The sequence below is a fragment of the Uloborus diversus genome, chromosome 10 (assembly GCF_026930045.1).
Source record: "Uloborus diversus isolate 005 chromosome 10, Udiv.v.3.1, whole genome shotgun sequence".
Classification (NCBI taxonomy): domain Eukaryota; kingdom Metazoa; phylum Arthropoda; class Arachnida; order Araneae; family Uloboridae; genus Uloborus; species Uloborus diversus.
Window position 1 is genome coordinate 79,194,821 of NC_072740.1, and position 288,358 is coordinate 79,483,178.

The 288,358-nt window shown below is 32.7% G+C and overlaps 2 protein-coding genes and 1 long non-coding RNA gene across 5 annotated transcripts; 2 read left to right on the forward strand and 1 right to left on the reverse strand.

The window, feature by feature from the left end:
- Nucleotides 1-14,147: 14,147 nt before the first annotated feature.
- LOC129231427 (ADP-ribosylation factor-like protein 1) lies at nt 14,148-46,774 on the forward strand. The gene is made up of 5 exons (XM_054865740.1): nt 14,148-14,312; nt 16,146-16,362; nt 30,263-30,374; nt 38,519-38,697; nt 44,887-46,774. Exons 1-5 carry the CDS (start codon nt 14,309-14,311, stop codon nt 44,915-44,917), a joined length of 543 nt encoding a protein of 180 aa, XP_054721715.1. The 5' UTR covers nt 14,148-14,308; the 3' UTR covers nt 44,918-46,774.
- A 2,991-nt stretch (nt 46,775-49,765) lies between these two features.
- Nucleotides 49,766-166,812, reverse strand: LOC129231428 (NPC intracellular cholesterol transporter 1-like). Of its 3 annotated transcripts, none has more exons than XM_054865742.1 (26): nt 166,422-166,794; nt 129,197-129,347; nt 126,135-126,369; nt 121,837-122,082; nt 117,377-117,609; nt 113,253-113,390; nt 109,452-109,803; nt 105,763-105,895; nt 101,065-101,255; nt 97,107-97,286; nt 91,649-91,709; nt 91,440-91,568; nt 86,406-86,588; nt 84,693-84,807; nt 82,748-82,875; nt 77,396-77,530; nt 73,304-73,584; nt 73,098-73,216; nt 72,902-73,010; nt 71,639-71,703; nt 68,952-69,096; nt 60,556-60,787; nt 58,917-59,030; nt 56,369-56,528; nt 56,165-56,250; nt 49,766-52,410 (listed from the first exon to the last, which is right to left on the reverse strand). In XM_054865742.1, the coding sequence occupies exons 1-26, from the start codon at nt 166,476-166,478 to the stop codon at nt 52,399-52,401; spliced, it is 3,990 nt and encodes a 1,329-aa protein (XP_054721717.1). In that variant the 5' UTR covers nt 166,479-166,794; the 3' UTR covers nt 49,766-52,398. The 3 variants fall into 3 exon arrangements, with proteins under 3 accessions (XP_054721717.1, XP_054721716.1, XP_054721718.1); XM_054865741.1 differs by having other exon boundaries at nt 113,253-113,393; XM_054865743.1 differs by lacking the exon at nt 113,253-113,390 and having other exon boundaries at nt 166,422-166,812.
- A 59,773-nt stretch (nt 166,813-226,585) lies between these two features.
- LOC129231761 (uncharacterized) lies at nt 226,586-265,996 on the forward strand. Its single transcript, XR_008581287.1, has 3 exons — nt 226,586-226,740; nt 259,765-260,141; nt 265,889-265,996. It is a non-coding gene; the product is annotated as an uncharacterized LOC129231761 (long non-coding RNA).
- The last annotated feature ends 22,362 nt before the right edge of the window (nt 265,997-288,358 follow it).

Below are 288,358 nucleotides of genomic sequence, written 5' to 3' on the forward strand. Positions count from 1 at the left end.
TTACAAGAGTGACGAGAAAAGCTTAGTCATTAGCTTCAAGCAATAACGCCAAGGAAAGCTAGTTAGCTTAAACACGAGATAATAAATTAAAAAAAAAAAAAAATCGAGATCCAGAATGAATTTCTGTTTCAAAACGCATTTCTCTCCCCCCCCCCCCCGTTCTTATGTTTTGTTTATACGCAGCATCGTTAGAATTTCCGTTCACTTGCTGAGTGCATCACATTGTTAACAAAAAATCTCTTAGTTAAAAATCCACAAGACCCCTGACAATACAAGCAAGTAAAACCACATATTCAAAATTACTAGTTGAAATAACTTTTCAAATATCATCTAATTTAAGCGTTTTGATTATTAAATGTTACTTATCCGGTGCGGATAGCCATTTTTAGGAAAAATTTTATGCATGATAGAAAATAGCAAATGTACATAACGGCTAACTGAAGAATCAACGTAAATTTGAAACACCTTTAAATATACATGAAATACACCGCCAGCTCAGTCATTCCAGCCGAGGACTGCAGTTTCGTGCTTATTAGCACTCAACAGCCCGGCTTAGGACTAAACTGGAGGTGGAATTTGTTTGGCACTCTTGGCTTCTTTATGAGATTTTCCACCTCCAGCTTAGTCACTTCCTAAACCGGGCTGATGAGTGCTAATAAGCACGAAACTGCAGTCCTCGGCTGGAATGGCTGAGCTGGCGGTGTATTACATGTATTTCTGTCTTAGTCCTGGCTATAGGGCGGTAACTTACTGAAAATACTTTTAAATATGTTCGAAAGCCTCAAAATCCACTATGATCAAATGCCTGTACTTACGCGAAATTTTGAAGAGTAAATGGCAGAAACTTTTGAGTTTTCTATTCTATTCAAGAGTCACAACTGACTACAACTGTATTTATGTCGAGGACTGCATACAAAGTGCCTTGCCTCCATTATTTTATATACCGATAGATGGCAGCACCATCACCGGATCGAACAGTTAATGAGAATTTAGAACTAGTCCAAGAGCTAATAGCTACCTGGTACTAGCACCCCCAGAGGTATCGTTTCACTTGGAGGACATTGAGACCACGAGCATATTTAACGTCGCCCAGTCCCCTTTAATGACGACGGTGGGTCTTCGACCAGCGGGGATCGAACCCGGGCCCCTCCGGCCCCGAGTCCAATGCCCTACCGATCAGGCTACCACGGCCACTTTTGAGTTTTTCAATCCAATTTCGTTCTTTATTCAATGGGAAAGTGCATCTGCGTAGTTACTTCCTGCGTCCGCCATTGATTGTGGTTGAACGATGTTAGAGCGGAAAGCGCGAGCGACAATTTTTCACCCTTGCATTTAAGAGGTCCGTCTCCACATTTTTTAGCGTCATTCACCATGATCACATTTCCTAGCCTCCATTGCACCCTGAGGAACCGTGTTTTCACCCCAGGGAGCCAAATAGCTTTTCAAAGGCACCCGTAGTTTTGACAGTGTAGCTTAAAATTGATTTCAGTTTCTGGAAAAAAATGCCTCAGACCAAAAAAGGAGCAGTGCGCTATCAGATAAAAGGGCAGAAATGACAGAAATTTTGTCGTATAAAAATGGTGATTTTTTAAAACTTTTTGGTATACTAGGCGCTTACAAAGTCCAAGTGTTTTCAATAGTAATTATTTTTAAGATATTAAAGCTTTTTGAAGTTTAGTTTTAAAAATAGTGCTAAAAACATTCAGCTTATTCTAATCCGATTCTTGAGGATTAGTGATTAAAAGGAGGGATTTACGTTTCAAGGATAGGCTTATGTGAATCTTTACCTTGAGAAAAAATTTTGCTTTTATAAAATTTTGTTGAAACTTTTAAGAGGCAAGGAGGGTTTCATAAGTTAAGGGTCAAAGGTTAGCTTTCAAGCGGAAGGGCACGGTGCCTTGCTAAAAAATCTTGGGGGAAAACACTATAAGGAACCCTGTCGCCTTTCCTTTTAATGTTTCCTAACATATTATAAGAATGTGTTTTAAAAATGTCGAAAAATTCCGAAGGAGAGCCGCCGGATCACCTATGGTAACTAAACGTAGTTCAAAATTGGGTCGAGTAGACTTCAGTTTTGAGATGCATCCAAATGCCCTGAGCTTCCTTCTCTCTCTCACAAGACGAAAGATAGTTTTGCGTTTTTTAATAGTTCAACGTCGACACGATTTCGTAGACAGCCCTCGGTGCTACCCTGTTCTATTGATTTTACCAAGGCTATCTAGCCTAAAATTGCATTTCTATAACTTCACATTTAGGAGAATTTCCGGGAAAAGCCCCCGACATTCTATTGTATACAAAGATAAACTAAAATGGACTTCAATGCTGAAAAAAAAAAAGTTAAGCAATCAAAATTGTGGAGGAACCCCTTCTTCTTCCCTCTCCTCTAACGTTACCGAAAATTGTAAAATGGCGGTTTTTGACATCAGGTTTGAAAATATCGCTTGGAAAGAAGGGAACCCTTCTCATAGAGCAGTGGTTCCCAACCTTTTTCCTCTTGCGAACCCCTTCCAAACTCCTAAAGGAGTTGGCGAATCCCTTGGGTACTGAGTAATAAATAACAAGCAAAAAAAACGTGCACACACACACATACACATAGGAAGTAGAGCAGGGGTGCCAAAACAGAAGGCAATCGCAGAATGACTCGCTGCCGCATGTGGTTTGACTTTGATATGCATTTAACCACTTCAATATGGCGGACGAATGATAGGTTGCATCTATGTGACTTTCACATTGAATGAAGTTCACAATTGGATTAAAACTCAACTTCTCTAGGATTAATCTCCAAAATAACAAGTACAGATTTTGATCACTTTGCAGCTTTTAGGGCTTTCAAACATAGTTCAAAATGTTTAAAAGTATATTTACTGCTTTTCTGTTACCGTTTGTGAAGTTTAGTTTCAGTTTACCGTTACTGTCGTGAAATTTCTGTCATTCAAAACGCTACTAAATCATTATTTTCTTGAGTACTCGATAAGCAACATTTAATTACCGAAATAATAACCGGCAATAAGATTATCAATAATCAACAATTGAGAACCTGAATAAAAATGATTTTTGTGCTTGGTAGATTATAACAGAAGAGCAAGCGAAAAACATAAACAGAAAAAAAATCTCTTTCTGCTCTTTCATTCAAGTGTTTGAATCATTTCCTGTTAGCGATTAATGTCTCAATAGCGTTAGAAGTTTCTTTTGGTTTTTAAACTCTGGAAAAACTTCATGTGCATTTTATTTTTTTTTACTGGTGATTGAAATTTTGAACGCTTATGAAACGATTTTGTTTTTCCGTAACTGTAATATCCCAGAATATTTTTGGCTCTTCATGTAAATAATCCATAAGTACCTCTATACTTCATTTTCAGTACGGGTCATGTTGTAGTAAATGTATAATTTCCCACATTATTGAAATAATTACTCGTCTTTAAATTGTAATATATTTGTGACAGCTCTTTGATACCAAGTAAATGGGTAGATATTTATTGTTTTACTTATTTTTAATATTACTTTGTAAAAAAAAAAAAAAAACTCATCAGTACGCAGAATTTTTTCACTAGTTTTTAACGGCCCCAGAGTCATTATCGTTATTTATTTTAGGAATTTTTAAGAAAAGGATAAAAATGTCACTGGGGTCAGCAATGTTTTTCATTCGTTTTTACCGGCCCGTTGGTCAAAAGAGGTTGAGAAACACTGAGTTAGAGCACGATCAGATGAACTAAAGCAATAAGCACTTTTTAACTAGGTTGAAAACTCTGAAATATGATCAAATGCTGTAATTACAAGTTTTAATCGTTTCCAGTACTGAATTCAATGTGAAAAATGTTCAAAACGTAGAATATCATAAATCAAAACTATTAAAGAAAAAAAAAAGAAATAAACCACTGTATTCAAAAACGCACACAATACGGGGGAGGGGGGAGGAGGATCTGTAGTAGATATAAGTAAGGGTGCCATTTCCTTCTCGAAGGTTCCTTCTTTTCACCCCGGCTGCCTATTTTTTAAAAGATGCCTATTTTTCACCCTAGTTAGAGATGCCCTTTCGGCTCCGTATCAGGTGCCGCTGGTGAACAAGCGTTTTCCCCCTGAAAGGTACCGAATGCAACCTGTAGTTTTAACAAGATATCATCACCTTTGCAAAAAAAAAAACACGCATTTTCTAGTTTACTTTCAAAACCCAGTATATCCAGTTTTATATATTTTTAGGCAAAACGAAAAAAGGAAAACGTTTTGCAGTCAAACACTCTTAAAATTTCGATTCTTTCACAATATTTCGGTAGAATGACAAGTGACTATTGGCATAAGTCTGGGAATTTTTCAACAATTTTATCACGCCTAAATTGCCAATTTTATTTTGGATATATTCCTTTTTGGTGTAAAACAGTGGATATCATCACTTTTGCAAAAAACATGCATTTTCTTCAGAAATAAACTTCAAAATTGAAACAAAATATTCAATTTCTTAAAATTTATATGTATTTTCTTCACTCTACTTTATTCCTTCCTACTTATTTTATTCTTTTCATTGAACATTTCCAAAAAAAAAAAAAAAAAAGGACCTTCGGTCCAATTAAGTATGAACGATGAAACCACCCAAGCCGATTCAAATAACAACGTTGTAGGTATTAATAGATCACACTTTTTATCCCAATCAATCACAATTTTTCAATTAAACACAATTTAATCATTAATTAATCACAAATTAATAATAATATCAATTATTTAATATTAATTTAGTAATCACAATTTGAGGTAGCGCCTGCCTAACTGATAACAGACTTGCACAAGGCGCAAGGTGCTGAGATCTCTTAAATACGGACGGGTATCATGCTTGATTGGGAAATGCTCAGCCAATGCCTCGCTCCGCTATTTTATTTGTGAACTACTTTTGAATTAGAAGTGGTAAATTCAAATTTCGACACATAAATGAGTGGATACCGACAAATAAGGGATAAGTTCCAATTCGCTATAAAATACCTGGCCAGAAATAAGGGGATGGATACACCGTTTACATGGTAAAACCAATGTTAAAACATTTTTTAACTGTAAATATAGATGTAAACCACTTCGAGAAGAAAGAAATTCATGGGTCGATAGGGCTTACACTAAACATTCTAGAAAAAAAAAAAAAAACGTTTTTCACCAAAAGTGGAAATAATCCGTTTTGAAAGTAAACTCCTCAATTAATTTGTCCTACTTTTAACATTATTTGAATTTTCAAAGTTGTGATCTTGGAACCCTCACGGCCAAAAGTCGCAAGGTGAAAGATTGGGCAACCCCCGTGGTCATACCATAGGATATGCACCACTCATGACAGCTAAAAGAAATATTCCCGCTACACAGGGGCGTAGCTAAGGGGGGGAGGTTTGGGGACAACCCCCCCCCCCGAAACGTTTGTCTCAAAAAAAAAAAAGAGAAAAAGAAAAGAGAAGAAAAAGAAAAAAAAGAAGAAAAAGAAAACAAATCAAAATGACTTTTTTCTGAGTAACAAATGTCAAAAATTCACTTCGCTCTCCCCCCCCCCCTATGCCATTGAAATTCTGCTCCATGAGTGACCCTCAAGTATAAAGACGCCTCTCTCTGCTGCGACAATTTTTTGATAATTGAGTGAAATTTGACCTTTCGCTTTAGAAATGAGATTGATTTGTTACATCCACGTATATGTATCCTTTCTTTGTCATAGATTTTGCAAATTGTTAAATTTGTTTAATTTTATGAGCGGCGCAGTGGGAGTATTGCATACAGTCGAATCTGTGTAGTTTGAATTTCACACGAAAGAAAAAAAATCGAGATAAAGAGGTTTGGAGATACGGGGGCTTTAAGAAACTTTATAGAAATTTGGAATATGATGGTGAAAATTTGAAATCGATGCTAAAGACAATATGGGCTCTTGATTAAAATTCCTCTGTATTAGTTTTGTTTGGTTTTTTTTCCTTTATTACATTATTAAGTGCTTTATTGCGAGTTTAGGAATCATTTTGACAGTAAAAGAAACTTTAAGCATATCTTTTTCAAGAAAAAGTCTTTTATTGATTTTTGGTCCCTCTTTTTTTTTTTTTTTTTTTGATTCATTATTTATCCTCTTGAGGTTAGTAATTGCTGCAAATCTAACTTGGCCAATATTCAATGATTTTCTTTTTTTCATCACTTGAAAAAATCTTATACTTTCTTTTCACTCCTATCATTTCGTTTTTCTTAGGAATCACAATTTTAAGAAAGAGAGCAACCAAAGAACAGTACTAATCCAGATAACAGCGAAATGGCTTTTAACTTGAATGACGTTTAACCATGAACTTGAAAAGTTCATCTTACATGTCAAACCTCTGAATTTCACCCCTTTACTCTTCTTCCAAGAAAGTGCGCGAAACGACTATCCTTTTGTTAATCTTCCTAGAAAGCCTATTCGTGGAACGCATTTCTCAGTTTTTTCCACTGCCTCCTCAGCTCTTGAAGACAATTCCTCTGTTTCTGAATTGAAGAAAATGTTTTTGTATGCTGCTTTAAAGATCACTGGGCTTCGAATCCGAAAATAATAGCATAACCGGAATTCGAGACGATAGAGGTTTTTGTTGGTCTGGTTTCGTGTGTGTCATAGGTCATAGTCAAAACTACCTTTGCTAACCAGAGTATCCATTGCAATCACATTGATTTTTCAGCCAGTATTAACTGCATATTCTTTTGGAAACGTACAGTCTGTTTAGAATAGTACATTCTAAGTGAAAGTTGCTGCATAATGAAGTGAGCAAAACCGATAACAAGCTTTTTTAAACCCCCAAAGAAAAAAATTAAAATGACGAAAAGGATTGCTCTAAAAAGAGAAAGTTAACGTCGTCTGAAGAAAACGATTTACAGTCTGCAAAGCAGCATTAGTCCCATCGGACCCTTCTAAAGGTAATTTTATTTTAATTCAAAAGAAAAACTGCATAGTTTTACATGAATAAAATGTTTAAAAACGAAATGACGAAATGAATCTAGATTATTTCTGTTAGCTTGGTTCGCATTAAAAACTAGAAAATAAAAAAGACTTCTGTCTATAACACTCGAAAATTGCTGTTGCTCTCTCAAATAGATGTTTATGTAAATTCTAAAGCAGCTAATACAATTAAAAATAAAAACTTGAAAGGAGAACAGATGGTACGCAGCTTTGAGCGAATCACGTTCTACCGTCTATATTTCTTCCCTAGTTTTTTTTAATTCAAATTTTATTAACTGCTTTAGAATTAGCACAAATGTAAATACATAAAAAGCAACATATAAATATAACGATATGAAAAGCAATTTCATTTTTTTCGGGTTATAATTCAAGAAGTCTTTTTTTATTTTATTTCATTATGGAAGTATGAATCATACTTTTAGTGCAAACCAAGTTAGTAAAAATAGTCCTTATAGTCTGACCACCGATGAGATTGAAAGCCAAACATTCAGTTTACAGGCGGATATGGAAGTATCTATTAGTTTTCAAGGATGTCAGCTTTTGTAGATGTGTGTTAGCCTCTAAATTAAGCAGTCACACTGAAATGAACGGAACACGCTCATCAGATATTTGATTTCTCCCTGATTTGTATAGACTGGTTTTGACAAGACGTTGCTAGAAAATTTCACTTTAAATTTAAATGGAGGGAAAAGAAAAAAAAGTTGAATTTTCCATAACATTAAAAAAAATTAAAAAAAAATTTCTTTGCTTTTGTATTGTTTGACACAAGTATCGGACTTGGGGCACACCATTCCAAAGTATGTAAGATTCACCTCCCTCTTATTTTTTTAATACTAAAAAAAGTTTACACACACACACACACACACATATATATATATATATATATATATATATATATATATATATATATATATATATATATATATATATATATATATATATATATATATATATATATATATAAAAGAAGTAACCCCCCCCCCGAAAGTCGGGTCTAGCTACGTCTCTGCCGCTACACACTTTTTACCTATCCAACGTGGGGTGGTGAACCATCCTGCATGAATATGATCGAAAAAGGATCCTCGGGAACGAACATGTGACGGGCATGTCCGTTGGAACAGGGCAGCACAATCTGATTTCAATTGATGGATTATGGTAGCAGAAGATCGACTCGAGTGTGAGCCTGTCGATCATTTAGGGAGTCAATCACCCCCTACCTCCACTCCTTGGCTCAGAAAAATTAATGTTTTTACGCATAAATGGGCTTGGTTTTTGTTGTATTCCGATGAAATTTGCATTGAGGACAATGCAAATTTTTGTGCGATGACATGGAGCATTGTCGTCCATGAATAGGAACTGCGGACCCATAGCGCCTCTAAAAAGACGCACATATGGAAGAAAAATCTCGTTACAATAACGGGTCCCGTTGACTGAACCTGCGTAGAAGATGTGAAGGTCTGTACGACTACCAAGCATGATGCCTCCCCAAACGAGAACACCGCGACCTCCATATCTGTCCCTTTCAATGATGTTCGAGGGATGATTGCGGCTTCCCTGCTCTCTCCAGATGAGTATGCGATGAGAATCGCTACTCAGACTGAATCTGCTCTCATCTGTGAAGAGTACTCGTCCCCATTCATTGTCTCTCCAATTCCGGTGTTCCCGGCACCACAGAGAACGCCTTCTCCGATGGGCAGGCGTTAGAGGTACACACCGTATAGGGCGTCGTGCAAACAGACCACCACCGTGCAGTCTTCTGGCCACGGTAAAACGCGATATCGGTCGTCCAGTCGCCTGTGTCGTGTATCTAGCGATTTCTGCCGCTGTCTGCCGCCTGTTTCTTCTGGCCTGTAAGACAATGTACCGGTCATCTGCGGGTGTGGTTCCTCGTGGACGACCACTACTGAACCACCGGATAGCTGTTCCTGTAGTTTGAAATTGTCTCCAAAGTCGTGAAACGATGCTGTGAGCAATTCCGAACTCTGCAGCCACGCTTGTCACACTGCGGCCTTCCTCTAACTTCCCAATGATTCGACCTCGGGTAAAAGCATCCAGATGTCGTCTAACAGACTGATTATTCGCCATTTTTCGTTGAGGCAGCAACTCGGTGTGATTTTAACTGCTATACGGCGTGCAATCTCTTTGCCAGAAATACTGATCTTACACCGACAACATGCTTTATACTACTCAGACACTCCCCCATTACGTCTGCCTGCATATTCGAGCATGTGCTACCGTACATCACCTTACTTAATCTCCTGATTGGTCTTTCTGTCCGCTCTGCCTCTTCGTTCAGCTGATATGCGAATTTTTCGACTTCGTCCTTAATTTTTGCACACCAGTGTAGTGTTGACTTCATAAAGTTAAGGGCTGTTTTTACATGGCATGGACTATGTCCTTTGTTCCGTCAGAACCTATGAATGACCGAAAATAGTATTTTCAGCTAATTTAAGACAACTTGCAACTTTCACACATTTATGCTCGTCATCTACCCAAAAAACTTGCATTTTCAGAAATGCAATACGCCTTGTTCCACGGCCTCAAACAATCCAGATTGGCTAGATAAACATTCAGGGCAGTTCGAGAAAATGATTGGACTCTCTACATCACCCGACATAAATTCCATCACTCATTTATAAGATAGAATCGAGAGATCAGTTAGTGCAAAAAAATCCTGCAATGGCAACTTTGAGAATTACAGGTCTTGGAAGATTGGGCGCAGAGCATTTTGTGCGCCGGGCATATTTGGGCGCCGGGTATGTTGGGCGCTGTGAACATTGGGCGCTGAGCACTTTGGGCTCCGGGAACATTGGGCGCCGGGAACATTGGGCGCCGGGTATATTGGGCACCGGGCATATTGGGCGCCGGAAATATTGGGTGCCAAGCATTTTAGGGGCCCAGCATATTGGGCTCAATGTTCCCATCGCTAAGATTCTCAAGATGACTCCAAGCACAAACTGTTGAACTGCAAGTACTAAATTGTATCTCATAGCAATCGTTCAACATCTACCAGAGCAAATAAATATTTTAGTGCACCAAAAAGAGAAGACGAGAATGGTGAATGCCATTAGAGGACGTTGAAGAAAAAAAGAAAAAAAACAGAGAAAGGGAGAGACTAAACTGTGCTTTCCACTCTTCAGTTGAAAAACTTATTTTATAGTAGCGAACATAATAATGTATTAATTATATAACATTATTTTGCTTTTTATAAAAACTATCCCTAATCACTCCTCTTTTTTTTTTTTTTTTTGTTCTTCGAGTTAAAACGATTTCATTTTCTTTGAGGATAGAATGTTATTTTTCATGTATTGATTTATTTCATTTTGCTATGCGTCAACTTCTGCATTAAAAACAGTTATTGAAATCAACAATCTAGATTTGAATTTTGAGTGTTTTTTAAGAATTAAAGTTTAAAAGAAAATGAAGGGGCTTTGTATTATTTGATTCTTTAGTCAGCAAAAGTTCATGAACAAAAATAATAATGAAAAAATAAAATACTTTGGAAAAAACACAATAAAATATGAGGAAGAAACGTGTTGAAGAAATAATAAATACTCAAAAATTTTTAATCTAAAATCGTATTTCCATTTTACTACAAAACATATTGAGAAAAGTACAAAATTTGAAAGTAGTTACAGTAAAGATTAGTTTTGTTTTCATTTATCAATTTGTATTAGGGGAAGTGGTCTAAAAACGGGCCACCACTTTTATTTTCTACCTACTGATTTACCTGTTCACGCTAAAGGGATAATTTTAGTGCCAATAACTCTTAAAAACATTCATGAAGAGGACCTTATGGTTCAAAAACCACTACTCCAGTTTTAAGTGTTTTAAAACTTTATGTTACGAAAAAAGGCAAAATCACGTTTCTCAAGAGGTGGTCCAAAAACTAGCCACTTGAGGAAAAACTATTTTATCGCTTAAAAAGTAAATAAAAAGCATGAAATTTTAATTCAAAAATTTCCTTAAATGTCATCTTAGATATTTTTATGAAAATAAAAATTATTTATTTCATTTTTTAGCTGCAGAAATTATAAATGTAAGAAAAAAAAATTTCATCTCACACATTCGGATGTCTAACCTTGCAGCAGAGAATCCACACTTCTGTTGTATTGTCATCTGAAAAGAATTTGTCGCAAAATATGCATACTACGTTGCCATCATCAGATTTATCAGAAACAAGAATCACCAACTCGTCATCCTTGTCCTTGTTGGCTTGACTTGAAGATTTTTAATTTTTTCTCTTTTCACGGGCAACTGATTCCCTGTTCACAATTTTCTGACTGTTGTTCAATGCTCGCTCCACACTTTTTGCCAGTTCGTCTTTGTAAGGTGATTCAGTGATGATGCAAGTCTTGGCATTCTTGCGACCACGATTGTTTTTTTTCTTTGCAATAATGGGGATTGGAGATATTTCATATGGACTGATGTGTTTGGATATTAAGGTTTGACTACTTGATAGTTGAATCGGAATACTAAACTTTCAAGTATCGAAAACAGCGTGGTCTAAAAACGGGCTACCGACGGTGGTCCAAAAAAAAAGGGGCTACCGAAGGTGGTCCGTTTTTGGACCACCTTCGGTAGCCCCTTTTTAGACCACACAGTACTTTGAGTTTATGGTGTACTAAACCATTACTAAACAAACAAATATTTCAAATCAAGTACACTGAAAGAAAGCTCATTTAATCTACTTTATTTTAAGATAAAAATCACTTACTTTACCGAACAGATTAGAAAGATATGAATTAACTTGTACTAGCTTCGAAAAGTTTTGAGTTCTTCAAAAGTGAGTGTTTCTTACAAAATAGTTCCTGACAAATCAAGCTATCGAAGTCATTTGCTCACTACGCTTTTACCTCTTCCTAAAGATTCATTCGGTACCATTTTTGCGACTGCGTACAACACCCTTCCCTCATTTTCAGCGGGTGGTCCGTATTTGGACCATGGCCCGTATTTAGACCACTTCCTCTACTTTGCTCTGCTCTAAATTCTGCGTCCAAAACCCGAGCCGTACGAAGACGTGACGTCCCCCCCCCCCACCCTACCCATACGAACAGAGAAATCAAGCTGGTTATAACTTCATAGCACAATAGATGAACGTATTTGTAATTTAATTATTAATGAGTAAAACAATCTGAATTATATAGGTAGTAAATATTAAAAAAACTAGTAAATGAAACTTTTATTTGCATTCATTAACTGTTAGCTTTCCAAAAACAATTTTCGAAAAGTGGAAGTTGTATTTATCTGTAAAATGTCACTACACAAGATACAAAACAAACAATCGAAAATTAGTTCAGTACGCATTTGAATCAATCTGAAAACATGTATTAAAAGCACAAAAATACTGAATATTAATTAACCTAACACATTAAGCGTTATTTTTAAGATCAAAAATATCAATTGGAACAAAAGAAAAAAAAGAAAAGAAAAATATATAAAGAGAACTAGGCAAAAAAAAAAAAAAAAAAAAAAAAAAGCGCGTCAATTTGACGAACAAAGATAGAAAACGGTAAAATTAACCCACCTAATGTTACAAAGTATTAAATTAATAAGGTTTATCCCCCATATTCCATGCGGGGAAAAGTATTTTCCAAGCTTTGGCACTAGCAATTTGTTTGATATCTTCTAAATTTATTTTTTGAGCATCATTATTTTTCATGGCTAAAAAATAACAAGCATCTTTCGCAAGCTGTGACAGTCACTGACACTTGTCTAGTGTGTAAAATTCTGAGTGATATCTATAAATATAGAAAAAAGTATTCCATTTTTGCTTTCTTAATTTGAAAATTTTACTTTTAAGTGATTTTCTTCTGAATTAGTTAATGGTGTACAGCTCAAAATGAATTTTTCTTGTGTCGGGACTTTTCAAGAGGGGGGGGGGGGATTGTGTCTCAGTAAAACCCATGCCCATGACATAATGACATATAGAGGTGCTCAATAAACGTTCTGTATTTATTTTATTGTGTAAGCAGTTGTACTTTGAAGTTTGAAGTAATTTACTTGTGAATAAAATATTGATGCACAATTCAAAGTCAATTCTTTCGCAAAATTCCGGGGATTGAGGGTGATCTATTCAGCGACAATATACACCTCTTCCTTTTCTAAAGATTAAAATAAGAACACTTTTGTTTTCAATAAAGAACGGCAAACCATGCTTCCCCTTCGTTTCAACTAGAGTCCCTTTTCGACTCCTTCCGAACCGGTTCTACTTTGCTGTGCACAGGGACTGAATCTTGACGTCGACGCACACTCCTCCTCTTTTAGTGTCACGTGAGCTTCGTTTCGTTTTGGGCTAATTTAAGTTGTAATTTTGAAGAAGTCAGGTCAGTTTTTTAAAAACTGAGTTGATTTTTATGAGTTTTAAGTTATAGACTATTCATATCAATCAACGTTTCGCTATTACCCGACCCATGCAGGATCCTCATTGACGCTGCCCAATCTTCCCATTTCGGACAAGATGGTAAAAAACCCAGGGGTTCCACCTAAAAGGGGTCATGGCGCAGACTGCGCCATTAAAATTTTAAGGGGGGTTGTTTTGAAGGGTATTTTCCACAGATTTGGGGAGGTTTCTGATTGAGGGGGGGTGTCTTCGTGGTATGGGGGTGCGCCCTTGCCCTAGGGGGTCATCCCTGAAGGAACCTGATTTCTTTCGATTCTTGTTTCTATATTAACAAATGCATGTTTGCGGCATAAAAATTCTTCTTTATGTTAAAAAAAGATTCTTTTGAAAGTTATTAACTTGAAAATATTGCAAAATAATGATGAATAATTCACGAAAATTGGCACGAAATACTTTCTTTTAAATCGTATTTTCATTGAGCCTCTGTTGGCACCTCCTCATAAAATAGGTGATTACTCACTCCCACCCTTTGTTTTATTACTTTTCTCTGCATCTCAATCGAAAGTCTGTACACGCATATTCATCTTTGTTATGAAGCCCAGGAATTAGTTAATGAAACAAGTTTCTTTAGCGCTAATATAGCTGCTGAATACTGACTCCGTAGAAGGACCGTTGCCACACCTTGAGTATAGCGTCCACTCTCATGTCAAAACTTTTGTATTTATATGTCATGACGCTGGTTGAATATATAACTTAATATTTCCTGTTTCTTTATTTTAAATAGTTGTTAAATGCCGTTTCAATTTTATTCTTTTTTTTTTGAGGCTTACATGCATATTTTTACCTGGCAACACTCAAAATGCTCTTAGACACGTTTAATATGAATGTTGTCAGTGGCAGTGGTGTGTAGATTCTGAATTCTGAAACTTTTGCCGACAGTTTAGCGAAGATTTAGGAATTTTGTTATGCTTAGATAACAAGTTGTCTGTGAAGTTTGTGGAAAGTTTCAGATTGTTTTATTTTCTTCTGTTAAGAGTAAAATGGGTATGTGCTTTTTTCTCAACGGTTCAATTAATCTTTGTTAATTTATATTCATTCTCCACTCAGAACAGGTAACCTGTTCTGAGTAAGTGACTTACTCTTATTTCGTATTTAAATCTAATTTATGCTTAAGAATGAAATTGACACATGGTTTGTCCTGGCTTTCGTTAATGTTTTAGCTATATCACATTTAGAAATCATTTGTACACTTGTATGTCTCTGATTTGGTTTGACTTTGTTCGGGGTTTTAGATATCAAGAGGGTTTGTTTTCATTTTTACCAATCAAGAAAAAAAATTGTATGATTGGTTCTTCTGATGGTTAGCGTATTGGCTCGATTTCAATTTTTAGCCACCCTGTAACTTATTTTGGTTGGAATTAAAGTGTATCATAATATCACCTGAAAAAGAAAAGTTTTCAATCAATTACCTTCAGAATTGTTTTCACTTGTTGTGTTTTACTGGTGGAGATGCTTTACATTATTCTTTTGATATAAATGTTTGTGACATGTGAGGACGGTTCCAGGTTCTGGTTTTGAAGGTGGTCATTATTCTAGTGTGAGAACACAAATCGGGTGGGAGAAGAAGGTCAAGTGTAATATCCTGGCATGGATACAAATCATGTAGCTCTCTTCTTGGTAATTTCTTGACAATGAAGTCCTTAAAATGTTAGGCTACTTTAGTCTCATTAAAGTGAGTTATGGACCCAATCCATGAACTTGTTCTGACTTGATCCGAAGTTTATAGCCGTATTCAGAAAGCACTTTTATGTCTTCCTTCAATCCCAAAACAAACCAGTTACTGAAAAGAAGACTTTTCACGGGTTAAAAGAAGTGGTGTCTCTGAAAGTGGTTAGTACTTTGCAACATAAAAAGTTTTGCAAATTGCATTCTGGGTAGAAACCCATAAAACTCGAGTTGAAAGCTGGAGGTAAGTAGACCGATATAATACTGGTAAATAAGCTTGCCAGATTTCTGAGATGTTCATCCGGGACACGGGTATGTCCCCCCCCCCCTCCCCCATCAACGTCGCTTAGTATCGCAAAGGGTACACACCTGTGGATAAATTTTTGGAGTGTGGGCAGTTTATTCCTATGAATAAATGTTTACTGATTATGAACCTAAAATGGTAGTAATAAAAAATGACATAAGCAGATCAAGTTTGAACATTTCACTTCTTAGATGTATATATTTACAATTTAATTTAGTAAGAAAAAATACTTTGATTAAGGAACAAAAAACTGAACACTATTTAGTTATTCTTTTCATTTTATAGCACTTTTTTCAGACAGTCTCTTTTGGTTTTGATCTCGTAGAAATTCTTTTCTGATGGAGGTTCATTTTTCTGTTTACAGCTGTTTACAACTCCAAATTTCCCTAAATAATCATATCAGACGACAAACAATGTCTGACTAATAAACTAAAGCCTGTATGAGTTCTCACATGCTTCATTTAGATTATAATTGCCTACTTTGTATTATATTTAAAAATTAGTAAAATGTTTGTTGTGTGCTTATTGCTTATAATTAAAAAATATATCCACTGAAATTTTTGTTTGTTGTTTTGCAGTGCATTATAATCTTAATTTGTTGTTAATATTACTAACAGCAAATAGGGTTTTTACTTTTTGTGCTGTGTGTGCATATATATGTTTTTTAAAAATGGTTACGAAAAGTGCTAAAGTGGCTACCAATTTTTGCAACTTTAATAGTCGGTGGCTACTATTCAAAGTTCCTATGCTAGAGCTTTAAATCAAAATAAAATGTTGTGCATAACATATTTATGATATTTTGCATTGGTTGTTGATGTAACTATTTAATTCAATTCTTTAAATATCAGGTGGACTCATTAGCTATTTCAAAAATCTTCTTGGAAGTCGAGAAATGCGTATCCTTATTCTAGGTCTAGATGGTGCTGGTAAAACCACCATACTATACCGTCTACAAGTTGGGGAAATTGTCACTACTATTCCAACAATTGGCTTTAATGTAGAACAAGTGACCTATAAGAATCTGAAATTTCAAGTGTGGGATTTAGGAGGACAGACTTCTATCAGGTAGTTTTTCTTTTAGATATGTTTATGTATTGTTTAACTCATTCTTTGTATTTGTTAAAGGATCATGAGCTGCCATTTCTCTTCAGATTTTGTTGGGGCGGATAAGTGTTCATTGAAAAACAAGATCCAATTATCCCTTTTTATAGCAGTACAGTGGAGCGCCACAAATCTGCCGACCTGAAATCCGCCAACATTCCAGAATCCGTGTCGATTTTTTTTTTACGCCACAAATTTATTTTCCATTCTTATTTAATTTCAGTCTATAATAATCCAAACTGTGATGAATCCCAAACAATTGTTTTTACATTTCTATCGGATAATGCTTTCTGGCAAATTATCACGCATAAAATGCATGCTGAGCATTTAATAAAAACATATTTATTTTTAAAAAATATTTGTTTTTGCTTAGTATGCTTTATATTGTGTGCTACTAAAGAAATAATAAGAAATATCGTAAACTGAAAACAGAGAGAAACTGAGAGATAGCTGCAAAGTTACAGCAAAACTAATATTTCGCTTGACATGTTGCATCAAAAAAACACCAAAAGTACAAATGATTCAGCATGTAAAGCCAAATGTGGATGATTTTTAGCATTTCAATTGAAAACAAATAGCTTAACTATTGAAAATAATACGAAGTATTTTCAAACTGGCGCCGTTTATTGGTTTTTGTTTCTTTATGGTAGGGGTGGTTACTCCTAGAGCAATTATTACCTTTGGATGTAAAAGTTTTTTAAGTAACAGCTAAAATATTTAGTCAACAAGAAGTATTTAAATATATTGATAAATATTTTGAAGTTTTTATTGTTGGTATATTTCTACAATTTTAAGATAGCATTTAAAGTTAGTTTGTTTATGGCCTGAAATCCTAAGATCTGCACAACCACTTCTTCCACAAGTTTTTTTGACCCTCCACTGTATTTCTAGCAATTTTTGGTTTGACCAAAAGTGTTGCAGTCTAGCTATATAAAAACCTAGTTACTGTGCTGTGGGGAATTGACAATAACAGCGCTCAAGTTTTTAAGTCGAGGGCTTTGATGCGCAAACAACATTACACAACCTTGTACAATTTGAAAAAACACACTCAGAGCACACGTATAATTTTAAACCCTTGTTAGCCGCTAAATCCCCCCCCCCCCAAAAAAAAGGTGTTATTGATTGCAAGTGTAAAGTCACAAAACACTGCGTTTCATGTAGAGGGATTTTCGAACGCCGAAATAGTACGGTACCGTTCGAATTTTAATTAAGGACCCAAAAAAGGCATTAAAAGCTCTTTCTATCCGAAATACAGTGACCTCTCACTTATACGCGACCAAAGGGGACATCAAAAGTTTCCCGCATAAGTGAAAAACCCAAGTCAGGTTAAATGCAATAACTTCACATCGGTTATAGTAATACTAGTAGTTCAATACTAATGACAAAAATACGCACATAATTTCTATTTATGCATTGTAATTTAACAAAAATGTAAAATTTGAAATTGTACGTTTTGTCATTTTTTATATACTGTACAGTACGTAAGCTAATTCCCCAAAACCTAAAAAAATTTCACGTGTCAGAGCTATAGTCTACGAGGATGTAAAAGATCCTGAATAAGTTACGTCAGTGCTTACCCGCTTGACCACGACTTTTAGTGACGTCAACCTTTTCATATGTAACCGTATTTCGTATGTTTGGGGGAATTAGCCTCCCTTCTCGATGTCAATTACAAGACTAATTCCACCCTCAATTGCACATTTGTGCAAAAAAGAACGCTTTCTTTGATGAATCCGAACAATAAAGTAAAGGCATGTGAATGCATTCCAAAAGACAGAACAAGAAGGGCACAAATCTTCCGATAAACAAAAGCTTAAATACGCGATTTAATTAAAACTTGAAAAAAATTTATCGTGCATAAGTGAAAGGTGCATTTTAGGTTTCGTGTATAAATGAACAAAAGTTGACATTGTTTTCCTATATCACTGGCCGGGCCCGTGAGAAAAGCGCGCATAACTGAAAAACACGTATAACAGAGATCGCACATAAGCGAGAGATCACTGTAATTATCCAATTTTCTTGATTCGGGTCCCATGCGAAAGCCCATGAAAAAATACCCCTGATATTGATTTACTTCCTTTGAGTTGCAAAAAAAAAAAAAAAAAAAAAGGCTGTAAAATCACCAGGAAAAAATTTTAAAAACATTAAGCCTGATGAAACATCTGCTAGTCAAATCTTTATCTTATCGCTTGCCAACGAGTTGAGTTTAAATTAATGTGAAAAAAAATCATTTTTGATCTATTGTTATTTTTTTTTCTCGACTGTGAGCAAATTAAGTTCTTAAAAATTTCCCCTTTTAATTATTTTTTTGGCTATCTTTTTTTTTTGTTTGTACTGCCTGCAGATGATAATCGTGGATTTTAGTTGCAATTGAATCAATCATTTCAGAAAGGGCGTAAGTCCAATGCATTTCTGTAGGATTTACGCCCTTTCTGAAATAATAGATTCAATTATGGAGGGTTGCATTTAATTTATTCAGGACTTTTAGATTTGCTATTAATGAAAATTTTAGAATCATTATTTTGACAGGAAATTTTACAGTATTTTTTTTTTCGATTACTTAAGCCTAATTGTTGAACACGCATCACTTGACCTAACTTTTATTTTCGAGGTAGACCGCACAAAGCCGGGGGACCCAGCTAGTATAATATATAAATATATACAGTCAATGCTCACTGGAACGACTTTCTATTACTGCGACCCTTCCGTTATAACGACTGATGTATGAAGTCCTATTCCAAAGATGCAATGTTATTTTACCGTCTATTAGTGTACAAACTGAACCGTTCATTCTAGTGATGGGCATAATCAAGATCTTTTGATAATCGAGATCTTTTGAAATCGAGAACTCGAGGGCGAGCGATTGATAATCAAGATCTTTTGAAATAGAGAACTCGAGCGATTGACAATTGAGATCTTTCGAAATCGAGCAATTGATTTTTCGATTTCTTTGAATCAAGTTCTCGAGATGTTTGAATCAAGTTCTTGAGATGTTTGTAGTTCCAGGGATGTTTGAATCAAGTTCTAGACTAGTTCATTCACTTTCTGAACTTTTTCAGAATTGAGTTTAGTTTTATAGGGGTTTCGACAAAAAAAAAAATTGGGGGGGGGGATCCATGGCACAGCCAACTCTATTAAATTTTTTAGGGGCGGCTTTTTCATAAAGATTTTTTTGTTTCATTTTTCGGGGTGGGGGGGGGGGGGGCTCTTTTTCTAAACGGATGCTTTGTTGCAATTGAGAGTGTGCGCCATCAATCTGTGGGGGTTAGGGGGCGCCCTAGACTTTTATAACAGTTGGGTTTTCAACAGAGCCGTATTAACATCTATTTACGCCCCTAGGCCAAACTTAGAAATTACGCCCCACCTCACATATCTGAACTCTATTAAAATCGTATCTTCCCCTCCCCTCTAGAGGCTTAGCAGCAGCCAGTGGCAAGTGAAGATTTTGCCCTCTACTGTGTGTTGAAAAAATGAGGGATGGATTTCTTTCTTTGTTTTGATTCGATGATAGGTGGGGGAAGCGGAGGATTCCCCCGGGAAGTTTTAGAAATTGAAGCATTGGAAATGCAGTTTTAGGCCGTCTAAGGCAATTTAACGAGAAGTAATGGCATTCGAAATTCACCCTGAAAAGTTTTCGAAACTGAAATACATAACATATGTAATCAGTGGTGGCTCGTGGGAGGGGCCAGAGGGGGCCCGGGCACCCTCACTTTACTTGAGACAATAATTTATAATATCTTATTTTCTTTCCTTCTTTCTTTATCATTATTGTTATTTTTATTATTTATTTGTTTATTTATTTTTTTGTGTGTGCGTGAGTGAAATAAGAAAATGGATCGTATGTGTGGGAGGGGAGGGGGAGGTCAGGAAAATATTTTTTGATATAAAGTTTGTAATATCCCCCCCCCCCCCCTGAAATGTGTATCCATTGTATTCTCAATTTTTCCCTCAAGAAAGCTGGGCGTGAAGCCAGCTGATCACTATCACAAGACATTTGTCCAGGGCCTGTCCACTTTCCACTTTTTCCAGAGCAAATTGTTGCCGTCAGTATAGAGGCGTGTGGGGTGAACTAGAGCTAACACATTTACTGATATTAATTGAAAAGATGTTTTAAAATGAGGATGGGAGAAACCTCAAATTTTGAAGACCGAGCTGTTTTTTTTTTCAAAAGCTAGAACATTCGGCAGGTTTTACTCTTCTTTCTGTGCTTTTTGAGATCTTTTTATGCAGTCCTGCAGCATCTGCTTCTCGCGAAATATCATTTTCCTCGTTGGAACTTCCAAAAACGTACCTTAGAAATGTAAAAGGGCTGAAGAGAAATTAATAGAAAAAAAAGTTTGGGTAAATCTTAATTTCTTCTAAAAAGAAATCTTTAAATTAAACATTTTCTTTATCCTCCGCCTCCCTCCTATTTCTATCCTTATTTCTTCTTTTTTCTAGTTGATCTGAAAATAAGAAAGTCTTAAAAATGTTACTCTAGGGGAGGGGGCAGGAACGCACCCTATGTTGCCACCAAGGACGTATGTAAGGGATGATAAAAATAATATGTACATAAAACTTGACTAGATGCCATGAGAAAATTCTAATTCTTCAAAAGGTGCTGCAATCAAGTTTGGGAACCCTGCGTTAGAAGGCACCAGGCAATGGTGTGGTGTTCAGAAGGGGTCTGGGGTTCTGTACCTCTTATTCAAGAAAAGAACACGCCTTGAGAAAGCAAAAATATTTTAACAAAAATAAAAGCAATAATGTTGGGGAAAAAAACTCGATTCTTTCAAAAGGAAATCTTTAAATTAAAAATATTTAACAGATGCAGGTTATTGCTTAGCAAATTAAGTTCCCCTCTCTTGCTTTAACCCCCCTCCCTTTTTCCCCCTGGTCAGTCTGAAAAGAAGGGTTTTCAAATGTTTCTCTCCTTAACTCTTGTCTCCTGCAAGAAATTTAAAATAAGTTTTAGTTGTTCAATTGAAGTAATAATGGAAATTGATGTCCTAAAAATGCATTTGTTTAGGCACATTTCGACCATCAATTTCAAAACACTTCTGCAGGAAGGTCCACGAACCAACATCCTTTCACTAAGGTAACGACCAATTATTTTTAAATTTAAAAAAAAAAAAACCTTCCAAAAAAAACATCCAGGAACTAGAAAGCAAAAAATAATTCATCACATTTACATACGATTTCCTACCCAAACCTATAAATCAAATTTGTTTTACAATTCCAGTACAAAAATCAACTAAGCACCCAATTATAAAATAAACACTCATTTTAAATACTATACGAAAATTATTTTAATACCTAACTAATTATTTACGATCTCTTAATTTTTAATCACCTTTTGAAGTCAGTGCCTCCTATAAAATACTACCTAACCTACTGAAAACCCACCGAATCCTGAGCTAAACATTAATTTAACTAACACTAAATTAATCTTCAAAACCAAACCTTGTCAGTTGCAATTGGTAGTAGTTTAGAAGATTTCAATTTTAAAAAAATTTGGAGGAAGATCCCTAACCGCTCCTCATCTCTAAACGTTTCCAAAGCTAACCTGAAATAAAGTTTCATCTTTCAGGGGAGGATTCTCTCTTCCTTTCCAAAAATTGCATAATGTTGGGAAAAAATCTGAACTGCTTTTAAAAATAACCTTAAAAAAAAAAATTTAAAAGTTGCTGTCTTCATCAGGTATTCAAAACCATTAACATTTCCAAATATGGTCCACAATCACGTTTTTAAGACTTCAATTACTAAATTATTTTAAACGAGACTCCGACTGCTCCCGTATGAAATCTAAAAATGAAAACCCTGCAATTTCGAAAAGTGGAGAGTATTTAAATCCCTCCCCCTAGTATCAATGAATATCTCTTTAAAACTTTGTTTTTTAGGACTTCAATTTCAAACTAGTTTTTGTGGAGAACTCAGAACTGCCCTGCCCATAACATCATCAAAGTTAGTCTGAAACTGCATTTATAGAACTTCAATTTTGAAAAACTAAGTAGAAGGGATAATATAAAAAGGATTTCGCTTTTTTTAAAATCGATCAGGCGGGCAATTTAAAGAAGTCCCGTACCTTTTATTACCCTAACATCAACAAACAGTCTATAATGGCGCTTTTAAGATTTCAATTTCTAAAAATTTTCGCAGAAAGCCACTCGAATTTTTCCTCCTCGTAGCATCGCTAGAGACCGTCTAAAACTGTGTTCCTAGGACTACAGTTTCAAATAATTTCCACCAGACCCCCCTTCTCCTCCCCCGTTAGAAAGGAGAATGTTTTAAGAGTGCTCTCCTTTAACTTTTTTTTTGTTGCAACATTGGGTGAGTGTGAAGTCCTTGCCATACCTCAAAAAAAAAATGAGAAGATCAAGGCATTGTTGTTCCCCCCCCCCCCCCCAAGAAAAATGGAAATTGTAGAAAGGGTTGGGGGAAGGGAGAGCTGATCTTGGTTTTGGGCCCCCTCCAGAATAAAATATATTTTCGCCGCTGGTCGCCACTCATGATCTGGCCCCCTCACTTTTTCAAGGCACGAACCGCCACTGTACGTAATTGTAGGGAAGCTGCTGTACCCACGGACGGTTGCACCTATGGATGATGGTCGAGAAATTCCGTGTATCGTCAAGAGAGATCCTAATTGGTGTTCAACATGTGTGTCACAGCACTCTCCAGTACCCCAGGAAGTTTCAACAACCATCAAACGAACATTTAAGATTCTATCACATTTTTTCGGTTTTAGTAGGACCTAAGTAAAAAAAAAAAACATGAGCAATTTCTTTTTTTTCGTCCATCGTGGATTGTATTATTCATTTTTGTTATGAGTATCATGTTTCCCTATATTTTGTATCTGATTTTTAATGTTGTGAAACTGTTGTCTTGTCGATGTGACTGGCTTGCAAAACCAAAATGGTATACCTTTGTACCCAAGGACAGACAACTATGTGTGTCCACGGATGACAATTTTTAGTCTCCTTGGGTCACACCTAAGTCTTTTTACGGTGTAAAGTACCTCAAAATGGTGCCTTGTCATCAACGTCCGAAATTTGCTTTCAACAATGATGAATTTGAACTAGGGCTTGAAGATATAGTGTTGAAGTAACCCCTACCTGTTGTAGGATCTACAGACCGCCAATCCCACCTGTTTTCATTTGAAGTGGACTTTTCTAGATTTTTGTTGGTTTAACCTAAACAGAGCTTTTTTCTAATAAGGTAATTTTGTTAAAGGTTTCAATTTGCATATAAATTGAAGTTATTAATGTCTATGGGTACAAAGGCACTTGTCCGCTGGGTGAACGGGGTGTTGTATTCACGGACAAAAAAAAATAGTTTTTAATAAAATGTTTTTGAAGTTGAAAGCTTTGAGATTTTCACCTGAAAAAAATTGCCAAATTCGATGATAAGTTTTGTAGATTCTGCCAGAAAATTTTACCAATCGATGATCCATTCCCAGAGACCAGCAAAAATTGAAAAGTAAATTTTGCCCATGGATACAGCAGCTACCCCTATCTTTGATGTTACAGAAAGGGATGAGTTCGGGGATTCTCTCCTCCCCCCCTCTCCCACGTCGCAATTAGTCTTAAAAATGAAACCCTTGAAAAAAATTTGAAATAGAAACTGTAAATGTGTATTTGTTCTACCTTTAATGCATCTGATAGTGCTGGGTGACGGGATGGGTTTGGGGACTTTCCATAAAAATTTTTTTGAAATTTTAAATGATCTGCAAAGTGTTGGTAAAAGGAAGGGATCGGCAAGAACTCTAAAAAAATAACAAGTTTTGATAATTTTTAAAGTGATGTGCATGCTCGTATTTTGTCATTTGGTAAGATTTGAAGTCTCATTCGGAAAATTGACAATTCCTCCCCTCCCAAAGTACTAACTTTCAGGGCCCCTGATGATTGGCAGTCATAAATAAATGAATTAATTATTAATTGCAAAACACATACTTACTGATTTCAAGAATCAAGAGAAAAATAGTTTCAGTAACCGGTGGGGGGTGTAACTGAACATTTTCTAGGTCATGATTTTTACTAATTTTCCTGTGTGTGATTTACCTCTAATAAGTTTTTTACTTTGGCAAAGCCAGTGGCGAACTTGCCCACCGCTGGCGCATCGGCTGCCCTCAAACCCTATGCACCTTCAGTTTTTTTTTTTGCCCTCAAACCTGTGCACCTTTTGGAAGTCAAGGTTGGTGCTCTCTTGGAGAACTCCGCCCGCCCCTAGTCAAAGCTATATTTTAAAGAAATTATTGCTAAATCAAAGACTGAAAATCATATGCTTTGACCGGAAAAGGACCTCTACTCAAGCACCATGCCGTCCCCATCCCCCTTCCTATTGCTGTTTTTATGCTTAGCGTGCTGGTTGTAATCTTTCTAGATATATTTTGCTTCTCCATATACTAACGCATGGCTTTTTTTTCTTCCCCAGTAAGATGTTTATTTTTTTCTCTCCTGTGCTACATGCGCCCTTTTCAGCTTGCGTCCCTAGGCCAGGGCCTAGGTTGGCGTATTGGGTAATCCGGGCCTGGTTTTAGAGTTGTTTTTACAGGCACAAGAGGGGGGGGGGGCAGCTATCAAGCCTGTCATTTGAGGGGTCCCCTCCTCGCTTTTAGAAATTTTTCATACCTGAAGTTTTTGCTGTTATTAGCAGTGATATTCCCATCAATTTTTCTGAGGGTATACTCCCAGTAATCCATTACACACAATTTGTGTATGTGATCATATACATAGTATGTCATAATATGAAAATTTATGAAACTTGAGGGTATACACTATGTGTCTAAAAAATGTTTGATAGTATACGGCGTATAGAGAGTATACCCTATGGAAACACCACTGGTTATTAGGGTATAATATGCATTTCGTGCTTCTCTATTGTAAAATTTGAAATATTGGGCCTGAGTGGTCATGACGCATAGGTAGCCAATGAAACTTCAATTTACGGGGGGCAATTGCCCTCGTACCCTTCCATGAAACATTCTAGGTTTTACATTCAAGTGGGCCTAGTTTTTGTTGTTTTCCTATAAAATTTGTATTGAGTAATTATTGATAAGCAGATTGACCCTGTTTTAGGGGGGCAATTTAATAGATTTTAGACTTCATTTGGGGCTTTCAATCCTTGGGGGGATGCAAGTTTGACGAGGCTATGATAGCTCATCAGAAACTATGGGCCCGACCTATGAGAGATTCGGCCAGGAATCAAATTAGTTTAAATTTTGTAGGATTATGCATAGCGGTTAGTAAATTGGCAATCGGCGCCTGTTGGCGGCCCTCGAGGCATGCTCCGTAGTGTTTGAGATGGTGCTCCTCACTCTTGTACATCGGGTCGATGTCTGGAATTTGTTTTACATTTTGAATGATTCATTCGAACGGTTGTATGTTCTAATAAATGATTCTCAGTTATCGCGTGACTCTATGCATGATTTTGAGAGCTAAAGTAAGAAGTTAATAATGTAAAATTGGGGAATCAGTGCTTTTCACTCTGCGCAAATGGACTCACATTTCTTCTTGTTTATTGCTTTGTTTTTTTTTCTTTTTTGCTGTTGTTGAGAGAAATTGAATTTGAATTATATTAGTCAGATGGCTGAGATATGAGGAAGGGGGAAGGGTAACATATTTCTCTCTGTGTTTTCTAGAGGATTGGTATTCCCGATGCATTAGAAGTACTAGTATGACTTATTAACTTGGTTGATTATTTTGCTCCATTCTTGATTCACTCTTTTTTATTTTTCTCTTTCATATACTGACTTGAGGAAAATGTAGTGAAGGAGGTGAAAGTTGCAACATTTCTGAGCGCATTAATTTTAGCTTTCATTCTTTGGCCCACTTTTTTAATTCAAATTACATGAAATGCAGATTATTATTGTTTAATTAATTTAAATTCCCTACACATGAAATTTGTAACTTCTTGTGTGCGTAATGCATCCGCAGGAATGCATAATATCAAAAGCAGATTTTATTCGGTTTTCAAATCATCCGAAAAAGTCGCTCAATAATGAACATTTGACAACAAGCAATATATTACAGGGATGACCAAAAGAGGGGGGGGGGGATGGGGATGGTCCATGACGTAGACCGGCGATTAAAGTTTTGATGGGGAGGGGGGTAACTTGAGAGAGCTTTTGGTCTTTCTTTAGGAGGCTCTCGTTTTGGGGGTTCTCCATCGCATTTGAGGGCTGGGTGTCACTGCCCTTAAGAGGATGGGCACCCCTGCATTGTAAACACGTTGCGTTTAAACGTTATGATGTTTTAACATGGTTGTTGCAGCGTTAACAACTGATTTAAGCGTTTACTCAATGAAGTGTCCTATCTGGGAATACCTAATCCAAAAAAGCAACTGAGAAGCAATTTTTCTATTCTAAAAGCATGTATGATGACAGGAGTGTCTTTTCGTCCCTGTAAGCAATGGCGTCCCCCTTGCGACAATAACTCCCCCCCCCCCCTTTCCAAGAACAATAGACTCAAAAAGGGCTAAGACTCAAAAATTTCCATTACCTGGTTTGTGCCATACAGTCTCCCCCCTCGCGAGCACCTCTACAAATGAATCACTCGAAAAGTCAACCACTCTAGAGGTTTGTTCGATTTCTCTGTGGTGCAGTTGAAGGGGGCTGTACGATGATGGTGTGCTCTCAGAGTTTTTGCTGAAGTTTTCCCTTTTTTAATTAAAATATGTTTATAAAAAAAATTAAAGTTCGAACCTGTTAGTGTCGCCCGAGGACCCACCCATATTATCATTACCCCCACTTTTTAATGAAAAAATATGTATTTGATCTTTTAACTGTCAAGCTCAAAACAGTATGGTAAGCGTTTCTCTATCTTTTATTTCCACCAGCACCACTGGAGCTCAAAATTTTCACTTGTCACTCCAAGTCCCTCGTACCTGCCACTATTTGTGGCTTAACCAGTTGGATGGGACCCTGAAGACAGCTCTGATTTTTGAATAAGATCAGAAACTAAGCAATCCCTGGTCCAGCATCCCTAGAGATATCATTTCGCTTGGAGGACTTTGTGACCACGAGCATATTTGATGACCCCCCAGTCACTATTACATACCTGCCAAGCCTTCCGGATTTCCCGGAAGTTTTACGGATTTTTATTTCCTTTTCCGTTTTTCCGGTTATGAGCAAAATCTTCCGGATTTTTCACGTTTTGTAGGAAAAAAAATTGTATCTCGCCAATTTTGGCGCTAACGATTCTTTTGTGGAACATTTTAGGCCAAGTAGCCAAGGAAAGGTTGCCGTAGGAAAGTGGCAGAAGAAGTGAGGCAAGATTATGACGTCACGGAGTGATACAGCGCATGACTTCATCGGGATCCAATCAAAGCAAGCATCGCGCCTGGCAACTAGGGGCTCAATTTTGGCGCCGATTATCTTCTCATTCTCTCAGTTCGAGCTGTTTGTGCTTTGTTCTTTTTTTAAAATGAGTACCAAATGTTATTTCCAATCTTTTAAAGAAAGCAATAAAAGTAATATTTACTAAACAAAAGTAAGTTCAATTGATATGAAATTCATAACTAATATATTGTTAAATAAAAAGAGGATAGGGGTTCTGTTTGATTTTATTTTGCCTTAAAATCTTGTGGATAAAAATAAAAAAATCTTCCGGATTTTTTTTCTCGGAGGTTGGCAGGTATGCTATTAATGAAGATGGTGGATCTTCGACCAGCGAGGATTGAACCCGAGAACCTCTGGTCACAAGTCCGATGCCTTACCGAGCAGGCTACCACGGCTTTCACCGAAGCACACAACCCATCCCCCCCCATATCTGCTCATATAATAATTTCTTAATAATTTTTGTTCGAAAATATATCGTTCTGTTATCAAGGGATCTCTCGATAATCGAAAATTCGACATGCAATTATAACCCCATCCAAATAACATATGCAAGAAACAATATTCAATTTTAAATCCATTCCAAATCCATCCCTCTCAAGAGCGATGGTGCATCACCAACGGAGCTCTCCCACAATTGCAATACCCCCAAAAGAAACAAAAGTCCCGAAAAACTGCAATCCCACAGTTTGCGTCATACCCCTCCACCTTTTTTTGTCACCCCTATGAATTAATTACACGAGAAGTAACCCACTTGTTTCATTAAGAAATTAATAACACTTTTGTGCCGAGAAGTAACAGGAAATACCCAATTTTTGTAGCAAAAATATCAAATTTACTACAGACACCTGTTTCGGGTTTCATTACCCAATGGTGTGGTCGAAAGTAGACGTAAGGGGAAGAGATTTCCTCTGGTTTTCAACTAAAGTATTCACCTTTTTTACATGAAATTTAATTTTAGTTTTAATACCTGTTTAGTCGGAACCTTATTAGTTTCCCTAACCTTTACTTCCATTACTGAGACACACGACCCATGTCACCCACAGACCCGTCCATGTGTTCATTCATTAACACTTTTCTCTCAAAAGATATCATTGGACTACCAAATCACCCCAAAAAATCATCCGATTATCAAGCATTCCACAGCACACATTCAATTATAACTCTTCGAATGAAACACTCGAGAGGCATTTATTTGATCATAACACCATTTAGGACTCATCAGGCGGACTCTCCTCCCCCTCCTCAAGAAGGGTACTCCTAAAAAAAGACTAACATCCATTAAGAATTCCAAAGACGCAGTATGTGCCCCCCCCCCCCCCCCCGACCCACTTCCCCTGTGTCCTCAGCGCAGCCCGTCATTCCAAATTTTTCTTTGGGAAAGGTGAAGGGTATAATCTACTCAATGCAACTTTTTTCTGAAGACAGCAAAACCCATGCCCATTCCTATGTAAAAACATTAACTTTACAAAACCAGCCCTCTGACTCCCTGAATGATGGATCCGCCCCTGCAACTGAATCACTTCAGAAGACAATTATTGATAGGTTCATTTGATTATCAAATTCATCCAGAAATACACTGCTCGAGTGAAAGACTTCTCGAGAAGTTCACAAAACGAGAACTCGAGCAATTGATCGCTCGAGTACTCATAAAGTGATAATCGAGAACTCGAGATGTATTAATAGAGATCTCAAGATGTGTTAATAGAGATCTCGAGATGTGTTAATAGAGATCTCGAGATGTGTTAATGTAGAACTCGAAATTCGCTAATCGAGAACTCGTAATAATCGAGTTTTCGAGTGTTTCGATTGTGAGAACTCGATTATTTCCATCACTAGTTCATTCCAATATAACGTCCAAAACTAAGTTTAAATTTTTGTATTATTCTCAGGACTAACTATTTGAAAACTAATACTGAAACATTTTATGTTTATAAAGGTAAAATATTTCCATTGAAAAGAACTGTTTTGTTGTTGTAGGGCCAAAGAAGGGAGAAAACTGCACACGAATAGTAGACATTTCAAATTACACACATATATATATATTTTGAAAAAGTCAAATGTGAAAAGCTTCTGCAATAATTGCAGCATAAAATTTTTAAAAAGGGAAAAAAGGTATCAAACTTTTTTACAGTGATTTTGTTAATTTCTTGATTCTCCTTTTAAACAATGCATAACTAGAAGAAAGTATTTGTGCATTTTAAAAAATGACTGAATAATATGCAATACGTTATAACAACCTCTCGTTATAGCAATCTATTTTGCTTGGATGACAGGGGTCATTATAACGAACATCAACTGTACTGTGACGCCCATTTTGGGGATTTGGAGTTGTGATTATGTCCATAATTTGAAACTATCTGTTACCTGAGATTGCCATGTAGATACATGAAAATCTGAATTCCCTCTTTAATTCTTAAATAAGGTATTGATGCTCTGCTTTGATGCACGAACAGCATTTGTAGTATGTATTTGTGTTCACTTCCAAATAATAAATGTTTTGTTCTATGTTATAGTTTAATCATTGCTTCATCATTGTTTAATCATTTTCAGGCCCTATTGGCGGTGCTATTATTCCAATACAGATGCAATTATTTATGTAGTTGATAGTGCTGACAAGGATAGGATTGGAGTATCTAAACATGAATTGGTGTCGATGTTGGAGGTATGTAGCCTTGAAATAGATATTGTTAGATTTTGAAATGTTATGTGCATAAGAAGTAATGTCAAAAATTTTGGTATTTTTCATAAATGTTTTCATACAGGGTTGCTATTTTGTCCACTTTTTTGTAAAAAGTACGGGACGCCAGAAGAAACTGGAGAAAATGGACGAAATGAAAAATAAACTGATTGTACATACATAAATTATTATTGGTGTAATAACATTAGTATATTATTCTAATACATTTTCTATTATGAATTAATCATTTAATTAAAATAGAATCATTAGCTTTAGAATTTCATAAAGCTAAAAAAAATTTTAATTACACATTGGTGCAGCTAATTTTAGATCATAATTTACTAAAAAGTAATAAAATTTTACAATGTGAATAGGCTATTGGGCATGATTACATTATTGCATACAATAGCAGAAAATAAACTCAATGGGAAAGTCAAATGAAATGCTTAAAGACATATAAAACAAAGATTTAGTATAGACTAAAAATATTTTATAACTGTTATATTTTTAGAGTTTTTATTGGTGGTCACCCCATAGTAAAATATTTATGTACTCAGCATATTTTGTGGGTATGTTAATGTTATACAAATTAAGAAAAATGACTACTTTAGTATGGTTGTGGGTACTCAGAACAGTGTACCGGAAGAGGCTATAATAGGCAAGACGGTAGATAGCTTTAAAAGGGCCATTAATCTTCATTGGGGACTAATAAATTGATAAGGGAACAAGCCTAGTCAGAGCCTGTTGCTGATCATCGCATTTGTATTTGTATTGCAAGAACAGATTTCATTTCATGGCAACATTTCTTTTATTAATGTCAAGTACTTTTTCTTTTTAAATATGATTTTTAATGTTTTGAAACTCTAACCTTTAAAAACTTTTTGTTTCTACTTTTTTAATTTTTTAAATGCACTAATTATGGGCAATAAACCTCCATATCACAAATAAACATCTTGAAATTTACAGCTGATGTGCTTGTTTTATAAATGCTATTACATGCATTATAATATATTTTAACACTCATTTGATTTATTAACACACTTGCATAAACTTCAACTGATCATACTTTTTTTATTTTCACTTTAAAATATTTTGCAATCAATTGTTTATATACATATTTATGTATGCTGATTTTACATTAAAATATTACTTGAATAAGAAAAATCTAAATAATTATTTATTATTTTCAAACTTCAAATTTTAAACTCAAAACTTTTAGTTTACTGATGAAGTGGACAAAATGACATTTTGTCCGGGAAGGTTTTTTCCGGGCTGGACAAAATAGGACAACCCTGTTTTCATACTATGATTGAAACTGTAGGTTGCTTGATTTGAATTTGTACAGAGAGTACTTTTCTTTTTTTTATCTTTCAAAAAGCAGCTCCTAGTGAAAAAAATGGAAAAAGCAGGCACTTGTTTGAAGTTAGCATAATATAAATTCTCAAAAAACGTATGCAATATTTTTCTCATTTTTAAAATTAGTTTAATTATTATGATTTAGCTTATGCAAAAGCTAATGATGGTGTTAAGATTGTAAAAAATAACAATGCATGCGAAAAAGCATTACTTCATGTCTAGCTCAAATATGTATGAAAAGTATTTACATCATTATTTTATTTATTTCATCACTTTTGTCTACCATTTTATATTTTTGCTATAGAGGAGGAGGGGGCACATGTGGACTTTTTTAAATTAAACTTTTTGATTTCATTTTCTCTCTTTTCTTTTTTACTAACCATAGTCTTTCATCTTTTCCCTTCAAATATACATGCTGAAACATTTAGAGATGTGACAATATGTTTTTTTTAAACATGCAAAAATTGTCCACATGTTCCCATACATGGTTTTGGTTCATTACGACACCACAAATGGTAAATGGCTTGTATTCACATAAATAGGAAACTCATCATTCTCCCAAAATTGCTTGACTGAACTTTTTTTGCCACTTTCAGAAATTTCTTTTGTACTCAGTATGAATTTTGAGATCCCAGACGTATCAAGTCTGTTTGATTAGATATTAAGGCATAATACATGCCATAATATCTCATTTTTCTTTTTATTAAAATCATCTGTATTTTCTGCATTAAAGGCTCAACTAAACTATTTTTTGGTCTTGAAAAAAAAAAAGGGGTTTAGACAGTGCTTCATATTGCTATTTGTCTTCCTTCAGTTAATACCAACTATTCTATTATTTCTCTAAGCATTAGGGAGCTTTTTATTTATAGCTTATGCATAGCAAAATGAAAGCATTGTGGCTTAAACATAGAAAAAGACATAGTGTACCTACTAGAAATGATTTTATACTGTATGAAGGTGCCATACTTCAATCCAAATGTAACTACACAGCTTATTCACAACCACAAAATGACCGCAACGAAATAATGCAAGTCTTTGTTAGTCATTCAAAAATTATTTTATGCTCCCTAATTCTTCAATTTTGTGTAATAACTTATATAATATTATGGTTACGTTTAGATTGTCCATATATGCCAACTTAACCCAGTGGGGGTTTTTTTGGGGGGGGGGGGACAAAATTGATTAATTAATCATTATAATCAATAAATGGGCTATTTGCCTTCATTTAATTAATTTTCATGATTCAATATAAAGGTATATTAATTACATCCAAACAAATCCAGCCTACATTAGTTTTTGAGCTTTAAAACAGCATGATTGACATATTTCAGAAATGTTTCCTGCCAATCACTTCAAATTTTCTTGGGAAGAGGTTTAAGGATATGTTTGATGTTTGTTCTTTTCTTAAATTTGCTATATATATTTTTAAGTCTGGGATAATTGATTTGTCTGTGTATGTCCCTATAAGAAAATTGCCTTCTCTCCCCTACTAAATTACAACTGTTTGGACCATTTGGAGTTTCTTTGTTAGAGAACAAACTTTGTTTGGACCATTTGAGTTTCTTTGTTCCCTACGAATTAAAAAAAGCAATTATAAGCCATTACACCTTAAAGTAGGGCCGTGAGGGCATTTAGTTTTTTCCTTTGTTTTGAAAAAAAATTTGAAAAACCTTTTTTTCAAAAAAATGTAAAGACATTTTTTAAAAAGAGAGGTAGAAAAAATAAAATAAGCTTCACCAGATAAGATTTTAAATTACTCTCCAAATAAAATGCACGCAACCACGACATGGAAAACGAGCTGATGTGTGCATCACATGACTTCTTTTTACTCCAATTTAAAGATAATAGTGCCTTGGAGTAAAAAAAGAAGCAGTTTAAGTATTTTCACCTAAAGTAATGTTGGGAACCGAAGCAAAGAAATCATTTTATACAGATAAATTTTCCCAATATTGGCAGTTTTAATGTGATTCAATGGTTAACTCTCTAAATGTGGCAAAAACTAAAACCAGATTTTAAAAAAAACCTCAAGTTGGCAACAAAACTTGCTGACCAAAAGCTTGGCAATATATTGCCTAGTGTTTACCAAATTATAACACCACTTGAGTTAGCATTGAAATTAACAATGATTTCCCCCAAAAAAGGTGTAAAAGACCCCCTTTGGAATATCCAAATGCAACCAAAAGAGAAGGTGCAAAACTAGGTCCCACTAGAGGTCTACACACCAAATTTCAACTTTCTAGGACATACCGTTTTTGAGATATGTGAGATACATGCGTACATACGGACGTCACGAGAAAACTCTTTGTAATTAGCTCAGGGATTGTCAAAATGGATATTTGGGGTGTCTGTACATTCCCAGGCATATATCCACATGTGGTCGGGTCAAAAAAAAAAAATCAACATTCATTCGGGGGTGAGCAAAATAGAAATTAAGGCTGATTTTTGAGTGAAAATATTTTCGTGAATACAATACTTCCTTTTTCGTAAAAGGAAGTAAAAATGGACAATTTTGAAAAGCATGTGATATATTTTTTCTGTTTAGGTTCTCATGGGCCTATGTTTCCAATTAGTCATTGGCTAAATCCTGATCATTTGGCTTTTATACGTTGAATGCCTTGCAATTTTGGTATGTTATTCTTCAATGCCAGGAGGTGTCAAGTGCAATGTTAGGGCTTATTTGTAGTTTTTTAGCAATCTTTTAGTATCCGCTTTCGAGTTACGATATTTCTTATTATTGTTGAAATAGTGTACAATAGAAATCATATTGATTAAGTAGAGGAACGTATTTTTTAAAATATATATATAATTAAAAATTTTTTTTTTCAATCACCCTCGTTTTTTTGTTCTCTCTCGGAATATTTTTCAATCTAAAAAACATACAAATAAATCAATTTGGAGACCCATTTGGAGTTCCTATTAACAAAGCTCATGAAAATATACAGTTGAAACTTGTTGGCTTGCAGACCTCTGATATATGTAAATCAAGTTTTATAGAATTCAGAGTTTAGGGGTTCTACAAATTCTTACCTCCCAAGTTTTTCCAACATTAAAGAAAGTGAAAGCATACAGTGTCAGTAGCACATGCCTTGGTGAATATAATAAACATTAAACATTTATGAGTTAATTAAGAAGCAAATTAAAATTTGCAATCAATATTTCAAATTTCAAAAATCAATAATAAACTCTATCAAATTTGGTAGGTAAAAATTACGTGTCTGCCATCCTACTGATAATTTTGATTTCATTTCCTTTCACTGAATTTTTAGTTTAATGTTTGTAATTTTTGGTATTGTGAGATTACCTTTTTGTTTGATATTCATGTAATATTGAGCTAATAGTAGAATCTTGTCTTCGCATTATGACCTAGTTGCTTTTGCACTGTTTGCAGTTTTGCTAGTTTGTTGGGGCAAACCTGACCTGGCAGCATTGCCATGCTGTGATTGGGATCTGTGTTGCCTTTACAATGCTGCCTGTTTAGGTTTGCCCCAACTATAGGTTCTTTTTTTAACCTATATTTTGGTAGAAATACATATCAGTTTTGCACTACTGAATAGAATGATTAATTTCTTTAGGTTTGCAGCTAAATGTTTGAGTTCTTTCCCACTCTATTATAATTAGGAATCTTAGTTTTTGTTACTATGGTATTTTTATCATTTTGTATTATACAAAATTATTAGTTGCATGTTTCAAAAGTATTTGACTGCCTGTTTATCCTGAATTTCAAATTTTTAAAATGAAATTAATTCAAATTGTTGCACTTACAAGCAAAAAAATGGTTAACAATTCAATGAAAACAGATATATCACCTTTTCCACACGAAGCAACTGTTTTATAATGAAGAATTCCTAACAAGCTTACAACTAATCATCAAAATGCACCACATGGCTTACACAATAAAAATGCTGCATAAGTGGGTGCCAATTATGGTAAATAAGATTATTCATCAGGGCCCATGCTAAGCATTTGCCACCACACCAAATGAGAATAATAACCTAAATTTGATGATGCTAACTCTGATTTGACAAAAGTACTGACAAATATTCTTTGAAAATTCGACATGAAAAAATACCATCTTCATGTCTTGAGATTTGTAGGTCTGAAAAGTATTTTAAACCTCGGAAAAATGTGTTAAGCAGAGTCGTTGAGTTCCAAAGAAGCCAAAGACAACAAATTTCCAAAGAAATAACCTTTATTCAGCTTTGAGTATAGCTGAATAAGGATATATCAATATAGCTGACAAAGGAATAATTAACTGAAATAAAAACTCATCCCATCTTATACAGCAATCCACAGAATTTAGAAAATGTATTTTCAAGCAAAAATGTTAGGCCTCTGCCATTTTCTAATTTTTGGACATGAGGCTAAAGCGAAGTGAGTTTTTCTCCTGTACCTGGTACAGTACTACTTTTAATGAAATGAATGTATAACTTTCTTTATGGAACATATTTGGATTTATTTTCTTTTATAAACTGATTTGTTCCTTTCTTTTCTAAAAAATATCCTCCATAGCTTTTGATTTAAAATTTAGTTCAATTTTATAACTTTTTAAAAACATTCTGTGAATTAGTGCGATTTGAATAAGGAATAAGAAATCACCTTTTAGAAAATTGAAAATATCTTAGAATACAGGAGTTCTTTTTATCCTCTGAGATCAAGGTTTGCATTAACTAAATGCAATGCAAAATGCAGTTGGAATTAACACTAGTCTATCATTAGCTATTAGGCTTGACAGCCCATTATGAACCTAAGCCTTTTTTTTTTAAATCCAGGCTTTTTTTTTCTTGGAGATGGACCTCCAGTTTTTTATCTTAATTGCGCTAAAATCGAAGTTCAAACCGTCTACCACTTGGTCATTGTACAAATGGTCTGTGTTGAAAACTTTCAAATCAGCATAATCACTATCCATTCTCATGAGTTTGCCTGCGCATTTCATTTTGTTCAGTTTAATAAATTTTTAAATGTCAACATCCCTAAAGGTATTGTTAAGTTCACAGTTGTAGTGTTCGCGCTCAACTATGCATAACCTGGGTCCCATAAATGAATAAGATTTGGATCCTCTGGTGGAAAAATTTAGTCCTTTAAATTTTGAACCAAAAATCTCACAATCTAAATGAATAATATACTAGAGGTAATATTTGTATATCTGAAAATAAAAAGGGGGGGGATGGAAAAAACTCACCACAGTGTAATAAAATAATGAAATAAACAAAATTGTTTCCTTTTTACCATTATTTTCTGCGATTATCATTGTAAAACTATTTTCAAATAATACTCTTGTAAAAATTAGTTATGTGAAAAACTATTTGATCAGTTTCAGTGAGATAATAACTAAAGTGACTTTTGAGTAGGAGTCTACCATGATATACCATACAAGTGCCTCTGATTAATTAAGCAGAAAGCACTCCCTTAGTCTTTGTTTTCCTGGAATGAATTTTAGGTGAAAATACGGAACAGCTGCCCCTTCCCCCTCTCCACACACACATTTACCATGAATTATCATTGACCTTTAAAAAGAAATAGAAAAAAAAATCTGAGCAAAATTTTCAAAATTATTCAATACTTCGTCTCTGCGCTTTCAAGCTGCAGCTCCGACAGCTGTGGACACTAGGAACCTCAGTGCTGCTTGCTTGGTGTTAGTTCAATGTAATTAAATGAATATCAAAAGAAAAAAAAACGAGGCTCAAGACATCAAAGCTGCTACAGGGACTGTATTATAAAAAGCTGGAATGGATGGTTTTTAGCTTCTAAAACTTTAATGCATTTTCCTCACACCAGCTTTTTCAAAGTCTGTTCACTCCCATTTTAAAACTACTGGTCCAATTCATTTCAAATTTGGTACACACATTCTGCGTATAAAAAACCTTCCCCCCAGCGTTAAGTTTAAGAATTTTTATTTTCATTAAATGGGTTTTTTACTTACAAAATCACAGAATTTTTTGTGATAATAAGCATTTTTATCTTAAATCAATGCCAAAATTCTTACTTTGACAAAAAAAACCCCGAGACTGTAGGGGGAGGAGTTATAAATATTTCAACTAAATTTAAATAGTTTTCGATTTCAGATAACTGTTAGTTGAGATCAAGTGAACATGGCAAATCGTCTTTCTCCAAAGGTGCTCTAGGGAAAGCTCTATCACCGCTTGTCTGTTTATTTTTTGATCAAAACTTTATAGAATATTCTTAAAACCATACATAATAATGCATAAAAGGTTTAAATTTAACCAAACCATTTTTCTAAAAAAAATCCCCAAAAAAGTATCTTTTGACGCTGAAAACCCTATCCGTCCCTAAAGGGGAGCCCCCAATGGGGAGTTGGGTTTGCTCCCCCCCCCCCCTTCCCATAGAGATTTAGAAAAAACCTATGAATTCCTGAGCATCAAAGGACCAATGTGCTGAATTTGGCAAAGATTCAACGTAAAATAGATGTGCATGAAGACCCCACCCCATCCCCCCTATGACCAGTTTTAGCTGCCCCTTAGAGAGGCAAAAACCCCTTCAATGCCTGAGCATCAAACAACATCTTTACCAAATGTGACGAAAATCCTTCTTTTGCTGTGGATATGTATATGGAACATACACAAACATCAGTTTTATATATTATCGCCTCAGAGCAACTGTACATGAAATATCAGCCTAGAAACAACAGTAAGATAGCCTATTGTTGTTATGAGATAATGATATATAGAGATAAGTTCTTGTAAATTTGAATTTTTTTTTTAAAGAAAAAAAAATTATATTTGGTATGTTTATTATTATTTTTACTTGGTTTCTAGGAAGATGAACTTAAGAAAGCAATTTTAGTTGTATTGGCGAATAAGCAAGATATTGAAGGTGCTTTGACAGTTGCAGAGGTACATCAGGCTTTAGGCTTAGATGCGCTTAAGAGTAGAACGTTTCAAATCTTCAAAACCTCAGCTGTTAAAGGAGAAGGTTTGGAAGAAGCTATGGAATGGTGAGAATTTTATACTTTAACTGCAAAAGAATATTAATAAGGTTTAGATGCTGATTAAAAGTTGGAAAAGTAATGTTATTACCACTAAAATGTTACTGTGAATTGTTACACAAAGTAAATTTATGCATACGTTACATTGAGGATTAAATCTCATTTAGTGCTTAGATCTTAAATGTTAATATGTCTTTTGGCTTGCTTAGTTATACCTTAAACTTTAATGGTACTAGTATTTTCTAAAACATTGAAATTGTTATGCCCCTTTTGGCAATCCAATTTTGTATTGTCCATTTCATATGCTATCCTGCTTCATTATCATTTTCTACTGGTGCCTGAAAAGGGCTATACTGATAATGTTAAAACATTCGGGATTTTAGGTTACTCTTTTTTCAGAAAATCTGCTTACTACATTTTACTATAAACAGATGAAAAAAAGTTTTTCATCTACAAGACTCATGCAAACTTTTTTTTTTAGATTTTTATTTTTTCTAGATAAATAGTTGTTTGAAGCTACTCTAGCATACTTTTATCCAGTATAATTGTCCCTTGTCTGTGAGAGGGATTTCCTCTGGTAATCCAATCTTCCTTCTTGACAATTGAGGACTAGAACTGCTGACACTCTTTTTGTAAATTTTCCAGAAGTTGGTGATGCATGTATCGTCTCATCAATCATGAATTCCTTCAGTATCAGATTTACTACCCACTTTCGTTTAAAAGGATGAAGACTGAAGAAATAATCGAGGGTGTGTCCACAGTTGATCAAGCGGTTCTAAGCATACAAACTAAAATTATTTTTACTTCTGAATGTTAACTAAGAAACAAAATTGCAGAAAAACTTTTAGTACAGATCGCACTATAAATGAAATTGTAGCTAAAAAGAAAAAAAGAAAAAGATTAGAAAAATTTCTCTCTATTTCATTGGATACGAAATATGATTTTAAAACAATAGGGTTAGATTTGTAACGCAGACCCAGTTTTACATTTTCTCGCTTGGAGTGTTATTTATCACAGGTCCTACAGCAAACGTTAAATCTGGGTTCCACTGTATTAGTGTCATATAATTAAAATTTCTTCATCAAATGACAAATTTTATTTCTGCAAGTATTAAAAGAAAAATAATCTCATAAACCTTGCTAAATAGTTTGTGAATGGAGGAAAAATTCAACTTATGGGTATGCTTTAAAGTTCTTGAGCCATTAAACTAAATAACCTGAGATGAAAACTAAATAAATGAAATCAAAAAAAAAAAAATCCCTTAGTAAATGATTAAAAAAAAAAAAAAAAAGAGGCCATGAACTTACAGGTTTATAATGTATTTATAGTTTTTTAAACATAATTTAGAATCTGTTTCAAATACTTCCACTCCCTTTGTGTAGAACTAGCCGACTTTTAAACTTAAGGAAAGGAAATCTATTATTAAAAGAAATATAAAAAAGCCTAGTGAAATAGATTATAAAATATAATGGGAGTTAGGGCATGTTTTCACCACTTTTTTTTATTTTCATTATTTATCTCATTCAAAAGTTAAATGAACAGATCAGTAATTGGAAGTAGCGCGCTACACGTAGCTACTTTTTTTTAGTAGTTTGTAGTGTAGTGCACTACTTTTTTGAAAAATTACAGTAGCGAGTAGTTCGCTACAAAAAAAGGAGTTTGTAGCGGTTTCTGAAAACTACTTTAATAAAGCTTCAAAAAAACAAGGTTTCAAGCAATCAGAATGGTGCAAGTCTTACACGAGTAAAACTTGCATCAATCAAATTTGCAAGACTGAGAAATACGAGCTGACATGAAATATCTTTTGACGCCATACGTTCTATCTGTTTGACGCCATTAGTTTGTTTGGCATCGAAATTTTCTCATTTCCCTACTATTCTCCTTGAGTAGAGCATGGTTTAGAAAGAAAATAAGCGATAACTGCCCAGTAGAACCATGTCTGTGCTTTCTGTCAGCAGAGAATGTCCCGTGGATGAACATTTTAGATATCAATGAGATTATTGTGCCAATATCCTTCTAATGTGGAAGCTACTGTAAATGTTATGAAAGAGGATGATATTGAACTGCCTTGGCCAGCTAGCAACAAATATTAGTGTTATAGAAATGTATGATGATGGGAATTTTCCCGTTTCATGCACACTTTGCCAACTACGCAAAAAGCTTTCAATATCAATGTCATCCACATAGGCAGTCGAATCTCAACTTTACTTTTTTTCTGGGGATGCATTCCAAGACTTCTCATGCAGGTTGAAATTCGCGTTGAGGAAAAGGGTATCCGTAAGATTTTTTATAAACATACCAATTATTTTAGTCATTTGAAAACATCTTTCAAGCTATTTTAACTCATTTCTTAATTTCCTTTTACCGAATTTAAACAAAGAGAACTGAAATTTAACTGTATTTTTAAAAAAAAGCTGTGTTATTGAATAAAAATACGATTAGGATGCAAAAAATCAATGGGAGAGCATGGCACAAAATGAAACAGTACAATACGTATAATATGTAGCAATAATAAAATGCAGCACTACAATAGTACTGTACAGTAGATAATTATATTCGACGCACTTTTTAGTTGTTCAAGCATATCAAAGATCTTAATTTTCTTTTGTAGTCAGAAACTTTCTATATTTCCTTCCATTTTAAAACTTTAGATAAATAGCCTGCTTATGGGAAATTATGTTTCATCAACTTCATGTTTAGAATGAAAAAGATGAGGAGTGGCAATTTGTAAGTTAACAAAGCGATGTTTCGACTAGTACAGTGCTGGGTACTTTTGTTTTCAGTGATGCTAAAGGGAAAATTCATTCACGAAACTAATATTTAGTACCCAATAAAAGGTGATACTTAAGCCTTGCGATTCTCTTCCAAAAATTTTCGTGCTGCAGGGTGAGGAATTCGCCTTAGCTCCAAAATTCGTCACTCGAGAAGAGCTTGCTATTTAGCCATTTCGCGTAAGTCAAATCACATTGTAGCGCGAGTCCACAGAAGTTTAAGGTTGTGCATTGAAGTAAAATTAGCATTCTTAGTTACTAGAAAATCGCCCGTCAAGGTATGACAGGTGAAAATTGCTTCAAAATTTGAACAAAGTCATTGTCTGTTTGGTGATATTTTGATAGTTGAAATTGTAACCCTAACTCCAGTGGATTAACCCTAAACTCCAATAGGTAGCGTTCATTGTTGACCATTTTTTCGTTTCTTCATTCCCCTGAAAAGACACAGTCTTACCAGTAAAACAGTTAAGTTATCAGATCAAGTTCAGCCTTGTCACAATCAAGTCTTTCCCTGCATGTTGAACATTACCAAAACATATTATCAAATTATCATGGCGTGGCGCGAGTTGCATTGTTGAAACACACGGGTTACTGATAACTTACAATGTTTCAACAAAAAGCCGAAAGGCTAAATTCCGTAAGTCAGTCAACAATATTACATTCTTATACAAGCAGAGATAATACCACGCAGTGGAAGATGCAGAATCAAATGTTAATGTGAAGAAATGAACATTGGAAACTTGTTTAAAATCTTACCAAAAATTTATTGGTCAATAGAAACTAAAATAAATAAACTAAGTTTATAAGAATAAACCCTGGCCATAAGCGGAGGTGGAGTTCACAACTCCCCAACACCTGCTGAACCTAACACACAAGAGGCTGACGAACACAAAAAAGAAGAGAGAACGATTGGAATCGTTCACTATTTATACTTGCCTCATTTGCATATGATTGGGCATCAAATGATGCCAACCTAAAATTGAAACTTTACACGTGCCGAAAGAGTTGAGAAGTTAATCTAATTTGAATAAAGTAAATTTTATATTACATTACATTAGGAATGAGAACACGGTTAAATATCGTTTACCGATGTCTATCAGTTACTCGATCATTGGCTATTATTTATATGAGGAGGTTTCATATTTCATATGTTTGTTAATATTTGATTATAAATACTAGTACCGTTTGGGATATTTTTCCTATTTCTTTATTTTTTGTTTTTTACCGATTGAGTGTTTATATTTCAGCTTAAGTAAATGTCAATTATTAAATATTGTAAGTTTTGAGGTCATTCAGTAAAATTGAAAAATGATTTATTTTTTATCAGTGGCGTAAGAAAAGAAATGGTGCCCTGGTCCGGACCCCTAGCTTGAAGCTTAAAATCCATTACTAACTAGGTCCTACAAAATATAAGTTCCTATAAAATTAACTCCTATAATAAAAATATAAGTTTTTCTCTTTTGTATAAAAGATCTTTTTCACCATCTAAATCAATTTTATGTACATATATGTATGTCCATATAAAATTTTAATCAAATTATGACTGCATCTATTTACATTTTTGAGCAGCCGAGTTGCACTTCTTGAATGAAGTGTCAGGAAAGGATTAAAAACTTGAAGGTTGAATTCCTTAAATTCTTTAAATCCTTTCTTGCAGTGAATATTCATAAAAATCATAAAAAGTGTTTGGAATGACAAATTAGCTCAGTAAAGAAATGAAGGAATAAATGATTCTTAGTTATATTCCTTGTTCAAATGAGCTAATTTATTAATCTAAACCACTTTTTGAATTTTTCGTTCTATCCTCAAACGGTGTGTATGTGTATGCTTTTCATTTATTGTTTAAAAAGTAGTGAAGTAGCGACTACTTTTCAAAAGTAGTTTGTAGTTGCTACATTTTGAAAAAAGTAGTTGTAGTTAACTATATTTTTCAATAAAGTAGTTGTAGTTTGATGCAAAAACAAAGGAGTTTTTAGAACCACTAGAGCAGATTGATTTTCTACCATGTTTCATTAAATTTTTTTTTTCAATTCATTAACTTTTTTAGATAAATTTTTAATAGAAATTTGTTAAGTGGACCAATGCGCCCCATGCCCTAGGTACGTTGGTCCGCATTACGAAAACAGCTTCTGTAACAATTTTAATCTATATATAAATGAATGTTTGTCTGTATGTCATCCATGAACTCAAAAACTACTCGGCAGACTTGGCTGAAACTTTCACCGTTTGTTATTTTTGGTACTGGGAATGTTTATAGACCAGCTCGAAAAAATCCGATCGATAGTTCCTTTTTTATTCCAATTTAAGTCACAATCCATTGGATAAGTACGAATAAAATTATCGGCTGCAGAAATTAATTCGCGTGAAAGATCTCATTGATAAGAAGTTAGCTGTTGCCTTTTTTCTTGAGTTTGAACAAATAAATTCTTTCTTTATTGTTTTATGGCTTTTCATACAACGGTGGGATTTAAAACTTTTTCTATTTGATATTTTTAGCGATTGATTGATCTTGCAAACTGCGTGAGTACAAAATTTGAGTATAGTCGCGGCTTCACTTGATACCTGAACCGATTATTATGAAAATTGCTATATATATGTATTTTTCTACGGAGAAGGTGCATAATATGCTCATTGAAGCCACTCGCCACCAGGTGGCACTGCAGAGTAGCAACTTCTGCCCCGTTCAACTGATTGTCATGAAAATTAGTATAATGATGTATTTTTTTGTTGGCGTAGCAATGCGCGTCGGGTACAGCTAGTGATAAATATTATCCAACATTTTGTTACTTATTTTTTGTGTTGAAAATGAAAATCATGACGTTTAAAGATGAATATAACATATTAAATTCAACCAAATATTAAATGAACCAATTTCTACTTTAGTGCTATTAATGCCAGAAACATTTCTCAAGAATCAGCTTAACTTTGGTCTTCATCAACTTCCCTGTTACTATTACTAGAATACTTCTAATTATTCTAAAAGTTTTTGATCTTGTGGTCTTCTAAAAGTAGATCATCATGTCCTAAATTCTTGGGCACATTTCTGATCTATACTTCTGAAAAATAAAACTGGAATATTATTTTATTCTAAATTACAATACAAATAATATTCTAAGGTAGAGGAGGTTTCATAAGTGACAAGAAAAACAATCAAATTATATGTTTATATACTTAGAAACACATTATTTATGCAGGTCCATCATTGCCAAACGTTCCAGAAGCAAATGGTTTCCACTGAATACATATTATAATAGAAAAAAAACAAAATAGATGCATAAATTTGTTTACATTATGTTTTTTAAATTAAGGGGGGAGGGGAAAACTCACCCTCAATGACAGGCCTGTATAGGTTTTATATTACTTTTTATAAGCTTATATTATAAAACTTCTTTTTTTGCCATATAATAATTTTGTTTTTCATTCATAGGTTATCAAACATGCTTACTAATAACAAGTGAATTTCTAGAACAAAATACTACAGCATAAGTATTTATCTGTTGTAAAAATGGACTTCATATTTTCCTGACAGATGTAAAATATATATTCGCCCATGGCTTCCAGTGGGTTTTTTTTTACTTTTTCAAACATTGTTCCATGTATAAAAGCTTAAAGGCCTTTAATGTATATATCTAGTCACAAAAATATCAGCTTCATCATCAGTCATCATTTATCATCTTTCTGGAATTTTTAGATACAAATTATTACACTGGAAATCGTTGTTTATATTCTTACTTGGCCTGCACTTTTCTACTGTTGAAGAAAAGAGAGAAAAAAGTTTTTAATTCATGAAATAATTTAATGTTTCTTACGTCTTCACAAGAAACAAAAGTAATATAATTTTATTGTGCATTTTAAAATTTCTTCCTAATCCTAGCATCAAAATATTATTTATACTAGTAGCTTTTGATGGTTAGCTTCGCTTGGATTTGCAGCACCAAATTATGTGTAGCAGTTATTTGCATGTAACATATATTTGAAATTTTCATTTTTCCTTAAAATATGTATTTATCCATTCAAATTGCGTCAAAAGATACAATAGAACTGAAATAATTTTCATTCTATTAAAATTCCTCTTTTACTTAGTAAAAATGTATTTTACTAGAACATGAACCATCTATAACCTTTGTATTGTTGGAAAAAACTATGTTGGTCTTGTTAAGAATTTCTTTTCTCATGTTTTATTAAAACATACTTTTCGTGCAAAGATCTCCAGTCTCAAATCTTAAATAAGGAGATGCTTAAAATTGAAAGTATTGTATTCAATATGTTAATTTATATTACTAATTGCAAGTGTTTTTAAGTTGACACTAGTATTAACTTTAGCATATTTTTTGTACTTCTATGCTTAATCGTCTAAGCTGGCTTACAGTTTGTCGAAACATTACTATCATTCAGATTTTCTAGTTGAGGATGACAAGTTTTTGAAATGTATGTTTTCCAAAACTTAAATCTCACAGGAATGTTTAACCTTTCTTTAAAGTATGTATTTATCTGTACATTATTTAAAAAGACTCCCTTCTCCAAAAGTAATGGTTGTTTTAGGCAGCTTTTTTGACAAATGATCTGCTCTAAAAATATTTTAGAGTAATTTTTGAAAATAATTTTAAGTTTATATATTTTAGAGTAAAGGTTACTGTAAAAGTAAATTAGCAATGATGACTCCCTAAGCTATAAACAAAAGATAAAAAAAGCTGATACATATTGTTGGAATGCAGTTAATCAAAGAAAAGAATATTTAGGGGATACATAATTAATTAATACAACATTTTTCATTAGTATAAACTTCACAACAACAGACTTATGCATGATAACTGTTACATCCAGGAGGATCAACACCAATGTTAAATGATATCACACAATACACCACTAAGTTTTTCTTTTCAAACCAACAAATCCAACATTGCATGGCATAAATTTCAAGGAAAATTGTATACTACGCATGTTTTGGAGTTACAGGGCTATTATAAGGATATTTAGCTTAGTGGCAATAACTTAGCTGAAATAAGACTCCATATTCTATGAATGTACAAGTCAAATTTTATGTTATTTTCTGACCAGTGTATTGTTTCTTAGTATTTTAAAATCTGAAATGCATGTACAGACAAGGTGATAATAATAGAGATATTCTTAATTGAAATAAATGCAATGATTTATCAAAAGTGATTATGGCTTTTTAAGGAATTTAAAATTCCTTTCAGCTGAGAACAAATTGTTTTTATAGTTTTGATTTTTGTATTGATGTGTGTTATTTCTCCAATATTTGAAACTATGTATTTTATTTATAATTTAAATAAAAATGGCGATTTCCCTTGTAATTTAGCTGCAAACTTCCATGCTTACTCTTTTTTAAATGAACTTTCACACCGTAACTGCATTAACTTCATAAAAGAAAATTCCACATTTATTTAACATGTTCTCTTGGGCAATTTTTACCATTGATAAAAGCAAGAGCAGAACTTACATTCTATAGGCAATTAAGAGCAACTATAATATGCAAGTGAATTTTGTTGTGCATTATCCTACAAGTTAGGCATTGTGCTTTTTATTTGTTTTAATTTTAATAATGTAACTATATTCAACAATTATATGTATTTTTAGAGCGTACTAGTTAAACACATGCACTTTTTTTGCTTGTTGCAAGTATCCCCAGTTTCTATTTCTCATCTTTAGTTTACATTGCTGTAAATACCCAGGACACTGATTTTCAATTGGGGGTTGAAATGTATGCATATCGTTAAATTTATGAAAAACCACTTACAGATCTGCATGTAATTTGATTCAACATCAAAAATTCGGTTCTGAATCTGGCAACACACAATATTTTCTTCATCTCTTTGAAAAGATGAATTATTTTCTGCATCATGGTATTCATTTGTCCTAAGACATGGCTTTCTAAGCTGTGATCCGCAGACTCCCCGGCAAACATTTAAAATTAAAAGTGATATTAAAATGTTTTTACATTTGAAAACAAGAATTTTCAATTGGAAACTGTTTCAAGAATTCTTGGGTTTTAAAATTCCATTTCAATTAGAAGGGGAAAAAATATCTGCATGAAAGAATTAGTTTGTCCAAATGTGGAGTCGTGGCTCTTGAAGTTCACATTATTTTGTGACTAAAGTGGAAGCCTTCATCATTCTGTGCTTCTCCTTACAGAAGTGAGATGGTTATCTTTTAGGAAAGCCCTTTCATGATTACTAGATTTATGTTCTGAAGTCTTGGCCAGTTTGGTATTTGTGTTTCACCAAAATACCTAACATTTTCAATGATGAAGATAGGCAATGTGTACTTTCGTAGTTACCAAATATTATTCGTGCAAATGAAGGGAATGAGGCTTTTGCAAGGGAATAACACAATTCGATAAACTATGCACTAAAAATTTTCTATTTCAACTTCGTTACTAAATCGTTGTTGATATTTACTTTTGTCATCAATTGTCCTCATGGCTCATGAATTCTTTAATCATACTCTGCAACTACAGTGAGCGAGAAAATTGAATGGTCCTTTTTCATGAGTCAAATCATAAACTACCACCAAATTGCTTAATTGAATCAATAGTGACTAACCATTTTTCCCAAACACTTAGTGCATCTGCAGTCTTTTTTCCTTGCCTGCTTTTGTTGCACACTTTTAGCGAGTTTTCTGGGGGGGGGGGGAGTTCCGCGATGTAGACTTTGTCACCAATAGTATTAACATTGAAGCAACAAAACAAGAATTCTGAGGAATATAGGTAGTTTGATATTGACATACCTGCCAACTCTACTGGATTTTCCGGGAGACTCCCGGATTTTTGACATTTCTCCCGGTCTCCCGATTTTTATTGAAAATCTCCCGGTTTTTATTAATCTCTAAAAAAAATCCTTCCATTTAGGGATTTTCTTGAAAATGAAAACACCAAACCCCTTTAAAATAAATTATTACATCATTTTAGCGCTTTTACTCCATGGTTTGAAAGTTTCCCACTCAATTTCAAACTTTAGCACATTGGAATCTGGCAACATCAGTTCTTGTTTACATTTGCGATCTCGCTTCGCGCACTCATCGCTAAGCCTATGTTGCTTAATTACAACATTTCTTCCTGTACACAAAACGACCGCTATTATCGGGCACTTTGCGGCCGAAAAAAGTAGATTAAATCTTGTTGAAGACCTGAAAAAAACCTGTCTATGATTGAATTTTTACAGATAATTGAAATTCTTTTTTTCCCTAAATAACTTTTCATTGAAAAAGTATTACTTTAACTTTTATTCTTCCATTTAATAATTTCATTAGTTAAACTCTGTATATGACTCAAGGAACTTGCATATGACTGTACTTTAAGAGATGGTATAACTTTGATATACCCCCCCCCCCCCCCAAAAAAAAAAAAATTACGCGCAAAATCTGGCACTCCCTACGGACTTTTTAGGGTTGCTGTTTCTTATTTTTGTGTTGCCCATTTAGGTTTTTTCAGCTTTTAGGTTTTTGCTGTTGCCAAATTTAGTATTTTCTTGTATTTTGTACCATAAGTGAGAAAAAAAGTGGCCAAATTTCCGATTTGGGGGGAATATATCAAAGTAGTTCCTAAGAGATAATAAAAAATCCCCATTTTCCCCTCAATAACATGGAAAAAAGCGATATTGCGCTACATTGAAAAAATCTACTGGATTTTTTTCTTTGGATGTTGGCAGGTATGTATTGAAAAAAGACAGTAAATTACTTACCAATTTTAAACAATCAACAGCAGACATTTTTTGAAGCAGAAAAGTAAAAATTTGAATTTTGTAGTTTTTTCATAAAATTCTTCAAAAAATCTTTGTTATTTACTCAAAATGTTCATTCCATACTCTTAAAGTTTTCATTTCATGTAGTATATCGAATTTCAAAAATTACATTTTTGCTTTACTGAATCATTAACTGTTTAAAACGAACTTGATTCAAATGGGCAGCGGTCACTATTTTATTCTAGATTGGTTGAGCAGGACTTGACTTTTCTGTTTCCCCACTGAATTTTAAAACTCAAAAATGATCTACTGGTGTGCCAGAAATTACTTCTCACACTTCCAAACGTAATTTTACCTGCTCCAGAAATTCATTTTTAATTTTCCATCCCTATGCATTACACAAATGGAAAAGCAAAAAGAAAATTTAAATTGTATTGATGAAGAAACAAGTTTATATCATTTCAAGTCATGATCTTTTACGAAGCTCTACATTTATAAACTTATGGATTTCTCAGTTGGAAGTTAATGTTTTATGTTCAAAATTTTCCCCAACATTCATTACTTAAAAAATAACTCTTAAAGCATGTGAAATAATATAATCCAAAATAGAAACTACATCATTTATTCAATACAAAGTACATAAAGCTATGCTATATGAAAATAAATAAAAGACCACTAGTTGTTAGACTTGGAACTAATTGCAATAGGATATTCAAAAATTTCAGAAACTAAGAAATACTGAGCTTTGAGAATCTCATTTAAAAATCATGGATTGCTGTTGGATTAGGTAGATATAATTGTTTCAACTTATTTTTTTAGAAGCGGAAAAGATTTATATTAGGAATTTTTTTGTGTATTAAGGTAAATTTTATATTTCACCAGAAAGGGATTTGGGAGGGGGGCAATATTAACAATTCTATCACATTGTTGCAATCATTCCAAGTCTAGTTGTCATACATTTCAATGCAACATAAAAGCGCACACATTGCAGGAAAAATTTATATGTACAATATTCTATACAAAGCATGATTCTATAATTGCATGAAGTGATTGTGATAAAATTAGCGTACAAATTTCAAATATGTACATAAATAATACATTATACAAAAATTTTCTGAAAATACTTTTTTTCCATAAATAAAACTTAATTGCAATGTTTTTACTCTTACAGGAACATTTGTTAAAAATAATTCTAATATGTTTTGGACAAAAACAAAGATTCAGAGAGATCAAATATTTACCAAAATGTAAGTTCATCTCAAGCATTCACATGATTACAACAGAGCATAAAAACATACAAAAACTTAGTTACATTTGGAATACGAGTGACTAAGGCAATCACATGAATCTTCATGTTGCCTTTTAAGTATGACTCATTTTATAGACAACTTAAAAATAGCAGGCACAGAATTGGTATTAATATTTTCAAATTTAACACAGTTAAGACATTCAGACATTTCTAAAAATTAAATAAAGTACTCTAATTCAGTTCCAAGTTTTTAATGTTATAAATATTGACAATGATCTGAAACATAAATAAGACAAAAATGAATCAACAAAAAAGACAAGAATTAAAGAGGCAAAAACAATAAATGCGTTACCTAAATATTCCGGACGGATGATACTCATGATAAACTATATCACTTAGTTGCATGTAAGAACAAGGAGAACATTATTTTCACACATTCACATGCAATCATATATATATGAAACTAGTAATTGAACAACATGAAAACACCCATTAAAAGGATGAAAATTGAGACCATGAGACCTGGCAATGGTAGCCATGGAAGAGTTTAAAAAATCAGAAATGGCAACTTAACTTATGTGAAACATGTAAGAATAAGATTTTTTGATACTCACCCATGATCTAAAACTTGAAGGTCTGATGATCTCTAATTTCATCCTTTTAATGGTTAATCTATGTTTTCTTGTAACTCAATTATTTGTTGTTTACTTAAATATGTGCAACAGCAACAATATATTAAGTTATAGGTTTCAGTTTCTTCACTAATTTCCTTTTTTTTTTTTTTTGCCTATTTCATTATATATATATATATACACACACAGTGGTGAATTGGTGCCAAAAAGCCATTGGGGTACTGCTTCTCCGGAGAAATAAATTCCACTTTCACATAGAACTGATCAGGACTCGGGCTTCAATTATTTTTTAGGGCCATTAGCATTCTGGTACCAAAGAATTTAAATTCACCCGGATACACATATAATATTTATGTATATATATGTGTATATACATATTTATATAATAATTTGCCAGATTACTATTAATTTTTTTTGCTTCTTTAGACTACTTTTCATGGTCAAATCTTTGGTAATTTCTTCAAAACAAAAAGTCATTTGAACACTTTACGGGCGGGAGTCTGATCACAGTCTTTTTCAAAAGCACAAATGCGGAAATTTGGAAACTTATCTCCGTGAGGCAATATCTTTTTTTATGGACTGGATAGCTCTCCTGACTGCAAAGTGTTATCACACACACAGCAAACTGCCGTTTAGATAAATAACATAAATAGAAAGAAACACAACAAGATTCAAAAAAGGCATTAAATGATTTCTTTGAGATGTGAGAATAAGAACAAATGTATTTACTAAACACTTCAGATTTTAAATATTTAAGGGTTTCTACTAATATTCAGCTTTTAAGCATTTTCAAGTCTTAATTGTTTAAAATTGAAAAATTAAGTTATTTAAAAAGGCATACAAAAAGGTCTTTATTTTAGGTCTATAAATATGTGCACTAAAATAGAAACAAACATTAAAACACTAGCTCATGACATATTCATCATACAAACTATCACTTGAAACTAGCAAATATTAAAATACCATTATTTAGACAAAAACAATAACTTCAAAATAAAAATAACATCTTTTTTGGTCTAAGTAGAGAAAAAACATGCACAATAAATAAATTATTTAAAAATAATTTTAGCAAAGGTAAAACACAGACTTCATGATATGCTTGTAGTAATGTATCACCAATACTAATGCTTTCAAACCATTGCATTGTATATCTTAGTACTCTTACAATGCATATTTCTTGGCATAACTATTTGATTCAAAAATTCATTATTTCAAAGTACTTCAACATAGAAAAAGCAAAATGATTGTGACTTGAAGGAATGTTCACAGCAAATGAAAGTCACAAAAGTGAAAAAAAGTTCATGACCTAGAAACTTGTTTACTTTGCGGTTTGCAATCACAGAAAGATGACTCCTCGTTCACATTGAGGCCTAAAAAGAAAAGTCACATTTGATAATCAATCATTACATTAACAAAATTTTCTCAAGTAATAAGCGCTTAATATTCATTCTACAAAGTTTTTTTTTTTTTTTTTCAGTTTCTAAAATATACTATTTTGTGCCATGTACTTCCAACTTTCTGTTAAGCTTTCAATGCTCCTCTCCCAACATCAACTACCCATGATAAGTAAGCATTCCAGGGCAGAAGCTAATTTTTCTATGGACTGATTCCCAATCAGATTTGAGACTGATTTCTGTTTCTAAAATCTTGTAGAAACTTGAATACAAAATACATAAAAGCCAAACTGAATGCCTGAAAATTTCAACAATGGTAGCTAAAATAATCTCATTCATTTTGTCACAGAAAATTAAAACAAAATTTATCCCCGATTGTTTCCTACCACTCGTTAGTTGGTATCTTTTATGAACATTTTATTATCTAATTTCTTTAATAACTTGATATTTTTGGTTATTAGAACTGAATTCAGATTCTAACAAAATCATAAGCATTTTCTTTTTGCTTGCAAATTCAAAGCATAAATATTAACTCAATATTGATGAGTGAAAAGAAATATCCAAGAAGAAAAAAAAAATTGAAAAATTAGAATAATATACAATTTAAAAATAGAATAATGTTGAAGTATGAAACAAAATATCACTTCAAATGCCTGAAAAAGTTCATTTTTTTGGCAAATTCTGGGAAACATATGTTAACAGGTCCAATATCTAAGTACCTAACACTTTTGCAACACTTTTTTTTTTTTTCAGTCACCCCTCTGTTGATTGTGCAATGAAAAAGTCCCTATTTTCAACCCGATCATCATTCACATCAGGAAATTATCTGTTCAACATATTGAAAATTTTCTTCCAATGCATTAATAGTACATTTTTGCATTACAGGGAGGTATAAAAAGAAATTTATAAATAAAATTAATTCAAGTTAGAAAAAAAATGAATTTTTACTAAAATAAAATGCATCAGTCTAAAGTTGTAGAGATTATAATAACTTCCAACTTTCAAAAATAATTGAAATATTTTTAAGATGCAAAAGCATAGAAACCTTAAACCTAGCATGCTTATGCAATTTTACACCAAGTGGGTGTCTGTTTTTTTACATATTCAAGATAGAAACTTAGAAAACTTCAGTTCAAATACTAAATGGTTTCAGAAATTTTAAAAATTCATAAAAACTACTTTAATCCTCAAAATTAAAATTTTGTACAGCTAAAATTATTATTAGAAGAAATTTCCAGCAGAACATGTATTTATAGCATAAAATTACTTTGTGCAGATTTTCTTCCAGCAATGGAAGGTAAAGCAATGGTGAGTAGAAAATTAAGTGGGAACTCATGTTTTTAAGTAATTGTCGATTCTTTTAGTTTACTGAATTTGCAACAGATTTAATGGTGAATTGAATGGACATTTTGTAAAATATGAATTATTATTAATGCAAAGATTTGTGAGAGATGGTGGATCTCAAATCTCATCAACTCAGATAGTCAAATGCCACAATGAGCAATCGCTAAACAATAATATTACTCGCCTAAGGATTTACTGAAATTTTAAACTTATAAGCTAAGTTGTAAAGCACTACACAACTAGTCATTCTTCTTTCTTATCACAATCAAGTATAATCCCAATGCAAGTAGGGATGGTTGGGGTACGTGGGACCCTTTTTTGGAAGTTTGTTTTTGAAGCCTTATATAAAAGTTTTGAGACAAAAAATTTTGAACTTATTTACTTATTTCATCTTGGACATTATTAATAAACAAAGGCTCATCATTATTTACTAAAATAATGCTTTAAATATTCTTAATGATCATATTTAAAAAAAAATCAGATGGGTGTCCCACTTACACTATAGGATGGGGTGAGTCTCACCCCCTTTTGTTTGAATTTATATCAAACATATCTGACAAAAGGGTTAAGTGGGTCTCCCTTGATGAATTATATAAATTTTACTTATGAAATAGTTTTTTGTAAATGCATCCATTTATGATATATTTACTGTCATTTAAATCTGTATGACAAGTAATTATAAAACAAAAACCAAAATAATCTGTAAAATTTATCGTGAGCCTATAGGCATATATTTTACTTATACATACCGGGTGTACCAAAAATGACTGATGGGTTTTCAAAATCCATCAGACGGAATGCAATAGATATGTATCGTTTGCAGCCAAATCTGGAAATTTCATCTCACCAAATTTCAAACATAGTTAACACCCAAATGTAACCTCAAATGTAGTCACCCACAGGTGGTGCTGCAGGCGACCTGTAAAAGGTATAGTTTAAACGAGGTATTACAGCTTGCTATTTCGTAGTTCATCGTCAAGCTGATAGAGTGTGCTGCAAACCCGCTCTATCAAAATAGATTTTTCCGTTGCACAGTGGGGTATTTATTGTGTTCCAGTTACACCGCCTACAACACAGTTGTGTTCCAACGAGACGCAGTTTCCAAAGAAAATTTAATGTGAGAAAATGACCATCAGACAATGTGATAAGGACCCCATTCAAAAAATTTAAAAGAACAGGGGGCGTGAATGATGACCGTATTGGAAATGTTGGCCAGTCGTGCCTATCAGTTTCAGAGTCGAATGCTGAAGCTGTACAAAAGGTTATCCAACCGCTGCCCCGGACTTCCGTACGCCATGCTGCATTTTGTACTGGACTCCGAAAAATGAGCACTCACCGTCTCCTTCGCCACAGCCATCACATGTTTCCGTCGAAAATCCAGACTCGCCAACCCCTCAATTCAAATGCTATTAATGTATGTTAAAATTTTGCAAACAATCTTGCAACTTGTGGATGACTGTGAATTCTATGTTGACAACATATGGTTCTCAGCTGAAGCACATTTTCATCTCGATGGCTATGTCAACAAGCAGAACTGACAAATTTGGGGAAGCAAAAATCCTCATATTGCTAAACCATCATCCCTGCATTCACCAAAAATAATGGTATGGGCTGTGGTTTCCTCCAAAGGAATAATAGGGCCATTTTTTCGAGAGCAACGGATAAATGCTGTACGATATCTTGGGATTCTGGAAGAATTTGTTCTGATTCATACTGCTTTTGAGGACCGTTCGAATGCCTCCTGGTTCATGCAAGATGGTGCTCGTCCACATCGGACATCTGTAGTATTTGATTTCCTGAACAAACCTTTCAGTTAGCGGATAATTGCCTTGGATTATGATATGCATACTGAAAGTGGCATGGCCTTCTTATTCCCTGGACTTGAAACCCTATGACTTTTTTCCTTTGGGGGTACCTGAAAGATGTGGTATACTGCCAAACTTCAAACAGTTGCGGAGCTGAAGCAGCACATCTGCACTGCATGTGAAACAATTCCAAGTGACATGTTTGAACGGATGTCTGGAAATTTTTGCCTGATACCACGTTGTTGCAGCAAAATGGGGGTTACACTGAAAATGTCATTGTTTAGATCTTTGCAACAGTCCTTGTACAATTTTAATACTGGTTTTTATTTTTCGTAGTTTTCAGCGCCACCTGTGGGTGAAAATGTTAACTAAATTTGAAATTTGGTTACACATAAAACTTCTTTGAAAAATAATTTGGTCAAAAAGTTCAAGAGGATAACTTCTGCAAAATTTTTACCTATATAGCAAGTTTTTATATTTCTAAGCTTTATCCATTTCCTAGGATGCATGCCACAAACAAAGTTTTTCCCTTTTTTTTTAAATTACAAGAATAGATGAAATTTAAATAAAAATTGGCTTACATCATTTGCATGAGATATAGTTGGCTGCGAAGCAATATCTTGTAAATGAATGTGATCATACATCTTCTGTTTATTTACAGGAGGGCCTACAAATAAAGCAAAATAGAGAACTTATAACGCAAGGGAGTTATAAATATGCTAATTCTTAAGAATTAGAATTTTCTTTTGTTTTGGTATTTAAAAAATAATGCAGAAAAACCTTACCTATCAGACTAAGTAAGACAGGCAAGAAGATCAAACTATGAAGAGTGCCAAATGCTATAATGCCAACATACATACGGAAATAAAATATTTGAAATATTTGGGATTTGGCAAAAGCTAACACAAGTATGCCACAATCAGTAAGTGTGATACCAGACAAAATCTAGGAAGAAATAAATTCAGTTAGTATTTGAGGAACAGAAGTCTTAAAAAATGTTTGTAAGATACATTAATTGAAAATCAAATTTGCATTATCCTACCAATATTTCTATGACACAACTACAAAACCTATTAGGCAAAAACTCTACTACCATTTAGTATTACCAAAGATATTACTTTCATACAACAAGAAATATTAACACCATGTAACACAATTTTTGTCTCTGGATAACCATTAAGGAAATATACCAGTTTTTGCATTTAAAGGCAAAAAGGGACACCTATACTTCAAATTATTAATATATTTCAAACAAAACATCCATGTGAAATGTGGTTCACACCGCTTTCACCAAAAAGTCCCCAAAAATGCAATATCAGACAAAAAAAAAAAAAAAAAAAAAAAGAAAGAAAAACTGCATCATTTGCAAAAACAGGGTGGCGACAGGAGCTGAAAAAAAAAATCCCTAACTTTTTCCTGATTTCCCTAATTAAGTTCACCAAATTTCCCTGACTTACGTTACCAATGATAATGGTTTCCTTTCTTTGCCCCACCTCAAAAACACTGCATATTAAATAAAATGCAGTGTTTAAAACGGTTTGAGCTGTTAATTAAAAATATATTTTGAAAAGATGCTCTTTTTTTTGGTAAAAATTGTATATTAAATTATCGACAGAAATATTGTTGGAAATCTAAAACAAATACTTTACGTCCAGGAAACAGTTAACATAGAAAATATAAGAAATTATTAAAACCGCTCAAAGACATATACCATCATGATAAAACTATAAAATTTAAATGGAAATAATCTTGAATTGAATTTTCAAGCAGTATAATTGTTGCTGCAAAAATAACAAACAAGTGATAGTTAAGGTTTGGAAATAATGTAATTTTACTTACGTAAATAATACTGTCATGCGCAGGTAAACGGAAGTATCTACAGAAATTAGTTTTTGAGACATTTGAAGAAATGTGTAGTGGATTCAGTACTAACAATAGGAAAATGTTGGAACCAAGATTTTTTTTTTTAGCCTCTTTTTCAGCGGAAATCAAAAAAGTGAGTATGTACAATAAAGGTAATGTACTATAGATCAAAAAAATGCAAGAAAAAATTAAAAATGTGCAGTTTCTGCCCTTTACCTGCACACGGCAGAATAGACATAGTTATGTAAAACAATTTGAAATCTTTCAACAACCAGTCACATTGAGCTATTCTCTAATGAAGAACTTAGGTTTTAATGAATGAATACAGAATTTTAACTACTAAAAAATAATAAAAATATTTACTTATGTACAATTTCAAATGATTTCATTAGTTATTGATAAAAAATCTTAGATTACTTTAGTAACGAACAACATTGAAATGCAAAAACAATTATTAATTTCAAAATGTATATGGTTTTAAATAAAAGAGTTTTAAAGTCTGAAAAAAAAAACCTTTGTGTAATCTTACGTGACAGCGAATAATACTCCATGGCAAAAAACAAATTTGATTTTAAGTCAAAATTCAATTTTAACAATTAAATTAAAAATGCCAAGTGATAGCTTAAGATTTTTTCAGCATAAATTTAAAAAACAAAGATTCTTTCTTGAAATCGTGACAACAGTATGCTAATTACTTCAAGACAATGAGTAAAAGCAAGGGAGCAAAGTCATTAATGACGGTTTCTCTTTGCCTGTAGGGTTGTTTATTTTATGTAGCATGGAATGAGTAAAGGAAAATTCAAGCTAGGTAAAATATAACAGCTTTACAGACGCAGTAGCAATCTTAGGAAGCTCATCCTAAGATTGAATACTTTGACCTTGAGGAAAAAAGGTGCACTAATATGCGGCATGTATAATCGCACCTCATTAATTTTACTTTTTAAAACAAATAATTGGCTGAAAATTTGTAGGGAATCAAACTACTTCATTTTGCAAGGGGAAAAAATTTTTTTTTTCTTCAATTGATCAATTTTCCCTGAATTTGTTATTTTTTCAAAATTCCCTGAAGGATAAAGTTCCCAGACTTTTCCCTGATTTCCCTGATCTGTCGCTATCCTGAAAAAAGTGGAAAAGAGTGCAAATGTTTTTCATGTGAATGTTTTATGCAATAATGGTACCAATTCAATAATCTGCAGTAGTAGGATTAATCTTAATTACATTTTGTTTGGATTAATGTATTACATACGTATATAAATGACTTTCTTGTATTATACACACAAATTATGTTTCTAAAATCTTTTATGGATGTTGACCCTTTTTTTTATTTAATATCAAAAGAAAGAAGAATTTTTTTTTAATTAGGAAAAAGTATTTCATAGCAAGAAAAAATATACATTGAAACATGGAACATCAATGTTCAACAATATTTCTAATACAAGTAGTACAATATTTTGCTATAAAATGACTTACAGAACTACCCATTCTTTGCAAAGCTGCTTGCGCTCTCTTTACTCTTGTAGGTTCAGGACTAATAGCAAATGAATGAGTGAGATGTGAGCAAAACTCTACAGAAATTCCAACTCCCTAAAGAATATGGATCAACATTATTAAAATGCAGAAATTTCACATTCATGCACCAGTACAAAGGATCAGTTAAAAACAATGCGTAAGTGGAAAGATTGTGGAAATTTTGTGCTTTAAGAAAAAAATTAAATTTTAGAAGCAATAAGAGCAACATAAAATAAAGGAACAATCAATAGTTTCAGTTAACTCTTAAAATCATTTCTTTCATTGAATTAGTCCTTGGACAATGAAATTGATAGAAATTTTGTAACTAAGTTCAAGGAGTAGGGAGGATGATAAACATTTGGAGGAATAGTTTGCAAAACGTAGCTGCTATTTGCTTTACTTCATTGCGGAATAACAAATTGACTAGGACCAGCCTAGCTGGGTTCAGAACCTGTTGCTTGGCATCACTTTTGTATTTGTATGTTTGTATAATTTCAGCAACAAATTTCAACCCAAGCATTTAAATCTAACCAATTTAGATATACTTCATTGGATAGCTAAAGCAATAAAGTTATATAGCTTGTGTAATATTCGTAATTTATATATTTGCCCTGCTCCCCTCCCCCAATAGGTTTTGCAAGAAAGCTTCTTTCTCTAAAGTTACAGCTTTCAAAAATTGAACTAGAACAATTTGATCAACATTAATTTGTTAAGCATTAAAAGGAGAGCAAATAAATTCTTTTCATTCTTTCAAAAAATGGTGTTACGGAATTATCTCACTTTAAAAATCGCATCTATTATAAAGTTTGATTTTCAAATTGAATATCCAACATTGCATACATCTTAGGTTTGCAATAAAACATAACGCAAAAATTTCATAAAAAGGAAACAATATTTCAATCACTGTTAGGGGTTTTTTCCTCTTCCCATGAAGGGGGAAAATTGAAAACAGAAAAAAAGCCGGAGTTGCAACAGGACGTTTCAAAATCCAGGAGTTGGAGCCTGCCATTTTCCCTCCAACTCTGCAGCCCAGGTCATTTTGATCGCGGATAATGGAGCATCCCACTTATTAGAATCATTTTTTGTGGCAAATTGGCTATTCTGTTAAGCGGGTTCGACTGTGCATATATATATATATATATATATATATATATATATATATATATATATATATATATATATATGTACACACACACCCACGTGTGTGTACCTTTGTCAGGGTGACTTTGTAAATATTTCACTGCTGCAAAGCAAATGAAAAATAATTGAACCGTGAGTCATGACCTATGTTACATGAAAGATGAATTTATTTTTTTTCCAGAAAAGCAGTTTTGGCACCAAAACACACCTGATATGTTTATGTGTGCAATATATTAAGTACTAAGTTCATAAAAACAGAATGTCTATTGCTATACTAATTAGTCTAAGCTGAATAATTTTTTCCCAAACTAACAGCTATTTGCATTTAATTCTGAATCAGTGCAACAGGTTTTAGTCTAGTTTTTCAAAATATGAAGGGGAAAAAATGCAAATTTAAAATTTATTTTACATATTTTTTTATACCCTAAATTTAGAGGAGAATGATTAATGTTATACTTACTACAACCAAATTTACTAAGGACACTGCATTCAGAGAAATATTCCACCAGTACATAAGGCCCATCAAGTTTATGATTATCATGACAATAGTAATTACAACTATAACAGCAGAGTAGATATCAAGACCCAAAAACAGAAACGTGACAACAAATATAGCCAAAATGGAATATGAAATGCTTCGTAATGTATCTGGCCACATTGTGAGGTACTGCTCAAAGAATGGATGAATAATACTGTAGGAGAGAAACAAAATTTAATAAGTTATCTGTAATGAATTTGATAAAACATATTAATATATTATGCTAGAAAACATGATTTACAGATTATGAAGAAAAATGTAATTATTATGATGAGAAAGCAATTATTAATTCAATTTTAATTTAGTTACAATATACAGTTAAAGAGGGCTAAAAATGTTTAAATTAAAACAAAGAACTACAAATGTGTTTGAAAAATGAACATAGTAAGAATTATGTATCAGTATGCTCAATAATGAGATAAATAACAAAACATCAAATCACATGCTAAACTGAAGTTTTATATTTGGGAAGCTTAAATTTTAGAAAAAAATAGAATTCATTATTCTATGAAGCTCTAATTTATGACAAAGAAAAAATAAATATTAATTGAATTATTTTATTTCGTAAATAAAAACTAAAATGAGTTTTTTTTAGTACTTTTTTAAAATATTATTCTGAAGTTTCACACATCAGGCATTGATTGAATTTGATGATCTGCAGCTTCTTTATGAAAGCAAGTATGATACAAATACTTATTCAATCTATTTCTGTTTAGCTTATAGTGGAGTCAAAAATAATTCCTTTAGCAACTAATATTTAAAATTAATTTGCATACTTATCTGTTAAAAAATGGTTATGACCTGGAATTTAAAAGGTTTTTTTTTAATGTAACTGTTTAAATGCAATTAAAAACTTTTGAACTGTTTACTCTAGAAAAAAAATATATAAACCGTATGTTTTTAATCATAGTGTTAAAAGAATAGAGAACTGGAAAAGAAAACATGATCATTCAAAAGCACAATCAAACTTGAAATTCATTTTGCTCGTTTGCACACAAACTCTTCATGCATTCAAAGGCATAGATGCACACAACAGTTGCAGTCCACATAAACAAAGGATAGGTTCATCCATTTCAGACTCATTAAAAGTACATCCATCAACACTGGTTTTCAGCATCTGTTACAAATAACTAGACAAAAAAACCTTAATACAAAAATAAATCATTAGCATGCAATATTTCATTCCATTAAAAACATCCAAAAAGATATATAAAAACAGTTCACAAACATACTCTGTTATTTTTTTTTTTTTTTTGCAATTGATTTGAAAATAAAAGGCAGGTTAAGCAAAGCAAGAAACCTGAAGAAAAAAGTTCATAAAAGTTATGAAGCGGGGAAAAAAGAAAAAATACATGCTCACTTTCGCTCCTACTAGCAAAACATAAAAATGTTTAATGTTATTACAAGCAACCTTTTATCACTAACTAGAGCTTGACAAAGAAAACTTTATGCAAAAGATATGGGGAAAATAAAGCTTTTTGAGGTTCTGATTAGAAAACTTAGCAGTTTAGCATGGTGAAATGAATATCTTAATCAATGTTACAGAAAATTTCAGAATAGAGTAATTTAGTAAGATAAATGAGCATTACTTTTTAATGCATAAAAAAGAGAACATTAGTTTAGAAAGTAAAATATCACACAACTCTTGCTTTAAACTTTAAAATCAAATTTAAAACAATAGGGTTCAAAAATTTAAATTCATAAGGTAATATTAAATACATACTAACAGCAAACAATTTTGAACACAGTTCTGCTTGATTTACACTTGAAATTAAGGGGAAAACTCATTGCTTTTGTTAACATTATTCAGAAATACAGTAGACCCTCTACATAAGAGACTTTTCAGGACAAATCACAGACAGTTGTTATCATGAGTACAAATACTAAATTTTAAATACCAACTATGATAACAAAAGTAGAGAATAAAAAGAAGGAAATAGTACCATATATAAATGCACATGCTCAGTTATTTTAATTAAAGGGAAAACTAAAAACAGTAGCAAAAAAAAAAAAAAAAAAAAAAAACAGCATTATACAAGGGTTGTTTTTTTTTTTCAAGCTCCATTTAACCATAAAAATAAAACGGGTAAATATACAAAAAAGATTTTCCTACCAAAAGTAAGATACAATGCATATTATTTCTCCACATAAGCACCTTGACGATTTAGGCATTTGTTGTACCTGTGCACAAGCTTTTCTATACCCTCTTCATAGAGGGTTGCCGCCAATGATTGAAAGTGATTTTTGACTGTGTCTGAGTTCTGCTCTCTTTAAATTTTCAGCACCACTTACAAACACTAGCACTCATTAAGTTACCTCCATATATACACGATTTATTCTTTCATGAATTTCCACTTCCCCATTACCTTCTGCTTGCAAGAAACGAATAACACTTCTCAATTCACATTTGGCGGGAGACTCGATGGAGACAGCCATTTTTTCGTGCCTGTAGCTCAACAGGAAAGGGCAGATTGGACTCGACAGTAACCGAGTGTTTGGACTGGAGTATGTGCAGTATCTTAGTACGCAAACCAGCCACCAGCTGCCCACCTGGCTTTTTTACTGTGAAAACGGAGCTTGAACAAAAAACAACCTACATATTTATTTGTTTACATATACTTAGTGAAGATTTTGCCAAACAACTTCTCAGTCCATTCATTTTATCCATAACTTTTTCAGTTTCATGGCATTTTTTGAAATATTGCCCTATTATGCAAGAAAAAGCATACCTTGGGTTTTTTTCATGAAGCAATAACTTCCCATTCAGGACCACTTATATTTATAGCATAGTTAACACTTTATTCCAGCAGCCTGATCCTAGGCACATTTGAATTGCCCCAACTCACATAATAAGTTTAATATATTGCATTTATTTAAATGAAAATATATAGCAGAAATGACAATTGCTTGAATTTAAAAAGGTAATTATTGAAGGAGTGAGAAAGAAATTGGAAATTTATGTTTAGTGAAAAATCATTATTTTTGAGTCCATATTTTTTAGTAGGACAAAATAACTTTTCAATTACTTTGAATAGAATTGAGGAGGTACATTTTTCATAGAACAGTAGAGAAGTAACTATTAAAATATAATTGCTATCCAAAGCATTCCAAACCCTTTTTCAAATTTGACCACTATGCAAAAAGTTATGTTAGTAGCCTTGTCCAAAAAAGCAAGACAATTTATTGTTATCTGCAACATGTTTGATGCAAAATATGTCTCTTTATGCATTACATCAGTTTCTTAAAAGATATATATATTATTCTTACTTTTTTTTTCTTTTTTGTGGTAAATGAAATGTTATCCAAAAAGAGATTTAATGCTCTACAATGGTCAGAATTTTTTTCATAACATATCATTTGCTAAATCTTCACCTGCGCTAATTTTTAGTAATTCCTCTTTGCTTGAAAACTTTTCAGAACATAGAAGATGTACTGTTATAAAGTCTCAAAATCACACAAGGAAATCTTTCTTGTGGAAGGCATTTCAAATACTTATGAATATCAGGGAAGGTTGCTGTTGCATAATGTTTATTTATATTTCTACAATGCATTTTAAATATCAGTTTATTATTTTCATTAATTAACCTTTCAGGACAAATGATGCAAATAAGAGTCTGCATTAAATGCTCTTCAGAGACTCACGATGCTTTACGGCAATTCCTACACTGCAAGCTAATGGCACACATTCGTGGCATCGTTTCGGAAAGAAATATTTACTATCAGATGGTGTTACTTATCCATGTTTTATTCAAAAGATGGGTCTCTTTCATTAGTATTTCTCTCTCTGATGACAGAATGGCATCCCTCAACTGTCTGTGATTTATTGGATTTCGTGAAAAAAATACACGTGCTAGCAAGTGAAAAGGGCAACACATACTCATGTTTAAGTGGTTGTTTCTAGTTTTGTTTCCATTTTAAGCTGGGATTTCATGGAAGATATTCTAGCAAGAGTTTTACTTCAAGATTCATTTGTTTAGCCATGGCTAAAAGAACATGTTATCTTTCTGAGGAGGAATTATCTAAAATTATGATCAATCCATCTATGGATTTTTTGGACAATGACAGTGAAACTATAAATTATTGGAGTTCTTCATACAGTAGTTACTTTCCAAAATTATATGCTGAAAAATATGACAAAGAACTTAGAAAGTGGTGTGTAGTTGGCTCAAAGAACAATAAAAGAAGTGACACTACCCCCCATGAATTTAAAATGTGCAATGCCGGTCTATGCATTGAACTGTGCTATTAAATTTTTCATACGGCTATGAAATGTTTAATCATCACAATATTCTTCAAGTATTTTTTCTGAAAAGTAGTTTTTATTCTGAAACATCAATTACTTTCAAATTTTTTTTTTTTACGATTGAAATTGATATATTTAATCATATTAAAAAATGACTTCATTTCTTCCTGTAGTGTACATTTCATTTATTATTATGTAATGTGTACTTTCGGAAGTTGCATATTAGGTTTAGTGGGAGAAAATGCCATGGCCTGTAAGCGCAGTCCATGTGTAAGAGCTGCTGCCCCAAAACAGGTAGCTGTATCTTCCGCGAGCTGCTGCCCCAAACAGGTTATTCATTGCTACCCAAGCTTCCACACAAGGATATCAAGGAAATTACCGATTAGTTTTGTTATTTTCAGGTACTCTAATTTTTTGAATTAATATATATACAGTCGGATCTCGTCTTACGCAAGGGATGTGTTCCAAGACTCTTCGCGTAAGTCGAGATTTCGCGTTGTGGAAAAGTGCTGCATATATATAATTTTTTCTTAACATACCCAATCATATTAGACATTTTAAACTGTTTTACACCATTTTTTAACTATGTATTACAGTTTCTTACATAAAAAGCTGAATTTTTACTGTATTTTTAGAAAAGCTGCATTATTCAACATAAAATATTGTTACGATGCACAAAATCAATGATCAATGGGAGAGAGAGAGAGATAAAAGTAAAACAGTATGGTAAGTGCAGTAGTAGTAATAATAAAGCACCACACTGTAAGAGTACTATACAGTAGATATAATAAGATGCCTGTATAACGTAAAAATTTGGATGATGATTTATGCTGAGCAATCTGATCTTCATTCTAATGTATTTTTAAATACAGCAGCTTCACATTAGCAACATTTACATCTATAGTAACACCCCTTTTTCAGAGTCTCTATAATCTACAATACAAGAGCTGATTCCAGTTTCATACTGTTTACATTTTGCTCAAAAATACTACTCTGCGAGCTTCATACTAATCTTTGGACTAATACAGATTGCTTTCCCTTCACTTTTAATTGTACGTATGAGAGATTCACTCCATACATAATTGTTGTGCTACCTTCGACTCACTTTCTAGTTGTTCAAGCGTATCAAGAATCTTTCAAACGCTTTTGCTTTTTGTTTCTATCTTCAAATTTTAGATGAAACAGTGTGCCTAGGCGCCACAATATTTCATCACCTTTCATATTTAGATTAAAAAAAGAAAAATGAGGAGTGGTGATATATACACAGTAACAAAGCTACGTTTATAGTACGGTGTGTGGGAACTTGCGCAGTTGGTGATGCTAAAACATGAAAGTACATTTACGAAGTCGGTGTTTAATAGTCAATAACAAAGACAAAACTTAGCATCACGATTCCTTTCAAAAAATATTTTCGTGTTGAGAACGAGAAATTAGCTTTCCTCTAAAATTTGCTGCTCCTGAAAAACTCGCGTTATAGCCATTTCGCGTAAGTCGAATCGCGTTGTAGAGGGAGTCAACTGTATATATATATATATATATATGCATACATGCATACTTTACATGCTATGCATATATATATGCATAGAACGCTTCATTATTTAAACATACATAATTGGTATATAATAATGCAGAAGGCCATTCCACACCTTGGTTTTGCATTATATAGCTTTTTCCATTATACAGATAATTTCAAAAATTTTGAAACTAGAATCTATAATATATCAATATGCTTTCAAATCAGAGTAAATTTTAACTAATGAGTACTAAAAAGCACCTTATTATGCAATACAGTCGACACTCATTATAACGACCACACATTATAAAGACCGTCCCATTATAACGACCAGTGGTAAAAGTCCCAACTTTGTTCCTATGAACTCTATGTTAATTTGCTTTCATTATAACGACCTTTTTGTATCGTCGAATCCAATACAGCGACCGAATTCAGCGGACGCTATTTCTGGTGATTTTTCCAATAAACAAATTTGTAGCTTGAAATGACCTTGATTATTGTTTACGGATATCTGCCTGAAGTTTTCAATGTCAAATCCAACTTTGAGAGGGTTGGAGGGATTCAGGGTTTACCATTCACCACTGCTAGCACAGAAAAAATAATGGGAGGAAAAATCGAGAAATTTCCAGATTCCTAAGAAAAGGGAGTTGACAGATGTGTTGGTAGTTTGGGGTTTGAATCTGGTGGTTTTTAAAATTTGGGGTTCTCGAGGGACTTTTAAATGTTTCTTTGAAAAGCAAGAAAAACACAATTTATCACCTATATCTGAAACAGAAAATAATATTTTGCAAAAATCACTTCTGTCAAAAAGGCAAACATCTGTCTGGTTTTATCTTCAGAAAATGTTGTGGTAGTAGTAGTAGTAGTAGCAGATTTGTAAGTGTGTAACATTTTCCTCCCTATATTTTCAACTTTAAAATTTGTTTAATATTCTGTAATATTTTGCACACGATTTTTCTAAAATAATCCTATGATAAAAATAATTTGGGCATTTAACTGGAATGTTTAAAAAAGTACCATTTTTTCGGAACAGCGGGGCATGCATGATGACCGTGTATACTTTTTAAAATTATACCTCTTATAACGACCACTCGTTATAAAGACCTTTTTCTCTGGGACGGAGATGGTCGTTATATCGAGCGTCGACTGTATATATATATATATATATATATATATATATATATATATATATATATATATATATATAAGGGCTGTTCAATAAGTAATAAATTTATAAAAAAAATACAGAATAACTAAAATAGTCATAATTTACATGTTTTTTTAAGAATAATTTCTGCGGGCCTAAATGCATTTATTTCAATGTTCTCTCCACTTCTTAAAAATTTGTGAACATTAAGTTTGTGGGAGCTTTTTTAAAACTGCCTCGGAATAGTAAAGACATGCTTTGTTGCCTTCAAAATGTTTGCCTCTTAATGGTTTCTTAAGTTGAAGAAACAGCCAGAAATCACTGATGTAAAATAATACTGCAATTCCCCTTGATGATAATAGCAGCTGTGTTAATCATTGCGTCTGTGATGGACGTTAAAAATTGTCCCTCACATTCAATATCTTCCATATTTTGCCTGCCTTCCTTAAAAGCTTCATGCTAGCAAAAAGTACCGACTCTAAACATTGCTTCATCGTTGAAAATTTCACGTATCATATCAAAGATATCCGATACTGATTTTTGCAGGCAAAAACAAACAGTAATTGCATAACTTTGTTCTAACGACACTTCTCTTTTGACAACTGGCTGTGTTTTGAAGGCGCAGGTCAACAGGCTTCAATTCAATCACGTGATACTCAGAAACAGGAGTCTGTATGCGCCAACCATCAGTAGCTTTTATTAGTACAGATAACAGTCATTTTTCATGCCAAAGAAATTAACATTCAGCAGTTTTGCAGCAGTAAAATTAGTCTTATTACTTATTGAACAGCCTACGTATTATCAAATAAACTATGAACTGTCCTGCACTTCTGCTAGCTTCATAGTTTGCATAACAGCTGTATTTTAGAGAGCGATCTGGTACTTTTACTGTGAATACCAATTTTTATTTAAAAGCTTTGAAATAAGATGGAAAGAAGAAAAACTGTTTCTAAGCTTAATTTTCCAAAGAATTATTTTGTTTGTAAGGAGAAACAGTGGAATATTTTAACTGCTAAACTTTTTGTTTACTTCTGAAAAGTTGTGCGATGGCTGGCACAAACAAGAAAGAGAAAATATACGATATCAAACATAGCAATGTCTGTTTAGAAAACCTGAGAAGACATTTAGTATGGTGAGGCATTTTTTTTTAAATTTGACTAACTCTAATTAGAAAAATTGATCGTTGCTAATAATGAATTTATCAACTTGCTGACAATTATGTTTATAGCAGTGCAAAAATAAACTAATGGATCAAAAAGCAGTTAACAAAGAACCAGAGTTGCAAACTTTTTTCAACAAGCATTAAAAGGACACTAGAAAAACTTGGCAACACCCCCTCCCCCTAAATTTATAGAATATATTTTACATTTTAATATCATGTTTGGAATATGCAATAAATCAAATTAAATACTTACCTATATGGAAATACCCTAACATTATTTGAAGAATTAGTTTGTATTTTCTCAGTAAGCCAAGAAGATATCTTTCTAGACCATCTTAAAGCTTCATAGAAGTCTTTAGATGTTTTCAAAATGGTGTGATAAGTCATGAAATTGGTTGCTGTAAAATTAACACAATTTAATGCAACATATTGAGTTAATATATTTCAGAACACTAACACAAAAAGGGTAAAAATTGCATGCATACAGGTAAAGGAGTATAAATATAAAAAATGAGGGTAAAGGTTTTTAGGGAATTGATTATAAAGTCTGTGACTTAGTTCTATAATTCAAGAAGCACATCAAAACAAGACAACTTATAAAAGCCAATTAAAAGGGCATCAAAATTATTTTCAAATTTATTTTGAAAGAATATTGTCCAGAATATGTATAGATATTTTACAATAAAACTTCTATGATGTGATTTTACTAAAGAAATCAAATCACTTGAGAAAAAGAAACAAAGTAATAAAAAATGTTTCACAGCAGCCGATTACATGTGCTTGTAGTTGTAAAATTTCACGTGTAAGAAATTATTCAGTAATTACTAATTTATGTGCTACCCAATAGCTGCAGAAATACAGCTATGTGGCTTCCTATCCTACACTATAGAGTGAAAGTTCTAAGGTAAATCCAGGACACCATGCTAAAACGCCTCCTTTCTCGGCTTCAAAACATTCAGCTTGGCTCGAAACACTAATTACAAGTTGAATTCTATAAACAAGAAGAAGTCGCCCAATTGATTCTAACTTGCTTATGCTTTTTCATTACCAGGGGTCTGGCCAGAGGATATTTGGGTCCGTTAACGGACCCTTCACAAAAATCCGATCAACCAAAACGGACCTTTCACAAAATCCCGATCAAACAAAACGGACCTTTCACAAAATCCCGATCAAACAAAACGGACCCTTCACAAAATTCTGATAAACAAGATCGGATCTGTCACAAATTGTTTATTGAAAGAGCAAATTTGAAAGCAAAATAATGCATATTTCTGTGTATAAACCAATCATTTTGGGAACCTTTTTTTAAGCCAAATTAGAGGGATCAGCTTATACAAAATCGGCTAATTTTGAAAAAAAAGAAAAAGAAAAAATCGGCACTCTTGCGATGCTCCTGCAAGCGATAAATAATTGCTACTGCCAAATAAATATAATGGTTGTTTGTTTTATCACAGCTAATTAGCAGGGGTGATTAGTAAGGGTGAGGAAAAAATATGATCGCTTCAGATAGGGTTACCAACTTCAAAACTATCACCACTTAGCGTCTGGCGTTGAACCTTTATAATGACTTGATTAGAAAATATTCTCATCATTTTGTCGGCTTGTCAATATTTGCGTTTTTACGGTGCAGTGCGATGTTTAATTGTTATTTTGGGAGAAAATTATATGGATTTTGATTTTTCGATGCTAAAAAGGATGATTAACTTTGAATATTTTTTTTTTCTTTAGATGTCTACATTTTGAAAAATGCAATCTTTTAACATCCGATATGAGAATCATGTTTTGTTCTTTTTTCAAGCTAACTTCACTTTATTAGGATTCAAATAAATGAAAAGTCTCTTTATTTATGTTAGAACTCTCATTTCAAGTTTTTAAAGCAAAATTCCATTTTCTGTTATGAGTCAAAAATTAAAATGCTGAATAGATGGTTTATTTTATTTTATTTTTTGGGTCAACTGTGTCCACAGATATTAATGATATGTTTATCATAGGACTCTAAAATGCAATTTTAAAATAATTTTTTCAAAAATATTTCTTTTACAAGCCGTTTTTATACTTTTGATGCCTTCACTTTGAGAATTGCGATCTCTTTGCATCCGCTATGGGAATCCGATTTTTCAAATTTTTGATGATTATTACGCTTTGTTAAGAGGTAAACAATTGAAATATCTTTTTATTTTTGTTAAAATCACGGAATTTATAAGTTTTAAACGAAATTCTGTGCTTTTTAAGAGTGTCTTGGGTCAAAAAGTTGAATGCTGAACCCTATTCTGAATTTTGTTTTATTTATTTATATTTTTGTTACAAATATTTTAAATATTGTACAGAAATATATCTAGTATAAAATTTAACATAATGCAGAATGGTAGATAAATATTGATACTTGAAAGAGCGATGCCCCCCCCCCTCCCCGCCAAATATCAGAAAAAAAAATCCAGAATGATTTTCTCGCCATAGAAGAGGAAAACATTCAACTTTAAGTTTAATTGATGCAGTTTGTGCCATCTCTAAATTCTAAAATTTCGTTTTAACAATTTTTTTTTTAATTTTTTTTTTGCGAAATTTTTTGATTTTTCACAAAATTAATTCTTTTTTTACAAAATTATTTGATTTTTCACAAAAAACGGACCCTGTGAAAAATCCTGGACAGACCCCTGATTACATTCAAATGAAGAAAAGCTAAACCTTATCAGCTGAATCACGTGTCTTCCCTCTTTATGATTATTAACCAATTTGTTAAAAAATAATAATCGTACACATTTTAAAGCATTACATTTTTGGTTAAAATATCAATAAAATTTTAAATAGTATTGCTTCAAATATAGTTTGTCGCCAGATACCAAATCTGAAAAATGCATTTTTTATAGGTTTCTACAAATTTATCCATTACTATGTTCATAAAGAGCAAAAATTACTTTATTAATTTTAACTATATCTCACCTCCAATTTCAATGCCTGAGCTCATATTTTTAAGTTCAACAGCACTTGCAAACTGTGCACGACCACTGAAATAAAAGGAAAGAGTCATTTAAAGAATTAAAAAATAAATAAACATACAAACTAAACTCCATTACATGAATACACCATTAAGTTAGCGTAGGGTCCATTTTTACTGAAGTGAGAAAAGTAATAGGTCAAAGAGGCTGCAAAGCAAATTTCCAAAATGCACTATGGAAAATGAAACTTTCTCAAGCTTGCTTTAGCTCTTTCCACTAACTAAACCCTGGTATAAATAACATATTATTTTGATTTTGCAAAAAAAATATAGTACAAAATTGCTTTTCAGTATTGAAGAAAGTCTATATGTGCAAATCTTATTTGCTTCATACCACTGTTCTATTCAGGCACAGGTTAGATTTCATATCACATTTAAATATTTAGTTAATTTAGATTTCATATAGCTCAGAAAATATAGTTATTTTTAAATTAGATTAAAATAAACTCCGAAAATGTAATTAGTTTCTTTCATTCAATCGTTTGATCAAGCTATTCAAACTGTGATGCCAACTGAGATAATACTTTGATTCACAAAATTAAAAGCTGCTTTAAAACCCATTAATATGCTGTAAATTTGCTTGCAGACTTGTACGCGCAACTCATTTTGAACTGTAGCAGTTAACAGAGGAATCTGCAGATACTGAGTTCTGCTTTCGCTAGTTTCTTTCTTGCATGAGACAAGATACTAATCTTTTAGGTTAAAGCTCCCGTTTACTACATGCAGTAAGGTATTTGGTGCTTCTGCCCAATGTAATTCGCTATAGTGTGTATCTAGGACAAAAACTTTTAATTTAGTTCATAGTTTTAATTTTTTTTTTTTTTTTTTTTTGCCTTTCTGAGCATTGGATAAAACTTCCATGACTGATGAGTCTGGTTTCATCACTTTCTGCATTCAACTTTCTTGTTAATGTTTGTATTATCATTTGCTGGTAACATATGTACTTTCATTTGTTATTATTATTTACTATTTACTTGGCTTATTAGTGTAGCTGCTTGCGCATCTTAGGCTCTTGGTTTGATCTTTCTTTTCCATTTTCAATATGTATAATGCATATGTGATTATATATATATGTACGTATGAAGATATAAACACACATATTAAGAGGCAAGACCATACACTAACATTCATACACTAACATTAAAGTAGTATACTTTATAATATATTTACATTAAAATCAATAATGTTAAAAACAAAGCATATATTACCCTTTAGAACATACTGCAGTAGGAATTTCTTGTAAGAAATAATTTAAGTTTTGACTAAAAGTTTTCCCAGTTGGCCTCTGATCCCTTGGAATACTACAAGATTCACAGTCTGGTTGGAGAAAAGAAAAAAATACTTTAGAAATATATTCAGGAAAACTCATTTATAAGAACAAGTATTCATTAAATCACAATGTACCATTTTTTCCCAATTCAGCAGGGCAATGTGTATTATTGTGATGAAAGCAGCAGCTAGAACTATGAATGTAATCAAAATACGTATCAAGCCAACTCACAGGACGAAGAGCAACATAAGTTCTAAAAAAAGAAAGGAAAAAAATTAAATATTCCGTCAAAGCTATATGGAACTATGGAATTGAATTAAGGAAATTTCAGGTATCATACCTGTTACTTTGATCAGCCATCCACTTAAGCTGCACCATCATAGAATCATCATCACAACCATGACTAGCACAAATTTTATTTTGAGCTCGCTCATCGGAGTAATTATATCCATCAGTAACAACAAAATATACAGGAGGACCAACTGATAAATATTTACTAAGATACTGAAAATAGTTTAGCATGTAAGAATCTTCTGGCATTGCCAATTCTTGATCTAATCCAATGTCAATTTTATCTAGAACAGCTACAGATGAACATATCCATCCCAAGAATGTAATGAGCTAAAAAGAAAATTCTTTGTTAATTAAAAAAGTAAAAACCAAAGTAACAGTCATCGACTGTTTCCAATACATAATGTACAGCTGCAACAGGGGTGAAAGTCATAAAAATTCTCAAGACAGAAATTTTTAAATAGAAAGGGAGGGAGAGGTGTCCAAAACTTGGTTTTTAAATAAAAGAACTGAATGTAGCACTATGCACTTTTAAAATAAAAACTTATGTTTTACGGAAGGTGTTTAAAAACACAAAGTATTACCAACCCACTGAAGATAAAATTATGATTTTTTAAGAAATAAAATGATAAGAAACTATTTCACTTTGTTTCAGAATATTTTATTTTCCACCATTAGCTAATGAGTAACAATTTTCTCTCAAATGTGATCACAAAATAAAAATTAAATAAAAAAGTTAGCTCATCTTCTTTGATTTAACTCATTCCTTTATTATTTGTTTTGTTCTGCTTCACTTCCAATTTTTTTATGGGACGGAAATCTGTTAAAAGTCGGAAATCCCCCCCTCCCCATGAGCTGAAACAGGCAAGAAGAAAATAAAAAAGCTATTAAACTACTATTATTACGATATGACAGCAGTTTCATTCACTAATAAGCATAAAAATAGACAATGCACTTAATTTAAGCATTTAAAAACTACACTATTTGCACCAAAATGTTATAAAATAGCGTAAATAATTAGAATAAAATAATTAACCAAGGCGTCTGTGGCTAAATTTCTATTTTACTTACCTATCCTAGAGGCAAGTTTTCTGCGGTATAGTGCTTGAAATTTTTTTAAATCAACCCACCCTAGTATATATCGGGGGTGTTAGTGGATGTTATTGCAATTTTCTGAAATTTGGTGCAGAACATCCTTTCTCCCCTTATTTCCTAAAAAATCTAAGATGATAAGTTTTGTTTAATAGAGTACTGAGCTTATGTCGATGTAATGCCATAAAATTAAAAAACTGTGTAAGTTTAAGTGTTGTACTACATCCTTTACAGAATTGTTAGACTTGGATTTAAAAAAAATACTGATTTTCACTCTCTACAAACACAAAAGAACATAGTTTCATAAAACAAAACACTCTCTTTCTCTATTGAGGATATGAGAAATAAAATATTTCTTGCATATTCAATCAACAGACACCATTTAAAGTAAATATAATGGAGGAAACGTTGCCTGAAAATCATTTCTTACATTTCAAGACACTAAAACGGTAACTCCTTGGAAATTTCCTAAAAAGAAGGTACTCACTCTAGACAGAAATTACAAGTGAGTAAAACAACTTTACAAGTTGAGGAAGGAAAGAGACAACCATTTTTTTTTCTCCCACAAGGAATATTTTTGGTAAAGAAATCACATAAAATATACTTTGCCAGAATAACAATAAATATTTTGAAATCTTTGGTTTGAAATCTTGATTTTTAAGAGTGTATTGAGTTAATGATCTCAGCTTTTTCAATTGATTACATCCAACCAAAAAACACTGATCAGAAATTTCCATAAATTTTTTTGGAGTTTTCTGGAACTTTAATTGTTACATGCAGCTGTTAAAGTATAGTACTTAGTAGGCACGGATCCAGAAGGGAAGATCACGATCCTCTCTTTTAAAGTGACCAAAAATAGCCTAAACCACATTTTGGAGACTTGCATGTTGAAAAATTCACCCTAACTCCATATTTATGCCTAAAATGACTTTTAACCCCCCCCCCTTCTGGAAATAATCCCCTCCAAAAACCAGAACCTGGATCCGCCCTTATTATTCAGTCCCTCTGTCTTTCAATGGCAATATTTTCATTAATTTAAAAAAAAAAAAAAAAAAAAAAAAAAAACAAGATTACTTTCAGAAACTCTCTAAACCAAGTTTATTTGAATTATCAACACATCTAACAGGCTATGTGTTAAACAAATAGCAAAAGAGAAATTTTCTCCCAAAGTCTGCAGAGCTATTAACTTGAATTCTTAAAAATGACCTACTTTTTTGATCCACCAAGACAATACAAATGCTCTTAACTTCAATTATTGTTTAAAATTTTTAGCAGACTTTAATCAATTTGCAATTGAGTGGCTTAAGTTACATTAACTCTTTCATTGCAAAGTACATTTTCCAGCTGGCCTACATAACAATCAGCAAAATCTGGAGGCTTTTTCTTTGGCAAAATAAAGTATATAAAATTGAAAATCATAATAATAAATCACCGTTTGAAAATCTAAATCAGTAAAAATAAGAAATAATGTAAAATTGCAGATTGCTACATTCACATGTTTTGAGATTACAAGAAACCCCTTATTCAATGCCAAATAAGTGAGCTTATGGATGAAAAGACTCTTTACACAAAAATTTTGTTTGTAGAAACTATGACTTTTTTGTAACTGTTGGCAGCTTTGTAGATAAATTATACATAGGTGCTGGTAACCAAATAGAAGAAAGAACGAGCTGATGACTTCCAGCATCACATGACTTCCTTTTACGCCAATTTAATGATAATAGCACCTTGGAGTAAGCAAGGAAACACGAAATATATTCACCCCTAGTTTCTTGCAAACCGAAGCAATAAAAGGTTTTACACAGATTTATTTTCCCATTATTGGCAATTTTGATGTGATTCAGTGGCTAACTCTCTAAATATCACCAACATTGGCAAAATTAAAACCAGGTTTGAAAATTTAAAAAAATAAAAAAAAAATCTCCAAATTTTTCGCCAAGTTGCTGACAAAACTTGGCGGACAAAAGCTTGGCAATACATCGCCCAAGTGTTTGACAAGTTATAACACCACTTGAGTTCACATTGAAATTGACAATGATTTCCCCCCAAAAAAGGTGTAAAAGATCCCCCTTAGGAACATCCAAATGCAACCAAAAGGGAAGGTGCACAACTAGACTATACTAGGAGTCTACATACCAAATTTCAACTTTCTAGGACATACTGTTTATGAATTATGCGAGACACATACGCACGTCACGAGAAAACTCGTTGTAATTAACTCGAGGATTGTCAAAATGGATATTTCGGGTTTCTGTACGTTCTTAGGCATATATCCACGTGTGGTCAGGTCGAAAAAAACTCAACATTCATTCGGGGGAGAGCAAAATAGAAATTAAGGCAGACTTTTGAGTGAAATTTTTTTTGTGAATACAATACTTCCTTTTTTGTAAAAGGAAGTAAAAACTGAAAACCTAAAAATTCATAATTGAAAACGAGAAAATTAGACAAAATTTTAAAATGAAGACTAAGGATAGAGAGAGAAAATCCAGTAACTTCAAAGTCAACACTCAAAAGTTTTAAAACGACTCTAGTTTCACTAATTTTTTCTTTTTTTTTTTTTTTTGTAGATAAATGAACAAATTTTCGGAACCAGAAAATTGACATTCCTGAATATTTTGTTATTCTTCCAACTTTACATATTATGTGCATGCTTTAAAAATAGTTATTAAACAAAATAATTTCAAAAAAATTGAAAAATAAAAACCTTCTATATGGCTTGTAAAAAAGGACAGACTGATAATTTTTCAGACAAAAATCTGCAATATAATTTACAGTACATATTTTTGTAAAATAAATAGCAAAATCTATTTATTATTTTCTCGTTATTTGATCACAAAAGAGTTAAAAATCAAAGTATTAAGGAATATGAAGGCATTAAAGTAAATATTACATTTTCTACTTGTGTTACATAATGTGATTTGATAGTAACAAATTGCAAGTTAATATATCAAAGCATTAGTCTCTTCATAATATTTAAAAATTTAATTCAATAAAAACAAAAGAGTCATTTCTGAGTAGAAAATATAGAAAGAAATTAATCCATACTAACCACAATTACTCTTGAGAAATTGTTAAGCAAAACCGGAGCGTATACATTTTTGAAAAATTTATAAAGAACACCTTTTGTGTTCACTTTATCTTGTTTGGCTGTTCTAATGCAGCAAAACAGATCCAGTCTATGATTCTAAAAAAGAAAAAGCATGAGCAAATGAGTTAAAGCTAAAAACAAACATGTGTAATACGCAACAGAATTGTAAGTTACACAATATGTTTTTTTAAATAAGACTGTTTTAGGACTGTACCCCAGCTTTTATTTTATAACAACCTTTCTTAGATGCTGAACCTTGTTCAGGAAGCCTTTGTGTCTCATGAAACATGATTTGTGGAAAAAAATCATATAGTATTTCTCAAGAGTTTTTTTTTTTTTTTTTGTGACAATACCATAATCTATTAGTAATTCAAGAAACTTGATATGTAAGGCATCATTTTAAAGACTTTTCTCACTACTTTTGGTGAATAATTAAAAAAAAAAAACAGTGTGGTAGATTTCAGAAAAAAATTATTTTTTCTGCTTTTAACTGAGCATTGCTTTAATGTATAATGTCATACAAATGAATCTCTGTTTCTCAGTTAGTTAGAGCCTCATGCTGAAAACTGGAAAAGTGTGGGACCGTGAGATTTGATGTTTTTGAATAACTTTTTCCCTTGGGTAAATTTAGATCCAAAAATTCTAAGAAAAAATGATCTAAACTCATTTTAAGATTATGAACCACAATTGTGATGTTGCATTTAAAATCAAAGAGAAAACTTTTTTATTAGCATGGTAAATCTTAAGTTTCTTGGATTTTTTTTTTTGTAGGTGCTTCCTTAAACACTTAAGGTTACATAAAACTACAAAAAAAGGGCATCATTTTATTTTATTTCTAATCATCATCAGCAAAAAATTGAACAATTCACATTATGGCTGTTTTTCAAAAAATTACCCATAAAAAAATCTGATTTTCGAATTAATGTGTCAAGGACGAATGCTCTGCACAGGTCAGCTAGTTATAACTAAAAAGGGTTAGATTGTTTACTAGCTAGTAGTAACCAATGCTATGGATCACAAGGATTGTATCCAATTTATAGGCATTTAAGCATTCCCATTTTTTGCAAAAAATAATTTTATTTCATCCACCTAAACTCTCCAGATGGCAAGAAAGGACATTTAATAGTTTTATCACTCCAGGATGAATACTCACATAACAAATATAAAAGAAATATAAATTGCAGACGGTCCCCACAGGCAACCACATTCTCACTAGCTTAGCATAACACACATTTAATTTTTAGCATGTTATATAAAATGTAAAAAATGCCTTTTAAATTTAAACAACAATTTTAGAACAAGTGGCACGATATATTTGTAATCATAAAAAAATGTGAATAAAATGCTTATTATTTTTTAAGATAAATGGAAATGTAATGTATTTTGCTATAACTGGAATGAAGGGGAAACTAGAGAGATTCAACTCCATTTTTACAGAAATATTTTTCGGGTTTTTTCTAATCTTTAGAAAATTTCTGAATTGATTTTTTTCATTTACGAAAATCGTTTGAAATTATTTACATAAATATTATATATTTATCAAACTATCAACTTGAAAGAAGTTTGATTCATCATAAGGAGGGTTAGCCCAAAAAAATTAAAATTTATAAAATTTATGCTGACAAAATTACATGTTTATTCAGATGCTATTACAAGGTAACAGCAATAATTACATTTGAAAAAATACCATAAATTGTTAAATGAGTTTAATTTGAGTCAGTAGAGATTATGATTATTATAAACGTCACAGTTGAATTTAATTTTCAAAGCAATCTTTCTGTGCATGGCTATCTGCGATACCACCGCCCGTGCCTTATACCAGCTGCCCAAACAAAAGCGAAAACAAAAGAAATTGTGTACAAGGCAAAGTTGTCATTTTCACCGCTTGCGGCGCTGCCTTCCTAGGGTCAGCTAACATGCATTTCTATTACAGAAACCTCATTTTTGCTTGCTTTTCAGTGTAAATCGCGATATTTCTTTCCGGTAATTTTTCAGTTCATGCATTATTATTCGAAACACAACTTACGATGCAAAATTGCACACTTATTTTACGTGTTCTAACTATTTCAAATATGATTTCCTGTCCCGCACTACATTTATCTTCAAATTGAAATTTTGACTTTGATTTTTTATAGTGTGTATGTATCCATATTATTATTCATGAGATCACTAGTATATTAGAAAAAATTTGTGAATCTTATTTGCATTCTTCCCTTGTATATTAGCATGAACATTTATTTACTATTTTGAAAATGCAATGGTTTTCGCAGCTGGTGCTATAACAACGTTAGTGTGCTCATTATCCTTACCAAAACTAATTTTAGCACTTAAGATTATGTTTGAATTATGTATTCAAATTATCTTTCACTTTTTTTTTTTTGAGAAAAATTGAATTTTTGATATGTAAAATATTAAAAGATAAATAACTTAAATTATAAAGAATAAAAAAACTTTTTTTAATGCTGCAAATTACTGTGGCTTTTTATATACATCTCATTCCTCTTACTTTTTTCCCCAGAAATTTTCGTAGCAATAGATTTTTCGTTGATTACTGCTTTCATTTTTATACTGCATGATTATTTGAGAATATTTCATTCTTAAAAAATAAAAATTATTAAAGCTAAACATGTGAGAAATTATAATAAAATGTATTAACAGCAAATAAAATTTATCAACTATGTGTTCATGAAAATGAAAATTTGACGTAGATGCAATTACATCAGAACATCAAACTAGGCCCATCATTTAGGGGGATTGAGAACGGGGAACCTCCTCCCCCTCTTTCGGAAATTAATGCACTACATGTAAGTGAGCGCGAGTTTTGTTGTTTTTTGATACAAATCACATTGAGTATATACTATACAGTGTACACTCTTTTCCCCTCTCCACCCTCTTCATAAATTCGAAATGACAAGCCTGCATCCCACTACATTTTAATTTAAGTTTTACTTTTTCTTCGGTGCTACTGTGGCTGTAATTTCAATAGGTATCAGAAGAGTCAGCTTCCATTCTTGCAAACTATGGCTTAAAACAAAAGTAAGGAAAATGGAAACCAAAAAAAAAAAATTTTTTTCTCCGATTTGTTTCTTTTATAAAATGGAGAAGAAAGGTAATGCAACTTATATTTTCCTTCAGAAAAAAATTTCCCACCACAATTTTTTCAAACAAATTTGATTGAACCAGGACTCAATTGTATTTCGTATTTAAATTCACAGATGCTGTCTTTCTACACAGATCATTTTAAAGTACGAAAAAATAAGCAAATACGTTTACGTTATGAAAATAAAATATTTCCAAGTTTCTAAGAAAAATCCCCTAAAAACTAATTAATAACTCCTTAATATGGATTTATTTTTAAAAGCTCCCGTTTTCATGCATTATGCATACTAAAGTTAGAGGAAGCAAAAATATATAATTGCATATGTATCTGCATTTGTATTTAATTTGGCATCCAATAATAATAACAGTAACTAATCATTCATTTCACAGTCCATTTCGCAAACGCAACTGTTCCACTCACCTTAAATGATTGAAAATATTTTTGGCATAATTTTTAGCATTCAATGCTGCAATTAAATGGTTCTGATATGTGTCTGTTGAAGTTTGCTTAGAAATAAAACAATTAATAATTATTTGAAGATAAATCAATGTAATAGTGCCTTGAGAAATCAACCAATTTATTTGTGTCAGTATAATTCCAATATTTCGAACAATTATTCATTCATAAATATTGCCTTACATGATTGAAATGATTCTAGACGCATAGTATGAAAAATTTAAGCCAAAAAAATATTTTCCAAAGTTCATTAAGAGCAAAACATAAAGAAAGTTTTATGTTAATGTATAGTTTCAAAGTCCTTTTGTGTTACGACTAAAAACAAATCTTTTGAATGTTTTATATGTATTATTAATGCAAACACATTACTGTGCAATGTAATTTGATGGTTATTTTGTTCTACAAAACTTAAAAATTCATATGTATCGAAATCGAGCCTTGACACATAAGTAATTTTACTGTAGTTATTCCTTAAATCCCGCAAGGAACCCTAGGAGGTCAGCTCCAAATGATGGAAGTGTCAGAAAATGTAAGTTCTTGTTGTATGCACTTTTTCCCCTCTTTGGACAGCCATTAAAGGAGCACGAGGGGAGCAGAGGGATCACAGATAGCCATGTTCTCTGTTATTGATCATTGAATGAGGGAGCTTAATGACATCTGCTTGGGCACTGTTGCAGTATCTTTTTGAGGACAAATAAAACTGAAGCAGATCTTATACAAAAATTTATGGAAAATTCATGACCATTTTTGGAGCAGCCAATATAATGAAAGAAACTTGATTTGGTTGAAAATGTTACTAAAAACCTCCAGTTTCAATAATACAGTAGTAGTTTTACCCGACACAGTAGTTGTTTAAATCATCACCTACGTGACTTAGGCATGAATTTTTTTTGGTTGAGATTCAGTATCTTAAGACAAACCTAATCTTTGCTGTTTATTTCCTGGTCTTTTTTTTTTTTTTAATATTTTGGGAATTTTTGTTTTATCTGTTTCACGTAGCACATCTTGTAGATGTTAGCTTTGACAGGGGTATCTGTCAAAATCCTTGATTTAGTAAGTTCTTTACAACCTTTGCCTTTTCTAGGTTCATATATTATTGACTTTCAAATTATAAAATAAAAAGTACTTCAATTACAATGAAGACTAACTAATTATTGAAGAGAATGTCTTAATATATCTGCTAACAAATTAGAAAAGCAAAAACCAGTTGTGTTTAGTTTGATGCAAATAATGCATAAACATGAAATGCTTCAAATGAATATTCATATTATAGCAAGTTACAAACAAAAATGTAAAATGTTCTTTCATTCAAATGAAATGTTTTTTTTAAATTATTAAATGAAGTATGCAGTTTAAAAAACTTATCCCATACAAACTTAATGGGTGCATTTTTTTTATCATGAATTATCAGAATTACGGCCAATAATGATACCATTGTGAAAGGAATAATTAGCAAGGAACAGCAAAATGCTTAGATTTAAAAAAGTGCAAATAGTTCTAAAGTTGTAATTTCTTAGTGAAGAAATTTAAGAAGCTCTTACTAAGTAGATCAATTTGCTTTTCTAAAGCTCTACAGATCATCCAAGATATACACACAAACATATTGTACTAATACTGATGTTTTCTCGCTCTCTTTTTTTTTTTTTTTTGTAAAAATATTGGAACATTGATACATGTAAAGCACATCAAATGAGCAATAAATTATTTCCAGAAAATTGTAGCAATTCATTCAATAAAGTATTCATTTATAAAATTACTTCTTGTCTTTTAACATCCAGGGTAAACAAACACAGAAAACATGTCATTTGCAAAAAGAAGTTGATCAAGAGTGCTACTCCAGCATATAAGGCAAAGAGTTTCACAGCAGGCATATCAGTAAGTGCCCCTGAAATATATATTAAATTAATATTTGGTCAAATATATGCAATTATAAAAATGAATATATACTTATCGAATTAAAATAAAACTACAAAGTTATGATATATTTTTAACTAATAAATAGCCTGCTGAACAAACACCCATTTTACAAATGTTGTAATGTTATTTACTTGTACAGCATTCCAGCTGACATTTCCCAGTCATTAAAGATTCTTAGCAAAAAAAAAAAAAAATTAAAAATTCCATTTATTACAAAACAATAAAAATTTAGATAACACTCCCTAAAAAAAATACAAGCATAAATGAAAATTAAGAAATTAAAAAAAAATGCAAGAATGTTACAAAATGTCTGATCTATTTTAAAATTCAAGTTAATTCTTCATTTTAGCTACAGAAAAGAAAAAAAAGTTACTATAAAGCTTGATCTGGTTTCAGACATTAAACTTTTTCAAATCAAGAAAATTAGCATTTAAACTTTTGTTTTCCTTTTCAAATTTCTCTGGTCTACATCTTGAACCATGCTTATAAAAGTTATAATTTTAACATTAATTTTTGCCTATTGTTAAAGACTTTTTATTCACACTAAACATCACACAAAAGAACACTAATGCACCATTGTATTTTAAAAGTTATACCATAAAATATGAAGCAATCAAACAAATTATAAATGCAAATGAAATATACGCAATTGTAATATTAAAAAAATAAAATGTACTTTATTGTAATGCTTGGGGGAATAAAAACCCTGTTAATTTAATGCAGACTAAGGGGAAAATATACTCAATATTAATTTATTTAAATATATTTGGTGTAAAAAAATCATCAGTTGGAAATATTGTAAAGATTAGTAAATTATAATTGCTGGGGACTATAATTTACTAAGTATTATTAGTAAACTAGAGTACTCTAGCCTTTGGGAAAACATCCCTGTACCCAGTGAATGGGTAACCCCCCCCCCCCCATTTGAATATGCAGCATTACAAACAACGAGCAAAATCTGATTTGTGTAAGAACATTAATATTGTCAGTTTTATCACAGAAAAATAAAAGTAAGGGAAAGTAAAGCAGCATTCACTGAAATTGAAATAATAGTACAGTAGTTGAACATTCATATTAAAATTTAAAAAAAAAAAAAAGACTCCATGTAAACATACAAAATGCATAAGTTTAAGCAGAAAAAAAAAATATGACAAGTCCCATGCTCTCTTAGTTACATTTACATAAAATTAAAGGTGTTGAATAAAACAATGAACAGTTTTTGCTTTGATGATAAACATTTTAATATTTCCTTTAAGAAAAATAGACACTTAAAATCTCCCTATAAAAAAAAGTATAGCATTTCATTCTGTTTTCAGGCTATAATCAAAGAATTAGAAATACATCCTTAATGATGCAAATCTACTTTTCATAGCTGCATTTACATGTCACACAACTTCCTAAGCATTCTTTTGAGTTCAAAAGATTATGATAAAAGTCATATAAATTAACTTTTTTGTTAAAAAATCCAGCTTCATTGCCTGTTCATTGTATTCAGCCATATATATTGCCAGAAAACTTCAGACTGGACTTTTGCATGCTTTAAGCATGACCAGAACAGATGAGTTTTATAAGTTTAACAGTTACAAATGGTTAAAAAACATTGTTTTGCATTTAGAGCTGTGTCTTTGATCTTTGACTGCCCACAATAATGAATTAATAATGATACATAACTGAAAATATGTATACTAAATAGATAAGCATTTTTCAGAATGCTCATTATTTGAAATAAGAATTAGTATAAAATGTTACTTGAAATGTCAGTAGAAATTAAACCAATTTTAATACCTATGAAAAAACAGCTGGACATAGAAAGACTAGACAACATCATGCTTGGTGCAACTTGACCAACAACTCGACCAATTTGTTTACTGATACTCTCTTCAGGGAGTCGTTCATCACGCTGTAATTCAAAGAAAATTTTCATGGAGTAAATAACAGATACAAGTACAAAGCATTTATAAAAATTTATCAGTGGCATACATAGCACCCCCACAACCCCTGCGGTGCGAGGGGAGGGATGGCGCAAGAGATATGAAAAAATAACACTATGTTAAAATTAAAAAGAAAAATTTCTTATGGGAGGGGCACACATAAATCTTGCAGGGGGGGGGTGAGACATTTATTGCTCTTTTAAAAATTTATTGCCCCGTTTATCAATGCAATTATGAATTATGTTCCAAACTCAATTTTTCAAAAATTTGTTTCAATCACAAACATAATTTTAATTCTTCAGCTTTCAAAATGCATAACTGCCAATAAATACACAAGTAACACAATGAAATGGGTAAAATACGAAGCAAGTGACATATGCTTAACAAAATATCCTTTCTAATAAAAATCACTAATACCTTTTACAATAGTGTCAATAATAATAACACTGTAATTTAAAATATGTTTCTCATTTAGTGGGAAAAACGTGCTTCATACAAATCTTAGAGAATTGTAAAATTTTTGGAAAAATAAATACTCAACAAAAAGGGTTGAAAGGATATTCTACACTAGTCAATGTCAAGTAGAACACAATAATAAATTTCCAAGTTTCTATTACAAACAAGTTTCTCAGAGAAGGAGGTAAGAAAAAAGAACAAGGTGAGCACAAAAAATATTGATGTATATTAGTGCAATAAGCTTTATACTGCATACAATTCGTAAAGTTATTGAATGAAGGACAAGTCAGAAACAGATGTTTAAAGGTAGCTATACAATTCCATATATGCGCTAAAACTGCATAATGCACACAAAAAATTGATAAAAATATGTTAATATATTAAGAAAAGCTGTACTCTTACGATGTTCAAGTTAATCAGTTAAAAATTCTATTTTGTGATAAAATTTAACTTTAAGCAGAGAAATAAATATCCATTTAAAAACTTTTATGAAAATGGCAGCTTTTAAAAAACTTTTGTTAATGTACAAATTTTACCACCTTACTTTTGTAAAGGTACCAATTTTGCTAACTTGATTTTTGTGAAAGTAAAGGATAGAAAGATCAGAAGGTATTGTATCGTCAATTGTTTTAATGATAAAATTTGCATAAAAAGTGGCCCTGAGAGTAAAAGCAAAAATAATGGTCAAAATGCAGAAAATGTTATGTACATAGGTAAAAGTTGGCAAGTATGGAAAGCAAATTTTAGTTTCCATGCTTAAGCAAACAATCATTTGTTTAAGCACTCAGAGAACTCATTCAAATCCTTTGTGTGATTCATACATATTTCTGTGTCTTTAGGTTAATTTTTAACAAGATTAACAAAATAGAATGTTGTCTATTTTAGATTAGTATCAAACTTTCTTTTTAACAAGACTATTAAAAAATCAAATGCTCTGACAATTCAATTAGCTTAGAAAAATTCATATTTTAGAACAAAATTAAAACACTTAGATGTGTTTAAAATTGAAGCAGAAAGATATTTAAAAATAAATTTCTAGAAATGCAATTGGCAACTTCACAAAAGTAAATAGAAACCTTTGAATACCTTTGAATAAAACAAATTTACTAACCTGATATGCTTGGACAAGTATAAATATATTATCCACACCTACAGCAAGAACTAAAAATGGTATAACTTCAATGATTATTAAAGTTGCTGGTATGCCGGCAAAACAAAATATCCCAAGGGATGAAAGCACCGATACTATCACAATGAATACTCCCGCAAACCCAAGAGAAATTTTGGAGTCAACCTGTTAATGAATAATGAAAAAACATGAGTCATATTGCTTAAAAATAATGGGTAAAAATTTTAGCTCCACAAAATTAATTGAAAAAAAAAGAAAGAAACGGTTTTCTTAATCTATAGTTATTTAGATAGCATAAATCATCTCAAACTGAAAGTAGACTAGAGATTAAAATTTAATTAAAAAGCTCAACAATCAAATGATTACTAATGGTAACTGGAGTGAGCTAAACTTCTGCTAAGATATCTTTTGTGATACAAAATCGACTAGTAACAAACAAAAACCTACTACAACAAATTATACACAACAACCCAACATATACTGTTTTAAAAAAATTATGTCGAAAGCTCAAAAATTAAACTTTTTATTCATTAATCCCCAAGAGAAAAATTTTTAAAACAAAGAAATTGGCCACAAACACATTTCAGGTCACAATATTTCTTGAATTAACTCACATTACAAACAGTTTTCGAAAATATGTTATTATTACAAAAATAGTTAAATTATTTTAAGTTTGTTTAGAATTTTAACAAATTCTTTAATCTCATTCTCCTATAGCTATTACTGCAAAATTATTTATTACAATAAAAGAAGTCAGAGTTTGCTCTTTTAGAAACAAAAATAGATGAGAAGGAAAAACAGGTTTTAAAAGACAAACCTTAACATGAGAATTAAAAATTATTAATAGCTACAATAAGTTTTCATTGATAGCTGCTTCTGAAGGAAGGCAACTAAAAATAATTATAACCATAGAAATAGATAAAATGAAGCACCTGAATTATGCCACCTCACACTTTTTACCACTAGAATTCTGTTTTGAAAGTTATTCTTCCACCCCCTATTTTCATTCATTATTTTTTAGATTAATCTCAAAACCAGCCAGTAAGCCTTTGATAACCGTAAATTTCTGCAAAGACTTAGAAAACATTCATGCCTGAGCACACCCTGTCAATTGCAATAACAAGAAAGTAACAATCAAATCAAGTCAAACATTGAAATAGCTGACATTAAAAGAAAAATAAGAGATTTCATAAAGAAGCAAAATGTAACTAGAGCTAGATCACTGGTAGAAGTAGATAGCTGTGACAAAAATGAACAAAAGCTAATTTCTAAAAAAAGAAAAAGATGACAACAAATGTTCTCACTGCAGAAATTTTAAATTCAAAGAGAAAAAAAATGGAACAATCATGACCATTTATAAGTGAAATCGCGGGTTAACCTGTAGGCAATGTTTCAAATTTCTGGCACTGTACTTGATCAGTGCATATATGCTATTGAATTGCTATATAGGGTCAATACTTTCATGAAAATGATTATAAATATTCTTGAAGGATATGAATAAAAAAATATCAATGATCAAGAAGCAACTCTTTCTTCCGTTATGCTAACAAATTAGCGGCTTTGAAATTTCTCTAATCACAAGAAAATTTACAGAGTTGACACAAAACCAAAACTTTTACTATTGAAAAGATTCCTGCAATATGGAAAACAAATAAAAATACTAGGACGGACAAGCAGATTGATTATGACAAAATAACAAATGTAATACAGTAGACTAATTTTATGTGGATTTGATTATACATGGTTTACTATTCAACTTCCTTACTTTATTTAATGCGGATGAGTTTTTATTTTACCCAGATGTGGCATTGTAAACAGACAAAATTTTCTCCTCTTTCAAAATCCTAACTCCAGAGATTTTCAGATAACACACATGAAACTATTTTGGTGCACTGATAAGTGAGCTAGGACCACTGGAGATATTTTTGCGATTGGTTCCGAAGCTCTTTACAGAGCAAAGTTAGTAAAATCACACGATTCAGAGCACAGTGGAAGAAGAGCTTTTAAAATGCTGACATTGATGATACACAATCAAAGACTTCAAGTTGAAAATCGTGAGCAAATTCAGTGACGATTGCAAAATAATCTTTCTAGTTTGTTAGTAATGGAAGATCCAGTCATGGAAGCAATGCGAATGATCACAGATGTGTTAATGATCTACAAAGAACTACAGAGAAAAATAATTAATGACTGCCAGACTATCATAACCTTTTTTTTTTTTTTTTTTGCACACTAAGTTAATTCATGTTTTCTTTACGCAAGTTGCACATATGTATCGAAATAAGTACAAATTAAACTTCCATCAAACCTTGTTAAGGCCAGCTCTATCATCGTCATCACTTTTTGGGACATCAAAACTTTTTGTATTAACCAATTTCTACATTTACCTCACTGGATTTTGAGTAAACATACAAAAAATCTTGTTTGTCTTAGAGAAAATATAGAAACCAAAGTACATTCATGCAACAATGCATACACAGGCATTTAAATTGATATTCATGTATGAAACTTGTATTGAGTCCAAATAAACCATAGTTTTTAACAAAACTAATCAGAATTAAAGAATAAATTTTCTGTGTCACATTTGGAAGCAAGGAAACTGATTGTGCATGGACACTGGTTTACAGTGCAGATTTTTCAACCTTCCGAAGTCAATAAAGACATTCCAAGAAAAAGGATGCCCCCCCTCCTTATTTATTTCTTTTTTTTATTATCTCTTATTTATTCATTTATTTCTTTAAAGAAATTTTGTCTTTAAGGGAGTTTTTTCCTAATCTTCTTAAAGGACTGCTTTAGCACTAGTTTTTAGCTTTGTCTGATGGGGAATGGAGTTTATTTTTCTTAAAAGAAATTACCTGTTAAGGGAGTTTGCGTAACAGGGTTTGACAGCATTTATCTGTCACTAGAATGAATGTTTTTTTTTAATCAATGGAACCAAATCCCTATTTTAACACTACTATTTAGTCAATTTATGCGACATTTTCAAGGAACATATCCTCTGTGTAAAACGAGGGTGTATTGTACTACTAAAAAAAAAAAAAAAAAAAAATAGAAAATACTATATTTTCATTTAGACATGAACAGCATTTAAAAAAATATTATTTCCCTTAAATACATTTGTTTCTCAGTCTAAAGATGCCAGATCCATTTATACATTCAAATTAAATTAGGAAAAGCTAATAAACAGCAGATGTATATAAAAGATTGTACACATTGACAGAATTTTTTAAGTTGTGAAATTAGCAAAGTTAGGACATTGAATATTATATATCTAGAAGTCAGTAATCCAACATTATAAAGCACAAAAAACGTTGGATTACTGACTTTTTGAATTTTCAGCACAAAGGTATTTATACGTTATTATATATCTAGATCTGTGAATTGAATGGACACACTTAAAGTTTCAGAAATGAATGCTTAAGGACAAAACTCATGATATATATATTTAAAACAAAGTCATTCTTACACTTTAATCTCGATAAGGCTATAAGTTCATGATTCATAAATTTATCTGGAGTGCAGTGAAAGTAGAAAACTTTTGGGAAGTAGTAATGAGGAATTGAAAGATTTAGACACGCTTGAATGTTGATAAATATACTAGTGCAAAAATTTGACTTATTGTTTTTTGGCTGAATACCACATTTTGACAACATTAAAAAAATAAGACAAAAAGTGCAAATTTTGTGCTTGAAGAACCTCCGCTGAATAATCAGCAAACTAACTTGAAAGTATGCAAATAAGCTTTCAAATATTTGAATGAAATTAATCTGTTCTTTCAGCAAAAGATCAGATTTACTCTACAGTTACTTTCAAAATATATTGCATGTAAAAAGAAAATTTGCAAAGCATAATTCAAAATTAAATACATATTTCAAAAACTTTTTTTTTAAATGCATTTAAAGTACTCAAATTTGAAATTTAATGTTAAAAGAATATATTTAGGCTTATTTTTGGTAGCTCACTTAATGAATATTAAATTTTAATCAGTGTTTAATTTCTGTACATTCCAAAGTATCTACCACTGTTACAGCAAAAAAAAAAAGGCAAACTCATTAGTAGAAGTTGCCTGGCAGTTTCATTCTATTTTAATACCAATATAATGAAGTAACAAATTTAAGAAATAAAGTTTAACAGAATATATTATAACAAAAAGAAAACCTAAATTTGAAAATTCATGTATCCTCATCACCATTTTGTGTACAGCCTACCAACAACTCTGACACTTTTTTCAACGAAGTCATAAAAGTTGAAATATTTTCTTTACTGCAGAATATTTGACAAAGCTTGTGGTCAAATAAACTTTAGTGACAATGAAATCTACTTGTACTGGGAATAAAGAATTTTTCTGTTACATCATGGCATTCATTTCAACCTTCTAAAGAATCTTCTATTGGACTTTTCTTAATCCTTATTTCTTTTGTAGTAAATTTTTCTACAACTACTTGAAGTATCAAAATCATATCAACTTTGCTTTCTTCAACATGCTCTAAATACTTGCTCATCAAATAAGTCTTTTTTAACACACACTTCTAAATTCTCACCCTAACATTAAGGACATTATCACTACAGATACTAATTGCCAACACTGATCATGACATAGCATGTTAAATACAATCATGATAAAAACATGTATAACAGCTTGGCTTGTATATAACTATAACTTGTATATAACTATGGCTTGTATAACAGAGATACCAGGACAAGTGATGGCTGTTTTTATAACAGAGCTCATGGAAAGGTTCACCATTTAAAAAAGGTTACTTTTCTCAATACACTTTAGTGAAAAAAATATAAAAAATAATTGTAAAATAAGTAACAAATAAAGCAATGTTTCAATATTTTTCATATCAGAAGGCAAGTTTACAGTATTTAATTATAAAACATGCATATTTTAATGAACACCAGTGACTATTCATAAGCAGAAAAGAAAATGAATTTGATAGGCACCATAAACACGCATATTTTTGCTTTTATACAATTAAAGAACCACTAAAAAGAAATTTAATTATTACATACCAACATGCTTTTGCATGTGTTCACTTCTCCCAGTGCTACAGCAATGTATATAAACATAATAATGTAACTAATTGCAACAGTCACAATATCGGAATGGCTCCCTCTTTCCAATTCATCTTCAACAGAACGCTGAAAAATGCAAAATGATTAATATTTAAACATAAACATGGTAAAAAATATGTATACACAAAACAAATAAAGTGTTCTACCTCCGCTTTAAAAGCAACTGTAATATTTTCCGACTTATAGTTTTTCAAAAACTCCACAAACCTGAAGGACAAAAGAAGTAAAATATTTTTAAAACAATACAAGCAATAAAATAGTAACATAGGTCATAGAAAGAATAACAAACTATTTTTAAAGCACCGGTATACATTTCAGCATATTTTTTCTGAAACTATAAAGAAAAAACACTAAAAAATTTATGAATATTGTAAGCTTTTGTCAGAGTATAAAATGTCATTTTGTTAGTTTATTAAAAAAAAAAAAAAGATGTATTACAGGGTAATACAATAGAATGTTGCACTTGCCAGAAGTACGAGATATAATCCTCAGACATAAATAATTTTCAGTAAATTCTAAAGAATAGTGATAAAATTTAACATCTTTTCATAAGTAAGAATCTGCCGTGAATTATCAGTGCTCCTTTTTCCCCCCAATGCCAACATATTGAACCTCAATTTACAGTAGGATTCATCAATAGAAACCATTTGTTGCCTCTAGGGTTGTTTATTAGCTTGAATGTTCCGCTTACATGATTCAGCCTGCTTAAAATAGACAACCCTACAGTCATAGAAGAAGCAGTCTCCATTTGCAATGGACTAGATCGTTTGCTCCTTTGTCTTAACTCTATGACCGAAGTAATTAGCGTACTATAATCACAATTTCAAGAAGAAATCATTATTATTTAGGTTAACTTTAATTATACCTTAAAAATTACTTTATATGTTTATTATTACTTTATGTTTTTAATTTAGTTGCTAAAATTGTATGTTAAATCAAAACAACTTTGTTTTTGACATTGTATAATCTGCTGATTATACAAAGAATTTATTTATCTTGAGATGGATTTTAGAGCCTGTGGATTATACACAGGAAAATACGAGAAGCATTAATTATAACAAATAACTCATTTAATGTACTTCAAAATGAATAAAATTCATTCATTCTCCAATTACATTTATGTGTTAACTGTAACAACAAAAAATTATACACTGATAAAATAAATACAGTCTCCCTAACATTTACTTATGTAGCAAATCTAAAAATTTGTGCTAGCATAGTAATTCACATTAGCATCCTGTGTTGAAATGTTAAGCATACAATGGTTGCTTAACCTGTTAAACTACATATAGTGGTAGGTACGAGACCGTGAAGTGTCAAGTTTTAAACAAATTATTCATACAAGCAGAATTCACATGAAAACCTAGATTGAAGGTGCAACAGTCATACACTGCCCCTTAAAACTTTGAGGCACACTATAATTCAGCCTATACCATGGATGTAGATTGACAGACACAGCAGTGCTGTAGTTGAGGGGACACGTGGGGGAATGCCGTCTCCTGAAGTATTTGGTTTTTCATTGTGAAAAAAATGCACATTGAATGTAAATCAGTTTTAATCCACTTTTTCTTTTAGCAAGTCCCCAAAACATATTTCTACTTATTGCACTGCATATAAGTAACCACCTTGCAACCTTAATTAATTCAATTAATATTTTTCTTATTGAATGATTTATCCTTTTTTTATTCAACTGTTTATTATTAATTTATAATGACATGTTACCTTTTGCTCTGAAAAATTATACATGTTTACTGTTTGTTGAACTAATTCTGCATAATTTCTAGCTCAGGGCATACTTAAAACTAATTTTAATTTAAAAAAATTAATAATCGGCAAAGGGGCCGATTTCTGCCAATTAATTGGTGCATCCCTCCAAAAAAAAAACTTAAATTTGTTCAATTAATAATGCTAGAACCTCATTTTTTTGAATAAAGTAATAAAACCAATAAGCAATGAAAGAGAAGCAATATTTCTATATTGTTTGTATCAAAATGTAAGTTTATACTTTTAAGCTGTAAAACACACATGTTTTACAGAGAACAGCAATATCTACTGATATTTTTTAACACCACACAATCAATACTACAACCCAAATTCAAAATAATAGAATATCAGAATTGTTTGAACAAAACTTGTCCCTGAGTCAGGGGAAAAATGAACGCATGCGAATTAAAAAGACTAAAACTCGTTGTTCCTGAATGGGTAAATCAATTTAAACAACTTTTCAGATATTATTTTAACAACTTATGGATCATTAACACATTGGAAAAATAATAGATTTTTTATACATGTCAAAAAATTAGAATAATCTATTCATTCAATGTGAATTTTAAAAAATAGCGAAAATATTTGCATAGCTGTTACCTTATAGTTTGTCACAATATGGAGCTTGGCACCCGGATAATTTTACGCTCTTAACAGCCTTTTATTGCTCAAAATGGGTCACCAAGGTGATAAATAGGGGAAAAAAACGAAGTTACATATTGTATCATTTCTTGAAGTTAGAAAAAAAACTATCCAGATGAATTCAAATGGATGTTTTACAAACTATGGTATGTAAGATTTTAAAGGAATATAGAAAGACTGGCCAACTAAAAAGTTGGTCGAAGTAAACGAGGTAGAAAAATATTAACACCAGGCAGAGATGAACCCAAATTAAAGTAAATTGTCCAAAATAATCGTTGAAAAATGCTTCTTGTGTCCATAAGTGTTGGACAGAATGTATAGTTATCTTATCCACGCCAACTACACTTGGACGGTTGCATAAACTGCAGTTTTAATTGCGGATCTATGAAGTAAGACCAAAGATAAACATGAAGCAGAAATGTACACGTCTCTCCTGGAGCAAAGAGAAGCTCATACGGGGGCAACACGGTTGGAAAAGTGTTATATTCAGTGGTGAATCTTTTTTTCTTTCTGAAATATCTGAACAAAAAAAGGTGTTCGGGTTTGACGCTTAAAAAGAAAAGCGTATGAGAAATCTTGTGTAAGACATTCTCTCCACTTTGACACATCCTTCTTGGTTTGTGGGTGCATGAGGGCTGCTGGAATTCGGAAGTTATATATATCTTAAAATAAAACAATGCGTGACTTCCGCGGTTTATCAATAATACTGTATGATAGTTCATCTGAGGCACAGCAGTTACACATTTAGTGACACATTTTATCTTTCAAGATTCTACTCCGTGTTACATCTCTAAATCGACTCTTAGCAAACAGAAATTGGAATTTTGGTATTAAAATGGTCAAGCAACTCTAACTATGTCAATACGATCAAGAATTCGTGGTACCATCATATCTGAAGAAAGCGGTTCAAGACCTGGTGCCCGCAAACAAAATTGAGCTTGTTGCCGCATTGAAGAGGGTATGGAAACAGTGTCAGAAACGATTAAATGTTGACAGGTGGTAGAATCCGCATGAGAAAGGATTAAAGCCATTGAAACCAGCAAAAAATGACCCATTTTAATATTGCTATTGTTTCTTTTGAGATTGTTTTCCCCTTTTAATTTGAATATTCTAATTTTTTGACTCAATGTAAATCTTCATCACTATAAACTTTTGGATTATTCTGTCCAAGATTTTTTTTTAATTGAGTATATTTGAAATAAAATGCACACTTTAAGGCCTAAGAAAGGGGGCACGTTCATTTAAATACGTAATTTGCAATTATATTTGGTTAGAATAAACTTTTTCCAAAAAGTGGGAAGTATTCTATTGTTTTGAATTTGGGTTGTATATTCAGTTTTCAATACACATCACAGGACTTATGTTTTTTTTTTTTTTTTTTTTTTTTGAAAAAAAAATCATGACTTCTTGGAATTTTTTTCTTAACTTTTTTTTAGCCAGACCATCGATTCAGTTAATTATTTACTTATAAACATAAAATTGATATTTTAAAAAAATTACAAAAACATATTTCAATGCAAATGCATATGTTTCAAACCAAATTTAATACAGAAGGCCTAGCAGTAAACTTAATACAGAAAAAGAGGAGGATTAAAAAAAAGTTAGTTATGCTATATTATGAGATGAAAATCAAATAAAAGTTAAGATTTTAAAAATTCAATCATGATTTTTGACAAAAATCACCACCCCCTCCCCATTTTCCTTTAAATAAAGCCTAGGTTTAAAAAATAAGTTTAACTATTTTTGTATGCAGCTACTAATTTAAAACTAGAAAATTGCTGTTTTATTTGTTCACTTTCCTGTATATGTATATATATATCTACTTTTTTATATTTGATCAATATTTTAAAATGTGAGCCGGCTGGTGGAGTGATGGTTAGGCACTGGCCTTCTACACCCGGTGACCCAGGTTCTGACCTGGGTGGCCAGTCGGTGGATTTTCGAGATGCAGAAAATCTTCAGTGCCCATGGCATATGTTTATGCGGAATGTAAAAGATCCCTTGGGTATTCGTTTGGCTTAGAATATCCCTCGGCTAAATTAAATTCCTAGTGCAATTTAGCATCAAATGAGAGCCCAGGTGCCTCCATCTGGTGAAAACTGCGAGTCAAAAACACTACTGAGTCATTCATCAGTGCCTTAATGGTGACACACGAAAGACTGATGCATTGTTTGGGAGTACACTAGGTCTGGTTATGGCCCTATACGCCTCGAGGTGGGCCTTTTATACAGCCCAATTGGAAAGAAAAAATAAAAAAAATTTAAAATGTCGTTTTTTAAATTTTTATGTTAATGTTTTGAATTTCTCAACAAGTATTTTTGTATATGAATGAATATGGTGCTTTAATGAGTAATTTTAATAAAGATAGACATTTTATTTTAAATACATACGGTACTACCCCTCATTATCCGGCATGCCGGAGAAAAGCGAGGTTGACCAGCATGCTGGGAAATTCGAATTTTCCAGCATGCCGGATAATTTGCGGTTTAATTTTGCAACAAAACAAAAGTAAATTTCCCCATTCAGTTCCAATCAGAAAGCAAACCACTGAAAGGAAAAAAATAAATCCCTTATTTCAAAAAAAAAAAATGTATTGCATATATAATGTGCTTGTTATTTATCGTAGTTCACTATTAATGGCCTAATTACAGGCCAATAAATTAATCAACTTGGAAGCAATCATCGTTACTGCGATTTGTTCGTAATTTTTTTTAATAAATTATTTTAGGTTCCTTTTAGAGAGGTAAGTTCAATTTTTCTTTATTGAACAGCTATGGTAAATTCTTTTAGGGGCAGTAACTTACTTATGATTTAGGGGCAGTAACTTACTGTTTAAATGTTTACTTACTTAGTTTTAATTTAATTTTTCTAAAATTATTTGTTATTAAATATTTTTACAAAATTAAACTGTCTATTAATACTAATAAGATATGTATAAAAATAATATTCATTTTAACGCTTAACACACACACATTAATGTACATATATATTAAAGTATTTTTTTCCAGCATGCTGAAAACGACCAGGCAAGTGTTATTGAAAAACTGGCAACCCCCGAATTTTGCGGCATGCTGGATAATGCGGGGTAATACGGTAATTTGATTCACAGATTGGAAGTTTATCAACTAAAAACATTGCTTCAACAATTTAGGAAACATCTTCTACATCACATAAAATATTTATTCAGAAACTACTTACACTTTTTCCCATTCCAATGCATCCTTATTTAGATCATTGTTGTAATGATTGACTACAGGTATGGTTATAATAAGAGCTGTTGCAGTGTTATAATCTGAATTGACAAAACCTCCTAAGGCAACTTCAGTAGATTGCAAAGGACCACCATATGGAGCATAGCATTTCATTTCACCCATAGAGCTGTGTAAGATTGGAAAAGTAACATTATTAAAGATATAACCAAAAACATCAAAAACAAAAATAGTAAAAATTGTCAAACAATGATATATGTTGAAAACAGAAGCTATATTTAAAAATAGCCATGCTTGAAACAGCACCTAAAGCTCTGAAAATCAAAACTAATAAAACATACCTGTAATTCCTAAAAAAACTGTCCTCACAAAACTCCCATTTTTGTTGATTAATTATAATACTATTAACTGCAGATTTAAGAACGTTTTAGTATTGATTTTTTTGGTACAAGTTTCATATATTTAAAATCAACTAACATCAGGCTTTTTATCCTTTAAAGAGTGTTTAGAAATAAAAATTAAATTTTAATATTTATAGTTCTGTTAAAGACATAGGTATTTGTACGCATGGCTGCCCCCCCCCTTTGGGCACTCCTTAATCAGCAGAACATAAATTGATCCCTATTTTTTCCAATCTGTGTGTTGAAAGAGGAATTATTGTGCGAAAGTCAAGTGTTCTATAGGTTCACTTTTTTTGCAAGCAACTATTGGCAGGAGGTTAGCAAGCAGAAAATCAGAAATTTTGAAGCAAATAAAACATCCTTGAGAATTGAAGTTTTTAGTAACATTCCCGCTAATTAAAGTCTTAGAAAAACGAAACTTGATGCCAGAAAAATTACAAATCCATCAAAACCTGGTTCAATCATCAAGTCGCAGGTGTTTAAAAGCAGTTCGAGTGACATACATACATAGATACATACACTCAGTTTTTAATAATGTTAATAATGTTAATGTTTTAATAATGTTAATGGATTGGAAGCTCCACCCTTTGCTTATTCACTTGCAATTTCATGCCTGTGACTTGGCAATATGCTGCCAAATTTGACAACAAAAGTTGCATGTTTTCGTCAAGTTTGACGACAAAATTGGCAAAATGCAACCAAATGGTGCATTTATCAATTTAAATCTGAAGCAAGCTAATATTTCAAGGAACGATACATTGTGAAATGGCTTCCTTCCGATATCCTGTATCCAACAATACTTGCATCAGTCTGGGAGACATTGACAGTCCAGAGGAGATAAGTTTATAGACGCACAGACAGAAGTGCACACATTTTAATAGTACAGAACACATATATGGGTTACTCTGACATTAAGAGGAAATTCTTGCTCCATATGATTTTACCAGCTTAATGCTCTTTCTTTTTTAATGAGCAACTTGGTAGTAAGTTGTAAAGAAGTTCATATTAAATGCTTTGCTGTCTTAATTTTACATTTTTAATCCGATTTTATTCTTGGAAAAATTCTAAATCTTGAGAAATGTTACCTCCATGGAATGACCTCAAATTTGTTTTTGTTTTTTAGTGTTAACTGGAGAAATAAACTAAATTAATAATGCATTCATGGGAATAACGTGGATTAATGAAAATTTGTTCATAAATAATTCATAAACAAAATATTTGCTTTACCAGCTTATTACTACTATGGAATATCTTGAATTAGATTGAAATTCATCTGGATAGCAACACTCTTCTTTACAACAACAGACATGAAGCTCAAGTCAAGTCATTTTATCTCTGATGTTGTTCGCAGACAATTCCAGTTAGTTCATGGAAAAGGTCTTCAATCCTCAAAAATCATATGAATTCTTTTGGTTCTAGTAACATCCATCTACTCGGTAACCTTACATACAAGATAACCTATGCCAAGCATTTGTGCTCAACAGCAAGAATTCAAAAATCCGGTTTTTGATAGTAATTTTTCAAATAACAGCCAAAAGGAGACTTGTTTGTCTATTTTTCACTGATAGTCATGAAAAAAACTAAAATAATGTCTTACTTATAAAGTTTGATGAAGTATTATGGAAGTTACAGCATACCCACAAACAATACCTTTAAAAAAAATCATATATGCTACTGTGGTTTACCATCTAAGGACACTAATAGACTGAAAGGAACTTTACAATAAAGCAATGCTTCATAAAAGAAACAAAATAAATTGCAATCAATGCCTCTTTTAAAAAAATATTTTTTTAAGTTCAACTGGGATTTACTATGGTAACAGTTGTTTCCTGATTTTAACAGCAATAGAACCGTGGTTCAGAATTCTGCAATAAGTTAAGATTATATATTCATGGAAATTTAGATCAGAATTCTGCTGAAGAAAAGAAATCATTAAGACTTTTTTTTTTGTCTGTCTATACATATATAAACTCAAAACCTTTGCATTATTAGTACAATGCTCTAATCAAATGAACCACTGGGATTCTATTTTGAAATGCTAAACATTAAAACAAAACACAGTAAAAAACAATATAAATAGAGGTTTTTTAATTTTTTGACAAAACGATTAAAATGTGAATCATCTATTTTTCTCTGAAAAATAGATGCAAAATCTTTAAAATGATGTATTACAAAGGCTATGGCGTTCCCACAAAAACAAACCTATGAGAAAAAAATATACGTGATAGCGTTTTTGATATTTTTTCAGTTAAGTCTTATTAAAAAGCTAATTTCTCCATAAAAGCAAAGCATGTGATCCTGAATTTTTGGGTGAGATTTTAAACAGGAGAATCATGGGAAAATACCTATTTGTAAATATTCATGGCTACAACCTGTATTGATAATACACAATGCAGGTTGAAGTCAACCATGAGAGTTTGTACACATGTCTGTTAATTTATAATTTTACTTGCTGCATTGCTCAATCTACCTTGACAGTAAAAGTTGTGTAAGGTGATGCAATTTCAACATTTAAAGTTAAACAAAAGAAAAACAAACTAAAATTTCCCGTTGATGTGCAGAACCGAGCAATTTCAAGACTTGAAATTAAAAATTTGGACCTCTTTTGATCTATTTAAAACTCTAAAATTTCAGCCATCGTAACTAATAGGTATAAACAGTTCTTTTCACAGATTTTCTAGTAAAAACCCTCTGGCTATTCTCTCCCATAAGGAGCAAAAAAGAAACTATGTGAAATCTTGAGCATTGAAAGACCTCAGTGCCAAATTTGGAAATAATCCAACAAAAAACTGGATTTGTATTGGGAAAACTACCATGGGCGAATTTCGACCATCCCTTCCCCCACCATGACAATTCCCGAGCACAAAAGAAGCTCCGTCAAATTTGAGAGACCTGATGAAAACTGGATTCTTATTTTGCGTAAAACTACCCAATCTGAAATCCAGAGCATCAAAAGCCAAATCTGTGCTAAACTTGGCAAAAATCAAATCTAAACTGGATTTGTATAAGGAATATACCCCACCCCCACAAATAAAACTGCATTTTTATGTTTATAGATATATAACTCCATTGTTTAGATTTTGTTTTAACATATGAGAACAAGCTTAACACCTAATTTATGCCCCAATTCATATGGAATTCCTCTCATTTAAAATTCAAAAATAAAAATTCCATTTCCATGTTTTTTGTTTTTCGATCGCATGACACATTTAAAAGTCAAGATTCATTTGTATTGAAAATAATGAGTAATTGCAATGGAGATGTGTTATATCACACATACAGATAAGTTGAACTGAAAGTAAACAATTCTGTACACTAATTAAGAATATGTAGCCTTCAATGAAAGTTCAATATCTAGTTGCTGTGACATACATAGTCTATTGATGTTAAAAAACAAAAAATTCATAAATCAAAAACATAATGCAATTAGCAGCAAATAAGAGAGTAAAGATAAGATTTAAACTGTTCCTATGTTTAGAAGATAGCTCGTACATAAAAATAAACCACAAAAATATACCATTTTTGTGTGATTTTCTTAAAACTCACCTTGAGCATTCTTTAAAATGGCCAAGATAATTCTCTGCTTCCAGTAAACTCCTTCGGTTTTGATAGTAGCCAAATATACTTTGAATAGCACAACCTTTATTTAATGGGTCAACACAAATGTCAGACAAAGTAACAGTTTTGTTTCCATTCTTTGCCACCAGATTTTCAGCAGCAAGTTGTAAATCAAGTATCTTAATTGAGGAAATTAAAACAGAACAAATATTAAAATTTTGTACATTTATTGAAAAAAAAAAACTATGAACCATTAAATAAAGTATGAATTATGCATAACATACATTGTTGTTCAACTTTTCTAACACGGAAAAATTTCACACAATTAAATTTCCTTGATCTAAGAACTTACATTTAACTCATTAAAACATTTTAATTTCTTTAATTTCAAACGCAAATTTGCGGTTTAAATGCAACCAGTTTAGAGAAAATAAACCCTTTAACACCCGAAAATATATGCAAATATGCCAATCTACTGTTAGTTTCAGTACAATATCCGACAACCTTAACTTTGAAAATCAATTTTTCTGTTTAAAAATCATGTACAGTCACAGGTATCAGAATGGGAATGAATTTAGTGTGAGCAAATCTATTTGAATACCTAATTAATGCTGAAAAGATTAGAAGCTTTCAAATAAAATGGTTATTATGGAATTGTCACTTAGGGCATAAATGCTTAAAATCAGCTAAGCAGTTGCTCTTAAGACAAATAAAGTGAAAGTAGATACATTAAATAATTGTCATAATGTATTACTGTTATACAAAATATAGATAAACTTTAACGGGTATTCCTAATCATTTAGCAAAGGATGTTTAATAAAAAGTATCAATCGTTATTATAATTAAACCTTTTTTGTGATTTATCCAGAAATGCTTAAAAAGTTTGCAAAGCTTATATTTCTAAGCGCAATTCTTAAACAAAATACTTTTTATTCAATTTTGCAAAAAAGTGAGAAAAAACATACACAATTTAAATTTTTTCAAGAAAAATGTTTTTGTTTAATACTAAATTTGTTTCGCACATTACCAAAGAAACTTTTTATATTTATAATGAACCTCTCCCAAGCTAAATCGCAGGCACCTTCTCCAGCTATTATAACATGAGCAATATAAAATAACCTAAAATGCAACATTTCTAATAAAAACACTCCACTTAAAATAAATAAATAAATATGATAAACTGATGAGATATGGTGCCTGTGTGCATTATGCAGAAAAATGGAAACTTGATCCTTTATGTTTCCTAAATATTAAAAAAAAGATTCAAAAAAATGTTATTACTTTGTAAAAACTTAGTTCAAATATACACATAAGGATTTCAGCCACCACAGAGCTTGGTGCTGCATAGTGAAATTTTTGCCTGAGATCAAATAAGTACTTTTATGGTGGGGTTTTTTCTGGAGGGGGGGGGGATTTCTATGCAATTTGTAATTCTCTTGAAGCCTTGCTACGCAAGTTATTATTTTTGTTTAAGGAGTAGGAGTTTAATTTTCTTTGCTTTTGTGTGCATAGCATGTTCTAACTTGCTGGGTTGAGTAGAGGCTGGTGTTAGTTTTAAAACGCCCCTGGTCTCATTCTGCTGCGAGCTGCCAGAGAGTCAAGATATGCATTCGTGTTAAGCTCATTTTTAGTTTACGTTACACGTCACAATAGGTTGTTATGTTTAGTTCTTAACTTTTTGCTTGGAAGTGCTCAAAAGACTGAAAATTAGGGTCGCTTGCTGCCAAAGCAACATTAAAGAGGTGTGGAAACTTCATCACAAACATGTGCCGAGTCACAGTGCCTTCATTGTCAATGACTTCTTGGCCAGGATCCTCACATTAGATGCCACATTGGCTCTAAAGGGTATTCCAGAAAATGCTTTCCAGGATACCTTCCAGACATGCCAACACCGCCTCCAGAAGTGTACCACCACAAGAGGGTGTTATTTTGATGTTTTTGATTCTTTATACGAATAAATTCTATGAATGATTTTTTATGAATTTGGTCTCATTATTTATGGAACAGCCCGTGTATGTGGTGAATGTATTATTTACATTTTTGGGCCATTATAATTTTGTGTGCTCTCTCTTTGGCTATGGTTCTTAAGTTAAATTTTCCTTTATTTATTTATTTTTTTTTTTTTTTGAGCTTTCGTTGTAATCTCTTTTTTTTGGCATGAAGCTTTATCTATCAGTGAATTTTGTAATTTAGTTATAAGAGTTCTTTCGTTATAACAGTTGTCAAAGCTTAGCAAGAGTAAAAGGAATGGTATCCAGTAAACTGAAAGGTAGAGCCTTGAACATACCTTTGAAGGAAGAGATGCTTTCACTACAGCAATGCTGTAATAGAAGTAAAAGCACTGAAAAGCCGAAATTTATTCGAAAAGGTTTTTATTGCCTAAAACATTATAGATAACATTTTGTTGGGAGGGCAGGAAGAAAATTATTTTACATCTTTTTTTTTTTTTTTGGTAATATATGGACTATTTTACCTAGACTTTAAACGCAAAGTAAACAGAGCTAAAAAGTTTAATAGCATATTTCAAATTTTAAAATTTATAAGCAATAATCAGTTACTTTCTAGTCCACCAAGCATCTAAAAATGCTTCATATGTGACAAACTATACAATCATCTAAGATAAATATGGCAAAAACTATTTTAACGTTCAGACAAAATTTATTAAATATGTTTTTAAAAAACAGGAAATTACCAAGACTTCTATGCATTTGTGGAAAAGGAAGGATTTATACCACACACTTCAAAATTTTTAAGGGAATTTAGGGACACAAATGAGAACTTTTCCGCAGATCCCATCATAGAAAATTATTTTTTTTTACTAATTCTGCTAAAAACAGCAAAAAACAGAATTTGATCGAAATTTCAACGTAATTGCGGAAGATGAAGGAATTGTTCAAAACATGTCAAACTTTTTGTGTGCACTTTGCGCTAATGGCACCTTTTCCACACTACCCATCAATGAAATTAGAAAAAAAAAGCTTTTTTCAACCCACCCAAGCACATGGGTGTTGTTGACCAGGAGTTGGAGAGAAGGATGTCAATAAGGTGTCAGAGGAAGAGGGAGTGTTTCAGTTGGGGAGTTCAATTACTCTGTGAGTGGGGACATATGATATTGGATTCAGTAAAATGAGGAAAATGTTGAGGGTGGAAATGTCTGTTGGATAAAGCAACCAATTTTCCAATACATGTCCAAGTAGTGGGATTGCTTCATATCATTTTGGGTGCACAGAGGATGGCTGAAACAGTGAATTAGAAGTATTAGCCTAATTCATGGAAACTTGGGAAAAGTTACATATTAGGTTCATTCATGTGTAGAGTTATAAGAAAAATTGCGTGGCTAGAGATGGCCTGCATGTAAGTACTAAGGGTACAAAGGCTAGTGATATTATGAAAACCTTTGAATTAAAAAAAAAAAAATTGTGAGATTTTTTTTTTTTCTTTCCTCTGGTATCAGGCAACGAAGTGACATACTGATAATTATATAAGAGGTGGATGAAGTCTCTTATAGTAGTTGTAATACCATTAATTTGGAAGGTTACTGTGATCTCCCAATAATTTCCTCATCCAACAAATCTTGTCTGACAATTTGGCAGATTGGGATCAATATTACAGTTTTGAATTTTTTTTTAACTTTAAGAAATGCTTTCTAATGTCTCTTCTCATTCAATGAATGTAGGATAGTATGGTTGCATGTTCATATTTTATGGTAAAGTTCAGCATTTCAATCAGTAAATTGAGAATTTTCCCCTTCCCAAAAATCTGGATTCAGGGCACCCCTGAATGAGTAGCAGCTCTCTTAAATACGAGGGTTGATCCAAAAGGAAGGTTCCCATCAATTTTACAATATACAGAACTGTTACATTGTTGGAAAGAAAAAACGTTTCTCTATTTTTATAAACAATCTCCATCTTTTTCTCTGCATTACTGTCTACGGTGCCCTATCTTCTGCATAGAGTGTCATAGAATTCCACCACCAACCCGTTGAGGAAGCGCTTCACCCCTTTTATGACTTCGTCGTTGCTACTCAAACGTTGGCCATCAAAGTGTTCCTTAAAATTAAGAAACAAGTGGTAATCACTAGACTCGAGCTCCGAACTGCAATCAAGAACAGAGTGGTTTGTTGACTGTCATATCCCACTCTGGCGGTGAAATTCTATGACACTCGAAACAGAAGTTAAGGCACCGTTGAAATAAATGCACAGAAAAAAGATGGCGATTATGTATAAAAATAGAGAAACGTTTTTTCTTTCCAACGATGTAAATTTCAATGAGAATAGACAGTGCTGTATATTTGTAAAATTGATGGGAATCTTACTTTTGTATCCAAGCTCGTATGCTCACAAAACACAAATTAAATAAACAAAGAAAAAATAATATCTTCACAGATTTAACTCATTCACTTATTTATTACTTTTTAACTTATTCCGTCACACTCAGTTTTGACATTTTTTAGAGAAGTGGAAATCTGTCAAAAGACTGAAAACTTTCACCCGGTGGCGCACATAGCACCCCTGCAACCCCCAGCACACTTATAAATCTTGCCCTTATAAATCTCGCGGGGAGGGGGGCGCACTAAAATCTATGTACACTACTGCTTTCACCCTGGATGTATCACACAAAATAACTTAATACTTAAATGACATTCATAGTTTTTCAAAATACATAGCTTAAAACAAGATCACTAACCTCTAAAAGAATCTGACGATGAAATATAGGGCCCCAGGTATATGTTTTATGTTCATTTTTTTCTTTCACGGTTTGGGTGAAAAAACTTCTGTTTTTTGGAGTTATTATCATCTGCTCAACACGATAAAATGGCCTAAAAACACAAGAATATACTTTTGAATATGACAATTTAAAACTATAATAAAAGCTCTGTTTCATTACGATACACAATTCTTTTCCAATATTTCAAAATGAAACATGACACAGCTATGGTTCATACACAATATTAGAATTTATTTTTCAAGAAGTATCCTGACTTTTCATAAATAAAATGTCTTTTTTCAAGGACTATGGGAAAGGACTAACGAATCTGCAATTCTCTGATAGCAAGTGTTCCAAAGACACATTTTTTGTAATAAATTCAGAGCTTTTTCATTTTGTAAAATTACTTAGAAAATGGTTCATAAGCTTCCAAGTTTTAAAATTTAATTGTGGTCAGTAATACAACAAATACTAGCATTTTAAATGATAACTTACTTACTAATGATGTTTATTAAATGCCTTAAAGGAAACAAAATGATTATACAATTTCTAAAAAGAGCACATGCTCAAAACAAAATAGATTATCTTGAAGATCTCATAACAGTTCAGTTTCAGCTGAAAACTTCTTAAACGAAAGCAAAATTAGAGACGAACCAGATAGTAATTTTGCTGGATACCGGATATTCAGCAAAGGGCAGGCTCATAATTCAGAGGGGTCAGGAGGGGTAATTGACCTCCCCCTCCTGGTTTTCAGAGATTAATGTATTTACAAAAAGTGGGCTTGGTTTTGATTGTTTTACGCAGGGTTGAGTGATTTAAATTGATTTTTTTGTAATCTTTGATTTAAATTATGATTTTTAAAGATTAAAATTTTACAAGTACAGAAGAATTAATTGATGGGCATAAAGTTCAAAGTATTTTTTTCAAGATAAACCATAAATAAACAAATATCAATTACAGTTTTACCAAAAGAAAAAGAAATTATTCATATTGATGTTAAATGAAGAAAATTAAATCCAAGAAAAAAATTTAAAAAATCATTATAGCAATAAAATGAAGAAGAAAAGAACTTGCAAAGAATACATGAAACAAGATGTTCCTTTTCAATGCAATAAGGCATAAAAAATTAGATTGGATATTCATTTAAAAACCTTATCATACCATCCATTTCCACTTCCATTAAATTAAAACAGTGAAACAAAATATGCACATTAACCTTTAAGAACACAGACCCCCTACTGAGTGCGCCACTCAGCGAGAAAGCAGCTAAGAATTTCAAAATAGTCACTTGACCAACACCTGGCCATTATTTCACCCTTTTCCCAAGGTCCTTGAAGTGACATACTTGTGTTTAAAGTAATAAGTTACCTTTTTGGCTTGTTCTTTTTGATTATTTTTCATAGAAACCACACTTGAATACTCCAATTTAGAATGCAAAGAGCATATAATAACAAAATACAATTGTGAGAGCTGCAATAATTGTTCAACAAATGCCAACGAGTTCTCTCAATGACTAAAACATCATTTGTATGCATACATTTTTTTAAATTTTCTGTTCGTTCAATTACATCTTTGCTCCTTCTGTAAAATTACTAGACATTGTATTAAATAAGAAAAGTTTCAAAAATTGAGAGTTAAGCTTTAAAAAATGCTGGCGTATGGAGTACGCCACCCGTGTTCGTATGTTACTTCAAACCCTCGGTGTTCTTAAAAGTTAATAAGACTAGAATTCTTTTTTAAAAGTCTGCTTTTCATTTTTTGGTGAATTTTATTAAAGATTTAAAAGTCAAGAAGCAGAGGTTTTTTTTTTTTTTTAAATCATGCATTTTATTTTCGGAATCATTTTTCCAAAAGAATATTCATTATTTGCAGAAAATAATTAAATATTCTACTTTATTTTTATTCTTTATTTCCCTAGTTAATATAATTACATTATTTCAAAAATTATTTTTAAAATATTATTATAAAAGGGGTAGATGTTGTAAACTTTGAATGTCAAAAAATATCAAGGAAATAAACCCATTTGGATATAGGATTTAATGTTGTCGCAATTAATTTGTCAAACTTAGATATACACTGCTGTTCATGGTTGTCAGATGTGGCTTAAATTATAAAATTATCCAATCTGGTTAAATTTAGTTATATGTATATATATGTTTTTTTCATTATACAGTAAAATCCCGAAAGTAACCGCCCTAGCAATTATAGCCTCCCCCCTTTTTTGTGAAAAGGGAAATCATTTTAAAATCCTGAATATACCCTCCTCTCCTTCACCTAAAAAAAATTTGGGATCTTTATTTGCTAACCCTCAAAAAAAAAAGATAACATTTTCTGTTTTACTTGGAATGCATTTACAGAGGTTTAGCTCCCCCCCCCCCCTTGTGTGTAGGTTTTTTTTTTCAAAAGAGAAAAAGAGAAAGAAAAGAAAACAATGATTTGAACAAAAAAGAAAAAAAAATGGTCTCCATGGTTTATTCCTTCCAAAATGCCTAAACTCCTTTTGATGCAAGGCGCCTTTTTCCCCCCATATGTATAAAAAAAATAAAATTTACGCGATTGTATTGCTTTTTCTTAATTTGAAAGGACCATTTTTGTTCTGACCAGTGAAAATGAACAATCTTCAGCACAACACCATTTTGGAAATGCGTTGCTTAAAAAGTAGCGCCAAACTTAAAAATAACCTTTTTTAAAGGAGAAATAAGTAATTGAACGAGTATACGATCATCAGAAATGTAAATTTTACTAAATCAAATAGGAGATTTGTCTGTGTTTACGTTCATGAACTTTGTAAAGCTCAGTTTTCGAAATTATGATCTTCGTAACACAATTTTTGCTTCTATTTTGAAACAAGAACATTTAGATTTTGCTTCTTTTACTGTAACCTTATTATATTCAATTCATGACGAATTTTCAAGGGATAAATTATAGGGCTTTTGCCAACTTAAGGTGCAAAATCCTTTCTTTTGAAAAAAATGGCGCCCACATGCAACTTATTACTACTAGAAAATTATGACAGGTTTTATTAATTAATTTCTCACTCATTAGCAATAACTCTTATTTACTTATTTCTTTTCTACACTATAAAAGAAATTCTACTAAAAGCAATTATTTTGGCTAATTTTTCAAAAAAATCTCTACTATAACCCCCCTCCCCCTTTCTGAAATTAACATGTTTTGTTTTGAAAATTGGGGGGGGGGGATTTTCGGGATTTTACATTAAAAAATTATCTGTTCAGGAGATCTATCTTGAATAGTTAAAGTAATGTTTGATCCCAACAAATTAAATACCTCTGAACTTCAAAAATTCTATTTAAATTTTGAAAAAATAAAATTTAAAAATATGATTCGAATTTAAAAAATCAATTTTTTTTATTTAAAAAAATCTTGATTTTTATCAACCCTGGTTTTATGGTATGATTGCATTGAGTACACACCCTTTGAGTCCTTTCTGACTTAATTGTTACAATACTGTATTTTATATGAAAAATAAACTTCATAATATGCTTTACAAGATCGTTGGAAAATATACATAACAAAACATAAAATACAGAACTAACAAATGCGATATCATTTCACTTGAACTATTGCAACTATATATTTTGTTACTGCAAATGACTAATTTTGCAATGTCAGATGATAAATTGTATGAACAAACAAATAATACATACTCAAAATGTTTGTTAAAGTACTCCATGTCTTGGCGTGCTTGGCTGCTCTTTGAAACCCAGAGATCAACTGGATCAGTTGTAACTGTAAAATGAAACAATAAACCAGATGCCAAAATGCAGCTAACAGCCAAAGAAAGTACCATAATAGGCAACGGTCTTTCAGCTACGTAGGTACCCCAGCAGCAAAAATTTTCCTCTAAACTTCTTTCAATTGCAGCACCAAGTTTTTGGAGATAAGAAATGTCTGAAATTATCTCAGTGTCAGGCAAAGGATGGGAAAGATCAGAGCTAACTTTTTTGGATTCTTCTGATGCCAAATCTCTAGATTTCTCTAAAGGTTGGTTTGGTACAACTAAAAAACATGAAAAAGTAGAAATCAATGCAAGAATTTTAAAAATATACACTCAATGCATATAACTCATTAATTTATCCAATACGTTTGCGAAAGGCAAACAATATGCTTCTGGAAAATGATAGTTGTCTACACATGTATCAGTGAATTACAAGTGTTTAAAACAATATTTCCAAGAGAAACAATTCAGGTGCTAGCTTTTCCAATCAGAATATATCAAACATAATATAAATCTAATATGATTTTTAAAACCATGTTTGAAAAATTCATATGAAAAAAATTGTTTTTTCTTGATTAGTAATACATATTTGGAGAGAAAAAAAATTTCCCTTATTTTGAATATTGCTCACGAAATTTCAAATAACATTTTTAAAAAATAAGTTAATGAAGTTCACTAAGAAACAACTTTCATAATTCATACATGCCTATTTCTAATATGTATGATGTCTAAAAATAATCTTTTATTTTAATGAGTGAAAAAAATGAAGAAAATAAGGTAGTTTAGTTTGTTAAGAGGTTATTTTCTTAAAGCAGTATGCAAAAGAACTTTAGCTTAAAGTACTCCCATTATAAACCTAACTCTTTAAAGAAATTAAAACCATAAAATGAGAAAAAGAGTGGAACAGAATGAGAAAAATTAATACAGTGAGAAAATTATAATATAATAGAAAAAAATCTCTAGTGAAATAGAGTAATATTCTACTATTTCAATACCCACAAGAAGATTCTAACACCTTTTAGTCCTAATCTTATCAGGGCTCCCATTTTTTTTTTTGTGTGTGTGTGTGCGTCTCTAGAAACGAAAAGCCTGAATTCTAAGAGAAAAAAAAAAGAGAGAGAAACTTTATCTTAACTTTTAAAAGTTAAAACTAGGAATGCGCTGTTCATTAGGCACGAATTGGTGATCAACCACTTTGCCAATTATTTATAATTCTTCAAATTTTAGCGATTGATCAGCTGAAAAATTTTTTTTATTGAAATAATTTTGCCTGAAGCAAGAAACTATGCTGAATGAAATTGTTACACCTACAAATAGTTTTGGAACTGTAGCTGTCATGCTCCTATTTGATTCAAAATTTACAAATTATTATAGTGAGGGTGTCAGTTTTTTCAGAAAAAAAGGCAAATGAATAAAAAAAGGTTCTATTATCTTAATGGATAAGTGGGAATATTTAAAATTAAACTGAAATTTTGAAAAAAAAAATAAACAGGAAAAAGGGACCAGATTTTTAAGGGATGGACTTTCAGGGACTTGAAATTAAAAAAATGGAAATTTTTTGGGGAAGACTGAAAAGAGAACCAGTTGGGAGACCAGCTACTTTCTGCCAAGTTTAAGATGTAGCACAGGAGAGGCATATGAAACTTTCTTCATTAGCCCAAATCTCTTAAGATTAAAAAAAGATCAGATCAGAATAATAAATTGCCTTTTAAGTATTTTTTTCTTCAAACTTAATTTCATAATGGAACTACCAGTGGTGGATACAAAGGGAGGGTCATGGGGGTCATGACCCCTCCCCCCCCCAAAAATCACTGCTGGTAGTATCTGTTCACATTGTATTCAAACACTATGAATAAAATGTTAACAATTTCACTTGTCTTTTCAATTTATTAATTATTTCTGAAAGTAAATTTTTGGAATTTCCTCTTTCATTTCTTATGAAATAAATTTGAAACTTTCATGCTCATTAAGAGCCCTATTCTTGATCAATTTTATGTTTTTTATTGACACCGGAGCATTTTAAGAAATTTTTCGTGCCTAAAACCGTAGGTTCGTTCGGGGGGGGGGGGGGGGAGTCATTCTTTAACATGCCCCCCCCCCCCGCCCTAAAATGGTAGGCTGCATCTGCCTCTGGGAACTATACATACCATTATTGTTCCTTTAATCTAAACAATGATGCAAATTTTATATGAGAATAATTTATTTCAAGTGCTGTAATTAACTTATACTTTGCTAGTTTGAATCAAGGTACGTTAAGCAAAAAGTAGAAAGAATGTTTTTCTCAACTTGATTCTTCACTGCATTTTGCTTACAATTTAAAAAATAAAACATGAGCTAAACAAACATAAACGATTAAATAGTCACTTTTCTAAAACATTATTAACACACTCTGATCTGAGATGTTCTAACAGAGTTTATTAACTTTAAAAAGGGCAGGGTCCAGAACGTCATTAAAAAATGGGATATGCAACATAAATAAGTTTTTAAAAATTACATTAGTCCTAAAAGATTTGATTTCAATAAGTGACTAATTTTAAAAACTGGCAATTCATTTTAAAAAAAAGTTTTATCATTTCCTACGCCCAATGAGAATTAATTCCATAAATAAAAGTTAGAAAAATAGATGAAAGCACTGAAGTTTAACATGTTATGAAAGCACTTCATTTATTGATCATGCAGTTTGATTGTAAAAACAATTAAACACTTTTAGCATCATATTTTCTTGTACAGGATAAGTTTCCAATTCTTAAGCTGTTGCTTCTATTCTGGCACAAAAAATTAAGATCTTTATTTTTCAATTTCTAGTAGCATAATTACAGGCAATATTTAATTTTTCTTACGTTCAACTATTTAGAAAATTCATGTGTCCGGAACTCAGTCTCTCTCGTACTTTATAGAGTTAACGGGCGACTCATTGCTAAACAAATGCTACATGTGAAGCTACTTATGATTTCTGGGACAGGTTAAGTTGAAATATGAAAAAGGGAAAAAATGGGCACACATAGCACACATCCTTTTGTGCGCAAGGAGAGCTGAAGTCCATTTCTAAAAGAGCAAGTGTTGTGTTACATCATACAACTCTGATCAAGGTTAAACTTGATGTTTTAGACATATGCAAATCTCTGTACTGGGGATTTTCACACTTTTCTTTTAAAAATATGTATGAAATAGTTAGCAATATATACTTTTTTTTTTTAATGAGTTAAATGATATGTTTTAAGCTGATAACATTATTATAAGTTTTATACTAAAATATGAACATTTTTACAAGTGGGAGTGTCAAAACTAAAATAAAGTTAAATATTTATTCAAAGTTATGTAAGGATAGTTGTTTCCCACCACTTCTGAACAACAGTATAGACCAAAACCAGTTAGATAATAAAAGATTAATAGAGAAAGCAGTATTCCAGTAGAGAAATTTAGATGTCAGAAGTAGTTAGTGCAGAACAAATGCTCTTCATCAAAGTAAAAGCAATTACTATCAATCTCAATAAGCTGAGCGAAACATAATTTAGGCGATTTTAGACAAGATAAAGGAAGAATCCATTTCAGCTACCTAAAAATCAATCACATGTAAAATCATAGGATTAATTTGAATAAAATTGAACGAAATTTGAATTGCAAACACTTGATGCAAATTCTAAAAACATAACTAAATTACAAACCAGATGAAGATGGAGAGCATTAGTTTTCACTAAAATGTGACAGCAGCAATGTTATTATGACATACTTGACCGTTTTGAACGAAGGGGCTCCACTTCTTCTAATGAGCCCAAGTCCACCCCTGAGGCAGACGGTGAACATGATTTCAATAGTATCAAAGGTCGATGAGATGAGCCTTTTCTCTCCATCTTAACTTCTGTTTCACCTGCTAGGGGTAATTCTAGTTACATCACAGCTTTTTTGAGACTTTTTCTGCAGTGTTTAATACACACTGCTTCCATTTTTCTTTATTCAAACAAATACCTAATGCCGCTATATCATTTTAAACTCTTCTTGCTTTATTGCAGTTGGAAAACAGAAAACAAATTTGGCAGAAAGAAACAATGGCTTATATAACTGAAAGCAAAAAAAATAAAGCACAAGCAATACCCAATGAGGTAATAAAGTCGAGCGTACAAAAAAAGAAAAGTTAAAAAGGTTCAATAAAGTATAAAGAAATATTAGAGGTAAAAATAGAAGTTTACAGGATGAAAATAAATCTATTGCAACTAAAGAGACAAAAATGCATATATTTAACCCACTTTAGAAAAACTAATAAAAATGTTAAATACAGACAAAACTAAAAGAGCACTACCAGCTACAAAAACCAAAAAACATAGCAGGACAGGGAAAAGAAACTAAATTACATGCTTTGTTAAGCGTCAAAAGAGGAAAATGAAAATGCAGTCTTAAAAATAAATATTTATTGTTCAAAAATAAATGAACAACACTGTGTATTGAGCACTGCAGTTTTATAATTAGTAATGTCAATGTACTCATAAGAAACTTATTAGAAGTTCTAGAAAATAAGAGAAAAGTTTTAGTAGTACAAATAATTCATCAAAGCTAGCTAGCATTATTAGCTAAATCTAAATGTTTATATCAAGTGAAAGTAGAGCAAGAATGATAGGTAAAATTAGTATGTTTAAATTTTAAGTTACTAACTAAATAGTGGGATATGACAGCGTTAAACCTGAACTTTTTTTTTCTTAATCTGTGATGCAATTTTTTTTTTTCAAAAAAAAAAGTATTGTTTACACATAAACCAAAATTAGGTAACTGAAATTAAGAAAGAATGTAAGCCTAGTTTATTGTTCATGATGATCATTTGATGCATTAGTTGAATAGTCATTACAGTGTCTGATATTTCCACAAAATTTCTCAACAAAATCTTAGTATTAATTTTAAACAAAAACTTTTGATGGTTTTCATCAGAAAGTTGGCATAGTTTCCTTTTGAAAATTAAATTTTTTAGTAAACCTTTCAGTATAGGGTCATTCCATAGAAATGTCAACCTCAGAATTTTTTTTCTCACAAAGCCTTAATTGTGACCTATCATTTTATTCAGCATACTTTCTAGTACATAAATCTAGTAACAGTTTGCAAAAATTTCATTCGGTGTTTTTCTTCTGGCTCTAAACGTGCGAGGTTGTAGAAAAGGCTTAGCATACGCAAAAAACATGCGTCTAAGTTTTCTTGTGTAATATAAAATTTTTTGAAAATCTTTAAAAGAACTATGTTTATTCTAAATGATTAGATGTTGGCCCAATAATATTAACCGTTCTTTTTGCATACATTATAAGATAAGTACTTTAATTAGTTTGGTATTTCACTGAAAATATTTATGTTACGTTAGTCACGAAAATGTACTATTTTCTGCTTAAAAACAAAACCAGATGATTGAACCAAACAGCACTTTTTATTTTCTTACATCTGTGTCATATCTACTTAAAAAGTGCAAAATATTTATTTTAGTATCAGTAGACATAAAATTATTAGTGTGACTAACGTAACATTTGAGCTGTGACTAACGTAACAGTTTGCATGTGACTAACGTAACATTTTAAAAATGACTGCTAATATTAAAACTTATTTAATTAAATGTAAATTTTCATGAACAATTTTGAATATGTAGGCATTCTATATTGACTGAAAATATATAGGGTGAAAAATACTAGTAATATTGTATTGTAGACCTTCTGTTTACTTAGAAAAATACTTTTTTAAAGATCTTTATAAAGATACTTCCAATTTCAAGAATTATTACAAAAGAAAAAAAGGTGAGTAAAGCAAAATGAGTACTCTGCTGAATGTGCATTCAACACAAGAATCCAAGCTTAAGAATTAAGATAATAGAAACACAATCTTAACAAAGGAGAACGTCTATTTTTTAGAAAATACATCTCCACCTATTATTAAAATAAAGTAATGGCTGCTCGTTGGAAAACATTTGAAGATGTTACATGATACAGTGACAATAAGCGCTGCTGCCATATATTTCAGAAAATGCAAGAATGATCATTTAGAAATTCAAACATTTGCAGTGATATCTGAAATTAAAATGCATTCTGCAGAAACTTTCGAATATTTTTTTTTTCAACATTACATTTTAATTCAAAAGGATGCACAACATTATTCGTTCGATGAATCAGTAAACCTTCAAATATAATAAGCCATTGAAAAGTACTACGAAGTTTCTTATGACGATAACTAGTATATCGGCAGAATACTAGAATTCGGTGAAACTATCAACTTGTATAAAGTTAATTTTTTAAAAGGGAGATATTTAGGATTTAATAAGCCCAAGAATGATGTAATTCAGTTTGTAAAAACAGTTTTTTTATTTGCTCATTCTTTTTCGCACATTCGAATTGGGTTAATTGAACTGAATCCTTTCATTCAATTTCTTAAACTAATATAGAAAAAAAGTAAAGAAAGAACGATAATGCAACACAAAGAAGGTTCCTAAAAAGTGTAAAAGTAATATAAGAGCAAGAAATCAATTATAAAAAGTGTTTTATATGCATTCGTTGCTTGTTATTTGATGGTTACGTTAGTCACGTTACGTTAGTCACACACAGTTTTTAGTAAAAGTACCATTAAGAGCCAAAAAAGATTCATCTGTAACAAATCTGTAGTACATTTTTAAAAATAGATTGTTTACCTCTTACAAATATATCGGCCAATTTTAAATGCCTGCGTAAGTTTCAGAAAAATTTGTCTCGTAACATAAGCATTGTTTCTCAGGGTTGCAAAAATGTTACGTTAGTCACGATGCCTTTTTTGGTGAAAAAACACCTGCTAGTGATTATTTTGCTTCATATTCTTGGTAAAAATGAAAAATAGTCACCTTGTACATTTTAAATCTGCATATTAAACCAAAACACATATATTTTTACTCCCGGTGTAAGTAAAAAGAGTTTGAAAATCAGCTGCGAATGTTACGTTAGTCACTATGGAATGACCCTATACTGCAAAATTATTAATTAAAAATGATATTCCTACAACTACTCTGATAAAAGATTTTAAAAAAAAGTATATGAAAACAAAAATATAGTGTCGGAGGGTTAATTACATATCAAGTGGCAAATGCATTTATGAAATACAAAAATATATTTAGTATCAACAGCTCATAACTTACATAGTTAATGTGAAAGACGACAGCCTATTCTCGTTAAAATTAGTTTTTTAAAATTCCATACTTTTTTCTTATTTAGAAAATTTACAATATTAGGAAGCAGTATTTTCAGTTTGTGTAAATTCTAACAATTTTGAGCTTAATAAAAATGAAAAAATAAATACTTTGTTATATTGCAATAATTTCCCTAATTATCTATATTGTACTAATTTCTTAACATTGTTCAAACAAGAGGTTACTTTTCATTTCTTTGTTTTCCAAAGCCAGTTTTTTTTTTTTTTTTTTTTTTTTTTTTTTTTTGATGGGAATGAATTTTTCAAGATCTTGTAAGCTTTAAGCCAATATACAGATTAAAAAGCAAAAAATGTCATAAGTACAGAGAATATACAAAGAAAAGGTTAAATGTGAGCTGTAAAAGAAATTTAAAAATATTTTTGTTGATTAAACAAAAAAAAAAAAAAATCTGGTAGTAGGTAGGTTAAGGAAGGGAGAGATTCAATGAATACAGGGATTCAAATATTAGTAAATGTTATGGCCATGCTTTTTGACGACCTTTAAGTTATGCAGATTTCTGCAAACAAAAAACTTTAAAAAGCATGGTGTATGCATTATTCATATTATTGAAAATTTAAAAGACTAGCAAAGAAATTAAAACATTCCACAAACAAACACTCTATAATACTATTAAAACAAGATACATTAAGTAACTAATGAAATATTGAACAACAACTTACAGCGCAAAGACTTTCTAGACTTCATCTTGTAAAAGAAAAACCCTAGAAGCAAGGTGGCTGAGACAACGCAAAAAACTATAACACACATAACTGATATTCCATCATGGTTAAGGATCTTCCAAGGCTCTATCTCTACAGGTAACGGAGGAGGAGAAGCTATATTTAATTGGCACGCAGCTTCACAATCAAGGCATGTACAAGACTCAGCACCAGGAAAAGGACTTTCAGAACAACTAAATTTGAAACATTAAAGTTAGGCTCATGTAAGTTCCTTTTTTTTTTTTTTTTTTTTGAAATATGTGAAATAAGAAAAAGGATTATCAAATATTTATAAATTTGCATATATCATAAAAATATTAAATTGTATTATTTTATAACATACTATTACCGCTCCTATTGAATCATTGTGTAGTTAGAAAAAAAGTTTTTTCCTCTGGGGGGAAAAAAACAGGTTTATTTGGTTTAAAACAGGTTTTTTTTTTTTAGTTTAAACATCTTTTGTAAGAACAAAAATTTTATTTTTGGAAAATCATGAAGATTTTAAAAATTGTTAATGTATTTTAATATTCACATTTGTACCCAATTTTTTGATGAGTAATTAAATAATAAAGAGTAAAACCTTGCAATTTCATTTCCTCATAAGTAGAGCTTTTGGAAAGAAAAATATTGTATGAAAACCTATAGCTACTTGAAAAAAATGCTACAGGTAAATGGACCTTGACGCAAAAAATAATCAGAGAAATAACTTTTCTGTGAGAGTGGAGACATTAATTAGAATACCAAGAAAAATGTAATGAAAATAATTTTTTCATAATTGTAGCTATCTATAATAAATAAACAATAATAAAATCACATATTTTTTTGCATAGAAAGTATTTTGCAGCACCTACAAATGAATCACAAGTCTGATGTACATTAATTACATAACTTTAGAAATCAAAAGATCAACACATATTTTGTTTAAAGATTAAAAAAAGTTATTATTGATCATGAAATAATTTTCCTAATGTATCAGAAAGAACACATACAAATAGGGTAAATAGACTTTAATAAATAGTGGTTCTTATTGGAGACATTTCTTCTATTTTAATGCATACAAGAATATGATTTCTTTATTTAAAAGAAAAACATTTTAATTAAAAGCTTTTAATAAAAAGACACAAGTTCTGAAGTACTCCTTATTTCTTACAGTACACATCCAAATAGTGAAAATATTCTTTTAAAACATTTCAATAATAAAGACTTCACCTGACGTAACTGAGTAGGTTTAGTTTTAAAGACTTTCACGTTTTGTTAAATTAGTGTAACTCAGGATTTGGTGGGTTCTCAGTTACATTAGGTAGTTGTTTATAGGAGCCCCCGACTTCAAATGGTTATTGAAAATTAAGAGATCGTATTTATTTGTTAGGTATTAAAATAACTCATCGTATAGTAATTAAAATCGGTGTTTATTTTATAAATGGGTGTTTAGTTTAGTTGATTTTTGTACCGGGATTGTAAAATAAATTTGATTTATACATTTGGGTAGGAAATAGTATGCAAGTATGACCAATTATTTTTTAATTTTTAGTTCCTCTTTGTTTTTTGAAGTCAGTCCTTTTTTTTATTTGAAAATAATTTATTTTTTGCTGTTTAGTGGTGTAAATATAAAATAAGTACGTAGGGTAGAGTATGTGGTCCACTCCTTACGTACATCTCGAGTGAAAAAGCGTCGAGCACAGGAGTGTAAAAACAGCTAAGATGAGCAAATAGAAAAAGAAATAGAGCACAGCGTCTTGGAGACTTCCGAAGACTGAAGAAAGGCTTTTTCAAATGCGCAATTATTTACGAAGAAAATTGTCTTCACCATCAGTTTGACTTTATCAAAGTATGCTTTCCGAAAAAATTATCGAGTCCCATAGAATCTGAAGAGTTTTCTTGATTTTTCAAGGATCCCATCTTCAGATACTAACTTCAGGGGTAGAAGTGATCGACTTGTCACATATAGGACATTTTCCACAAAAAATATAGGACAAATATAGGACACATTATATGAATAGTTTCGCTATGAAAAAAGAAATAATACTTACATATTACTTATTTATTCTTATCAATGATTTTGTTTTAAAAAAAAACCTTCAAACAAAATTATAACTTACACCTAAAATGACTTTCCTGTAGTTGAAAGAATAATTTTTGAAAAAAGTGTACTTTGTAGACAAAAAAAAAAAAAAAGAACAAAGTGAAATTTATTGATAATTAACACAGCAACTCACAATTTTTGCAGGGATAGAAGTGTCACAAACATAGCTTCTATAAATAAATAAAAACCGTCTTTGTGTTGAGAACTAACAGGAAATAACCAATGCTTTGTAGCACAAACATACAGATATTTTGTTCTATAAAATTCCACAAAAAGAAAAGATTGCAAAAAGACTATTATAACATTCCGATCAGAAAATGCACTGAACACAAAAATATACCCGCGAAAACAAAAACCAAAAAAAACCACGAAAACAAAACCAAAAAAAACACGCTGGAAAACAAAACAAACTTCAGAATTCGTTCTCAAAACTCCACCCACTACAGTGACGTCATATTGCTGTGACCAATGAGAGAAGATTCCTGTTGCAGGATTTAGTGAGTTGTGTTTTTTAATTTGAAATTCGTTTACACACGTACTTTTGACGAAAAATCCGAAGTCAGAAAGTTTGTTTACTGTTGTTTTAAAGAAATAAATTGGATAAAAAACAGGAATATAGGAAATATAGGACATTTTCCAAAAATATAGGAAATATAGGACGATTTTCATACTTTTTTTGAAAATATAGGAAATATAGGATATATAGGACCACTTCGACCCCTGTAACTTGATGACCATGGGATCACCTAGGAAGTATACACCTTTTCAAACGAGAAAAAAAAAGAATTTTCCAAATTGGTCTATGCGTGTTTGAGTTCACGGGGGGGGGGGGGGGACATACACAAAAAGATTCTGACAAATTGAGAACATCTTTTTTGAAGTCTGTTAAAAAAGAAAAAGTCTTAATGCACATAACATTTTATATGATTGGAACTAATTTTTGTTCCTCTCCAGGATTTATTTGTGCGCTAATTTAGTTAGAACCATTTAAATGTCAATTGTTTTCCTAACTATTTTATATTTCACAATAAAAAGTCATTTCTTTTTATTTGGCCCCATTACGGATCAACACCACACTAGAAACAGAGCATCTACTGTGATGTTGTATATATGAAGATCAAAATACAACTAGAGCAAGATACTAAATGAATTTCCCGTTTGCTTCAGGAGTCTTTATTCAAAATTTGCGATATGACTACTAATGATTAATTCAGGGAAAATATTTAGAGGAGAGTACTCCCAAAGCAAGAGCCCCCTAAAAACTAAAAATACCCCTCAAAACACCCCCCTTGCCCTTAAGAGGGCACCCCTGATTAATATTAATCATTTATGGTACTTTCTTTAACACCGAGTAAAGAAAGCACCTTTGTCTTATGGCACTCTCTTCAACAATGAATTTTATATTTAATCGTTTAATATTGAAATTAAATGAAGTTTATTGTTTTTTTGCCCACAACTTTTTTCTAAAGAACAAATGTGGGGATGTAAAGGTTTGGGACCTAAGTTAAATGACTCCTATCCATTATGCAAAAAAAAAACCCCATAAAAATCGTTTCACTAAGTGAGACACTATGAATTTACAAACAAAGCGTAAGTATTGAAATAATGAATAAAATAAACAGATAAAAGGTAGCAGATGGTAAAAAAAACTTCCAAAATTCTTTCCACATTAAAAATGATTGAAATATTTGCAAGATGAAAAAAGATGGAATTCTCAAACAAGGCATGCAATTTTTGGCGAAGCACGTTCGAGACGTTATTTGTATGTTTCCCAAACATACATATTTGGCAGATATAGAGGAGGATGAAGATTTGAGGGAGAAAATAAAAATAAGAAAGCGAAGATCAAAAATTGAGCAAAATCATAATATTTTCAGATTTTTAAGAAAAATCGGAGAAACACATTTTCAGTGATCCGTTTTTATGACTTTCTGCGGCCTGGATCTAGACTGTGGTCCGCTAGTTGCCGACCGCTGCTCTAAGCTTGTTTAAAATAATAAAATTATCGTTATGCCATACACTAGATGCTTTTCATGAGCATAAGTTAAATGTAATGTTAATCTTTTCACTATACCTATATTGATAAATTTTAAAGATAAAAATGCAGAGGAAATAAAGGTTCAGTATGGAGTTAACTACATGGAATTGACTCATGAAAAATAACATTTAAGAAGACTTGATTTTAGGCCACAAATGCTAATGATTTTGAAAAGGGTTTGTTTTTAGAATTGCGATTATTTTAAAGGGTGTTTTTGTGGTTTCTTCTTTGGCTAATGCCAAAAAATTAACTATCTAGTTAAATACAAGAAGATTTTCAAAATAAATGATGACAACTTACGATGCAGTACTTTCACTCATGGGAAAGAATGTTTCACCATCAATTGTAAGATGATTTTCATTGGAGAGATGATAATTAATTTCAAATGGTGAAAATCCATCATTATCAGGAGTTGATCCCATAAAGTTTAGCCATCTTTGAGGAGTGCAATCTCTTCCCCAGCCACCACACATAAGATCCAAAACTGTGGAACCAGGGGTTAGTCCTTGAATATCCTTGCATGATGTAAATACTCCATCAGCGTATCTAAATAAAAATTAACATTATCTTTCATAATATGGTTATCAAGGATAGAACTGAATGGAAGAAAAAAGTCACAATGGGTTTTAAAAATTAATTACCAATAAACTTAAACATAAAAAGAAATTAAGAAGAGAATTGTTTCAAATAATCATTAAATCTATTGACTCATGCATCTGGATAGAACCAACTTGTTTAAATCTTAGCTTGGAGAAATCAGATTCCATTTTTTGTTCAACAAGGCAGCAAATTTTAAACATAATCTAAAGAGAATCTTGTTCCACATATTTCTTAAGTGTCAGGAAAAGGATGCTCCGTACCAAATCTGGACTTCATACTGAGTAAAGGAGTTTGCTCCAAACTATTTCTATAAGCTCAAAAACCGATACAAAAGTGGGGAAGTCCAGAGTATCCCTCCAATACCATACACGGGTTTGGCACCCTGTGACTACAAGCTTTTTTTTTGTTTAAATTTTTTAAAAAAAACTCATCTGGAACAAGATTCTTAGCAAACAGCTATATGAAAACTGCAGTTGAGAACCGGCTCGATGGTATGGAGCATGATTGCACCAAGTTGGGTCAAGCAAGCTGATCCTGACCAATATGGATATTCAAGAAAGGTTTTTAGCAGTACAGGAAGCTATTAGATGTTTTATAACCTATTCAAATAAATAATTCAGATGACTCAGTTATATATATTTGGCTGTTACATAAAAATGAAATTACATGATGCAATATGAGAATGAGTTTGTTGTAGGGTAGATAGTTTATATCTAATTGTATAAAAACAAAATTAAAATCTATCATGACCGACTTTTTGGAAAAAAATGACTTTCAGTTTGCTATGAATGAAAGATTGATGCACTCCACTCCAAGGCTTTATGTCCATTGATTTTAAAGTGTGAGACTTATTCTGGCACCCACAAGGAATCATTCTATTATAAACTGATGTCAACTCCTCCTTAAAACCATCTCCATATAGAAATTCTAAGGACCTGTAAGTAACCAGGCAACTATACTTTAGTATAATAATGAAAAATATTGAAATAACTAGCAATCAAAAGAGCATAAGAGCATGTTTTTTATGCATAAATCATTTGCCTTTATCTACTTGTAATCAAGATGTAAGCTCTTTAAGTCAGGTAATATTCTAAGAAAAGTTGCCAAATTGAGCAACTTTTGATGAGAAATATATCTTGAATCTTAAAGAAGCTACGGTGGCTGTTCTAGAAGATTCCAACAGCTCATTTCTAATTTAGTTCACCGTAATACTCAGACATGTAGACATGATTCCCCGCGCTTGGTACAAGTCTGTCTCACCTCCCATTTTAAATACCGTAGAATTAAGATTTTCTCAAGATTTTGTTCTCAAGATATTGATTCATATCAGCTTCTAGAACCTTCCATATTTCCCTTTAAATTTGACGACTTTTCTTACAATGTCTCCTAACTTAAAAAGAATTTATATTTTGAAAACAGGAAGATAAGAGCAAATGATTTCAGTCAAAAACTTGTTTCACTATGCTCTTTCAATTACACCTTATTCAGTGGCATCACTAGGGGGGGGGGGCAGAGGGGGCGGTTTGCCCCGGGAGTCACCCGTCTGGGGGGATGACACCCAAGTGGAATTGTAAGTTTTTTTTTAATTTAAATACTTCTATTCAGAAAATTTCCCAATATTTTAAAATCACCTGGCTGTCAAGAAAATCAAATATTATATTTACTTTTTCAAACGTAGTTGCATCACCACAAACTTCTTCTCCCCCAAACATTATCAAATCTCAACTAAAATGCATTTTTAAGACTACAAATGAGGCAGTGAGAGAAGCAAAGGGATGCAAGTGGACACTTTGAAGTTTTGAGTTAAACGCGTTTAAAGATCAGATTCTAGGTAGGCTTTCATTGAAATTTTTTTTATAAATCAAGCTGTATACCAGAACCTACCAGGGCTATTAGTACTATATCTTGCCCTAAGAGAGAGGAGGGGTTCACCTACCATTTGTACCGGTTATCTCCAAATTTTTAATTTGGCTACTTGCATCCCTTTGCTTCTCACTGGTTCTAAATTTGAAAATTTTCCGGGCAAGAAACCAACAATCCCTCCTCCACCTCCTTCTGTGTTCCATCATAGAGTAGTTATTATACATAGCACTAGAGCCATATTGCCAATACTTAGACCTTCCTCTTAAACCAAAAAACTGAAACCTGTTATCTTTTCCTGTGTTTGAAATAACTGAGAGTGATCAATTTTATACAATCCCCTGCTTTTTTGTTCTTGCAACGGCCTTACACTTCTTACACTTAGGTGTCTAATACAAGTTACATAAAAATTGTTTCTAATTTTTTCTTTTGGTCTTTTGCGCATTAGCTAACTTAAATTTTTTTTCAAAAAGTACGTAGTTGTTTCTGAATATTGTACGAATTTCATGTTTTCATAGAACACTATTTTTTTCCTTTTTTGCGTTTGTAGGGGGGGGGGGCTGAAACCACAAATTACCACCCTGGGGTCACCCATGCTAGGTACGCCACTGTCTTATTTATTTTTTCCTTTATTATGCTGTCTGTGAGGTTTTCTGGTAAGCACAGTCTGCACTGCAATTACATGAACTCATTACTTCATGTAATCAAAAGTCATGTAACGTGCCAGAAAACTGTCTTCAAGGCCCCATCCAACCAGCTAAACCACATATAGTGGTAAGTATGGGAACTGTGGGGAACCTAGAGTGTTAAGTGTGCTAAAAAACAGAAGTGAAATTTATTTTTTGGCATGGCTGGTGAAACAAATAAAAAATAAGTACTAGAAGTAGTTCAGAGCATTTTTAATAAGGTAAATCTAGTTTATGTAATTTAAATACATAGGTTTATAGCAATGTTTTGTTTGCATATTATTTTAATATTTATCAATTGCACAGTTAATTATGGTGCTCATTTTGTTAAAAATTTTAGTTTATTCCATATGTACATAACATATTGATTTTTCTTTTGTTTCAAAGTATTAAACATACCAATTTTGCATAAATATGACATATTTACAAGTATATCCAGAATTTTCCCAGCATGAAATCGTAGCACACAAACGTTAAGGGCAATTTGTTGAAAAGACTAGTAAACGATATTATGAATTGAAGCTAAAGTAATACTAATAGGAAATAGAAACATGCCCAATAATAAGGAAATAGCAACATGCCCAAAATAATACATGTATATTCCAAAATTGTTTCTTCCATTGTTAAAAGGGGTGATTTTTAGTCTTAATTTTATGAAATACATGCTTAGTTAAAATGTTTTTTAAAAGGATAATATTTTCAGCATAAAGGTAATTTTTTTCCTTCTTAATTAAAGTGAGCCCTGTCACCAGAGCATACAACTAAATGCAACAAGATTTTTATTAAAAAGTTACTCATGTGTAAAAAACTGCTCACATATCCTCATTTACCCATTTTAAAATATGGAACATAGTTTAACCATTATTATAAGAATATATCTTATCAGCCTGGGGAAAAAGTAAGTCTAGCCCTTGGCTGACAATGTGTTTATAGTATAGTGTGTTTAACATATGTTCCTTGTTAAATTCCTAAGAGCACCATTGATTTTTCACTACAGTTTTCCCAAGTTGATGTAAGTTAAGTTTGAACTCAATGTTTGTGCCATTTATTAAAATAACCTTCTATTAAAATTAAATAAAAAATTAAATGATAAAAACATGTCATGTTTGTATTTTTGGTAAATTAATATTAACCCACTCACCAATTGGCATCCTTTTGTTAAATTTCATGAAAAGTAGATGCATGGTCAAAGTTTTCAGTTATATTACAAGCAATCTTATAATATTAGATATGAAAAGTTATTTCACAGGACTACATAAATGATCAATAATGTCATTGACAATTTTCTTGGGCTTTTTTACACCACTGTCAACACTGTTGCAATTGAAACAATATTCTACAATACAATTAGCTTTCATAAGAGCAAAATAAAATGCCTAAAATGTACCTTAATTTAAACAGACTAACTACAAGTACGTATTTTTATAAAAATTCTTTAGACACATCTCTTACCTATGAGACATAAAATATGTAAGTTTCTCTATTACTAAATCACCATCATCACTATGTCCATAACTCGTGACTTTCAAAAAATCACTTTGTCTTGGTGAACATGCAAACTGGCAGAAGTTTTTCTTGAAATTTGATATGCACGAAGGGCAACGTCCGAGGCCTAATGTTGCTGGTACTTCCAAGTTTTGTTGAAGTTTATATATTTGTTCAGCTGAGCAGCAAAGTAAGTTGCTTTCTAAAATTAAAGAGAAAAGTCAGGAAATTTTAAGGAACAGACTTAAAAGTTTTTTTTTTTTTTCTCACATTTTATCATGAAGTAACCCTTTCAAAGAATGACCTTCACAAATGCATCAATACAGAACAGCAAGTTCATACATTTCGAATGAGAGTGATGGAGATGAATTAATATTTAGCATTCATTTTTATACCACAAATAATATTCAGAGCAATTGTACTACAAACATGAATGAAACACAGTCTATCAAACTTAGAATGAATTATATATACTATTTCGTTATACTTAATTCAGAGTCTTAAAAAATCTTCATCTCTGGCAAGGAAGACCAAATCTCAAACATGAACTTTCAAATGATATTTATAATTAAGCAAAATGTGACAAGAATAAAATTACAATTTTTAAACTGAAATGTTTTTCAAAGTGTCAGTAATAAATTTTTGATGAGCCAATTAGACTATTTAAAAAAATTAGTTTCAGTCGGAAAAGACTGTATTGGGAAAGCAAAATAACAATAAGAAAATTGCATTTTAATGTACAATTTAAAAAATCCATTCTTCATCAGCAATTTCAGAGAAGTAATTAGAATTTATAGTATGTGAACATAAGTAGAACTGTACCACAGCAAAAAAAAAAAAAAAAAAGCTTGTCCACATACCATAAATGCAGGAAGAAATTTTTAAGTTTGTCCAAAAATCAATAACTAATCAAAAAATTCTACGGTTTGAAATTTTAAAATCCAGGTTTTTTTACACGGTAAATAAAATATCTAAAGTTAAAATGGTTCAACATACAACAGATCTTCAAATAACCAATCTATAAAGCACAAATATCCAAAAGTGGCACAATGTCTCAGAAATCAACAAATTTGCCAGTAAAGAAATCCTTACATTTTAAACATTACAGCAATCTCTATAAAATTAAGGCTTCAAACTTTTTGCAACTTTAAAATCTGAAGAGAAAAAAACATAGATAAAACTATTTGTTCTCTGTGATTCCAGAAACTTCATTCGCTGAACAAGAAAGGCCAAACCACACCCTGGTCTATTTATTCTGTCTTTTCCAATGGTGGTATAGCCTCTAATGTTGAAAGTTTGAAAATCCTTTAACCATGCCTCTTGAAGACATGCTATATCGACATCCAAGGTTTGCCACTCGATTCTGGGAAAGAAATTCCATGTGCTTTCCCAGTATGAATATATAGCATCACACGATAGTAAACACAGATTTATCTTTCAAATAAAAAAATATGAAGAGGAAATAAAGAATTCATACAAACTGAAATAATAGCAAGGTGACTGAATATTAACATTTCACTTTTTATTTATTAAAAAAAGTTTCTTTTTCTGAACCATTTATTACTTGAGCCTTTATAAGATAAAAAATAAAAATTGAGGAGAACAATAAATATCTATGACTAACCTCCTGCTCTTACAAATCAAAGCAATATGAAATTTAAGATGTATGCCAAATAAAACATTAAATAGCTCCTGCTTTTGTACTAGACACTTGAATATTTACTTTAAAAAAAAACTTTGAAATAAAATTACCATTTTTTATTATGTTATTTTATTTTTTATTTATTTTTTGTGTAGCTTATATATTTGGGCATTGATTTTTGCATTTTCAATTTAAAAAGGGTGAAATTCAATGCACTTTCTAGGTTTTTGAGAAAATTTTCCCGGGTTTTTTTTTTTTTTTTTTTGAATTCCCTGCATTTTTCCTGTGTCTTTCAGGTTTCCTGTAACATGACAAACCTGACATCATTTTCCAATAGAAGGCCATGAAGTTCATCTCGTTTTTTCTGGGTTCCATTTATCATAGAAGATGATTGCCAGAGCCCTGAAGGATTGGACTCCTGCCTGTTGATCTGCAAAAGGTATTTCATTTCCCTTCTACCACCCAAACGTAAACTAATGGAGGCATTCCCACATTTCATACTTTTTTATACACATATTTTTGACTGTCCTGCTATTCTGAGAGCCTTGTCTCTTATTAGGGAGTTTCTCTTCAGTGGACAGCTCTATACTGACAATATCGTTAACCTCCAAAATGTGTTCTATCAGCACAAGAATATTTATAAACCTTACATCTCAAGGACATGACACCAACCAACCAAACCCAAGTGGCACAACATCCCATGCAGGACAAGGCCTACTGTGCCCATCGCAGTCTTACTGCCCAAGGGTTCTGGGGTGCTAGGCAGATGTTCCGGTTAAGTGGTCAACCTAACGCGGAACCCCCGGGGCTTAGTTCCCAAGCACGCTTGGTACTCATTTTATCAACCCACTGAAGGGGGTGAACGATTGAGTCGACCATGCCCGACCCGGGGATAGAACCTGGACCTGTGGCGTGGGAGCACGATGCACTACTACTGAGCCACTGGCCCTCCCAACCAACCAAAACTAGTTTTAAATTACAAAATGAGCAGTACAATAACAATACATATAGTGGGTAACTATATTTGCAACTGGGAAACTACAGAACAAGGGAAAATACTTGAATTAAGGAATTTCTTTCAATAGTGCAGCATATTTCTAAATGATAAACATTTTTAAGTTAGCATGATGTGAGCTAAAAAATCTATTTATACTCTTTCTTTAGTTATTCTAACAATTTAATACATGAATATGATCCACATAGCAATAAAATGATTTGTGAAATGACACGCCAAACTTCATAAAATGTATGACATCTGTTCTCAAGGTGTATAAAGATCTTCTATTAGAGTACGTGGTTGATGTTGAATAATAAATTACATTTATTTAACATTTATCAAAAGGCAAATATAACATGTAAGGGTTTAAAAACTTATTAAAGCATTAACCTTGTAGAACATCTGGGCAGATTTCTTGTAATATTTCTAGGGCTTCTTCATCTTCTATAGCTTGTGCTGTTCCATTGTATGAGCATGTGGCATCACCAAAGTCATTTTCCCCACAAAAGCCTCTCATCACACAATGGCTTCCATATACCACCTAAAATATTTTATAATTCATTATAGTATTATACAAGGTATAAAATTTTAATACATACAATACTCTTTTCAAATGGGGCAAATAAGAGATTTTCAGAATAACAATTCTGTCGATCGCCCTTAAACGAATGCCATTGGTTCCAAGAATTATTAATCGATTAAGTGAGGTATTCCATTAAGCAGGGATCTTTAACATTACGTCTATGGCTGGAAACATTCGCTTCCAGGATATTTTATTCGTATAAGCAGAGTATTCATTAACCCTTTCCCCGATTAAGCGGGGAAGACAGTATCATGTAATTTAAAATTATAATGCAAGATATTATACATTTATTTATACCGTTATGGTTCAATTAAAAAGCCAACAGTGATAGTAGTCCTCAGAAATATTTTTATAATTCTTAAAATTAATATTGATTATTGTTCTAATATAATAATCCCCCCCCCCCTCCACACACAAATGAATTAAACTCTGCTTTCATCATGAATTAAAAGGATCTTTTAAATGTTCATTTCTTTTTCTCAGAATTTGAAAATTACATAAGTTTAACTACCACTATGAGGGATAAAGGGAAGAAATGTAGATCTTAGGGAAAGGGAGTAGTGTCATTTTAAAAATACCATATAATACTACACATACACACATATATATATATGAATAATATTAATATTATATGAATGTACGTAAGTGTGAATATATGGTGGTGTTCCTAGCAGTGGTGACATCTGCTGCATTAACTCAGGAAATCTCCCCTTAAAAAATATTTCATGTATTAAAGAAATCAAATGTTGAGACCAGTAAATGAACACACAATCACAATTTCCTTTTCAGAAATTTATAATACAGATAAAAACTGTAACATTTGACAGAGCCACAGAGTAGGCAGTTGTTTAGGCTGCAAATTTTCTGGGATGGCAGAATTGAATTCAATCATTTGTTCATTTGCTCTTTGAGAAAATAAAATATCCTCATGTATAAGTTGATCTTACATACAAGCCAATTCCCCTACTTTTATTAGAAAATCTGGAGAAAAAAAATCGAAAGCCTGAGTTTAAGTCAAACACCTAATTTCTGAAAAAATTAGCAACGTTTTGCTGTGATTTTTGAATACAAACGTGCTTTAAAGAAGGAAATGAAATGTAGTAAACATTTTTGAGTTAAAAAATGTCCAATTTTTATTCTCTATGACAAAAATGGTTCATTTCTGCAATCGTGATTAGGTAAAGAGCTCCATTTCGCGTTTACGAATTTTGTTATTTGTTGCTTTTATTTTGAATTCATATCGATAAAGTTCTGTGCTGTGTCCATATCAGACTTTTTTTAATGAGCAGTATATTGCAACTATTGGGAAAACTTGTGAAAATGGCAATTTTTGCACTATTTGCTAAAGACCTTTAACTAATTATTTAGTTTTTATTTCACAGTCAGACCACATAAAATTATAGTAAGAATGTGTAAGTATTTATTCCATTAGCATCTGTTTAAAAAGGTTGGGCAGAAATCGTTAAAATATTCATGTTTTCAAGTATTTTTTTTTCTTTCCTTTGTTTCAAGAACTGTTTCGGGAAAGTTTTCAAAAATTCTACCCATGTAAAGTCCACACCAATTTTCTCGACTTATATGCAAGTAAATATGAATTAGTACTTTCTATATTTAATAAACAGAATGGAGACACCAAGTGGGTGGTTATTGGAGAAAACAAGAAGTCATCATTTTATTTGGAAGCAAGACACAATAAGATTGGAATTCCAACTGAGACTCAAAAACATACTGGTTTTGTCGATTGTGGTTTTTTGAGCGATTATGCCCTCCACCCCACCCCGTTTTGTGTTAATATTAAGTCTTTGGTGTTTTGTTTGATGTGAATATTAAGTCTTTGGAAGTCACTGTAAATGAATAACAGAGGAAAGTGGCTGAAAAAAAGAATTACAAGAAACAAGGAGACTGGATACTGCCTGTTCGGAAGCCAAACCAAATATTCATTTCAGCCAATATTTTGATATTTGACAATCAAATAGTAAACAAATTTGTATTTCAACCAGAGCATGCGCAGAAATTTTTAAGCCTATAACAAATGACTTTTACGGCCCCCCTCCATGTTGTTCACCCCTGTGTGACTGCAACGTATTTCACCCCTCATTTTAAAAATAACAGGCCAAAGCAAACAGGTGCCCCTTCTCCTCTTCAACCCCCCCCCCTCCCCTCCTCCTTCCCCGGTGCACGCCCCTGTATACAACAGTTGGTTAAAACTTTTTTTTAATATAATGAATGAAAGTTATAAAATATTACCATCGTACAAACTTGATTAAAATTGTTACAAACTAATATCACATTCAAAGTAGTTTTAATTTAAGCAAAAACAGATGTTAAACTTAAATTCTGTTGCTTTTCAATTTTTTTTTGAATTTTATGACATATTGGACCTTACGACATTCACTTCAACCCCACTATTACTAACTTATTTAAATAGGAAACAGTAACCAGAAAAAAAAATCTAATCAGGGTTGCCAAATTTAAAAGCTGCAGATACCGGACAGGCTACTAGCAGCAACAGTACAGTTTGAAGCGATCCAGCTCCGAGTCCCTGATGACTAATGTATATGAGGAAGTGCAAAAGAAAGAAAAGCAAGAGATTGCACAGATATATCTTGATACAAAATTGTTCTGATTGGATTAACAGTTTCTTGAAAGATTTTGTCTGTCATAAAACTTATAGCTGCATAATTATTTTGAACATATAGCCACAAGTAATTGAGAGTTAATTAACAATACAAAACTTAATAATTCAATAATTGATAACCATTTGCTTCAAAGCTAACAAAGTCTATTAAATAACAAAAGTTTTAAAATTAAGAAAAACCTTGAGAAACTTTCTGTTGCATTTTCTATTAATTTGTTAATTTGATAAATAAAGTTCTATTGTTTACCCTAATGCTCTGGGATTCAGTTAACGTTCGACAATGCGATAGGGGCACGTTGCAACCTTCCAGTACACACAGAACACAGCATTTGTACTCATACTACTGTTTCCAATACAGTATTACGTTATTATTGCAAGAATACGGGACTTTTGCTGTCCTGTATACAAGTCAAGACTGTCTCAAAATACGGGACTTTCTTTTTAAATCCAGGATGTTTAGCAACCCTGCTGATAATATTAAGACTTTTTCTTTAACCTATATTTGGTCTTCTGTTCTTTGTATTGCCTTTTATTAATCGTGAACTACGGTGAAATAACCTAAGATTTCAAAAATTGGGCTTGAAATAATGAGGAAAAGTCTTTCTATCCAAAATACAAAACTGAGTTTGAAAAAAGCAACTAAGTGCAATATTAATGAACAGAAAACATACTCGAATCGGCAGTTGCCTCTCCGTGTCCCCACTGGCTATGACCATGCTAATAATATACCTACAGATGGTTGATTTTTAACTTTTTGCTTGGTTATTTCAGAAACATTAATTTTTGGTGAAGTGGTAGTTAAAAAATGTCCTTCAAGAATTTGTACAAAATATTAAAATTGCTCTCTTCGCAAAATTCCATTCCTGTCACTTCTAAATGAAACTTTCTACACTCAGGTCAAAAAAAAGGGAAACATTTCTCAGAGGCAATAAGTTCAGGGTATGTGGGGTGAAAAGTGCTAAAACAAAACATGAATAATGTTTTTCTAATTAATTTATCAAAAATAAAGCAACTATTTGCACAATGGCAAAGTTTACCAATTTTCTAGGGATGCGCGCTACATTAAACAATAACTCCCAATTGTATTATAAGTAGGGGGAGATGGGGCACGTTGGATCGGGGGGGGGGGAGGCATGTTAGACTGGTCTCTATTTTAATACTTTTAATAATTTATTACATTTTATGACCAACAATTAGCACCGAAAGTCCTACAAATCCTATAATGAAATCACAAGGTAGTTATATTGAACAAATTATATTCCAAAAAGTGCTATTTCAGTAGTCCTGTGTAATTTTCAGAAAACTACAACTACTTTTTTTAACAGTTTTCATGAAGATTGTGGGGGAAAAAATTGAACTTCTTTCTTAAAGTAAGTTCTTTTAGTTCTCAATTATTGGCATTTTTTTTTTTTTTGTCAAGAAGAAAAAAAATATAACATCACTTTTTCAGACAAAGAATATGAGGTAGTTTGGTCCACTCTTTGTGGGGCTTGTTGGACCAGGTCAACAAAACTTTTTTTTTCCCCTGCAATCTCAATAATTGTAACAATATTGCAAATGTTCGTATTTTATACATTCATTTCATGTCAGGCATATTCGGAAATTATAACAATAAAACCTTAGGGTAAAAAAAGCAAGAAGTATATTTCATAATTATTTTTAAAAAATGATACTAAATTAATTTTACCAAAAGATTTATTTCACATCTGCACTTTTTTACCAATTATATTTTCAAATAATCTTCTAAATTTTTACAGACAACTCATTGTTTTCAAGGAGTAAAGTATGTAATGCATGCCATAATAAAGTTCCTGTGTTAAGCATATATTTTTTACCAAAAAAGAATTTTACATAGAAACAAAATAAAACAAATAATTGATTGAAAGAAGAAAAAAAGTACTTTTTTCCTTAAGATTATCTAATTTCATTTTCAATATTTGATTTTAGAACACAGAGATATACTAACTTAAAGATGTCACTTTTAATGTATTTTTTCTTTGAAATATGATATTAGTACAGAATTCTTTTCTTTTTGAAATTGCTTCATGTGATGCAATGAAGAAAAAGAGCTTTTTTCCCTCGCAAATACTGATGTAACTGCATAAAAGTAACATCCTTCCAAAACCCAGTGTCTGCTCAAGAAACACTTATATTCCCAGATATCATTTAACACATCTTTTGTTAACTTCAATCTGCATTAATTTTCTCATGAATATTTAATAATTAAGTTTTCTTTTGATTTTTAAAAAATAATTGCGTACTAATGATGAATGCTTATTGGTTTTCAATTAAGGATGATTTAGCAATTAAAAACTCAATTTATGTGCTACACTGATCTTTGCACTTTGTTTTTCACTCTACACACAAAAGAGAATATGGTACTTACAATGTTTGATAGTATTTATCACTAAACTATGACCAGGGGTCTGGCCAGAGCAAATTTGGGTCCGTTAACGGACCCTTCACAAAAATCCGATCAACCAAAACGGACCTTTCACAAAATCCCGATCAACCAAAACGGACCCTTCACAAAATTCTGATAAACAAAAACGGATCTTTCACAAATTGTTTATTGATAGAGCAAATCTCAAATTAAAATAATACAGCATATTTCCTGTATAAAAACGATAATGGTTGGAACCTTTTTTAAAGTTAAATTAGAGGAATCAACTTATACAAAATCAGCTAATTTCGCAAAAGAAAAAAAAAAAAAAATCGGCACTCTTGTGATGCTCCTGCAAGCCATAAATAATTACTACGGCCAAATAAATATAATGCCTGTTGGTTTCTTTGAAAGAAATTAACAGCTGAAAGTCAGTTTGGTTTATGATTTTGCTTGTTTGTTTTATGCAGCGGTGTTGTTGTAAACTTCTTTGAAAAAGCGTCAACATTCTCTGAATAGGCGTAGTAAGCACTTTTCTCCCCACTCATGATTTAATAATCAATAATATACAGCGAAATGAACTTAGAACTGCAAAGGGTAGTAGGGGGGGGTGTGATCGCTTCACATATGGTTACCAAATTCAAACTAATCACCACTTAGCGTCAGCGTCTAGCGGTGCGATGTTTAACTGTTTATCGCCACTTAGCGTCTGGCGGTGCGATGTTAAACTGTTATTTTGGGAGAAAGCTATATGGGTTTGATTTTTCGATGCTAAAAAGGATAATTAACTTAAAATAAACTCTTTTATTTACCGTTTTTTTTTCTGTAGATGCCTACATTTTGAAAAACGAAATCTTTTTACATTCGATATGAGAATCATATTTCATTCTTTTTTCTAGCTAACTTCGCTTTATTTGGATGCAAATAAATGAAAAGGGTTCTTTATTTTTGTAACAAAGCTTATTTCAGGTTTTTAAAGCGGAATTCCATTTTCTTTTATGAGTCAATAATTAAAATGCTGAATCGATCGTTTATTTTTTATTTTAATTATTTATTATTATTTTTGCTTCAACTGTGTCCAGATATTAATGATATGTTTATCATAGGGCTCTAAAATGCAATTCTAAAATAATTTTGTCCAAAATACTTATTTTACAAGCCGTTTTTATACTTTTGATGCCTTCACTTTGAGGATTGCAATCTCTTTGCATCCGCTATGGGAATCTGATTTTTCGCATTTTCGATGTTTAGTACGCTTAGTTAAGAAGTAAACAAAATATTTTTTTTATTTTTGTAAAAATCACGGAATTTATAAGTTTTAAACGAAACTCTGTGCTCTTAAACAGTGTCTTGCGTTAAAAATTTAAATGCTGAACCCCTGACAGAATTTTTTTTTTTCTTACAGTTGTTTTAAATACTATACAAATAACATTTCTAGTATAATTTAACATGATGTAGAATGGTAGATAAATATTGATACTTGAGGGGTGCCCATCTCCCAGTGAGCGATGCCTCAAATACTAGAAAAGTACTAAAGAATGATATTCTCAACAGAAAAGAGGGAAAACACTCAACTTTAAGTGTCAATGATGCAGTTTCCACCATCTCAAGAGTCGAAACTTTCGTTTTTGCAAAAAAAAAAAAAAATAATAATTTTTTTTTTTTTTTTTGCAAAATTATTTGATTTTTCACAAAAGTATTTGATTTTTCACAAAATTATTTGATTTTTCACAAAAAACGGACCCTGTGAAAAATCCTGGACAGACCCCTGATGACAGATGTTTCGTCATGCGGTCCAACTTGCCCCATACGAGGAGCACGGTGGTCCACTTTACAAGGTCCCATTTTAAAATTTAATATAAAAAAAGTTGATAACTTCAACATTAAAAAAAATCTGAGGTGTTGAGAACTGTTTAGAGAAACTTATTGTAGAAAATCGAACCACTCATTAAATGTTTTGATGAGATGCCCCACCTCCCCCTATGGATTAGTTTTCATAAGTTTGTTTGAAAGGCGACTTCAACCCAGTTTCATATTTTAAAACTTTTCCAGCCGAAAGGTTCATAAGCCTATTCTTCGATCGCAAAGTATAGTAACGTCAAAACCTTTTCTTTCAGAAAAGAAAATCTTAAAAGTATCTTGGGATTTCTCGGAACGAAATCTTTCTTCATTTCATTTGGTCTCGCAGTGACATCACCTAGAAAGCAAATTTTTCACGTAATATGCTTAGCAGTTATAGTGCTGCCACCTATCGGTAAAAAACTCTACTCTTTATGTAATTGCTTAAAGTTTCGATAAAACACCCGAAGAGGTTCAGCTTCAAAAAAAAAATTTCCAATTAAAAAATTTTTTTTAAAAATGAATTTTTTTCCAACAAATAAAAATGTTTCTCAAAGGTTGCTGCTTCGAAACATTTTTCATTATTATTTCGAAACTATCTTTTTCTGTCTCTTTTCCGAGTTTCTATTGATCCACAGTAAATCTGTCCATGTTTCTAACTGTCGCAATTTTGTATACATTTTAGAGTATTTCTTCAGGCTTTTTATTCACACTGAATGCTATACAAAAAGAAAACTTAATAAATCGGAACACTTTAAAAGTTATACCAATGTAAAAGATGACATCAAAAAATAATTCAACGCAGTAAAAATTGTGCACAGTTGTAATATTAAATGAAACAGTCAAAAAAAAAAAAAAAAAAAAAAACACACACATACACACAATACTTTTATTATTAAAAAGTCTCTGCAAATAGTAAAGCAGAATGTTTGGATGAATGTCTGCTACGCGCATACTGCCAAGACACGAAACCCGATTTTCACACACATGAAAATTAGTTTGCAGCACGGAGGTGTGCACCAAGATACGATTTTTTTTAATTCGATTTTTTTTCCAGTCAAATTTAAACTTCATTTTTTCATGCAAATGTGATAGTTTGAGAAGGATATTTCATGCACATTTTTAAATTTTAGGTCATTCGAAAGCTTGGAATTTTCCGGATGAGATTAAATTTGTTCAAAGATTCTACGAGCATTAGGAGAGCTGTAAGAATTATTTGAAAACCGGAATCCAAGGCTTACCTAATGCAAGCCAAACTATTCTAAATGATTGAGCTCGAGAACAAGATCAAAAATCAAAGATGAATGAAATTCATTTTCGCAACTAAATTTAACGTTTTGTTTTCTTGTTTTATCTTTAAACTCCTTAGTTTGTTTCGACTTATCTATTTTTTCGTTCTTAACAGTTATAAAAATGTATTTTTTGCGATCCAAGCTCATTTGAGGCAGTGAGAAGCAAAGGGATGTAAGTGGCAAAATTAAAAATTTGGAGATAACCAGTACACATGGTAGGTGAACCTCTCCTCTGTCTTGGGCCAAGAGATGGTACAGTAGCCCAGGGAAGTTCCGGTATACGCAGTTTGATTTAGAAAAAAATTTCAATGAAAACCTACCTAGGATCTGATCTTTAAACGCGTTTTACTCAAAACTTGAAAAGGTTCACTTACATCCCTTTGCTTCTCACTGCCTCATTTGTCAAATCGAAAACGAATTAAATGTTAAAAATAGTCTGCTTTAATTGTATGGAATTATGTTCAGTAAATCATTAAAATATAGTATAATAAGCGCGATTACAACGTTCTTTCTAAAATGTTAAACTTCGGGAAAATGTATTGCTTTGCTAAGAAAGAAAATTTCATTGATCTTTTAAAACTTTTCTAAGGCTTCAGCTGGAGTATGTAAGCAACAAAATTTCATTTTTGTTCCTTCTTTATACTTTTTATGAATAAGAATTGAATTATAACTAAAATTAACATTATTGAATTGTTCAATATCGGTTTACTACTACTAATTCATATTTAAAATGATAACATTTCTTTTCAAATAATAACATTTTTAATAAAGCTAATTCCAGAAAGAAATGTTTTCTTTGTTGTGAGTTTATACAGTTTATGGTTTGGTGTTGGTTTTATTTTTGATTGAATATATTAATATATTCGATAAACGAATTGTTCTAACGAATTTTAATTCAGTAACCAAAACAATCGTTTTTGTTCTTCACAAATCTTCAAGTTATAGTACTTTGAACCCGATAAAAAAGTAAAATTTCAACAAAAGTTGGTTGTAAAATCACGGAGTAATGAGACGGAAGTGACGTCATAAATGGGCGAAGCATTTTGACGACAACATTGAGATTTCTTGAAAAGATTTACGCCGAAAAGGATGTGCCAAATTCAGTAACAAGTACATGAGCACATGCAACCATGTTTTTGTTTTATTTTGCATTTTTCTAGAAAAAATACAGTTGTTGACGTAAAAGATGGTAATCAATAGGTAGACGTATATAGTAAATTTTCAAATCTGTCGAAAATGCGTGAAAATCTTTAAAAATGTATTACTGTACGGGTGAATATATGCTATTTGAATTCCAATGACGATTAGAAAATTTTTAGGCAAAACTAATTGCATTATTGTTATCGTATGCTTAATTAATAAAGAGTCTTGTTTTTTTATTTGGCCCAAGCAGTCAGTTCTTGGTAACTGTTTCATTTTAGCATTAATAGCTGAAAATAATTTTGAATGTATATTTTCCTGGCTTGCCTTTTTTAGACTTTTTATACAAACACATTCAACGTTCTTTTTCAAAAAAAAAAAAAAAACAGGAACAATGATTTTTACCATAATCAATAATCATACACCTAAATAAACACCAAAACATAATTATCTATACCCATTGTAAAAATATTTATTAACATACAAGAAATTATTCATTTATACGTGACATAATATCACCCTCAATTGGCAAATTTAAATGACTATTGTAGCAATAAAACTGCTAAAGGATGTCCTTGACGGCGAATAACCAGTGTAATACAGACTAAAGTTAAAAGCACGCTAATGGGGTTGAGCAAAATACAAATAATATTGCATCTATTCTCTTTGCACTGCTACAAAGCGTGCTTGTGCCAGTCGTTTCAGTATTTCCCATGATAAGTATATATATTTTAAATTTTATCGTGACCTAAATGTACGTTTATACACTGCAATGCTTATTGTGTGTAGGCCTCACGGATTACGTTTTAGTTCTGGTAAAAAGGATGCGTGATGTTTTTACACGTTATGTGTGAATTTGTCACTTCTCTGGTGTCACTCCCCTGGCAGTTTTAAAGCCAATAGTTTAGCCCAGTGAAGGTATATTTTCCCCTGGTGCCTGTAAAACTCAAAAAAGTTCAAACATCATCTGGCCTTCATCTTTGCAAATACAAAAATAACGACAACAAGTGAAAAAATGAATGTTGAACTAAACAGAAAATTTTCCTTTGGGAACGCAGAAAATTCACCTATCGTATTTACCCTTACGCATGACCATAGTTGTAAACATAGAGGCTAACTAAATGACCGTTCAATTTCCTACCATGTGCAAAGCCGCGAGGGTACCGCTAGTAATGAAACAAAATTATTAATGAGTCGCGTAAAAAAGTGCCTTTTTCTATCCTCTGCAAACGTCAACGATCGTAAAGAACATTTGCAAAGAAAAAAGAACAAATAAGATGCAATTAGATATTGTTTTGAAAAATAATAATTGCAATTAATGAGTAAATGATCAAAAGCAGCGCCTTTTTCAATCGTCGGTACAATCAAAAAAATAACGCCAACGTTTGGAGTTAAAAAATAAATAAAATTAATACGATGCGAAAAGATTTATCATTTACAAAAAAAAAACACATATAGCATCATTAATCAGTAGTACCTTTTTTTATTGCATCAACCTTTTTTGATCTTCAGTGAACTTCAACTAATTCTCGTTAATTTCATTCGCAAAAAAATCATAAGATGTAAACAGATTTATCGTCAGCCAAAAAAAAAAAAAAAAAAGCCACAACAATGCGACATAGCACGCACAGAATAACAATGCATATAAAGAGAACGTAACTAATCTCGATCGTGTGACTCGCTATCTGCCAATTACAAAGGGGATAAAAATCAAGTCACGCCAACAAGACAAATGAATGAAAATAGGCTGAAAAAAGGGAAAAAAATCAATTCAGAATGACAATTAACAAAAATCGTAACTGCGAAAACGAACTTTCGGCAAAAACCGCGATCATAAAACCAAAACTTTCATACATTATACTGGAATAAATATGGTGTTCACATAAAAAATGAATGGGGGGGGGGGATCCATTACCTTTTTTGCTTTTTTTTTCTGAGTATCCCCTATTTTAAGGAGGGGATCGACTTATAAACAAGTGTTTACCGTATTTTTAATTAATTCTATGTTGCATATTTTCTGGGGACAGCACTCGAACCCTGATCCTTTCTCTAAAGTCATCAAAATAGACTAAAATACGTTTTCACGCCTTCAGTACGACTAAATTCGTTAGGGTGGTATTCCAAAATTTTTACCCCTTTCCCTAACGTTACGAAGGATTGCTTTTTTATGTCTTTTATTAGGATTTCAACCTCGTCAACTTCCCGCGGGACCTCTCCCTCGATACCTAAACTACCTCCATCCGAACTGACGTCTACAAAGAGTCAGAAATAGCATTTTTAAACCAGCAATTTCGGAAAATTTCCGTAAGGCGTAATTCCTACCCTTTCACTAACGTTAATACAAATAACTTGAAATTTATTTTCTAGAAATTTCCGAAGGAGATCACCCGAGCCCTTTCTTCTCAAGCTCTAACTAGACATCGATTTTGAAAAGGATTTTGAGAGAGCATCCTCCTTCCCCCGACTCCTCTTTTTTCTGTTACAAAACAAGAATAAATGATTTTTCGAGGGAGGGAAAAAAGAGAGAAATACAGTTAAAAAGATTTTCTGAGAAAGACGAATAATTTTTTTTCTCTTAATTGTTTTAGTTCAGTTTCCCTTGTTTTAATTCAGTTTCTCAGAAATAAATGCTGGTAGATAATTTTAACAGCATAATGTATTAGCTATTTCACAGCATATAAGATTGATATAAATAGATAAGATTTAAAGAGACATAGATATTGATTAAAATATTTTTATGCCAGCAAGAAATTCTTTTAAGCAGCCGCCAAAGGCCGCAGTCTTGGCGTAAAAAGATGAATGGCATAAAAAGCTAATTGCACAAAAGCCGAACCATATAGCCACCGAAGACGGCTAGATATAAATAAACAAACAAACATAAGTTTCAAAAATAATAAAACATAACTTCTCATTTGAAAACTTGCACTTACTACTATTCATGAAATTTGTAATTTTTGAAGAATTTTTAAACATATTTACTAGTTTTTTTTTTTTTTCAAATAAGGGTCAATTTTCAAATGGAAATTTTGCTACAGCAAGACATTTGTTTTCTCACTGATAAACTCGAATTTGAATCTAAATTTACAGTTTCTAGCATACTAAACACTAAAGAGTATTTGATGATTCACTATTGAAGAATACTTGGGTTTTGTATGCATGACGTATGCAAGATGAAATAAAGAAAACACTTTTTCTAAGACAAAATTCTTTTGAGAAAGCGCCCTTTAGGTTGAATTCAAGAGCCCTTTTATTAGGAAGCCCTCTGCCTTGCACCGCTCTCTTTATCTGAGGGAAACATTCCAAAAAATAAGGATAATGAATTTAATGTTTATTCATAAAATAAAATTCGTACGTTTCATTATGATTTTTTACGCAAGAGAACGAGGGATTAAAATGCGCATCACTTCTATAGATCAACACAGGAATGTATTTGCTTTCAACTACAGGCAGATGGGGGGGGGGAGAGGAATTCTGCTTCCACCACAAATATAACAGTAAGTCCTCGGAGGTCATCAAATCCAACCATAGTATTTCTTGGAATTCCGGATTTCCAATTCAGTATTGTTGAGGGGGAAAAAGCATTTTGCGACGAACTTTTTTTTACTGCGAGTGGGGCAGTATTGCGTGAAAAAATGTTTTTGTTTGGAAACGCTAGACAGAAAGCATGCCGTCCAATTCGAAGGGAAAAAACTTATCCGCAGAGAAGAAAAAAATGCGTGAATAGCGAGGGTTGTGACTACAGCGGTATTCTTTTTTTCCCCCCAATCTTCCGAGCGCATACAAATGACTACTTCACAACTGCGTATCTGTAACATCATATCACTGGAATCGTCTAATGAACAACACTTTTCAGGGTCAAAACAGCCTTGTTTTACAATATATTAGCATAAAAATATGTTTTATCAAAGTTTGAAGTTCTTGAGTGACTTACCGGGCCACTCACAAAAGCTCCTAAGGACCGTGTGAGTGTAACTGAACCCTTAATTTTCAGCAAAATTTTAGAAATGATTATTTAAAAAAGACGCTTGCAGGTCCCCCCCCCCCCCCCCATGTGTAAAGCTAAAAGTGATGGCATGATTTCGCAGACATTCCCCTTAAAACGCCACTACAAATTTATACCGTCTATTTGTGTTCCAGATTTCGTGAACTAAGAATTTTCACTACAATTTATTCCAAAGTATGTAATTTTTGAACTTTTCTGAAGAATAACAAAGAAGAGTAATTTTAAAAATTAAAGAATTATTAGAAATTGAGTAAATTGCTAAAATCTACGGACTTGTTTTCTAAAATGTTCGCCAGTTTATGAAGCTACTTAGTAAACGAGCTAAGTCCAGCCTTTTGCACGAATACTGTGAAACTTGAGTTGTTCTAAAATAGGCCAAATATATGATTATGGTTTTAGTAACAATACAGCAACTTTTTCTCACTTCAAGTATAATTTTTAACACTGTATGCGTAATGCGCGCCAAAGTTGAACAGTTTGGTACGAAAACTAAAAATGCAGGATCAAATAACATGCGCGACAAAACGTCGGAAAAACTGAGCAGTTTTGGGACACTTTCGCGATCCTAATCTAAGCCTTCAATAGATTACACGTTTACTGAGTTGTATATTGTTTGACAGTTAATTAAAAACCTTCAAATCAAAAGAAAGTAAGGGAAACGCTGAATTTCAGAGTGGTGGATCTTCAGCAGGCCCGGATTTACGTATAAGCTAAGCAAGCCGTAGCTTAGGGCCCCCCAACTCCCAGAATTTAGCATGATTCGTTTCAAAAAAAAAAGGGGGGGGGGGAAGCACTTCAAAAAATAAATTTCATTTTCTAGTGCTTGAAAACCTTGAAAAATTTGGATAAGTGTGACCACAAACCACAAATGAAAGGGGGTAGGTAGAAGGAATGCCAATACAGTGACCTCTCACTTATACGCGACCAAAGGGGACAACTAAATTTTCGCGCACAAGTGAAATTCGCGCATAAGCGAAAAACCCAAAAATAAGCTTAAATGCAATAAGTTTGCATCAGTTATAGTAATACTAATAGTACACAACTAATATTAATGAATAAATATGCACATAATTTCGGTTTATACATTGTAATTTAAAAAAAAAAATGAACTTGTACGTTTTGTTATTTTTTATACACTGTACCGCACGTAAGCGAATCCCCCAAAACCTAAAAAATGTCGCGTGATCAGAGCTATACTGCCGTGCTAAGCACAGATGTGGTATCTACAATTGAGCTCAAAATGAGAAATTGATGATTAACGTTTTACAACTCGTTTCTTTGATTTATGACTTAATTAAATGCTCAATTTGCAGTAGTTGTTTCGTAAATAACTTATCTAAAAACAGTAAAATAGTATTTTTGTAAAAATCTTAATTTAAAATTAAAAAATGTAGTTACGACAAATTTTCTTTTCAAAACCTTTGTATATACTAAGATATTTTCACCGTAAGTGACAATTACTAAGCATTTTTAGGGGTATCTGCACAGATACGACAAAAATAGCTTAGTAAAACGTGCTCAATGTATCATTAAATAATGCTGAAAACATCTGCTTTCTTTGGACTCAGCTGTTTTGCTTTATTTTGTTGATACAAATCTAACAGAATCTACCTTCTGAAAGATACCATTTTCAAAACTCCGGACAGTTAAAACTGTAATCCATAACAATTTTCTGTTTTTTATATTCAATCAATGTGTTTTTTATAATGTTTTACTTTCTAGATTCATTTTTACGGAGCATGAAGATAATTTTGACAGCAGACGATACTTAAATAAAAATATTACTGGCCGTAGAATGAAATGCGTTTTTTTTTTGCATGAAAGAATTAAATATGAATATTTTACATGCATTTCATTTTTAGAATTTGCATTTTAAATAAACATTTAAATAGAAAAGCTGAATATTTACTTTAACTATTATGCAAAAATGTATTAGTTTTTATTATCAATCTGTATCAACTATTCAACGGTAAACTAATTTTAATATTATGTGTTACAATAAACTGCTACATTATTAAATATGCTGCTTTACTAAGGTATAAAAGTCGTATCTACAAATTACTAAGGAAAAAAGTGGTATCTGCGCAGATACCACTTTAAAGGCTTAATATTTGTCATTTACGTTCAAATTGCCTTAGCAAACTCCGCAAACTGTGCAGTTACGACTTTTTTCTTAAAGCTTTTTTTAATATTTCGCGTTCAGAAATCGCCAAAAAACTTGACATTTAGGTAAATTAAATTACTAACGATCACCTGGTGACAATAACTCAATTTTGATAAAAAGTGCAGATACCACATCTGTGCTTAGCACAGCAGTATAGTCTACGAGAATGCAAAAGATCCTCAAAAGGCAACGTCAATGCTTACCGCTTGACCACAACTTTTAATGACGACAACCTTTTCGGATGTAACTCGTTCTCCCCTCTCGATGTCAATCACCAAGACTAATTCCACCCCCAAATGCTCACTTGTGCAAAAAAGAACGCGTGTTTGGAAGAATTCGAACAATGGAATAAAGGCGTGCGATACATTCCAAGAGACAGAACAAGAAGGGTACAAATCTTCTGATAAGCCCAAAGCGCAAATATGCGATTTAACTAAAACTTCAAAAAAAATTATCGCGCATAAGTGAAAGGTGCATTTTAGGTTTCGCATATAAATGAACAAGAGTTAACATTGTTTCCCTATAAGGCTGGCCGGGCCCGTAAGAAAAACGCGTATAAGTGAAAAACGCGTATAACAGAGGTCGCATATAAGCGAGAGGTCACTGTATATATGTCAAATTCAGCTCCTTGCTACATCCTGCACCAAAACTGGAAGACCCATGGTTCTCACGTTTCTGAAACATATTACAAATTTTTGTGACTCACAATGTGTCATATCTTGCTATTTATATAATTCCGAATGCAGTACTTTCGAAATTCTTTTGTTATTGCTTGCTTTTATTTTACTTCTGCATATTGTCAATCTGTTTAGCACGAAAAAAAGTACACTACCTCTATTCCTTTTCGTTTTATGCCCCACTTACAACTAAAGAAAGTTGTTGTCATGAGATATCTATAGTTTCTTTTTTCTTTCAAATTTAAGATAGCTGTTTCTTGCAAAGTTAGAACAGGATGTAAAAATGCACAATCAAGTATTAAAATATCAAAAACTGTGAAGTGCAAATGAAGTGCGTTAAATAATTTTAATTGTTCTAGAGTCCTTGAAAATAATTAGATAAGTCTGAAAATCCTAAGCAAAGTAGACTCCAATTTTATTTCTTATCAAGTATATAAACTATGAATTGTTCAAATGGGCAGAATGTTATTCTTGTTATCTATTTTCTTAATCTTTACACCATTTCTCTTAAAGCATTTTTTACTATTGATCATTTTATATTTAATTCATTGTTGTATTTGTTGGTGGGTTGGGGAGGATGATTAAAAACTAATTGTACCGAAAGCCAATGTCAGCAAGTAGCAATGCAGTCTTTTCTCTTCCCGCACTCCTTCCTCTCTATCAAATGCTGTCATTGATTTGTCGAATCAAAAACAATTTTTACTGTGTATTATCTTAATTTGTGAAACATTATGTAGCTTTAGAGAACTTTTGTTTGCCTGTTTCCATCCTGATATTTTTGTAGTTCCAATTACATCTTATAAGTCTTATAAATGCAGAATTTTATATCTATTTTTCAAAATTTCCTACGGAGGAGAAACCCCCGGACCCTCTACAATTGGGGATATTCTATACTCCACCTAAAGGGGAGCCCTGAATCAGTCTTTTGATACCATTCCCCCTCTTAAGGTTAATCCAACGAGCTGATGTGTGCCTCACATGACTTCCTTTTACTCCAATTTAATGTTATTTTCCCCATTATTGGCAACTTTAATGTGATTCAATAGTTTACGCTCTAAATATTACCAACAGTGGCCAAATTTAAACCAAAAAAAAATCGCCAAATTTGTCGCCAAGTTGGCGACAAAACTTGGCGACCAAAAGAGTGGCGATATATCGCCAAGTGCCCGCCAAATTGTAACACCACTTGAGTTGAAATTAACAATCATTTCCTCCCAAAAAGGGGCAAAAGACCCCCTTAGAAACACCCGAATGCAACCAAAAGGGGAGGTGCACAACTAGACCCCACTAGGAGTCTACGTACCAAATTTCAACTTTTTACAACATACATACGCACATACGTACGTACATATAGTCTGTATTACAGACGTTACGAGAAAACTCGTTGTAACTAACTCGGGAATCGTCAAAATGGATATTTCGCGAGTCTATACGTTCTTAGGCACTTTTCCACGTGTGGTCGAGTCGAAAACAAAACTCAACATTCATTCGGGGGTGAGCAAAATGGAAATTAAGATCGATTTTTGAGTAAAAAATTTTTTCGCGAATACAATACTTCCTTTTATGTAAAAGGAAGTAAAAAGGATAGCATGGAAAAAACATTTAAAAAAAACGATCAGAAAAGTGAAAATTGCTGTATGCATCAAAGGACTAACATAGCAAAGGGAAAATTTTTTTTAAAAAAATGCCTCTTACACCACCGAGAGCAATGTTGTTCAAACTACAAGAGCGACCCCATATCTGAAATAGCTTACGTTCCCGTTAAGTCTAAATCCGGCCCTGATCTTCAGCACATTTAAATTAAGAAAATCAGAACTCATTTATTTATTTACTTTTTATGGTTATAGGAAATTAGAGAAAAAAATTTAATGCTGTTAATCCAGAATAACAATTAACATAAATTGTAGGTTTTAACGCAAAAATAACAATTTCCGAAAATTGCGAGCGCGAAAACAAACCGCTCACAAAAAGCACGATCGCAAAAAAGAAACCGTTCCCATACATACGGGAAAATAAATTTTTTCACATTTCCAATCTTAAACAGACTCCATACATTTCATTTTCATTATGTTGTATTTAAACCAGTGGTTGGAGGTAGCGCGCTACAAGTAGCGACGCTACTGTAGTAGCTACATTTTAGAGTAGTTTGTAGTGTAGCGCACTACTTTTTTCAAAAAGTAGTGTAGTGAGTAGTTAACTACAAAAAAATAGTTTGTAGCGATTTCTGGAAACTACTTTTAAATAAACTGAAAAAAAAAAAAAAGGTTCAAACGAATTTGACTGGCGCAAATTTTACACAAGACATCAGCGGATGCAATAAGAAATAAGAATCATAAAAATACGAGCTGACCTCAGGCATTTCATTTTAACGCCATACGTTCTATCTGTTTGACGCCATTAGTTTTTTTGCCGTCGTAATTTTCATATTTCACCAATATTCATATTGCAAAAAGCACTTATTTTCGCGAAAATGAATATGTCGGTGATTTCGCGAGTTGAATATTTGGTGAATTTTATATGATCAGACCGAAGATTTAAAATCAAATATTTTAGCGAGGCTTAAATTTTCGACAGTATTCACCAAATAAAAAGAAGCTACTGAAAATTCTATAGAAAAGGATGAAATTGAACTGTTCTGGAGGACTTAACAATAAATACGAGCATTACAGTGCGTGAGAGTATGATAACGAACAGTTTTCTTAATGTCTTCTGATGAGCTAATTTATCAATCTTTTTTTGTTCAATACTCTTACGGTGTGTGTGTGTATTACGGTGTCTCCCTCCCCCCCCCCCAAAAAAAAAATCGAAAGTTGATTTTTCAAGTTGCACACTCTCTTATATTTTGTCCTTTTACGTCAAAAAAAAAAAAAAAATCATATAACTTGAAGAACGGCAGCAAATGCCGATTATGTCTGAAAGTGTGAACCAGCACTTGTGTAATGCTAGGCCAAATTAAAATAAAATGTTTTTTTTATAAACTCAAAATTAAAAACCATTTAGATATCCCACACGTGCCTAACATTTATAATTTTCTTCAAAAAATTAAGTTTTTGATACATATTTTCAGAAATGTAAGATTTTACGAAATTATCAAGCTAAAAAATATAAACAGTAAAGTAGAAAAGTAGGTAATTACAGTTAAATAGAAATTTTTGTTTTCCTGCATGTCTCTCACATAGTACTCAAAGATCTGGTTTTTTTCCAGGTTGAGTTAAATTTTTCATTTAAAATATATTATTTTTTTATTATTCGTTTGTAATTGTTGATCTGTAAATATGTTCGGCAGTAATTTTTGAACTTGATATTCAACTTAAATTTATATGCAATTTTTTAAAAAATAACTGAATAATTGGAAAAAAAATCAATTTTTTAAATAAAATTATAAATTTTAGATCAAGTGTGGCATATCTAAATGTTTTTTAATTTGAATAAATGTTCGTGTGGCACATATGGGGTGTTGGGTACAGGGGCAACGTTTTATCAACAGAAATTTCGAGGTTCTAAAAAGTTTTTTTTTTCCCCCGATGTGGCCTAGCATACAAGTACTGTTTTACACTTTCAGATGCAAGTCGGCACGGGTTGCCGTTGTGCAAATTATATGAAAATTTTTCTCACGATTGTTTTGACACAAGAAAAATACAGGAGTGTATGCGACTTGAAAGAATGACTCATTTTTTGAGGGACAACCAATTGTGTATGCTTTTTATTTACTTATTTTTTGAAAAGTAGCGCAGTAGCGACTACATTTCAAAAGTAGTTTGTAGTTGCTACATTTTGAAAAAGTAGTTGTAGTTAACTACATTTGTAACAAAGTAGTTGTAGTTCGCTACAAAAAAAAAAAATGCAGTTTTTCCAACCACTGATTTAAACCTTTTATAGTTCCCACAAAAGCCCAAATGCGTACTCAATTTTTCTCTTCGTAGGTCAGTAGGTAGATTATAACTGGGTTTCGAATATTTTCTCTGAAAAAAGTGCGGGGGGAAGGGGATCAACTTAGTGTGAATCGATACATACGAGAGTATGCTACACGACAGTCATATATGCATGCACTGATCTTTTACAAGAGGCAAAACAATAAGGGTTTACTAAATTAGGGTTATTAAATTATGAGTGTAGGGTCGTTCACAAATGATGTACCGCTTTGAGGGGGCGGGTGCCGTGAAATTGAGACAAAGGGGAGGGAGGAGGTATCAAGTGTGACATCAGATATTTTGATTGAATTTTTTTTTTAAAATTAAAACAATATGCTTGTGTAATATAGCGTGACATGAGACAAGGAGCGAGGGAGGTAAAGTGAAGTGTAACAACAAGTGGAGGGGGTGAAACATGTTGAAAAAAATTGTATCATTATGAACCCCTAACACTGTACGTTAATTTTAAGTAGTATCAAGACGGAGAAGACCCTAATTGTTTTTCTTCCTTTTAGAAACTGAAACTTTTACTAATTCGATATAGATCTTTTCTACGAATTTTTATTTAACTTTCAGGGATTTTTTACAACAGCAGTTCTATACACGTCACATGTAAGTCATTCAAAAGAGATTTTGTTAAGTAGATGCACAATTAAACATCGGTAAACTCCCGATATTTCATCAAATTTTATAAATTTCAACATTCAGATGACAGCCTATTGTTTTGATTGCGGTCTTTCAAGTTTTTTGAAAATTGCATAAAACTAAATGAACAGCGTGGCAACAAAAACAAATAAAATTCCCTGACTAAATACACCGAATTTCCCCGATTTACTTATTAATAATAACGGTTTCCTACATTTTCCCCCACTTGAAAACCATCATATGTTCAAAAAATTACAGTATCAAAAACACTGTCAGCTGTTAACTCATTTTATTCCACTGCCCTATTTCAAGAACAGCTGACCTTAACCTTAAAAAAATAGCATTCTTCTCAAATTCGAGAAAAATAAATGGGACAAAGCGGATTGAAAAAAAATAAATAAATAAATAAATAAAATAAAATAAAGGAAGAAAAGAAAAAATACTACCTTTATTTTAAAGTAATTGCAAACTCATAGAAGTGAACTCATGTTTAAAAAAAATCAATAAAAAAAGCCGTGTACTGAATTATTAGTATGGAAAAATTATAGGATATAAAAATTTTGCTAGAGAGTCAGTAACAACCTTATAGTAATTTTAGAGTTACGTTTAAGGTTATTTTTTGGATCTGCGAAATCGTTCACTTTTAATGAAGTATTTGCGGCGTTTTTAGTTGTTTTCTTGATTGTTTCAGAATTTATAATTTCATAACTTTCCTGTTTGTTTGACTCAAAAGAATGAAATTTGAAACTACTCGATTCATCTGTTCCCCCTCCTTCTCTGAGGAGTTATTGAGTGCTAACTCGATGACATTAGGCTTCGGATTAGGCAAGTAACGTGCGTCAAATCCCGTAATTAGAATGCTGTAATTGAAAAAAAGAGGAACTTAATGCAAAACAGACTAGAAATATTTAAAGGACGTGCATAAAAGCGACTAAAGACTTCAGTTTAAACTACGCTTGAAATTCTCATAAAAGATCAAATCTATATTCCTATCGTTATAAAATCGGAGAAATAACAGCTCAGTGATGGGGGGGGGGGAGCATGTGTTCTATAGTTGGTGGAAAATAAATAGTTTCCTGCAATTATCTACTTTCTCCTATTTTTCTAATTCTTCAAAAAACATTAAACTTCACATGGGATATTATACAGGGTGTTCCGTTTTAACCTGCAAAGACCTTCATTTTCGCAACCGTTAGTCCTAGATGTATACTTCCAGTTGCAAAAATGTTCAAAATCAGATGCAGTTAAGATATTGAAAGTTTGAAGCAAAAATAGAAATGGGTCAAAAAATAAGACATTTAACTTTTCATACGGGACGTAGGTCCTCTAACTAATATTAAGAGAAATAATCTCCATTGAAAACTATTACTGACGCATAAAAACTTGACATTTGTGCGACCAAAACTCAAGGAGATATTCCAGTTCAAAGTTTTAAGGGACCATACAGAAGATGAGAATGGAACTTATCGCCCTTTCGGAAGAATGACAGGTCTTCAAAGTAAGAAAAACAAGGTACCTACTATGTATATTTTTCATTGCTATTCAAAAATAAATGCAAATGTTATGCCGGGATACGCAAAAACACACAATAAGACCTCGAACAATTTGAATAACCACTCTATGCAAACATATAATTTTAAACACTTGTTAACCGTTATATGTTCCCCCAAAAGGTGTTATTGACGGCGAGTGAAATGTGGTGTAAGTCACAAAACGCTGCGTTTCGTGCTAATGTCAAATAGTCCAGTCAAATTAGGTAGAAAAAGGGCCGAACCCGGACATTCGAAAAAAAAAAAAGAATATGCACCTATACCAAGCTGTTCAGTATCATGAGGAGATAACGTACCAAAAAGTCCCAAGAGTTTGAGCGTCGGATATGGGAGTTAAGGGGGGACAAAGAAGGGGGTCGAAATGCAGATTTTTGCTTTATTTCAAATGTATCTGCAACTCTATTCCTTTTCATGAAACGGAAATTAAATAAAAGTTGAAGATGGTACATATGACTAATATTGCAAGTAATATTTTTACACAGATCCGCCAATGGGGGGGGGGAATCCCCCCTGCGGATTTTGTGTTATGCATTGTACAAATGCAAAAGTTTCATTGCAGGTATTTTCGTGTTTTTGAAATGATATTTTTGAGTACGTTCCCATTTTTTGATTTGTATATGTCTAATTTTTTTGCGGGGGGAGGGGGTGAGTTTTTCATAGTTTCTGAAAATTTCACTGTCGTCAAAAAATTTACGTGAGTCCACTATCATCCCTGGTTTCCTTTTGAAAACTCGCGACGGGAGGGGGTGTATACCGGTGTCCCGGTTGAACATTTCAGAAATCTGGCAAGCCTAACTATATGGTTTTCTTTCTGATCTATTTTAGAAACTATTATACTTGAGTCAGTACTTATAATAGCAGCTTTGTTACTAAAGGAGTAAAAAAATTTCCAATTCATAGGTTGTTCTGGTATTTGATCGTGTTTTAAATATGGTTTTTGAATGAGGGAAAACTTTGGTAGCATTTGAGTAGACAAACATTTTAAAGAACGTAAAGACTTTTTGTCTCAAAATTAAGGAATTTCTGTGAAAATTTTGCTTATAAATAAAATTGAAGAACAAAATTAAATTGTTAAAAAAGTCTCATTGAGGTACCTCCGTGGTCCTGACAAATTTTGTGCCAAATTTATGAATTTAATGATAGAAAAAGAAAAATGAGCCAAAATGGCAGAAAATACAAAAAGTGATTTAAAATCGAAAAAAAAAGCAATACATTAAATGGATTTTTGTCACAAGCATAAAATCCCCATTATTGAAATTATGAAATTCTAACTAAGAAGTTAAACGTCATTCATAAAAAATCCAGCGTCTTATGAAGATATCCAATAAATATTTAAAAGTGTGGTTTAATCATTCAATAATCAGAAAATTAAAACCTTTAATGAAATTTCAAAGACTGAATAATAAGGAAAAAAGTATTTAAGTTATCTCAAAACTAAACATTTTTGAACAAATCATTCAAATTACAATAAAACAAAACTGATAAAACTAAAAAACCACATAACAACTAAATCTGGATCATGTTTTAGAGAACTTCCCTGCATTCAATTTTATCCTATGAAATATTTGGTAAAAATAGACAGAAACCAGAAACACGACAAAAACATATGTTTTGACCCGATTAGGTACGTTATTTCATTAACTTGGGGGGGGAGGGAGAAAGGGGGGGGCAAAGGGAATGTACTCAAAAATATTATTTTAAAAACACGAAAATACCTGCAATGAAACTTTTGCATTTGTACAATGCATAACACAAAATCCGGAGGGGGGATTCCCCCCCCCCCCCCATTGGCGGATCTGTGTAAAAATATTACTTGCAATATTAGTCATATGTACCATCTTCAACTTTTATTTAATTTCCCTTTCATGAAAAGGAATAGTGTTGCAGATACATTTGAAATAAAACAATAATCAGCATTTTGACCTTCTTTATCCCCCCTTAACTCCCAAACCCGACGCTCAAACTTTTGGGACTTTTTGGTACGTAATCTCCTTATGATACTGAACAGCTTGGTATAGGTGCACATTCTTTTTTTTTTTTTTTTTAGTGTCCGGGTCATGACCTAATTTGACTGGACTAAAACTTTTGTGTTGGAATTATTTCTCAATGGAAATTATTTCCCTAAATATAAGTTAGGGACCTGGGGCCCGTATAAAAAGTTACATTTTGTATTTTTTTTTTTACTTATTTTTATTTTTACTTCAAACTTTCAATACTTTTTGCATCTGATTTTGAACATTTTTGCAATTGGAAATATACATCTAGGACTAACAGTGGTGAAAATAAAGGTCTTGCAGGTTAAAACGGAACACCCTGTATAATATAGCATGTAGATATTAAGGGAAAGATTTCATTGCTAAAAGCTTTTTTTTTTTTTTTTTTTTTTTTTTTTTTGGCGTAGTTATGGCAGAATAAGGATTTTTCATTATGGCATCAGGATGAAACAAGAATTTGAATTTGGTGCGTTATACCGTAGATTTTTTTTCTCTAAATATATATATACATTTTTTTTTTTAATCCAGAAAAACCATACTGATGTTCTAAGTTTCAATAAACATTTATAATCATTAAAAAAATCTTAAGTTTTATTGTTAATTGAGAGGCATTAAAGTTACATTGGTCAGTTGCTGTAAAAAAAAACCACACTTAGTGGGGTTTTTTTTTTTTTTTTTTTTTTTTTTTTGCATTTTGCTTCAACACACATGAAAGAATTTCAACATTTAGGTTGAAAAGAAACGAAAATTAAATAACATTCATTTATGCGTTGTAGACAATGGCTGAAAGATCTGAAGGTAAAATTTTTCTATCATGCGAAGAATGCAAAAAGTTTGCTCATTTCAACATAAAGATGCTGCAAATAGAACAGAAAGAGAGAAAAGTTCATATGATGCGAGCAAAATACGATGATTGATAAGCGATGAAGTTGAAAAAAAAAATGTGATTATAAAAGAAGTACAGAAAGATTTTTTTTTAAAAATGATTTAACTTCGGGGCAGTCACAAGAACATTCTCATTGTTATGATTTTTGTCTCAAAATTCTACGTGGTAAACGCTTTTCCAACATCTGTCTAGCTACGGGACGTAAACATTTCACACTAAAGGAAGAAAAAAAGAAACGTAGGGATAAATTAGAAAGATCGCAAAAATATGGAAAAAGCGGAAAATCGCGGACCCGCGGAAGAACCTCATGCCTGTGACAAAACTCAGAAAAATAACAAATGAAATAAACACGAATCGCGGGGAAAATTGTAAAAATAGTTCTAAAAAAGTTCTTTAATTTTTTGACTCCCCCCCCCCCTCTGTCACTTTTACGAATCCCCTTCCCCCTTATCAACCAAAACATTTCCTTCTGAGCGAAAATTACTCAAAATTTCAAAGAATTGTTTTCTCTCATTTAAGCAATTTACCCTAAATGTTAACAAAATTCCCTGACATATGCTTTTTTTTTCGATCGATAAGACTCGTTGCTCTACCCCGATCTCCCGGTTCTGTGGAAATGAAAAACCCTGAAAGTTATGATTATGAACAAGAAAAAAAAATCTTAAAATTAATATTTATCTCCATGAATATGCATTTGCCTTTTCGTATGGAAATGATTATTTAACTCATACAATTAAGCTAGCATCATGTGCTTCAAGTTAAAACGCATTTCAAGTTTTTTTTTTTGTTTTCACAGCCTGATCTCTTTCTTTTTACTTTTCTATTTTCTAGGTGGTTCCACACTTTCATTCGGGGTTAGTTGAAATATAAATGAGGTTTCTCAATAGGCCTGAAAATATCCATTCACTAAATGGCGAGCACACAAAAACAAAAAAGAAGTGCCCTGATGTGAAAAAATATATCGGGAACTTTTTCTTTTCGAACTTCTTTTCGCGCTACAAATTTTCCTTCTACTAGTATTTTTCGTTCTATAATTCACATCACAATTATTTACCCTAAACGATGCTATTCACCATATAATCCATGGATTGAATAGCAAAAACATATTCAAAAAAAATTTCATGAACGTCAATTCTGAAACCATTTTTTTTCTAAAATTAAATTTTGTCTAATATGCTTTGCATTGAGTAATATTTATGAGATATTAAGAAATATCTTACACCGAAAGTATGAATGAAAAATTGGGAAAGGAAATGGATAGAAGATAATTTTATAATAGTTTCCTATTTTTCACAATCAAACCTATTCATATAATGATTTAATCACGATGTGTTTGTATCAATTTAGATACTGAGCTGAACAATAAATGCAGAAAAATATACATTTTATTTAAGTTTTTTGAGAATGGATTTAAAAAAAAAAAAAAAAAAATCATGTGCCATGTAAGTAATAATTTCATTATTATGACCATTACTGCACTGTCTAGTTTTAAACATGAAGTTCATCAAGAACAGAACGAGCCAACCGTCACATATGTCAATCATTATGTCAACATCAATTTCTTAACATCAGCAGTCTCTCTCTCAAATGTTTTAAGCGTTGAATTAATTCAAATAAACTTTTTTTAAGTTAAAATAAAAACCAATATCGATTCATTCTCGTAGTTTATTAAGCAATATGTTTCAAACATTCCAAATATTAATGTTTAAAAAAAACATTTTTAATTCAAGCACGTAGTTCTCTCAATGCGTAAACATGCATAAGTAGGAGAAACAAATTGTATGAATAGACAAAAATACAAAATCCCCCAATATAAATTTCGAATCTAATCAAGTAATTAAGTCAGAATGACTTTTATTTGTTATTTCCAAAGGCAATTACTTTTACCTAGGGATATAAGATCCCTATACTTATTTATTTCAATTCTGATATTGTTCTCATAAAAAGGGATATTTTAATTGCTGTTTTATTTTTTTAGTGAAATTTGTATGCATAGATGGTACATCTAGGGTCTACTGGGAGGGGGGGATATAATCCGCCAACTAAATTGAGCAAATCCTTAACCAGCGCAAAAACTTTCATTAATACGTCTTTTTTCACAATTTCAAACAATCGCCAATATTTAAGACTTACTTTGGAAAGCATTCACATGAAGATTATTTAGCATCATTTTATGGTCACCAAAAAATCCCAGCACTTGGCAACAATATCTCTGGATGAAAATCAGTGACAGATCTTTTCTCAAAGCAGGGAGGAGGAGCATTATCCAAGGTATCCCAACACAATAGCCAAAAACTTGGAATAACATTGTTAAATCACACTAAGAAGCCACAATAATTAAAGTTTTTAAGATAATTAATGCAAGTATAGGGGGATTATATACATGCGGCTATATTTTAAGTTCGCAGAACTTCAATAGGAGACGTTACTTTAGTTTCAGACGCTACATAAAAAAAAAGCTTAATTGCCTATTTTGGAAAATTTTCAAATTTGTATATGCTTAAGAGAGTGTCATGCTTTTTCATTTCTAAATTGAATACTATTAATTATACTTTTTGTAATTTTTAGTTTCATGGTTAAGGGTGGAGCTCAATTTTTAATCACATTAAAGCGGTGTGTTTTGAGATCTTTCAGCTAAAAAAGAAAACAAATGAAAGTAGCTATTGTTTCTCATAGTTATTACTGAACCAGGCAGTGCCGGATTTTTTTCTTCATTTTTCTGTGCTATTTAAGTTCTTTTGAGGGCTTGTACACCTTAGAGAGCAGGGTGAATACAATTTTTTACGGCCATGTATATAGAATTCATACATTTAATTATCAAAAAGATATGCTGCATTAATAAGCACCCAAGCAACACCGGGTACTAAGCTGGTATCATCTATAATTTTGACATTTATAGCAACAGGCAAAGTTTGACGACATTTTATATCATAATGTTTAATTATCGTTACTATATCACTTCTACTAGTTATACAGTGATACAGAGTACTGCCAAATTTAGAATGGCTTTAAAATGCACAAGTATAAAACAGAATTCATCTATTTAATTATCAAAAATATATGCTGCAAGCACCCAAGCAAGGCGGGATAATAAGCTAGTATCATATATGGGTCATTCTTCAAAAAGTGTCACTTTTCTGTCACACGCCTTTTACAGTAAAAACTTTAAGGAACAATTTATTTAACAATGATTTTTGATTTCATCAAAAATATATCTATTTAAACCTGCTAACAATTTTTGAATAATAATTTTTATTCTAGTATATTTTTGATTCACAACATGTGAATTCTCACCTCCATTGCATGTCACACACATTGTGCGACTGTTTATGTTGCTTAATAACTTGATTAATTAAAAGTATATACTTATTTATTGATTATTGCTTTACCAAGTGTCTCAAATACTAATTGTTTAAGCATATTTAATTTTTTAATATTGTGTTTTAGTTCGTGTTAGTAGGACAAGAAGTCATGTCACACAATAAATTCTCACCTCCATTACCTAAACACAAAATGCCATTCCTCGTTAACTTAGTGGCAGTAATGACATCAAATTTTATTTTCCATGATGCAAGGTAGCTCTCTTATTTATTTTCAGTTAAAGTTGAAGTTGTGAGATTTTTGTCGAAAAACAAAAAGATAGATTTTGCTTCAAAAACTTAGTATGGTTATCCTGACTTCTCATCTCTGTGAACTTGAATTTCAGAAGTGTAAATTAATGTAAAAAAAAAAAAGAACATGTTTTCATATGCTTAACTCGTGCAGATTGTAGGTAACCAAGGAAAAAAAAAATTTCCTGAAAAATGTATCTATTAGGCCTATATTAATGGAAAATTCCTCACCTTCGTGACCGACCTTATCAATGTCATTCAGGGCTCGAAAATTATTCTGCCCAACATGCCCGAGGCATGTAAAAATTTCTATAGGGCATGAATCTTTTACCTTGACATGCCCGGCCGGGCATGTAATTTTTTAATCAAATATTTTTTCTCAAAATATAATTATTTTGTATTTTATCAAAAACTTGCTGTATCCTTACTTGGAGCTCAAAATTTATTTCAAGCCCTACTGCTAAGATGGTTTGCTGTTTCCGGTTTGCGTGGAAGCCATCCTTCCCGTTATATAATTTAATTTTTTTTTAATTCAATGACGGCTTATTATGTACTATTTCTTCAAACTATTTTTTTTAAATGATTGATATAAAAATAATTCATTTGATCAATGCTGTACGACAAATTCAAATGCTTTTATTGATATACAATAAGGAAAACTGGGCATGTAACTTTTAGACAAACATGCCCGGAAGGGCATGTAAAATTTGAAAGATTTTTCTAGCCCTGATGTCATTATTTCTGAGGTGAAAATAAATGATGGAGGAGAAATACATCAATAATAGGCATTTTACCAAAATTATAATTTGCCAGTATATCCTCAAATTTACTAAATACTATTTTTAAACATATGTTTGAAACTACTAATTAAGCTGTACTTTAATTAAGAGAGCTTAATATTATATTCCCACTAATCATTAAAATAGCTGATTGTTTGTACAATTAACAGAATTACTACTTTGATATTAAATTGGCCTCGATTTTTAAATATTAAAAGTTTTCTTTTTTTTATTTCTATGAACAAGAGGTATTTTTTATTATTATTTATGAGTTAAGTAATTGGAACTTAGCTGGGCCGTTGTTTATGGATGCTTCTAGTAGGTAACACTCTCATGTAAGAACAAAAAAAAAAAGGTTTCAAATTTGAAAAATAATTGCCTTCAAAAGCTATGTTTTCTGCAGAATGACCCATATAATTTTGACATTTACTGCAGCAGGTTAAGTTTGACAATATTTTATATTATAATGTTTAATTATCGTATACTATGTATCACTTCTACTAGTTACAAAGTATATATATATAGTATTACATACAAGGTACTGCCAACTTTAGAATGGTATTGTTAATACGCAAGTATTTGGGGGCACGGCAGTGCCCCCGCCAAGTCGAGCGCGAAGCAAACACTACCGTACCATCCTTTACTGGAACCATTTCGCCGCATTTTCAGGCCCCTATTTGAGAACCTTCTGATGAGACTAGAACGCAGAAATTTTCGTCATCCAGTAAACTATAATCACATACTTAAAATCCGAAATTTCAAGTCTGTAGGTCATTTAGTTCCGAAGTTAAGCGAAAGCAAAGTTTCGCATTTATGACACTCACTCACGATCATCAATATAGAACTAGTACTTCCCATAAACTCAGAGAAGTGAAATTTGGTACAGAGTTAGGGTTTGATGGTCACATAAAGGGAAAACTATAAAAACTAGGCTAATTAAAGATCTGGAGTGACCCTGATTAGAAAACACAAGAGCCCAACCAAACTATTAGAGATCGATATACCGCCTTTACAAAAAATATTCAACTTGGCGGGCCGCTTCATTTGATGTCAAAAATCGAAAGCTGAAGTATCTAATGAAGAACCCTCAGGTGTATTAGAGATATGGTAATGCCCCCTTCTACTATTACATAAAAAAATCAACTGTCATTGCGAAAGTCCAGCGTAGTGGGACACATCTTCTAATTTAATCTAGCCTAACTTTAGTCTACTCGAACATTACACAAATTAAATGTTCCCACCAAAAACATTCTGTAAAAAACTAGCCAAGTCTCGATGGAACTGCTTGTTTATCTCTAAAAAGTAGTGAAATCTAGACAAAGTCATGACAAGTCTAAGGTTCCTTACTGCGATTTCTTTATTATTATAGTTAATGTTGTGTGACTTGGCCGTTAAAGGGTACACAAGGGTACAAAACCAGGTGCTCCATGACACCATTGCACCAATCTTTCCCCAGAACCGCTACCCATTCATGATGGAAAATTGTCACTTGGAAAACGTGTAAACAAAATTGACCTGTACCCACTAAGGTATAAAGAATGTCTAACGGCCAAGTCACACAACATTAACTATAATAATAAAGAAATCGCAGTAAGGAACCTTCGACTTGTCATGACTGTCTAGATTTCACTACTTTTTAGAGATAAACAAGCAGTTCCATCGAGACTTGGCTAGTTTTTTTACAGAATGTTTTTGGTGGGATCAAATTATTTTATTGCTTTGCTATATAGAATAAGCAGGGGGGCACTAAATATATTTAGTGCACAATGTCTTCAAAAACCATAGTCTGGCTTCTTTAGCATACTTATAGACAGTTCTATACCTCTGAGCCAAACTAACATTCACATAATCACTACTTTACAGGAGAGAAGAAAAATGGTCATTTGGTGCATACAAAGGATTGAACTCACGCTCTTTTAACCTGGTAATGTTATTAAAAAAGATGTTTTTTTAGAATTATGTTCATTTGGTTTGATACGGAATAGAATTCTGTACAATGCACTAATGATAGGGAAATCGCAATTTTTGGACTTATGTTAGTCTGGCTATGAGGTTCAGAATTTAAGATGCTTTTGGACAGTAAAAACCAATTGTCCTGTCCAAAACCAGTTTTGGACATCCAAAATCAAAACCCTGGTAAAAACTAAAGTTTCTGCATCCAAAATTATGTGTTATGTTTTTTAAAAATTTTAACTAAATTAAAGAAACACTTTATTCTCAATTAAAAAAAAAGGTCTAAGAACCTCTGAACTGTTTTTACCTCTTGCTTTTCATGAGTGCAAAGATTTCATTTGCACCTCCTCGTACTTTCAATGCCCCCCCCCCCCTGCAACCCCTTATTGGCTATAATTTTAGTCACATTGACATTCTAATTTATTATGGTGCATTCATGGAGAAGCAAGAGCAGAAGCAAACAATGTGGATTCCTGTTTGGTGTGAACATTTGTCACCTTCACAAATTGCTAGTTGGATCGGTGATTCTGTCAATTAACATTTCGCTTCACCTGATTGACATTATTTTCAATCATTCCAGCGCCAAGCGGACAACAACATCTCCAGGTGTTACATTGTTTTGTTTACTTCCCCTATCGCTTCTCGCTGAATGTATTATAGAGTATGTCATGAGTAATCCTCCGTATCAGATCTAAGGGGTTCGGGGGGAGGGCAAGAATAAGCTCTTATCCTGGGCAGAAACGTCTGGGGATGGGCAGTACACTAACCCTTTTCCAGCACTTTCCCTAATATTTCATTACTTTTTTTTTCAGTTTTCTTTGGGAGATCATGTGCTCAAAAGAGCTGCTACTCATCTCTATGAGTTGAAGGTGTCACTCCAAATTTATTGACGGGTGGTGGTGGGTTATAATTGGTTTAAGTCAGGATTCCGATTTAGGATGCAAAGGCACAATCATTAGCACTTCGCTATTTTGTTTTATTACCAAAGTGTTCAAATTCAAACCACTTAAAAACAAAGCTTTGAATTTTCCATTGAGACCATAATTACATGTTATTAATTTAAGTTTCTTTCAAATAAAGAAAACAAATTATCTTCATAAGTAATCACAAACTAGTATCCAAGCCTTATTGTCAAAATTACTGAAAATCACTTTAGCAATTATACTAAGTGAATGCATCACAAATATTAAATATTCAATTTCATTAATATTAATAACAATAGATATTTCATGAGGTGTCCATCAGCAATTAGAGATTGCTTCCAATTAAAAGTCATATTATTAAAACGCAGGGCTGGCTCTAGTAGTTCTGCAGCCCTAGGAGATATTGACAAGCACCGCCCCCTCCCGTTGAATAATAATAATAGTAATAAAAATAATAACATATTAATAAAACAAAAATAATTTAAGTGAGTTTCGAGTTAAATTCCAAACTGGGTTTTGCATATCCAAGCACTGGTACACACATTTAAATTATCATTTTAACATTAAAGTAGTGAATCTTTTTGCGCTGAAACAAATATGGATATTTTCAAAAGACTTAAATCATGCAATTTGCCGCCTCTAAAATCAAGTTGAACTTCTAGTTAAATTCCGAACTATGTTTAACATATCCATTCAAGCACTAGTAGACATTCTTTTTTCTTTTAATCAGCATTGAAGCAGTGAATCTTATGGCGCTGAAACAAATATTCATACTTTTTTTAAAAAATTTCAATTTCGAAATCTACCGCCTACCCCCTGAAAATACGTCCATTTGGGAGAAACTAGGGATGATGAAGTAGTTGACCATCTGGGACCATGAAAAGCAGAAAAGCAGCCGTCGTTAAACAGAGAAAGTCATTAAATAGAGCGCCGTTAAACAGAGAGCCAACTGCATTACATACAGCCCCAAATTTTGAACCCTGGTTTAAGTATATAGTGCACAATCATTTCGTGAGCTTAAGAAAATTAACACTCCAAGTGAAAATTCTTTGTTAGGGATGATCTCAAATCTAAAACAATTAATGGAATCTGTACAAAACTACAGGCCCGTCATTAAAAGGTGTCAGGTAGGTCAATACCCCACCCCCTCAGGGAAATGAATGCATTTACATGTAACTGTGAGCCTGACCAGCAGAATTTCCTTCAGCAGTGTACGACACAGATTAAAAATCCTAAAAAAGTCTGTGGAATAATGCAACATTAAATTAATTGTAAAATTTAAATTGTCTATAAAAAATACCTATTTAAACATAAGCTATGCTAAAAAACTACAAGTTCATGCTACCTGTGGATTATATCTCAGAAAGTATGGTATAAATTAATCTTAGTTCTCTCAAATTAAAAAATTGTTCTCAGTAAAACTTTTAGCATTTTTTTTTCCTAACTAAAATATTGTCTGCAGACTTTAAGAATCTGCAAAATACGTTGCAGCTTCATGCTGTTCTGCTACCAGAAGTTTGAGTGGTTTTTGCTGTTTTTTGATTAAATTTTAGTACTTCCCCAAGGCATTTCTCAAAGTGCCCTCCTTCAGTGGCGTAGCGAGAAATTTTTCATGGGGGGGGGGGGGCATATGAAATTTTTCAACAATTAAAGACCTAAAAGTGCAATTTTAGGACTGTGCATGTGTGATCATTATAATTTTGTTGCTTCATGGGGAGTTATAACCAGGACTCTAGAGCGAGTCTGAGGAAAATGAAACTCCAAAGGAACTATAGAGCTTTTGACTATGACTCAGCAAGCAATGGCAGAGTTACGAACTTTGGGGGAAAATTACAGACCCCTTTAACCCAAAATTAGTCAGACTACAACTCCTGGACTCATGACTCCACAGCCCTGGTTATAACCCCCCTAACATTGGGAGCTAACATATTAACAAATTTTGTTTATAAGGATAGAAAAAAACTCTCAACATTTTAGTAATTAACAAAATGCTTATCCAATGCCCAATTTTGTAAAATATATTGTACTAACTGCAAAATGCATTACTTTGAGGCTGTATCTTCAATATTAATTTTAAAAAATCCCTAGCTATTCCAATATCATGGAAACACACACACCCATAACAAGAAAAAAAGTTTGAATTTTGAGATCTTGAATTCAAATTATGCTTTTCCCCAATTGTGAATTGGGATAGGACCCTACTCGTTTGGTTTCTTGTTTCTACTAATGGCTTTTATCGCAACCATAATTTGAATTCAAGATTTCAAAACTCAAATGATTATCAGGGGCTGGATGTTATGTACAGGATACTGTTTTCATGTAAAAAGGATTGTGTGAAGTCGAGAAATGGTCATTTATAAATAATTCCATTCTGAAGCACAGATGTCATTCAACGGTCGAGTGAAAATAATAAGCAATTCGCGATTGCTCAAAAAGAAGTTAATCTAGAAAACGCACACCTAGCGTGAGTGACATAAAGTCAGTAATCTTTTTTAATAATTAAGCTAGAGCATTGAAACTCCCATAAATTTTGAAATAATCTGAAGTTTTAAAATAAAAATCAAAAGTTTGGTCATTTTTGAAGTAATGAAGCCGCTATGCTTTTAAGGACTTAAAGCAATGTATAGGGTCAAACTGAAATAATTCAAGTTCGTTCCATGATAGAATACTTTAACATAGAAAAGAAATAACTTTTAATAGAAAATATTTTAGAAAAACTTTTATTTTATTAGCAATATGCTAGAGATTGAAAATATGTTTCATGCCCCCAATTCTTTATTTTTTATATTTTTTATTTAAATACAAAACGTTATTTTTGAATAATTTATTAAATTGTGCAATTTTTCTGGGGAGAAGGCAAGCCTATCCAGCCCATAGTTACAAGCCGCCCCTGGTCTTAATAACTTAAAAGTTTGCAAAAGATGCGGGAAAGGCTTTTAAACCTCACCTCCTCTTACCATCACTCTAAAATTACCTTTTTGAAACTTAATTTCGAAAAGCTTCCGGGAGGAGTTTCAAACTTCCTATTTCTTCTTCGAAAGTCATCAAAAAAGGCCTAGACTTACTTTTTTAGGACTATAAATTCCAAAAAATTGCCACTGGGGGTTCCTCAAGGGAGGAGGTGATCGCCTCTCGGTATCCGTGCTTGTTGGCACAAGCCTTTAAAAAATACATTCACTAAGTTCCAAATTTTTGGCACTTGAAAACTGAATGACATGTATTAAACTAACCAGCACCTATCCTTTAGAGATCAGGTATGCAGAGCAGTTATTTAGGGGCTCAAGAGGAACAATTGCCTGGCTTTGAGAAATCAATGTATTTCTTCGTGGGCGTGGTTTTTGCTATTTTCGATATAGTATGCATTAAGTATCCTTTATAGCAAGTGTACCATTTGTTTTTCCTTGTAAAAATGTGAAATGACGGGCTTACTGGTACATGAATAGTTCTTGAATATTTTACACTTATTATTAAGGCATTTTTGATGATTTTTTTTTTTTTGATGATGTCAAAGTTATGGGGAGTGTAGAAAATGAAGAACAAGCAAATCAACTGCAAGAGGATCTAGATCATATTACGGAGAGGGCTGATAAATGGGGTATGGCTGTTAATGTTCGGAAATGTCAAGTGTTACATTTAGGGCATGGAAATAAGTGTACAAGTTATTATTTGCAAGGTTCAGTCATTAGTCAGGCAGAAAAAGTTACTGATCTGGGCGTCTTAATAAGTTGGGATTTCAAGTTAAGTCAACAGTGCGGCATAGCTAGTGACAAAGCCAATAAGATGCTTTGGTTTATCAATAGATCTATTTCAAACAAATCTAAAGAAGTTCTTCTGCCCTTATAAAGAAATTTGATAAGACCTCATTTAGAGTATGCTGTTCAGTTTTGGTCTCCTTATCTTAAAAAAGATATTAATGTATTGGAAAGGGTTCAAAGGCAGGCTACAAGGCTAATAAATGGACTTTCTCATTTAGACTATGATTCCAGGCTTAGAAGGCTTAAAACGTACAGTCTTGAGCAAAGAAGAGACCGAGGGGACATGATTTAGTTGTTTAAATTTATTAAAATGAAAGATGTTACAGGGCTGAAGTTTAGCACTGAAAACAGGACAAGGGGTCATTGTTTTAAGCTATTTAAATCTCAGGCTAACATGGATATTAGGAAAAATTATTTTAGCAGGGTAGTGGAATCTTGGAACAGCTTACCGGAAGAGGTGGTAATGAGCAAGGGAGTAGATAGTTTTAAGAGGGCTATTGATCTTCACTGGGGATTGTAAATTGACTAGGACCAGTCTAGCTGGGCCCAGAGCCTGTTGCTGGTCGTCACTTTTGTATTTGACACCTTAACATATTTTTTGCCATGAAATACAATGTATTTCCTTTTTCACATTGGCATGAAATTTTAGAAAGAATGCTAAATGTATTCCTGTTGAAAACAAGATTCACACAGCTCCCTTTTATTCGGCATATATTACATAATAAACAAACACTTTACCAAATAGCAAAATGAAAATATTCATTGCGAACGCAAAGTTTTGATTGCAAAAGTCTAATATTTTCAGGAAAACGACGAATACTTGGAAGAAAAATTCATATTTTTAATCTGAGAGAAGAGGAAATTCAAAAGTAATAAAAATCACACCTACCTGGTGGGGTCCAACAACCGTCAACACAAGTAAAAATAATCCTATTAGATTGGCCATTGCTGTTTGAAATTTGCAGCACAGATCACAGAAATATAGAACTGACAATTTTGATATCTTGTTGATCAATACGTCTTAACGATGAGTAACATTAAATGGAATCACGAATGACGTCAGCTACAGATGACGGATCAACTGCATAGCACTATTCCAAATGAAAAGGAGGTTTAGAGGAAGAAACGTGCTCCAGATTGAAAAATTCGGCAGACTTGTGAGTTTTTGGGTATCATATCAGTGAATTAAGAGGATAACTGAGCAAATAAACAGATACTGAGATTCAAAACACATTAAAGGCCTTTTCAACTGTACGACGCCATTGCCATCCACGATCTGCGCGAAATTAGCAGACATTCTACTAGAAATCGCAACGCATGACAGTATAAGGTCAGATGACGTCAAAGAGCCGTTTTCTTGCGATTGGCTGAAAAATTGTATGCCAATATTCGTGTTTAGAGACCTTGAAGAAGCCGGTCTAATAAAATAATCAAAATTACGAAATAACTCGAATTCTCTCACTTTTCATCCGAAGGCATCACTTTCAAATGAATACTTATTTTATATCATTTGCTTCTCTTATTTGAGCTTAAGAAAATTGTTGGAAATTCCAAAATCAATAGGAGGAACTCTAGCAAGGCTTTCATCGATTTGTAATTCGTAACAGTAATCATTAATTTTATTTCATTTTATTTTATTTTATTTTGAGTGAGAGGGATTTGATGAAGTCCTTTCAAATTTCCAGGAAAGGGAAGATTATGACGTTTTGAAAAAATCAAATGGGGAGAGCTTCATCCGAGGTCATTAGGATGGTCACATAGTATCTGGAGGGGAAAAAAATCATCTCTTCAATGGGGCACCCCCTATGCCAATAGGCCAGAAAATGTAATTTTCAAATTTTCAGCTAATGGGCTTGCATATTTATCTTCGCCTCAATCACTCAATGAGTGAATGGATCGGGATGAATAGCACATTTTTGCAAACAAAATTAGTTTTTCTTCTTTGAAACCGAAACTACACATCCTAGAAACTTCGATAGGATCAGTGGCGTAGCGTAGAGGGGCAAAGGGGGCACTCGCCCCTGGCGGCACTTTGCTAGGGGCGGCAAATTCTGTAGTACTATATTAACATCGAAAAGGCTTTTTTTTTTTAATTAAGACGGCGTTTCGCTAGGGATGTATCACTAAATCAACATCACAAAATGTTTTTTTTTTTACTCTTCAGTTCTAACTTGTCTCAGGAAATTTTTCTCGTTGAAGCACGAGCACGATACTGACATGCATGCGGACCATTATCACTGGTGCTGACAGAGAAAGGCGAGAAGAGAGAAGACAATCTCGTTGGAGAGGATTATAAATCACAAAGATCGACAGGCAGGCAGGGGCGGACTGGGTCCCCCAAGAGAGCGCCACGAAAGAACTGAGGTTCAAGGGCGCAAAGGTTTCAAAGGGGCAATAATAAACGAAGTCGCACAGGTTTGAGGGCGTGAAAAAACAAAGGGGCACAAGTTCAAGGGTGCCAAAAATAAATAAATGAAGTAAACAAAGTTGCACAGGTTTGAGGGACACCCCCCCCCCCCCAAAAAAAAAAAAAAACGAAGGCACACAGAGGATGTTCGAGGGCGCATCGGCCCGCAGGCTAGTCCGCCCCTGCAAGCAGTCACTGCCTTAACTAACGTGATTGCGCCTCCACTTGTTTCCCTTAACGGGACTAAAAAACCTTATGCTCGTTTTTTTTTTTTTTTTTTTTTTTTTTTGCGCTCTTAAACCTGAGCACTTCCGTTTTTCTTTTTGCGCCCTCCCCTCGAAACGAGAAAAGAGACAGGACGCCTGTTTCTTTTTGCGCCCTCAAACCTTTACGCCTTCGGAGTTTTTTTCTCTTTTTTTTGCTCCCTCAAACTTGAGCGCCTTTTCTCTCTCTCTCTCTCTTTTTTTTTTTTTTTTTTTTTTTTTTTGCGTCCTTAAACATGTGCTCCTTCGGTATTTATTCTTATTTTATATTATTTTATTTTATTTGCGTTCTCAAACCTATGCGTCCTTTTTTTTTTTTGCTTCTGATTTGATTTTTGATTCTGAGCGCCTCCGTTTATTTTTTTTTTTTCACTCCTAACCCTGAACGCCTTTGGTTTCCCCTCCCCCCTCCCCGCCCTGGAACCTTTTTTTTTTTTCATTTTATTTCATTTGTGTCCTCGAATGTGTGCGCCTTCGCTTTCTTTTCTTTGTGCCCTTCCCTCGAACCTGTGTGCATGTTTCTTTTTGCTTTCTCAAACCAGTGAGACTTTTTTTTATTATTATTATTTAGTTTTGGCCCTTTGAACTTGTGCGCCTTTGTGTCTTTCTTTTCTTTTTTTTTTTTTTTTTTTTTTTTTTTTTTTTTTTTTTTTTTTTTTTTGCGCCCTTTGAGAGTCAAGGTTGACGCCCTTTTAGGGGACCTAGTCCGGCCCAGGTAGAAAGGTCCATTTTTGGGTCCAAAACGTGAATTTCGAATAAAAAAAAGAACTATTCACCGAATTTTTTTCTGAAATGTCTACAAAATTTCCTAGTCTAGATAACTGAAAATTTTAACGAAATCGATCCGGTAGTTTTTGAATTTACCCCGTACATATACATTTGGATTTTGTGTTTTTAATAAGATGCTTGGATTTATTAATAGATCTATTTATCTATCTCAAACAAATCTAAAGAAGATCTTCTGCCCTTATAAAGAAGTTTGGTAAGACCTCATTCGGAGTATGCTGTTCAGTTTTGGTCTCCTTATGTTAAGAAAGATATTAATGTATTGGAAAGGGTTCAAAGGCGGGCTACAAGGCTAATAAATGGACTTTCTCATTTAGACTACGATTCCAGGCTTAGAGTGCTAAAGATGTACAGTCTTGAGCAAAGAAGAGACCGAGGGGACATGATTTAGTTGTTTAAATTTATTAAAATGAAAGATGTTACGGGGCTAAAGTTTAGCACTGAAAACAGGACAAGGGGTCATTGTTTTAAGCTATTTAAATCTCAGGCTAACATGGATATTAGGAAAAATTATTATTTTAGCAGGGTAGTGGAACCTTGGAACAGCTTACCGGAAGAGGTGGTAATGAGCAAGGGAGTGATAGTTTTAAGAGGGTCATTGAGCTTCACTGGGGATTGTAAATTGACTAGGACCAGCCTAACTGGGCCCAGAGTCTATTGCTAATCGTCACTTTTGTCTTTGTATTTGTATTTATTTATATAAAGAAGATATTAATGCTAAATTATAGGCACACTTAATTTCATTCGTAATCTTCAGTGTGATCTTAAATTCAATAAATATACATAATCCGGGAAGGTTCGTGACTGAAGATCTGTGATGCGACTTATATGCAACATAAGATGCTTCAAGATTCATTATTTTTTTTAATTTATATTTATTTCATTTTAGTTATTTATTTGTTTATATTTATTTTTAGTTTTTTTTTTTTTTTTTTTTGTTTTTTTTCAATCTGAACTTTTTTGGACATGGGGCTCATAGAAGTGAAGCCAATACTTGGACTTTACATCGAAAAGTAAATGATTGTACATCAAAACGTACAATCGAAAACAAACTGGAAAAAAAGAAAAAAAAACTGCTCGTTTTGATGATTTTTTAAATATTTTAAGAATGAGTACCACCTCGAGGGTCCCTCCTTACTACAAATGTTCATCTTCTTAAACTTTTCTTTTCTTTAGTCCACCAGAAGGATGTTAACGATTAATATAATGCTCCCTTCCACTCGGAATAAAAATATTGGCTTAAAAAAAATTGGGAAGGGGAAGAGGTTGATCTCCAGAACTTCAAAACGGGGTAGGTAATATAGGGAAACAGTGGTCATATTTGCAGGTTCGGATATATAAATTTTGGACCCTCTGCAACTAAATCTGCAGGGTCTCTCCCAGAGGCTAGCAGTGTATGTTTGTAACGTTAATAAGTCTTAGTGCTAGTTTTTTCTCCTTTTTTTTCAGTTTCTTGGACCGTCGGGCCCCCTAAGACCGTGCCGCCCCCCCCCCCCCCCAGCACTGCGGGTACGCAGATCTGAGCCTCCATATTTGGATTCAGGGGGTCATTTTAAAAAACGACATTTTTTACAACATTTTACAGAAACGACTGATACAATCGATATTGATAGTGTTGTTAAAGAATTTTCTTTGATGAAAAGTAGAAAATTAAAATTTTAGGTTAAGAAGAAAAAATCTTTTCAAGTGTAAAAAAATGCATCGATCAGGTGATTTATAATTATATTTTTTTTTCTTCTTCTTCTTTTCAATAAAAGGTTTAAGAAATACTACCAGTATACAGTTTTAGATCATGTTTTAAGTGCTTTTATCAAGGGAAAATATTATCTCTCTTAATGCAATAATTTTTGAAAAATATTTATTAGAATCTTTCGATCAACAGTACAGTCGGATCCCGACTTACGGGAGGGATGCGTTCCAAGACTCATCGCGTAAGTCGAAATTTTGCGTTGTGGCATATGATTTTTTTTTAAATAACATACCCCATTGTTTTAGACAGTTTTAAGCACCTCTCAAACTGTTTTAGACCATTTTTAAACTATATATTATCGTTTCTTACATAAAGAGCTACCTTTTTACTGTATTTTTGAGAAAGCTGCGTTATTCAACATAAAATACTGTTACGTTGCACAAAATCAATGATCAATGTGCCAGAGAGACGTAAAATAAAATAGTACGGTACGTCAGAGCCGTGTCCAAGGGGAGGGTTTTAGGGGTTAAACCCCTCCCATTGAGGAAAAAATTATAAAAAACCAAATGAAGAAAAGTGTACATTTAGCTTAAAATTAACTTAAATGTTGAAGTTTGTGCACAGCATTTTTTTTTTTTTTTTTAACATTCCCAGCAATTTAGAAATGCCCTCCCTCTCTTTATGAACTAAAATCATATTTTGGAAAGACAGTGATGGAGGAAACGTTTAATAGGCTGTCAATACAAAGCATTCACTGCATTTAATATTGCTTCTCAGAGGGAGGTTACGATGACTTGGGCGTTTCACAAAAAGAGACAAGTGTTGCCATTATGAAGATTCATAGTAGTTGTGTTAGGTAATGAAATTTGCATCAGCAGCAAACCCATTCCTATTTAGTTTGACAAACGTTTTCTTAGAATATAAAGTCAGAAAACTTGGTTAAATATTTTTAGTAATTGTTTGTTGCAATAAACTGCACACTAAGCATAATAAGGTTTGAATATAAACAAGCAGTAAAATGAATAAATACTGAGGTTAGACACTGGCGTTTTCCTGTTAATACAGAAAAAATGAGAAAACATTGAAACCAGAACCGCTCCCTTGATGAAATCCTGGACACGGGCCTGCGGTACGGGCAGCATGTAGTAATAATAAAGCGCTGCACTATAACAGTACTGTACAGTAGATACAAATATAGTCAGATTTATAACTTAAAAATTTAAGATTATGATTTATGCTGGCGCAATCAGATCGTTATTCCAATATATTCTTTAATACAGCATGAATTTTATGCCTACAATAGCGTTTTGAGGATTCCAACCTCTAACAGTCAACTATCTCCAAAATTATGCTTTTTGAACTTCATCCTCGTAACTTTTCCGGGAAATGTTCAGAACCCATCTCTTCCTCTTGCGTCGTTAAAGATGGTTTACATTTGCGTTTTTAAGATTTTAAGTTCGAAAAATTCCCGGAGAAGTTTCTCCAAACCGTCTATACCTGTATATTAACATGACCCAAGATCGTCTAAAATTGCTTTTATGAAACTAAAATTTAATTTCCGAAAAATTGCTAGGAATAATCCCTGCATCCAGCACACCATCCTTTTAACTAACGACGTTACTAAAAATAAAAATGACCGACACTCGCGATTCAAATGCTGCAATTTCGAAAACTTTCCGAGCGGAGGAATTTTGAAACTTTCCTCTTTCGAACATCATCAAGTTCGACTAGGAGGGCGACACAAGACTTTTTAAAACTACAATGTCGGAAAATTTTCCGGAGCAGAGTCCCCAAACCCTCCTTTCCGCTGCGTCTTTGAAGAATTTGTCTATAACTGCGTTTTAGGAGTTCCAATGTCGAAAAATGATTGGGGAAAAGTTCTTGATTGTTCTTGTTCTTGTCTGAAAAGTTCCCGACTCTTCAAAGGTGTTCAATAATAGCGTTTTTGCCCCCCAATTTCGAAAATTTTTTGGGGAAGCTCACCGCACTTCCAATTAGGAAATATAATCTGAAATTGCGTTTTTGGAACTTCAATGTCAAATTTTTTTTTACGAAAGTTCCGAACCCTGCTCCTTTCCTTTAACATTATAAAAGATGCAGATTGCCTACGATTACAATCTTAAAATTTCAATAACGATAACAATCCGGAAAAGAGCACCCTAAGCCACTAGCTTGTCTTCCTCTGTCTCATGACATCTAGTAGGATCGCCTAATTGGGCGCGAGCCCAGAACACCAACATTTGGGGAGCACAAAATCTGTAGTTATTTAGAATTGCTCCATTTTAAAAGATTTTTAAAATGGAGCAAATTCAAACCGCACCATAGCAAAAGCAAATACATAATCTGGAGAAAAAAAAATTCTTTTTAATGTTATAACTTCTTTCACAAATCTCAAAGACACTCCAGGGGCTTTATGAAATATTAAATTACATTTTAAACATTACATAGGAGATTTTATTTATTTAGAAATTAAACAGCTTCACATACGTATAGAGAACTGCGTGCCAAGCGCCTTGCCTCTGGACACACACAGGAAAGATTTACAACAAAAGAGAAGGAAATAACACCCAGAGCACTGGCGGGCATCGAACCAACGACCTCCGGCTTAGAAGACGAAGCTTCTACCACAAAGCCATAGAGGCTCCTGATAAAAGAGATATTTTTTATATTTATGCTCTATTGCTACCAGGCAAAAGTACGACGACATCTCATATTATAATATTTTCGTAATTTATAATGCAATGTAAAACTTTGCCACATTTGAAGTGGCTGCAGTAAATACTTACGTCTCAAAATATTTTATTAGTATAGACTATAAGTTGGCGGAGAGGGGCACCAAATAATGTTCGTGCCCAGTGTTCTCAAAAATTCTTAGTCGAGCCGTGGCGTTTGAAGCTGCGTTTTTGGAATTTCAGTTTCGAAAAACTACCGGTGGATTGGTCTTTGTGAACCACAAAGAACCTCTCATTTCCTTAACATCCCAATATAAGTCTAAAGTTGCTTTTTCAGAAAATCAATAACGGAAGATTGCAGGGGAGAATTCTGAAACCCCACATCTTCTCCTAACGCCATCAAAGATGGCATACAATGACGTTTTTAGAACTTCAATTCCGAAAATAATTCGGGGAAAAGCTTTTTCAACTTCTATTTCGAGCTTAAATTTGAGAGGTGGGCCCTAAAATTTTTACTGCTTACGACCTCCATTTGATTTGAATTGCCACTGGTACTCAGTCGCGTCGGATCAAACTTAGCCAAAAAAAAAAAAAAAAAACATATTTAAAAAAAAAATTTTTATTAATTTTACTCAAACAATAAGTATGGTTTGTTCCTTCTGCACCCTTTTCCATAGTAAAATATTGTTTCGGGAATAAATCAAAAAATGAAATGTTTTTCCATTTTATACGATTTTTACTCACCAATTTTTCTACAAATAAAAACACACACACACACACACACACACACACACACACACACACATATATATATATATATATATATATATATATTTCAAATATCTCTTTGAATTTACCTAAGCAACTGTTGGAGGACACAATTGCTCAAGTGCTCCCAAATGCATCTCACTACACAAGTCACTAGAAACTAATTCATATGCGCTATTTTATCATTTTTTCGAATTTTTAAGTCCTAAAAATTAGAATCCCTTTATTTTAGTCCTGTATTTTACACGAACGTCCGTTTTGAACATTAATTTATTTATTTCTAATCGAGATACTCACTAGGCGTAGCTGACGCCTATTTAATTTACGTATGAGAATCAAATGATGTTGAAACAAAAATTAATGTACGTAAAACGTCATTGCTGTCCTTTGCTTTCGATAGATAGTTCTCAACTTCATATTTAGTACACCAGGGATTCCTAAAGCGGGCGTGACGGCACCATGGTGTGATGCAAGGGGTTCCGTGCGAAATGTTCACGGTTGTAACACTTTTTATAAAAATACTAGAGGCTCCGCTCTCTGGTTGTTTCCTCGTCTACCATCGTTCTCTGCCTGTGGCGGGTGCCAATTGGTGATTTCAATGCTCTTTTAATCAATTCATACAGCAAGCCCTTTTAAGGTTTAGAGAGATCAGACAATGCGGAATGGATTTCCCTAGATATCCCGACTCAATACAATGGTATACCAGTTTTGACCTGGTAGACATTGACATTCCGGAGGAGATAGAGTTACAGATACATAGACTCACATACAGACAAGCACATAGATGCACGCGCAGAGATTTTAATAGCATAGATGTTATGGAAAATAGAGTGACATGTGACAAGGGGAGCGGAGGGAGTAAGGTGAATTGTGACTCTATGTAACAAAGGAGGGAGGGATAAAATATGTTGAAAAAAAGTGTGACATCATTTATATATATGGACAGTCTCATAGATAAATGCATTTATATTAAAATACAATGTTACAATCTACTACAAAAAAAAATGATAAGTGTCTCCCAGCTAAAAATAATCTTCAGAAAATCTGCAGAAAAAAATTTTTTTTGAAGTATTTTTCAAGATTTCTGCAGATTTTTAGACGACAAGCAAAATCTGCTTTTTGTCTTCAAAATAATCTGCAGAAAATCCACACAAAAAAGTTTTCTTTTTAGTCTTCTTTTAATATTCTGCAGATTTTTTAAAGGTAAAAAAAATCTGCAAATTTTCTTCAATTAGATCTACAGAAAATCTATACAAAAAATTCTCTTACAGTTTTCTCTAAATAGTTCGCACGTTTGTAGATATTTTATGGTCACAAAAAGAAATCTGTATTTCAATTCAAATTATTTCTTAAAGTTTTATTACAGCATAAAAGTTTTTCACACTTTAAATTTTTTTTATATTTTTTTTCAGTTTTTAGAAAATTAAACACATTTCTTTGTTTCTCTTATTAAAATCAGTAATAAATTACTTAAACTTTTCCCCCAAGAACTTTGATTTATATTTTGATAACTTAAATTGAAATTTAAAAGCATTTCAACACGTTTGAAACATTTACCAATAAAAAATGTCTGTTTATTGTATTATACAAATAGTATGACATGAAAATCAATTTTAATATAAGTGCATGATTCAAATCAAATAAAAGTGAAATTACAATACATCATTTTTTTTTTTTTTTGAAAACAAAACGATATTGAATAACGCAAGTTATTACATGGTTTGAAAGGGCTTTCAAAAATGTCATTTTCAAGAAGGATACGGATTAGAACAGAGTCAAATTTGTCTCACTTGGAGAAAAATCAGGAAATTGAAATTAAATAAGAGCAAATATGACTTGAAATAATGTTCTCGAACGGCGCGCCGTTCGAATACAAACGCACCGAACGCCAAGGCTCTTACCGTCCACGGAGGCCTCGGTCCGTCCCGCAATTCGGGTGCCACAAGCACAAGGCTACGAGAGTAGATGACCCCTCGACCAGGTGACGCGTATTGTTTTTTTGCTCCGTCACGGAATCAAATAATTAGGGAAATTTTAAGTTCCATCATTGGAAACCCATGAAAACATATTGGATTCATGCCTCGGTTCACAAAAAGGTAAGATACTTTAAAATTCACCAATTATTATTTGATTAAATTAACTTTTATTTAATAAGTGCATAGTATATTAGGGTTAGTTTGAAATGTTATGCCTAATCGGAGGTTTTTAATTTTTGAAATTTTTTCTTTTTCACCGATTGACTTAAAATTTTGAGCGAACATTTACGTTGTCAATATCTATTAATAAAAAAAAATGTGTTACGATGTCTCAATAATAACCAGCCTAATTAACTTAATTACTTTCCACCACGTGGTCGATTTGGAGGAATTTTTCGAAATTTTTAATTTTTACAAATTGTTCTATTTATTATTTCGTCTTGAAACTTTATACTAATATTACAATCATAGCGATGTATTTTTGTGATAAATTTGGTTTAATTATTTCAATTTGCATAAGCTTCAATTCAATAAATTTTAAAATTTCATTTTGGATGCGTAGTTCAAGTTTTAATTATATGTTTTGTTAAACGAACATGAAACATCACTCTGCAGTGAATTTACTCATTTTTATTAAAGAAATGTCGAAACTTAAAATTAAAATTTTTTTCGGATTTTTATTGCATTAATTTCATTTGTTATTAATTGTTATCTACTATTTTTAATTTGCTGGGTACATTTTTTGCAGTTTATCTACAGATTTTCTGCAGAATATTTAAGTATATTTGAAACATGCTTTCTTCACAAAATCTGCAGAAAAAAATCTGCAGAAAATTTGAGCATATTTGGAACACGCTTTCTGCAAAAAATCTACAGATAAAATCTGCAGATTTTCTATAGAAAGCATGTTCCAAATATGCTTAAATTTTCTGCAGATTTTTTTAAAAGAATTTCTGCAGATTTTTTTTAGCTGGGCTTTCAATTATTCTGTAGGTGTTGTCTCTTACTACGGTTTGAATATATCTCCAGTTTTTGTTTAATTACTTTCCTAGTTCCCAAATGCAAAAGGTGTTATTAAAAATTATAAATGATACTGAAAGCTATAAAAATGATTTCTACTTTACAAATCATCTCTCTGAACCGTATGGCAACATCTGAATGTTGATTTTTTTTTTCTAGTTTATTAAGAAAAGGGGCAGGTAAATATTATGGAGTCCGGATTCTCACGAAATGAGTAAGAAAATTCAAAAATGAAAAAGTTAGTTTTACACACATAATTTCCCTACTCATATAAAAAAGAAAACTAGAAATTGAGTTGATACAATTAAGTGTAGACCCAGGGGCGGACTGAGTCCTCCTAGAGGGCGCCAAAAGAAGCAAAAAAAAAAAAAAAAACCCGAAGGCGCCAAAAAAAAAAAAAAACGACGACGACGACGCTAAGTTGCAAAGGCACACAAGTTAAAAAGCGCAAAAAAAAATAAATAAATAAATAAAATAAAAATAAACAAATAAATAAATAAAATAAAATAAAATAAAATAAATAAATAAAAAGCGAAAGTGCACAGGTTTTAGGGAGCATGAAGGAAAAAAAACACAAAGGCGCCCAGGTTTGTGGGCGAAAAAAAAAAAAAAACGGAGGCGCACACGTTTGAGAACACTGATAAAGTAAAATAAAAGAGACTGAAAAAAAAAGTCCGAGATCGGGGGGGGGGCGACAAGGCGCACCCACTTGAGAGCTCAAAAAAATAAAAATAAAAATTTTGTAGGGCGCAAAAAAAAAAAAAAAAAAAAAAAAAAAAAAAAGTGCACAGGTTTGAGGGCACGAAAAAAAAAACGAAGGCGCTCAGATTTGGGAGCGCAAGGGGAAAAAAAAAAAACTGAACCGCACAAAGGCTTGAGGGCAAAGAAAAAAAAAACTAACAAACAAAGGCGCTCAAGATCAAGGGGGGAGAAACCTGGATGCTTAAAGGTTTGAGGGTGCAAAAAATGAAGGCGCACAGGTTCGAGGGCTAAAAAAAAAGGCACTCTGGTTCAAGAACGCAAATAAAAAAAAGAAAGAAAGAAAGAAAAAAAAAGTCGTACAGGCTTGAGGGCGCAAAAAAAAAAAAAAAAAAAAAAAGAAAGAAAGAAAGAAAGAAAAGAAAAACCTAAAGCAAAGGTGCAAAAAAAAAAAAAAAAAAGTTGAGCAGAGGGCGCACGGTCGGCCCGCTGGCCAGTCCGACCCAGATTAGACCCCCTCGGAAATGAAATTCTAACTACACCACTGCAGTTGAACTAAATAAAATATTTAGCAACACTTACATTACTTCAGGGGTGCATCCCAAGAGCAATGGTGCACCTCCTTAAACGTTATAGATTACCCGCAGGAGTGAAAGCCCCCTGAAACGAGAAAGATATCTCTTAAAAATTTTAATGACTCAGTTTGAGCAGTTGAACTCCCCTCGTGTTGACTCCTGATTATTTTGTATTTTTCTGAAAAACTTTCCACTCATCAGTTGTATTGAAAATCAGTTAAAGTGATTTTTCCTACTAACTTTTGGAAGTATTTATTTCATAAAACTTGGGCAAAAAAAAAAGTAAAAATAAATAAATAAATAAATAAAATAAAATAATTGCAGTGAAATCCCGTTACAACGAATTTCAAGGGAATGCAAATTTTATTCATTGCAATCGAGTTCAAGCAATGTAATGGCAATTAAATTCGGACTGATAATTTATTTCGCTGAAACGGATGTTTCGTAGTATTGGAATCGTTGCACCGGGATTTCACTGTAAACATGTATCGAGAGATTTTATTTTTCAAAACAATGGGGGAAGAAATAGATGTTTGTTTTTTTAAATGACTGGACAATTTTATTTTTCTTGATTTTCTTTATGTGTAAAAGCAGTAAGACACGCAATGCGTGAGAGAATGACCAAGATTATTTTTGCGGTTTGTGCCAGGTTACATTGTTATGATTTCAAGTGATTGAGGAAAGCAGGTTTCTAGAAAAATGTTTTGCAATTGTTTATCACTAAGATGTTGAACGATAAAATACTTAATACATTGCGAAAATGTAACAACTAGTGTTCTGAGGGAAAAAAAAATCATTTTTTCATCAAGTTTCTAATGCATAAACAGCGTTGATTTTATTTATTCGCCCTTAATAAAAGTAATAAATCGGGATGCAATGTACCCAAACAGTGAATTGTAAGACAAATGCTTCACAAGAACTACGAAATGTAAGTAAAAAATGAGCTTTTGTTTACAGGAAAAATATTTTGTCTAAAAAGTACATCGAAATCTGCAGTAAATGGAATTCATTGAAGTCAAAGATTTTTTCCATCTGATAAAGATTCCTTTCTTTCTTTCTTTCTTTTCTTTTCTTTTTTTTTTTTTTTTGTTAACTACAAAATCAAAGTTTTCAATACGACTAGTGTATTCAGTTGCAAAATTATATGGTTTAAATATTTAACTTCCTGAGTTTGAAAAGGTAATAAATAATTAAGAGACACAATGCACTTTGGTATTTTTAATACATATTAAAGTTCATATAAAGAAAAATCAATGTAGATTTTACAAAAATATAAAAAAGGTGTAAATCCAAAGGGTGGAAGAAGCATACAGATGCGAAAATAAGATTTAATGAAAAATAAAAAGTAGGGGGACGACTGAGTTAAAATAAGTTGAGATCCTATATACGGATCGTATTTAGGATCTCTAAAAATAAGGGGTGTCACTCCGTCCCCTAATGTCCTTCCTCGACTTCAAAACTGGGTTATGCAATACAAATGAAATATGAAAGACTGCAATGACCTTACTAAAAAGCAGTGATTTATCAGAGCAATAACCTCACCATATTACAAGTCAAACTAGACGTTGAACTAAAGTATACTTACATATTAGAAATATTTTTTTCGTAGTAATTTTATTTTCCCAACATATTCTCCATTCATGCGAAGAAGCGTCAGCTCGTGACACGTGACCGGCTGAATAGTTTCCATTTTCACAACTTTTACATTCTACTCTTATGAAGAAATGTCAATGAATGACGCATAAAGGACAGCTTTCATTTAGCTTTCAGTTTGTGAATACACGAATGAAGGTCAACAGCAATTCAAAAATAATGCCACTTTAATGTCAGCAGCGCGTTAAACGAATTGTATTTTTACTAGAGTGAAAATTTCGCTAGTCCATACATCAGGTAATTTTCAAAATGGATTTTGCACCGCTCATGCTCAGTGATTTTATTTTTTTTTAACCACCGAACTTACTTGTTTATTTTTCTTACGGAATAGAACACTTTGCTTTTTGAAAACTTACATCAGCTTAAAAAATGATAACTTGTTTCTTTCGAAGCATAACTAATATTCAACTGACAACCGACCCGTAGTCAGGCTCGTCATTTCAAACTTTTCTGGGGGAGGGAGGCAAAGGGTTTGTGTTCAATACATTTTATAGGGAAAAAACAACAAATTATGTACAAAAATGCTTTTCATTATATTTCTAAAATCCAGGGGGTTCAATTGATCCTCCCCCCTGATTGGCCCAAATGACGGGCCTGCAGTAGTTCTATTTTTTTTTCTGGATATTTTATTGAAAATAATACTGACAAAACAGACACTTTTCTGGACTGATTATTACCTTGATAATTCTATATTGATGCGCAACTGTCATTTTTCCCAGTATTCACTTGCAATTTCATTTATGCTAAATTTAGCAAAAAATGATATGATTCATTTGTTTCACCTAGCATTGAAACGTTACATTTTTCTTAATCAATACTTTTCCTAGTCAACACTTCGTGACGCTCACAAATAAGGCGTGGCACCCAGATTATGAAATATAAGGCGTTCTCTACGTCAAAACAGCAATTCTCCGAAAAGTGCGACTAACTCAAAAAAAAAAAAGTATTAGGAACAGAGTAATCAAAACTGAAGATAACACGAAACATCAAAATCTCAAAGCAACGAAGAAATTTGAAAGATTCTGCAGGAAGATAAATAGAATCCTTAAAAGGATGTTATTATCAGCTTTCGTTCTTGAAGTTATAACTCTCGATGGGTGTGAGAAGAGAGTTGTAAAATTCACGCATTGAAAAACTTTAAACCTAGATCTAGATATTTTACAGCTGGATAAAATTCAAACATATATAATATGCGTTTTCCCCATCTCTTGTTCATATCATATCTAAAATGAAAACGATGTCTCAACTCACTATACATTGTCAGCAATGAGTTTTCGTGATATTCAACTGGATTTTTTTTATAAATTGTATTTTTTTTTTCAGTTGTCTTTCTCCATATTTTTAAAATGCGTATTTGTTTGCTAAGTGGCGTCATATTCAGTTATTTGTTTTAGTATAAAAGCAAAGCGAAGCAGAGGTGGACTGGGTCCCTCGAGAGGGCGCCAACCTTGGAAAAAAAAAGTGTCAAGCTTGTGAGGGCGCAATGGCGCATAGGTGGGAGGGCGCATCAGCCCGCGGGCCGATGGGCCAGTCCGCCCCTGAAGCGAAGTACTTTTCAAAAGAAAAATATCTAATGACTAATAGTAGCTGAACTCTATTTTTTTTTTCTCCGAAGGAAACATTCACAAAGGGCTTTACGCTATAGGCATATATAAGGCATCTACTGTCTCAGTTAGTTAACTTTTGTGTCCTAATGCTATTTCTTTCAGTTTAATATTTATTTTCTTTATTTAATGACATATTTTATTTAAGATACTTACAAAGACTTTTTTCAATGTGTATCAGCCATATTTGTATTTAAATTTTATTTTTTTAAATAAAATGTAGGCGAAAGGTCATTATTTACTACAATATGAAAGTATTATAAAAATTGATACATATGCATTATGATATAGTATAACTGTCTACTTGAATGTGTCATATCAATATTCTCCACATTATTTATATACTTTGTTATCTACATCATTTTGTATGTGTTCCCAGGTTTTGTGTAAATATTGCCCTGTAGAAAAATGGGGTTAACAATAGGTGAATACTACAACCAGGTTTTTATAACTCATTTTTTTTTTTTTCTTTTTGTTTCGAGAAAATTTAACAAATTGTTTTTTTTTTTCTTTTCTTTTTCACGATGTTTGGAGAAAGTGAAGACTAAATTTCAATGTTATTTAACTACCACTTCAAAATTTTATTTAATTGAAAGTATTCATGCCTTCTTTAGAAGAAACAAAACAACAAACGCGCAGCATTCTGTCATCCAAATTCGTAGTTACCTAGTTTTTGTACTCAGTCCACGAAATGTATGGTCATATTTGTCACAACCACATTGATAGCCATTTAAGGTGTCTTCGTTGGAAAGCGGAAGTAGTAATTCGGTGTATGTTTAGTTTCGATTTTGAGACGATTATACACTGTTGCATATCTTCATCTGATTACAGGTGATTGGATATGGAAACACAGAGAGAAAACGTAAAGAACTGTTGAGTAAGTCGCTTTCTCGTCAAAAACCGCCAATCTAAAATCTAATGACAGAAATCTTTGGTGAAGTTCGAAACTCCTTATTTTGAAGGTCAGACAACTTGCTTCAAAACTATTTCAAATCTATGTACTTGTAATAAACGCAACAGTTCAAGACAGATTTCAAGAAGGAAAAATATGAAAATATTCTCAGTCTTTGAATATAGAGGTTCTTTGTAACTCGAAAACAAGTGTTTAGAATATTTTTGCTATAAGTACTATAATACTATTGATTTTCGCATTTATTATTCAAATGTGGCTTCCCTTATTTTTCTGACAGTGTAAGATCCTCGTATTTTAAATCGAGGAAAACACTAAGGCAACACTTTTTCACTCTCAGGAAAAAAATCTTCTTTTAGTTCAAGTCGAAAGTAACAATATGACTTTGACTAGTAAATGATTGCTTCATCACAATTTCATTTTGAAAATTTCTTCCTTGCTGAAAAATGTAGAATTTGGTACTTGACATTGAAAACATTTTTATTGATGTGTATAATTTTTTTTAAAAATCGACTAGAATAACTTTTATAGGTCTACTTTTTTTTCTTCAAAGGAAGTTACTGATGCCAATATACACGAGAAAACATTTTTGGAACCTCAAAATTATTAATTTCTCTTTTAAGTACGAACTGTTCCTTTATTGGGTTGTGTTTAGTCAGGAGTAATTATCCCCCAAGGGCGATGGTGCACCCTCTCAAATGCAACAAAGCACCTCCATCCCCAACAACGACAGCCCCCCAAAACGAACTCAATAAAACTCTAAAATGGACCCCCTCCCTAAAAATTTCAATGGCGTAGTAGCAACTTGATTCCCCCCCCCCCCATTTTGACCCTGTCGGACTACCCTATTTTTCGTCCAAAATTACCAATAATGAAGCGGGGTAAAAATACCGAGACGTAAAGAAAAGAAAGTAACTGAAGTCTCTGAAAATCGAATATTGATGTTCAATGTATTACAGTATCTGATTCTAAAGATCAATTACTAGTTGCAGCTAGAAGGACGGACATATGCACGGTCACTTGTCGGATTACCTCCTACTAAAAAAATAGCATGTTGTAGAAAAAAATACCGATGATAAAGCGGATAAAAAACACCGGAAACAAAGAAAAAGTAACAGAAGTTTTTCGAAAATGGGATATTGATTTCCAATATTTTTCCATGTCTGTGATTCTTAAGATTTATCATTCATTATTATAACAAGTAGGGCTTAAAGGGCATAAACCATACCAAAAACATCATTTATTCCAGGGCTGCGGAATCGGAGGGAAAATGACCAACTCTGGCTCCGACTCCGACTCCCGAAATTTTATAATCTTCGACTCCGACTCAATTTTTACCAAATCAGTCCGACTTCGACTCCGACTCTAGCTCCGCAGTTAAGGAACAGGAGGGAAAACGATCGACTCCGTCTGTTGCATTTTTAACGCTCTCGACTCCCGACTCCGACTCCTTTGTTTCAATATTAATCCGACTCCGACCTCTCAGCCCTGTTTTAGTCTGCTTTAATTCCTTAAAAGCCTAATCGTTTCATCATTTCGATGACGCAGCTGTTTTCATGGAGACACTCACTTTGAACGTTTTCCTTGAGCTTGGAAAACCGGCGCATCGATTGAAATAATTTTATTTCCGATCGTACGAGCTACTTCCGTTGGGACAGCCGTGCGCTATCCTTTCATTCTGATTCTATTTTTAGCAGCTGCATCTGTATTTTTCTCGAGGTCACGTAAGGCTTCAAGGAATATCTAGACAGCAAAAATATTAGTTTTCCAATGATAAAATTTTGAGAACATAAACATTTCGTTATTTTGGGAAAAGAGATTTATGTGGCTGACGTGTGAAAGTAGGACTGCTCCGCAAAACCTGGAGATTTCGATTTTTCGAAGAGAAAATAATGTTTTTAACTGAGTAAAAGATGCCTAAATAGAATCCATTGAATGCTTAAAATGAAAGCGGAAATATTTCAATTCAATGGGATTGATTTTATTTATTTCTTATGAAGCATTAAATATTTGTTTCGGTTCTAAGTTTCGAAAGCGTATTACATCGTGATTAGCAAGTGGTGGGAAAAGTAACTTTTCCGACTTCCACTTATCAAATTTCATTTACAAAAATAATACATACATTCATTTTAGAAAAGTCCGAAGACTAATATCAGTTCCTATAGATCTCGATTTATGTTTCAAAATTAAAAATAAAATAAATTTAAAGAAAGTAATGGAAACCAAAAAAGAAAATGAGAGAGAAGAAAAAAATATGTTTTTTCATGTGTGTGGTGTGTGAGTGCGTACGCGTCAGAAGAATGAAATTAACAGCAAAATGAAAAAAGAAACCCCGTAAATTTCAATATAAGGTCACTTTTCAATGATATGCATACTTTATTTTTCAAAAAGTGCAACAAAAAACCACAGTAAATTTCAATATAAGGTCATTTTTCAATGATATGCAAACTTTTTTTCAAACGGTGCAGCAAAAAAACACAGTAAATTTCAATATAAGGTCATTTTTCAATGATATGCATACTTTTTTTTCTCTTAAGATTGAACTTTTTCTTAAAGTTTTAAAAGAGAAGAAGAAACATTTACTATTAAAAGTAGCAATTACTCTCCGAAATTGCAAGATTACTTGTGTTAATCTCTCAAGTTCGACTGCAATTCATTACACTCGACCTTAGCCAAGCTTTGCAGTGCCTGCAGCTATGCTACAACCAATAAAGATTAATGAAAATGTAACGCTATTGTGCTGTGAATTTGAAGATTCTTTATTTGTTATGCTAGGATCCTTGTCTTGGAGCTTTAACCCCAGGTATTGCTTCTAAATACGAAAGAAAAGGCGAGCGTCGCATAATTAGGCCATGGTTGGTTGTCGAACTCCCAGATTAACCTTCAGCGATGCTCCTGACGAACTCATAGAGAAGGAAAATAAATCAAAGGTGAATTTTAAATAGTTTCATCACACATCTGAAATTGAGAGTTTGTTTTTGAGGTTGTTGTCGTCTTCTAGGAAAACTTCTTGAAGCTTCATAATTAATGATGTTTGGAAAATATTTACAAAAAATACTTTTAAGAAAGTAATTTTTGTTTTATGTATTTAATTCTTATTGGATTTGTCCTTCGCCAAATTCATAGGAAACAGGAATGTTACTTTTATTACTAATCTGTCTGTTTTAGAACCACTAATTATTTTTTATTCATTAGTTTCATCCCTTAAAGTTTCTTTGAAGTACTTTTGGAGTTAGTTATACCCTTCTCGGAAAAATTCAAGATCATTATTAATAAAATCTCGTAAAATATTCATAAACCCTAAGAAATCAACTTTGAAAACTTTAAAGGTAACAATAATTATGTGAATGTCTTCTAATAAAAAAATATAAAAAATTTTAAAATAAAGATTTTTAAATAATTAGCATCATCACCAACAGAAGCTATGTTTTTGTATCGGAAGGTTTCTTTTGCCTTGTTAAATAAACAAAAAGTTGTCCGAAAAAATCAATTTCTACGTTCTTTTTAAAGACTCCAGAGCATTCTTCAATTTGAGTGATTAACATAACCTAGGGCTAATAATAGTATTTATTTCCAATATTGTATTCTGAAAGAAACTGAAATTTCAAAATCAATGTGGAGAGGCAGGGATGCCCCCCAACCCCCAAGAGCACTGGCTCACTCTCCCCCAAGATCCAAAGACTACCTCCCACAAGAACGAGAACCCTACCTCCAGAAAAGATAAAATACCCCTGAAAACACCCGCTAAAAATTTCAATTGCAAATGACCCCCCCCCCCTCTTGTTTGGCACCCCTGGGAGAGTTGAGAACCTATTTCACACGTAGAAATAAAACTTTTTTATAATTCTAATTATTTACTCTCTGCTAAGTTCAGTATATCAGAAGAAGGAGGGCAAGAAATTTCATAATAAAGTGAACAGTGATAATGTCTACTCGATAAGGAAAAGTTAAGTATTGAAATTTAGTTTTCAAAAGCACCAAAGGACTCAATTTTAACAAGGCCAATATACAAATATCTTGTAAAAGAAAAAAGACTAATCCAAATTCAAAAGAGTAGGGACTATGTAAAAAAAAAGGCGAAGAAAAATTTATATAGTAAAATATAGTGAGTACGATAAATCTATAAAGACGGAAGATGAAACATTTAAAATCCTGATATTGGATAGCAATCAGGGGAGAGCCAGCTTTAAATTTTTGGGAGGGCGGAAATTCTCACTTTGCGGAATGGGACTCCAAATTTTGCCAAATGATGATAATTTTGCCGAATGGAACTCTAAATTTGGTGAATGATGATAGTTTTTCAAGACAAAATTTGCCGAATGAGGAAATTTTTGTTAGGTCACAGTGACCTCCCGTAACTTCCCATCGGGGCACTTTGAGAGTAATTTCAGGCTTCTAAAATTGGGTTATAAAAGAAACTTACTATTTAAACGAATGTTTGAATGGAGCTAAATTTCTTAAATGGGCAATAATAAAATTTAAAATTGAAAGAAAAGGGACGAAGATCTGTCACCTGACAAACGGATCAATAATTATTAAGTTCAGCACTTCAAGTTGATTTCTTCCTTCCGGACAATTTTTTGATAGATGTGCTTTCATTAATAATATCGTCTGTAGAAACACTTTGAATGTATGTTACTTTTGTCAAATTTTCAATGACGTCAGTAGTTTCTGTAAAATATTTATGTTTGATGAAGTCAGTTATAGAACGCTGAGGTAAGACCAGCATGGCATCTAACGGAAAATATTGCAATTTCTTGAACGAAAACTGAAAACTCTTTGTGCTGAAAAGAGCTTTGATTGATTAATGCTTATTTAAGAGGCAAATTTATCTTATTCAGGGAAATTCCTTTGAGCTGGAAATTAAATAGCATGACTCAAGACCTCACATATGTTTTTTTCTTTATTTTAGCATGAGCTATTAGGAAATGATCACAAGCACATAGTTTATTTAAAATTTCAATTGCAAACAAACGCAATGTTTACGGCTTCCTCGACCAACGTCTCTTGAACGTGTTTGTTAACAATTGCTTCATATTTCGAGTGTTTGACAAGCAGTAAAACCGTCCAAAACAGCAGTACATGACGTCATCTACCAAGAGAACTGTGCAAGAGAACCAGCACGTAAATAGAAGCGGAATTCAAGCCAATACATGAAACCAAGTAGGAAAAACACAATTTGACTTAATTGACTCTTAATCTATTCAAAATCAAATTTTCTAGATTATGTTTTCTGTTTGCGCTAAAGTAACTTGTAATTGTATAGACTCTGAAGGAAACTGTTTGACAGAACAAGTCAGAATTTCTATTTTAAAATTATATAAAGAGAAAAAATAAACTGAGGATACTCGTACTTCTCGAACCTGAATGGACATTTCAAGGCCAGTTTTTTTCCCCCTACTGATTAAGTGGTTGATTGGCATGGATGTGAAAAAGACAAGACATCTAATAATATTATTATTTAAATATAATCGCCTCGGTGCATTATACTTTTGGCCATTCCATTCAACTTTTCTCTGATGTAGCTGTATGTCGACAGAACACGTTTTGTTATGGTAATTATGTAAAGCAGATTGAATTCTCAAGGACAAGAAAGTATTCCGGAATGTGAAACAGAAATTAGCGGACCTTTAGAGTCAGTTTTTTTTTTTTTTTCTTTTCATGCATGTTTATGAAAAGTAATCGAATAAGACGGCTGTATGCCAGCTTTTGTGAGAAACAGCACGACAAAAGTAAATGTATAGATTCATTCTAAAAAAAAGAGTAAAAGACAAGAAAATTTTTGTCTCATGAATTATCTTGCCTGAACATTTTTTTATTACTGTTATTAGTTCTAAAATTGACTTTCTTCTGTTGCTCATAATAACAGTATGTTACTTAAACTGAAATTTTAAAATAATTTCCAATTTGAAGAAATTTCTCCCTCTATACTATTACTGTTAAAATCACTCCAGTAAAGGAAAACAATTGCGGGAAAAATACTTTTTTCTTTTTTTTTTTCGAGACAGAGTGAGAGGGGGGGGGGGGGAGGTTGAAAAATCAAAAAAGTTCCAGAGACTTTAAAGTTGCAATGAATATTTTGAAGGAAGACAGTAATCAGGACATTGAAAGTTATTTTACAATGTAGTTTTTGTGCCCGGGTACCAGTGCGATTTTTTTTTCTTTTTTTTTTTTTGTGCCCTCGCGAACCTGTGCGCCCTTTGGGGATAAGGGTTGGCACCCTTTTGACGAACTCAGTCCGTCCCTGACTCCGCAAATAAGATTTTTTGATGTTTTGAAACTTTTTTGAAAGGAATTTTCCTTGTAATTAGCTTATCTCTAACAAGTCAACACTATTCCGTTAGACTGAGCGGAAAATATGAAACAATGTTTTTAAAAAATTCAAAAAATACTTAGACAGCATTTTTTACACATACGTTGATTTATTGTTTTCTAAATATGAACTTTTTGTTTCTACAAATACTAGGTCTTCTTAACTACTTCTTTCTTATAATTGATGATAAATATGATGATGAATGAACTAGATTTAATCATGATCTTAAATGATTAAATCCCGTTCTGCTCCAAGATTCCCTGTATCAAAAAGGGATAAGACTTAAATGCATGAAAATATTATGATGTTCATGCAGTTGGTATTTCTCTCCAGGTGTGAAATTGAAGCCAGTTAACTTCTAATAAACAGTGACCTAAAATAAACCGATATTTTAATTTTTTTTTCTTTTCTTTGATTGAACTAGAGTAGAAATTTTTATCTGCTGCCGTTATAAACATTGAGGTTAAATAACGCAAAACTGCACAATCAAATAACTCATCTAAAATGAGACACACTTCGAAAATCGCGAGACATTTAAGGACGTTGTTCACTATGGTGATGTGAATTACCCGAGAAGACAACGTGTTTTGTCATTATTGAACCTCGATCTTAACAAATAAAACTAGAACAGATCCAGGGCCGTATCCTGTGGGGGAGCCCAACAGCCCCCCCCCCCCGAAACCCGAAATGTTTTTCTTTCTTTTTTTTTTTAACTTCTAATGTCAGAAAAGGTAAATAACAAAGTTTTTTGTTCTTAATTTTGCAACTATTAAACGAGTAAAAATTTGAAAAATTAAAAAAAAAAAAAGCGATTCTAGTTCTCATTACCTGCAAAGCATACTTGAAATTTAGAACCTTAATTAGGACTTCCTGCTCTCTTTCCCAATTCAACTCAGGGACAAGGTAGGCCCCTAGTCAGTTTGGTAGACTTTCCCTCCTCCAGGGGAGTGCACATAAATTTTGGGGCCCGTCACAAATGACTTTTTTGGGCCCTCTTCCCAAATTACGCCTATTTTCACCCCTAGTTTTAAAAATATTGGGCACCTTCAGGCTCGGGCCCGGGCCAACAGGTGTCCCTCCCCCCCCCCCTGTGCACGCCCCTGCCCTCCTCCCTAAAACTCTTATAAAACTTACACTGCACCGAGTTCGAGCTGGGGTCTCCCCAAGGACCGGGCTCCTAGTTTCCGATTAGGCTAGTATCTGGTTACCAAGATGTCCCAAATTCAGCTCCTTGATACATTCCGAGTAAAAAATATAAAAATCATGATTCTCGCGTTTTTGTAGCATATTTTTCAAGATAAATTTTTGTGACTGATATGTTCCAGGTCTTGCCATTTATTTAATACCGAATTCAGTATTTTGGAAGTTCTTTTGTTATTGCTTGTTTTTATCTTACTTCTACTGCATACTGTTAATATCTTAAGCATGAGGAAAAAAAATAACTCTTACTCTACTCTATTTCATTTTCTTCACTACTTGTGATTGAAAAAAGAATTGTTTGTTTTGAGAAATACTTCGTTATACATACATTTATTTTTAACTTAAAACTGATGCGTCTTACAAAGCTATAATCATTTTCTAAGACTGTGCAATCAACTGCTGCAAAGTGCAAATAAAGTGCTTTAAATAACTTCTACTGTTCTGGAGTCTTTGAAAACTATTTAAGTTTTTGAAATGTCTTAAAAAGTTCTTCAATTTTGTCTCTTATCAAGAAAACTAAGTATGAATTGTCCAAATGGCCAGAACATTACTCTTTCGTTCTTATCTTCTGAATTTCTACACCATTTCTTTTAAACCATTTTGTACAATTTTTATACTGTAGAGCATTTGATGAAAGGAGGGGGGGGGGGGGAGGAGTGATCAAAAACAAACTACGCTAAAGGCCGATATGAGCAAATGACGATGTGCTTCTCTTTTCTTCTCTCTAGTCGATCAATGTCAACGATTTGTCGAGCAAGCAATTTTTATTTTGATTGAACTTAATTTGCAAAAGAATGCATAACTTTTAAAAGACTTTGTTTTCCTATTTTTCTTCATACTTTTAGTCTCAATTACCCCATATCAGGCCTCAAAATACAGATTTTTATTTCTATTTTTCAAAACATTTCCAGGGGGAGAAACCCATGTATCCCCTGAAATTATGGATGTTCTACATCCGACCTAAAGGGACACTATCTTGTTATCCTTACCACTACAAGGTGAATTAAAAAATGATAAGAAATTAAAATAAAAATAACAATAGCTCAACAGTGGAATCATTAAAAATTGAGACAAAAAACATCTTCCACGTTAAATATTTTCATGCGTGTATGTATGTCTATATGTATATATGTGTGTGTGTTAGGGCAATGCACAAATTCGGGCCCCTCCCGAAAAAAAAATTCTGGATACGGCCTAGAACAGATGAGAGCTCAAAAAAAAAAAAAAAAGAAAAAAAAAATGGATCAGCAATACCAACATTTCACCAACATTATATCCACATATTGTTGGAAATTTCGTCATAAGATGCCATTACTTTGTACTGAAGCAAAAATGTAATCAAATGTCACATAAGAAATGTTAAAAAACTAAAATGTCACCCTCACTTAGTCATCTTTTAAGCTGTCAGGAAACAAATAGGAAATCAGGACAAATTCGTTTAATAATCATTTACTTCTGAAACTTACTGTTATGAAAGGGAATCGAAGTTGGCGTGCATTTATACAAAACGAATTTTAATTTATTTAAAGCGACTCGATATCGGTCTACCAAGTAGGTTCTAATTTCACTCAGAATATACTTTACTATAAAAAAATTCTTCATTAACTTGAGATGCTTTTCATCACCTTATAGAAAAGACGGGAAGTATTTTCGGATATTATCTATGAAGCTTTTATTATTTTTGGAAAGATTATTCCAGAGTTTTCATACTTAGTAAATTAGATTGAATTAATTATTTTATTTTTCTTAATTACTGTGAATACTATTATCTTTCCTTGATCAATGCATTTTTATTTAAAAACAGCTTTTCTTACTTTTATCCCTTTTTTTCTCTTTATTTTTCTCTTTCTCATTTTATCAAAAAAAAAAAAAGTACAAAAGTCGTATATGTGAGTATACGCTAAATCTATTGCATGCATATCTCTACATTGGAATATGGATCAAAACTGCACGGTTATAAATTTCAGAATGTTTCAGAAACCCGACATGCAAATTAGGATGTTGCATACACATTTGTTTATTTTCATTCAAAATCGAAAGTAGGGAAAAAAAGAGCTATTTAATTACATTCCGTGCAGAATTTGTTTTCTTGAGAAAAATAGAAAACATCGAAGATGTTATGCTGATAATATCTTACGACTCCATTACACAATGTACTAATACGGATAAACTAGTTAAAACTAATTATAAAGAGCCGTTTTCAACAACGGTTATTAAAAGCAGGGCTGAACAAGACGGTTTTCTGTGGTTTCTAGTGCGTAGAATTAGTGAAGAAAGTTTTTAATTTTGCAGCTGTGTGCTAGTTTCCACGCTTCACTTCTCATAGAAACGGCAAGTAGATAGTTCAGAGGAAACTCAAAAGGTTCCTAAGCTCAGAGATGATTCGCTGCCGTAGGCTAGCAGATTCCTTACTTCGATGCTTAGGGATTAAATGTTACAGGAAGGTGTATTGTGGAATGTTTCTCTGTGGACTGCCAATGCGGTAATTGATGAATATTATACTAAGATAGAAGCTAGATAAGGACAAAATGTCAAATTATCATTTTTAGACCACTAAGTTAATCTTTTACGAAGAAAATGCTTATTTTCAGAAATGGTTGCCGCCGTATTTGCCATAAAATAACAAAGTGCATTTAGTATGGTTGTATGGTCTCGAAAATTAATTCAAAAGGCATTAAACCAACAAGGTGTCTAGATATTTTATAGCAGACTTAGCGTTACGAGGACACTTACTTGGAGACTTCATATGGGGCGCGTTTAAGAAAGAAACGCAGTGACTGGGCCAGTTGTGGGGATTTTCAAAAGCACGCATTTATACAACCTGTAATTGAACAATACCTCCTTTTAACTATCCGGCTATGCACCTAGTAAAGACTTAGTCCGAAATTCTACCTGTAGTGATCGGCTTTTCCCCTGTTTTAGGGAATATTCTTATTGCACGGTCAATGGTGAACGAACTCATATAGAAATCAGTGGCGTAGCTAGGGAGGGGCGGAGGGGGCGGTCCGCCCCGGGCGGCACACTTTTGGGGGCGGCAATTTAATACCTTTGATGAGAAAAAAATCCTAACAAGGTAATCAAAAAAGAGGCAAAAAAAAAAAAAAAAAAACTTAGAAATGAAAGGTTTTGGTATGATTACGAGAAGAAAAGTACTACGACACAAAATATGTGTTGTTCTTATGAACATAAGAGAGCATATAATTCCTTATTTTTCTCTCCATCAACCTTAAGTTACAGATTGAAGGGGCGGCAGTAACAACTCAAGGGACTAAGGTATTTTTCATGAGGAGGTTGCCATAAATATCCGAATCGGGTTGTCTATCAGGGCCAGATCTAGAGAGGGTAGGCAAAATGGGCTCCGGTCTGGAGCCCATTTTGACGAGTTATGAGGCGAATACTCAAACATTAAACCCAATCTCTTACAATACATCATGATCAAAGATAGCCTAAAATGTGTTTTTAGATTTTCAATTTCAAACATTTCTGAGAATGATCCTTAAAACACCTAACTCACCAAAGCTGTTCAAAGATAGCGGAAAATTTTGCGTTTAAAACTTTAAATTTGAAAAATTTTCTAGAAAGATATCCAAAACCTCATCTCATCGAACATCTCCAAAGGAAGTCTATTATTACGTTTTTAAAACTTCTATTTCAAAAAATTCGAGGAGAATGACCCTCCCCCCAAACCCCTATCCTTTTCTCAAATGTCACCACAGATAGTTTAAAATTTTGTTTTCAGAAATTTCCATAGGAGCTTCCGGAACCTTCCTTCTGAAAAATAGCCTACAAAGCATTTCAATTTCAGAAGGGAACTTCTTCTAACCTTCTTTCTCCTAACGTTACCAAACAACTCCTCAAGTCGTCTTTCCAGGACGTGACTTTTGAAAAGCTCCAGGATCGCATACCTGACTTCACAACATTTTTGGGGACATTATGTCACCCCCCGCCCCCAAAGCAGAATATTACTAAATTTGCGACGTACGTCACAGAACAGATGCTTGAGCTGCAGAACAGTTCTATTCAAATGTGAGAGGAAAAGTCAGACACATTTTCTGCAGAAATTCTACAGATTTCTGAGAAATTTCTCCAGAAATTGCAGGTTTTCTGCAAATATCTTCCAACTAAGGATAGAATTTTACACAAATTCTGCAAATTTCTTTAAATTAGAAGAAAATCTAAAATTCTCGGGGAAATTACGATAATTCGGCGGAAAGCTTGCGAAAAATGTTGAATTCGATAAGTCATCTGCAGGAACTTTAGATTTATTTTGAACATAAAGAAATCTACAGAATTTGCAAAATTCTATCCTGAGTTCGAAAATATTTGTAGAAAATTGGCAGTTTCTGCAGTTTTTCTGCAGAAATTTTATATTCTAAATCTGAAAAGATGCTGATTTTTCTAGCATTTTTGGTTCTCTTTTTCCTTATTTTACACAATTGATCTTCAGCCTCCGCAATTTCCTCCCTGAACGTATGTCTTGGAAACATGCCAACACTGAAACACGTCCATCGCCGCAAATTATGTGACTTGTTTGAGATTTCAATCTTTTTGCATCCTGAAAATATTTCTATTATTTAGAGAGTTTTGAAGCGTTTTATTATATGCTACCCTAACTCAACTCATGTTATTTATTATTTTAGTAATTTATTTATTTATTAACAGTTTTCACTTACTTCTTCATCCCATGTACAATTACCCCCCCCCCCCCCAAAAAAAAATACAAACAATCATTGTTTGACAACTAGGTTCGGATTATTATAAAATTTTGTACCTTTGCTCTTTCTATGCATTTTAGATAGCATGTGAAATATTTTTGGAGAATCTCAATTGGTTTAGGTTCCACAGACATGCATAGCAACAGACAAGTTTTATATACAAACTAAAAAAAAAAAAAAACCTCCTGTATGAACGATTTTTTTTTGGGGGGGGGGGGGAGGGGACGTTTTGTGGAAAAGGGTCACGTTGGTTGCTTGTGTATACAATACTTGAAGTACTTGCAGAACAATTTTGGTCAAATGGTTTTACGTTGCAGAACATCATCAAGTATTCTGCTTTCGGTCCCCAATCCATCCCCTAAGATTCACGAAGATATCCTACAATTGTGTTTTTCAGGCCCATCTAACTTCTATGTTAAAACATACTCAAAGAGAGGCCTGAATCGTCCCCATTACCTTAACGTAGCCAAAAAGAAAGCTTAAAATTGACTTCAATTTTGAAAATGTTTCGAATGGGAACTCCGAGCCCTCCTTCTTCCCAAACACTCTCAAAGAGACTACAACTGTGCTTCTCAGAGTTCAAATGTCGAAATACTTTCTTATCGAGCACTTTAACCTTCCCCATTCCCTTAACGTCTTCTACTAAAATTCTTATTTTAGAAATTTTAGCATTGGAAAATATTTCGGAGAAACTCCCGACTCCTAACTTCATCAAAGGCTAAAATTGACTTCAGTTTAAAAGAAGATTCGACCCCAACCCCCCTTGTAAAGGCGATTTTGGCATAAAATATTTTTCTCCGAAAGAGGGAACTGACCTTCCTGTTTTTGTTGGAGAAATACGGATTCCCCCCCCCCCCTTAAATAAAGTTTTCGGTTTAAAGTTCGATAATTTTCTATGGTTAAATATGTCTTAGTTATAACTGAGCGAAAGGGCGGCAAATAGACGAACCGCCCTGGGCGGCAGAAACTGCAGCTACGCCACTGATAGAAATAAGATGATTTCAGACCGGGAGTAACAAGAGAAAAAATAGCATCATTGCAAATAGTGTGCTGGTGCAAAACCTGAGGGACGAAATTTTTGCTGCTGTTGCTTCTTGTGGACATTATTAATCGTACAAGGAACAGCTACCAATAGTAAATCACGAAGGAAATATTTGTATACATACTTTTCAATAAGCACTATTCAATAACTCTACTGGTCTCCATGAGCACCAATTTGACAACTAAAGCTCCATTCATCTCTCTGATTAAAAAAAAAAATTCTTGGCGAAGAAAATTCTATTGCAGAGCATTAAATATTTGCGGTGAATAAAACGATAAATGCTAGAGTATTATAGATCCATGATAAAGGAACGTTTTTCGTATAAAAAAAATTCAATAAAGGAGCAACCATTTTTATTATATAGAAAACTGCACCCGCTGCAACTTCCAGATTAAAAAAAAACTATCTAGAAACGTCTGAAAAATAAAAGTCTCCTCTTTAATAAAACTCCATCCAAGAGTGCTGCACCTTACTAATGGAGAAAACTCCATCTAAAGATGCCTGATAAATAAATGTCTCCCCTTTTAAAGAAAACTCTGTCGAAAAATACTATACCTATCCAAAAAAAAAAAAAAAAAATCGAGTATATTTTTTTTTTCATTTTTTCTTTTTTTTGTTGATTACTCAGTTTAGAAATCAATTTAAAAAATAACAAGTTTCACGATAATTTTTCAACATTTTAACTTTACATTCCAATTTTTTACTTAACGCTTGAAAAGAAAATACGCACACAAATTGAGAGCTTATTTATGTTCGGATTTAACCTCTCCTAAACACAATGACTTTATTGCTTAATTTGAAATCTCAATGAGAAGAAGATTTCTCAACTACATAAGAATTATTCTCCATTAAGTGTGGAAATCAAATCAGAATTTATTCCATCAGGAAAACTATCGATGCACGACGAACAAGAAATCTCAAAAACTTTAATCTTCCAAAGAGAGACAGCAAACAGCACAGTTATTTTGTAATTCAATTGCATTGTGTAACCTTGAAAATTTGTAGTAGAATGACTGCGAGTAAGCTTAGATTTAAGAAAAAAAAAAAAAAAAAAACAATGGGAGATTTAAGGGAGATTTAACATGAGTGATCACAATTTGCCAAAATAATATAACCTTCTTCTACTTCCCGCTATAAATGTTTTGATTACATTCTATGAGGATCTCTAAATAAATAAATAAATAAAAAATAATCAACGACGTTATGTTTCAATTTCAATTTTTCTAATCTTATTCGACGTTATTTTTCAATATTTCAATTTCTTTTCTGAACTGTTCCTCAATTACAACTGAAACTAATGTTGTTTTCTGCTTTGTTTTCGCGCTCATGATTATTCCATTCATGATGCTTCATTCGATCAATTTTCGTGTTAATAATAAATTTGAATCTTAAAGCCCTGTAGTCACTACCTGTTTGGTAGTTATAAAGAAATAAGAAGGAATTTCAATGAGGTAAAAAATAATTTCAACCAGAAGGCAGCCCATCTCTGACTTCGTTTTGAATGAAATTTTTTTCGGTAAAATAGAGCCTGTGATGAAAGTTTGTGCACATTTTGCTAATTCCACTACCACTTTCTTCAATTCGTAAATCAAATCCAAAATTTCCTTCTAAAATATTCACGCTTCCCCAAGTGTAGCATTCAAATCATATATGAAAATGTAGAAGTAGTTTTCCCAAAGTGCTTATACATATACACATCTTCGAAAATATCATATACTACTTCCTCACAAGAATATAGTTGGATATTGGTCCATGTAACTGAGCAAACTGTATTACGTATCTTTCAGCTATTTTTGACTAGTTTGGCAGCATGGCTAAAAGAACTCAAGAATGTGATCCATACATATTTAGGAATTCTCTCTATTACCAATCTCTATTGGTCGCTCCTTTGAAGCAAAATAAGTGCATTCTATTCTGTTCCATTCTTTCGTTTCCTATTCCCATTTCAATGACTTTAAAACATCCAAGTTAATACTTTTTTTTTTCTTTTTAGCTCTTTCTCTATTTTTACCATTCGATTTTTTGAGAGCAAGACCGTCTCTCAGAGGTAGACAAAGTTTTGCAGATGTTATTCTTATTACTTGCAAATAATCAAATAAACTAGAAGACAAGATATGCAGTCCGTCTATTGAAAGTCAGCTTATTCGAACTGAAGGTAGTTAACCTCTAGAAAAGTAATGTCTAAATGTCCTTGCTGCTAATGAGAAAAGCAAGATCGAAACTGTCAGCAATGACGAAGGAAAAAGTTTTCTGTATTCAGTTTAAGAAATACGTATAGCATCATTAGGAACAAAATCAATAGAAAAAGTAGCATAAAAGGCAGTTGTTCAAAAATGGCGAAGTATTGATAGTATTGATAGCGCAGTAGATATATTTGCTTACGAATAAACATTTGTAATTGGTGTGTTTCATCAGAACTCACTCGTGGAGCAGAAACTATAACGCTTACCAACAGGGTTGATACCAAGGTTTCAGACTACGCAACATTGTAAATGAATATATGTGTACTAGGAAACAAGAAAGGACCGGAAGAGACTATCATAACAGGTTCAAAATTTGGTATATGAAGCGATTGAAAAAAAATTAAAAACACTTAAATCAAGTTATGCTGACAATACATCAGCTGGAAGAAACGACAATAGGTATGACGCCACCATATTGTACTGGTATTATTCAAGAACTGGTACTTCTTGCGAAAAACCTGTAGATAAGTTACAGAAGCACTTCTTGTAGTTAGAGTGTTGATAGTCAAGTCAGATGAATGCCAATAGATAATTCCTGGAAATGTAAGTTATGTTGAGATTTTTGATATAAGGATAATTTTCTTCGACATTGTTAATTATTATTATAGTAGACATTTATTATACACACAAAAAGTTTTTAAAAAAGGAAAAGAGAAAGAAAAAAAAAGAGAAAAATCAAGGATGTGAAAAGAGATATGGATACTGGCGTAAACAACAAAGACTAAAACATGTGAGCTGATATCTGAGATTCTTTGTCTGTGATGCTCTTCTATATTGCAGTTTTTAAGATCATCTTTGTTGATTCATAATTCTGCTGTCATGAAGCAAGTATGACAAAACTTCCGTCCCTGAACTATGGTTTCAATACTTGAGAAACTATGTGTTGTATAAGAAGTCTCGTGTCTCTTGTTCATTTTATCAGGAGAGTACTACGTCATTGATTTCTGGAAACGTGACGGAAATGACAGAGTTAATCTGCTGCAAGGGTGGGCAAGAGATAATAAGCATTAAGTGATAATGGACCATTATATGATAAAGGACTGAATTTATGAATGGAAAAATAGAAACTACACTCATAACTTATGAAACTTTCACTCTTTCACCACGTTTGTACTTTATCTGAGAGATGATTTAAAAATAGATTCAATCGTGTAAGATAAACTGTATTTGAGGATTTGTATCTCATAAACTAAGCTTATCCTTGTTAGATGACAAATAAATGCTGTTAAGATAAGTCAGGTAGCCTAAGTTAATGTAACGGTAATGAAGACTTTTAAAAATCTTCTTTTTTACTTTATTTTTTCTTTCTTTTTTTCTTTGTTTCTTCTTTCATACAGCATTATAGAAGAATTATTTTCTGTTATTTTGAATTCTCACTGCTACTTGCGTTTTTATTGCTTTCGCACTTATAAAAGCCCTTTGCAGTGAATAAATCAAATGTGATGAGGCGTAAATTTAAATGAAAATGGACAAACATACATTGGAGTTTCAAGTAACTTCTTTAATGTTAAGATGTAAAATCATGTCGTAAAAATTTGCGATGTTCTGTCTCCAATCTCTTCTTTCTTGGACATAAAAAAAAAAAAAAAAAAAAAAAAACCAATCTTCCTGCTTTTCATTGGAATCCAAAAACGGGTTACGTAATTTTCAGAGAAATTTCTTCTTTTTCGCTTCGGACTTGTTCAACTACAAAATCGGAGCAACGGCAACTATCAAAAATTTGTACATTTCAAAACAGTTTCATATTTTCAAAAGTTGAAAACTTCAAATTTCAGCTTTATAGTAGTGAAGTTATTCTGCTAGTGGTATTTTCAATAAAGTATTTCATTAATTAATATAAAAAATAAGTTTGTGCATCAGTTTTCCGAAGTTTAATTTCTACTTTTTGCAAGATACAGAAGTTACCATAACCAAACAATTGCTCATTCAGATAAACATAATAACGGTAAATTATATGTTATGAAATAGTTTACGTCAGAAGCTTTGGTCATTAGATGTGATGATTGATGAACTTGTTTTTTTAAGCTTTAGAATTAGTTCCTTTTGACGCATTTTCAAAGCAATTATTTAAGCTTTAAGAGCAGTCATTGTAACTCGTTTTCCCTCTGTAACTTTAATTTCCTGCATTTTAAAATGATCTCTTAAACTGATTGATTAGTGGTATTTACCGATTAATTAAAGTGTCAAGTTTCTGTCTCAATTTGCGGACCGTAACATGTATAGCTAGAATCTCCAGTTAATTTGTGAAAGATTCCGAGATCAGTTAGTTTTTGATCCAGATAATGGTGTTGAGTCACTAAATCAAACCGTTTACTTCAAAAACCGGTCAAATGATTTTTTTTTTTTCAAAATTGAGTTATTAGTGTCACGTGCTTCTTTAGGGGTAAACGCACATTTTAGTACACATACATATCAAGAATGGTCTTTTATAGTTAGAAGGCAACATGTTAAATTTTGGCTTTAGTGCAGAAAATAGTCAAGCGATGTTCGATGTAACTTGTCTTGTTTCTGCACTAAAATAGTTTATTTTTCTCTTTTTCGTTTTTTTTTTTTTTTTTTTTTTGTGACACACCTTCTGTACCGTCGGTATTACTGGTTTGGATTGTTTTTTCCGAGAAGAATTCCGTCACTAATCCATCATGATGAAACTGACGGTCCATCAAGCCAAAATAAAAACCATACGGTTGTAAGATTTTGTATGAATCTTTGTGACAATGGATGTTTTGATAGAATCATTCACAACTTCCCTGCTCATATGGGCATTCATTTTCTCCATGTAACATACTTTGGAACCAAAAAAAAAAAAAAAAAATGTTCATGAAAAGGAATGGTAGAATTTATACCACAGATCAGTTCATTGAACTAATATTGTTGGCTAATAAAACAAATCGCTTTATTATCCATAGAGTCCCATCTGATGATATTACTTTTAATTTTAAAACGTGGTGCCTACGGTATTACAAAAAAGTAACCAAATCAGATGAAACATTAGGAAAAGATGTTCCTAAAGGCAAGGACCAAAAAGATATTTTTAAAATATCAACCTATAAACAGTTATTTTACGATAAGAGCAGTACAGGAAGGGTGGTGGTAAAGCCACATACTGGTGGATTCGTTGAGTCAACATTTTCACTGCTGAAAAACGAAAACCCCCAGAATTGCCTACTGAAAAGGCGTATCCCTCGGGAAAGGCGAATAAAAAGTATTTTTTCATGATATTTACTTACATCTTATACTCGTATCTTATCAACTTTTTCTTATTTTGCCATTATTGCTATAGGTTCCTATTAATGTAAAGAAAATTCGGTATTTAAACAATCTTAAATAGTATCTGGTTGAGTATGAAGATTTCTGTACCAACATTTTTTTTTTTTTTTTTTTTTGCATTGGTTGACCACTAATACTGAGATCATAGTCGAAATGGTTTATAAAGACGAATAGCTATCTCTCCTCTGACAGGTGATAGGACGAATACAATCTGATGTAATAATGTTACCAGTTAGTGCTAAAAAAATAAGAAATGTTCTTAACTAACATTATATTTTCATTACGAAATTCTACAAAAATTGAGAGGTAAGGTTTGAAAATATACTTGAACGACTTGTTTATTGTAGAAACAGCACAGGAGCGCACAGGGGTCACCAGAGGTACCATGGTAACCCCATTAGCTCAAAGAAATGAATGTTAATACGGAGAGAGCAAACCCTTTATTTTTTAAAATTCAGTAATTTCATACTTCAAATGCTTCCTAACAAATAATTTTTGAAAAGTTTTCGTGGGCAAGCTCGCGAGGAGCTTTTCTGAACGTAATGTGAACTTCTCGGTATAGGTGGTATCCCCACTTTTGAAGCTCTGCGCACTCTTATGGAAACCAGTCAAAGGCAAAAATTTTAATATATATATTTTTGTGCAGAAGAAAATAAGTAAGAACTTTTTTTTTCGGTGAAGTTCCCAAATAAGTTCTACTGTAAGCAGAAAATTAATTAACAGCTAAATAAAAAAAAGAAAGAAAGCTGGAGATTTCTAAGCAGTTTTTTTATTTTTTGTTTTTGTGAAAAGAACAAATTTGTCGTTTGACTGGTTTTTTGAAATAAATTGTTCAATTGCTCTCTTTTACAAAGTAAAATAAAAGAAATTAAAAGTTCTTGAAGATTCAGTGAAGTGAAAAACTATTAATTTTCAAGCTGTTTTCTTCATGAGACAGGTAATGCCATACTGTTACGGAATTTGCTCTCAAGTTTACTTTTCATTTATTAGCTCAAAAATAAATGTGAAAAAGTAGAAAATTTTAAGTAATTCGTAGCAGAAAAATTCAAAATCTATGTGACCTCTTTTCAAATGTTATCGCCACTTTCCAAACTTATTTTTTAGGTATCTTTAATTACGGTAGTTTAAAGGTTGAAATGATTGTGATTGTGCCGGTATACACGGAAAAATCCAACGTTGTGTAACTCAAATTTGCGCATTTTGGAGTTACGTATTTTTCTCAGTATACAGATTTTTGCACTCTCTTATGTCACTCTGGCACGCATGCATTTAATTTTCGTTTAAATTTGTGTCAGACAACGTTTGAGGCTGAACTCGGCCATAAGCATATTTAATGCTGAAAATAAGTAAAGTAAGGCAGTGATTTAATAAGGTAGCACAGTGGACGCCGGTTAATTGGATCAGTGGTTTATTGAACCAGCCGCTTTAATGAATCAAATCATCAAAACCAGAATAAAATCCAGCTTTATTGAATCAGCCGCTTTATGGAATCAAAACTGTTTAGAACAAACGTGATTCATATAGGCGGTGGTCACTGTATTAAAATGATGGAGAAAATAGTTTCAGAGTTTTTTCCTTTCTTTGTTGTGTCTTGAAGTTTGTGAGCATGAGATTATGTGAAACTTTCTCCAGTCATTGTCACCACTCACTCTTAGCATAAATTCTTATTATGTTTTAAATATGGCTCGTAAAGATTTAAAAAGTGGTAATTTCAGCGAGTTTATTTCACTCGTAGTGTGAATTTACTTGCCACGTGACGAATGGCAACTGATAATTTGCGGCTTTTTTTCTCTAACAACTTGAATAGTTTCAAACAAATACATTTCCTGTAGCAGAACGAGTAGAAGAAATGTCGTTATAAAAACAATAGATACTGATATAAATCACTTTATAGGAAAAATAAATCTCCTTAATAACATTTAGTATATAATTGCTAAAATTAGACAAGAAAATTTTATCCTTATCACGATTGAAAAGGAAACAAAGGTTCTAATCGATACTACAATAATAGCGACTATTCCAAATTATGCTCATCTTTTCCCCTTTTCATTAAAATTCTGCTTAAAGGGTCATTTTTTCTGATATTGCAATTCAGTTTATCTTTTAAAGTGGACAGTTTACATTTACACTATATACAAGAGAAGGAATAAACTGCATAGTTTTAATCGTTTTTTACAGCTTGGGTAACATTGAGAATTTTGGAAGTAAACTCCATGTCTTTCCCCTTTGATTCTAGGCTTAAACACGATTATGTAAGATTTTTTCAGATGATATCATTGAAAAAAATCTTCTATGTTCTCAGTATAGAACAAGCTATTTAAAATTGAAATTGAATTAAAACTAAAAATATGCTTAAATGAAAAATTATCATATAAGCTTTGTGCTACAATATGATTAAGGTGAAAAAACAATGTAAATAAAGCACTAATATTGGAGAAAATACAGCATATAGCTATATGCTGTATTTTCTCTAATATTTGTGCTTTATTTACGTTGTTTTTTCACCTTAATCATAAAAATATGCTTGTTGAACAAGTTTTTTGTTTTTTTTTTTTTAATCAAATTGTTGGTTGACGTTCGATAACTACTATGTAAGCAAACCTTGCTGACGTGATAAGTACAAAAAAAAAAAAGCATTTAAATGTTTAATTGCATATTAGCAGTGTTCATAAAAGCATTAAACATTCTAATCAATCAGTTAAGCATTTAATTTCGAACTACTAAAAAAATTTGTCAGTTAAGGGTTGCTAAACAGTCCATTTGGCATAAATTTTGTTTAGAAAAAAATTACGTAATTTGCATTTACAACAGTAAACAGCATTAAAATTTTGAAACCGTGTAGGAAAAAGGTTAAAATATAAACCAAGTTTTACTTTCTTAAATTACTTGAAAATTCCCGAGAATTTTCAAAATTTCCTACCCAAACGTTCCGTTTAGCCCCAGAAATAAACCCGGTTTTTTCCTTAATGTGCAACATTACTGGTAAGTAAACTATCTTCAAAAAGAAAAATAAATAAAAAGACACGACTGGTGAACGATCGTAACTCATATTAGGACACTAGGAGTGAACTGCAGCTCGATCTTTGAAGGCGTCAATATTTTTGCCTGATATTAAATTGAGTCAATTTTGCCTTTTGTTTCGACAGAAATTGCCAATAAGCAGGGACACCGCGAACTTAAATTTTTGGGAGGGTAGAAATTCTCAGTTTGCCGAATGGAACTCCAAATTTTGCCGAATGGAGCTCTAAATTTCGCCGAATAATGATAATTTTACCGAATGGAACTCAAAATTTCGCCGAATGATGATAATTTTGCTGAATCGTCAGACAAAATTTGCCGAAAATAAGGGTATTTTTGGGAGGTCGCAGTGACCTCCCGTGACCTTCAATCGGGGCGCCCCTGCCAACAAGACTAATGCCCTGCCAAAACCATGTCACAACTCACACATAGAAATACATATTACCCGGGTCCTTCAAACCCCGGATGCCAGTTCTCCCGGGATATTAAAAATGACGTTAGAGACTAGTTCTTTCAAAACAAAAAAATCTTGCAGAAACCATGTTACGGTGAATTTACCTACAAACTCTGAGAAATCATTTACCTGGCGCCTAAGAGTTTATAATTTTTATCGGACACACTTCTTTGAATTCAGAACTTCACTTCAGATTTCTTCTCTATGAAAAAAAGTAGCTGCTGGATTCATTGCAGTTTTGAATGTTAATAATCTTAGCTGTTAACTTTGACTTCAATCTTGCTTTTCTCTCAATATTTATTTATTTATATGTGTTTTGTTTTTTAGCAATATTTTTCACAACGTGAATAAAACTACTGAATCCTTGTCATACCATTTGAGATACGTAATTTCATTCTAGACATTTCTTTGAAGGAAATACTACGTTTCATGAAGTACGTAACCCTGAATTTTTCCGGAAACATTGTTTTGCAATTTTATTAGGTTCCGTGTTGCTTTCCCTTTAAACACAACGTGCAAATAGCTGCTATGTTTCAAGGGAAAACAACAATGCAGACACAATGAATTCGTTTAACATGCTATATTGTTCACTGGAGGATAACTTTAATATTAAGTTTTCCAATTACAGATCAGAAAAGTTATATTTCTCATTACTTAGTAATTTATATAGTGAAATTTATTTTTCAGTTAACTTGCTCCTTCTAATGCATGCTACTTTTCAAGTAGAAAGTATTGTGGGTATGCTGTAGAGCAACTTAAATAAATTATGAAATAGCACACATATTTTTACCTAAAAGAAAGCTCTTCACTCTAAATTCATGTTAACCGTTTGTTATTAATAATCCTAAAATTCTTGGATTTTTCTATATTCCCTACTCCGTTCAATACTACCCCGTCTTTAAATATACGTGCATATTTTTCGTTCCTTTTGTCAATCTTGAAAGTGTTTTAAAATCGTGAGAGGTTATTGCCTGGTCTAAACTCGGATAACGAAGCTACAAATTACCACTCCACAGAAGGAGCTACGGTAGAATTGCAAGCATATACCGAACAGCTGAGTTACAACAACCGGTGATTGCTGTTTTGCTCTAGTTTTAGGTTAGTCAGTCTAGAATAGCCTTAACATCAGAGCTTAAGGCAAAGAAATAAACTGTTATTATTAAGTGCTTTAATTAGTAAGTAACAAAACAATCTGCGTTTTTTCAGTCAGTTAAACTTTATGTTTAGAAAAAGACTGGATTGTTTTAGCTACGTTCAAAGCGCAGTAATCAGCGCCCTAGGCGGAGCGAATGTGAGTAATTACACCCATTTACCCAGTCGGCTTAGTTTTAACTAAAAAGCTTAAAGGTAAGATTTGTAGGTAAAAAAATCTTATGCAGATTATTATTACAGTTAATTAAAATTAGTTTTCGGAAGACGTTTCAAAACCTTGTTGTTCAAATCAAAAGTTAAAAAAAAAAAAAAATCATGTTTTTATCTCTATTATTTACAACTTAGCTGATCCGTGTGATACACTCGCGCTCGAACAGCAATCATTCAGAAGTCCAATTTTAATTTTTAGCAAAACAGTCAGAACAAACAGTCAAAATGGGAATTATTTGTTTATTTTTTGTCGGATGGCGGTGAAAAACAAAAACTTTAAAATGATGTTTTCCTTTTGTAGTTTTATGAAATATTAAGGAAGCTCGAAAAAAAAAAAAAAAAAAAAAAAAAAAAAAACCTCTGATGTATATTGTGTTAAAATAAATTTTTTTCTGATTTTATTGCAACAACACAATTGTGGTTTGAAATAATGCAATGCGTTTAGATTTTCATATTCATGGCAATTTGGATCAGATTTTCTTGAAGAAAAAGAATCATTCTATAACGACTCTGTCTGGCCCATAAGGGGATCGATCCCATGACCTTTGTGTTTTTACCACTACGCTCTACCTAACTGAGCTGATGGATCTCCAGCTCTGTATGCTTTACCTCAGAGCAATGCATAGTGAAATAACAATCGATGCTTATATTTTTTGAAAAATATTTTTTAAAAGTTACCAAGCAATTTACCAAGTTAAAATAAATGTTTTTTTTTCTCTTTCTGATAATATTACAAAAACATAACTGCGGCTCAAAGTCTTGTAAAGAGTTTAGATTATATATTCATGAAAATTTGGATCGGACTTCTTCGGAGGAGAATTATTCTTTCAAATGTGATATTTTCTGGCCCATGGAGGATTGAATGCATGACCTAATAAGCCTAACTGAGCTAATAAGGTCTCCCTCGCTGAATGATATACAATAAAGCATTGTTTAATAAAAAACAAAATAAATCGATTTTTAGAGAAACCGCCACAGTGTGACTTGTTTGTTTATTTTTCGCCGAAAGCAGATGAAATAATCTTTAAAATGATGTTTTTCTTTTGAAGTTGGATGAATTATTAAGGAAGTTATGGCGTTTACACACACAAAAAAAAGAAAACATTTGAGAAATACTGTATGTGATTGAGTAATTGCTTATTTATTTGGTTTTGCGAGAAGGGAGCTTCTATGGATCCTAAATATTGCAGGACAAGACTGCCCTCATTAATCTTTGAAGAAGTTAGCTCTGTTTGCAATAACACTACGGAAAATATTGAACAATTCTCACATGATTTTTCTTCCACATATATTTTCCAAAATTTTATCACTCTTTCCGCAAATTTTCCGGTCCTTGCCCTCCAAGAATAGATACGTTGAAAGAATACTGCTGATTCTCTACCAATACGGTGTTTTCGTGTAGACTCTTCAAAAAGATTACATATATTCAGGGTTAGATTGATACCATCGTAACAGTCAACATTAAACGTTGATAACCATCCATTACTCTTTGAAAAAGTGCAACCAAAAACAGGTAATTGCACAGAATTTCTAGAACTGTCACAGTTGTTGTCAACATCGCAAATTCTTCTCAAGAACAAAATGTATGCTCAGTTTTCAATAAAAATAGTCAAGTTCAAAAGGTCATATTTACATGAAATGGATTTTCCTGTTGAGAAATAAGTAAATCTTTCCTTCCCTATCAAACCGCATTTTTACGGCGACAATCACAACAACGATCTATCAATTCATAGATGCTTGGATTCTGAAGAACTATTTTGTCATTTCGCTTTCCTCTTCGTAGCACGAAAGCAAGCCATTTATGCGATAATAACATCCTGCCCTTTTTGACATACTGGAGAGTCATGCAGATTTAAAGAGTTTTTTAAATTATGCTAGTCAGAAATTACATATTAAGATTCAGAATTCAACATTTAATATAATAATAGTAGAAAATTGCTGCTAAGCGCTTATTTGTTGCACGCATATTTTTAACCGACTTCAAAAAGGAGGCGGTTATCAGTTCATACCGTATGTATGTTTTTTTTTTTTTTGTTTGTCCACTCATAGCGTCTCACCTAGTGAACCGATTTTGATGATTCTTTTTTTAATGGATAGGGGATGGCTCAACTTAGGTCCCATTACTTTGTTTGACCATATTTGTTCTTTAGAAAAAAAGTTATGGGCAAAAAACAGTAAATTTTATGCAATTAAAATGATATTGTAGCGAAGTTCGCACTTTTCATCCGTGGATAACGGTGGCTCAGTGGTAGAATCTCGCTTCCCACCCGTTGGACCCGGGTTCAAATCCCGACTAGGACAAAGTGAATTTTACTAAAATTTCGTTTCTACTGTTTCCCGTATTTTCTCGATTGTTCTATTAATTTCTGTATCTTTCCAAGTCTGGAAAGTTCCAGCACTTTCTCAAGTATTCGCTTCATTTGGCTTTCACATTGTCTTCGCTATCTTCATCTACGCGACAATATGAAACTCATTGTTATAAAAGTTTGGTGCCATATAACAGTAACATTAATAGTAATTGTAATGATAATTTTGAATAAAGGCTTTTCTAAAGCAATACAGTGATATAGAACCAAACTTCTTACTAGGTAACTTCTTACTTTTACTGAAATATCTACATTTACACTAAAAAGAATGAAATAAAAAAATTTTGAAAAAAAAAATAGAACCGACTTCAAAATTGCTCTAAAAAGTGAAAAATAATTTTATTCTTTAAACACCATCGATAATACTTTTAAACATATTTTTTGAAGTTGGCGCAAAAACAAAACGTAAAATCCATTGTAACCATGCTTCGTTCATATTTTTATCAAAAAATCATCCAAAGTTAGGAACGAAACATTTATATCGCTACTTAAATATGCTGTCATCAATGCGTGATGCATGTGGTAGTAAAGAAACTGGACCTGGTAAAATTTATACTTGTAGTTGAGTTATGGCTGTGAATGATTTTATCGATCGTTTTTGCGCCAACTTCAAAAATTATGTTTAAAAGTATTATCGATGGTGTTTAAAGAATAAAATTATTTTTCACTTTTTAGAGCAATTTTGAAGTCGGTTCTATTTTTTTTTTTTCAAAATTTTTTTATTCCCCAGTGTTTACAGCATTTTCGTTTCTAAGAAGAGAAAACAAGCTGATATATTGCGTTGAAAGGAGAAAATGAGCTAATATAGAGAAGATGAGCTCATAAACATGGTCATCAAAAAATAATGTTGGGATAGCAAGACCACATGGCAGAAAATGTGATAAACGAATCTATATCATGAGCTGAGTACTACACTGGAGTACTTCTAACTTGGTAACTACAAATTTGGCAAAATAGGATGGTTCACTTTTATTGTTTTGTTTTTCCAAAAAAAAAAAACATATACTTCTAATTGAATGAAATTTCTGAAATGGCAGTTTAATGACATTTAAAACAAGTCTTTACATTCTCCAAAAAATCGTGAAAAAGATTAATTTGTTGAGTATTCCTCAAAGCAGTATGAAAAAACTGACTTGTAGTTACCTAGTTGTTGCATTCACCCCTCGATATGATTCTCGTAAGAAAATATCGTCAACTCAGAGCAACATTAAGACATCTAATCCCAGGAATAACTGTAAGAAATCCATCCTACTATGCCAAGGGCGGATCCAGCTTCTGATTTTGGAGGGAGTAGAGATGTAAAATGTCCGAAAATTTTGAAGTGGTGGAAAAACCCGTTTTTTTTTCGGGGGTTTTCTGGAAATATTGGAAAAAATGGAAAATTTGATTTTTTAATGAATAAAAATAGGGTTTCTTAATTTTTCTTGGAACATAAGGGGTTAAGCATTAAAAAACATATGCAATCCAGGCATCTTCTTTTTTTTCTTGAGAGAAATACACATAAAGGTAAGTTTCATTAGAAAAAAATAGCCTTTTTTGTTTTATAACCTAGAGCTTTCTTGGTCAAACACGAGAAATAAGTCAAATCGTGGTTCACCCAATAATATTGGGTAAGGTGTGTCTACTCATAACAATTAGGTTTTCTATTTTAGAATGCCTTTGAAACTTGAAATAATAATAGCAATCATTGACATTCAAACATGATTGATATTATTTGAAAGAAAAATAAGTATGATTTCCTTCCCTTGCAATGTAACTTTACTGTCTGAAAATGAAAGCTTTTGAGTTTTGCTTTTTTCTAATCCAGTTTAAGTCCAAATAAAAACTAAATTGGTTTTTCTCTATCTTTCCAACAGAAACCTCAAACCAAAACTGCGTAATGGTTTCTAAAGCTGAACCAAAACTCACGAGTTTCAGTTAACTATACGGCCGTGGTAAGCACAGTAGTAAAAGTAGTCATACCTGCACTTTTGAACAAAATTGAGTTATTGGTGTTCTCTGTTTCGCATTTTGCTTAATAAATGAAATGTTTTGGGGGCATTTTATCGGAAACTATTTTTTAGAAAAATTCAGAAAAAAAATTAAATAAATTAAATTAAATAAAATGACATTTGAATCAAATATATGGAAGAGCCAAACTTTAAAATGCATTATCTTGGTTTGAGCTCAACTGCAGATTCCACTTCTGTTCTTAGCACGGCAGAAAATGCAGAATTTTTTTTAAAGTGGTGTTTACTTTACTGCTATGTGAATTTATAGTAATTAAATTCTGTATTTTTTCAAAACTTTTTATTTAAGTTTTGTTCTGTGTTATGTAAAAGTTAGTTGGGTTTTGTTCAATGGAATGTAAAAGTTAATAATAAAATAGATATTAGGATGTCTGCTCCCCCCCTCCCCCCCCCCAAAAAAAAACGAAAACCGATTTTTCAAGTCGCACATCCTCTTATATTTTTCCTTTTAGGTCAAAAAATGTTTCATACAATTTGAAAAATGGCAACACGTGCCAACATGCGCCTGGAAATGTGAACCAACACTGTACACTGTTATGACCAGAGGTTCCAGACGAGTGAATATATTCCCCCAAAGGTGAAAGCATGGTGACCAAGGGTGCCATACTGGCCAGGAAGTAAAGCAGAGGTGCGAAAGTAGCAGACAGTCGTAGACAGGGGTGCCAAAACAGCAAGCAATCGCTAAATGACTTGCTGGCGCATGCGCTTCCGGCGTACATTCACCATTCAACCACTTCAATATGGCGGACGAATGATAGGTTGCACTACGCGTGACTTCTACGTCTTTCACATTGAATGAAGTACACTATTGGATTAAATCTCAACTTTTGTAGGATAATTCTTTAAAATAACAAGTAAGTACAGCTTTTGATCACTTTGTAGCTTTTAGGGCTTTCAAACATAGTTAAAAGTACGTTTAATGCTTTTCAGTTACCGTTAGTCCGTTACGATACCGTAGTACCGTTAGTTATTTATTTTCAGGTTACCGTTACTGTCGTGAAAATTCCATCATTCAAAACGCTACTAAATGTATCTATCATTATTTTCTTGAGTACTCGATAAGCAACATTTAATCACCGAAATAGTAACCGCAATGATATTTTCAATAATCAGCAAGTGAGAACCTAAATAAAAATGATTCTTGTGCTTTGTGTAGCGAGCGCAAAAAATAAAAAAGAAATCTCTCTCCGTCTATCTTTTTCTTTTGCTTTTTCGTTCAAGTGTTTGAATCATTTCCTGTTAGCGGTTATTCGATAGTGTTAGGAATTTCTTTAAATTTTTAACTGTCGAAAAATTTTATGCGCATTTTATTTTATTGTTATTTTGATTGAAATTTTGAACGTTTGAGAAACGATTTTGTTTTTCCGTAACTTTAATATCCCAGAATATTTTTGGCTGTTCATGTAAATAATTCAGAAGTACATCTACACTTTACCTTCGGTGCGGTTATTTCTCACAAATGATCATTAACTTAACTATGATTATTCAAATAATTACTCGTCTTTAACTTTAAATATATTTGTGACAACTCTTTGATACCAAATAAAGTCTGTAGATATTTATTGTTTTATTCAGTTTTAATATTACTTTGAAAAAAAAAAAAAAAAAAACTCATCAGTCGCAGAATTTTTTTCACAAGTTTTTTACCGCCCCGAGAGTTATTATAATTATTATTATTTATTTTATTTATTTTTAAGAAAAGGATAAAAATTTCACAGGTCCGCAATGTTTTTCATTTGTTTTTACGGACCCGTGGGTCAAAAGAGGTTGAGAAACACTGATGTAGAGAACGATCAGATGAATTAAAGCAATGAGCACTTCTTAACTATGTTGAAAACTCTGAAATATGGTCAAATGCTGTAATTATAAGTTTTAATCATTTCCAGTACTGAATTCATGCAATGTGAAAAGTGTGCAAAACGTAGACTATCATGAATCAAAACAAAACTATTAAAAAAAGAAAAATACACAACTGTATTCAAAAACGCACACAATACGGGGGAGGGGGGGAGGATCTACAGTAAGGGTGCCATTTCTCTCTCCGAAGGTTCATTCTTTTCACCCCGGCTGCCTATTTTTTAAAAGGTGCCTGTTTTTCACCCTAGTTAGAGGTGCAATTTCGGCTCCGTATTAGGTGCCGCTGGTGAACAAGCGTTTCACCCCTGAAAGGTGCCGAATGCAACCTGTAGTTTTAACAGTGTATACTAGACCGAATCGAAAAAATATTTTTTTGGAAGTTCGAAACTTCATGTTTATAAACGTTGTCGCTAGCCGCACATGTACCACAAAAATATTTATCCAAATCAGAAAATATTTAGGTGTCAAACAGGCCTAAAATTTGTAATTTTTTTCAAAAAATTGATTTAATTTCTTTATTTTCTTTTAAATGCAAGGTAAATTTTTAGAAGTTATCAAGATAAAAATGCTCGCTAATAATTTTTGAACTTGATATTTTATTTTTTAAATGTATGTAATTTTTTAAAAGGTAAATGGAAAAAAATCAATTTTTTGAAGAAAATGATAAATTTTATGCCTCCTGATGGACACCTAAATATTTTTTTATTTGGACAAATATTTTTGTGGTACATGTGGGCTACAGAGACAACGTTTTTTTATCAACATGAAATTTCGAACTTCCAAAAAAAAAAAAAAAATTATTCGGCCCAGTACACAGGGCTGGTTTACACTTTCAGACGCAAAACGGCACACACACACACACACAGGTAGCCGTTGTTTAAATTATATGAAACTTTTTTTTATAGTTGTTTTGATCTAAAAGGAAAAATATAAGAGGATGTGTGACTTGAAAAACCGACTTTCATTTTTTTAGGACACTCTAATTAATAAATAAGTTTATAATTGATATTGCTGCGATAATTTTGTGGAAAACATTTCATTTTCTGGGCAAAAAGTATTAAATGTTTTTTGATCTCTATATGCAAATTTTATTATCGTACAAGTGCCATTATCAAAGTTAGACAGTATTTTAACATACAAGGAGGGGGGGGGGAGGAAACAACATGAGAATTTAAGTATGAGATCTGCTAATTTTATCACTTTTTGCTGAAAATTTCAGTTAAAATTTCCTGAAAAGTTGAAAAAATTCTATTTTTCAATTTATCCGAATCGGAAATAAACCCCTTCGGAAAAGACTTTTTTTTCCGAAATTTTCCGTTTTTTTTTTTTTTTTTTTTTTTTTTTTTTTTTTTTTTCCCGGGCTGTTTTCATCTCTAGGAGAGAGTCATTTCCGGAAGGGCGAGAGGTCATAAGTGTCATTTTTAGCAGAGATGGGGGTCAGGGTCGAATTTTTCGAAGTAGAAGTCCTCTAAACCCAGTTTTAGGCTATGTTTGGTCACTTAAGTGGGTGGGGGGCATGACCCTCCCCTCTGGAACCGCGCCTGGTTGTTGCTTTCAGGTGACGATCTAAAGAAACAACCAACAACGTAAGTCTGAACTCTGCTCCTGATGGAGTATCAGCTGAGGAAGAAGGTGCAAATTTTATCCAAAAGAAAATACTCCTGATTACAAAGTGTATCATTCCTTCCGCAGCGCCGTCCCATTCCAATCGACAATCTCTAAAAACTTCTTTGACGAATAGATTATATTTTTGATGATGTTTTCGCATTAGGTGGAATTTTTAAAGAAGTTGTGCCTTTGCCTTTACGGAAAACACCTTCCATCATAAATTTGACACTTGAACCGGGATTAAATTGGGTAGAAAAGTTGATGTCCCTATCTGTAAGTATATTCGCGGCTCTACGCACGAATGATCCATATCCGTGAATCTACATTATTAACGATCCGGCACATCACCAGAGCATACCTCAAGCACATCATATACAAATACACTGTGAATAAGTCACAGATGAAAGCACATAAAATGTCTGATCAAACCGACTATTATTTATTATTATCACTTCAAAGTTGCACTGAGAAACTAATGGCACACTCATCTTGAAATGTTCTGAGATACATTGAAAACTTTGTACATTTTGGAATTATTTTCCTCTTGAACCGTGTGTACATAATTTTTTTTCAATACTAATTTGAAATAACTGCATTCTTTTCCCATGATCCTGTATTCTGACAGTTTATCGCAACATTCAAAACCATATGACATAATTCGTAGCTTGTCAGTTCATCGTGGCTTTGATTCGTTGCTATTCAAATTCATTTGAAATTTTTTTTTTTTTTTTTTTTTTGATAACGATCAAGATCTAAAAATATTATTTTCAATGAAACAGGCATCATTAAGTAATATAAACCATATTATTTGTTTTAATTCATTGCAGTTATAATTGATATAGTTTATTTTTAATTATAAAACGTGCTCAAGAGACGGTTAAAATATCATGTCTTACCATTATTAAATGAAGAACACGATTGGATGATTTAATTACAGACAAGTCTGTGTGTGGCAGAGAAACTTCAACTAATATGCCCATGTGCTAAAAAAAAGCGTGATTAGATTAATGGTCATAAAAAATAAATAACCAAAAAAAGGAAAGAAAAAAAGAATCAAAATAATTATTTTATGAAAGAGAATGAACTTAAATATTAATGGTAAATGACGGAAGTTAACATTTACTTAAAGCGATAGAGGAATGATAATTCCTATTTGAATAAGCAGTGATGTAGATTACGATTGTGTCAGTCTTCAATATTTATTTTGCATCCGTTGCAAATGAGTTCCTTTTATAAAGCACTAGATATTTTAAACCAGCAATTTCAATAAAACTTATCCTCTATATTATTTTCCAATTTTAAATTTTAGGTTTTTATTTTAAAAAGCGTTTATCGGCGACACAGATATTTTATTGTTATAAATGCATGGATAATTGTATTGCTATTGCAATCAATTTCACCGAATATTTCTACGGTGACAATATCTCTACTGATCGCGTTAATGAGCTAAGATTAGGGAAGAGGGGGACACGGTGGGAGAGTTTTCATTTCGTTTGGTATAATTTCTATATATTAGTTCTAGAGTAATTTTAATAACAGAGTATGACTTTAGAACTCTTTAGCTGTCACTATAATTGTGAAGTGAAACTTTTTATGCGAGGGCTTTGAAATTCTGATCCGCTACCTTTTTGTGTGACGACGGAAGTGACTTAGTTATTTTTTGTAACGAAAAGTCGCACGTGCGCTCTTTTCGCTTTCTTTCTTTCTCGTTATCCGTGGTTGCGTGTACTGCGATCAGCCGGCGTAGCGATCACTGTGTATAAATGTTGGTTATCAACAGAGCATCCGTTGAAACAAGTGTGCGTAACCAACACATTTTGAACATTGTATAGTGTTCTCGTTATTCTTAATCTTATTTTCTTCATCGAAATATACATTTTTGTTGTGAATATGCCTCAAACGCCTTAGCCGGGACTCGATCTGGTATCTGATGGGTTCGAAGCTTAGCGCTCTGCCGATTAAACGACTGTGATTGTCAGTCAGATTGCGCTGTGCGGCAATATTAGTATATGTACGAGAACCGCGTTGAAGAGAACTGATGTCCAAACTTTAGACGTGTAGTTTGATTGATGTTCGACTTTCAGTTAATAAAAAGAGAAGATTGCATTTGTTTGCATTTAAAACAAGTTAGGTGTTAAAATTGGATTCTCAACGGTAAATATTTTCCGGGGAGCTATTATTTATTTCAAGAAATTAATTATCTTGCTAGAAGCTAGATTTGTTGAAAGTGCATTTTGCTCAACGTTTTATCAGTTATTTTTACGACATAGCAACCAGTGAAAATAGTAAAGTGCATTTACAAGTGCTTGAAACAGGTCTGGGTTCAAAGCACTCTTGGAACCAAAATGGAAGATAGGTCGTCCTGTCCTCTGGAGGGGTTCTAAGATGAGTCACTGGTTCATGGAGTTCATCAAATTGACAAGCAATACAACCCTTCGCCCAATTTAATGCTTCCCTATAATAAAAAATATTCACTTCTATCGTGTGTGTTTATCGACACACGGTCTTTTTTTCTTTTCATAATTTTTCCTCGTTGTATTTCTAAAAAATAAATAAATAAATAATAAAAATTCGAAAGACTCAAATTGTTCCACTGAGCCCTATGGGGGCATAGTGGGACAATGCATGGGTGCAGTGAGACAGTAAGAAAGACTCATAAAATCAGCTATAAGCAGCTGTATTATGAAAAAATGTAAAATAATATTTGATTCATTGAAAATAATAAAGTCACATTAAATTAAAAAAAATAAAAGATAAGAAAATGGGAATGATCGAATATAAAATGTAACTAAAATTTCATCATAACCTAGAAAAATATCGAAAGTCTCCAAGACATTACAATCTACTCTTTACTTGTTTTTGAACCACCACAAACCATAGGTTTTTGGTAATTTCAGAGCATTATTGATATTTTGTAAACACAAAAACTCAGAATAATTTATTCAGATTAATTAAATTAATAATTCATGATTAGATAAATTCATAAGAAATATTCATATAATAGTATCAGCTGATAAATGAGCTAGTAAATGCACTCTTTAAATGTACGTTAATGCTATTGAAAACAAAGCCATATTAAAATGGATGTACATTAGTAAACTAATTTTAAATCTTGATGATGATGCCCTAAAATATATTTATCTTTACTTACTTCAAAATGTGTAGTTTGTAGTGGGGAATGTTGGAGAGACGCTGTCCCACTGTACCCGCACAAAGCAGAATTTTTAAATCAAGAATCAACATTTACTCAAAATTTGTTTATGAAATATTGAATATTACATGCTAGCAATTAGGAAACTTTCGCTTTAAATTAATGAAGATATTTCTTATTGAAAAATAATTTATAACTCAAATTCAAAAAGGTAAAAGTTCAGCAAAAATACACCAGAACTAAGCGAAAATAAAAAGGGCTACAGCTTCCCTACAAGATGAATGCAGCGGCTAGTCTCCGTGAGACAAGCCACTGCAAGAGTCGGAATCGGAGTCAGAGTCGGTCATTTTTCTTCTAAGCCCACAAATCTGCCAGTGCTTGCGAAGTCTAACTGATTTTGGGGTAAAGGAGTCTGAGTCTCTAAAATTTTCGGAGTCGGAGTCTGTCATTTTCCCTCCGACTCCGCAGCCCTGATTGACACACATGTAAAATATGGCACATTTTAAATTTTTTAGTGTTTGAACTGTAGGAAAAATTTCATTTGTCCCACTGTACCTTCTGTCCCGATGTGCTCCGCCCCCTATATTTTCTGAAATTTTTGAAAAAAAAAAAGGGCGGTATTAATTTCTCTTCACGATGTATAAAAAGTAACAGCTAAGGCGAAAAAAAATATTTGCGAGATCTGTAATTTCGTGCCTAGAAATGATTAACTTTAAAAAGCATTCGGTATAAAAGTAACTTTCACGCACAATCAGCAGCCACACTTGGTTGTTTCCTTACTTCAAAAGTTGCAAATTCGAGGAAAATATTTCAGGAAATTTGGTAAGGAAATGGTGATATATTTATTTCCCTTAAGCTGAATTAACAGTAGATGTCTTCCTAATACGCGGAATCAATCGATTTCCTTCGTTTTAAGAAGTCTCTCAAGTCCGTTCCGTTTGAACTCATACTGGCAGGAAGTGGCATCCATTGTTAACTCCCTGATATTTCATTTTCGGGAAATGAATGAATGGAATCTTGATTCAGGGTCAACATTAATAAACAAATCAAGATTTTAAGTTATGTAGTTTCAGTTAACAGAGCACCTTTGTTTTTAAGGGGGGGGGGTAGTTCTTGTTTTCGTGAATACAATGCTTGTATAGAGTCGTTAGTTTCAGAAACCTGTCAAACGCCAAAATTTCTAAGTTTACGAAAGCAATTATGACATCATGTGAAATTGTCCAATATGGATTGCAACACTTTTTACTGAAGGAAGTATACTTAGGGGTTGTTGATTGATGATATCACACTTTTTCTCGAAATTTTTGACCTCCCCTATATCACAACGTGTCACAGTAACACTCCTCTCTTTCTCACACATCACACTATTTTTCATTCAGATATTCTTATAAAAAATGCGTGATGTCACACTTCTTGTTTACCCTACTCTTCTCCTTGTCATAAACTGTCATTATTTCACTCCCTCTCTCCTCAAAGCAGGACATCATCTGTGAACAACTTCCTACACGTATGTCCCTTTAAGTTTAAAATATTGTAATTCTTATCATAAAACGAAATTGATAGTAAAAATGCTTTTTCGAATTTTAGAGATTGGCGCTTGACTGTTTTCTGAAACAAACGGTTCAATTACTTCTCTTTTTTCTTCTGTTCTTAAGCTGCGTCTAGACTTAAGCACTGACTCTAGTGGTTGAATGTCCGCTCAAACTATAATTTGACCACTGTTCTTAGACTCTTAGTCTTCAAGTCTAGATACAGCATGAAACAGTAACTAGGTTTTGAACTTAAAAATCAGAAATGCGAGAAAGCAGATACGCTTATGCGTCTCACAGGATAGTGAGAGATCATCACACATTTATTTGTCGTTTTCATACGGTAAGTATTTCATGGTGGTTTCAATGTGAAGTTTTCAAATTTCCGGAAGTATTTTTTTTTAAATTCTTAATAAGCGTTGCAACTCAATTATAGCAAATTTTTCTCTCAGATAATTACATCGCTAGCTCATAATTTACTTTTTGTGACCTTTTCTCAATTTCCTAGGTTATAATAAAAAGTTATATTGTAGAACTAGTAGCAACTAATCAACTAGTAGTTAACTGTTCAACTACTTCTGCTTTATAATAGTTCAACTATTAGCTAAACTACTTTCAAACTAACAACTACTCTAAAACACTTTACGTCAAAAATGGTTTTAGAAAAAAAAATATTATATTCGTTACTTTTGCCCGATCAGTCACAATTAATGAAGTAATATTCATAAAATATAAAATAAATAAATAAGAAGAAGAAAATAATTTCATACTCTGTCAGTAGTAGTAAATTTCGGGTAATAAGTATTATAATGTCTTGAGATTAACCTGCAAGTAAGAGCAAATTCCGTCACTTTAAAAAAAAATGAATAATTTCCTTTTTGCTACAAAAAAAAAAAAAAAAAGGAAAAAACAGCGTTATAAATTTACAAATTACAAATAGCATACATGTGCTTCGGGATGGCTTTACATGCATAAGCTAACACTTTTCTACATTAAAAACTAGGTTCCTTGAAGTCCGAAATACGTGCCTGCAATTTGTTGCCAATTTGCGCATTTATAAGATTAATTTATTTACTGTTTGTTATATAACTTTTGTGTTACCAAAATATGCACACGTTTTCCCCGAAAGTGAACTGTCACCCGCGAAACTTGAACTCTAAGCAGTTTTGCGAAAGTTTACAGGTGTTTCATCTGTTGCAGAACGAAAAGCTCTATCTTCTCAAAATGAGCATACTGAACACCGTGTGTACTACACTATATAACATTGTACACTGTGTACAATGCAGGGCCGTGCCAAGCCTGATTGGCGCCGTCGTGCAAATGTCTTGTGAGCGCCTCTATGCTCTGGCGTTCAGGGAAAATTTAGTTAGCGTCTGGAGGGAGGTTTTGTAGACGAGGGAGGTTTTGTAGACAAATATAAAGTAAAAAATACGTTTGGCATTTAATAAATAATAGTGTGTGAATATTAATTTTGGACTGTAGTGTACGTTTTTACCTCATATCCTGAAATTATTTCGAGTTCAGCAGCTCCTTTGAGAGGCTAATAATGCGTTTTGGAAAAGAAAAATATTTTAAATATCAAAGTTAACGCCACTTTTAATATCTATCTAATCTCTAAGTAATGCCTAATTAATAAAACTTTTATACCTGTCAAAACATGACATCAGGAGCAGCGGTGCAACTAGAAAATAGTTTTAGGGGGGAGGGACATATTGAAAAAAGTTCTGTTTTAAAAAGAGGGATCCAGGGGCTCTCCTCAGAAAAATTTTGTAGCTTGTAGTTTTAAAAACGCAATTTTAGACGGTCTTTGGTAGTGTTATGGGGGAAAATGGTACAAGGGGCTCCATGGAAATTTGTAGAAGTTGAAGCCTTAAGGCCATATTAATTGGCGTTGGAACAAAGGATGGAACTCTAGGATTAAATCCGATTTTTTTTTCCTGTTTGAAAAGTTACAGAAATCAATTCCTCCTCTCCCCTCCAATTTTTCGAAATTGAACTTCCAAAAACGCAATTGTTGACAACTTTGAAGATTTTTACAGGAAAGGGATTCTGGAGCTCCCCCTTGGAAAATTTTTCAAAATTAAAGTCCTAAAAACTTATATTTTCTGAAACTGAAATCTTGAAAACGTGATTGAAAGATCATATTCGGTTGCATTAGGGCCGGCAATCGTTCGAAATTGAAGCTCCAAAAACGCAATTTTAGGTGATTTTTGAACGCAGTTTTAAGTGATGCTGTTTGGTATTCGGGGGCTTTCCCTAGAAACTTTGCGGAATCGAAAACGAAATTTGAGATGTTCCGTAATGCTTTTAGCGGGGGGCGGGGGGGGGGAGAGGGGAAGAATCGAAAGAACGGAGGGAATGAGTAGCTGACCAATTAGCAGTACCTATTGAAAACTTTTAATTTAAAGATTTCTTTTTAAAAAACTTTTTACCCTAACATCATTATTCTTTTCTTATTAAAATCACTTTGTTTTCCAAAGACGCGTCTTTTTTTTCTTTCTCTTTAATATTAAAGAATAGTTTTGAAAAACATTCAACTAAGCATTCTGGATTTGAGGGGGCACGTGGGGGGGGGGTTACCTCCCCCCCCCTCTGGTTGCGTCATGGAGCAGGAGGGTACTGACTATATTTCTGAATTGAAGGATAATATTATGGAGGGTATTCCATCTCAAAATGTGAAAACTTGCCGGTAAAACAAAAAATTCTAAATTGCGGAATCGTTAAAAAAGGCAATGAATTTAATATCTGAAACAAACACATTGTCTCAAGCTCTTTCTTCAACTTACAATACCCAAATAGTTGAAGAAGAAGAGGGTGGGGGAATCAAGTAATTAAGGTCAAGTCGTTACTTTTCGGAACTAAAAAAAAACTTAAATTATTGTCTACAGTATATGCGTATTATTCACAAGTAAATGATATGCAAATGTGCTTACCATATTTTTTTATATATAATAACATAAAAGAATACTGGCAGTAAAATTACTCCGAACAACAGTTAAAAATCACAAAAAACATATTGCACAAATAATAATACAACATATTCTCTGTAAGAACCAAAATTGCAAAATTCTTACGCTTCGTATGCTCAACCTTGTGAAAATATAGTACTGTTAGACACTGTTAGATATAATGAAAAGTTCAATTTTATTTTTTTGGTTGGAAATTTTTTCCACCCGTTTGGAGCATTTTTGATTGGTAGAGCTAGGCGCCTTTTTGACTCTTGCGCCGCCGTGCGCCGCACGACCTTGCACATCGGGACAGCGCGGCCCTGGTACAATGTTATATAGTGTAAAGTCGCCCAATATGACGTTACTTTCTAATATGAGGGACCTACGTACATACTTACATTCGACATCTCGGAGAATGTTGGAAGGAGTTGATGCAGTGTTGTGATCAAAAACTGGTCTGAGATTCAATTGTGGAGCTTATGTAGTGTTTGCTTTTTTTACAGGTTCATTTTTTTATAGTGCTGCAGAAAAATACGTTGTTAAGGCCGTTCTTATACGTTGAAAATTATAACTTCATAAGTTATAATTTCTTCTGTGTTAACAAATAATTATCAAGATATGAAACATGTGAATCACAGAAAAATGTCTCAAGCTATATGTTACAGAAACATGAGAACCATGATTTATACATTTTTAATGCAGCATGTAGCAAGGAGCTGAATTTGGCACAGTTTAGTCTTTCTCCCTTCCCCTCACATTCGTGAGAAATTTTCAAGGTTTTCGAGCTTTCGAGCACTTGAAAATAAAAGTTTTTTTTTTCAAACTTTTCATTTTTTTTAAAGGAACGAATCCTGTAATTTTTCGCGGGTTGGAGGCCCCCAACAAAGCTGGCTCTCTAAGCTGTAACTTGTTTAGCTTATAGGAAAATCCAGGCCTGCTAACAACAACAGTACGTTAAACACCAACTAGGCAACAACTACTGGACAAGATAGAAATAATTTTTCACGCTTTATTTCGGCTTATAAATGCAGCTGTCCCACTTCTCCTGCAGTCCAATTCTTCCCGACTCTCCCCTAATTATCGTAATTATTAATACGTAAGTTAATAAACCTGCGAGGAAAAAACTGAAAATAATAAAAAAGTAATAACAAAATTAACTTAAAAACATCATATTAAATGTTACTATATATAGGCTTGCCAGGCGTCCTGATTTGACAGGGACAGTCCTGTTTTTCAAACAAAATCCCGGTATCCTGGTCGGTTTACTTCAAGTCCCGGAAAAGACAAATTTGATTACAAATTACCAAAAAGATTTTTAAATAATTAACTTTGAAGGATTATTTTGGATAATTACTTTATCATTTGAAACATTGACTTATAAAATAATTACCGGATTAGCTTGTGAGAATTTTTACAACAAGATTAAACAAAAAAAAGACTGTTTAAAAAAGTCCTATAAAATGAAAAGTATATCTAAATATTGTTCAATTTTTTATTCCTCATAGTGTTTTCTAACTAAAATAAATTGTAAATACTATTTACATCAAAAGAGTGAAATGTTCAAATTTTATCTGCTTATGTAATTTTTTACTATCTCTGTTTTAGGTTCATAATTAATAATCATTTATTCGCAGCTTTGAGAATAAGCTGCCCCACAAAACACTCCAAATAGCAGTCAAAGGTGTGTAGTACCCTTTTGAATACTAGCGAAGTTGGTGGGGAGGGGGGAGCATTCCGGTGTCACGGTGGAGCATTTGAGAAATCTGGCAAGGATAACTATAACATTAACTTAATAAGAAAATGTTTTTAACTCGACCACGTAAAAATCTCCCAGATGCGGTCATATTTTTTGCAGACCATTGCCCATCCTCTGGAGCAGAGGGTGAGAATTCTTGTTTTAGAAGACCTCCCCCGAAAACAACATCTGGGATTAATCGTCTGGGCCAACTAGAAGCTATGCCAGCCTATAACCAGAAACTTGGGACCTGACCCTTGGGGGGGGGGGGGGCACATTGGAGCAGCATTAGTGCATAAGTGAAGGGGGCTTGTCGGCTCTCGACGGACCCTGTTCGTCTTTGTTTTTCACTTATGATGGGGCCTCACGTTCAACAAAGCTTTCCACTAGGTCAAACTTGTTCTAAAAAGACGTAAGAAAAGTTTTTAAATACAAGTTGGCGAGGGGCCCCATAGCCGCGGGGCCCTGCGTGGCCGCACGGACTGCACGGCCCTTTAGCCGCCCCCTGCAGATAAATCAAATTGATTTTGTACTCAAGATTTGAACTGATAAAAAGTCAAACTGATTTCGAATCAGTGATCGCATATCAGTGGTACGACAAAAACTCGCAGAATTATCTAATTGGCGAGCTTTGGGCCGAAATAAGCGTTCCTGTCTGTCCATATACGCCTTACTCACCGGATTCAGCACCATGCAACTTCTAGCATTTCCTAAAAATTAAATCTGTGCTTAGAAAGTAGAAGGGGCATTCCACGGTATTTTGGACATTATGTAGAGTCCGTAACGTGACCTTTTTTTGCCATAACTTTTTAATTTACCGTTTGATTTGCAAATTATTTTAATCTGAGCTGGTGTGTTGGTGGGAAAAGATCAAAATAAAATAATATGCTAATCAAACAGTAAATTAAAAAGTTATGGCAAAAAAGGTCATGTTACGGACTCTACATAAATGTCAAAAATACCTTGGAATGCCCCAGAAAGTAACCAGATAGACGTCTTCTAGAATGCTTTCTTTCGTGGATTCAGCGTTGGGATAAGTATATTGCTTGGTAAGTACAGTTCTTAGAAGGATATTAAATCAAATTTCAAGAAAACCTAGTAAATGAAAGTTATTCACCTTATTTTTTTTATCGCACCTTGCAAAAATACTGAACTGAGGCAGTGAAAAGCAAAGGGATGTAAGTAGACATTTTCAAGTTTTGAGTAAAACGCGTTTAAAGTTGTGATGCTCGGTGGGCTTTCATTGTTTTTTTTAAATCGAAATTATGTTGTATAGCAGCACCTACCTGGGCTATTAGTACTATCTCTTGCCTCAAGACAGAGGAGAAATTCACCTACCATTTGTCATGGTTATCCCAAATTTTTAATTTTTGCCATTTACATCCCGTTACTTCTCACTGCCTCAACTGTCGGCGGCGCTAATTGTATATAAAGGTCTTACATTATTACACAGTTTAGTTACTACTGAATACAAAGAAAAACTTGATATCAGTTGGAAACTATAAATTTTCTACTTTATCAGAACTTTTGAAAATTGTTCTCGTGTTTAGATGCTTCTCAATTTAAAACATGTTGTATTTAATTTAATCTGAAGATTAGTTTATTATATTGTTCAAAAATGTATTTTCTTGGTTTACTTCAGTAAAATATGATTCTTTATAAGTACCTCAATCATTTGTATTAAAAAATGATTAGTCTCTACTCTGTTATTTTATGGCACACATGTTTTTATCACACATGTATTATTCATTGAGGAGAGATAAAATGGAGGGAGGGAAGACTTTCATGCGTGAAGGAAAGACCTCAAGTTACGTAAAAGATTTTAAAGAAAAGCATTGGTGGAAGAATTTGGGTTTCATTCCCTAGTTTCACGCAAAACGTCTCAACCATTCATCGTTGTTGAGTCACGTGACTTGAGCTCTTTGCCGAAGCTTTTTCTTAGCCAATGATTAGAATTGCTCCCTCTATTTTAATTCCTGCTCTAAGGCATTGTTTCTTAGCTTTATATATTTATTTATTTTTCAGCTAATATTTCTAATGAAGATAGTTGTCACTCAGAGGCACTCCGAAACCAAATTTTTGGGAGGAGGAAATTCTCCATTTGCCGAATGAAACTTCGAATTTTGCCGACTCATTAAAACTTCTACTACTAATAATAATAATAAAATACGAGTACGGAATACATGCATACTCACATCTGATGAGAAGAGACATTAGGCAAGTTAAAAACAAAAAAAAAAAATTAAAAAAAAAACAACTGCAATACTGTAATACTGTCCCCAAATTTTACGGATCATCAGCCAAAGTTTGCGGAAAAAGAATTTTTTTGCAGAGGTGAAAATGACCTTCCGTGACCTCCCATCGATGTTCCCTTACAGGGCCTCATTTCACAATGTCTCATTTCCGTGGAATATCCCTAAAGTGAACACTTCCTGAATCTATGTGAATAATTATTTAAATTCTAGAATCAAAACTTCCTGATATTTGACACTCCTGATGACGTATTGATATCAATTAATTACTTAAATCACAACTTCCTGGACATTTGTGATAGTACAAAGTGGTATTCGAAACAAATAACATTTAATATCTGAGTTGAAATAGGTGAGACAATGAAATGAGACAGATGATGAATTAAATTTTAATGCATGTGAGTGTATTCAACAGATTTCGAGTGACAGAAAATTTTCCTGGAAATTCTGGTTCTCGTATCTCACGCGAAATGTGGATATAGGGTAGATGCACCTAGAACCCCTATAACTGGAGAGGCCGACGCATCCGCCATTTTGGAGCAAGTGTGCAACAGGGAAAGCTACCTTTATTGGCAATCATTCGCCAAACAGGGAACGAGAGAGTCGGAGATCGAAGGTGAACATTGGCGAATTTTTGGATACAGTTGGCGTCGTTTCCAGGCTGCCAGTCGCTTCGCGGGCTATTATTTATCCATATCTTTTTTCTTTCTGCAACTGCTGGAAATCTGAAGAGCTGAAATCCTTTTTTGGAGCTGTTTACACAATTAACAGCCGAACAACCACCCATTTGACTCAATTTAACACATCCTAAAGAAAGGCAAACATCAACAGCAATGCTATCGCTACGAAGCACTGGATCAAGTTTGCTCCAAAATGGCGGATGCGTCGGCTCCTCTACTATAGGGGCCTTAGGTGCACCGGTTGTGACCACTGTACCACTAGTGGCCAGTTTCACAATCAAACCAGAAATACTAAGAATATTGATCACTCTAATTAATCTTAAAACTTGTTTCATAGTCTGAGCAGCATTTCGCAAAACTTTCGTTGTGAGAGGTCCAGAACTTTTCCTCTGTACAAATACAGTCTGAGGATTAGTGTATTTGTTACTGCTCATTGGTAAGTGTTTCTTCTTAATCTACTTACAGCAGCAATAGTTTTGCATATTTTTATCTATTGTAAAGTTTTTCTTATCAAGGTAAGATCAAGTTTTAATGTGAGTTCCTTACTTTTCTTTATTTTTTAACTTAGCTGCATAAAATAGTCTGGCCAAAACGGGATTATAAATCCGTATACTATTTTGCTACTTGTGGCCATAGTTATGGCCACAACTAGATTACATACTGTTCCAGTTGTGGCCATCATGGCCACAACTGGTGGCCATCATGGCCATGCAGAATATTTTAAGTATACTGTGAAAATCTATTACAACGTTATCCAAGGACTCACAATACTTATGTCAAGTGTAAAAAGTTTAAAATATATCCAAGTTACATTATAAACGATCATTATTTCTGCTTATGGTTGAATGGAGGGATGGAAATTTTTTGACATTATACCACAGTTGTCACTTTAACCAAGTTTAACTGTATTGAAATAGTAAAATCCATACTGCATCTATGATTTCATTTTTCTTATTGATTTAAATGTCTGAACACTTTAAAATGGATATTTTTTACCAATTACACATTTTTGTTTTGATAAATTTATTAGAATAATCATTTTTTTAGCTTTACTGAACCGATTCATTTTTATCTACGTTCTATTAGAAACAGAGATATTGACTTTTGTATAAGCATAATATGTTGCAACAATATAAAAGTTTGAAATCAAAATGCATTTTTTTTTTTTTTTTTGAAATGATTTTTTATGTACATATGCGCACTTTCAAAAGTGAAAACTTAAAATATTCTCGTTTTATTTATATGACACCTTTGTATGTGTATAATATATTGTAAGAATAGGAAGGTTTAAACTAAAGATAAATTTTTTCGAAATGAGTTTTTTACGAGAGTTGACGGGCTTCAAAATCTCGTATTTATGTAACACTTTGCAGACTTTTACTTTACACTGGTTGCTAAAGTACGTACCGAAATGTTAATTATAGTGTAGTTAATTTTCCAATTACATTACAAAAGCTACTTCAATGAGCTTCGAATTGATTTTTGGTCAACATATTTTCAAGTTTACATTCATTAAGTGAAAATCAATAAGGTATTTTATTGGATCTCAATTCTAATAAAATAAACCAATTTTTTTACAGCATTTTTCTAGTTTTTGGAAATTTTTGTGCACGTTCTACCAATAATTGCATTTATTTATAAACGTTTTCTGAAGCATTTAAAAGAATACCAGTGAATTATTTATTCTTCCACGAATTATATAAAAAAATGTAATTACAATGTTTGTAAACATGGTTCTTCTATAAAAGAGCTTCGAACATATTCAGATTTCTCAATTCTTTAAACGTAAGAAAAAAGAAGCAAAGAAAGAAAGAAAAAAAATCAACTCTAGAGAGATTGATCATTTTAAAAAACATTTTGCATAATATTTGTTGCAAATAATGGCTCCCAAAAAAAAGCAAGAAATTTTTTTTTTCTTTTTTTGTTTTAACAGAAAAGAATGTTTCATGCTTAATTTCTCACTGAAGAAAATGCCGTAGGGGCTGTAAGAAATGGTTCCATCTTTGTATTACATGCTAGTATCACCTATAAAATACCCAGGACCTTAGATTAATTTGAAAGACTAACCCTATATCCGAACTTAAAGAAATTAAGAGTTACTAGGACAGTTGGAGAACTAGTTCATATTTTACGGAGGAAGTTTAATATTTTACGAAAAATTTGAAATCAAACGCAATTAAGAAGTAAAGAATAATAAAAAGAATGCCGAAAAAGGACACAGAAGACACAGATGCTTTAACTAGTGATTTTATTGAATCATCTGGGATAGTATGGGTAAACTTACTTCAATCGGTGAATATGTTATAGTTTATTATGAAAGCATTTTTTTTTTTTTTTTTTGTGTAATAGTTTCTGAAACAAACGGTTCTAATTATGATGTGAGTGCTATGATGAAAAGTGGTACCTTAGGGTGAAAATAATTAAAAAAAAAAGGTGATTTATTATGGGGAACTACAGATGATAGCAGGCAGATGCATACCATCAGACAACCTAAAGCTACAAAGACACGTTGTACAAGTTTGTTTTTCTTATTATTATTTGCCAGATGTTTATTTACTGTTTACTATTCCATTATTGTTACTGATTCATAGTCATTAAAATGAATGAACATCCAAAAATATTGCTATTCTTTATTACATGTTTTCTATTAATTGTATGTCTAATATTGGACTTGGATTTTAATTAGTAGGCAAAAAATTTGTATTGGCCACAACTAGAACAGTAGGTGATCACAACTAGCTGAAAGGTGGCCATAACTGGTGAAATCTACACTTTTCGGTTGAATTGACCTACGTTCTTTTTGCTTATTTAATTGCTTATGAGTTTATATGCATTTTAAAGAGTTTTAAATTCTGAGAAAACTGACATATTTTATTTTTATAGTGCGTCTACAAGAGGAACTTGGTCCCTTAGAACTTCCTCTTGGCCTTAAAGTGACCACAATCGGTGCACCTACCCTACACAGTTTTAGCAAAAGTGAAAAATCGTATAATCTGAACATATAAAAAATATCCTTGTTCCACTGCATTTACGAAATGCAGTACTTTATCAATCTGTGAAGTAAGATTTTTAAAGATGAAGTGGATGAAGTAAGAAGTGCTGTTTAGTAATGTTTAAAATGGATTTTTCTCTTTTGAGACACGCATCACTTATGCTCACTCAGGCATACTTAAGTTTTTTATGAGCTACTTTTCAATAAAACGGTCAATTCCGAGATGAAATGGTTTCTTTCTACGGCTATTTTCATCGGAATATCTTCATATTATTTGCTATGCTTTATAAATTATCCCCTTTATTCATTGATTCAGTCTATAAAAAGTGTCTAATTAGTTAGAGCTCTGAAATAGATATTCTTTCTCCTTTGAAGTTAAGAGCATTAGCTCAGTTAGATTTTAGACAAAAAAAAGGTTTACTAAAACGTTCTGAAATATTAGCAGAAGGAAGCAGTAAAAGGATTTGATTACCAAGATAGAGAGTAAATGGCGATTGCCCCCTCCTGACCCCCTTGAATGACGGGCTTTTTGGGAACTGGGTTAATACATCGGACATTTTAATAACTATCCATACGTTCTCATTATTTTTCAATTTAGTCCAAACGAGCTATAAAATCATGTACAAGTACAGTTGGGGTAAACGGAAGCATGAGATAAATGGAAACAAGCTCTATTACCCCACTCGTGGTAATATTTGAAACTAAACTGTTGTGGAGTAAAGACTAGGTGACTTGGTAACACGTTCTGAGAGTTTCGCTTGTTTCCAACCCATTGTGTAGCCGTTATCATTGTTTGAAGATGACACTGAAAAAAGTTGTTTTTTAACGTAGTTTAGGGATCTATCATTCTCCAGATCTAAATGCGAAGTAACTGGTTTCAACTTACTAGTTTCATTTGTTATGTGAAAAGTTACTAATAATATTTATTCATGAATTCCATCTTCTCAGCTCTTTTGGTTATATGCAATAAAAGTGTTTCTCTTTACCCAGAGTAAAGTATTTACGGGGTAAATGGAAATAACTCGGTTTTTCATTGTTTTAAATTTTTGGAAAATTAGATTTTGACTCAAATTACACTATTGTGTGTATTTTACATGAATTCAGGATATAATTTAAATTTTTGCTTGATTTTTCTTTTTAAATGATTTTAGTTTACATTTGGAGAATTAGACCTACAGGACACAGATTGAGTATTGTTAGTGTAGAACTTCTTAAGCTTCTAAACTGATTGTATATAGGGCAATTATCTACCTACTTCAACCTCATGGGGATGATGGTGTGCTTCCATCTATCTCCTAGACTCTGGGGGTAAAAGTAAAAACATAATTTCATTTGCTAACATACAGTCGTAAAGTCAAATTTACAACTGTTTGTTAGCTTAGTGACTCTCAGAAGATGTAGTCTTGGACAAATGTACAAAATTTTATATCTCGACTAATTCAAAAGAAAGGAATGGATCTTAGGTTGAAACATAGAATTTATGCTTCCTTCTTTTACCCATACTGACCCTTTATGTTTTTATGAGTGGAACAGGAAATTATTTATACAAAAATCCGTGACGGAAAATACGCTGTGGTTTGCTGTTGGAAAGCTTGAGGTGTGCTTCGTAAAATGCAACTGTAAAACTAACCACAGCATACGTGAAATACACCGCCAGCTCAGTCATTTCCAGCCGAGGACTGCAGTTTCGTGCTTATTAGCACTCATCAGCCCGGCATAGGAAAGTGACTGAGCTGGAGATTTAAAACCTCTTAAGGAAGCCAAGAGTGCCAAACAAACTGGTAGCTAATACAAAATTAGCACTGACCAGACGAGCGACCGAAACAATTGTTCGGTTCAACTCGAGTTTTGAAGGCAAGGCAGGTATATTCAGGAAGTTACCGCCCTATAGCCAGGGCTAAGGCAGAAATACGTGAAATACACCGCCAGCTCAGTCATAAACTGCAGTCCTCGGCTGGAAATGACTGAGTTGGCGGTGTATTTCACGTATTTCTGCCTTAGCCCTGGCTATAGGGCGGTAACTTACTGAATATAACCACAGCATGTTAGAAATAATTAATTATGGTACCTACTTAATATTGTAAAGCTACTAAATACAGTTCCGCTTCTTTTGTTATAACGCAGCCATTTAATGTTATCTAATTGCAATCCTTTTTTTTTTCTACTGTAGGACTTTTTTTTAATTCTAGAAGAGAAATAACAACCATCATTTTTGTTGCTTGCGGCTGCTTTTTATTGTCCATGCTTTCATTTTATTTATTTTTTTTTCGTAATTTCTCACAGTATTGACTAAGGAGATCCGCCCCATTTTTTCATAAGTTAATCATGTTCTGCTAAGAGGTCCTTTAACTGTCACTGGTGTCAAAAAATATAAGTAAATCGATAAATAAAAAATCGAAAACTAGAATTTTGGAAATCATCAAACGTTTGTCTTTTACGTTTTATTCTTTGCTGCTTTATGGTTAATGTTGTCTGTCAGCAAGGCTGAAACCATGTTTCGTGACCTGCAAATCTAGATTCAGTCACGCAACATGCGGAAGGCAACAGATTGGAACTGCAAAGCGAATTTGCTCACCACTGGGTACAATTGAAATAAATAAAAATAATATTAAAAAAAAAATCCGAGAAAGAGCATGTCAAAAAAATATGTGGTCTTTGCTCGTTTCCATTTATTATAAAAATGCTGTTTAATGTAGCTTTGAATCTGGTATGGAGGCAGTATGAGAACATGAATGCATTAATTATGATAAATGGGAAGCAAAGTAGATTCGAATGCTGTTCTCTAACCGAAGGCAGCTTCTTCTACATAGTGCAAAAACTCGTCTCTTCAGTGTGCTTTATGGTGTTTTTTTCCTCGCAACGCATTTTGAATATGCTATAAATTTTTTACTTGTTCTTTTTATAAAGCGAGGCTTTTAGCATCTATGCTATGAGCAGGAGTGCCCATCCCTCCCAAGTTCAATGGCGCAAATTCTCCTCCAACATTTTTCTCAACCCTTTTTCCCTTTTTTACTTTTTAGCTCTCTTTTGTTATTATTATTATTATTTTAATATTGTTTATTTATAAACTATTTTTAATTCTTCTTCTCATTATTATTATTTTATTAGAAAAGTTCTGTGCTACGCCAAAGACATACACAAATACACAGACACACAAACTACATAAATAAATGAAATCAAATATAAACAAAACAAAATAAAATAAATAATTTAAATAAAAAATAAGTCAATAAATAAATGTAAATAAATTATGTTAAAAAAATTCAGCCCCCCCCCCAAAAAAAATTTAGATGGCGCCATAACCCCCCCCCTGGCTATGAGGCTTTTAGCATCTGTGCTACAGAGGCTATGCTGTAGCCTCCTTAGCACAGAGAGATCATGATGGAAAGTAATACAGTAAATTTTGCTTTAAAAAACTGTGTAAGATGAAAATCTGTGCTAAGTAAGGAAAGTTTTACTCAGAAAGAGCTTTGAAGCTTTTTTTTTTAGCATACTATATTGTTACATTTTAGTTCTATTATTTTGTTTTATTACTTACGGCTCTATCTTTCGTAACGTTAAAATGATTGCAAATTATATTGATATTGCTATCAAAAAGTTAGGAATTAATTTTAATTATATTTTAAAAAAACTCTTGTTATAGTTCGTTTCTTGATGAGTACAACTGCGACTATAATTTTTCTGCTTTTTTTCCCACCTGGATGGAACTATTTTTAACATGTTCATTATTTTTTTTTAATGATTTCAATGCGATTCTTTCCAATTTGAAATAATTCGGTCATTCTCGGAATTGTAATTTCAAGAATTATAGGAATGTAGAGGAATGACGCTCCCTTAAAGGAAAACATGAGCATTTAGTCAATTTTGCACTTTTTTTTTTGTCAAAATATAACTATAAATCTTAACGAACAGTCTGCAATCGACTAATAGCTTAATAATTTTAGGAGCGTTTTAATCGTTTATTACACTATGCATTGAGCTTTAATTCCAGACATGATAGGGCACTTGCGCTCAAAAGTTCACTGTTCAGAGGCCTTTCAGAGTTCACCCCTTCATTTGTATGACAGCAGTTCATGAGACTTTATGTGACCACTTTCCACTTATTATAACCACTAATTGATTACAGCGAAATTACGTTTCGTTATCTGTCAAAAATTCTATGCAAAACAGCAGATTTCGGTCTACATGCCTTATTCGATTCTAAGAAACTCATTTGGATCATTATCATCACACAGCTGAGACTCTTCAATGATTGTCATGAAAATATGAGTTATTTACAACAAAGCATGCGTTTAGTTATTTGCAATGAAATTAGCACGGTCAGTATTGACGATTTAAATTACTGTGCAAAAATATACACGAACTAACAAACTTACTCTTTTCTAAAAAGCGAGTATGAGTTTAAAAGCATTGCGTGATAAAAATGAAGATCTTGAGAGCTAGTAAATTCTTGAAATATCTCTCAGCAATTGATGATAATAATTTTAGGAAATTCCAGTTGCAAGAAACAGTAGATTTCAATGCTGACCATCTGAGAAGGGTTCAATTATTAACTCAAAAAACAATGCTATTCCCATTTAGAAATTTTAGTACATTCGCTAAATTTTTAGTTTTCCTTATTGCGGTTAAGCATGAAATTTTTAACTAAATCCGTGGTTCAAGCTTTGAAAATTGTTAAACAATAATGCTTGCTTGACAACCACGCACTTGTTTCTCAAGGCATAACTCTTTTTTTTATACTATATTGTCTAAGAACAGAACACTTCTCTTTTTATGCAGAATTCCCTTCAAAAAACTTCACGGTCTTCAGAAATTAACCGTAAAAATTTTCGACTTACGACGCATACAAAAGGTACCATCAATCAGCGAGCAGAACTAAGGCAACAATTTATAAATGGGGTATGAAATCCTGTGCTTTAAGCACGTCTTTAGTCATGTAACATAAAATTTAAAAGCTATGCACAAGTATATCAGCAAAAAATAAGTAAATTAAAAATCTTGAATTAAATAAAGAGGAAGAATGAATTTATGTTTTTCTTACTATAACTGAAAAAAATTCTTCTGAAATATGTAAAGAACTTAATCTATAGTTTCACTTTAGCGTAGTATTGTATTAAAATTACAAAAAACTGCCTATCAATCAATGTTCCATCAGTTTTTACTCTTACGAAAGTTAAATCCTGTATTTTAGAAAGGGCAAGAGTAACTTTTTTCTCCCTAAAGTCGTTGCTATGATAAAAAATATCTTCTAAACTACAATACTACTAAAAACTCTATAGAGGAAACTGAGCTTCTATAAAGGTTTCTAGTAACGATACCAGTTTCTTAGAGATTTTCTAGTAGTACTGCAGTTTTTTTTTCAGTGTGCTTGCGTATTCGTAATACCTTTCAAAAGGTTACACATTGCGAACAAAACTCCATTCATTCTTAAAGACGTTAAGAAACATATGATTAATCCTTGCCATTAAAAATTGCACATAAAGAAAGAGTTGTCAGAATGAAACGAAATTTTACATACGTCAAGGGGCAACACTGATGTAAGAAAGTGATTGCAAAATGAAAGGAAAATAATCGTCACTTTTTCTGAATTGTTACTCGATATCCGAATACATCACAGATCGAGCATATCTGGGACCAATTTGGACAGATAGTTAGATGACTTACAAATTTGCATATTTGACAAGTCTTTCGTGTGGCCCAAATTTTCACGTCAAAGATTGTATATAAAGGGGATAATCCTTGGTGATTTGTAAAAGTACCTTTCTCCTTTTACGTTGATTATTATTTTTTTTTTTATGTTTTTCTATATTTTCTCGTTTACTTTAAAAGAACCCCAGAGTTCCGCAAACTCATTCACGTCAAAATCATCGCTTTTATTGACATCCTAAAAAAAAAGCTATAAAAGAAAGTCTAATTTTCAAAACGTAAAAAACAGAGTCCTATCTTTTTATATAGCAAACTTAAACTGCCACAGCAATTTTCAGCCATTCCTGTAATAAACAGTTAAATTTTTTATTTGCAAAGGCTGAGTTATGTGAGCTACTTTTGTTGGACACCTTTTTAAACATTATTGCGTGTAGCTGCAAAAGGGTTATTATATTTTTATTATACAGTACAATGAAGGAGCAATTGTAAAAAACTCCAGCGGGAAATAAAATTTTTATAACCCAGCTATCACATGCAACAAATTACGGTCACGCGTTAGGTTATAAATTTGCTTCTGGTTTCTCTCGCTTTATTCGCTGAACACGTGCACTATTCCGGTTTCCGAAAGTAATATCCTTTGATGATTCAACAATATTCAGGTGATGCTTTTCAAAGAGATAGGGAATTCGATAAAATATCGATGACTCGAATTTCAATCACGTGTGTGTGAGTGCGAGATGAATCAATTTTCTAAACGAAACCCCTATAGATGGACAATGATCAAAAACTCTTCGCACTAAAATATGATAATAAAATGTTTAAAGAATATTACAGTGGTCGCCGCTTATTTGAATCACGTTTGTTCTAAACAGTTTTGATTCTATAAAATTTAAAAATTAGCTGTTGATTCAATACAGGGGCTAATTCAATAAAATTGGATTTTGTTCTGTTTTGACAGTTTGATTCATTAAAGCGGTTGATTCCATTAACCACTGATTCAATTAAACGGCGTCCACTGTATACCAATCACCCTAAAATGTTTTAGTCTCTGTGGAACCCGTAATGTGTTGGTTGATAGATACCCTTGGTCTATAAACTAATTTAGCTCTGATAAGTCTGTGTATACGGGCGAGCGCCCTGGTGGGAGGTTACTGGGACGTAGGACCTCCCAAAAATGTCCTTATTCGGTAAATTTTGTTTGGCGATTCGGCCGAATTATCATCATCAGGCAAAATTTGGGGTTCTATTCGGCGAAATTATCATCATTCGGGGAAATTTTGAGTTCCATTCGGCAAATTGAAAATTTCCGCCCTCCCAAAAATTTAAGTTCGGGGCACCCTTGAGTCTGCACTCCAGAAACTATTTCGCCCATTGCTAGCAGTTACCGGTAAACCAAGGCTTTTTAATTGCGGATGCAGAAAGAGGGGTGTTACTAGTTTAACACTTGTGCATCTGTGTGTTTCATCGTAGCTCCTAAAAACAGATAAAGCAGTTTCGATTTTTTTTTTTAAGGTGACACGGTAAAGAGTCTAAATGTTTTTGTATGGCCGTCACATTTTTACTTAGATATACCCAAACCTGTTTTTGCGCGGTGGATAGAGACCGCATAAAAAATCGATCGAAACTTCACGAGTAGCTATAAAAAATAGTTTTCGCAACACAGTGTTTTTTTTTTTTTTAATGCGGTGGATTGGGACCGCATAAAAAAAGTCTCACGTAGAAAAACGTAGAACTCAAAAAACTTACGAAATAACTAGGAATTGCTTAAAGGAAGTCAAAATAAACCAAATAATGATAATCTTGCCAAATCGTCAGGCAAAATTTCCCGGAAAAAGAGATTTTTGGGAGGTAACAGTGACTTTACATCATGGTGCACCTGTGGTCACTGGAAGATACTACCTTGCATTCGTTTTACAAATAATTTCGCCAATTGAATCCCAATCTGATTGAAAATTTCATATACCACACAAAAAAAAAAATCGCACCAAAAAAAGTCGCACATAAAAAAAAAAAGTTCTCGCAAAAAAGGACGGCACAGAAACAGGTTTGGGTGTATTTGCCCTTTATTCCCGTAATTTAAAAGTTTTGCTCTTATCATCAAAATATTAGAATACATATAAGGAATCGTTGTGTATCGTAATATAAAGTATCAACTTTCTTAAGATTTTTTTTTTTTTTTTTTTTGTACTTAAAAATAATGATTTGTACGTTTTACAGATGTGACTGTACGGTCATAACCTCAACACGAACAAATCGCTATTTTTAAATACATTTTTTTTTAAGTTGATAAACTTAAAATTGTGAAACATAACGGTTCTTTATGTTCAAATACACTAAAAGTTAAAAGCCAACTTTAAAATTCCATTAATAAAGTGTAAACATATACATAAAAATGTGACATCCGTGCACATGAATTCAGAAAACTTTGGCTCGAGACGAGTCGAGATTTTTTTTTTTTAATTGTTAATTTTTTTTTGTTGACTTATGGAGGAAAAAAACATATTATCAGCAACACAGAACACAGACTGTAATTCTATGTGTAAAATGTTTGACTAAAATGTTGTAACGCACAGTGAATTTAAATTGAAATGGTTCTCTAAACTTTTTTTACTAAATACATGTTTAAATTTAAATTGACAAAACTAGGGCAATGCTTTCGCGTCAGAAATATCTGATCTCAAAAGATCATTACTGACCTACGCCTATAAACACTACAAAGCAATTTTAAAGCAAGAGCAACTGGATTTCGGTTGGTTGCTCTTTTGAGTCGCAAAAGGTATGGTTCGCGAGCATTTGATTCATACGATTTTAGAAATGTATAGTGATCATTGGTCCACATGGGTTGACTTCAACTGCACTTGTTGAGTAAAAGAAGCCAATTCGGTTGAAAAATCGTGAATTATATGGCGGCCGAAAATTATCAAGGCATGAAATAAAATATTTTCTCTCGTTTTATCTGAAATCCAAAATGAATATATGAAAATCAATCTGTGTGAGAAGCTTCTCAAAGATTGAAAAAAACAAAACAAAAAAAAAAAAAAAAAAAAACTATTTCCGGGGTTATCAACATTTACGCAAAAAGGTTCATATTTTTAAGTAGAATGATTTTTTTAAAGTTATTTTAGACGTTACTTCCATTCGAAAAACTCACTGAAAAGTATTTTTTAATAGCATATTAAAAAAATTATTTGCAAATGCCTCAGTCAAGTCTCTGGAAAATCTCCTAAAATACCCCCTTTAAATGCCTATTAATATACACTTTAAGATTAATTACTTTACACTATTAATTTTATTGTAGCAATTTACCCTATCTTCATAACTACTTCATAATTTCTCTTTAAACAGGTCATTCAATACGTAGTAACTTAGGGATCTAAAAAGTAAGTTTTAGTCATTTAAGGGAAGAATGAGTCAATCAAATACACACACGTATACATTTTGATCATAACCTGGTGTATTTTTTAATAAATCATTTTATGAAGCCATGGGCGAAGTTAAAGGGGTCTAAGACTAGGACCCATTGACAGCGCATTAGTCCCCGTCCCCCTAGCAGGAAAAGTACAAAGGTTTAAAAGCTTCTTTCTACACATAATTATTTTTGTTTTTCAAAAATATTATTTTTCTAGTAATTAAAAAAATGTTTGTCAACCAATAATAATCTAAGGGGGTCATTCATATTGTATCAACAAATGGGCCGTACCGTACCATTTTTATTTTGATGAAGTTTGTAGGTAATATGTACCAATATTCTGTACTCCAAAACTTATATTTTTTTCCTTGGAAAAATGTTTGAACAGAAGTGGGAAACAAAATTGATAAATCAATAAATGATACCAAAAAAAAAAAAAAAAAAAAAACTATATATATATATTAATATTTTTCTAAAAGAAATGTAGAAAGGGATCAAAATCTTTATTAAGCTCTATGATTTTTTTAAAGAATTTATGCAGTTGTTTTTTTCTCTCGAAACTGGCAGCATTTTTTCCGCATTGCAATTAAGATTGTTTTCCCTCGAGTATCCATTACAGTACATAAAGACACAATTTAAATTTAGCAACGCTCCAATTTCCAAAAACCACAACCAGATTGAATTGAAATCATAAAAGGAAACAAAACGTGAAGGGCTTTCAACTGGTGGGCACTTCTCGTGAGCATTTAGCAACCAAGGCCAAGAGGCTTGGATATGGGTCGGGAGAGAGAAAAGAAAAAAGAAAATGAAAATGACCTTTACAACATCGGCATGTCATTGTCCTTTTATCAATTTTCAAAAAAACTCTGACAGACAGTGTAAGAAGAAGACATATCAGTTTAATTTCGTGTTAAAAGCATTTATTCGTCCTTGCTGGAGTTCAATTGCCAGCAGGAACTGAATTTCCGTCACATCTGACATTTCCTGCGACATCGGTACAAGTTTTTTCTCTTTTAGTCATGCGAGATTGTAGAAGGCCGACTCTCCAGTTTTACCTTCTCGAAGGCCATCAGATCAAGGATCAAACCAAGAGCTCAGAAGTCTAAGGTCTATGTCCGAATTCATGATCTCTACATGCTTGCGTCAAAACGTTGATGAGATCGGTTTTCAGCTGAGGTTGAAATCGCCGATGACGCAAATATAAGTTCTAGAAACAGAAACTGAGAGTTGAGGGGAAAAAGGGAAGGATGCATTGGTGTGTGACCTGATCTTATCATGCAGTTGAGGGAAATTTGTTTTATTTAGCAGAAGACTGCTGTTTTTCTTAATTTTTGTTTTTTTATTATTTTTTTCCGCTTGAAATCAAGTTCATGTTATAGGAACCATAAATACTAAGACATTCAATTAAGTCTTAATGTGTTTTGGTTGAATTTAGACTTCAGGTTAAGTTTATATACGTAGAAATTATATAAGAGAGATAAAGTGAGAGAAAAAGAGTTTAACTAATTTTGAATGCTTTTGTGAAAAAATTTTGCACTAAACTCTCATATTTTTACCTAAAATTGCTCGAAATTTTTATGCATAAAGTACCTAAGCATGCATGAAATTTGTCTAAAAAATCTTATATGAGTTAAGACAAAAATTTGTAATAAAATGTGTTTCGTGACAGAAATAGAGATAAGCGATAAAACAGCAAAATTAAAATATTACAACTCATTCAAAATATTTGAGAATACTCTATTAATAAAACTGACACAACTGAAACTTAGGAGATACCTAATGAAAAATGTTTTTGGACGTTCTTAAATAAATTAGTTGAGCACTTACTATTACGCACCCCATCCTCTACGCACCTCTACGTACCCCATGTATTAACTGCACAATATTTGTTAACTAACCGATAGGATTTCAGCATATTTTATCTAAATAATAAAATCGACAAAAATCCATGTTTAATTTTCTTGAGAGTTGTGGTGTAGTTTACAATGCGCAATTACTTTCGTCAATCAATGAAAACAAATTTTAAAACTAAAATTATAGTGTTTGTAAAAAAAATTCTATTGCGTTTGTAGAATAGTGAACAGCATTCGCTGGGTTTTCAGTGAAATAAAAAATAATCAGTTTGCCACTAGTTAACCTATACCCTTCATTTTAACCTAGTTAACCTATTAACCTTAAAAGCAAAGAAATTGTACCACAATCTCTAATGTGTTTCAATGAAAAGCTCCTAAAGTTAAGAGGTAGTACACGTAATGCTCACAATAGCATTGAATTCACAGCATTATGTTGCTGAAGGCTAAATAAAAATTTACCATTGAAAGATATTATCGCCTGTGTAAAACAATACAACTCAAAAATTTTCTTTACTTTAAATACACAATTCAATAATATCAATATCGATTTAGCACCTGAATACGTAAATAAATGCTAAAATATAAGTTTTAGGTTTTTAAAAAAAAGTTTTGCCTAACTTTTGCATTTAGATCTTTGTTTTTGTTTCGCGCAGTTTGATTTAGCTCAACTAAAGAAGCATCAAAATATCGAATTTGTTAAACAACGAAACGAAATTAACTTTTACTATACAAGAAACTAGTTATCCATCTCCGTAGTTTATATCAGAGAACTGCGAACATAGTGCCTTGCCCCCGTTAATCTTTTCCACAGTATGTACAAAATAGCCAATCACAACTACATAAAGCACATTTAAAATTTACAGTACGAAGAAAGAAAAGTGTACCTTAAGTGTATCAAGCAGGTAGCACAGATCACTTGAACACCAAGACTCCAAGAAACATTTAGAAATAGAGACTACTTGGAACAAGTTTTCTCCTTTTTTTTTAATTTTTTTACAGACATTTTATCGTGCACGATTGCACTACACAGACGAAAATTTACATCACAAGAAGGAACTAACACTGAGGACACAGGTAGGAATCGAACCCACGATCTCCTTTACTGCACGCAGGCAGCTGTCCGTCGCAATTCACCGTTCAACTTCGGAGTTTTAATATGATTATAGGTTTTTGTTAATTTCATATATATTAACTTCCTAAAAATAGTTAAAGCTTCTCATCTCTATCATTTCAAATGTTTTTACAAGGAGTTTCATTGGTTGAAATCAAATTTATTTATATAGAAGCTAAACTGCTTCACATGCATAGAGGACTGCGTACAAAGTGTTGTGAGGCTCTGAGAAGTTGAACTCCGACTCTAACAATAACAATGTTTACCTCTGTTTCGGAAAATAGGGAGGGGTAAATAGTGCTAAGTTGAGTTGAGAAACTTTCTTAGTAGTTTTTCTAAAATATTCTATCTAAAATCCGAGCCAATAACACGTCTATTTTTCACTAAACTCCCCTAAAACAGGTCAACATATTCAAAGTCACAGCTCAACTAACCAGAGCTTCACTATGCCTTGCCTTCGGACACACGCAGGAAAGATTTGCAACACAAGAGAAGAACACACAGGGCACCGACGGGAATCGAACCCACAACAAGAAGATGAAGTTTCTACCACAGAGACATAGAGGCTCCAATTGAAAACAAACTTTTTTACGTACATAGCATTCGATTTTAGATTAACAATTTTTTTGATGTGCTGAGCAAAATGAACTTCGGTTACATTTGGAAACAGGCACCGGTCACACCTGTGCCACCGCAAGCGGTCGAAACGGTAGAGCCTCTATATGAAAACGCATGCGATGGCACCGGTGCAACCTGTGCCTATTTCCGAATGTATTTTTTTTTTTTTTTTTTTTTTTTAAGATCTTATGTCAAAATCATTTATATGCAAATCAATTTGAAGGATCTTTTTAACAATAAAGGCTGGCAACTCTATCTATCTGTTTAAGATGTTTGCTAACCCTAACACATCGTTCACGATGGGTGTTTAATTTGATTTCTAAGTAAATAACAAAAGTCCTTTTCGTAAGTAATTTTCGTTTTCCTTTGAGTTTTCAGATGTTGATAATATCTTATTCTTTGATTTGAACAAATCTTCCAAAAGCCCAACTTGTTTATGGTAAATTCAAGTATTAGTCCAAAAAAAAAAAAAAAAAAAAAGGTTGAATCTCAATGTGTATCAAAGATCACGTATTGCGCATACTCCTGTTTCAAATAATAACATAACTAAAATGTTTTCTAAACTATGTGTCGACTTGCAACCCACTGATATAGATATTCGGTACGTCACGATACGCGAATGATAATTTTAGTTTTACAGAGAAGGTTTTTTGAAACTTGTTTGGATTTCTAAAACAATTTTTCAATTAAGAAAATCCTTGAAAAAAAGTTAAAGGAAATGAAAAGGAGTTTTTAGTGTGAAACTACACAGGAGAAAAACTCGTGTCTTTAAATGTTAATTACTACTTTTTGAGCTCATGTTTCATAAATAAATCTAGTAAAATTTCATTGAAGTGATTTTCAATAGAATTAATCTTCTAAAATGATAAATTTTCCTATTGGCTATAATAAATATTTTTCTACTTTTGGTATATTTTAAGTCGACTGTTTGAGTAATAAACCACAAGCTTCGTTTAAACAGTACGAAAGAAAAGTCTTCTTATTCGCAGCTTTTTAACAGTTATAAGTAAGTAAACAATCCCACTTCTAAAAACGTTGTTTGGTTGTAAATGTTTAAGTTTGAAAATCTGTTCTGTAGTATGCTTTCAAGCTATCACTGGCCTGAAATAAAATGCCCGAATTCCAATTAACCGATATAATGTCGGAGCTTTGTATTCATATGCATGTCACTTACTCTAATGTTTCAATTGTATTCATAGAAATAAATAACATATTTAAGTTACAAAGAAGGGAAAAAAAAAGAAAAGCTTATCAGATGAGGGATGATATTTCTAATCGAACGACTGGCAGTCATAAGTTAGACTAATGCCAGTAAAAATTTAAAAGTAGATTGGCCAAAGGTAGGCGGGGGATACATCTACAATGGCTACAAGGTGGATTATCAACCTTTTTCTTCCCTCACGTACCCTACTGATTTGTCTCTTCCTTCTTAGCGTAACCCTACCCCCCCCCCCTCCCATCAATCCAACGCAAAAAAAAAAATTCCACTGCTACCTTAATTTGATAGAACTCTGAAGTTATGAGATACAAATCAACAACGAAACTGAAGTTTTTTTATGCAGATTGTTGGTGTAAATTCCACATCAACATATCTAGGTAAAAGATTTTTTATCACTAATTCTGCAAAAAATAATGGATGAAGCAAGCGAAAACTGTTATTAGGAATAAATTAGCCATTTAAAAAAAATCATAAATTAAAAGCATTTACTTTATTTCTCATACAAACCCTCACACTGCAAAGGGAGTACACTCAGGGGCGTGCACGGGGGGGGGGAAGAAGGGAAATCTGTTGGCCCGAACCTGAAGAAGGCCCGGGATTTTTAATGAAGGGTGAAATATATCTAGGGAAGTAGGGATAAACAATATGAAGGGGGGCCCGTAAAAGTCATTTGTGACGGGCCCCAAAATTTCTGTGCACGCCCCAAGTAAAAGCCACGCAAGTTCAATCGGATTACAAAAAGAACCATTCCCACTTATATGGAAATGCATTAATTTTTCACCCCCTCCCCACCCACCCGTATATTTGCCACCCTCCCCCTAATGATGGGCTTGAATTTAACTGCATTATGTAGTAGTCGAGAAAAGGCTTAATTTCTACCAAACGAAGTGCAGGCGCCCTATAATCCTCGCAATTTCTTTTCACACTTAAACAGCCGGAATTTTGCCTGAAATGTTAAATTTACGTGAATTGAAGTGCAGGAGCTTAACTCCCGTGAGCTCCTATGCAAATCAAATCTCGAGTCGGGTCAATGTTCTTATACTTAGTGCAATGAAACAAGGATTTAACATATTTAGAATCTTTATAGGGTATTTTGTGCAATGGATTGATACGTCCAATAATACAAGGATTCATAAAGCGGCTTAGGTCTCAAATTGAGCTAATGGCCTGAAAAGTTGAAAAAGCACTTAATTTAGAGCTATTTACTAAAACATTTTTTATTTCGAATGAATTGCTAAAAACCCACTTTCTGTAGAACATTCGCTCATTGTAAATGTAGGAAAGAAATCTGTGTCAGTTTGTCTTTCTGAATTGCAAGTCACGAATGCAGAACAAGCCATCGCTGTCAAGCAATTTATATAGTAGCGCGACTAATGCAAGCAATTTCTTCTTCAGTGCTCTCTTTTCTCCAACTTACTGCTGTGAAAATGGGAAATTATAATCTGTTTGCACGATTGGCACGTATCAAAGCTCCACTTTTATGAAGTTAAAATCGCATTCGCCTCAACTGCAGGGGCGTTCACCTAGGTGTGAAGGAGGGGGGGGGGGGGGGGTCGTGGCACAGACTGCGACATTGAAGTTTTTAGAGGGGGCTGTTTTAAGAGCTATTTTTCTCTTTTTAGGGGGAATCTTGCTTTTTGGGGTTCTTTTTGATATTTAGAGGGGTTGGCACTCCAGTCACATGCATCTGAATTCCCTCTTTTCTCAGCACTTCGATAGAGTTCGTAACTTAAAACATTGTAGTTAGATTTAAATTGAGGCAGTGAAAGCAAAGGGATGCAAGTGGACATTTTCAAGTTTTGGTCCTTAGGTAGGCTTTCAGTGAGTTTTTCTAAATCATATTGTATAGCAGTACCTACCAGGGTTACTAGTACTATCTCTTGCACCAAAACAGAGGTTCGCCTACTATTTGTACTGACCATCTCCAAATTTTTTATTTTTGGCACCTAACATCATTTTGCCTGCCCCACTGCCTCAATTCTGATTAGTCCACTGAGTCTCTAATATTTGATAGGCATCGGAGACTAAATTTAAACTTGTAATTACATTATCCTGGTATCTAGGAGAAACTTTCTTTTTTCACATGTGTTTTTGAACCACCCTTGCTGTAGGTGCTATAGAGTAAGGAAATTAAACAAAGGGCCTATTTCCCCAAAAGCCATAGCCAGGTCCTGCACTCAGATGCTGAATTTTGTGCTTGAATACCTCCCCTACAAGGTGTTAGAATGAAACTCACAACAGCAATCTTCATCCTAAAAACATAATTAAAAAGAAACTTTATGAAGGAATTTTTTACATCCCTTTCATTGTAAAAGTACTTACATCAAGCAGGAAAAAAAGTCTTATCTTTTGGTTTGCATGGAATCGAAGAAGTGCAAGTGTCCCACCCAAAAGAGTTGCATTATTAATACGTTCATGAATCATTAGTAGTGTCTTAAGTGTTTTGGAAATCGATTAAGTAGAGTAGAGAAAAAGCAGGATAACAAGACAGGGGAAATAAGCGAATGCATTTTCGAAAAAAACTTTGAAATTTCTACTCATGGAGATAACGCTCTGCCGCGACTTCATTAAGTTGAAAAAGCAGCCTGGAAACTCTTAATTACATTTATCTTTCATAAAAGACATGGAGACACTTTCTATTTTGAGCTTTATAAAAGAAAGTACATTTTCATCTGGGGGGTTATATTATATTATTACTCTGCTTTGCTGAGTTTAAAAATAAACTATGAATTGATTTTTAGTACTTAAATACTGATTATTAAAATCTAATGCTTTTTTCTTTGATAATTCAACTAAAATTAACTTGAAAAATTTATGTATCTCCCTTCCCACACTATTTCGCACTGTGATCCTTTGTCAGGGAAGAATTTGCAAGAAAGGCTCTTAAATCTATAAATTACAAAGTTCCCGATTAACCGGCCACCGTTTAATTGGATCTAAGCTTTGACCAGCAGTAATAATTTCTGGAACAAAAAACTGAGAATTGTAAGAAAATTTAAATTTGCACAATTATGAATTTTGATTACGAAACGAAAGGTTCATGATGGCCCAACCATAGACGACAATGACCCCGTCATTTCAAATAGAGGCCCATCATTTAGGGGAGTCAGGAGGGGGAAATTGACCCCCTGGCTTTGAGAAATCAATGCATTGGGATGATTCCAGGTACAGTTTGGACAAGGTTTTCCCTGTAGTTTCATATACAAGCCGATAGGGGCTGAAAGTTAGGTTTGCTGGCTAAGTGAAAGTACTTGACGCGTGTGATTTGGTTAAAAAAAATATATTTTTCTAATTTCCTTTTTAATTGGTTTTTTAATGAAGTTTACCAGTCAAGTGTGGGACACACTTTCGGACATGTGCTTGAGTTTTTTATTCTAGCAATATATCATTCGAATCTGTTGTTGCAAATTTGATAAATATATACTTTGCATGCCTACTAATTTTTTAGTGTTAGTTTTAAAAAGCAACAAATAGTAGGATATTCCAAAGACAATCGGACATTTTGTCTCATAAGTGTCAAAAAAAAACTTCTGGATAGACATTCCGATTATACCTCTGGCAGTTTCAGTGGGTCAAGGTTCACTTTTTTCGGTGGAGGCACCATGTGAAACTAGCAAAACATTTTTCATTTTGCCAATTCTTGCCTAAATGATCTAATGATGACATCGCATTATCCGTTGCATCATTTGGAATTCTAGCAATATATCTAATATCCCCGACGGCATGGGTGCAGTAACTTTACTGGATGGATGCAGAACAGCTTAATCAGCATTTAAGCTGCCACTGAATATTCAAAATAACCAGACGCAGTGTACATCAAAAGGTAACGAGGCACTCAGTTACTCTCTTCAAGTGATTTCAGACAAACATTTCCGTCATTCTACATTTAAGTCACTGATGAGATTAAAGTTTACTTGAAATCCCCGCCACTGTATCGTAATGTTGAAAAGGTCCACCTAAAACATATACGTCCAAAAGCTAAAAGATCAATTTGCTGACAAATTCTCGAACCCATTGTCAAATATCGAAGAATGAAAATTTGCCGTCTATGAAAATTTTGAACGCATAAAATTGCTCACTAAATTTCAGCACAATCGTTGACTCGAGAAAATGATCTCATTGACCGCGATGTACGCGCACAATACATGCGTGGCTGGCAGAAAGAGCCAGATTTGGCAGCAAAAAATGTGGTGGTTGATTTATAAATACGACCCTTGATCGAGATACGACCTGGCGACTTGGTATCATACAAATCGATCGATACAGTTTGCGATTCTGATGAAGCTGTAAATTATCCAACAAAGTTTTTGAATCCTAGAAATAATTTATGTGGCAGAAACAAGGCTTGCCGGGTCAGCTAGTAAAATATAAATAAATATATGATTAAATCCTATACTCGCTTTGCCCGAAGGCACGTTTTATTTCAATAATTATAACCATAAATTTAAAAAGAAACAAACGAAATGACTATAGCAGTTTGTAGGTGGATGGGGTCTGAATAACGTAATACTATTGACAATAAAAAAAATAAGCTGGTCTTCGACTAATCACAAGTCACAAAACTTCATTTTTTCTTAGTAATTTATCATTTTTTTTTCATTTTAAGCTTGGTTACGCCATACTGCTTCACTGCTGCTTCGCTGGGACTGATTAAAACTCGGGGATGTTCATGTAAACTCGACATACGTATGCATCGCCGCTTACACACCATGGGGAGGGGGCATGCGAAGGCCTACCCGCTTTGGGTCACCCTCCCCTACCCTTTGCCCCCCCCCCCCCCCGGAAAAATGCGAAGTGCTGGTTTTCTCGGAGAAAGAGTAAATGCATTGGAAATGGCATTCTACTGTTTAGAACTGGCATCAGCTTTCTACGTTGATGTGGTGACATATGAAGCAAGTTTTGTCGAAATCTCAACTTTCAGCAGAAAAAAAAATTACATTTTTTAACATTCAGTTTAATGGTATGCAAAAACCTTTTTGAATAAATTTACTCGCTTGAAAAAATGCTTCTTTTAATTACAGTTAAAATGGTTACAATTTTTTAAAGTTCGCTTTCATTTTTCTTTTCCTCTCCTCTTTAATCAGGATTTCGCCTAACTGGAGTTTCCTCGGTCCCATTTAAACCGGTTAATCGAGCGTCTGTTGTATATAATGTTTAATGAAATTTTTAAGGATGTGACGTTTATGAACTAAAAGAAGCTACTCAAAATGAATGATTCAGTACAAGCTCCTGGAACAGTCCAATCTGAAGAAGCACAATCTCCCCCGTCCTTTCGAACACTGTACCCTACTCCCCCCCCCCCCCCAATAATACTCTTGCCACACTTCGTTCATTTTAACGGGGAACGATTTAGAACAGTGTTTCTTAAATTGTGCTCCTCTCGGAAACCTACAGATCCATGGAGATCACTCAGGGGCTCCACGAAACTTGAATTCCTTGTTTTTAAATTGGTGCCTTTTAAAAATAAGGTTTGAGCGAAGTTTTCAATCACTCTTCCGAATGAGCTGCAGAGAAAATATCAAAATTATGAATTAAAAACCAATGTATTGGCAATATACGATTTTGAACTTTGTCAAGTATAGAATATGAAACTTTAATTGAAAACTTGATTCATCCTTCCAACAGACATTTAAATTAATGCTGTCATTGGGATTCTGGAGCGGTTTAAAAGATGAAATATTTTTCAAATTGTCACAAATTCGCCATTTGTACTTTTACATTCTATAACTACATAAGAGTACATGTATAAAACGATATTTTCAACTCTTGTGTAAACAAAAATAACTAAATACAGCAACAGACTTACTAAATCTAACATAAGATTTTAACTTTCATCCGTAAAACCTAATATTTAGTACATCAGTGGATAATTAAATCAGTATCACTCGTTCAAATTTTGATTGACATGAGTTTTTGAAATCAATTAGATTTTTTTTAATTTTAAGAGTTTTTAAGTACTAATTTGGATTTTTTTTAAACAAGAGTAAACTTTTTTCAGTATGTTACATTCAAACACCACTACTGAAGGGGGGAAAAAGGGGGGGGGAGTTCCACGAAGAAAGTGGGCATTTAAGTTCATTCATTTTTACTTTTATTAGTCTTTATTCTGTACTATAATTAACAAACATTTGTTTTCTATTTCATAATGAAGCATTTGGCATCAATTGCTGGTTGCTGGTCAACTTTTCGTTTACGTCGGTAAGTTAAAGAATTAAGTTTCTTTTTTTATGCTGTCCGGGTTTTTGAATTATTTTTAACTTAATTTATAATTTTTAATTTAACTCGTAAATTAACTTTTAAAGATTTAACTTTTTAAATGAACGAATTCATTAAAATGAAGGAGTTCAGTGTACAGGTAAAAAAAATCCTCCAATTGCAAAAATCATAAAAAAGAAAGACATTGCCAGTGCCTATAAATTATCATGAAGGTTCATTGCAAAATGAACATTGCAAAAAAGTAGAAATAAAAATGAAATGCATCAAATTAAAGGTAATTAGCAGTTAGTCACGATGCGAAAAGAGACATTAGTAGCACGTGAGCCACAGCCAATTGCGTGAGGTGGGACAGTTGTAATGTCGCAGTAGTGAATTTAAAAACCTGGATAAAAAATGTTCAAATCCAAGTGAAATATGACTTGAAAGTCAGATTCCATAAAGCACACCCGCCGTTTATAATTTTTCTGGGGGGGGGGGGCAAGGACGTAGCCAAGGGGGGGTCCATGGGGTCCGGACCCCCCCCCCCCTTCCCGAAAGAACATTGTCTGCTTTTTCTCGGTTGTTGCACCTCACGTCAACAAAAATTTTCCAGAGAGAAATTTTATGAAACCCGGTATTTTCCCCTTAAATATTCCCATTAATCAGCAGTTTTCCCGCATCCGAGTCGATTCAGAACACGAGAACCTCGTGCAATAACTGCAGTTTCCCAGTTGCCGCCTGTCTTTTACTGTGTTGCGTACTGCGTCCGAAAACGAAGAATTTCCGTATTCTTTCAACCCAGCAGGGTTGTGACCTTGAAATTCGGCCCCTTTCCCTCAGTCCACCAGATTGCCATCGGCAAAGTAATTGTCAACAAACATTCCCCAGTCTCTTTGGGGTGGTTTTCTTTCTTTTTTTTTTTTTTTGTTTCGACTCCTTTCCCGTTTGGAATTGATTTCCTAGACACATGCTGCACGAAGGACAGCCAGAGTGAGGTGCATCCCTGGTGAATCAGTAATTGAAATTCCTATTATTTTCTGTTTTAACACACAGTATCTTTCTACCACACACTTACAGGAAACATATCTTGAACGAAATTGTAATCAGAAGAAAATTAAGTTTACGCAAACTAGGTAAGTTGTAGTGTTTCCTTTTAAAGTTTTCTTAATAATACGAGCAATTTTATGTGTTAATTCGTTTCCCCATTTAAAAACTAAGTTCAGACAGCAACGAAAAAGAAATTCTACACATTTCGCGTGTCTGAGGATGAGAAAAAAATAAACATTAATTATTAATTAACTAATTTTTGTTCTTTATATTTTTGGTATGATTCATTTCAGATTTATTTTATATTTTGATTAATAATCCTATTTAAACTTTTAGTTTATTTTTAACAATAATAGATTAATTATCTCCCCGAAAGCTTACAACTTTTAAACTGTAATCCTGAAAAATTCCTTTTTTTTTTTTTTTTTTCGAACATTTGTGTCTTATCTTTAGCACAAACTAGATTTTTACGGATGTTTTTCCACTCAATATTTAAACATGACCGTGTAACATATTAAATGTCCAAAAAGTATTTTTGTTTGAAGGTAAAATAAGTGAATAAATAAAATTTGAAGTTGTTGCAACGAAATTACTTTTCGCTGTATCAAAATTTTATAAAGCGAAGAATGAAACTGAAAATTACTCAAATATTTTACTGTGATCAGTTTATGAAATTGCAAGTTCGGCCATATAAACACATGTAATTTAAAAGTAGTTATTTGAAATTCGTACTTTTAAATCTTACTGAATTGTGAGTCTATGGTCCCAAGAGAAGAGCGGTTAGTCATTTTTAACTGAAGAAAAAAATCTTTCTTCGATGTTGTTCCGTTTTTCAAGAGAAGCATATTTGTATTTGCTTCATTGGAATAAATTATCTAATCGTTATTTACCGCCATTGTACTGAGGATTTATTTACTAAGCATCTATGCATCCATCATTAGTAAATTGCGATGGTAGCATTAAATGTAACAAAAAACGGACATGTGCATTTAACTATAAATTGGTGAAAATTTCTGCTATTTACTGAGTTACAAGCAAATTAAAAAAAGGTGAATGCGAGGTAAATTTTCTTGTGTTTTTCACTTCTATATTAGATTTCTTTTTAACTCTTAATTTCTTCAAGTTAAAATTTTTTGCTATTTCTTGCAATAGAATATGTTTTACTAACATGACATAAAAGAAAGAAAAAAAAGTCAATACCTACGTTATAAAATATGATATGCTTTCGAGAATACAGGATGATTACAAAATTGCTTCTAAAATGGAAGTTATACCAATTTGAAAATGAGAGAATCAGAAGTGTTATTGTTATTTGAATTTTGGAAGGTAGATTTAAATCATTACTGGATTTTTAACCACAATCATTCTAAGAATTTTTTACAAAAGATTGTCTTTAGACTTTGGAACATCAGATGACTGAGGAGCAAAAAATTTACAAACAGAGGCTATAAGAAACTTATAAGTTTTGATTCCAAAAATTGGCTAGCTTTATTCATTGCATATAGTTGAAAATGTATCTAAGTTGATGCTACGGTATTATCGCAATCTCAAACGGGACGAAGATTACCTTAATGATCAAAATTTGACGTTTGACTCCAAATTATGAAATTTTCGAGTCTGACACTTGCTTACTGCTAATAAAGACAGTAAAGTAACCAGGTTATAATCAAATATTGTCACGATAATTCGTAATAGAGCATATTGCCATTTTCCCTGTAGTTGTTTACAATTATATTTTTTATTTGAAAAAGACTGAAGTACAGAAGTTGTTTTGTATCAGCAGAATAAACAGAACTCGTGTTTGGTGGTGAGATAGGTGGGTGCGATGCCTCCTCTTGATCTTTTAAATGAAGCATCAAATTGAAAACATCAGAGGAAAATCGCCAATAATGTTCAAATCATTCATGACCTTATAAAAAACATTTATAAAAAGCAATCATTTGCATTTTTTCCAAAATGTTGTTAAAATAAAAATACGCAGATGCTTAGTTTCATTCATTATACATTCCATTACTCGATAGGTAAAAGATCTCTCAGGTAGTCGTTTGGCTTGACAAAATTGAACCCCTAGTGCAGTTTCGCATCGAAGAGAGCTCAAGTGTCTCCATCTGGTGGAAACTCGGCATCAAAATTTCTTGTGCCAGTCACATCTGCGCCTTAATGGTAGCATTTGAAAGACTAGATGCCACATCGGTGGTTCGCACTAGGTCCGAAAAGGCTAAAGCCTCTTAACGAAGCCCCATTAGAAAAAATAATACCATAGCGGATCCTAAGATAGCTTATTTTACCAATTCGTTGCAAAAAAAAAATAATAACGATTAAAAAAAAAAAAAAAAAGAAACGGCAATACGCCTTTTTAAAAAAAGATTCCAGCAAAGGAAGTCTCCGTCCATCAAAGAGATACAATTGTTTGTTCAAGATTTTAAATGATGGTTAGAAATGATAATTAGAAAACGGATAAAATTAGAAATTTCATTCAATTTCATATTATCAAAAGAATGTTATAAACGTAGATAAATAAAGAACTAGTTCAAGCTTTTTAAATGAAACCTTGCTAATATTTTCGTCGAGAGGGTGGTTGAATTTTGCCAGAAATCTTGATCAAATCGGGCAGGGTGGCGGAATTACGTTATTTAGCATTCATACAGTTATACATTCGACGCGATAGATATAGATTTCTTTATTTTTTCAAATAAAATGACTTGTACATATTTTGTTGAAATATATTACAAAGCTGTAATATTTTATTAAATTATCACCTGCATTTTCCAAGTAATCCCTAGAACAGTTTTCGTTTTCCGATTTTTTTTTATTGTGACTTTTTTATTAATAGGAATTATACTATCCCTCATTTTCAAAGCATCAGGACAGAGGAAGCTTATGTGATGGAATTTTTCTATCCATGTTTGGAAACTTAGTATGGGATAACTTTTAGTTTAACGTTAATTTTATAAACTGTCAATAATTTCTTTGCCACTTAATGTAAAATTTTTGTTTACTAATTTTAACAATTGCTCCATCAATTATTTAATTAATTTTAGTTAATTATCATATTTTAATAATTAGTTTTAATTGGATTTATTTTTTTAACGTGAATATGAGCTACTAATTTTGCTTTAGCATGCTTCCTCTTTTGAAGCTCGCTCAACCTTGGACCCCCCCCCCCCCCTTAACAAAGTTCTAGCTACGTGCCTGGGGGAGGGAACAAAAGGTGTACACTCGATGCAAATTTTACCACAAAACGTGCCCACTTAATGGTAAAAACATAATTTTTTCGAAGCCTGGGTGGTGGGTAATGGCTCCCTATGACGCGTCTGCCATAAAACAGCCCTTAGGCTTTGAGGGGAGAACATTTATTGTTATAAGTTACTTTCCAAATGTACTAAAAAGTAATAAGCGTGAAAAGTGTTTTAGTATTGGGGTAAATAATTCACTATAATGGGAGGTTTAAGGGTTGAGATTAGCAAAATTTTTCAGAATACAGCTTAAAAAGTTTCTAAGCCAAAAATGAAACCTCGAATCTGAAGCATGAAATTAGTAAATCAAGTTTTTCAGTTTCGTATTAGGCTGTCATTGAATAGTGTTTAATTCTTGAAAGCCACAATGACACAAGGGGAAAAAGAAAATTGCGTCTAGCGCGTTTATATGGACCTTTTCTACTGAGGAAAAAACCTGCTTTTAACCACATTCCTGTTATTTCCCGAGTAAATGTCTTTCTTCCTCCTGCTATGGACTGGAGTAAATGCGGGGTTTTTACCCAGAACGCACTTCGCGAAACGAGTTTTACTAGCTTGGTATAGCCGCTAAGGATCCTAGGTAAAACATCTTTCTCGGATAAGGGTACGAGCTCTCTTTGCGTGTCAACTGTGCTTTTTTTTTGTCGGAATTAAAGCTGGAAAATGTGAGATACAAAAGTCTCGTGTAAATGCGACTAATGAGAAGTTCTAGCTGCGCTAGTGTCTGGTGCGAAGCTGGAAATTCTAAATTATCTCAGAACTGCGAAATTTAAACGCGTAGAAGTGTATTAACGTTGTGAAAAAAACATTTGAAATAAGAAAAAGAATTGTTTAAGTCTGAAGAAATTTTTTAAATTTTTTCTTCAGCACAGCACTGTAGAAGCACGCTGTATAGTGGAATACACAATATACCTAGTATAAAAGCATTCTTCTCAACTGCATTTTTTCTCTTCAACAAACGGAAGTACCATCCCCCGTGTGCATGCTTTTAGTGAGTTAGTATAGCATAGGGTTATAAATAGCTAAATATATAAACTAAGACAGGCCCGTGTTCAGAATTTCATAAAGGGAGGGGTTCTGGTTTCAATGTTTTACCATTCTTACCTGCACTATCAGAAAAATACAACAGTGGGTCAAATAGTTCATTTCTGTTTAATGGCTACAATGAGGGGAATAGCGGTGTGTGGGGGAGGAGGAGGTTCAAATTCGCAGAAGATGAGTTTTTAAGTGATATATTACCAATTCTATTATTGTACATTTTATATACAGTAAAGCCTAGTTTTTATTCGGCTCATGTTTATCCGGATCAAATTTGTACAGTTAAAAATATATATTTACTTAAATAATAATTTAAAACTGGGAGTGTAAAACAGTGGTGCCACTAGAAAATAAGTTTTAAGGGAGACATGTTGATAAAAAATCTAACCTGATAAGGGGAATCGGAGGTTCTCCCCCGGAAAATTTTGAAGTTTTTAGTATTGAAAACGGAATTTTAGACGGTTGGCTCCGCGGAAATTTGTAGAAATTAAAGGCGTAAAACGTGATTATAGGCCATATTTATTGACGTTAGGGTAAGGAATAGGGCTCAGGGACTCTCCTTGATCTTTTTTTTCTTGCAAAATTGATAGAAATTTATTTCTCCTTTCCTTTTCAAATTTTCTAAATTGAAGTTCCAAAAACGCATTTGCAGACAAACTTTGAAGAATTTTACGGGGAGGGGATTTTAAATCTGTTCCCTGGATTTTTCTAAAAAATCCTAAGAAACTTAAGCAGTATCCTAATATATTAGAAACGGGGGAGGTTCAGAGGTTATTCCACTTACGTTTTTAGTAAGTTTTGTTTTAAAAACCTAATTTTTGATGATATTAAAAAAAGGCGGTTCGAGGACCCTTGCTCGAATTTTTTCTGAAACTGGAGTTTTAAAAACGCAGTTGTACGACCATATTTGGAAACATTAGGGCGCTTTCCACACTGAAACAAAGCCAAACCCGAGTTAAGGTGATTTTTACAATTTTAAGCGATGTTGTTAGATATTCGAGGGCTTTTTCTGGAAATTTTGCAAAACTGAAGATCTGGAAACAAAATTTGAAATGCTCCATAATGCTATTGGCATGGGGCGGGGGGGGGGGGCGGAGGAGCAGCACTTTGAAAAAGACTTTCTTACTTTCAGACAAACTAGAAAAAAGGAAAAAATTGCTGGGAAACTTCAAAAATAATGTTTTGTTTTTTTAAATACTATAAACAGACTTTTCAACATTAAAGTTAGTTTTAAATCAAATTTACTTTTCTTTGGTTTTTATTATGTTTCTCCAATGGGAGGGGTTTAACCCCTAAAACCCTCCCCTTGGACACGGCTCTGAACTAAGTCTGTTGCCGTGCCATCCACTGACAGGCTGTCAACTAATTTCATCTAGGAAAATTTTACCAAATCCCATCATAACCCTGATATTAGGTAGATTGGTTTCATCGAAAGCTATATGCTTTCACATATGTTGGTTCCAAAATATGTATTGCTCAGTTAAGTGAATAAAGAAGTTAACAAGCTAGAGAGGAAAAGTTATGTGCACCCTTTGAAGAGTACTCTAAGCTTTTGTTTGCGCTTTTTCAAAAAAAAAAAAATAAATAAATAAATAATAATGAATCGATAAATAAATGAAATAATAAGTCAGTAAATTAAGGAATGAACTACTTTTTTTTTTGCTTCAATAAAATGAAAAAATTAAATTCATTGATTGTTGGTGTTTGATAATTTATAAAATTTTGAAGCTAGGGAATATATCTCCCGTAATAGTCCAAAAAAGGCTAAATGCAGTACCCTTTAGGCTTTCGCGTACCTCGATTGGGAACCACTGGTCGACAGTCAACACTAAAGGATTCTCAATCGCTAGACCGGCACCAATCCATGGAAAATTTTGACCGGTCAACGGATTTTCATTTAAGTTTTCTGAATTTAAATAGAAAAAATCTTATAAGATATATTTATCGCTATATTTTAGGACCCATAGATTTGGTTGAAGTTTGGCAACACTGGAGTAAACTCGCATTTATCGCTTATAAAGTCTAGCTTTTTCTATTTTTAACTAAACTAGATTTTACAAATGTTTTTGCGCGAGTTTTTTTTTCCACTGGGATTCTTTGTTTCAAAGGTTTATTTTTCATCAAAATACAATAATTGTTTTTTAAAATTAGTTAATGGTGCTTTATACCCCAGAACGTAGTACAAAATCTAGAGTCTCGGAAACTCGACAGCGCGACTTAATCCAGAAACTCACATTCTGGCAGGATGAAAATAGTACCCCGAGAGAAACTCCTCTTTGCTCGCGCATTCCAAACTAACCCGGAAATTTCAGTAACTTGGTTTTTATTATTTTTTGGTCCACAATATGCAGTGACTCAACTGTACTATTAAGTAATTTAGTAGTTTTTAATATCTACTAAATTTGAAGCACCATGCCGTGAAATTGTTTCCCCAATTTTACCCATTATCGGGCCGAAAAAGTTTGAATTCTGGTCGACACGAGAAACTATAAATTTCAACCAACTTCTAGTATCTTGAAACTCTGGAATTTTAAATCTGATGTATGGCCATGAGAATCTTTTGTGATGCGAGTCATTTACCGCTCGACCTTCCGAGTACAGAGATTCGTAAACATGTGAGGGGGGGGGGGAGGAAGGAACGTCACTAAGAACGAAGTCTTTGTTTTTTATCGTTGTGTAAGTTGGGAGGTAGGTAAAGTAACAGGAGCAAAACTTCGCATGGTCGATGAATTCTAATTGAAATATGTGTGTCAAGAGGAGCGTAAAAACAAGAACTTGAAAGATTAAACTAGGAACTTCAGCAAATAAATTGTCTGCATTAGACTAATTGTAAATAAATCGGTTTTTATTCCGACTGACTTTGTAGAAGAATGGAATCAAATAAAATGGTTGAACGTCGGAAAACTCACTTAAGGAAAAGCATGAATAGCTACTCGAATTTACACACATAAAAGAAAAAAACTCTAACGAAATAAAACTACAAAACCATAAAGTTTGCAATCGACTAATTTGCACAAGTCGGAAATTTTTAAATTATTTATACACCATTGTTTGAGGGTAATGCCAGACATGGCAGGGTGATTGCGCTCAAAGTTTGGATATACAGCATTATAATACGACAAAAAGTAACTTGTAGATGCGTGAGCTGTTCACACCCCTACATTGAACGGTACATGAGGCTTTGTGTTAAAACTTTCCCCATATTGAGTACAGCGAAATCACTTTTCGTTGTGTGTTCTGAATTCTCCGTAAAAACATATGTCTACATATCCTATTCGATGGAAAGCAAATTATCTGGTTCATCCTAAGTTATAATCGGATAACTGAGATTCGTCAGTATGAGCTGGTTTCATACTGGCCAGCTAACGGGAGCCACCATCGACTGAATCACCATATTAGACTTAAATGCTCTATAATTTGGGTTACAAGTTACAAAGCACTACAAAAATAAAGGAAGAACGTAGAGCTAAACTAATATTGTGTTTAATAGCCGTACTGAATATTGGCATTTGCAGGCAGATTTGCCGGACATCCCGGATTTCAAGGGACAATCCCGTATTTTGAAAAATTGTCCCGTGTCCCGAGGAGCTTCCATAAGGGACGGCTAAAATCCCGTATTCTAGCTGATAACTATTTTTTGCAGAACGACACTATAAGGGAAAAAATAAAGTAAAACAAAAAATGTGAAATAATGAGCGATAAGAAAATCATGTGGCAGAAAACGCAAAAATTATTTTCCTTTTGACTTGGTTTTTGTTTTGGCGGCAGACCATGATGAACCGAATAGTTGCTTTGATCATTGACTAATGTTGGAAATATATATCTGAGCATGCGTCGTTAATCGCAAATGTAAACTTTTTTATACTTTGAGGTTTAATGCTTTGTTGCGATTGATTTTTTTTTTTTTTCAGATTTATGATGAATAGACGTCTCAAATATCCCTCCCCCCTTTTCACTCCTAGAAGCTGGTCTCGTATTTACTGTTCATAATTCTGGCAACCCTTTAATTTGAAAGTAAGAGTGCAAATTTTCCTGCAAGTTTATCGTAGATTAAAATTTTACAGCAAAACTGCCTATGAGATTGCCTGCTGTGCCTCCTTATGCGACTTTACCCCCTAAATTACTGATAACTGCTGTGGGTTACACTCAGTTATTACAGGTGGGGCACGCGTTTGTTATTAGAAGAGATGGTTAATTGAAAATTTCCCTCAAAACAAAACTATTCTGTTTTTAGTAGAGTTTTATTTACGCGTAGTTTATGAATAAAGACTTTTTTAAAACCATAAGTTGTACTAGTGAAATTTGAAAGTGTTTCAGATGTGGCTCTAAACTCACTTTTTATCCTAAGGAGTGCTTCGGTGTAATCCTTTTTTTCCATATGAAAATGGTCCTGCAGCTTTCAGAATAAGTACTGAAATATTTATTTATAATATGCAATAAAGCAAAAATACTACCGAAAATACTATAGTGGGAAAATAAAATGAACTGCCATCGTTACCTGACATTGACGGGGAATTTCATTATTTCATATGTTTTCCAAATTCATTTGTTTACAGTAGCTTAAATGCAATCTCTAATCGCAATTTTAGTTTGTGGTTTTGCATGTTTCAGAATCGCAGCTTCTCTGTTAACTGGAATATACTTATTATTGCACCATACCATTTTCTTTATTTTGATCGCTTGAACATTGTCTATGTGACAAAAAAACTTAAATTTGGTTAATGGGTCCAAAATGTCATCTATATTTTGCTAAAATTAAATTGATTTTATCTACCCCGGATTGAAAATTTGCATACTAGATGGAAAAAGGCAGGGGTGCCCCCCCCCCAAGAGCCCCCTATACCACAAATATCCCCTTCAAACTGAGACCCCAATAGAGAAATACCCCTTAAACACCCCCTAAAAATTTAAATGACGCAGTCTGCGCCATGACCCCCCCCCCCCCCAAGGTGATTAAAACTGCTTGAAGAAACGAAATCTATTTCCAATCTCCTAATGTATAAAACTTTGTTTAAGAAATCTAATAATGGTTATAAAATTGATGCTCAACTTTTGATATCTCATTCATATTTTCTCACTCGAAATTCGTATTTCAGGTTCAACATGAGGACGTCGCTCTTTTTTGTGTTATTATTCTTCATAATATTCACCTTGGCTTACTGTCAGCACTTAGAGGCCTTTATACTAGCGAAAGCTCTGCACAAGAAATCTCGTATCAAGAACAAACTCAAAGACAAAAAAGCAATTAAATACGGCTTGGAAGCTGCAAAGAAATTGAAAAAAGGAACTGCACAAGCCGTCGTTGGTAAACCGTTAATATTGGTAGGCGTCATATTGGGGCCATTAGGTGTTCCCAAAAAGATAGCTGGAAAAGTACTCAAAACGAAGTCTGTGGCTAATAAAGTAAAAGCTGGAGTATTAACCGTAAAAAAACTGTCTAGGGATTCCATTCGCAACGGATAAAGAGATTCGGGTAAGTATGTCTTTCACTTTCTGCCTGGGACGCATAACTCCGATATTCGGTTCAGTAACGAGTCAATAAATAAATCGCTGCCGATTAGGCATCAGAATAGCAAGATTTCTAATAAAATAAACTTTCTAGTTCGTGGCATAATTAGGAGTATCTTTTTATACCGTGAAAGGATTGTTTTTTTGCCGAGAATTAGTGCTTGAATGGAGAAGTTGACCGGAACGGATAGAAAGATTAAGCTATATTTATAGCTTAAAAAAGCAATGGGTTTGCGATATAACAAATTTAAGACAATTGAACGTTGATTCGCGGTGTTTGAAAAATATGCATTTCTCTTGTGTGGAAAAAAAATTAATTCTTTAGGCCTCTGCAGTGGTGGTTTACTAGGGTATAGGCGGCTAATGCTCCAAAAATGTGGGGAGTCGAGAGATGTGGAGGGTAAAGGGGGTGGCACCTAAATTTTTTTTGGAAACTGTCTTATTATTGGATTTAAACATTACCGATAAAATGACCTCTAAAAAATGGAATATGGCCTCAAATCGCGACGGATGACCACTTCCCCCTTCCAATTCAATATTCTATCCTTGTGAAATAACTTTTAGTTTTCACTTTCGTGAAACCAATAGATCCATCATCGTGAGAAAATAATCTTTCAATAGATCTTTAAGTTTTAATTGTGAAAAGCGAGGGGGCAAGGCCCCTTTACTTTTGGAAGCGAGGGGGCACTAGCCCTCCTTGCCCCCCCCCCCCCCTCGAGCTGGCTATGATCTAGGGCGGAAAAGAGTTTGCCCTATGCAGAATTTATTCAGCAGCTCATACCCAGCGCATTTTTGGCATTCTTTGAATTTCACTAACAAAAGTGCTCAAACTTGAATTAAGCTAGGGGACGACTGGGTACATTGAAACAAAATTTGCTTTTTGTCAAATTTTGCTTGTGCAAATGATTGAGTAACTTTAATCTTGAATGTTTCCCCATCTAAACAAATTTTTAATGACTTTTAACTTCTCTTATTCTTAAAAAATAACAAAGTAAACGTCTTAACTGTTTCACTGTACCACATAAGTGGGACAAAATGGTTAGTGCCCTTACGTGCCACCAAGGGTGTATTCATATTAAAACGAAGCGTGGGGGGAGGGGAGAGTCTCCCAGATTTTGGAAACTCTGCAATTATGCATAAGTGCATAAATTTAGTTTCCCTTAAAAAATGCATCGATTATATACCCTTTGCCCTCCCCCCTGGAAAATTCTGAAATGGCGAACCTGGCACTTTTCTAACTTAAGTTTTCATTGTGTAAGTAGGTGTTAGTGAAAAAGCGAGTTTTTGGCGCTGTACTTACCTTGAGTTATCATCATAATTGCAACTGTAACCCAACTAAACAGTAAACACCAGTAACTTACCCATTTCAATTCCTAAGGGAGGAAATATACACTTTCAAAATTAGTTACCAGAGTCGAACTTATCGATTCGTAGAAATTGAAGCAACCGTAGAAAAATCAAATTCTATTTGTCTTTGTTTTAGATAGTTAATTAAAATGTTCAATTTCGGAAAGTGGGGCAGCTGCTCTCCCTGCCCCCCCCCTCTCTGGATACACTCATGTGTGCCACAATACTGTCCCGAAGTTACTTTACATAACTGGTGTGTAAAAACGAATGAACTAAATCATAAATAGTGGCACATGATAAAAACTTCCCCCATTTAGAAAACTTTTAGCACTTTTAACTGTATAGAGGAAATTTAGGTAATGACGCTAAGTGAGCAATCCTACTTATTCAAATATCACAAACATAACTACTGCGGTTGCTATATGGCAACCAATATAGCAAATATCATTGTAAGTGACCAGTAAGAATGTAGTCACTGTCGGAAGCATAGGCGCCCATATGCAAAATTTTTAGGGTGGGCTCATATTTTCCCCATGGTTTAGCAGGATATTTTCCTCATAGAAACTGATTTCAGTACAGATTAGTTATTTAAAAAAATCGAATTTTAATAACTCATTCATTAATGGCTGGAGAAGAAATGTTTTTACATTTTTGCAAGGATAAAAGTACTAAAAGCAATAAAGTGCTAATTTCTAAAGGGAAGGGGGCTTGAACTTGCCCACAGGGATATGGGCGCCCTTGGTCGGAAGTCTACTTTTTGCGACTTCACGTTATTGCCTCAAACGTTTTCAATTGTTTAAAATTCTACCTTTTAGATGAATGCAAATAAATGCTATTTTCGAACGTTAATTCACTCATTAAATCTTTAAAAAAAATGTATATTTAGCTGTACCTTCATGCTTATTTATTTTTGTAGTGATTTGTTACGCTAACTATAATGTATTAAAATCCAACAGGGCGATGAAGGGTAATGCCGCTCCCGTTCGCTGATGTGTATGACTAAGGTGGCCAGAATTCCCCCCCCCCCTCCAAAAAAATGTTATATAGTATTAAGCATACTGTTGCCTAAAATTAAAAAAAAAATTTGCTTATTACAAAGAACAGAAATACAATAATAAAAAGATATTAAAAAGAAAGGTACCTCAAATTTCAGTGGACTCATGCATATAGAATAATACATTTAGTCTATTACTACCAATAATTAAACCTAATAGTCGAAGGGGGGGGGCGGGTTAGTGGCGACAGATATCACCAACGAATTTTTAAGGGGTATGTAGGGAGTAGTCTTTAGGGGTTCCGTTTGGGGGGAGGGGGGTTACGTCATCGCTCTTGGATGGCCCCGTTATTTCGAGTGTTTTCAGCAGGGCTGCGGAGTCGGAGGAAAAATGGTCGACTCGGACTCCTGGATTTTGAAACGTCCAACACCGGCTCTTTTATTTTTCCAACCCTCCCCCTCTCTCATGGGAAGGGGGAAAACCCCTAAACAGATTGAAATATTATTTTTTTTAATAAAATTTCCGCGTTGTATTTAATTGTAAACCTAAAATGTATGCAACGTTAGACATTCAATTTGAAAATCATATTATCCAACAGTTGCGATTTCTAAAGTGAGAACTTAAAAATCTCATTTAAAAAAAAAGATAGGATTAATTTTCTTCCGTTTAATGATCAAATCCTGTGCTTTCAATTTTTGAAAGTTGTAACTTGAGAGATTTTTTTTTGCCGAGTCAAAAACCTTTTTTAAGAGGAGGCCCCCCCCCCTTTCCAGGGGACACCCATCTGGTGGGTAACACCTCAACTTAATATCAGTTTATAAAAATTGAAATACTTGAACTCTGAAAAGTTTCCCCAATAATAAATCTTAAATTTAATCTTAAAAAATTTCAACGAAAATATTGCACTATATTGCGGGGAGAGGTCGGGTACATGTATTTCTGGAGCAAATCTTACCCAAAATGCGACGGTATACAGCTTTGTACATATAGCTTTTACTCTACCTACATTTCTTGACTAAATTTATTTTAATTTTATTGGCAGCTTTAGAATTTTAAAAAGATTTTAGGATTAACTACAATTATTCTGTGTTGTAAACAATAAATCATGTACTGATTTTACTTTGAAATTTTTAGTGATAACCAATCTTTCTTAGATAAAGTCTTTAGATTTAAAAAAATATATATTTTATCTGATCTTTTGGATTTGCGCTTTCGTGACAACACTTGAATTTACGAAGCACCCTCAGAAGTTTCCCGACTTGCTCAAACGATTCATAAATTCCTTTTACTATTTTATAACAGATCGTGGTAAAAAGTAGATTTATTTTTATTTGAAAGTGATTACTTAGCAAACGGTTTTGTTGCCTAACATTTTCTGCTATCAGTTAAATAAAGTTCAAAAATAAGCAAATTAGTAGTCGGCGTTATAGTAAGCTCGATAAAAAATAAAGCCAGCTGGTTGCGACAATGACAATTATTTTCTTACTAGTAGGCCTTTATACATGTAATCCAATTAGTTGGTAGTCAGTTTTTGAAAAAAACGCAAGGTGAGTCGGTGAAAATTAAAGAAAAGAAAGAAACCCGGAGTTGGCATGTTTTCGAACGACTCAGACTCCTTTACCCCAAAATCTGTCACTCAGACTCCACAGCCCTGGTTTTCAGAGTGTTGGGAAAGGGGATTTACTAAATGCAAACTTTATATGAAAAACAAAACCGCCCACCCATGTGTACGATACAAACATTGATTTTTCAAAGCCTGGAAGGGCAATTGACTCCCCCTAATCCCCCCCCCCTTTATAACGGGCTTGCTTTTGGAGATGATTGGTGCCCCTGAATGAACAGGAAAGAGGAAAATTAAACTCTTGACAGTTAGAGCGTCGAATACTATTGATTGGCGTGCAGCACATGTAGCGATATCACATTATAGCCCATTTAAAAATACCTTTGCCTTTTCTTTTTAAAATTTTAAAGAGATTGCTTTTAGTTCGTAAATGTTGAGCTATTAACTAGTAGCATCCCAGTCCGTAGAATCGGAAGAGCGCCCTCTACTTTTTTCGAACAAAATCAAAAACCGAATTTCAATTTTCAGAGCTAATTTAAAACTCTGCCTACTACACGAATTAATCTTTTTAAGAACGAAACAGAAAGGGAAAAACATCATATATAATGTACTACTTAGTATTTGCAGTAGACAACAATTTGAAAAATGAAATCTGAGCAGAGTATGAAACCATCCCTCTGATACTTGGGGACAGAAATCACTCACGATGTTATCGAATTGTACAATGCACAATTCTATTAGTCTCAATATCTTTTGATAAATTGAGGTAAATTTAATTTTTCTTCTTACAAACTAAATTTAAAAATTTAATTTTTACAAGGCATTTACTAAGTTTGTTTTCTTCCGGGCTGATATGAGCCCATTAAATATATCTGATTAATCTGCATCAATCTCTGGCTGCTTTATATTGAAATAAAGTTAATAATTTAATAGTGTTGGAGATTGTTGCAGTAAAAAAAATCACTCTTGCTGTACACGCTGCTTCTAATTAGTATAACTGGTATGCACAAGATATTAAGTTTTCATAATATACTTTTTAACTTTTTTTGGTGAAACGCTATTGTTGGAGTTTTTTCGCATGGCGAAAAGATCATAAGCCTGTGTACACACTGAGAGCAGATGTTGGTAGCCCGTCATTTAGGGGAGGGGGGGGGAGATAGGGGGCAATTACCCTCCCCTTGGCTCTGAGAAAGTAATGTTTACATATAGTGGGCGTGGTTTCGGTTTTTGATATAATTTGCATTGAGTAGACACCCTTCGACCCCCTCTCCTTTGGGGAAACTATATAATGACGAGCCAGGTTTAGAAACTTTGGACGTTTGCGACCAAATAAAACATCTTCCAAAATGCATTTGCGATATGCTTCTTGACTAACTGTATTCCTGATGAACAAAAACAAGCAATGTTTTTCCACTAGCGCATACCCACCCCCAAACCATTAGATTGGGGTCGTTTATGCAGTTCAACAGTGGAAACTCTGAACAGCACTGAAGCTCCTAGAGACAAGGTTGTGAGCAAAACTTCCTGAAACTTCGGCATCCCTAAAGAAATCCTTATGCAAGGGATGGGATAAAATCGGTGAGTTGCGGCCTGAGCCGAAAATTTTGTGACACGTTTAAAGCTCTATATTCATCCTAAAGGTAGCCAATTTGAAAATTTGTAAATATATTAGACGAAATAATGTATTCATATTTACTTTGGTCGTAATATTTTCATTGGCATTAAAAGTTATGGTGTAGTATGTGTGTCGAAGGTATTTCTTGTCACCCTGTATTTTCAACTGTATGCAATATTTTTTTCTTTTCACAGGTTGAACCAAGATTGTCATCGTGATGTTCTTTCGAATATTTTAAACTGAATGTTATACAACGAACTTACTAAACTTTGTAATTTATTTTAGAAGATTAATAAAAAAAAAACTATTACATGCGTTCGTTTTGATTTCTACTCGAAATTATATGGAAGATTCATTATTCTTAGTGCTCAGTAGCGTAGCCAAGATTTTATTTCGTAGGGGGTCAGATGAAATTTGAATGCACTCTAATTCTACTTTTCTTACGTATACAAACAGGAAAATCGCATGCGAAAAAATGAACATCTAACTTTAGGAATTATATTATGGGGAGGGTTCAGCCTCCATTGGCCCTCCTCTTGATTACGAAACTGTTAGTAGTAAGATTCCTCTACAATGAAAAGTAATTGCTTTGCATATTATTCTTCTGACTGCATATAATTCCACTCCAAAGGAAAGATCACAGTTCGTTTTGAAAAATAGTATCTATAAAACTTTGTAGGAAATTCAATTAAGAATAGTTCTACAGATTTCCATACAATTAGCAATTCCAAATTTTTTACAATTATTTTCCTGAACTACACATATCCTCTCGCTGAAGCATAACGACGAAACTGCAGTTTTTGGATATAATAAGCGGGTTGTGGACATCTACTTGTAGTTCTACATTAGTCCCGGCATGAGGGCGTAACTTACCTTTTTTTTTTCATACCTTTGCTTATTAAACTGATCTTGAAAAAACTTAGGGGATGTCCCTCTAGTTGCAAAGAAAACATTCTTAGGTTGCTCAAAATTTTATGTCGTACTGACTGTGTTTCGTTGTTAAACCATTGTGAACAAAGAAATATCCATATGCAATAAATCAGTTATCACATCCATAGACTGCAGTTTCGTTCTTATTAGAACTTATCAGTCGGGAACAGTGAATAACCGAGCTGGAGGCAGATGTCATCTCCTTGAAGCGGAAAGCGCCAACAAACTGGTAAATAAAGGAAATTTAGCTATCACCAGCAAGCGACCACCTCCAGCTTGGTTATTCATTATTCCAGACTGATGGGCTCTAAGAAGAACGAAACTGCAGTCTCTGGATGTGATAACTGGGATATCTGATATATTACATGTGATTCCGGGGGGGGGGGGCTTAGCCCTGGCTTAGGTGTGGTAACTTACTACTAAAGAAATGAGTTTTACAAGCAGATGGGGGTCCAAGAACTTAAGGTTCAACGGCACTTACTTTACAATTTGTCTTGACAACAGCATCTTCGCAAGCATTAAGTTCTAATCTTTTACAACATTCTTCGAATTTCCAATGTTGTAATTCCTATGAATAAAAAATTCACAATAAAAGGAAATTGGAAAATTATGGTTCTAGGACTTGGAGAATGCAGACGTCAGTCGATACTTAAAACTAAGTAAAAAGTTTGAGCAAAACAAAATGCTTTTTTGGAACATGTTACATATTTTTAAAGCACAAAGAAAAAGAAATCATCAGTAACTTCAAAATCTACCGTATGATTATATTTAAAGTCGAATTTCTGCACTCTTACTACGATCGGACCATTCCCCCCTCCCCACCATGGATTTTATTTAAATCTTTATTGATTTCTAGTACAGGTTCCAGGATGAAATGGTCGCAAGGCGAGATATTTTTGAAAGGGCTCATTTCTTACCAGCCTATTACAGTCAACTTACAGGGCACAATTTCTGGATTTTCGTTCTTTCTGTCGTTTTGACACTTTATTTTGATGCTAATAGCGAAACTGGTATCTGGCTTGCTTGACGAATTACCTCTCACGTTAATAAGTCTCCTTTAATTTCAATAAGACCAAAATAAGATTTTTAAAAAAAATTAAGTTTTTCATTTTTTCCAGTATATAAATCAAAGAAACTAATATTTACAGATTCGTTGGATCTATAAATACATAATTTTGTTAATCTATATTTCTAGTTTGCAACTTTGAAATTTTTTCGACTGTAAAAAATATAAGGAAATTTCTTTTATCAATTTTAGCATCATTAAAGCTGAGAAAAGCCCTGTAAACAGGGTTACCACAACAGTTCAAAAGAATGAATGTTCTTTACTTTTCCAGGTTTTCCAGCTGATTTAAAAAGCATTCTAGGTTAATGAAGGGCGACTTTTTTTTTAAAATACAGTTTATTGTTACGTATTATGAATAATCCTCATTCAATAACCAAAAGAATTTGACTCTAAATTTTGAAAACATTTGATTAAGTTAAAACAAACTTATACCCAAAAATTTCATAACATTTTACAAATGCTTCGAAAAATAAGAAATTTTTAACATTGTTTTTTCACAAAAAAATATTGCACGCATGGCCAAAAAGATATTTTGTTTTCTCAAGCATTTTATTTCACTCAAAGCCTTGATACTTTTACTCTTTTTATCCCATCTCAACATTTTCAATAGCAGAATGACGTTCTTTGAGCAATTTTAGCATGATTGAGCATATTGTTAGGAATCTCATTAGATTCAAGCAAGAAGCGGACTGGCCCATCGGCTCGCGGTTCGATGCGACCTGGAACGCGTTTTGCGTGCTTTCATTTTTTTTTTTTTTTTTTTTGCAGCAATCACGATTGCTTTCACTTGACCGTCCTTGATGTCCGGTTCCTTTTTCAACCCCACCATCCTCTGCAGGCGCGGCTCCTCCGGTCCTGAGCAGTCCCCCGGTAGTCGCTGCTTCTGGTCGGTGGCGTCCATGTCTTAGACACGCACGCTCATGCACACACGCCAACGTACTTACACACAGGTCCACGCACATACACAACTATACACACGTAACCGCCCAAGAGGAGGGACGGGAACCGTTTCTATGTAGAAACAAGCGAATGAGAGGGTCCTGTCGCAACTCGTGATTGCGAAAAACATAATTTGAATTCAAAATTTTAGATTTCAAATTAATTTTGAAAATTCAAAAGTTTTTTTTTTTTGCACTCTCAAGTCTGCTATTCCGCTTTTTTCTTGCTCTCTCAAACCTGGAGCGCCTTCGGTTTTTTGTGCCCTCGAAAAATTTCATTTTATTTGTGCCCTCGAGCACGTACACATTTGTGTTTTTTTTTTTTTTAAATTTTCTTTCGTCCTCCTTGAACCAGTGCGCCTTCGCTTTTTTTTGCTCCTTCGAACCTGTGCAACCTAAGCATATTCTTTATTTTATTACTTTTATTTTATTTTTTTAATTCACCTTTAAACCTGAGCTCCTTCAGTTTTTCTTTTGCGCCCCCTCCCCGCTCTCGAACCTTTTTTTTTTAATTATTAGTTCTATTTTACTTTATGTGCGTCCTTGAAAGTGTGCGCCTCCGTTTTTTTAATGCGATCTTCGGTATTTTTTTCCCGTCCTCGAACCTGGGCTGCTTTGTGTGTGAGTGTGTGTTTTTAAAGCGCCCTCGAACCTGTGCCAGGGTGACGACAGGAACTGTGAAAATAAGTTCCCCGACTTTTCCCTGATTCAGTTCACCAAATTTCCCTGATTTACGTTACTAATGATAATGGTTTTCTTTCGTTGCACTACTTGAAAACCATTGCATATTAACTAAAATGCAGTGTTTAAAACGTTTTAAGCTGTTAATTAAAAATATATTAAGAAAAGATGATCCTTTTGTTTTAGTAAAAATAGTATATTAACTTATCTACAGGGAAATGTTATAGGAAATCTGGAACAAAAACTTACAGTAACCAGTTAGCATAAGAATTCTAAGAAATCATTAAAATCACTCTTAAAGGCATATGAGGCAGTGAGAAGCAAAGGGATTTATAAGTGGTAAAATTAAAAATTTGGAGATAACCAGTACCAATAGTAGGGGAACACCTTAAATAATAAAAACAAATCAATCCTTTTCTTTTTTTTCCTCCTGCGTAAGAAAGGTCTATTTTGTGAACGCGCAGCACCCGCACGGCGATGCTCGTGCTAAGAATTGAAAGGAAATCCGCTAAATAAAAAAATTCTACGTCCGCCCCCCCCCCCCCCTGATGTGAAATGATCAGTTTTCTTCAACTAAAATGCGTACACATCTTTTCAAAAAACCTGTTAGTCTATTTGGAATTAAAAACTATTCGTCAAAACACATAAAAAGATTAACAGTAGTTTTAAAACGCAAAATAACCCTACAACTATTTTGTTCTTCGCTTGACGCGCCAAGCAACCACGCTACCGTAGCCCTGCCCTTTAGCGAGTGAAGCAGGCTTTTTTTTCTGCAATTTAAAATGCTTTGCCAAATAAATACTATAATAAAAAGTTATAAAGAACAATCACAATTGAATAATACAACAAATTAAATTATTTACTTGGAAAAGTAACTATCTTCAACTATAAGAACAAACACAAACGTTGAAGAAATAAAGAAAACAAAACCCCAATAGAAAAATCCTACAAAATCAAATTATGTACTTGAATATCGGAAAAAAAAAAAAAAAAAAAAAACGCATTCAAAAATCAGTTAGCTGACCACAACAGTCCCACAATAGCGTAGCCGACCACGCGTCTGAGCCGTGCGGTATGGTTCCTCACAGCTACCGACATTGTCGACCAGAGCCCCTCTCGACGAGTTAACTTACCCTGTCATCTGTTAGGAATTCATAGAACTAAACTTACCCCGCCATCTATTAGGAATTCATAGAACAAAACAATTAAACATTTAATTTGCAATTACAAATATTTCGGTCAGTCTGATCTAAAAAAAAAAAAAAAAAACCTACAGCCTTCCTCAAAACATGGACAATTCAACATAAAAAGAATTTTTCAATTCGAACCAGTAGTTCCTGAGATTTGCGCGTTCAAACAAAAACTCTTCAGTTTTATATTATTACGGTACGCCTCCGAAACATAGGTTTTACTAGCACGAGGTAGATTAAATATTGGATCTTTAACATTGTTAAAATTATCTTACTTGCATACAAAAAAGGCTCGAAAAATATAATGAGTAATTTCTCGCGAAACAAGAGCTTCGTTCATTAAAAATTGATTTCTAATGCATTAATAGTTCGTTATTGCAGAATTATTCTAACAATGGATGGTTTCAAAAGCAATTGAGTATGGAAATAAAAATTGTTACTTTAAGAATATGTTTTTACCTTATACTATCTATCGAGTTTACTACCAATTTCATTGCATAAATCGAAGGGAAATTTCATAAAACATGAATTAGTAGTATGCAGTGATAAGCAACTCTAATTGCATCAATTTTACCAACTCACGAATTAAAAGGCTGATTGGAAGTACTCTTTTTCAGCCATAAGAAACCTGTATCAACCGAACTGCTACATTTAGAGCCAGGTTAACACGCAGTTCTGCACGGGGCGGATACAGACTACCATTTTGGGGGAGTCATGCTGAAGAATATAGGGTTTAGGGGAACGAAAAATTTCTGAAACAGCTTGGAATGTCAATAAAAAGCACAAAGCCGCCCAAGAAGGAGGTATATAGTTGGGTATAAACATTACGAAAATTTGAATGGAAATATTGTTGCAAATATTACTTTTAAAAATAATTAATACTTAAAACAAAAATATTGCTGCAATCGTTTACATTTTACTCATTATCTGCCTCTGCAGATCCGCGGACCTAGGCACTGCAGATTTAGGGGCACTAATGCAGAGTAATTTTCGTTCTTTTCTTTTTTAGGAAATGAATACTTCGAAAATAGATTTCCTTATAACAGGGGCCGAAAATTTAACCAAGACGCGAGGATCACCTTAGCATCACTCGGGATAATTATTTAAACTTTTTATAGTCAATAAAAGAAAAAGCTATGTATTGCTCAAAATTTCATTACGAGATATTTAAAGCAATTTTATGACCATAAGCAGAATTCAATAGTTAGAAACATAAAATATATGATAAAGCAAAACTCTACATGCATTTAAGAAAATACTTTTTTTATTACTTCTAAATGTAAAATTTACAAATTGTGTTCATAACATCAAGAATAAATAATTTTAAATAAATTGTTTAAACGGGATTTTTTTCTGAAATAATGTACAAAGAATACATTTAACTGTTCCAGCAGCAAAAAGAGTGGTTTACTGCCAGCCAGCTTCAAAATTCTCAAAAAATAACTTATTGCTTCTTAATTTCTTTTCATTTAGCTTGAACAAAAAGTAACAACACATTCAACATAGAATTTAAAAGCAAATAAAAAAATTAAAATCTTCTTATTCTTTCACTATCCAAATAAGCATGAACATTTTCCATCAGGTACATGTGAAACAACTCTATTTTAACATATTTAATTCACTATGTTAAACAGCAGCAAAATTAGCATATAAATCAAGCATTTTAACACGTGAATCAATACACTGCATGGAAAGACAAAACAAATTAATGAAATTGCATCTGTTGTGAGCAACCCATTATTACCAAACAAAGCCAAAAATATTGAAATCAACTTCAAATATTGGAGTTTCAAAAAAATTGACAATGACTAAACTATTTACATAAAGGTGTCCGATGCACTGGAAACCTAGAATGTCACATAAAATTTAGCCACTTTCAAAATCTTTAGTGAACTACTGGCATGTATGCAACTTCAAATTCACATCTAAAGCAACTCTACTCCAAACTACAAGCAGAATATAAAACACTATCTTTACCTGGTATGAAAACATATTACGATAATAAAACAAAGGTCACTTTTATTCCTTCCTTAAACCATCTGAAATTTTGAAAACTGGAAAATGAAAATTGCAATTCACACAAAATTTGGGAAGCGATTTAAACAATTACAGATAACACCGGCTACATTTTGGTTGCAATTAAAGAAATATTCATATATATATTCGGAATATTTTGTACATAAATCCATAGAAATAAAATGCATATAAACACACACACACATGTATATGTACATACCAAAAATACACAGGTGATTATTTATTTAGGTACACCACCACCTCGACGATAATAAAATAAACATATTTGCTTCCTGAACTATAAAAGTAGCAAGTTTAAAAATTGACTTGAAACTTTTCAAGCTAACTGGATAATTATTATTATTATAAGGTGAAAGATGATTGTGCATACTAAAAGTACATGTTTTTACAGAGAGCATGTCCAAGCTGCAGTTACATATTTAGAAGTACAGTAGTTGATGCATGGGAAGAATTTAAAGAATAAGCAACACAAACTGTTCAATGAAATACAATTCAAAAATGGAAGAGGCAATACTTTCTGCTAGTTAGAAAACTATTCATGTACTACAGTGCAGTCCTGATAATCCAAATGTTTACAATCTGCAAGTCAAATAAATCAAAAATAGGGTATGTTTTTAGGAGTAATAAAAAATAAAGTTACAACAAAACTACAGTGGTACTAAGTAAAACAAAATATATTTCTTAAAACTATGGGAAAATTCAAAGTTGCATCATTTGCTGAAAAAATTAATTTTTTTTTTTGTCAGAAGAATGTCTCTTCTTTGAAACTGAATTACTACTGTCTCAGGAAAACGTTCACTTGGTCCACTATGAACAGATGTTCAAAATGCAAAATTTCTATTTTAGAACATTTTTTCTTCCAGATGGTAATTATGAAATTTCACACTTCAAATTCAATTCCTAAATACAATGCAATACTGGTGCTGTCTAGCAATTTTGAAACTTATGTTTTAATTCACATGATGTAAGCTTCCATACATAAGTCATTTAACTACACTCACAGAATCAATTTATACACATTGTACGTTTTCTAAAATTGGATACAATATAGACACGCAGAATAAACAACAAGCATTTCAGATGCTCAACTGACATAAACAGCAATGATGCTGTGGCTGTCAGTAAGAAAGGGTGTCTAAGTTGATAAAATAATTGTAAAGTCCTGCTTAGGCAGACCTTATAAATTAAACTATATAACTTGTTGCTTATTATTTAAGTAATTATAGGTTACTATACAATTTAAGCTTATTTTAAGAATGAATTTGCTTAATCAAAGAATTTGTTAATCTGAAAAGTGTTTGGTCTTGATTCAGGTTATCTGGACTCCACTGTATTAGAAGAATTTGTAGAATAAAAATTAATACTTTAACAAGAAGGATTATCTTTACAAAATTAATTAAGCCTATCATTCAGTCATTTTATAAGAATCAAATAATTTATCATTCATGAAATGCAGGCTAAAATACTGAATTTGATTTTGAACAATGGCAGCAAAACATACGAATCTGGCAATAACAAGCTTTTAACCCTACATAACTAACCATTCATCTAGTAGACTAGTAACGCCAAATATAGGGGTTATATAGAGTCACACCTTCAACATCTTCCAAGAGAAAATTTTCTTCACTTTCTTAAAATTTCGTCAATGAAGGAATGAAGCATTATTATTATTTTTTCCATAAAAGAAAAATTATGAGCATTGCAATGGAAGTTGAGTGTTTTCATTTAGTTTTTTTCATTTACTTTCTATTATTTGTTACTTTTAAAAGTAGTTAAGTAATTATTTAATATTTCTAACAATGAAAACATTTTAAAAATTATATTTGAGAAATCCTAAGGATATCAAAAAAAGAAAAAAAACTTGAGGTTTCAGACGTAGATCATAATATTAGAGGCACTATTTTTCACCTTACGAAGTTTTACACAATAAAATTGACACATTGTGGCTCTTAATAAATCATTTATATGTAAAAATATTTTTACATAGGTACATATTAGATTTTTAAAACTCTTCCTACATAAATATATTTTTTTGTTCTTTATTCTTGAAATAAAATTTTGATTTAATTCCTGATACAAAATCTAGTTTGCTTCTCTTAGGTGCACACATGAAATTTCAGTTTTTCAGTTTAAATGTATGATCAACTTGAATCCATTTTCATGGGAGGGCCCCTGAGAGAACAGAATGTTTAAATTAAGTACAAAAAAAAAAAAAAAAAAAAAAAAAATCCTTGCCATTTTACATGATTTTTTGAGAAAATCTCTAAATTTTCACACTATTACTGATCATCATTATTTTCTCTAAACCAGAATATTTTCTAACCTCTATTATTTCCAGCTTTTTCTGAAAGTTTAAAAACTGGAGGTCTCTTGTACCCAAACAGAGCAAGATAACAAATTTCTGTTTTAATGATAAGAGGTCTGTGAGAGATTTGGCATCCATAACAATGTAGTTTCTTCTTCTTTTTTTTAAATATTAGGAACTCCTTTGAACACTGAAGTAGGTTACCAGCAAGTAATGTATACTAGTCTATGCATAATAGGCATACTAACTAAAATGGAAAAGCTTGTGCAAAAGGCAAACAATCCAACACTCAAACATCGCCTGCTACTACAGCACATCTAAGTCAGATCCAGTACCAATAACAGATAAGAATCAATAGTCAAAACCTAAATCATGTGTTAATATTATTCATGAAAGTTATTGTATTTTAGTAATAAGATAGAGCAAGTTATTTCTTTAAGTTAAAAGAGCCATTGTAATATGTCTGATGCTGAGCTCAATAGCTTAAGACTGGCCATTTAAAAAGTTTCGAGTAGGGTAGAATAACCATTGAATGATGAAAACCTCTTTTTTTAAATTTTTTTTAAAGGGTTTTAAATATTTATCTTGGATGAATTAACAATGATAACTTCCTTTTACACATTTCCAGAAAGCAAACATGTGGAAAATGCTGTGTTTTTCAAATGGTTGGGGTGTTCACAGACATTCACAGGGTTAGTACGTTTTTTTATTTCACCCACCCCCCCCCCCCCCCAAAAAAAAAAAAACTGAAAACCAACTGTAAATGTTCTCCTGAATTTGTAAAATCTAATGTCTTATATCATCTAAAATCTTTTTACTGTCATGTGCCAAACACAAATTTTTAATGATGTTATGAATTTTTGAAAATCAAATTCTGCTTAAGTGTTTATTCACTGGTTGGTCTATCTTATAAACTTTCTAAAATCAACCGTTAGCAAATACCATATAGAATTGCATAAAATTAATTACTCTAGTGTGAATCTGCAACTAAAATCTGATTGATCAAAATTCAATCAAGTTCATCAAAATTTAGAAAAGCAGTTCTGGAACTGAAAAATGTAATCATAAATTCAAAACATGCAATTGCAAGAACTTGAATTTAATATTAAAAAATATATTTAAACAATTTAACTGTCAAAAAGTACCCCTTGAAAACCATAAGATGACTTTGGAATCCGTCTACAGCCAGCCAAAGCAATTTTAGATATTTTGGATATAAATACAGACTTGCAACAGGGAGACTAATTACTGACATTGTTAAACTTACAAAGTAGAATTCAAATGGGTAGCTTTTTTCTTTTTGTATCAGCATCAACTTTGGTATATCCTAAATATTCGTAAAACTGTCTACTACTGCAGTAATAATGGAATACAGGATTCTGACATTGATTTAAAATGTGAATACTTTGATGTTTTTGAAAGAAAAATACTAAAGGAAATAACTCACGCTAACAGCTAATGAAAACAAAATCTTTATAGAGATGACATCATTTTTCATGATTACTTTTCTGTGCAATAAAACAACATTGCCCTCTATACATTTTTCTGCATTATTGCATATGTTCAAAGACTCATTCATTTTCTCAGCACATCCTCAGTCTATATTAATGTTTTCACAAAATTTATACAAGATCGGGGGAAAGGTGCTTGTATTGCCATAATAAACATGCTAAATACATTCAAAAGATTTAGCAAGATACATAAGAACAACAATTGTTAAGTTACGACTGGGCAACATTAAAGATCCAACAATGATAACAGGATTAATAAGAGTTTATGTTGAACTTCAATGCTAGAAGACAGAGAAAAAGACTATGAAAAAGATGGTTTGAAGATAGTCTGAATGATTTAAAAATTATGAAAATCTTCAACTGGAAGGCAAGATCTGAGACCAAGCTTGGAAAAACATTGGAGGGGCAAGGTTTATCAGGGACTGTAAAGCTGGAGAAGAATAGCTTCAGAAAATACTGCAGAAAAATCAAAACATTTGATATGAAAAATTGCATTAAAGTTCCTCTCTGCAATAAAAATTGCTCTAAGTCCTTAACGTTACTACTTCCTATTGTACTGTCCGTACTCACCACAAGAAGGAAACATAATCACCTTTTCAAATTTTTACTTTAAAAATATCCCACTCAAATAGATTTGTTTTTCAACAAGAGACATTTTTAGTATAAAAAAGCAAACACTTTATATAATCATCACTATTAAACCTAAATTCTAAACAAATGCCTTGTTTCCTTTATTGTAAAAAGTGCATTTGCAGGTAACATTATAATATGCTAATATTCTCATACAACACCTTATAATCAATCTATCAGTTCAAATAAAAGAATAAACTAATTTCTCAAAATGAAGTCTTATTTTTGAATAGTCTGTTGAATTCCAAAAGAAAAAAGGACCTCACAGCGAATGTCAACCTTTCTATGAGTAGTTCACATTCACGCAAATGAGAACAAGCTTTACTCACTACTTAGTTTACATTCAGTGTAAGTGAAATGCAGGGACAACCGTTATAGGTTTAAACATTCTGCAGGTTTTTTCATCTTATTTTCAAAATCATAAAGAGAGCATTGGTTTTTATATCCATACATTACAGAAACATCAACCCTTGTTTAGTGGTCAGAGAAGTCTGACTGCAGATGGGGAGGTTCTGGGTTTGAATCCCGGCTCGGGCATGGACATACTTTCTCTCTCCTGTCCTTGTCCTTTCTTTGTGTTAATGTGTCATTGTGCTGTGAATGGTTGCCTAAACAGGTCCTTATAGTATGTGTGCAATGAGGAAGTCAGATTTTTCATACGGTATAGTTTTAACAGCACAAATTATGGTGCAGTTGGAGAAGTGAAGAAGAGCACCCAAAATTGCCAACTTAGCTGACACAAGACAACAACATCAGAAACATCAAATGATAATGGTACAAGAAATCTGATAAATATGTATACTGATAAAAAGCATTTTTGAAATTAAACAAAAAAATTCAAAAATGCAAAAACAAGTTGAAAGAAAGACTACAAAATCTGGGATACCCAAAAATATAAATATTATTTAATTTACATTATAGCAACGAAGATAAGTCATAGGTATAAAATCTTAAGCGCTGCTACACATAGGAGGGAATGAAGATACAGTAACCCCTCACTATATCGCGCCTTGTTATATTGTGCATTTGGATACATCACACTTTTTGTCTACCTTCCGAAAAAATAAATAAAATAAAACTTAGCCATAAGTGAGATCACTTAAGTTGTAAAATCATTGTATTATCTACGAATATTCGTTTCTTCCCTTTTTAGCCAGTAATGAAATGAGAGCGCATTTCATTTTGCGCTATATATATATATATATATATATATATATATATATATATATATATATATATATATATATATATATATATATATATATATATATATTTCAAGAAATATTAATTAGAATTCTTATTTCACCAAAAAAAAAACAATTGAAAATTTAAGATATTTTTATTTTGTTAGACATCTCTTTTACTACTTTTGCTCAGAAATTCAGCTAAATATAGGAATAGGCTAGATTAATTTTAGATGTACATATCAGTTACTTGAAGGTTAAAGGGATCGCTGTTTTTAATGACCTCGGTTATATGGCGCTTTGGGATTTATCACGCTTTTTTATTGTCTCCCGACAAGAGCGATATAACAAGGGGCTACTGTACTTCAATGGATTTGGTGGTCAGTTTGTGGTCAAAGAGTTGCAGGTTCGATGCAGCCATTCAAAAAAAAAAAAAACCTAGGTATGCTAATAGTGACTGGTGCACACAAAATTTGTCATACTCTAAGTTTTCCAAGTTCCCACTACAACTAAATATCCCTGGGGGTGCTGGATTGAGGCTGTACATCTCTTACTTTAATCAAAAAGGTGGAGTAGTCTTCAACAGGAGAGCTCTTCATAATGAAAACATGTTATAGTACATTAACTCTATCTTAAAAACATTATTGAAAACATTTTTGGTAATATCACTCATAAAAAGATAAACAACCATTCTCCTATCTTCAATACCATACAAGTAACAAAACAAAAAGAAAACGTTGTGGAGAAACCATATTTAACTACCAAAATGTCCCTATGAAACATCATAGCAAAATGACTAGAATGTTTCAAGGCACACTTAGGTAAAGGTACAAGTTCCTCCTACTTGAATTCCACCAACTAGAAAATGAACAAATTTTACATGAATCTGATAATGTGCGTATGAATACACAGTGGAAAATTAACACATTTTCCAAATTAATTATTGATGTTTTCAGTATATGACAACTTCTGTTCCTCTTAGCAAGTGACAACCCCTTTTCAGAATGCAAGTAATGCAATGCATTAAAAAATATTTTGATTAAACAGCGAATAAACTAGAATATTAATGACAAAAGAAGCAACATCTACAAATTTTGCCCAACATATCAGATACTTTACAATTATTGCATATTTTAAAATTAATAACACACTTTACAACTTATAACATGCACCAGCACAAAATGGTTAATCAAGCAAAAATTTGTGAATCAGACAGAAAAGGATCAAATTATCTATTTTAATACACTTTATGCAATCAAAGCGGAACTGTTATGTTAAAAAGTTAGCAAACATATCAGCATTGATTTATCATGGAAATTTAATTATGTTTTAGCTGCTAAAATCATTTATCTGAAACAGCAGAGGTACAACTAAAAGAGGTACTGAAGATTTTAGGCAATATTACTTTTAACTAACCTATCCTCAAACATTGCAATGTGCACAAAACATTTATGATGTTCTGCTTTTTGGTTGGTGTCTCATATCGTGTTGTGATTCTGAATGTATATAATAAAAATAATAATAGACATCATAGATATTTTATTAGTAAACTATTTAAATAAGAAAAATTTAGGAAAAACATAACACTAAAACATAAACTAGAATCTGAAGTCGTTCTGAAAAATTTTAAAACATAAAAGTCATGCTAATATTTACAACTATGTGAAAGTAATATTTAAAACAGTTATCCTTCGTTATATTGCACTTGCAGGGAAACAAAAAAGCGTGACATATCCAAAAGTGCGATATAACTAAGGTCATAAAAAGTAACTATTCAATTAATGTACAAATTATCGCCATGTGCACCTATAAAAATATTAGTTTATTATCATATTAGGATGACTTCTTAAATTGAAAAAAAAAAAGGTTATGAATTGTTATTTCAAAAAAAAAAATAAATAAATAAATAAATAAATATTTCTTTTTTATGGTGGATTACAAACTGAAAGTTGCAGTTTAAATTGCAATGATATCAGATGTGTGTGTCATACCAGTTTCGTTCATTGATTAAAAAAAAAGAACACATTTGGTCTGAGAAATATAACATTTTTTCTATGATGCCATATGCAAAGGAATTTTTTTTTAAATATATTTTTTCAGAAGACAAAGGAGAAGCAACTAAAAACTAAAGGCTAAACTCTCATAACACTCTTTCTTTTTAATGAAATAAAATAAAACTCAATAATGAAAAATAAAAATTTTAATTTGGCTTTAAGTTCCAAACCAAAACAAAAAGTCACGCATAGCCCTTGCAATAAATTGGCAGTCTGGTAACTCTTTTGAGTCTTAGCATTTTTGGATTGTCTGAAACATTACATATCTCAAGCACAAAATCGCCTATCTTTCTTGATCTCAGGTGTGTTCCGTTACGACCAAATACAGCTACTTCTGCTGACTTTACTAAGTACAATCTTGGGCTGTGTGTCTATATAATAATTCCTGTTATCCATTCCCAATGACCAATCCGTAGATACACCAGATCTTTGACGTTTAAAGGCTCTAATTTAAATGTTGAGAAATCATAATGTCCTTGATGCTGTTTTTGATTTTATTTCACTTGTTGAGTTGTATTTCAAGTTGGAAACAAATATACAGAGTGGGACAAAGGAGAAGAATTGATTGTAAAGGGATGTAAAACAAAAACAATTCAACTTACACAAATTATGTTTATATTGTCCAATACAGTAGGCTATTTAGTTTTTTACATTATATTGTCCAATACAGTAGGCTATTTAGTTTTTTACATTAAGTTTTAGAGATGATATTAGTACGATGGCGGCTGTTAGCCACGATGCATTCTTGGGAAATCTGTCTGAAGGCCCTCTGCATGGGGATACAGCATGGCCATTCTCAAAAAGTTCTAACAACAAACACACGATGCTTTCCATTCCAAACCATGGTTGCAAATGAAAAAAGATTCTCTCGCTCTGCTGCAACGATTCTCACCCCCTCTGCTCACCACCATCACCACAGGTCGAGCGCTGGTCATTTAAAACCGATTCATACCTTTTGCCTCACTTTGTACAATGCATAAATGTTTACCCAACTAACTCATTTTTACATAACATCGGGGAAAATATTTTCATCTCATTTGAGAAGCCTAGAATATGGAGATAATTAGCATTTTGAATAAAATTCTCACAAAATAAAAAACATTTCAGCAACCATTTTTTATACAATCAATTAGATAATTTCAAATTTCCCTTTAAGTATTATTCCTGTTTAACAGAAATTTTGCCGTCTGCCTCGTCCAGTGGTCAGTGAGTTCTGACTGCAGATGGGGGAGGTCCTGGTTTGAATCCCGGCTTGGGCATGTGTAAATACATTCTCTCTCCTGTCCTCTTCCTTTCTTTGTGTGAATGTGTTGCTATGCTGTGAATGTTTGCCTATCCTATAAACAGGTTCTTATTGAATGTGTGTACTGAGAAAGAGGAACTTCGCACCAAATTATGGTACAGTAGGGCGAGGCAATGTAGGAATTTGTGATGCATTGCTACATCGTGATGCATCGCCAACCTTACATCGCAATGTTACGATATATCAGTGTCCCCACAATTTAGCAGACACGAAATCCCCCGCCCGATATTTGGAGTTTCAATCATACCGTTTTAATATATTAAAGGGGGAGGAAATTGGAAATGTTGGAAAAACTGGGGATAAACTTACGATGTACGTTTTTTTTTTTTAATAAGAGTTTTATTTATAAAAAATGCTAGTTTAAATTTTAAAAAAGATATTCAAGATGAAAAAATTTAAATTATGCCAGAAACTACAAACAGATTCTAGCACCAGCAAGAAATTGTAAAAAGAAAATAAAATAAAACTAGCATAAAATAAAACCAATACCAGTAAATACCAAGATACCAATAAAGATTGCAGACATGAGATTAAATTGAACATATTTTTTCCAAGCAAAAAGATATGAGCTTATGGAAGCAATCCTATCTTAATATATACATTTAAAAAGGAGTAACTCAAAGCACCAGAATACGTGAATGCAATCCTTGTTTCTATTTTGAGATTCAAGCATTGCTTCCCCTCTTCTTTTTTTATATTTTGGTGAGTGATTATATGATATAAACTTTGTTCCTCAATATATTTTCCTTTAAGAGCATAAAAAATTGCATTCCCTGGAAGTTTTGGGAAAAGTGAAGGTCTTAGTTCACTTATGATACTTTCACACAGAGACGCACTAAATTTAAATGTTTGGGAGTGGGCGATTTTTTAATTTGCCGAATGATACTCTGAATTTTTCTGAATGATGAAATATGAGCAAGAACAAACATTTATCCCTAATGAGAAAAGACATTAAACTTCATAATTAAAAAAAAAAAGATTTTGCAGTGCAGTCTCAGAAATTTACCGAATCGTGAGAAAAAATTGTCAGCTAAGAATATTTTTGGTAGGCCACAGTGACCTCCCATCAGGGCACTCCAGCTTCCACCAGCATTTTGAAACAATTAAGAGAGTAAAATGGCAATGATCGTGGGTCGGTGTCCGTATATTGGTGCTTAGACTTGTAGTCAGTGGGGTATCGATGCATGGGTTTAGAGAAAGATTATAAACCGGTTTAATGATGTGGGATGTACACTGTTTTTTCGTGATGCAATTCCCAGCCCTAGGGTACAGCTGGAAAAGTGAAGCAGTACACTCCAAAGTGACAGCCTATCTGGCACAAAACAGAAAACTTTCTCACTAGAAATGTTTGCTATTTAAAACAGAAGAAAACTCAGCTCAGCATAACAAAAGCGAGTACAAAGCACTAGTGGAAACTCTAGTGGATTATAAATAGCACTAGTGGATTATAAATAGCTTTGATATCACAAAAAATTCCCTTTAAAAATTTTAACTTTAAAGAAGTTTCTCAAGAATTTGCAACAGTTATTGTCGGATCATTCTGTTTGGTTGCCGGGATTCAAACTACTTTGGATAATTGCCAAACAAATATTAGTTTAATCCAGATTGATTTTTCCTAGACTACATTAATCAGACTCATCTTAACCAGGTTAAATTCAATCACATTAAATGAATAAATAGCCAAATGTGAGTCAGATTACTTTAGTCAGTTTACAATATAGTTGATCAATGCTCAAAACTGTTTCTTTAAAGGCTTGACATTGAAGAACTACTAGTTGGGGAAACAGAATGTTTGTTTAAGAAAAAATGTGTTACACTAAAAAAAAAAAAAGACAAACTTGAATAAACAGAATATTAACAGACAGTACTGAAAAACAGTGGAGTTTCAAGTACAGATATGGATTGTGTCTGGTTGCATTTATGTTTATGGGTTGTAGAATCAGTTTTGTACAGGATATATATTGCCTGGGTCAATTCTTGAATGATCGACTAAATTTTGTAATATTAACTATGTTAAGAAATACAAAAATTAATAACTGCAACATTCTCTACTGATACTACTGTCGCGAAGAGACGAGCAAAAGAGGAGATAATGAGAGAGCTCGGAACCCCCCTCACCTCCTTCGAGCAACCCCGAGCCCCGGAGGGTGGGAGAGAGAGAGAACTTAGACGGGGTGCGATCGGGAGACTAGCAGCGAGTGGACTCGAGCTGGCTAGCCACGGGGGGTAAGTGTTTCTTCTGGAATTCCTCTTAATCAGTTACTTGTCGGAGATTGAATTATGTATTAAAATATAGAACGGACAATTTAACTCTCTGTTTATTGTCTAATCTTTGTTCCAACATGTTCGAGCGTTGGTTCATCTGGTGCCATGACCAGGATAGTTGATGCATCGATTTGAGAAAGCATGCGTATATGCATGCAAATTTTTTTTTTTCTCCTTGCACCATTCTGTTATAATTTAACTCTAGGTATAAAAAAGAGGCATATTTCTGCGTATTCTGCTCATGTCGATGGCACGGCCGTAAAGCCAAATCAATCAATAGCAAATATTTTGGCGTCTCTCTCTATTGAAAAGCACGATTGGGATATACATTTGCCCAATGTTATGTTAGCATTAAATTCCGCGATACATGAGGCGACGCAGAAGTCACCCTTTTTCTTAGAGCACGGCAGAGATATTAAATTACCGTATAGTCTAAACAAAACTGATGAAACTCAGCAATCAAAATTCGAGTACACAAAACATCTAGTATCTTCATTTAATGATGTTTTCGAAAAGGTTCTGGAAAACCTTAAACGTCAAGAATCAAAAAACATAGAACGTAGCAGAAGAGGAAAAAAGGATAATAAATTCGACTACTCAGTTGGCTCCTATGTTACATAAAAACTCCAAATTTTAACCTGGGAATTTCCCGCAATCTAAGAGCAAAGTATGAAGGTCCCTTTCGAGTAATCGAGCGATTTTCAAAAGTGAACTACAGAGTGCACCATGTCGAGAACCCAAAAAAGACATTAAACGTTCATGTTAATAGAATGAGTCCTTACACTCAACGTTTCAGCCACTTACACTTAGTAAACACTGAACAGATTGACAACGCGGCTCCGTCAGAAACAGACGACGATGAGACTATTGCACCAGAACCAAATCAGAGGTAAAATTTGCGAACGCGTCATTAGGAAAAAAAAACGCTAACAATTCTTTTTTTTTCTCTTCCTTCACATTGGCTCAGACTACGCCGAAATATTAGTCTAATTTCCGTTTTGACGAATAAATTAGTTTAAGCTAACCAAGTAAAAAAAAAAAGAGGTTTTTCCAGAAGGGCTTTCCCTGTTTGTTACCGCCAAGGTCTACCCGAATGATAGTTTCAAAACAAAAAAGAGACAAGGATTCTGCCTCTGATATCTTTTCCCTAGGAGACGTGCCCACCGGTCACAGCAAGAGAACCTGTAGAGCACAGGAGGATCACTTGGTGCGAGTTCCCTGTCAATGGAGTTGACGGATTCATCTTACTTCAGCAACATGAACACTACCGACACTGTCCTGCGTCATGCCTCTGCTCATCACCGGACTTGCTGAGAGCCCCCACCACTTCAGGCCAGGCAAGCGATATCGGGAAACGAGGGAAACGTTCCACCTATTTTCATACACAGTTTGGACATTACTCAGGACTTTATGTACTTATTATGTACAGGACTTTGTTATGACTCGTTATGTACAGGACTTTGGACATAACTCAGGGCTTTATGTACCCCTGTAGGCTAGCCAGTTTATCCGAACAATTGTTTCTTGGTGGGGAGGAGTGTCACAAAGACACGAGCGATGGAAGAAATAATGAGAGAGCTCGGGACCCCCTCACCTCCTTCAAGCAACCCCGAGCCCCGGAGGGTGGGAGAGAGAGAGGAGAACTCAGACAGGGTGCGACCGGGAGACTAGCAGCGAGTGGACTCGAGCTGGCTAGCCACGGGGGGTAAGTGTTTCTTCTGGAATTCCTCTTAATCAGTTACTTGTCGGAGATTGAATTATGTATTAAAATATAGAATGGACAATTTAACTCTCTGTTTATTGTCTAATCTTTGTTCCAACATGTTCGAGCATTGGTTCACTACTGAAAAATTTCTCGAAAATCATTTTTCTTATGAATATATTAAATACATTTGCAATAGTCAATATATTTTTTCCAATATGAGATTTTTAGCATATTTTTTTTTAATGACTTATGAAAATGTCATCAACATTCTTTTCAATATAAACATAAACCGTTGAATATTGTAACTCATTTCAAAGTAAGAATTCCTGTTTCATGTTAATAACTTGTATAAAGAATTGCAAAAATATAGTAACATTACATACATATCAACATTTTTTCCAGACAATTTTTTGTGTTCCTGTTCGATATTATTTGTTCTTATGAATATGTAAGGACACAAAGTTGCTAATCTGAATAGGTATAAAACTAATAGGCTGCAATAATACCTGACAATGCAATATTTCATAGAAAATTCCTAAATATGCACCTTTTAGAAACTTCTGAATTCATAGAACTAAGATTTTTTGATGTCATATGTTATAACATAAAAATATAAATCTTTAAAAGCATGTGCTTCTTAGACATTGCAAATTATTCACATGTATACATATAAGTGATTGTTTCACAAATTAAATATTTTTCATGCAGTTCATTAGTATGATTTGAAAAATAATATATATAAATATAAAGGTTATGCAATAGTACTAATATTTGTATCTAGATTCTATAAAAAATATATCTATACATATATATATATTTCTGATTAGCTTTTATAAACAAACTCATAAATTACATATGGGAAAGAATACTCCACTTTAGCATTAACACATTAAAATATTCTACGCTTCCCCTCCCTCCCCTGATTACAATGCAAACATTAAACAAATTAGTTACACAAGAAACATTTGTTTACAAAAAAAAAATTTTCTCTTTGAAGCACAAAAGGTACACTTTTAGTATCACATTTTTACAAATTGGGTTCATTTATCATGCGTTACAACAGTTCATTTATAGTCAACTTATAGACCAGCTACATAGAAAATGATAACTTAAAACATGAATGAGATCAGAAAAAAAAAAAAAAAAATAGAGCGTTGCTTTGAGTATACAACTGAAAATATGCAATACAAAAATAAATAACATAGTTATCTAAACTTATTATTCTTTGGCAATGTCATATATGAGGGAAAAGCTTAATTTTAAAAACATACTAGCAGATTTTCAAAATATGAATATGACAAAAATCTACTTTAAAGGTAATATGCATTTTATTTACAAATAAAATATCTCTAAAGGAACTTTTTTATGACTTTTTGAGTATTTTATACAATTGAAAATTATAAATTCATTCATAAAACAAGATATATATATATATATATATATATATATATATATATATATATATGTAGATAGATAGATAGACGTTCACCGCATTTTAAGTTCACCGCGTATTGAAGCCAGTTTTTAACGATCGCGCTGTATAAAGCGTTTACAAACCAAATGCGTGAAATAATTCTGAATTATTATTTTATAGTCAGGAGGAAATATATTGTTACATTTACGCTGTTAATTTTGCTAAAATTACTCACTGCGCCTCTGTATACATATAAAGTTATACAGAGGCGCATCAGTTAATGTAATCGTTTTAATAAAAAGACACATCGTTTATGCGACCAACAGAATGGATCATACGTTGGCTTTTGAGTTTTTAGTTGAGGAAGAACAGAATTAGTCCGAAAAACCAGGAGACGTGAAATATTTGATGAGGTTACAGTGAAATAAAATCCCGTCATAAATTGATACGAACCATTTTTTAATGTAATCGCTTTAACATAAAATTAAATCGTTTATACGACACCTCAGAGGAGTATTTGAGTAAAAATCGTGGCCAAAAATATTTTCGCGCGTTTTAAGCTTAAATCTTTTTATTTTTTTTTGAGTTTTCGCTCGCTTTCCATTTTTTATTACTCTTGATTTACTATATCAGTAAATAAATAAGTATATTTTTAGTCTATACTCACTATACAAAAGTTATTTTTCGTATTAGTGAAAGCAAGAAAAAGATAGGTGATGTATGTAAGATTGCGTGCAAGTGTAAAATTTTGACGAAGTATTTTTGAGTTACTTTTTGAGGACCTGAGTGAGGTGAAGAGAGGAGAACACTTTACTTGTTACCTATCAACAAAAAAACATTTTGTACTGTAAAAATCTCTTCGCTGTCTTCCATGCCGAAATCCGTGCATTCTCAAACTAATGTTGAAAATGTTTTAGTAAAGTGTTGAGTAAGTTTCCCTCAGCATCCGGACACTTGGTTATACTAGCAACTTAAATCTCCATAACTTCAAGCTTTTATCGATTGAATATTTCAGCAATTCGTACAATTTTAATCTCATGAATTCTTCCTCCATTTTGACGAATACTGCGATAGATCTGTTTGTTTTGAGCAGCTCTCTTTTCTGACAGAACCGCGTCTGAATGAATTTTCCCCCTGATCCTCGATGACCTGGTGTACTTATTTATTAGGGTATGTCATAAAAATAGTTTTTTTAAACGTTGACATGCACATTTAGGATGCAATGTTTTTGCACCCAAAAAATTCATTTCTAGTATTATTTTTCAAAAATGTTAAGGTTTAGCTAACAGGAACGAGCTTAAAAGTTTGAAAAAAAGGTAAAAAATGTCAATTTCCAAAATTTTTTTCAGAGTACAAATGTTTGAAATTCTTGTTTTAAAACCATTCAAATGCTTCATTTTAACTCTTTTCAGATGTCTTTATGATTAACTACTCCTTTACAGTTTTAAGTG

Bases quoted from the DNA above. Each gene is read 5' to 3' on its own strand.
- LOC129231427 (XM_054865740.1), top strand. The intron at 16,363-30,262 runs GTAGTTTTTCTT...AATCATTTTCAG, and splicing joins GGAGGACAGACTTCTATCAG to GCCCTATTGGCGGTGCTATT. The intron at 30,375-38,518 runs GTATGTAGCCTT...CTTGGTTTCTAG, and splicing joins AATTGGTGTCGATGTTGGAG to GAAGATGAACTTAAGAAAGC.
- LOC129231428 (XM_054865741.1), bottom strand. From the start codon at position 166,478: ATGGCCAATCTAATAGGATTATTTTTACTTGTGTTGACGGTTGTTGGA. The intron at 129,348-166,421 runs GTAGGTGTGATT...AAAATATTTTAG, and splicing joins CGGTTGTTGGACCCCACCAG to GTGGTATATGGAAGCCATTG. The intron at 73,217-73,303 runs GTATGATACCTG...TTCTTTTTTTAG, and splicing joins ATGGCTGATCAAAGTAACAG to AACTTATGTTGCTCTTCGTC.